This window comes from Oncorhynchus masou, chromosome 14 (assembly GCF_036934945.1).
Source record: "Oncorhynchus masou masou isolate Uvic2021 chromosome 14, UVic_Omas_1.1, whole genome shotgun sequence".
Lineage (NCBI taxonomy): Eukaryota > Metazoa > Chordata > Actinopteri > Salmoniformes > Salmonidae > Oncorhynchus > Oncorhynchus masou.
Genome location: NC_088225.1, coordinates 36,343,673 through 36,632,030, shown reverse-complemented (window position 1 = coordinate 36,632,030; position 288,358 = coordinate 36,343,673). Strand labels below are relative to the sequence as shown.

General features: G+C 45.1%; 4 protein-coding genes across 5 annotated transcripts in view; 3 read left to right on the top strand and 1 right to left on the bottom strand.

Moving 5' to 3' along the window:
• LOC135554813 (RNA binding protein fox-1 homolog 1-like) overlaps nt 1–31,373 on the top strand; it is a 252,533-nt gene extending 221,160 nt beyond the window's left edge. The window contains 4 exon segments of the mRNA XM_064987255.1: nt 6,138–6,202; nt 25,008–25,083; nt 29,649–29,715; nt 29,718–31,373. Coding sequence (XP_064843327.1) covers nt 6,138–6,202; nt 25,008–25,083; nt 29,649–29,715; nt 29,718–29,770 — 261 coding nt within the window. The 3' untranslated portion in view covers nt 29,771–31,373.
• An 85,205-nt stretch (nt 31,374–116,578) lies between these two features.
• On the bottom strand, nt 116,579–156,451 carry LOC135553791 (transmembrane protein 114-like). Its single transcript, XM_064985738.1, has 4 exons — nt 156,074–156,451; nt 147,164–147,241; nt 124,751–124,888; nt 116,579–116,821 (listed from the first exon to the last, which is right to left on the bottom strand). The coding sequence occupies exons 1-4, from the start codon at nt 156,252–156,254 to the stop codon at nt 116,589–116,591; spliced, it is 630 nt and encodes a 209-aa protein (XP_064841810.1). The 5' UTR covers nt 156,255–156,451; the 3' UTR covers nt 116,579–116,588.
• Nucleotides 156,452–172,469: 16,018 nt separating this feature from the next.
• On the top strand, nt 172,470–220,436 carry LOC135554810 (methyltransferase-like protein 22). Of its 2 annotated transcripts, none has more exons than XM_064987252.1 (10): nt 172,470–172,558; nt 173,431–173,574; nt 173,901–174,270; nt 181,196–181,323; nt 181,832–181,872; nt 185,177–185,321; nt 191,722–191,793; nt 195,666–195,768; nt 201,057–201,225; nt 217,760–220,436. In XM_064987252.1, the coding sequence occupies exons 2-10, from the start codon at nt 173,469–173,471 to the stop codon at nt 217,790–217,792; spliced, it is 1,167 nt and encodes a 388-aa protein (XP_064843324.1). In that variant the 5' UTR covers nt 172,470–172,558; nt 173,431–173,468; the 3' UTR covers nt 217,793–220,436. The 2 variants fall into 2 exon arrangements, with proteins under 2 accessions (XP_064843324.1, XP_064843323.1); XM_064987251.1 differs by having other exon boundaries at nt 172,470–172,922.
• A 7,316-nt stretch (nt 220,437–227,752) lies between these two features.
• LOC135553891 (4-aminobutyrate aminotransferase, mitochondrial-like) lies at nt 227,753–287,084 on the top strand. Its single transcript, XM_064985817.1, has 12 exons — nt 227,753–227,914; nt 249,050–249,183; nt 256,785–256,882; nt 259,618–259,647; nt 260,282–260,399; nt 272,261–272,310; nt 272,875–272,955; nt 274,943–275,035; nt 278,940–279,002; nt 279,891–279,954; nt 286,097–286,245; nt 286,902–287,084. The coding sequence occupies exons 2-12, from the start codon at nt 249,114–249,116 to the stop codon at nt 287,082–287,084; spliced, it is 999 nt and encodes a 332-aa protein (XP_064841889.1). The 5' UTR covers nt 227,753–227,914; nt 249,050–249,113.
• The last annotated feature ends 1,274 nt before the right edge of the window (nt 287,085–288,358 follow it).

Genomic DNA, 288,358 nt, shown 5'->3' with positions numbered 1-288,358 from the left:
TTAGAGAGTTGCAGAGCCAGGTATTTAGAGAGTTGCAGAGCCAGGTATTTAGAGAGTTGAAGAGCCAGATATTTAGAGAGTTGCAGAGCAAGATATTTAGAGAGTTGCAGAGTCAGATATTTAGAGAGTTGCAGAGCCAGATATCTAGAGAGTTGCAGAGCCAGATATTTAGAGAGTTGCAGAGCCAGATATTTAGAGAGTTGCAGAGCCAGATATTTAGAGAGTTGCAGAGCCAGATATTTAGAGAGTTGCAGACCCAGATATTTAGAGAGTTGCAGACCCAGATATTTAGAGAGTTGCAGAGCCAGATATTTAGAGAGTTGCAGAGCCAGATATTTAGAGAGTTGCAGAGCCAGATATTTAGAGAGTTGCAGAGCCAGATATTTAGAGAGTTGTAGAGCCAGAAATTTAGAGTTGCAGAGCCAGATATTTAGAGAGTTGCAGAGCCATATATTTAGAGAGTTGCAGAGCCAGATATTTAGAGAGTTGCAGAGCCAGGTATTTAGAGAGTTGCAGAGCCAGGTATTTAGAGAGTTGCAGAGCCAGGTATTTAGAGAGTTGCAGAGCCAGGTATTTAGAGAGTTGCAGAGCCAGATATTTAGAGAGTTGCAGAGCCAGGTATTTAGAGAGTTGCAGAGCCAGGTATTTAGAGAGTTGCAGAGCCAGGTATTTAGAGAGTTGCAGTGCCAGGTATTTAGAGAGTTGCAGAGCCAGGCATTTAGAGAGTTGCAGAGCCAGGCATTTAGAGAGTTGCAGAGTCAGGCATTTAGAGAGTTGCAGAGTCAGGTATTTAGAGAGCTGGGAATTTGAGGTTTCTGCATTATGATGCTTTAATGAATAATCTATCGCTCCCCAGCAACATTACGTGGGGGATATTTAAACTGTGCTATGTAACTGAATGTCTAATTAGAACAATATTCAACATTGCAAAAGTTGGACCAACTCTCTAAAATGTCATATTTGGTTTGGTTTGGTTGAATGTTGACATCTCAATGTAATGTAAACACACCCAGCCAAACCAATGTCTATAGACCTACATCAGCTCAATGTAATGTAAACACACCCAGCCATACCAATGTCTATAGGCCTACATCAGCTCAATGTAATGTAAACACACCCAGCCATACCAATATCTATAGGCCTACTGCAGCTCAATGTAATGTTAGCACACCCAGCCATACCAATGTCTATAGGCCTACATCAGCTCAATGTAATGTAAACACACCCAGCCATACCAATGTCTATAGGCCTACATCAGCTCAATGTAATGTAAACACACCCAGCCATACCAATATCTATAGGCCTACTGCAGCTCAATGTAATGTTAGCACACCCAGCCATACCAATGTCTATAGGCCTACATCAGCTCAATGTAATGTAAACACACCCAGCCATACCAATGTCTATAGGCCTACATCAGCTCAATGTAATGTAAACACACCCAGCCATACCAATATCTATAGGCCTACTGCAGCTCAATGTAATGTTAGCACACCCAGCCATACCAATGTCTATAGGCCTACATCAGCTCAATGTAATGTAAACACACCCAGCCATACCAATGTCTATAGGCCTACATCAGCTCAATGTAATGTAAACACACCCAGCCATACCAATGTCTATAGGCCTACATCAGCTCAATGTAATGTAAACACACCCAGCCATACCAATGTCTATAGGCCTACTGCAGCTCAATGTAATGTAAACACACCCAGCCATACCAATGTCTATAGGCCTACATCAACTGTTTTTGTTTTTTACATGTAAACACAACCAACCACAGGCGGTTGGTGACATCTTAATTGGGGAGGAGGGGCTTGTGGTATCGACTGGAGCGGAATCAGTGGAATGAACATCAAATGCATCAGACAGACGGTTTCCGTGGTTTCCAGGTGTTTGATGACATTCCGTTTGTTCCGTTCCTGACATTATTATGAGCCGTCCTCCCCTCAGCAGCCTCCTCTGCAACCAACCCATACAAATCCAGAAATACAGTATTACATCAGTATACTGGTAATAATATAATACAGTATTACATCAGTAGAATGGTAGTAATATATTACAGTAATACATCAGTAGAATGGTGATAATATAGTACAGTATTACATCAGTATAATGGTGATAATATAGTACAGTATTACATCAGTATGATGGTAGTAATATAATACAGTATTACATCAGTATACTGGTAATAATATAATACAGTATTACATCAGTAGAATGGTAGTAATATATTACAGTATTACATCAGTAGAATGGTAGTAATATAGTACAGTATTACATCAGTAGAATGGTAGTAATATATTACAGTATTACATCAGCATAATGGTGATAATATAATACAGTATTACATCAGTATAATGGTGATAATATAATACAGTATTACATCAGCATATATGTAATAATATAATACAGTATTACATCAGTATAATGGTAGTAATATAGTACACTATTACATAAGTATAATGGTGATAATATAATACAGTATTACATCAGTATAATGGTAATAATATATTACAGTACTACATCAGTATAATGGTGATAATATATTACAGTATTACATTAGTATAATGGTGATAATATATTACAGTAATACATCAGTAGAATGGTGATAATATATTACAGTATTACATCAGTATAATGGTGATAATATATTACAGTATTACATCAGTATAATGGTGATAATATATTACAGTATTACATTAGTATAATGGTGATAATATATTACAGTAATACATCAGTAGAATGGTGATAATATATTACAGTATTACATCAGTATAATGGTGATAATATATTACAGTATTACATCAGTATAATGGTGATAATATATTACAGTATTACATCAGTATAATGGTGATAATATATTACAGTAATACATCAGTAGAATGGTAGTAATATATTACAATATTACATCAGTAGAATGGTAGTAATATATTACATGAATACATCAGTATAATGGTAATAATATATTACAATATTACATCAGTAGAATGGTAATAATATATTACAGTATTACATCAGTATAATGGTAGTAATATATTACAATATTACATCAGTAGAATGGTAGTAATATAGTACAGTATTACATCAGTAGAATGGTAGTAATATATTACAGTATTACATCAGTAGAAATGTAGTAATATATTACAGTATTACATCAGTATAATGGTGATAATATATTACAGTATTACATCAGTATAATGGTGATAATATATTACAGTAATACATCAGTAGAATGGTAGTAATATATTACAGTATTACATCAGTATAATGGTGATAATATATTACAGTAATACATCACTATAATGGTAATAATATATTACAGTATTACATCAGTATAATGGTGATAATATATTACAGTATTACATCAGTATAATGGTGATAATATATTACAGTATTACATCAGTATAATGGTAATAATATATTACAGTATTACATCAGTAGAATGGTGATAATATATTACAGTATTACATCAGTATAATGGTAATAATATATTACAGTATTACATCAGTAGAATGGTTATAATATAATACAGTATTACATCAGTATAATGGTTATAATATAATACAGTATTACATCAGTATAATGGTAATAATATATTACAGTATTACATCAGTAGAATGGTAGTAATATATTACAGTATTACATCAGTATAATGGTAATAATATAATACAGTATTACATCAGTATAATGGTAATAATATATTTCAGTAATACATCATTATAATGGTAGTAATATAGTACAGTATTACATCAGTATAATGGTAATAATATAATACAGTATTACATCAGTATAATGGTAATAATATATTACAGTAATACATCAGTATAATGGTAATAATATAGTACAGTATTACATCAGTATAATGGTAATAATATAATACAGTATTACATCAGTATAATGGTAATAATATATTACAGTAATACATCAGTATAATGGTAATAATATAGTACAGTATTACATCAGTATAATGGTAATAATATAATACAGTATTACATCAGTATAATGGTAATAATATAATACAGTATTACATCAGTAGAATGGTGATAATATAATACAGTAATACATCAGTAGAATGGTGATAATATAGTACAGTATCAGTGATATGACTGAAGATGTATCATCTCCACATTGTTGGAAGAAATGAGGTGCATTGTGGGTAGATGAGCAGAGACTAGTAGGAACACTATATTTTACAGGAACCAGAAACAGGGGACACTATATTTTACATGAACCAGAAACACGAAACACTTTATTTAACAGGAACTAGAAACACGAAACACTATATTTAACAGGAACTAGAAACAGGAGACAATATATTTAACAGGAACTAGAAACAGGAGACACTATATTTAACAGGAACTAGAAACAGGAAACACTATATTAAACAGGAACTAGAAACAGGAGACACTATATTTAACAGGAACTAGAAACAGGAGACACTATATTTAACAGGAACTAGAAACAGGAGACACTATATTTAACAGGAACTAGAAACAGGAGACACTATATTTAACAGGAACTAGAAACAGGAGACACTATATTTAACAGGAACTAGAAACAGGAGACACTATATTTAACAGGAACTAGAAACAGGAAACACTATATTTAACAGGAACTAGAAACAGGAGACACTATATTTAACAGGAACTAGAAGCAGGAAACACTATATTTAACAGGAACTAGAAACAGGAGACACTATATTTAACAGGAACTAGAAACAGGAGACACTATATTTAACAGGAACTAGAAACAGGAGACACTATATTTAACAGGAACTAGAAACAGGAGACACTATATTTAACAGGAACTAGAAACAGGAGACACTATATTTAACAGGAACTAGAAACAGGAAACACTATATTTAACAGGAACTAGAAACAGGAAACACTATATTTAACAGGAACTAGAAACAGGAGACACTATATTTAACAGGAACTAGAAACAGGAGACACTATATTTAACAGGAACTAGAAACAGGAAACACTATATTTAACAGGAACTAGAAACAGGAAACACTATATTTAACAGGAACTAGAAACAGGAGACACTATATTTAACAGGAACTAGAAACAGGAGACACTATATTTAACAGGAACTAGAAACAGGAGACACTATATTTAACAGGAACCAGAAACAGGAAACACTATATTTAACAGGAACTAGAAACAGGAAACACTATATTTAACAGGAACTAGAAACAGGAGACACTATATTTAACAGGAACCAGAAACAGGAAACACTATATTTAACAGGAACTAGAAACAGGAGACACTATATTTAACAGGAACTAGAAACAGGAAACACTATATTTAACAGGAACTAGAAACACTATATTTAACAGGAACTAGAAACAGGAAACACTATATTTAACAGGAACTAGAAACAGGAAACACTATATTTTTTATAGGGAACATAATCACGTCATCTCCTGGGGGCTTGCTGCTCTGCTCTGTGTGTTGAAATGCATGCTGGTCGTGTTTCTGGCCATGGCGTGGTTGGCGTGACTTTGTGGTTGGTTGAACATGGAGTCTTGCTGTGCTCACAGACTGATCGTCGCTGCATCACCGCACACCCTCCTGTCGCATGGATGGATGTGTGTGTGTGTGTGTGTGTGTGTGTGTGTGTGTGTGTGTGTGTGTGTGTGTGTGTGTGTGTGTGTGTGTGTGTGTGTGTGTGTGTGTGTGTGTGTGTGTGTGTGTCGTTTTTTGCCTGATTGAACAGCTGATGGCAGCATTACATAAATTAAAATCTGTGTTCTTTATTGAAAATATGGGAATCTGTTGCAAGGCAGTTCTGTCAAATTAGTCTTTGAAAACAAATATTACATTACATGAAGAAATGTATCTACTTCCATTTATTATGAAATCAATACATTATTGATCGTGTGGCGTAATTCATTGAGCACACAGAAATATTTACCATCCAAAGCATTTCATATGTATGGAGTCCTACGTCAGCCTTGCTATCGATCAGACTGTGTGATGGTGTATTCTGTCAAGATATGTATAGATCCATGAACCCGGCAGAATATCAATGTTACTGACAGGAATCAATCACATTGATTAACCGTGTGTGTGTGTGTGTGTGTGTGTGTGTGTGTGTGTGTGTGTGTGTGTGTGTGTGTGTTTTTCCAGGGGGGCTATGCTGCCTACAGGTATACTCAGCCTGCTGCCGCCACAGCTGCTGCATACGGTGACAGGTGAGACGGACCTCTTCTTTTTTTTATCTCTCGCTCTCTCTCTCTCTCTCACTCGCTCGCTCAAGCTCTCTCTCTCTCTCTCACTCGCTCAACCTCTCTCTCTCTCTCTCACTCAACCTCTCTCTCTCACTCAACCTCTCTCTCTCACTCAACCTCTCTCTCTCTCTCTCTCTCTCTCTCTCTCTCTCTCAACCTCTCTCTCTCTCTCTCTCTCTCTACCTCTCTCTCTGTCCCTCTCTGTCATGCTCTCGCTCTCTCGCTCTCTCTGTCTCTCCTTCCCTCTCACTACTTCTCTCTCTTGCTCTACCTCTATCTCTCTCTGTCCCTCTTTCTCTCTCTCTCTCTCTCTCTCTGTCCCTCTTTCTCTCTCTCTCTGTCCCTCTTTCTCTCTCTGTCCCTCTTTCTCTCTCTGTCCCTATTTCTCTCTCTCACTCTCTCTCTCGCTCAACCCCCCTCTCTCTCCCTCTCTCTCTCTCTCTCTGCCTCTCTCTCTCTCTCTTTCTCTCTCTCTCTACCTCTCAATGTAAGTAATAATGTCCGCATGAAGCGTAAAAACTACAGTATTTAATGTGTGCATACCCTGCCCATTTCTCGCCCCCCATATCGCAATTAGTGCCACCCATAAGTGAGAAACCTGCGTGCCAAGTATAGACCATATATGGTGTTCTCTACAGGTCATAGAAAAGAGCAGAAGCGCTCGACCATCCGTTCAGACCCCAGTGTTACCTACCTACCTACCTACCTAGCTACATACCTACCTACCTACCTACCTACCTATATACCTACCTACCTACCTAGCTATCTACCTACCTACCTACCTAGATACCTAGCTACCTACCTACCTAGCTCCCTACCTACATACGTACAGTGCCTTGCGAAAGTATTCGGCCCCCTTGAACTTTGCGACCTTTTGCCACATTTCAAACATAAAGATATAAAACTGTATTTTTTTGTGAAGAATCAACAACAAGTGGGACACAATCATGAAGTGGAACGACATTTATTGGATATTTCAAACTTTTTTAACAAATCAAAAACTGAAAAATTGGGCGTGCAAAATTATTCACCCCCTTTAAAATACAGTTTTATATCTTTATGTTTGAAGCCTGAAATGTGGCAAAACGTCGCAAAGTTCAAGGGGGCCGAATACTTTTGCAAGGCACTGTACGTATGTAGGTAGGGAGCTAGGTAGGTAGGTAGCTAGGTATCTAGGTAGGTAGGTAGGTAGATAGCTAGATTAGTACTACCGTGAATAATACAGTATACTACAGTAAATACTACAGTGAATAATACAGTATTCTACAGTAAGTATGTCACGCCTTGGTCTTAGTATTTTGTGTTTTCGTTAATTAGTTGGTCAGGCCAGGGTGTGACATGGGTTTATGTTGTTGTATTGGGGTTTTGTAGTATTTGGGATTGCGGCTGAGTAGGGGTATTGCATAGTCTTAGCTGCCTGAGGCGGTTCTCAATCAGAGTCAGGTGATTCTCGTTGTCTCTGATTGGGAACCGTATTTAGGTAGCCTGGGTTTCGCTTTGTATTTCGTGGGTGATTGTTCCTGTCTCTGTGTAGTGTTCACCAGTCAGGCTGTAATAGGTTTCACGTTCCGTTTTGTTGTTTTGTATTTATTCGTTATTTCATGTATAGTTCCGTTATTTGTTTCATTAATAAACATGAGTAACCAACACGCTGCATTTCGGTCCGACTTTCTTGCAGTATTTTTTCATGTGGGTTTCTCTCTCGCTCTCTGCCGCTCTCTGTCTCTCTCCCTTTCTCTCTCTCCCTCTCTGTCTCTCTCGCTCTATACCTCTCACTCTCTCGCTCTCTCTCTCTTCCCCTCGCGTTCTACCTCTCTCTCTCCCTCTCTCCCTCTCTGTCTCTCTCGCTCTATACCTCTCACTCTCTCGCTCTCTCGCATTCTACCTCTCCCCGACCCTCTCTCTCGCGCGTTCTACCTCTCTCTCACCCTCTCTCATTCTCAGTCTCTCTCTCTCGTAGTTTATTGGTATAATTCCTTGGTCCAATCAGGAAGGTTGGGACCACAGGTACCCCAGAATCCTCTACAATAATTGCCTGATTAAATCAAATGAGCTTGAAGACAGAGTTTGGCGGTGGAACCAAAGTGAGGGAGTGGGGCAGGAGGGGTGTGTCACGTCCTGACCTTTATTTCCCTTGTTTTGTCTTTATTTAGTATGGTCAGGGCGTGAGTTGGGGTGGGCAGTCTGTTTGATTTGGGATTTCTATGTTTCGGCCTAGTATGGTTCTCAATCAGAGACAACTAATGACACCTGCCTCTGATTGAGAACCATACTAGGCCGAAACATGGAAGTCCCAAATCATAGAAAATCAAACATAGACTGCCCACCCCAATCATACTTAGGTAGCCTGGGTTTCACTGTGTGTTTGTGGGTGACACCACAGTGCTATCTACTGTTCCATGTTAAATATCTACATCTAACACCACAGTACTATCTACTGTTCCATGTTAAATATCTACATCTAACACCACAGTGCTATCTACTGTTCCATGTTAAATATCTACTATACATCTAACACCACAGTGCTATCTACTGTTCCATGTTAAATATCTACATCTAACACCACAGTGCTATCTACTGTTCCATGTTAAATATCTCCATCTAACACCACAGTGCTATCTACTGTTCCATGTTAAATATCTACATCTAACACCACAGTGCTATCTACTGTTCCATGTTAAATATCTACATCTAACACCACAGTACTGTCTACTGTTCCATGTTAAATATCTACATCTAACACCACAGTGCTATCTACTGTTCCATGTTAAATATCTACATCTAACACCACAGTACTGTCTACTGTTCCATGTTAAATATCTACATCTAACACCACAGTGCTATCTACTGTTCCATGTTAAATATCTACATCTAACACCACAGTGCTATCTACTGTTCCATGTTAAATATCTACATCTAACACCACAGTGCTATCTACTGTTCCATGTTCAATATCTACATCTAACACCACAGTACTATCTACTGTTCCATGTTAAATATCTACATCTAACACCACAGTGCTATCTACTGTTCCATGTTCAATATCTACATCTAACACCACAGTGCTATCTACTGTTCCATGTTAAATATCTACTATACATCTAACACCACAGTGCTATCTACTGTTCCATGTTAAATATCTACTATACATCTAACACCACAGTGCTATCTACTGTTCCATGTTAAATATCTACATCTAACACCACAGTGCTATCTACTGTTCCATGTTAAATATCTACTATACATCTAACACCACAGTGCTATCTACTGTTCCATGTTAAATATCTACTATACATCTAACACCACAGTGCTATCTACTGTTCCATGTTAAATATCTACTATACATCTAACACCACAGTGCTATCTACTGTTCCATGTTAAATATCTACTATACATCTAACACCACAGTGCTATCTACTGTTCCATGTTAAATATCTACATCTAACACCACAGTGCTATCTACTGTTCCATGTTAAATATCTACTATACATCTAACACCACAGTGCTATCTACTGTTCCATGTTAAATATCTCCATCTAACACCACAGTGCTATCTACTGTTCCATGTTAAATATCTCCATCTAACACCACAGTGCTATCTACTGTTCCATGTTAAATATCTACTATACATCTAACACCACAGTGCTATCTACTGTTCCATGTTAAATATCTACATCTAACACCACAGTACTATCTACTGTTCCATGTTAAATATCTACTATACATCTAACACCACAGTGCTATCTAATGAGAATGACAGAGTGTCACGCCCTGGTCGAAGTATTTTGTGTTTTTCTTCATTGATTTGGTCAGGCCAGGGTGTGGCATGGGTTTCTGTATGTGGTGTGTTTTTGTATTGGGATTGTAGCTTAGTGGGGTGTTCTAGATAAGTCTATGGCTGTCTGAAGTGGTTCTTAATCAGAGGCAGGTGTTTATCGTTGTCTCTGATTGGGAACCATATTTAGGCAGCCATATTCTTTGAGTGTTTCGTGGGTGATTGTCCTTATGGCCTTAGTGTCCGTTGTGTATTAGTTTGCACGAGTATTAGGCTGTTTCGGTTTTCGTTACGTTTTTTATTAGTGTTTGTATTTGGATTCGTGTTGCTTCAGTTTATTAAACATGGATCGCAATCTACACGCCGCATTTTGGTCCGACTCTCCGACTCTCCAAACCGTAACACAGCGCTAAGTGACAAAACAAGCAAATATAGTGTAGAGAATGGTTTTACAGTCTAAATATATTTTCCGTAACCAAAGAATGCATAGAAATAGCGCACATAGAACATATCTACCAATGAGAATGACAGAGCTGTAACTCACATTTCTATGTCCATTTTGTTGGGTGGCCCAGCTCTGAGGTATTGAAACCTGGTTACATTCTGAGAGGTTGTTTTGAGGCCTTTACAGCCCAGGGAGTTGGGGGGTTTCATTTGAAAAGCTACAGGTCTTGTCTTTTTGGAACACAAATCTTACAGCTGCCAATGTCATTAGAGAGTGAGAGTAACGCTCCTCCTCTGCTTCATATTGACATGTTTCTGGGGAGGACTGTTAGAGAGAGAGTAACAGTCCTCTCTGCTTCATATTAACATGTTTCTGGGGAGGACTGTGAGAGAGAGAGAGTAACAGTCCTCTCTGCTTCATATTGACATGTTTCTGGGGAGGACTGTTAGAGAGAGAGTAACAGTCCTCTCTGCTTCATATTGACATGTTTCTGGGGAGGACTGTTAGAGAGAGAGAGAGTAACAGTCCTCTCTGCTTCATATTGACATGTTTCTGGGGAGGACTGTGAGAGAGAGAGAGTAGCAGTCCTCTCTGCTTCATATTGACATGTTTCTGGGGAGGACTGTGAGAGAGAGAGAGTAACAGTCCTCTCTGCTTCATATTGACATGTTTCTGGGGAGGACTGTTAGAGAGAGAGTAACAGTCCTCTCTGCTTCATATTGACATGTTTCTGGGGAGGACTGTGTGAGAGAGAGTAACAGTCCTCTCTGCTTCATATTAACATGTTTCTGGGTAGGACTGTTAGAGAGAGAGAGTAACAGTCCTCTCTGCTTCATATTGACATGTTTCTGGGGAGGACTGTGAGAGAGAGAGTAACAGTCCTCTCTGCTTCATATTGACATGTTTCTGGGGAGGACTGTGAGAGAGAGAGAGTAGCAGTCCTCTCTGCTTCATATTGACATGTTTCTGGGGAGGACTGTTAGAGAGAGAGAGAGTAGCAGTCCTCTCTGCTTCATATTGACATGTTTCTGGGGAGGACTGTTAGAGAGAGAGAGTAACAGTCCTCTCTGCTTCATATTGACATGTTTCTGGGGAGGACTATGAGAGAGAGAGAGAGAGTAACAGTCCTCTCTGCTTCATATTGACATGTTTCTGGGGAGGACTGTGAGAGAGAGAGAGTAACAGTCCTCTCTGCTTCATATTGACATGTTTCTGGGGAGGACTGTGAGAGAGAGAGAGTAACAGTCCTCTCTGCTTCATATTGACATGTTTCTGGGGAGGACTGTGAGAGAGAGTAACAGTCCTCTCTGCTTCATATTAACATGTTTCTGGGGAGGACTGTTAGAGAGAGAGAGAGAGAGAGAGAGTAACAGTCCTCTCTGCTTCATATTGACATGTTTCTGGGGAGGACTGTGAGAGAGAGAGAGTAACAGTCCTCTCTGCTTCATATTGACATGTTTCTGGGGAGGACTGTTAGAGAGAGAGAGTAACAGTCCTCTCTGCTTCATATTGACATGTTTCTGGGGAGGACTGTTAGAGAGAGAGTAACAGTCCTCTCTGCTTCATATTGACATGTTTCTGGGGAGGACTGTGAGAGAGAGAGAGTAACAGTCCTCTCTGCTTCATATTGACATGTTTCTGGGGAGGACTGTTAGAGAGAGAGAGTAACAGTCCTCTCTGCTTCATATTGACATGTTTCTGGGGAGGACTGTTAGAGAGAGAGTAACAGTCCTCTCTGCTTCATATTGACATGTTTCTGGGGAGGACTGTGTGAGAGAGAGAGAGTAACAGTCCTCTCTGCTTCATATTGACATGTTTCTGGGGAGGACTGAGAGAGAGAGAGAGAGTAACAGTCCTCTCTGCTTCATATTGACATGTTTCTGGGGAGGACTGTGAGAGAGAGAGAGAGTAACAGTCCTCTCTGCTTCATATTGACATGTTTCTGGGGAGGACTGTGTGAGAGAGAGAGTAACAGTCCTCTCTGCTTCATATTGACATGTTTCTGGGGAGGACTGTGAGAGAGAGAGAGAGTAACAGTCCTCTCTGCTTCATATTGACATGTTTCTGGGGAGGACTGTGAGAGAGAGAGAGTAACAGTCCTCTCTGCTTCATATTGACATGTTTCTGGGGAGGACTGAGAGAGAGCTGGAGTAACAGTCCTCTCTGCTTCATATTGACATGTTTCTGGGGAGGACTGTGAGAGAGAGAGAGAGTAACAGTCCTCTCTGCTTCATATTGACATGTTTCTGGGGAGGACTGTGAGAGAGAGAGAGTAACAGTCCTCTCTGCTTCATATTGACATGTTTCTGGGGAGGACTGAGAGAGAGCTGGAGTAACAGTCCTCTCTGCTTCATATTGACATGTTTCTGGGGAGGACTGTTAGAGAGAGAGAGAGTAACAGTCCTCTCTGCTTCATATTGACATGTTTCTGGGGAGGACTGTTAGAGAGAGAGAGAGAGAGTAACAGTCCTCTCTGCTTCATATTGACATGTTTCTGGGGAGGACTGTTAGAGAGAGAGAGTAACAGTCCTCTCAGCTTCATATTGACATGTTTCTGGGGAGGACTGTGAGAGAGAGAGAGAGTAGCAGGCCTCTCTGCTTCATATTGACATGTTTCTGGGGAGGACTGTGAGAGAGAGAGAGAGTAACAGTCCTCTCTGCTTCATATTGACATGTTTCTGGGGAGGACTGTGAGAGAGAGAGAGTAACAGTCCTCTCTGCTTCATATTGACATGTTTCTGGGGAGGACTGAGAGAGAGCTGGAGTAACAGTCCTCTCTGCTTCATATTGACATGTTTCTGGGGAGGACTGTTAGAGAGAGAGAGAGAGTAACAGTCCTCTCTGCTTCATATTGACATGTTTCTGGGGAGGACTGTTAGAGAGAGAGAGAGAGAGTAACAGTCCTCTCTGCTTCATATTGACATGTTTCTGGGGAGGACTGTTAGAGAGAGAGAGAGAGTAACAGTCCTCTCAGCTTCATATTGACATGTTTCTGGGGAGGACTGTGAGAGAGAGAGAGAGTAGCAGGCCTCTCTGCTTCATATTGACATGTTTCTGGGGAGGACTGTGAGAGAGAGAGAGTAACAGTCCTCTCTGCTTCATATTGACATGTTTCTGGGGAGGACTGTTAGAGAGAGAGAGTAACGCTCCTCCTCTGCTTCATATTGACATGTTTCTGGGGAGGACTGTGAGAGAGAGAGAGTAGCAGTCCTCTCTGCTTCATATTGACATGTTTCTGGGGAGGACTGTTAGAGAGAGAGAGTAACAGTCCTCTCTGCTTCATATTGACATGTTTCTGGGGAGGACTGTTAGAGAGAGAGAGAGTAACATTCCTCTCTGCTTCATATTGACATTTGCTATACTTCAGATTCTATACTTTTCTTATTAAATCCTTTTTCCCATCCTCTCCTCCACATCATCCCTCTTTCTCCCTATACCTCTTCACTTTATCCTCTACCCCTCCAGCTCTGAATCATCCTCTTTTTCCCTATACCTCTTCACTTTATCCTCTACCCCTCCAGCTCTGAATCATCCTCTTTCTCCCTATACCTCTTCATTTTATAGTCTACCCCTCCAGCTCTAAATCATCCTCTTTCTCCCTATACCTCTTCATTTTATAGTCTACCCCTCCAGCTCTAAATCATCCTCTTTCTCCCTATACCTCTTCATTTTATAGTCTACCCCTCCAGCTCTAAATCATCCTCTTTCTCCCTATACCTCTTCATTTTATAGTCTACCCCTCCAGCTCTAAATCATCCTCTTTCTCCCTATACCTCTTCATTTTATAGTCTACCCCTCCAGCTCTAAATCATCCTCTTTCTCCCTATACCTCTTCACTTTATCCTCTACCCCTCTATCTCTAAATCATCCTCTTTCTCCCTATACCTCTTCACTTTATCCTCTACCCCTCTATCTCTGAATCATCCTCTTTCTCCCTATACCTCTTCACTTTATCCTCTACCCCTCTATCTCTGAATCATCCTCTTTCTCCCTATACCTCTTCACTTTATCCTCTACCCCTCTATCTCTAAATCATCCTCTTTCTCCCTATACCTCTTCACTTTATCCTCTACCCCTCTATCTCTGAATCATCCTCTTTCTCCCTATACCTCTTCACTTTATAGTCTTCCCCTCTATCTCTGAATCATCCTCTTTCTCCCTATACCTCTTCACTTTATAGTCTTCCCCTCTCCTCCCTCCCCAGATCTCCCCTCAGAGAGCACAGTGCTATTGTGAATCTTGTCTTCTCTTGCAGAAATAATTTGGTCCTCCTTGCAGCAGATGAAATGTCTTGTAACACCTCTACAGGTAATCATAAATACAGAGAGATATAGAATACAACTCAGTATCAAATCACATCACCCCACCCCTCTCTATCTCTCCCTCTATCTCTCTCTCTCTCGCCCAATCTCTCTCTCTCTCTCGCTCTATCGCTCTCTATCTCTCTCCCATTTTATCTCTCTCTCTCCCTCTCTCACCCATTCTCGCTCTCTAGCTCTCTCTCCCATTCTCTCTCTCTCTCTTTCTCTTTCTCTCCCGCTCTATCGCTCTCTATCGCTCTCTCCCTCTCTCTCTCCCATTCTCTCTCTCTCTCTCTCTTTCTCTCTCGCTCTATATCTCTCTCTCTCTCTCCCATTCTATCTCTCTCTCCCTCACTCTCTCCCATTCTATCTATCTCTCTATCTCTTTCTTTCTTGCTCTATCACTCTCTACCTCTCTCTCTCTCCCATTCTATCTCTCTCTCCCACGCTCTCTCTCTCTCTCTCTCTCTTTCTCTCTCACTCTATCGCTCTCTATCTCTCTCTCTCTCTCTCCCATTCTACCTCTCTCCCTCTCTCTCTCCCATTCTCTCTCTCTCTCCACCTCTCTCTCTCTCTCTCTCTCTCTCTCTCTCTCTCTCTCTCTCTCTTCTATCCCTCTCTCTCTCTCTCTCTCTCTCTCTCTCTTCTATCCCTCTCTCTCTCTCTCTCTCTCTCTCTCTCTCTCTCTCTCTCTCTCTCTCTCTCTCTCTCTCTTCTATCCCTTTCTCTCTCTTTCTCTCTCCCTCTCTCTCACTTTCTCCCTCTGTCTATCTCTCTCTGTCTCTTATCCTCACCGTAGCAGTTATTACAACTGGTGTCATGATGTCGCATAGCAGGCCCTTCGTAGAGCTTCGTAGAGTTGTAATGAACAGGATTTACTATTTCATTAGCAGTTATTACAACTGGTGTCATGATGTCTCATAGCAGGCCCTTCGTAGAGCTTCGTATAGTTGTCATGAACAGGATTTACTATGTCATAAGCAGGTATAACAACTGGTGTCATGATGTACTATGTCATAAGCAGTTATAACAACTGGTGTCATGATTTACTATGTCATAAGCAGTTATAACAACTGGTGTCATGATTTACTATGTCATAAGCAGTTATAACAACTGGTGTCATGATTTACTATGTCATAAGCAGTAATAACAAATGGTGTCATGATTTACTATGTCATAAGCAGTTAAAACAACTGGTGTCATCTATGACTGATGATCTATTAGGAACCAGTATTAGTGCTAAACTACCATTGGCTGTTAGTAGAGACTGTAGGTCAGTATAGTAGAGACTGCAGGTCAGTGTAGTAGAGACTGTACTGTAGGTCAGTATAGTAAAGACTGCAGGTCAGTATAGTAAAGACGGCAGGTCAGTATAGTAAAGACAGTACTGTAGGTCAGTATAGTAGAGCCTGTTCTGTAGGTCAGTATAGTAGAGACTCTACTGTAGGTCAGTATAGTAGAGACTGTAGGTCAGTATAGTAGAGACTGCAGGTCAGTATAGTAGATACTGTAGGTCAGTATAGTAGATACTGTACTGCAGGTCAGTATGGTAGAGACTGTAGGTCAGTATAGTAGAGATTGCAGGTCAGTATAGTAGAGACTGTAGGTCAGTATAGTAGAGACTGCAGGTCAGTGTAGTAGAGACTGTACTGTAGGTCAGTATAGTAAAGACTGCAGGTCAGTATAGTAAAGACGGCAGGTCAGTATAGTAAAGACAGTACTGTAGGTCAGTATAGTAGAGCCTGTTCTGTAGGTCAGTATAGTAGAGACTCTACTGTAGGTCAGTATAGTAGAGACTGTAGGTCAGTATAGTAGAGATTGCAGGTCAGTATAGTAGAGACTGTAGGTCAGTATAGTAGAGACTGCAGGTCAGTGTAGTAGAGACTGTACTGTAGGTCAGTATAGTAAAGACTGCAGGTCAGTATAGTAAAGACGGCAGGTCAGTATAGTAAAGACAGTACTGTAGGTCAGTATAGTAAAGACTGCAGGTCAGTATAGTAAAGACGGCAGGTCAGTATAGTAGAGACTGTACTGTAGGTCAGTATAGTAGAGCCTGTTCTGTAGGTCAGTATAGTAGAGACTCTACTGTAGGTCAGTATAGTAGAGACTGCAGGTCAGTATAGTAGATACTGTAGGTCAGTATAGTAGATACTGTACTGCAGGTCAGTATGGTAGAGACTGCAGGTCAGTATAGTAAAGACTGCAGGTCAGTATAGTAAAGACGGCACTGTAGGTCAGTATAGTAGAGACTGTACTGTAGGTCAGTATAGTAGAGACTGTACTGTAGGTCAGTATAGTAGAGCCTGTTCTGTAGGTCAGTATAGTAGAGACTGTAGGTCAGTATAGTAGAGATTGCAGGTCAGTATAGTAGATACTGTAGGTCAGTATAGTAGATACTGTACTGCAGGTCAGTATGGTAGAGACTGCAGGTCAGTATAGTAAAGACTGCAGGTCAGTATAGTAAAGACGGCACTGTAGGTCAGTATAGTAGAGACTGTACTGTAGGTCAGTATAGTAGAGACTGTATGTCAGTATAGTAGAGATTGTAGGTCAGTATAGTAGATACTGTACTGCAGGTCAGTGTGGTAGAGACTGTACTGTAGGTCAGTATAGTAGAGACTGTACTGTAGGTCAGTATAGTAGAGACTGTACTGTAGGTCAGTATAGTAGAGACTGTACTGTAGGTCAGTATGGTAGAGACTGTAGGTCAGTATAGTAGATACTGTACTGTAGGTCAGTATAGTAAAGACTGTTCTGTAGGTCAGTATAGTAGAGACTGTACTGTAGGTCAGTATAGTAGAGACTGTACTGTAGGTCAGTATAGTAGAGACTGTAGGTCAAGTCAGTGTGGTAGAGACTGTAGGTCAAGTCAGTATAGTAGAGACTGTAGGTCAAGTCAGTGTAGTAGAGACTGCAGGTCAGTATAGTAGATACTGTACTGTCGGTCAGTATAGTAGAGACTGTAGGTCAGTATAGTAGAGACTCTAGGTCAGTATAGAGGAGACTGTGGGTCAAGTCAGTGTGGTAGAGACTGTACTGTAGGTCAGTATAGTAGAGACTGTGGGTCAAGTCAGTATAGTAGAGACTGTACTGTAGGCCAGTATAGTAGAGATTGTAGGTCAGTATAGTAGAGACTGTACTGTAGGTCAGTATAGTAGAGACTGTACTGTAGGTCCGTATAGTAGAGACTGTAGGTCAGTATAGTAGAGACTGTACTGTAGGTCAGTATGGTAGAGACTGTACTGTAGGTCAGTATAGTAGAGACTGTACTGTAGGTCAGTATAGTAGAGACTGTAGATCAGTATAGTAGAGACTGTAGGTCAGTATAGTAGAGACTGTAGGTCGGTATAGTAGAAACTGCAGATCGGTATAGTAGAGACTGCAGGTCAGTATAGTAGAGACTGTACTGTAGGTCAGTATAGTAGAGACTGCAGGTCAGTATAGTAGAGACTGCAGGTCAGTATAGTAGATACTGTAGGTCAGCTTAGTAGAGACTGTACTGTAGGTCAGTATAGTAGAGACTGTACTGTAGGTCAGTATAGTAGAGACAGTAGGTCAGTATGGTAGAGACTGTAGATTGATATAGCAGAGACTCCACTGTAGGTCAGTATGGTAGAGACCCTACTGTAGGTCAGTATGGTAGAGACTGTACTGTAGGTCAGCATGGTAGAGACTGTACTGAAGGTCAGCATGGTAGAGACTGTACTGTAGGTCAGTATGGTAGAGACTGTACTGTAGGTCAGTATGGTAGAGACTGTACTGTAGGTCAGCATGGTAGAGACTGTACTGGAGGTCAGCATGGTAGAGACTGTACTGTAGGTCAGCATGGTAGAGACCTTACTGTAGGTCAGTATGGTAGAGACTATAGGTCAGTATGATAGAGACTGTAGGTCAGTATAGTAGAGACTGTACTGTAGGTCAGTATTGTAGAGACTGTAGGTCAGTATAGTAGAGACTGTAGGTCAGTATAGTAGAGACTGTACTGAAGGTCAGTATGGTAGAGACCGTAGGTCAGTATGGTAGAGACTGTACTGTTAGTCAGTGTAGTAGAGACCTGTACTGTAGGTCAGTATGGTAGAGACTGTACTGTAGGTCAGTATGGTAGAGACTGTACTGTAGGTCAGTTTGGTAGAGACTGTAGGTCAGAATGGTAGATACTGTAGGTCAGTATGGTAGAGACTGTAGGTCAGTATGGTAGAGACTGTACTGTAGGTCAGTATGGTAGAGACTGTACTGTAGGCCAGTATAGTCGAGACTGTACTGTAGGTCTGTATAGTAGAGACTGTACTGTAGGTCAGTATAGTAGAGACTGTACAGTAGGTCAGTATAGTAGAGACTGTAGGTCAGTATAGTCGAGACTGTAGGTCAGTATGGTAGAGACTGTCGGTCAGTATAGTAGAGACTGTAGGTCAGTATGGTAGAGACTGTACTGTAGGTCAGTATAGTAGAGACTACTGTAGGTCAGTATAGTCGAGACTGTAAGTCAGTATGGTAGAGACTGTACTGTAGGTCAGTATAGTAGAGACTACTGTAGGTCAGTATAGTCGAGACTGTAGGTCAGTATGGTAGAGACTGTACTGTAGGTCAGTGTAATAGAGACTACTGTAGGTCAGTATGGTAGAGACTGTACTGTAGGTCAGTATAGTAGAGACTGTTCTGTAGGTCAGTATAGTAGAGACTCTACTGTAGGTCAGTATAGTAGAGACTGTACTGTAGGTCAGTATAGTAGAGACTGTACTGTAGGTCAGTATAGTAGAGACTCTACTGTAGGTCAGTGTAATAGAGACTACTGTAGGTCAGTATGGTAGAGACTGTACTGTAGGTCAGTATAGTAGAGACTGTAGGTCAGTATGGTAGAGACTGTAGTTTAGTAATGTAGAGACTGTAGGTCAGTATAGTAGAGACTGTACTGTAGGTCAGTATAGTAGAGACTGTACTGTAGGTCAGTATAGTAGAGACTGTTCTGTAGGTCAGTATAGTAGAGACTCTACTGTAGGTCAGTATAGTAGAGACTGTACTGTAGGTCAGTGTAACAGAGACTACTGTAGGTCAGTATGGTAGAGACTGTACTGTAGGTCAGTATAGTAGAGACTGTAGGTCAGTATGGTAGAGACTGTAGTTTAGTAATGTAGAGACTGTACTGTTGGTCAGTATATTAGAGACTGTACTGTAGGTCAGTATAGTCGAGACTGTAAGTCAGTATGGTAGAGACTGTACTGTAGGTCAGTATAGTAGAGACTGTAGGTCAGTATGGTAGAGACTGTAGGTCAGTATAATAGAGACTGTAGGTCAGTATAGTAGAGACTGTAACTTAGGTCAGTATAGTAGAGACTGCACTGTAGGACAGTATAGTAGAGACTGTATTGTAGGTCAGTATAGTAGAGACTGTTCTGTAGGTCAGTATAGTAGAGACTCTACTGTAGGTCAGTATAGTAGAGACTGTACTGTAGGTCAGTGTAATAGAGACTACTGTAGGTCAGTATGGTAGAGACTGTAGGTCAGTATGGTAGAGACTCTACTGTAGGTCAGTATAGTAGAGACTGTACTGTCGGTCAGTATAGTAGAGACTGTAGGTCAGTATAGTAGAGACTGTAGGTCAGTATAGTAGAGACTGTAGGTCAGTATAGTAGAGACTGTAGGTCAGTATAGTAGAGACTGTACTGTCGGTCAGTACATTAGAGACTGTACTGTAGGTCAGTGTAGTAGAGACTGTACTGTAGGTCAGTATAGTAGAGACTGTTCTGTAGGTCAGTATAGTAGAGACTGTTCTGTAGGTCAGTATAGTGGAGACTGTACTGTAGGTCAGTATAGTAGAGACTGTTCTGTAGGTCAGTATAGTAGAGACTGTACTGTCGGTCAGTACATTAGAGACTGTACTGTAGGTCAGTATAGTAGAGACTGTACTGAAGGTCAGTATAGTAGAGACTGTAGGTCAGTATAGTAGAGACTGTACTGTAGGTCAGTATAGTGGAGACTGTACTGTAGGTCAGTATAGTAGAGACTGTTCTGTAGGTCAGTATAGTAGAGACTGTACTGTAGGCCAGTATAGTAGAGACTGTACTGTAGGTCAGTATAGTAGAGACTGTACTGTAGGTCAGTATAGTAGAGACTGTACTGTAGGTCAGTATAGTAGAGACTGTAGGTCAGTATAGTAGAGACTGTACTGTAGGTCAGTATAGTGGAGACTGTACTGTAGGTCAGTACAGTAGAGACTGTAGGTCAGTATAGTAGAGACTGTACTGTAGGTCAGTGTAGTAGAGACTGTACTGTAGGTCAGTATAGTAGAGACTGTACTGTAGGCCAGTATAGTAGAGACTGTACTGTAGGTCAGTGTAGTAGAGACTGTAGGTCAGTATGGTAGATACTGTACTGTAGGTCAGTATAGTAGAGACTGTACTGTAGGTCAGTATAGTAGAGACTGTACTGTAGGTCAGTATAGTAGAGACTGTACTGTAGGTCAGTATAGTAGAGACTGTACTGTAGGTCAGTATAGTCGAGACTGTAAGTCAGTATGGTAGAGACTGTACTGTAGGTCAGTATAGTAGAGACTGTAGGTCAGTATGGTAGAGACTGTACTGTAGGTCAGTATAGTAGAGACTGTACTGTAGGTCAGTATAGTAGAGACTGTAGGTCAGTATAGTAGAGACTGTACTGTAGGTCAGTATAGTCAAGACTGTAAGTCAGCATGGTAGAGACTGTACTGTAGGTCAGTATAGTAGAGACTGTACTGTAGGTCAGTATAGTAGAGACTGTACTGTAGGTCAGTATAGTAGAGACTGTAGGTCAGTATAGTAGAGACTGTACTGTAGGTCAGTATAGTCGAGACTGTAAGTCAGTATGGTAGAGACTGTACTGTAGGTCAGTATAGTCGAGACTGTAAGTCAGTATGGTAGAGACTGTACTGTAGGTCAGTATAGTAGAGACTGTACTGTAGGTCAGTATAGTAGAGACTGTAGGTCAGTATAGTAGAGACTGTACTGTAGGCCAGTATAGTAGAGACTGTACTGTATGTCAGTATAGTAGAGACTGTACTGTAGGTCAGTATAGTGGAGACTGTACTGTAGGTCAGTATAGTGGAGACTGTACTGAAGGTCAGTATAGTAGAGACTGTACTGTAGGTCAGTATAGTGGAGACTGTACTGAAGGTCAGTATAGTAGAGACTGTACTGTAGGTCAGTATAGTAGAGACTGTACTGTAGGTCAGTATAGTAGAGACTGTTCTGTAGGTCAGTATAGTAGAGACTGTACTGTAGGTCAGTATAGTAGAGACTGTACTGTAGGTCAGTATAGTAGAGACTGTAGGTCAGTATAGTAGAGACTGTAGGTCAGTATGGTAGAGACTGTAGGTCAGTATAGTAGAGACTGTACTGTAGGTCAGTATAGTAGAGACTGTACTGTAGGTCAGTATAGTAGAGACTGTACTGTAGGTCAGTATAGTAGAGACTGTACTGTAGGTCAGTATAGTAGAGACTGTACTATAGGTCAGTATAGTAGAGACTGTACTGAAGGTCAGTGTAGTAGAGACTGTACTATAGGTCAGTATAGTAGAGACTGTAGGTCAGTATGGTAGAGACTGTAGGTCAGTATAGTAGAGACTCTACTGTAGGTCAGTATAGTAGAGACTGTACTGTAGGTCAGTATAGTAGAGACTGTACTGTAGGTCAGTATAGTAGAGACTGTACTGTAGGTCAGTATAGTAGAGACTGTACTATAGGTCAGTATAGTAGAGACTGTACTGAAGGTCAGTGTAGTAGAGACTGTACTATAGGTCAGTATAGTAGAGACTGTAGGTCAGTATGGTAGAGACTGTAGGTCAGTATAGTAGAGACTCTACTGAAGGTCAGTATAGTAGAGACTGTACTGTAGGTCAGTATAGTAGAGACTGTACTGTAGGTCAGTATAGTAGAGACTGTACTGTAGGTCAGTATAGTAGAGACTCTACTGAAGGTCAGTATAGTAGAGACTGTACTGTAGGTCAGTATAGTAGAGACTGTACTGTAGGTCAGTATAGTAGAGACTGTACTGTAGGTCAGTATAGTAGAGACTGTACTGTAGGTCAGTATAGTAGAGACTGTAGGTCAGTATAGTAGAGACTGTACTGTAGGTCAGTATAGTAGAGACTGTACTGTAGGTCAGTATAGTAGAGACTGTACTGTAGGTCAGTATAGTAGAGACTGTAGGTCAGTATAGTAGAGACTGTACTGTAGGTCAGTATAGTGGAGACTGTACTGTAGGTCAGTATAGTGGAGACTGTACTGTAGGTCAGTATAGTAGAGACTGTAGGTCAGTATAGTAGAGACTGTAGGTCAGTATAGTAGAGACTGTACTGTAGGTCAGTATAGTAGAGACTGTAGGTCAGTATAGTAGAGACTGTAGGTCAGTATAGTAGAGACTGTACTGTAGATCAGTATAGTAGAGACTGTACTGTAGGTCAGTATAGTGGAGACTGTACTGTAGGTCAGTATAGTAGAGACTGTAGGTCAGTATAGTAGAGACTGTACTGTAGGTCAGTATAGTAGAGACTGTACTGTAGGTCAGTGTCGTAGAGTCTTTCGGTCAGTATAATAGAGCAGGTTGGTGAGACTGTGAAGAACAACATCCAAATGTATTGGGGATTAACACACATACACACGCACACACACATACACAATGTCCAAAACGAATGGGAATTAACTGAGCCTAATCGCACAGCGCTGGGCCCGTATGCAAATCATCTTATTTATATTTGCAAGCCAGGCTGCTGATTGGCTGTTATCAGTGTGCGCGGGCAGTCAGGCTCAGAGGGGGAGATTAGAGCTCTGCTATCGCCAACGCTTCTGCTCACTGCCCCTCGGAACTCTGGGATATGGAACCGCTCTCTGGGGTTTTTAGTTTTACGATGTCTGACTGTCTCTCTCTCTGTGTCTGTCTCTCTCTCTGTGTCTTTGTGTCTCTCTGTCTCTCTGTCTGTCTGTCTGTCTGTCTGTCTGTCTGTCTGTCTCTCTTTCTTTCATTCTTTCTCTCTAACTGTTCTACCTCTCTATCTCTGTCCCACTCACTCTTGTTATTTTTGTCAGTCTGCACGTTCTCTTTCTTTGTCTGTCTGTCTGTCTGTCTGTCTGTCTGTCTGTCTGTCTGTCTGTCTCTCTCAATATGAAAATGTAACCAATCCTTTTCTTGTTAGGGTAAAACCTGCTCTTATTCACTATGACATGTACAGCCAACGTCATTCTATGTTTTAATGCCTTATCAAACATATTGAGATGTAGTAGTGAAGGAGGTTATTACCTTTTTTGATTTCTTGGAGAATATTTGCAGTCACAGATTCAAAGTTGTTTCATACATTCACAGATGCTGAGTCCTCTGTTTCTGCACTGAGATGGCTGTCACATGTAACAGTGTTTCATACATTCACAGATGCTGAGTCTTCTGTTTCTGCACTGAGATGGCTGTTACATGTAACAGTGTTTCATACATTCACAGATGCTGAGTCCTCTGTTTCTGCACTGAGATGGCTTTTACATGTAACAGTGTTTCATACATTCACAGATGCTGAGTCCTCTGTTTCTGCACTGAGATGGCTGTTACATGTAACAGTGTTTCATACATTCACAGATGCTGAGTCCTCTGTTTCTGCACTGAGATGGCTGTTACATGTAACAGTGTTTCATACATTCACAGATGCTGAGTCTTCTGTTTCTGCACTGAGATGGCTGTTACATGTAACTGTGTTTCATACATTCACAGATGCTGAGTCCTCTGTTTCTGCACTGAGATGGCTGTTACGTGTAACAGTGTTTCATACATTCACAGATGCTGAGTCTTCTGTTTCTGCACTGAGATGGCTGTTACATGTAACAGTGTTTCATACATTCACAGATGCTGAGTCCTCTGTTTCTGCACTGAGATGGCTGTTACATGTAACAGTGTTTCATACATTCACAGATGCTGAGTCTTCTGTTTCTGCACTGAGATGGCTGTTACATGTAACTGTGTTTCATACATTCACAGATGCTGAGTCCTCTGTTTCTGCACTGAGATGGCTGTTACGTGTAACAGTGTTTCATACATTCACAGATGCTGAGTCTTCTGTTTCTGCACTGAGATGGCTGTTACATTTATCTTTGACTCTATTCAAATGAATCCTAAGAGTTACAGAACACGTACAAGACATGGATGTACTGTGTGTGTGTTTATGTGTGTGTGTGTGTGTGTCTGGTTTTGATGATGGGCACTGATGGTGTTTGTTGTTGTCTCGTGTTTCCATAGTTACGGACCAGTATATGCTGCGGAACCCTACAACCACCCACTTGCTCCAGCAGCCACATACAGCATTGGTGCCATGGTAAAATACACACTCACACCCCCCTCTCTCTCTCTCTCTCTCTCTCTCTCTCTCTGTCTCTGTCTCTCTGTCCCTCTCTGTCTCTCTCTCTCATCCTATCTGTCTCTCTCTGTCTCTCTCTGTCTCTCTCTGTCTCTGTCTCTCTCTGTCTCTCTCTGTCTCTCGCTCTCTCTCGCTGTCTCTCTCTGTCTCTCTCTCTCTCTGTCTCTCTCTCTCTGTCTCCTCTTCATCATCTCTCTCTGTCTCCTCTTCCTCCTCTCTCGCTGACTCCTCTTCCTCCTCTCTCTCTGTCTCCTCCTCTTCCTCCTCTCTCAATTCAATTCAAGGGGCTTTATTGGCATGGGAAAACATGTGTTAACAGACAGACACATCTACTCCGCTAACACAAGATTCCGTCATTCACAACAAAAAGAGCACGCTGTTGATGTTGTTGTTACTGATGCTGTTATGTGATGTCTCCATGTATTAACCCATTGTTTCTCACCCCTCTGAGTAGCCCCTGGCATGATGGCCTGGCATGATGGCCTGGCATGATGGCCTGGCATGTCTGCTGGCATGACTGGGTGCACGCTGCATGTGGGGGGGGCCATGTCATCCCACTGGGTTTGTAACGGTAACCTAACAAACGGTAAATGGCAGATAGTTGGTCAGGATGTAGTGTGTGGAGGGTATTCTACACACTTCACAAGTAGACTTAGACAAGTGCTTTACATATACAGTACATATCTTTACATATACAGTACATATACAGTACATATCTTTACATATACAGTACATATCTTTACATATACAGTACTTATACAGTACATATCTTTACATATACAGTACATATCTTTACATATACAGTACATATCTTTACATATACAGTACATATACAGTACATATCTTTACATATACAGTACATATCTTTACATATACAGTACATATACAGTACGTATCTTTACATATACAGTACATATACAGTACATATCTTTACATATACAGTACATATCTTTACATATACAGTACATATACAGTACATATCTTTACATATACCGTACATATCTGTACATATACAGTACATATACCGTACATATCTTTACATATACAGTACATATACAGTACATATCTTTACATATACAGTACATATCTTTACATATACAGTACATATCTTTACATATACAGTACATATACAGTACATATCTTTACATATACAGTACATATCTTTACATATACAGTACATATCTTTACATATACAGTACATATACAGTACATATCTTTACATATACAGTACATATACCTTACATATCTTTACATATACAGTACATATACAGTACATATCTTTACATACACAGTACATATATTCACATATATTTGCATATACAGTACATATCTTTATATATACAGTACATATCTTTACATATACAGTACATATACAGTACATATCTTTACATATACAGTACATATACAGTACATATCTTTATATATACAGTACATATATTTACATATACAGTACATATACAGTACATATCTTTATATATACAGTACATATCTTTACATATACAGTATATACACTACATATCTTTACATATACAGTACATATCTAGTACATACACAGTACATATAGAGTGCATATCTTTACATATACAGTACTTATACAGTACATCTCTTTACATATACAGTACTTATACAGTACATCTCTTTACATATACAGTACATATACACTACATATCTTTACATATACAGTACATATGCAGTACATATACAGAACATATCTTTACATATACAGTAAATATAGAGTACATATAGTACATATATTTATATATACAGTACATATCTTTACATATACAGTACATATACACTACATATCTTTACATATACAGTACATATACAGTACATATCTTTAAATATACCGTACATATCTTTACATGTACAGTACATATACAGTACATATCTTTACATATATAGTACATATCTTTACATATACAGTACATATACAGTACATATAGAGTGCATATCTTTACATATACAGTACATATACAGTACATATACAGTACATATATTTACATATACAGTACATATACAGTGCATATACAGTACATATGGAGTACATATATTTCATATCTTTACATATACAGTACATATATTTACATATACAGTACATATACCGTACACATCTTTACATATACAGTACATATACAGTACATATCTTTACATATACAGTACATATACAGTACATATACAGTACATATCTTTACATATACAGTACATATACAGTACATATCTTTACATATACAGTACATATACAGTACATATCTTTACATATACAGTACATATACAGTACATATACAGTACATACATATCTTTACATATATAGTGCATATACAGTCCATATCTTTACATAGACAGTACATATCTTTACATATACCGTACACATCTTTACATATACAGTACATATACAGTACATATCTTTACATATACAGTACTTATACAGTACATATCTTTACAAATACAGTACATATACCGTACATATCTGTACATATACAGTACATATCTTTACATATACAGTGCATATACAGTCCATATCTTTACATAGACAGTACATATCTTTACATATACAGTACATAACTTTACATATACAGTACTTATACAGTACATATACAGTACATATCTTTACATATACAGTACTTACACAGTACATATCTTTACATATACAGTGCTTACACAGTACATATCTTTACATATACAGTACTTACACAGTACATATCTTTACATATACAGTGCATATACAGTCCATATCTTTACATAGACAGTACATATACATCTTTATGGCTGATGTTTGCATAGAATTAGAAGAAAAAATATATGAGAAGAATATCTCTATGGTTACGTGTGTGTTTCAGATGCTTTACATACAGTATATCTCTATGGTTACGTGTGTGTTTCCGATGCTTTACATACAGTATATCTCTATGGTTACGTGTGTGTTTCAGATGCTTTACATACAGTATATCTCTATGGTTACGTGTGTGTTTCAGATGCTTTACATACAGTATATCTCTATGGTTACGTATGTGTTTCAGAATGCTTTACATACAGTTTATCTCTATGGTTACCCGTGTGTTTGAGATGCTTTACATACAGCATATCTCTATGATTACGCGTTTGTTTCAGATGCTTTACATACAGTATATCTCTATGGTTACGTTTGTGTTTCAGAATGATTTACATACAGTTCATCTCTATGGTTACGCATATGTTTCAGAATGATTTATAGATGTCTCTATGGTTCCGCATATGTTTGAGAGTGCACATTACTATATATTAGTCCCTCCAGGATTGTGTTTGGATTTTCTGTGATATTTGCAGGTAAAAATGCTTGATTCTGTTTCAGCAATTCTGACATTTAACATGGCAATATGCAATGATTTTGTTCAGTTTGTTGTGAAAATACGCTGATGAGGGAAAAGGTTTTTGACGCGTGGCTTGATTTAATTAACCATTTTACGCGGTAAAAGTGTGGTGATTGGTTGAAATTGCAAGTGCTCATTTTGTACTGCGTTGATGGGTCCGTTTTTATGCATCAACATTGCGATGATTTGACTGTTTCTTGCTGAAATAGTGAGGCCATCCATCAGGTTTTCAAGCCCTCACGTTATATGTTGGAAATGGTTGACTTTGCTAAAAAAAAATGCGATTGTAAAATTGCTGATATATACTTTGTCTATGTTGTGTTTCAGAATTTCTACATTATCTCTATGATTACGTGTGCGTTTCAGAATGCTTACACTATCTCTATGGTTACGTGTGCGTTTCAGAATGCTTACATTATCTCTATGGTTACGTGTGCATTTCAGAATGCTTACATTATCTCTATGGTTACGTGTGTGTTTCAGAATGCTTACGTTATCTCTACAGTTACGTGTGTGTTTCAGAATGCTTACGTTATCTCTACGGTTACGTGTGTGTTTCAGAATGCTTACGTTATCTCTACGGTTACGTGTGCGTTTCAGAACGCTTACATTATCTCTATGGTTACGTGTGTGTTTCAGAATGCTTACGTTATCTCTACGGTTACGTGTGCGTTTCAGAATGCTTACATTGTCTCTATGGTTACGTGTGTGTTTCAGAATGCTTACATTATCTCTATGGAGTTGTTTGTTTTAGACTTTATATGGTTATGGTGGTGTGTGTGTTTCAGAATGCGTACATTATCTCTATGGTTACGTGTGTGTTTCAGAATGCTTACATGATCTCTATGGTTACGTGTGTGTTTCAGAATGCTTACATTATCTCTATGGTTACGTGTGTGTTTCAGAATGCTTACATTATCTCTATGGTTACGTGTGCGTTTCAGAATGCTTACATTATCTCTATGGTTACGTGTGTGTTTCAGAATGCTTACATGATCTCTATGGTTACGTGTGCGTTTCAGAATGCTTCATTATCTCTATGGTTACGTGTGTGTTTCAGAATGCTTACATGATCTCTATGGTTACGTGTGTGTTTCAGAATGCTTACATTATCTCTATGGTTACGTGTACGTTTCAGAATGCTTACTATCTCTATGGTTACGTGTGTTTCAGAATCCGTTTGCCCCGTTGGCTGATGCCAAGACGAGGAGTCATGCTGACGACGTGGGGCTGGTGTTGTCCTCCTGCAGGCTAGTATATACAGGGGAGGTTACAGCCGCTTTGCCCCATACTAACCCACCAACCAACCTCCCTAAAACCATACAACAACCAATTACTACCCTACCAACCAACCAACCTCCCCACAACCAAACAACAATCAATCCTTTCTGACAGGGACACAACCGAGCAGCCAACCAACCGACCGACCAACAAACACACCACACAACCAACAAACCAGTATGTGAGTGAGACAGAGAGAGAGAGACAGAGAGAGACAGAGAGAGAGACAGAGAGAGAGACAGAGAGAGAGACAGAGAGAGAACTTTGAGGCCTGGGTATTGCAATATAAACTGTTGAGCATGATTTTAGCAGCTCCTAAGGGAGAGGCAAGTCAGTCAACTAAAAAGACGGATATTTATACCTCAGATATTGTGTGCTGTTCATTTTGATACAGTGGGTTTTTAATTTGTAAAGGTTAGTAGATTGTCCGTGTTGGTAGAGCTATAGAAGAGCTACTAGATTTTAAAACCTTACCATTGTAAAACAACACATTTCAACTGTTAGGGATTGGTGAAAAGACAAACCAATCCTGTAGAATACATCGTAGAATGTGATCCCGTTTTGTAAGAGTGTTTACATGATTGTAGGGTTCGGATCCCTTTGACATTCTCTCTGTTAGTGTCTACGTTGTTTCCTAGCTACTGGGGTTAGGATTAGGAATGGGGTTAAAGTTAAGGACTGGGCAAGTGTTAGGGTTAGGATCAGGTTAGGATTAGGGTTAAGGTTGGGGTTAGGTTAGGTTAGGATTAGGGTTAAGGTTGGGGTTAGGTTAGGATTAGGGTTAAGGATGGGATTAGGTTAGGATTAGGGTTAAGGTTGGGATTAGGTTAGGATTAGGGTTAAGGTTGGGATTAGGTTAGGATTAGGGTTAAGGTTGGGATTAGGTTGGGGTTAGGTTAGGTTAGGATTGGGATTAAGGTTGGGATTCGGTTAGGTTAGGATTGGGGTTAAAGTTATGGACTGGGCAAGTGTTAGGGTTAGGATTAGGTTAGGATTATGGTTAAGGTTGGGGTTAGGTTAGGTTAGGATTGGGGTTAAGGTTAAGGACTGGGCAAGTGTTAGGGTTAGGATTAGGTTAGGATTAGGGTTAAGGTTGGGGTTAGGTTAGGATTGGGGTTAAAGATATGGACTGGGCAAGTGTTAGGGTTAGGATTAGGGTTAAGGTTGGGGTTAGGTTAGGATTGGGGTTAAAGTTAAGAACTGGGCAAGTGTTAGGGTTAGGATTAGGGTTAAGGTTGGGATTAGGTTAGGTTAGGATTAGGGTTAAGGTTGAGGTTAGGGCTGAAGCTCAGGGTTAGGATTAAGGTTATGGTTGGGGAGGTGGGGGTAAAATGGGGTACTAGAAAGGCACGAAAGGTTGCAAGATCGAGTCCCCTGCTGACAAGGTCAAAATCTTGCGTTCTACCCCTGAACAAGGCAGTTAACCCACTGTTCCTAGGCCGTCATTGTAAATAAGAATTTGTTCTTAACTGACTTGCCTAGTTAAATAAAGTTAAAATAGAAATTAGACCAGGTGATTGGAGAGATGGAGGGGAGGTGGGGCTAAAATGGGGTACTATAAACCCACAACACAGTGCTGTGTCATTACTAGACCAGGTGATGGGAAAGAGAGAGATGGAGGGGAGGTGGGGGTAAAATGGGGTACTATAAACCCACAACACAGTGCTGTGTCATTGCTAGACCAGGTGATGGGAAAGAGGGAGATGGAGGGGAGGTGGGGGTAAAATGGGGTACTATAAACCCACAACACAGTGCTGTGTCATTGCTAGACCAGGTGATGGGAAAGAGGGAGATGGAGGGGAGGTGGGGGTAAAATGGGGTACTATAAACCCACAACACAGTGCTGTGTCATTACTAGACCAGGTGATGGGAAAGAGGGAGATGGAGATGGAGGGGAGGTGGGGGTAAAATGGGGTACTATAAACCCACAACATAGTGCTGTGTCATTACTAGACCAGGTGATGGGATAGAGAGAGATGGAGGGGAGGTGGGGGTAAAATGGGGTACTATAAACCCTCAACACTGTGCTGTGTCATTACTAGACCAGGTGATGGGAAAGAGGGAGATGGAGGGGAGGGGAGTTGGGGGTAATATGGGGTACTATAAACCCTCAACACAGTGCTGTGTCATTACTAGACCAGGTGATGGGAAAGAGGGAGATGGAGGGGAGTAGTTGTGTGTGAATGGTGCGTAGTCGGCAGCGTGCTAAACAGCGAGGACGTTGATGTGTGGATATCAGATCATGATGGTTGTGATTGTCATCGTTTATCACTCAAAGCCAAAGGTTCAGATATTCCCGGGGTTTTCCATCTGTGTGTGCCGTCAGATTTTTACAGAGAATAACTTATGGTTAGAGGACAGAGTCTGCTTCCCAAACGGACCCCTATTCCCTATATAGGGCCCTATATGCTTCTGGTCAAAGTTGTGCACTATATAGGGAATAGGGTGCCATAGGGTCCTGTTCAACGTAGTGCACTATATAGGGAATAGGGTGCCATAGGGTCCTGTTCAACGTAGTGCACTATATAGGGTAATTAGGCTCGGGTCTAATGTAGTGCACTATATAGGGGATAGGGTACCATAGGGCCCATGTCAAAGTAGGGCACTATATGGGGTAATTAGGCTCGGGTCTAATGTAGTGCACTATATAGGGGATAGGGTGCCATAGGGCCCATGTCAAAGTAGGGCACTATGTATAGACATAGGTTGTCCCATAGTAATAATAATGATACTGGTACAGATGTTGTTTTTATAGAAATTACAGTATATCCATTGATATAGTTGCTGACTTTTATATTATGGGAGAGAATAAAAAAATTACAAAATGTCTATATTTATCTTCTCTATTTTACCTTTTGGGTTTCGTTTTTTTTTTTTCTCCAGAAATTATACGACTATGATTATTTGTACCCGATGAAAACTGAACAAAATATATATATATATACCAACAATGTATTAATGGAGACGTTTGAGCTGTGCAACGAAGGTGTTCTCTTAAAACACAAAATACACAACTGTAATGTTTTAGTTGTAGGCTACAACACCAACGGTTTGGGAAAAAGCTTTTCTCGTGTTCTTTATGAAGTCGTCATATCCAGATGGATCACACGACAAGTAATGCAATCATAATGTACATACTATCATGGCATTTTTTGGGGGGTCAGCTGTACTATTTTGCCGACAGACACACACACAGCCTGTACACGGTCTTCACTACTACGAGGCTGCAAAACATGTCAGTGTCCTATACGCTGCTGGTGTTTTGTTCGTTGGGCTTTTTTTTTTTATGTTTACATTGACTTGTCTTTCATTTGGGTTTTGATATCGTTTGTAATGTGACCTCCTTTGTAATGTTATTTTCTAGAACTCAGCCTTTACACTTTGAAAAAAAAAAACTGTTTGATTAATTAGAAATATATATGACTTAAATGAAAAAAAAGATGACGTTTATGTAAATATGAAAAATGAAGCTGTTGTTGATTTAAAGTGCTCCAGGGGGGGCGAGAGAGGAAACGCCCAGCTCACCTCACGTAGCTAAATACTTCCTCACACCCCTCTTTTCTACCTGATATCCCCCTCCCTCCTTTCCTCCCTCTTTTCTTCCGGATATCCCCCCTCCCTCCTTTCCTCCCTCCTTTCCTCCCTCCTTTCCTCCCTCTTTTCTTCCGGATATCCCCCCTCCCTCCTTTCCTCCCTCCTTTCCTCCCTCCTTTCCTCCCTCCATTCACCCCTCTTTTCTTCCTGATATTCCCCCTCTCTCCTTTCCTCCCTCTTTTCTTCCGGATATCCCCCCTCCCTCCTTTCCTCCCTCTTTTCCTCCCTCTTTTCTTCCGGATATCCCCCTACCTCCTTTCCTCCCTCCTTTCCTCTCTCCTTTCCTCTCCCTTTCCTCCCTCCTTTCCTCCCTCTTTTCTTCCTGATATCCCCCTACCTCCTTTCCTCCCTCCTTTCCTCCCTCCTTTCCTCCCTCCATTCACCCCTCTTTTCTTCCTGATATTCCCCTCTCTCCTTTCCTCCCTCTTTCTTCCTGATATTCCCCTTCCCTCCTTTCCTCCCTCCTTTCCTCCCTCCATTCACCCCTCTTTTCTTCCTGATATTCCCCCTCTCTCCTTTCCTCCCTCTTTTCTTCCTGATATTCCCCTTCCCTCCTTTCCTCACTCCTTCCACCCCTCTTCTCTACCTGATATTCCCCCTCTCTCCTTTCCTCTCTCCTTTCCTCCCTATTTTCTTCCTGATATACCCCCTCTCTCCTTTCCTCCCTCCTTTCCTCCCTCCTTTCCTCCCTCTTTTCTTCCTGATATCCCCCCTCCCTCCTTTCCTCTCTCCTTTCCTCTCTCCTTTCCTCTCTCCTTTCCTCCCTCCTTTCCTCCCTCTTTTCTTCCTGATATCCCCCTCTCTCCTTTCCTCCCTCCTTTCCTCCCTCCTTTCCTCCCTCTTTTCTTCCTGATATTCCCCCTCTCTCCTTTCCTCCCTATTTTCTTCCTGATATTCCCCTTCCCTCCTTTCCTCACTCCTTCCACCCCTCTTCTCTACCTGATATTCCCCCTCTCTCCTTTCCTCTCTCCTTTCCTCCCTATTTTCTTCCTGATATACCCCCCTCCCTCCTTTCCTCCCTCTTTTCTTCCTGATATCCCCCCTCCCTCCTTTCCTCTCTCCTTTCCTCTCTCCTTTCCTCTCTCCTTTCCTCCCTCTTTTCTTCCTGATATCCCCCTCTCTCCTTTCCTCCCTCCTTTCCTCCCTCCTTTCCTCCCTCTTTTCTTCATGATATCCCCCTCTCTCCTTTCCTCCCTCCTTTCCTCCCTCCTTTCCTCCCTCTTTTCTTCCTGATATCCCCCTCTCTCCTTTCCTCCCTCCTTTCCTCCCTCCTTTCCTCCCTCTTTTCTTCATGATATCCCCCTCTCTCCTTTCCTCCCTCCTTTCCTCCCTCCTTTCCTCCCTCTTTTCTTCCTGATAACCTTGTTTACAAATTAACCTGATCCGAGGTGTTTGTTACATATCTCAGTTTTGTATTTATAAGAAGACAAAAAAATATTCTGAAATGCAACCCATGAAAAAGGCAGTGGCATCTGCAGGTTGTGGGATTTAGCCCCATCCTGCAGATTCTGGGGGTTAAGTCCCATCCAGTCTGCAAGGTTGTGGGATTTAGCCCCATCCTGCAGATTCTGGGGGTTAAGTCCCATCCAGTCTGCAAGGTTGTGGGATTTAGCCCCATCCTGCAGATTCTGGGGTTAAGTCCCATCCAGTCTGCAAGGTTGTGGGATTTAGCCCCATCCTGCAGATTCTGGGGGTTAAGTCCCATCCAGTCTGCAAGGTTGTGGGATTTATCCCCATCCTGCAGATTCTGGGGGTTAAGTCCCATCCTGTAGTCAGGTTGTGGGATTTAGCCCCATCCGGCAGATTCTGGGGGTTAAGTCCCATTCTGTAGGCAGGTTGTGGGATTCAGACCCATCCTGCAGATTCTGGGGGTTAAGTCCCATTCTGTAGGCAGGTTGTGGGATTTAGCCCCATCCTGCAGATTCTGGGGGTTAAGTCCCATTCTGTAGGCAGGTTGTGGGATTTAGCCCCATCCTGCAGATTCTGGGGGTTAAGTCCCATCCTGTAGGCAGGTTGTGGGGTTTAGCACCATCCTGCAGATTCTGGGGGTTAAGACCCTGCCCTGTGTTTGCTGAACCATCAGAGGGCATGGCAACACGTATCCTGGCTACACCACCGTGTGTCTCTGTCCCTACCCTCTACATCCTCTGCTTCCATAGGTGTTGTGATGAGATTCCCCCTCCCCTGTCCTTGTATGTGCATGCACTATGGTTCTTCCACTTAACAATAACAATCAATAAAGTTTGTCAAAATAAGCAGACTGTCTGGGCTCTACTATATTATCACTCTCTTTTGATTGATTTCTTTACACTTTATGAAGGAAATTACCAGAGTTTCTCCTGTTCTGATCAGATGGAATTGAATCCCCACCTGGTCCAGAGATTCTCTGTTTCACAGGACCAAACAGGACCAACAAGGACCAAAGAAGACCAACAAGGACCAACCAGGACCAAACAAGACCAACCAGGACCAAACAAGACCAACCAGGACCAACCAGGACCAAACAAGACCAACCAGGACCAACCAGGACCAACCAGGACCAAACAAAAGAGAATGGTGACTTGTGATTTAAGGTATAGTTCAGACCCAGGTATATTTAAAACCAGGTATATATCAGATCAGGTATAGTTCAGACCCGGGTGTATTTAAAACCAGGTTGTAAGGACCGACGCTGGGAGACGAGAAGCAAGTACAGGGAGTGAACATTTCATGGATAATAGACAAGACACTGGAGAAAACGTAACAACATCAATGCTGACATGGGGATGAAACAGAGGAACAGACAGATTTAGGTAAGGCAATCAAAACGTGAAGGAGTACAGGTGAGTCCAATGGGGCGCTGATGCTCGTAACGAAGGTGACAGGTGTGCATAATGGTGGGCAGCCTGGCGCCCTCGAGTGCCAGGGAGGGTGAGCGGGAGCAGGCGTGACACAGGTATATATCAGATCAGGTATATTTAAAACCAGGTATATATCAGATCAGGTATATTTAAAACCAGGTATATATCAGATCAGGTATAGTTCAGACCCAGGTATATATCAGATCAGGTATATTTAAAACCAGGTATATATCAGATCAGGTATAGTTCAGACCCAGGTATATTTAAAACCAGGTGTATATCAGATCAGGTATATTTAAAACCAGGTATATATCAGATCAGGTATAGTTCAGACCCAGGTATATATCAGATCAGGTATATTTAAAACCAGGTATATATCAGATCAGGTATATTTAAAACCAGGTATATATCAGATCAGGTATATTTAAAACCAGGTATATATCAGATCAGGTATATTTAAAACCAGGTATAGTTCAGACCCAGGTATATTTAAAACCAGGTATATAGCAGATCAGGTATATTTAAAACCAGGTATATATCAGATCAGGTGTATTTAAAACCAGGTATATATCAGATCAGGTATATTTAAAACCAGGTATATAGCAGATCAGGTGTATTTAAAACCAGGTATAGTTCAGACCCAGGTATATTTAAAACCAGGTATATATCAGATCAGGTGTATTAAAAACCAGGTATATATCAGATCAGGTATAGTTCAGACCCGGGTGTATTTAAAACCAGGTATATAGCAGATCAGGTGTATTTAAAACCAGGTATAGTTCAGACCCAGGTTTATTTAAAACCAGGTATATATCAGATCAGGTATATTTAAAACCAGGTATATATCAGATTAGGTATAGTTCAGACCCGGGTGTAATTAAAACCATGTTGTAAGGACCGACGCTGGGAGACGAGAAGCAAGTACAGGGAGTGAACATTTCATGGATAATAGACAAGACACTGGAGAAAACGTAACAACATCAATGCTGACATGGGGATGAAACAGAGGAACAGACAGATTTAGGTAAGGCAATCAAAACGTGAAGGAGTACAGGTGAGTCCAATGGGGCGCTGATGCTCGTAACGAAGGTGACAGGTGTGCATAATGGTGGGCAGCCTGGCGCCCTCGAGTGCCAGGGTGGGTGAGCGGGAGCAGGCGTGACACAGGTATATATCAGATCAGGTATATTTAAAACCAGGTATATTTCTGACCCAGGTATATTTAAAACCAGGTATATATCAGATCAGGTATATTTAAAACCAGGTATATTTCTGACCCAGGTATATTTAAAACCAGGTATATATCAGATCAGGTATATTTAAAACCAGGTATATTTCTGACCCAGGTATATTTAAAACCAGGTATATATCAGATCAGGTATATTTAAAACCAGGTATATATCAGATCAGGTATATTTAAAACCAGGTATATATCAGATCAGGTATATTTAAAACCAGGTATATATCAGATCAGGTATAGTTCAGACCCAGCCAGGAACATTATATTAGAAAGCCAGTTGTAATATGGATGTCAGCCCTAGTTTCTAATTGAAGAATGAAAATAATTACTCTCCCATTCCCCAATTTGATTAGTATAATGAGAAAAGCGTCGCCAGAGGTTAGGGAGAAAGATAAGCAATATAAATGTTTAAATGTGATGGAGTCACATTACTGAGGTAATTACTGCCGCTCTGCCACAGTAACCAACAATCAATAATTCACAGATTCCAGGTCACGTCTCCCTCGTGTCATTTACAATTGGTTATTCATTGTGTTATTTAAAAAGGGGGGGGGGCTGTTTCAGTTCTCATTTTTCAGCCTGGTCCTCCAGGAGAAGAGAAGGAGCAAGAAAGGGAGACGGAAGGAGACAGAGAGAGAGAGAGAGAGAGGAGGAAACAGAGGGGGAGAGATGGAGCATGAGAGGGAGAGAGAGAGAGGAGGAAACAGAGGGGGAGAGATGGAGCATGAGAGGGAGAGAGAGAGAGGAGGAAACAGAGGGAGAGAGATAGAAAGATGGAGCGAGGGAGGGAGAGAGAGAGAGAGAGAGAGAGAGAGGAAACGGAGGGAGAGAGATAGAAAGATGGAGCGAGGGAGGATGACAGAGAGATGGAGCGAGGGAGGATGACAGAAAGATGGAGCGAGGGACGATGACAGAGAGATGGAGCGAGGGAGGATGACAGAAAGATGGAGCGAGGGACGATGACAGAGAGATGGAGCGAGGGAGGATGACAGAAAGATGGAGCGAGGGAGGGAGACAGAGAGATGGAGCGAGGGAGGGAGACCGAGAGATGGAGCGAGGGACGATGACAGAGAGATGGAGCGAGGGACGATGACAGAGAGATGGAGCGAGGGAGGATGACAGAAAGATGGAGCGAGGGAGGGAGACAGAGAGATGGAGCGAGGGAGGGAGACAGAGAGATGGAGCGAGGGACGATGACAGAGAGATGGAGCGAGGGAGGATGACAGAAAGATGGAGCGAGGGAGGGAGACAGAGAGATGGAGCGAGGGAGGGAGACAGAGAGATGGAGCGAGGGAGGATGACAGAAAGATGGAGCGAGGGAGGATGACAGAAAGATGGAGCGAGGGAGGATGACAGAAAGATGGAGCGAGGGAGGATGACAGAAAGATGGAGCGAGGGAGGATGACAGAAAGATGGAGCGAGGGACGATGACAGAGAGATGGAGCGAGGGAGGATGACAGAAAGATGGAGCGAGGGAGGGAGACAGAGAGATGGAGAGAGGGAGGGAGACAGAGAGATGGAGCGAGGGACGATGACAGAGAGATGGAGCGAGGGACGATGACAGAGAGATGGAGCGAGGGAGGGAGACAGAGAGATGGAGCGAGGGACGATGACAGAGAGATGGAGCGAGGGAGGGAGACAGAGAGATGGAGCGAGGGACGATGACAGAGAGATGGAGCGAGGGACGATGGCAGAAAGATGGAGCGAGGGACGATGATAGAGAGATGGAGAAGGAGCAAGGCTGAAAGATGGAGCGAGGGAGGGAGACAGAGAGATGGAGCGAGGGAGGATGACAGAAAGATGGAGCGAGGGAGGGAGACAGAGAGATGGAGCGAGGGAGGATGACAGAAAGATGGAGCGAGGGAGGGAGACAGAGAGATGGAGCGAGGGACGATGACAGAGAGATGGAGCGAGGGAGGATGACAGAGAGATGGAGCGAGGGAGGATGACAGAGAGATGGAGCGAGGGAGGGAGACAGAGAGATGGAGCGAGGGACGATGACAGAGAGATGGAGCGAGGGACGATGACAGAGAGATGGAGCGAGGGACGATGACAGAAAGATGGAGCGAGGGACGATGACAGAGAGATGGAGAAGGAGCAAGGCTGAAAGATGGAGCGAGGGAGGATGACAGAGAGATGGAGCGAGGGAGGATGACAGAAAGATGGAGCGAGGGACGATGATAGAGAGATGGAGAAGGAGCAAGGCTGAAAGATGGAGCGAGGGAGGGAGACAGAGAGATGGAGCGAGGGAGGATGACAGAAAGATGGAGCGAGGGAGGGAGACAGAGAGATGGAGCGAGGGAGGATGACAGAAAGATGGAGCGAGGGACGATGACAGAGAGATGGAGAAGGAGCAAGGCTGAAAGATGGAGCGAGGGAGGATGACAGAACGATGGAGCGAGGGAGGGAGACAGAGAGATGGAGCGAGGGAGGATGACAGAAAGATGGAGCGAGGGAGGATGACAGAACGATGGAGCGAGGGAGGGAGACAGAGAGATGGAGCGAGGGAGGATGACAGAAAGATGGAGCGAGGGAGGGAGACAGAGAGATGGAGCGAGGGACGATGACAGAGAGATGGAGAAGGAGCAAGGCTGAAAGATGGAGCGAGGGAGGGAGACAGAGAGATGGAGCGAGGGAGGATGACAGAACGATGGAGCGAGGGAGGGAGACAGAGAGATGGAGCGAGGGAGGATGACAGAAAGATGGAGCGAGGGACGATGACAGAGAGATGGAGAAGGAGCAAGGCTGAAAGATTGAGCGAGGGAGGGAGACAGAGAGATGGAGCGAGGGAGGATGACAGAAAGATGGAGCGAGGGAGGATGACAGAAAGATGGAGCGAGGGAGGGAGACAGAGAGATGGAGCGAGGGACGATGACAGAGAGATGGAGAAGGAGCAAGGCTGAAAGATGGAGCGAGGGAGGGAGACAGAGAGATGGAGCGAGGGAGGATGACAGAGAGATGGAGCGAGGGAGGGAGACAGAGAGATGGAGCGAGGGAGGATGACAGAAAGATGGAGCGAGGGAGGAAGACAGAAAGATGGAGCGAGGGAGGGAGACAGAGAGATGGAGCGAGGGACGATGACAGAGAGATGGAGCGAGGGACGATGACAGAGAGATGGAGCGAGGGACGATGACAGAAAGATGGAGCGAGGGACGATGACAGAGAGATGGAGAAGGAGCAAGGCTGAAAGATGGAGCGAGGGAGGATGACAGAGAGATGGAGCGAGGGAGGATGACAGAAAGATGGAGCGAGGGACGATGATAGAGAGATGGAGAAGGAGCAAGGCTGAAAGATGGAGCGAGGGAGGGAGACAGAGAGATGGAGCGAGGGAGGATGACAGAACGATGGAGCGAGGGAGGGAGACAGAGAGATGGAGCGAGGGAGGATGACAGAAAGATGGAGCGAGGGACGATGACAGAGAGATGGAGAAGGAGCAAGGCTGAAAGATTGAGCGAGGGAGGGAGACAGAGAGATGGAGCGAGGGAGGATGACAGAAAGATGGAGCGAGGGAGGATGACAGAAAGATGGAGCGAGGGAGGGAGACAGAGAGATGGAGCGAGGGACGATGACAGAGAGATGGAGAAGGAGCAAGGCTGAAAGATGGAGCGAGGGAGGGAGACAGAGAGATGGAGCGAGGGAGGGAGACAGAGAGATGGAGCGAGGGAGGGGGACAGAGAGATGGAGCGAGGGAGGGAGACAGAGAGATGGAGCGAGGGAGGATGACAGAAAGATGGAGCGAGGGAGGGAGACAGAAAGATGGAGCGAGGGAGGGAGACAGAGAGATGGAGCGAGGGAGGATGACAGAGAGATGGAGCGAGGGAGGGAGACAGAGAGATGGAGCGAGGGAGGATGACAGAAAGATGGAGCGAGGGAGGGGGACAGAGAGATGGAGCGAGGGAGGGGGACAGAGAGATGGAGCGAGGGAGGGAGACAGAGAGATGGAGCGAGGGAGGATGACAGAAAGATGGAGCGAGGGAGGGAGACAGAGAGATGGAGCGAGGGAGGATGACAGAAAGATGGAGCGAGGGAGGGAGACAGAGAGATGGAGCGAGGGAGGGAGACAGAGAGATGGAGCGAGGGAGGATGACAGAAAGATGGAGCGAGGGAGGGAGACAGAGAGATGGAGCGAGGGAGGGAGGGAGACGGAGAGATGGAGCGAGGGAGGGAGACAGAGAGATGGAGCGAGGGAGGATGACAGAGAGATGGAGCGAGGGAGGATGACAGAGAGATGGAGCGAGGGACGATGACAGAGAGATGGAGAAGGAGCAAGGCTGAAAGATGGAGCGAGGGAGGGGGACAGAGAGATGGAGCGAGGGAGGATGACAGAAAGATGGAGCGAGGGAGGGAGACAGAGAGATGGAGCGAGGGAGGATGACAGAGAGATGGAGCGAGGGAGGGGGACAGAGAGATGGATCGAGGGAGGATGACAGAAAGATGGAGCGAGGGACGATGACAGAGAGATGGAGCGAGGGAGGGAGGGAGACAGAGAGATGGAGCGAGGGAGGATGACAGAGAGATGGAGCGAGGGAGGGAGACAGAGAGATGGAGCGAGGGACGATGACAGAGAGATGGAGAAGGAGCAAGGCTGAAAGTTGGAGCGAGGGAGGATGACAGAAAGATGGAGCGAGGGAGGGAGACAGAGAGATGGAGCGAGGGAGGGAGGGAGACGGAGAGATGGAGCGAGGGAGGATGACAGAGAGATGGAGCGAGGGAGGATGACAGAAAGATGGAGCGAGGGACGATGACAGAGAGATGGAGCGAGGGACGATGACAGAGAGATGGAGCGAGGGAGGGAGACAGAGAGATGGAGCGAGGGACGATGACAGAGAGATGGAGCGAGGGAGGGAGACAGAGAGAGGGAGCGAGGGAGGGAGACAGAGAGATGGAGCGAGGGAGGGAGACAGAGAGATGGAGCGAGGGACGATGACAGAGAGATGGAGCGAGGGAGGGAGACAGAGAGATGGAGCGAGGGAGGGAGGGAGGGAGAGAGATGGAGCGAGGGAGGGAGACAGAGAGAGGGAGCGAGAGAGGATGACAGAGAGATGGAGCGAGGGAGGGAGACAGAGAGAGGGAGCGAGGGAGGGAGACAGAGAGATGGAGCGAGGGAGGGAGACAGAGAGATGGAGCGAGGGAGGGAGGGAGACAGAGAGAGGGAGCGAGGGACGATGACAACAACACTTTTGCAGCTTTTATGAGGCTTAGGGTAGGAGTTCGTCTAGATCCTATGCATGTCCCAATGAGGAGCGTAACCATAATATTTAAATAATCATGTGATAAAAGGTGTATTAAAATACGTGTCAAAAATATTGAAGGAAAATTGAAATTTACAAACTTAACATGATCAATCAGTCTAATGTATTTATAAAGCCCCTTCGCACATCAGCTGATGTCACAAAGTGCTGTACAGAAACCCAGCCTAAAACCCCCCAACAGCAAGCAATGTAGATGTAGAAGCACGGTGGTTAGGAAAGACTCCCGAGAAAGGCCAAAACCTAGGAAGAAACCTGGAGAGGAACCAGGCCATGAGGGGCGGCCAGTCCTCTTCTGGCTGTGCCGGGTGGAGACTATAACAGAACATGACCAAGATGTTGAAACGTTCATAGATGACCAACTGCTTCGGATAATAATCATCACAGTGGTTATAGAGGGTGCAACAGATCAGCACCTCAGGAGGAAATGTCATTTGGTTTTTCAGGATGAACATAAATCACATTTAACCGCACAGGTGTCTAAAAATAACTATCTGAGAGCCTTGTCCCCAATAGGCCACGCCTCCGGAAAATAACTATCTGAGAGCCTTGGCCCCAATAGGCCACGCCTCCGGAAAATAACTATCTGAGAGCCTTGGCCCCAATAGGCCACGCCTCCGGAAAATAACTATCTGAAAGCCTTGGCCCCAATAGGCCACGCCTCCGGAAAATAACTATCTGAGAGCCTTGGCCCCAATAGGCCACGCCTCCGGAAAATAACGATCTGAGAGCCTTGGCCCCAATAGGCCACGCCTCCGGAAAATAACTATCTGAAAGCCTTGGCCCCAATAGGCCACACCTCCGGAAAATAACTATCTGAGAGCCTTGGCCCCAATAGGCCACGCCTCCGGAAAATAACTATCTGAGAGCCTTGGCCCCAATAGGCCACGCCTCCGGAAAATAACGATCTGAGAGCCTTGGCCCCAATAGGCCACGCCTCCGGAAAATAACTATCTGAAAGCCTTGGCCCCAATAGGCCACACCTCCGGAAAATAACTATCTGAGAGCCTTGGCCCCAATTGGCCACGCCTCCGGAAAATAACTATCTGAGAGCCTTGGCCCCAATAGGCCACGCCTCCGGAAAATAACTATCTGAAAGCCTTGGCCCCAATTGGCCACGCCTCCGGAAAATAACTATCTGAAAGCCTTGGCCCCAATTGGCCACGCCTCCGGAACATAACTATCTGAAAGCCTTGGCCCCAATAGGCCACGCCTCCGGAAAATAACTATCTGAGAGCCTTGGCCCCAATAGGCCACGCCTCCGGAAAATAACTATCTGAGAGCCTTGGCCCCAATAGGCCACGCCTCCGGAAAATAATTATCTGAAAGCCTTGGCCCCAATAGGCCACGCCTCCGGAAAATAACTATCTGAGAGCCTTGGCCCCAATAGGCCACGCCTCTGGAAAATAACTATCTGAGTGCCTTGGCCCCAATAGGCCACGCCTCCGGAAAATAACTATCTGAGAGCCTTGGCCCCAATAGGCCACGCCTCCGGAAAATAACTATCTGAGAGCCTTGGCCCCAATAGGCCACGCCTCCGGAAAATAACTATCTGAAAGCCTTGGCCCCAATTGGCCACGCCTCCAGAAAATAACTATCTGAAAGCCTTGGCCCCAATTGGCCACGCCTCCGGAACATAACTATCTGAAAGCCTTGGCCCCAATAGGCCACGCCTCCGGAAAATAACTATCTGAGAGCCTTGGCCCCAATAGGCCACGCCTCCGGAAAATAACTATCTGAGAGCCTTGGCCCCAATAGGCCACGCCTCCGGAAAATAACTATCTGAGAGCCTTGGCCCCAATAGGCCACGCCTCCGGAAAATAACTATCTGAGAGCCTTGGCCCCAATAGGCCCACGCCTCCGGAACATAACTATCTGAGAGCCTTGGCCCCAATAGGCCACGCCTCCGGAAAATAACTATCTGAGAGCCTTGGCCCCAATAGGCCACGCCTCCGGAAAATAACTATCTGAGAGCCTTGGCCCCAATAGGCCACGCCTCCGGAAAATAACTATCTGAGAGCCTTGGCCCCAATAGGCCACGCCTCCGGAAAATAACTATCTGAGAGCCTTGGCCCCAATAGGCCACGCCTCCGGAAAATAACTATCTGAAAGCCTTGGCCCCAATAGGCCACGCCTCCGGAAAATAACTATCTGAGAGCCTTGGCCCCAATTGGCCACGCCTCCGGAACATAACTATCTGAGAGTCTTGGCCCCAATAGGCCACGCCTCCGGAAAATAACTATCTGAAAGTCTTGGCCCCAATAGGCCACGCCTCCGGAAAATAACTATCTGAAAGTCTTGGCCCCAATAGGCCACGCCTCCGGAAAATAACTATCTGAGAGCCTTGGCCCCAATAGGCCACGCCTCCGGAAAATAACTATCTGAGAGCCTTGGCCCCAATAGGCCACGCCCCCGGAAAATAACTATCTGAAAGCCTTGGCCCCAATAGGCCACGCCTCCGGAAAATAACTATCTGAGAGCCTTGGCCCCAATTGGCCACGCCTCCGGAACATAACTATCTGAGAGTCTTGGCCCCAATAGGCCACGCCTCCGGAAAATAACTATCTGAAAGTCTTGGCCCCAATAGGCCACGCCTCCGGAAAATAACTATCTGAGAGCCTTGGCCCCAATAGGCCACGCCTCCGGAAAATAACTATCTGAGAGCCTTGGCCCCAATAGGCCACGCCTCCGGAAAATAACTATCTGAGAGCCTTGGCCCCAATAGGCCACGCCTCCGGAAAATAACTATCTGAAAGCCTTGGCCCCAATAGGCCACGCCTCCGGAAAATAACTATCTGAGAGCCTTGGCCCCAATAGGCCACGCCTCCGGAAAATAACTATCTGAAAGCCTTGGCCCCAATAGGCCACGCCTCCGGAAAATAACTATCTAAAAGCCTTGGCCCCAATAGGCCACGCCTCCGGAAAATAACTATCTGAAAGCCTTGGCCCCGATAGGCCACGCCTCCGGAAAATAACTACCTGAAAGCCTTGGCCCCGATAGGCCAGCAACTGGGTCTTTTCCAATGTACTCCAATGGTCATATTCAGGAGGAGTGGCCTATTGGGGGTGTGGCATTCACATAGTTATTTTTGGACACACTCACAGTAATAACAATATTATTTAAATATTATGAAAACGTGGGAACTATCCCAACATTGGGATTTGCATAGTCTCTTAAGGATCTCAGACTGTTGTGTAAAGCCTCTTAAGGAACTCAGTAAGCCTCTTAAGGAACTCAGACTGTTGTGTAAGCCTCTTAAGGAACTCAGTAAGCCTCTTAAGGAACCCAGACTGTTGTGTAAGCCTCTTAAGGAACTCAGTAAGCCTCTTAAGGAACCCAGACTGTTGTGTAAGCCTCTTACGGAACTCAGTAAGCCTCTTAAGGAACTCAGACTGTTGTGTAAAGCCTCTTACGGAACTCAGACTGTTGTGTAAGCCTCTTAGGGAACTCAGTAAGCCTCTTAAGGAACTCAGACTGTTGTGTAAAGCCTCTTACGGAACTCAGACTGTTGTGTAAGCCTCTTAGGGAACTCAGTAAGCCTCTTAAGGAACTCAGACTGTTGTGTAAGCCTCTTAAGGAACTCAGTAAGTCGCTTAAGGAACTCAGTAAGTCTCTTAAGGAACTCAGACTGTTGTGTAAGCCTCTTAGGGAACTCAGACTGTTGTGTAAGCCTCTTAAGGAACTCAGACTGTTGTGTAAGCCTCTTAAGGAACTCAGTAAGCCTCTTAAGGAACTCAGTAAGCCTCTTAAGGAACCCAGACTGTTGTGTAAGCCTCTTAAGGAACTCAGTAAGCCTCTTAAGGAACCCAGACTGTTGTGTAAGCCTCTTAAGGAACTCAGTAAGCCTCTTAAGGAACCCAGACTGTTGTGTAAGCCTCTTAAGGAACTCAGTAAGCCTCTTAAGGAACCCAGACTGTTGTGTAAGCCTCTTAAGGAACTCAGTAAGCCTCTTAAGGAACCCATACTGTTGTGTAAGCCTCTTAAGGAACTCAGTAAGCCTCTTAAGGAACCCAGACTGTTGTGTAAGCCTCTTAAGGAACTCAGTAAGCCTCTTAAGGAACCCAGACTGTTGTGTAAGCCTCTTAAGTAACTCAGTAAGCCTCTTAAGGAACTCAGTAAGCCTCTTAAGGAACTCAGACTGTTGTGTAAGCCTCTTAAGGAACTCAGACTGTTGTGTAAAGCCTCTTAAGGAACCCAGACTGTTGTGTAAGCCTCTTAAGTAACTCAGTAAGCCTCTTAAGGAACTCAGTAAGCCTCTTAAGGAACTCAGACTGTTGTGTAAGCCTCTTAAGGAACTCAGACTGTTGTGTAAGCCTCTTAAGGAACTCAGTAAGCCTCTTAAGGAACTCAGTAAGCCTCTTAAGGAACTCAGACTGTTGTGTAAACCTCTTAAGGAACTCAGACTGTTGTGTAAAGCCTCTTAAGGAACTCAGACTGTTGTGTAAGCCTCTTAAGGAACTCAGTAAGCCTCTTAAGGAACTCAGTAAGCCTCTTAAGGAACTCAGACTGTTGTGTAAGCCTCTTAAGGAACTCAGTAAGTCTCTTAAGGAACTCAGACTGTTGTGTAAGCCTCTTAGGGAACTCAGACTGTTGTGTAAGCCTCTTAAGGAACTCAGACTCTTGTGTAAGCCTCTTAAGGAACTCAGTAAGCCTCTTAAGGAACTCAGTAAGCCTCTTAAGGAACCCAGACTGTTGTGTAAGCCTCTTAAGGAACTCAGTAAGCCTCTTAAGGAACCCAGACTGTTGTGTAAGCCTCTTAAGGAACTCAGTAAGCCTCTTAAGGAACCCAGACTGTTGTGTAAGCCTCTTAAGGAACTCAGTAAGCCTCTTAAGGAACCCAGACTGTTGTGTAAGCCTCTTAAGGAACTCAGTAAGCCTCTTAAGGAACCCAGACTGTTGTGTAAGCCTCTTAAGGAACTCAGTAAGCCTCTTAAGGAACCCAGACTGTTGTGTAAGCCTCTTAAGGAACTCAGTAAGCCTCTTAAGGAACCCAGACTGTTGTGTAAGCCTCTTAAGTAACTCAGTAAGCCTCTTAAGGAACTCAGTAAGCCTCTTAAGGAACTCAGACTGTTGTGTAAGCCTCTTAAGGAACTCAGACTGTTGTGTAAAGCCTCTTAAGGAACTCAGACTGTTGTGTAAGCCTCTTAAGGAACTCAGTAAGCCTCTTAAGGAACTCAGTAAGCCTCTTAAGGAACCCAGACTGTTGTGTAAGCCTCTTAAGGAACTCAGTAAGCCTCTTAAGGAACCCAGACTGTTGTGTAAGCCTCTTAAGGAACTCAGTAAGCCTCTTAAGGAACCCAGACTGTTGTGTAAAGCCTCTTACGGAACTCAGACTGTTGTGTAAGCCTCTTACGGAACTCAAACTGTTGTGTAAGCCTCGTAAGGAACCCAGACTGTTGTGTAAGCCTCTTAAGGAACTCAGACTGTTGTGTAAAGCCTCTTAAGGAACCCAGACTGTTGTGTAAGCCTCTTAAGGAACTCAGACACATCTCCAGTCTTCAGGGTCAAAATACCCCAGTGTGTGTTCTAGCCATTATTTACCCAGCACTGGGTTGTTTTTAACCCAGCATTTTTTTTTTTTTTGCAGTGTTGGATTGAATCCCGGCCGTACATAGTATAGTTACTGTATGTGATGAACAGAAATACAGCTTCTATCACATGTATATCAGATGACGAGTGATGAGTAAGTAAAGACGAGTAGAGAAGTACTTCTAGAGGAAGTTCATGGAGGAACCAGGAAAACTAACAGTGCTGTTGAGGTTAGTATGAGTTTGTACCTAACAACCATTTGGAGACTGAAAGATGTTGATCAATTGAATTGCATTAGGAAGGTACTATATGAATTGTGCCTTGTCCTCATTGGGGTTTTTTGACACCATTTGAAGAACCAGGATATTCTCTCATTGGGTTGAAGAACCAGGCCTCAGTGTCGTTACTACTGTTCAGGATATTCTCTCATGGGGTTGAAGAACCAGGCCTCAGTGTCGTTACTACTGTTCCTGTTCAGGATATTCTCTCATTGGGTTGAAGAACCAGGCCTCAGTGTCTTTACTACTGTTCAGGCTATTCTCTCATGGGGTTGAAGAACCAGGCCTCAGTGTCTTTACTACTGTTCAGGATATTCTCTCATGGGGTTGAAGAACCAGGCCTCAGTGTCTTTACTACTGTTCAGGCTATTCTCTCATTGGGTTGAAGAACCAGGCCTCAGTGTCGTTACTACTGTTCAGGCTATTCTCTCATTGGGTTGAAGAACCAGGCCTCAGTGTCGTTACTACTGTTCAGGCTATTCTCTCATTGGGTTGAAGAACCAGGCCTCAGTGTCGTTACTACTGTTCAGGATATTCTCTCATTGGGTTGAATAACCAGGCCTCAGTGTCGTTACTACTGTTCAGGCTATTCTCTCATTGGGTTGAAGAACCAGGCCTCAGTGTCGTTACTACTGTTCAGGCTATTCTCTCATTGGGTTGAAGAACCAGGCCTCAGTGTCGTTACTACTGTTCAGGATATTCTCTCATTGGGTTGAAGAACCAGGCCTCAGTGTCGTTACTACTGTTGCTGTTCAGGATATTCTCTCATTGGGTTGAAGAACCAGGCCTCAGTGTCGTTACTACTGTTCCTGTTCAGGATATTCTCTCATTGGGTTGAAGAACCAGGCCTCAGTGTCGTTACTACTGTTCCTGTTCAGGATATTCTCTCATTGGGTTGAAGAACCAGGCCTCAGTGTCGTTACTACTGTTCCTGTTCAGGATATTCTCTCATTGGGTTGAAGAACCAGGCCTCAGTGTCGTTACTACTGTTCCTGTTCAGGATATTCTCTCATTGGGTTGAAGAACCAGGCCTCAGTGTCATTACTACTGTTCAGGATATTCTCTCATGGGGTTGAAGAACCAGGCCTCAGTGTCGTTACTACTGTTGCTGTTCAGGATATTCTCTCATTGGGTTGAAGAACCAGGCCTCAGTGTCGTTACTACTGTTCAGGATATTCTCTCATGGGGTTGAAGAACCAGGCCTCAGTGTCGTTACTACTGTTCAGGATATTCTCTCATTGGGTTGAAGAACCAGGCCTCAGTGTCGTTACTACTGTTCAGGATATTCTCTCATTGGGTTGAAGAACCAGGCCTCAGTGTCGTTACTACTGTTCAGGATATTCTCTCATGGGGTTGAAGAACCAGGCCTCAGTGTCGTTACTACTGTTCAGGATATTCTCTCATGGGGTTGAAGAACCAGGCCTCAGTGTCGTTACTACTGTTCAGGATATTCTCTCATGGGGTTGAAGAACCAGGCCTCAGTGTCGTTACTACTGTTCAGGATATTCTCTCATTGGGTTGAAGAACCAGGCCTCAGTGTCGTTACTACTGTTGCTGTTCAGGATATTCTCTCATTGGGTTGAAGAACCAGGCCTCAGTGTCGTTACTACTGTTCAGGATATTCTCTCATGGGGTTGAAGAACCAGGCCTCAGTGTCGTTACTACTGTTCAGGATATTCTCTCATTGGGTTGAAGAACCAGGCCTCAGTGTCGTTACTACTGTTCAGGATATTCTCTCATTGGGTTGAAGAACCAGGCCTCAGTGTCGTTACTACTGTTCAGGATATTCTCTCATTGGGTTGAAGAACCAGGCCTCAGTGTCGTTACTACTGTTCAGGATATTCTCTCATGGGGTTGAAGAACCAGGCCTCAGTGTCATTACTACTGTTGCTGTTCAGGATATTCTCTCATTGGGTTGAAGAACCAGGCCTCAGTGTCTTTACTACTGTTCCTGTTCAGGCTATTCTCTCATTGGGTTGAAGAACCATGCCTCTGATTCAATGTGTTTGCTGGAGTGTGTGTACATGCCCATGTGTGAGCGGGCATGAGAATGTAACTGTGCTTTTTATAACAATTGCATAAGTGTGCGTGCAGTGTGTGTGTGGGTGTGTGTCAGAGAGAGAGAGAGAGAGAGAGAGAAAGAGGGAGCGAGAGAAAGAATAGCTGTGTGGAGGGAGGGAGGGAGGGAGGGAGGGAGGGAGGGAGGGAGGGAGGGAGGGAGGGAGGGAGGGAGGGAAAGAATAGCTGTGTAGCCGGAGGGAGGGAGGGAGGGAGGGAGGGAGGGAGGGAGGGAGGGAGGGAGGGAGGGAGGGAGGGAGGGAGGGAGGGAGGGAGGGAGGGAGGGAGGGAGGGAGGGAGGGAGGGAGGGAGGGAGGGAAAGAATAGCTGTGTAGCCGGAGGGAGGGAGGGAGGGAGGGAGGGAGGGAGGGAGGGAGGGAGGGAGGGAGGGAGGGAGGGAGGGAGGGGGAGGGAAAGAATAGCTGTGTAGCCGGAGGGAGGGAGGGAGGGAGGGAGGGAGGGAGGGAGGGAGGGAGGGAGGGAGGGAGGGAGGGAGGGAGGGAGGGAGGGAGGGAGGGAGGGAGGGAGGGAGGGAGGGGGAGGGAGGGAAAGAATAGCTGTGTAGCCGGAGGGAGGGAGGGAGGGAGGGAGGGAGGGAGGGAGGGAAAGAATAGCTGTGTAGCCGGAGGGAGGGAGGGAGGGAGGGAGGGAGGGAGGGAGGGAGGGAGGGAGGGAGGGAGGGAGGGAGGGAGGGAGGGAGGGAGGGAGGGGGAGGGAAAGAATAGCTGTGTAGCCGGAGGGAGGGAGGGAGGGAGGGAGGGAGGGAGGGAGGGAAAGAATAGCTGTGTAGCCGGAGGGAGGGAGGGAGGGAGGGAGGGAGGGAGGGAGGGAGGGAGGGAGGGAGGGAGGGAGGGAGGGAGAGGAAAGAATAGCTGTGTAGCCGGAGGGAGGGAGGGAGGGAGGGAGGGAGGGAGGGAGGGAGGGAGGGAGGGAGGGAGGGAGGGAGGGAGGAAAGAATAGCTGTGTAGCCAGAGGGAGGGAGGGAGGGAGGGAGGGAGGGGATTAAATCCGGTACATTTAATAATGATATCTGATTGAGTCAAACTGCAGCGTTTACCTTGAATGCGATCTCCTCAAACGCTGTAACATTGCCTTTCACATCCCAATGTGCGATGGGATTGAATCCTGGTCTTAGTCAACATCGGAAGAACCAAAGCAGGTGAAGAACTTTATCAGAAACAGATTCATTCAATAACCACTTTACAATAAACACAGACACGGTGTTTCAAACAGTGTTGAGTGTATTTAGTCTGTAATAATGTTTCAAACAGTGAACGTTGTGTATTTCCCATCTCCTCTCGCTCTCTCTCTCTCTCTCTCTCTCTCTCTCTCTCTCTCTCTCTCTCTCTCTCTCTCTCTCTCTCTCTCTCTCTCTCTCTCTCTCTCTCTCTCTCTCTCTCTGGGTTTGAATGAACACAGATTCCCTTTATTGTGATGCCTCACCTTTAAATCCCCTCTCTAACAGCTTGTATGGGTGATGCCTCACCTTTAAATCCCCTCTCTAACAGCTTGTATGGGTGATGCCTCACCTTTAAATCCCCTCTCTAACAGCTTGTATGGGTGATGCCTCACCTTTAAATCCCCTCTCAAACAGCTTGTATGGGTGAAGCCTCACCTTTAAATCCCCTCTCTAACAGCTTGTATGGGTGAAGCCTCACCTTTAAATCCCCTCTCTAACAGCTTGTATGGGTGATGCCTCACCTTTAAATCCCCTCTCTAGCAACTTGTATGGGTGATGCCTCACCTTTAAATCCCCTCTCTAACAGCTTGTATGGGTGATGCCTCACCTTTAAATCCCCTCTCTAACAGCTTGTATGGGTGATGCCTCACCTTTAAATCCCCTCTCTAGCAACTTGTATGGGTGATGCCTCACCTTTAAATCCCCTCTCTAACAGCTTGTATGGGTGATGCCTCACCTTTAAATCCCCTCTCTAACAGCTTGTATGGGTGATGCCTCACCTTTAAATCCCCTCTCTAACAGCTTGTATGGGTGATGCCTCACCTTTAAATCCCCTCTCTAACAGCTTGTATGGGAGATGCCTCACCTTTAAATCCCCTCTCTAACAGCTTGTATGGGTGATGCCTCACCTTTAATTCCCCTATCTAACAGCTTGTATGGGTGATGCCTCACCTTTAAATCCCCTCTCTAGCATCTTGTATGGGTGATGCCTCACCTTTAATTCCCCTATCTAACAGCTTGTATGGGTGATGCCTCACCTTTAAATCCCCTCTCTAACAGCTTGTATGGGTGATGCCTCACCTTTAATTCCCCTCTCTAACAGCTTGTATGGGTGATGCCTCACCTTTAAATCCCCTCTCAAACAGCTTGTATGGGTGATGCCTCACCTTTAAATCCCCTCTCTAACAGCTTGTATGGGTGATGCCTCACCTTTAAATCCCCTCTCTAACAGGGTTGTATGGGTGATGCCTCACCTTTAAATCCCCTCTCTAACAGCTTGTATGGGTGATGCCTCACCTTTAAATCCCCTCTCTAGCAGCTTGTATGGGTGATGCCTCACCTTTAAATCCCCTCTCTAACAGCTTGTATAGGTGATGCCTCACCTTTAAATCCCCTCTCTAACAGCTTGTATGGGTGATACCTCACCTTTAAATCCCCTATCTAACAGCTTGTATGGGTGATGCCTCACCTTTAAATCCCCTCTCTAACAGCTTGTATGGGTGATGCCTCACCTTTAAATCCCCTCTCTAACAGCTTGTATGGGTGAAGCCTCACCTTTAAATCCCCTCTCTAACAGCTTGTATGGGTGATGCCTCACCTTTAAATCCCCTCTCTAACTGCTTGTATGGTTGATGCCTCACCTTTAAATCCCCTCTCTAACAGCTTGTACGGGTGATGCCTCACCTTTAAATCCCCTCTCTAACAGCTTGTATGGGTGATGCCTCACCTTTAAATCCCCTCTCTAACAGCTTGTATGGGTGATGCCTCACCTTTAAATCCCCTATCTAACTGCTTGTATGGGTGATGCCTCACCTTTAAATCCCCTCTCTAACAGCTTTTCATGGTGATGCCTCACCTTTAAATCCCCTCTCTAACAGCTTGTATGGGTGATGCCTCACCTTTAAATCCCCTCTCTAACAGCTTGTATGGGTGATACCTCACCTTTAAATCCCCTCTCTAACAGCTTGTATGGGTGATACCTCACCTTTAAATCCCCTCTCTAACAGCTTGTATGGGTGATACCTCACCTTTAAATCCCCTCTCTAACAGCTTGTATGGGTGACACCTCACCTTTAAATCCCCTCTCTAACAGCTTGTATGGGTGATGCCTCACCTTTAAATCCCCTATCTAACAGCATGTATGGGTGATGCCTCACCTTTAAATCCCCTATCTAACTGCTTGTATGGGTGACACCTCACCTTTAAATCCCCTCTCTAACAGCTTGTATGGGTGATGCCTCACCTTTAAATCCCCTATCTAACAGCTTGTATGGGTAATGCCTCACCTTTAAATCCCTTCTCTAGCATCTTGTATGGGTGATGCCTCACCTTTAATTCCCCTATCTAACAGCTTGTATGGGTGATGCCTCACCTTTAAATCCCCTCTCTAACAGCTTTTCATGGTGATGCCTCACCTTTAAATCCCCTCTCTAACAGCTTGTATGGGTGACACCTCACCTTTAAATCCCCTCTCTAACAGCTTGTATGGGTGATGCCTCACCTTTAAATCCCCTATCTAACAGCTTGTATGGATGATGCCTCACCTTTAAATCCCCTCTCTAACAGCTTGTATGGGTGATACCTCACCTTTAAATCCCCTATCTAACAGCTTGTATGGGTGATGCCTCACCTTTAAATCCCCTCTCTAACAGCTTGTATGGGTGAAGCCTCAAGCAGACGGCTAACAGCACATGAAATGGGGTGGTTTTAGACATAAACACACACACACACACTCCTGGGAATAGCATGAGAGAGGTGATGTTATTTTCAGCGGTTAACTAAGCATGTGTGACTGTAGGCAGCTTCTCTAAACATACAGGACCAGTCAAAAGATTGGACAAACCTACTCAGTCAAGGGTTTTTCTTTATTTTTATTTTTTTTACTATTTTCTACATTGTAGAATAATAGTGAAGACATCAAAACTAAGAAATAACACATATGGAATCATGTGGTAACCCCCAAAAAATGTTAAACAAATCAAAACATATTTAATATTTGTGATTCTTCAACGTAGCCACAATTTGCCTTGATGACAGCGAAGCATCAACGGGAGTCACAGGAATGTATTTCACAGGGATGTATTTCACAGGGATGTATTTCACAGGGATGTATTTCACAGGGAAGTATTTCACAGGGATGTATTTCACAGGGATGTATTTCAAAGGGATGTATTTCACAGGAATGTATTTCACAGGAATGTATTTCACAGGGATGTATTTCACAGGGATGTATTTCACAGGGATGTATTTCACAGGGATGTATTTCACAGGGATGTATTTCACGGGGATGTATTTCACGGGGATGTATTTCACGGGGATGTATTTCACGGGGATGTATTTCACGGGGATGTATTTCACGGGGATGTATTTCACGGGGATGTATTTCACGGGGATGTATTTCACGGGGATGTATTTCACAGGGATGTATTTCACAGGGATGTATTTCACAGGGATGTATTTCACAGGAATGTATTTCACGGGGATGTATTTCACGGGGATGTATTTCACGGGGATGTATTTCACGGGGATGTATTTCACGGGGATGTATTTCACGGGGATGTATTTCACGGGGATGTATTTCACAGGGATGTATTTCACAGGAATGTATTTCACGGGGATGTATTTCACGGGGATGTATTTCACGGGGATGTATTTCACGGGGATGTATTTCACGGGGATGTATTTCACGGGGATGTATTTCACGGGGATGTATTTTACAGGGATGTATTTCACAGGGAATGTATTTCACAGGAATGTATTTCACAGGGATGTATTTCACAGGGATGTATTTCACGGGGATGTATTTCACGGGGATGTATTTCACAGGGATGTATTTCACGGGGATGTATTTCACGGGGATGTATTTCACGGGGATGTATTTCACGGGGATGTATTTCACAGGGATGTATTTCACAGGGATGTATTTCACAGGGATGTATTTCACAGGGATGTATTTCACAGGAATGTATTTCACAGGGATGTATTTCACAGGGATGTATTTCACAGGGATGTATTTCACAGGGATGTATTTCACAGGAATGTATTTCAGTTAACAGGTGGAATTACTTTCCTTCTTAATGCATTTTTATTTTATTTTATTTATTTCACCTTTATTTAACCAGGTAGGGAAGTAGAGAACAAGTTCTCATTTACAACTGCGACAACAACACAGAGTTACACATGGAGTAAACAATAAACAAGTCACAGTAGAAAAAAAAAGAATCTATATACATTGTGTGCAAAAGGCATGAGGAGGTAGACAATAAATAGGCCATAGGAGTGAATAAGAATAAGTTTGAGCCAATCAGTTGTGTTGTGACAAGGTAGGGGTGGTATACAGAAGATTTGGTCTATACAGAAGATTTGATCTATACAGAAGATTTGGTCTGTACAGAAGATTTGGTCTATACAGAAGATTTGGTCTGTACAGAAGATTTGGTCTATACAGAAGATTTGGTCTATACAGAAGATTTGATCTGTACAGAAGATTTGGTCTGTACAGAAGATTTGGTCTGTACAGAAGATTTGGTCTATACAGAAGATTTGGTCTATACAGAAGATTTGGTCTATACAGAAGATTTGGTCTATACAGAAGATTTGGTCTATACAGAAGACTTGGTCTTTCACCCTATTTGATAAATTACCAAGACAAGAACAGCTCCAATAAGAAAAGACAAAATGACAGTCCATCATTACTTTAAGAAATTAAGGTCAGTCAAACCCGGGAACATTTCAAGAACTTTGTAAGTTTCTTCAAGTGCAGTTGCAAAAACCATCAAGCGCTATGATTAAACTGGCTCTCAGGAGGACCACCACAGGAAAGGAAGACCCAAATAAGTTCATTCGATTTAACGGCACCTCAGATTGCAGCCCAAATAAATGTTTACGGAGTTTAAGTAACAGACACATCTCAACATCAACTGCTCAGAGGAGACTGCGTGAATCAGCCCTTCATGGTCGAATTGCTGCAAAGAAACCACTACTAAAGGACACCAATAAGAAGAAGAGACTTGTTTGGGCCAAGAAACACAAGCAATGGACATTAGACTGGTGGAAAAATGTCCTTTTGTCTTGTGTCCAAATTTGATATTTTTGGTTCCAACCGTCATGTCTTTGTGAGATGCAGAGTAGGTGAACGGATGATCTCTGCATGTGTGGTTCCCACCGTGAAGCATGGAGGAGGAGGTGTGATGGTGTGTGGGTGCTTTGCTGTTGAAACTGTCTGTGATTTATTTAGAATTCAAGGTACACTTAATTAACCAGCATGGTTCCACAGCATTCTGCAGCTATACGCCATCCCATCCGGTTTGCGCTTAGTGGGACAATTAAATCAATTATTTGGTGATGTGAATATATTTCGTATAGTTTAATCTGAAAAATATAACTTTTCAAAAATGTTTAAAAATACACAGTACCAGTCAAAGGTTTGGACACACCTACTCATTCCAGGGTTTTTATTTATTTTGCGATAGATCCCAAATGAATACAACCACTCACATCAACAAACAAAAAACATTTTTAGAAGCAATGAGGCTGATGCAGGGACCAGAACGTTTCCCAGGTAGCACAGTGGATCTGGGCCGATTCCGGCTAAGAGCCAGGACACCTGGCTGAGAGTCAGACTCGGCCGATGTCATGTGTCCCGAGTATTACTTATGGTTAGAATGCGGGGATTGAGCTCGTGTTGATTCCAGTGTGAGTTATCTGGCCCAAATGTATTAATTGAGCTCGGGCTGATTCCGGTGTGAGTTATTTGGCCCAAATGTACTACTTGAGGCTTGGGCTGATTCCGGTGTGAGTTATCTGGCCCAAATGTATTACTTGAGGCTCGGGCTGATTCCGGTGTGAGTTATCTGGCCCAAATGTATTACTTGAGGCTCGGGCTGATTCCGGTGTGAGTTATCTGGCCCAAATGTATTACTTGAGGCTTGGCTTACTCTCTGGCAGATGACTACACGGGGGCTGCTTTATATAACATTTCATTATTTACCTTTTTTTCCATATTTCCTTATTGTTTCTGTGATCAAAAAAATACAATTAACATTTAAATTAAATTCTTTAAGAGTCCTGTTGAAGTAGTATTTTAGTATTTTGATACTTTGTGCAAGGCAATTGATAAGCATTAAAACCTTGGTGGATGGAGCCTCCCGAGTGGCGCAGCGGTCTAAGACACTGCATCGCAATGCAAACTGCGTTGCTACAAATGCTAGTACGATACCTGGGATGTCCTTGTCCCATCTCTGTTTAATTGACTCATCAAACAAAGACACGTTTATTTATACAGTTATTTCTGAATGTTAATCAAAGTTAAAAGCTGGCTAAATTGTTGACTCTAGCCCCACCTAGTGGTGGAATGGATCAATGTTATTCTCTATACTCGAGCCCGACCTAGTGGTGGATTGGATCAATGTTATTCTCTATACTCTAGCCCCACCATTCTCTAAACTCTAGCCCCACCTAGTGGTGGAACGGATCAATGTTATTCCCGATACTCTAGCCCCACCTAGTGGTGGAATGGATCAATGTTATTCTCTATACTCTAGCCCCACCTAGTGGTGGAATGGATCAATGTTATTCCCGATACTCTAGCCCCACCTAGTGGTGGAATGGATCAATGTTATTCTCTATACTCTAGCCCCACCTAGTGGTGGAATGGATCAATGTTATTCTCTATACTCTAGCCCCACCTAGTGGTGGAATGGATCAATGTTATTCTCTATACTCTAGCCCCACCTAGTGGTGGAATGGATCAATGTTATTCTCTATACTCTAGCCCAACCTAGTGGTGGAATGGATCAATGACACACAGAGGGACTGCAGAAAGAGTTTGAACAGGACCACACTCATTAGGGCACACTGTAACAAAACGTTTTGTAATGGGAAACCAATAATGAATAAGATTACATGGAGAGGAGGACCTGATCCTAGATCACCACTCCTACTCTGAGATTCTTTATTACTACGGCGGGTTCTAGAGGGGCGGCAGGGTGGCCTAGTGGTTAGAGGGGCGGCAGGTAGCCTAGTGGTTAGAGGGGTGGCAGGTAGCCTAATGGTTAGAGGGGCGGCAGGTGGCCTAATGGTTAGAGGGGCGGCAGGTAGCCTAGTGGTTAGAGGGGCGGCAGGTAGCCTAGTGGTTAGAGGGGCGGCAGGTAGCCTAGTGGTTAGAGGGGCGGCAGGTTGCCTAGTGGTTAGAGGGACGGCAGGTAGCCTAGTGGTTAGAGGGGCGGCAGGTAGCCTAATGGTTAGAGGGGCGGCAGGTAGCCCAATGGTTAGAGGGGCGGCAGGTAGCCTCGTGGTTAGAGGGGCGGCAGGTAGCCTAGTGGTTAGAGGGGCGGCAGGTAGCCTAGTGGTTAGAGGGGCGGCAGGTAGCCTAGTGGTTAGAGGGGCGGCAGGTAGCCTAGTGGTTAGAGGGGCGGCAGGTGGCCTAATGGTTAGAGGGGCGGCAGGTAGCCTAGTGGTTAGAGGGGCGGCAGGTAGCCTAGTGGTTAGAGGGGCGGCAGGTAGCCTAGTGGTTAGAGGGCGGCAGGTAGCATAGTGGTTAGAGGGGCGGCAGGTAGCCTAGTGGTTAGAGGGGCGGCAGGTAGCCTAGTGGTTAGAGGGGCGGCAGGTAGCCTAGTGGTTAGAGCGGCGGCAGGAAGCCTAGTGGTTAGAGGGGCGGCAGGTAGCCTAGTGGTTAGAGGGACGGCAGGTAGCCTAGTGGTTAGAGGGGCGGCAGGTGGCCTAATGGTTAGAGGGGCGGCAGGTAGCCTAGTGGTTAGAGGGGCGGCAGGTAGCCTAGTGGTTAGAGGGGCGGCAGGTAGCCTAGTGGTTAGAGGGGCGGCAGGTAGCATAGTGGTTAGAGGGGCGGCAGGTAGCCTAATGGTTAGAGGGGCGGCAGGTAGCCTAGTGTTTAGAGGGGCGGCAGGTAGCCTAGTGGTTAGAGGGGCGGCAGGTAGCCTAGTGATTAGAGGGGCGGCAGGTAGCCTAGTGGTTAGAGGGGCGGCATGTAGCCTAGTGATTAGAGGGGCGGCAGGTAGCCTAGTGGTTAGAGGGGCGGCAGGTAGCCTAGTGGTTAGAGCGGCGGCAGGAAGCCTAGTGGTTAGAGGGGCGGCAGGTAGCCTAGTGGTTAGAGGGACGGCAGGTAGCCTATTGGTTAGAGGGGCGGCAGGTAGCTTAGTGGTTAGCAAGATAAACATCTGTCGTTCTGCCCCTGAACAGTAAATAACAATTTGTTCTTAATTACCTGACTCTCCTAGATACATTTAAAAAAAAAATGTTTTCCACACATATTTCCGTGTAACCTACTTGGACACTGGGTCCCTCCATTTCCCACTGTCCCATGCTGAGTAGCCTGAAGCCATTGGGCTCTTCTCTCAGGCTCTATTTTCCTCCGCGGCAGCATTGTGGACCGTTGGGCAGGATTGTTGCCTGGTTACTCGTACATTGACAACACAGCAGCTTATCAGCATGTTTTGTTATTTCTGTATAACAGAAAATGGGTCAATAGGAAGGAATGGTTGTTTCCACTAATGTGTAGTCGTGTTGGAGGGGAATTCCTTATGATTAGGTGAATATGGACTCAGGACCCACAGTTGTCCATGTGAAACAGTGAGTCTGGCTCAAATAAAAACTATTTCCACAACTTCTTCGCTTTGACTGTTCACCCAAAATAATCGTTTTCAAAAAATCTATTAAAATTACACAGTAATAAAATGTAATAAAATTACACAGTAACAAAAATGTAATAAAATTACACAGTAATAAAATGTAATAAAATTACACAGTAATATAATGTCATAAAATTACACAGTAATAAAATATATTAAAATTACACAGTAATAAAATGTAATGAAATTACACCGTAATAAAATATATTCAAATTACACAGTAATAAAATATATTAAAATTGCACAGTAATAAAATTACACAGTATTAAAATGTATTAAAATTACACAGTATTAAAATGCAATAAAATTACACAGTAATTGTCACACCCTGACCATAGTTTATTTGTATGTGTCATGTCTTGTTATGTCTGTTCCTGTCCTTTCTCTTCATTCTCTCTCTCTGCTGGTCTTTTTAGGTTACCTTCTCTGTCTCTCATTCCTCAGCTGTTCTACATCTGCCCTAACTAGCTCTTTCACTCTTCCCCACCTGTTCTCTCTTCCCCCTCTGATTAGGTCTCTATTTCTCTCTCTGTTCCTGCTACTTTCAGTGTCTGATTCTTGTTTGTGTTTTTTGATGCCAGAAGCAAGCTGTCGTCTCGTTTGCTTCCACCTTGTCCTGTCCTGTCGGAGTCTGCCTGGCAGGAGCATCCTGCACTATACTAACGTTCTTTTTGTTCCGCTGACAACGTTGGAAGAGGATTTATGCCATTCCTGTATTTTCATTAAAGAACTCTGTTTTCTGTTAAAACCGCTTTTGGGTCTTCACTCAAGTTCATAACAGAAGAATCAGACCCAGAATGGACCCAGCGGCTCCGGACCCTTTTCACTCCGCCGTCGAGATCCAGGGAGCGATGCTAGGCAGACACGAGGAGGAATTGTCTGCTGCTCAACATGCCGTTGAGACCCTGGCCGTCCAAGTCTCCGACCTCACAAGACGGGTTCACCAACTCCACCTCGATCCACCGCCCACTTCCAGGGTTTCCGAGTCTCCGGAGCCCAGGATCAACAACCCGCCGTGTTACTCTGGGGAGCCCACTGAGTGCCGCTCATTCCTCACTCAGTGTGATGTGGTGTTCTCTCTCCAGCCCAACACTTACTCCAGGAGCGCAGCCCGCATCGCCTACGTCATTTCTCTCCTTACCGGACGGGCGCGTGAGTGGGGCACGGCAGTCTGGGAGGCGAGGGCTGAGTGTATTAACCAGTATCAGGACTTTAAGGAGGAGATGATACGGGTTTTTGACCGTTCTGTTTTTGGCGAGGAGGCTTCCAGGGCCCTGTCTTCCCTATGTCAGGGGAATAGATCCATAACGGATTATTCTATTGAGTTTCGCACTCTCGCTGCCTCTAGTGACTGGAACGAGCCGGCTTTGCTCGCTCGTTTTCTGGAGGGTCTCCACGTCGAGGTTAAGGATGAGATCCTCTCCCGGGAGGTTCCTTCCAGTCTGGACTCCTTAATAGCTCTCGCTATTCGCATAGAGCGACGGTTTGATCTTCGTCGCCGAGCTCGTGGAAAGGAGCTCACGTTCTCCGTTGCTCCCCTCTCCACATCACTGCCACCTGCCGCATCACTGCCACCCTCCTCCGCCGGCTCGGATGCTGAGCCTATGCAGCTGGGGGTATTCGCATCTCGGCCAAGGAGAGGGAACGGAGAATCACCAATCGCCTCTGTCTCTACTGCGGCTCCGCTGGTCATTTTGTCACCTCATGTCCAGTAAAAGCCAGAGCTCATCAGTAAGAGGAGGGCTACTGGTGAGCGCAACTACTCAGGCCTCTCCTTCTGGATCACGCACTACCTTTCCGGTCCATCTCCGCTGGCCCGGTTCATCTGCTTCCTGCAGTGCCTTGATAGACTCTGGGGCGGAGGGCTGTTTTATGGACGAGACCTGGGCTCGGGAACATGACATTCCTCTCAGACAGTTAGGGAGCCCAGGGCCTTGTTCGCTTTAGATGGTAGTTCTCTCCCCAAGATTCAGCGTGAGACGCTGCCTTTAACCCTCACTGTCTCTGGTAATCATAGCGAAACCATTTCTTTTTTAATTTTTCGTTCACCTTTTACACCTGTTGTTTTGGGTCATCCCTGGCTAGTGCGCCATAACCCTTCTATTAATTGGTCTAGTAATACTATCCTATCCTGGAATGTTTCTTGTCATGTAACCTGTTTAATGTCTGCTATCCCTCCTGTTTCCTCTGTCTCTTCTTCACAGGAGGAGCCTGGCGATTTGACAGGGGTGCCGGAGGAGTATCACGATCTGCGCACGGTGTTCAGTCGTTCCAAGGCCACTTCTCTCCCTCCACACCGGTCGTATGACTGTAGTATTGATCTCCTTCCGGGAACTACTCCCCCGGGGTAGATTATACTCTCTGTCGGCTCCCGAACGTAAGGCTCTCGAGGATTATTTGTCGGTTTCGCTCGACGCCGGTACCATAGTCTCCTCCTCCTCCCCCGCCGGAGCGGGGTTTTTTTTTGTTCAGAAGAAGGACGGGTCCCTGCGCCCATGCGTGGATTATTGAGGGCTGAATGACATAACAGTTAAGAATCGTTATCCGCTTCCTCTTATGTCTTCAGCCTTCGAGATCCTGCAGGGAGCCAGGTTTTTCACCAAATTGGACCTTCGTAACGCCTACCATCTCGTGCGCATCAGGGAGGGGGACGAGTGGAAGACGGCGTTTAACACTCCGTTAGGGCACTTTGAATACCGGGTTCTTCCTTTCGGCCTCGTTAACGCTCCAGCTGTCTTTCAGGCACTAGTTAACGACGTCCTGAGAGACATGCTGAACATTTTTGTTTTCGTTTACATGGACGATATCCTGATTTTTTCACCGTCTCTCTCGATTCATGTTCAGCACGTGCGACGCGTCCTCCAGCGCCTTTTGGAGAACTGTCTTTATGTGAAGGCTGAGAAGTGCACTTTTCATGCCGCCTCTGTCCCTTTTCTCGGTTCCGTTATTTCCGCTGAGGGCATTAAGATGGATCCCGCTAAGGTCCAGGCTGTCATTGATTGGCCCGTTCCTAAGTCACGCGTCGAGCTGCAGCGCTTTCTGGGCTTCGCTAATTTCTACCGTCGTTTCATCCGTAATTTCGGTCAGGTGGCAGCTCCTCTCACAGCCCTTACTTCTGTTAAGACGTGCTTTAAGTGGTCCGTTTCCGCCCAGGGAGCTTTTGATCTTCTTAAGAATCGTTTTACATCCGCACCTATTCTTGTTACACCTGACATCTCTAGACAGTTTGTTGTTGAGGTTGACGCGTCAGAGGTGGGCGTGGGAGCCATTCTTTCTCAGCGCTCTCTCTGACGGCAAGGTCCATCCTTGCGCGTTTTTCTCTCATCGCTTATCGCCGTCAGAACGTAACTATGATGTTGGTAATCGCGAACTGCTCGCCATCCGCTTAGCCCTAGGCGAATGGCGACAGTGGTTGGAGGGGGCGACCGTTCCTTTGTCGTTTGGACTGACCATAGGAACCTTGAGTACATCCGTTCAGCCAAACGACTTAATGCGCGTCAGGCTCGTTGGGCTCTGTTTTTCGCTCGTTTCGAGTTTGTTATTTCTTATCGTCCGGGCTCAAAAAACACCAAACCTGATGCTTTATCTCGTCTCTTCAGTTCTTCTGAGGTCTCCACCGACCCCGATGGGATTCTCCCTGAGGGGCGTGTTGTCGGGTTGACTGTCTGGGGAATTGAGAGGCAGGTAAAGCAAGCACTCGCTCACACTCCGTCGCCGCGAGCTTGTCCTAGGAACCTTCTGTTCGTTCCCGTTCCTACTCGTCCGGCCGTTCTTCAGTGGGCCCACTCTGCCAAGTTAGCCGGCCACCCCGGCGTTCGGGGTACGCTCGCTTCCATTCGCCAGCGTTTCTGGTGGCCCACTCGGGAACGTGACGCGCGTCGATTTGTCGCCGCTTGTTCGGTCTGCGCGCAGACTAAATCTGGGAACTCTCCTCCTGCCGGCCGTCTCAGACCGCTTCCCATTCCCTCTCGACCGTGGTCTCACATCGCTTTAGATTTTATCACCGGACTGCCTTCATCAGCGGGGAAGACAGTTATTCTTACGGTTGTCGATAGATTCTCTAAGGCGGCTCATTTCATTCCTCTCGATAAGCTCCCTTCTGCTAAGGAGACGGCTCAGATCATTATCGAGAATGTTTTCCGAATTCATGGCCTTCCGTCTGACGTCGTTTCCGACAGAGGTCCGCAGTTCACGTCTCAATTTTGGAGGGAGTTTTGCCGTTTGATTGGGGCTTCCGTCAGTCTCTCGTCCGGCTTTCATCCCCAGTCTAACGGTCAAGCCGAACGGGCCAATCAGACTGTTGGTCGCATTTTACGCAGTCTTTCTTTTCGTAACCCTGCGTCTTGGTCAGAACAGCTCCCTGGGCAGAGTACGCCCACAACTCGCTTCCCTCGTCTGCTACCGGTCTATCCCCTTTTCAGTGTAGCCTCGGGTACCAGCCTCCGCTGTTCTCATCTCAGCTCGCCGAGTCCTGCGTCCCCTCCGCTCAGGCTTTTGTCCAGCGTTGCGAGCGCACCTGGAAGGGGGTCAGGTCGGCACTTTGCCGTAATAGGGCGCAGACTGTGAGGGCCGCTAATAAGCGTAGGACCAAGAGTCCTAGATATTGTTGCGGTCAGAGAGTATGGCTCTCCACTCAGAACCTTCCCCTTAAGACAGCTTCTCGCAAGTTGGCCCCGCGGTTCATTGGTCCGTTCCGTATTTCCCAGGTCATTAATCCTGTCGCAGTGCGACTTCTTCTCCCGCGCTATCTTCGTCGCGTTCACCCGGTCTTCCATGTCTCCTGTGTTAAGCCCGTTCTTCGCGCCCCCGTCGTCCCTCCCCCCCCATCCTTGTCGAGGCGCACCCATCTACAGGGTTCGTAAGATTTTGGACATGCGCCCTCGGGGCCGTGGTCATCAGTACCTAGTGGATTGGGAGGGGTACGGTCCTGAGGAGAGGAGTTGGGTTCCCTCTCGGGACGTGCTGGACCGTTCGCTGATCGATGATTTCCTCCGTTGCCGCCAGGTTTCCTCCTCGAGTGCGCCAGGAGGCGCTCGGTGAGTGGGGGGGGGGTACTGTCATGTCTTGTTATGTCTGTTCCTGTCCTTTCTCTTCATTCTCTCTCTCTGCTGGTCTTTTTAGGTTACCTTCTCTGTCTCTCATTCCTCAGCTGTTCTACATCTGCCCTAACTAGCTCTTTCACTCTTCCCCACCTGTTCTCTCTTCCCCCTCTGATTAGGTCTCTATTTCTCTCTCTGTTCCTGCTACTTTCAGTGTCTGATTCTTGTTTGTGTTTTTTGATGCCAGAAGCAAGCTGTCGTCTCGTTTGCTTCCACCTTGTCCTGTCCTGTCGGAGTCTGCCTGGCAGGAGCATCCTGCACTATACTAACGTTCTTTTTGTTCCGCTGACAACGTTGGAAGAGGATTTATGCCATTCCTGTATTTTCATTAAAGAACTCTGTTTTCTGTTAAAACCGCTTTTGGGTCTTCACTCAAGTTCATAACAGTATGTTTCTATGTTTTGGTTGGTCAGGGTGTGATCTTAGTGGGCATCCTATGTTGGATGTCTTGTTTGTCTATTTCTATGTCTGGCCTGATATGGTTCTCAATCAGAGGCAGGTGTAAAATCACACAGTATTAAAATGTATTAAAATTACACAGTAATAAAATGCAATAAAATTACACAGTAATACAATATATTAAAATTACACAGTAATAAAATGTATTAAAATTACACAGTATTAAAATGCAATTAAATTACACAGTAATAAAATATATTAAAATTACACAGTATTAAAATGTAATACAATTACACAGTATTAAAATGTATTAAAATTACACAGTAATACAATTACACAGTATTAAAATGTATTAAAATTACACAGTAATAAAATGTAATAAAATTACACAGTATCAAAATGTATTAAAATTACACAGTAATAAAATGTATTAAAATTACACAGTATTAAAATGTATTAAAATTACACAGTATTAAAATGTATTAAAATTACACAGTATTAAAATGTAATAAAATGTATTGCTCCTTGGACCTTTTCTTGCCTATTGAATTGAAGTGTGATGTCACAGTTATGACGTCACAGGGACTATTTCAGAGCCATGATTAGAGAGTTCCGGCCGACTTTCACAGCGTTGACTATTGTCCTAATTCATTCTGTTACATTAGCATTGTGGTCATGCGATATTAATGGGGGGGGGGGGGGGGGGTAATTGCAATGCTATATAATTGGTTAAGGGCTTGTAAGTAAGCATTTTACTGTAAGGTCTACACCTGTTTTATTCAGCGCATGTGACAAATACAATTTGATTTGAGAGAAATTGATTTGATTTGTTGATTTTTTACAAAACATGTAAATGACAATATAATAACCTTTTAAAAATGCTTTTCTTACATGACGGCTCTGACATGTGTGTTGCAGTACGTGATCTCCTAAATGTAATGCTCTGAATCCCTGTGGATAAGTTGGTTAAAGATGCTGCTGTGTTTCAACCAGAGTGTCTGACTCAGTTGTTCTAAGACCCTATATCTCAGTTCTAGAAGAGTCACTACAGTCCCTGGTTCCAGTCCAGACTGAATCACAGCCGTCTAAGACCCCATATCTCAGTTCTAGAAGAGTCTCTACTGTCCCTGGTTCCAGTCCAGACTGAATCACAGCCGTCTAAGGCCCTGCATCTCAGTGGTAGTGGAGTCACTACAGTCAATGGTTCTCAGTGCTAGAGGAGTCACTACAGTCCCTGGTTCCAGTCCAGGCTGTATCACAGCCGTCTAAGGCAATGCATCTCAGTACTAGAGGAGTCACTACAGTCCCTGGTTCTATTCCAGGCTGTATCACAGCGGTCTAAGACCCTGGTTCCAGTCCAGACTGTATCACAGTGGTCTAAGACCCTGCATCTCAGTGCTAGAGGAGTCACCACAGTCCCTGGTTCCAGTCCAGACTGTATCACAGCCGTCTAAGGCCCTGCATCTCAGTGGTAGAGGAGTCACTACAGTCCCTGGTTCTCAGTACTAGAGGAGTCACTACAGTCCCTGGTTCCAGTCCAGACTGTATCACAGCCGTCTAAGGCCCTGCATCTCAGTGGTAGAGGAGTCACTACAGTCCCTGGTTCTCAGTACTAGAGGAGTCACTACAGTCCCTGCATCTCAGTACTAGAGACGTCACTACAGACCCTGGTTCCATTCCAGGCTGTGTCACAACCCGGACGTGATTGGGAGGTGCACAATTGACCCAGCGTTGTTCAGGTTCGGGTTTGACCGGGATACACCGACTGGTCTCTCCTGACAGTTAGAGGTGAGGCAGGTCTCTCCTGACGGGTAGAGGTGAGGCAGGTCTCTCCTGACAGGTAGAGGTGAGGCAGGTCTCTCCTGATGGGTAGAGGTGAGGCAGGTCTCTCCTGACGGGTAGAGGTGAGGCAGGTCTCTCCTGACGGGTAGAGGTGAGGCAGGTCTCTCCTGACAGGTAGAGGTGAGGCAGGTCTCTCCTGACAGGTAGAGGTGAGGCAGGTCTCTCCTGATGGGTAGAGGTGAGGCAGGACTATCCTGACGGGTAGAGGTGAGGCAGGTCTCTCCTGACAGGTAGAGGTGAGGCAGGTCTCTCCTGATGGGTAGAGGTGAGGCAGGACTATCCTGACGGGTAGAGGTGAGGCAGGTCTCTCCTGACGGGTAGAGGTGAGGCAGGTCTCTCCTGACAGGTAGAGGTGAGGCAGGTCTCTCCTGATGGGTAGAGGTGAGGGAGGTCTCTCCTGACAGGTAGAGGTGAGGCAGGTCTCTCCTGATGGGTAGAGGTGAGGCAGGTCTCTCCTGACAGGTAGAGGTGAGGCAGGTCTCTCCTGACAGGTAGAGGTGAGGCAGGTCTCTCCTGATGGGTAGAGGTGAGGCAGGTCTCTCCTGACAGGTAGAGGTGAGGCAGGTCTCTCCTGATGGGTAGAGGTGAGGCAGGTCTCTCCTGACAGGTAGAGGTGAGGCAGGTCTCTCCTGACGGGTAGAGGTGAGGCAGGTCTCTCCTGGTGGGTAGAGGTGAGGCAGGTCTCTCCTGACAGGTAGAGGTGAGGCAGGTCTCTCCTGACAGGTAGAGGTGAGCCTGGTCTCTCCTGGTGGGTAGAGGTGAGGCAGGTCTCTCCTGACAGGTAGAGGTGAGGCAGGTCTCTCCTGACAGGTAGAGGTGAGGCAGGTCTCTCCTGACGGGTAGAGGTGAGGCAGGTCTCTCCTGACGGGTAGAGGTGAGGCAGGTCTCTCCTGACAGGTAGAGGTGAGGCAGGTCTCTCCTGACGGGTAGAGGTGAGGCAGGTCTCTCCTGATGGGTAGAGGTGAGGCAGGTCTCTCCTGACAGGTAGAGGTGAGGCAGGTCTCTCCTGACGGGTAGAGGTGAGGCAGGTCTCTCCTGACGGGTAGAGGTGAGGCAGGTCTCTCCTGACGGGTAGAGGTGAGGCAGGTCTCTCCTGATGGTTAGAGGTGAGGCAGGTCTCTCCTGACAGGTAGAGGTGAGGCAGGTCTCTCCTGACAGGTAGAGGTGAGGCAGGTCTCTCCTGACAGGTAGAGGTGAGGCAGGTCTCTCCTGACAGGTAGAGGTGAGGCAGGTCTCTCCTGACAGGTAGAGGTGAGGCAGGTCTCTCCTGATGGTTAGAGGTGAGGCAGGTCTCTCCTGACAGGTAGAGGTGAGGCAGGTCTCTCCTGACAGGTAGAGGTGAGGCAGGTCTCTCCAGATGGGTAGAGGTGAGGCAGGTCTCTCCTGAAAGGTAGAGGTGAGGCAGGTCTCTCCTGACAGGTAGAGGTGAGTCAGGTCTCTCCTGACAGGTAGAGGTGAGGCAGGTCTCTCCTGACGGGTAGAGGTAAGACAGGTCTCTCCTGACGGGTAGAGGTGAGGCAGGTCTCTCCAGATGGGTAGAGGTGAGGCAGGTCTCTCCTGAAAGGTAGAGGTGAGGCAGGTCTCTCCTGACAGGTAGAGGTGAGGCAGGTCTCTCCTGACAGGTAGAGGTGAGGCAGGACTATCCTGAAAGGTAGAGGTGAGTCAGGTCTCTCCTGACAGGTAGAGGTGAGGCAGGTCTCTCCTGACAGGTAGAGGTGAGGCAGGTCTCTCCTGACGGGTAGAGGTGAGGCAGGTCTCTCCTGACAGGTAGAGGTGAGGCAGGTCTCTCCTGACGGGTAGAGGTGAGGCAGGTCTCTCCTGGTGGGTAGAGGTGAGGCAGGTCTCTCCTGACAGGTAGAGGTGAGGCAGGTCTCTCCTGACAGGTAGAGGTGAGCCTGGTCTCTCCTGGTGGGTAGAGGTGAGGCAGGTCTCTCCTGACAGGTAGAGGTGAGGCAGGTCTCTCCTGACAGGTAGAGGTGAGGCAGGTCTCTCCTGACGGGTAGAGGTGAGGCAGGTCTCTCCTGACAGGTAGAGGTGAGGCAGGTCTCTCCTGACGGGTAGAGGTGAGGCAGGTCTCTCCTGATGGGTAGAGGTGAGGCAGGTCTCTCCTGACGGGTAGAGGTGAGGCAGGTCTCTCCTGACGGGTAGAGGTGAGGCAGGTCTCTCCTGACGGGTAGAGGTGAGGCAGGTCTCTCCTGATGGTTAGAGGTGAGGCAGGTCTCTCCTGACAGGTAGAGGTGAGGCAGGTCTCTCCTGACAGGTAGAGGTGAGGCAGGTCTCTCCTGACAGGTAGAGGTGAGGCAGGTCTCTCCTGACAGGTAGAGGTGAGGCAGGTCTCTCCTGATGGTTAGAGGTGAGGCAGGTCTCTCCTGACAGGTAGAGGTGAGGCAGGTCTCTCCTGACAGTTAGAGGTGAGGCAGGTCTCTCCTGACAGGTAGAGGTGAGGCAGGTCTCTCCAGATGGGTAGAGGTGAGGCAGGTCTCTCCTGAAAGGTAGAGGTGAGGCAGGTCTCTCCTGACAGGTAGAGGTGAGGCAGGTCTCTCCTGACAGGTAGAGGTGAGGCAGGTCTCTCCTGACGGGTACAGATGAGGCAGGTCTCTCCTGACAGGTAGAGGTGAGGCAGGTCTCTCCTGATGGGTAGAGGTGAGGCAGGTCTCTCCTGATGGGTAGAGGTGAGGCAGGTCTCTCCTGACGGGTAGAGGTGAGGCAGGTCTCTCCTGACGGGTACAGATGAGGCAGGTATCTCCTGACGGGTAGAGGTGAGGCAGGTCTCTCCTGACGGGTAGAGGTGAGGCAGGTCTCTCCTGACAGGTAGAGGTGAGGCAGGTCTCTCCTGACAGGTAGAGGTGAGGCAGGTCTCTCCTGATGATAAAGCTTTCAGTCTGTCATCTACTGCACCTACAGGGCTCCTTTAATTCCAAATCATTTGACCATCTTAAATCAATTCCACATGTTAACTAAATAGAAACCCAGCCCCAGGACCTTAGACTATAGGGGGTTCAATCAAGTGTCCTTTCATTTGTCAAAACAACGTTTTTATTTATTTTGTGGTGTTGTCTTTTATGTCAGGGCCAGACTCTCTATTTGGTATGTAGTTCATGTCTTCTACACTAGAGGGCAATGTGTTCCCTCTTTGTGCTGCTACCTGTCCAGAAATTGGGTGTCAATAGTATCAATTTCCTCCCAACGTGAACACTTACCTTCACTGATTTAAAATGACATGAATGCTATAAGAAATATGGTGTCATCTCTCTGTATAGCCCAACTCCCTTGACTAATCCAATGGTGTTATCTCTCTGTAGCCCAACTCCCTCTACCAATCCAATGGTGTCATCTCTCTGTAGCCCAACTCCCTCTACTGATCCAATGGTGCCATCTCTCTGTATAGCCCAACTCCCTCTACCGATCCAATGGTGTCATCTCTCTGTATAGCCCAACTCCCTCTACTGATCCAATGGTGTCAACTCTCTGTAACCCAACTCCCTCTACCGATCCAATGATGTCATCTCTCTGTATAGCCCAACTCCCTCTACTGATCCAATGGTGTCATCTCTCTGTAGCCAAACTCCCTCTACTGATCCAATGGTGTCATCTCTCTGTAACCCAACTCCCTCTACTGATCCAATGGTGTCATCTCTCTGTATAGCCTAACTCCCTCTACTGATCCAATGGTGTCATCTCTCTGTATAGCCCAACTCCCTCTACTGATCCAATGGTGTCATCTCTCTGTATAGCCCAACTCCCTCTACTAATCCAATGGTGTCATCTCTCTGTATAGCCCAACTCCCTCTACCGATCCAATGGTGTCATCTCTCTGTATAGCCCAATTCCCTCTACTGATCCAATGGTGTCATCTCTCTGTAGCCCAACTCCCTCTACTGATCCAATGGTGTCATCTCTCTGTAGCCCAACTCCCTCTACCGATCCAATGGTGTCATCTCTCTGTAGCCCAACTCCCTCTACTGATCCAATGGTGTCATCTCTCTGTAGCCCAACTCCCTCTACTGATCCAATGGTGTCATCTCTCTGTAGCCCAACTCCCTCTACTGATCCAATGGTGTCATCTCTCTGTATAGCCCAACTCCCTCTACCGATCCAATGGTGTCATCTCTCTGTATAGCCCAATTCCCTCTACTGATCCAATGGTGTCATCTCTCTGTAGCCCAACTCCCTCTACTGATCCAATGGTGTCATCTCTCTGTAGCCCAACTCCCTCTACCGATCCAATGGTGTCATCTCTCTGTAGCCCAACTCCCTCTACTGATCCAATGCTGTCATCTCTCTGTATAGCCCAACTCCCTCTACTGATCCAATGGTGTCATCTCTCTGTAGCCCAACTCCCTCTACCGATCCAATGGTGTCATCTCTCTCGCCATACTCCGTCTACTGATCCAATGGTGTCATCTCTCTGTATAGCCCAACTCCCTCTACTGATCCAATGATGTCATCTGTGTAGACCAACTCCCTCTACTGATCCAATGGTGACAACTATCTGTGTGGGTGGGTGGAGGTCAGAGGAAGACAGAGATGTTTTATGTGTGTGTGGGTGGGTGGATGTCAGAGGACGACAGAGAGCTGTTTAGCTGTACATGTAGTGTTCTGTAACAGCTCATTAGCTTAGTCAATGATGTAGAAGCAAGGACAGCTTGCTAGCCCTGCTGGTTAGGACTGGGTCTGTTTGATAGATGGCTAGCCCTGCTGGTTAGGACTGGGTCTGTTTGATAGATGGCTAGCCCTGCTGGTTAGGACTGGGTCTGTTTGGTAGGTGGCTAGCCCTGCTGGTTAGGACTGGGTCTGTTTGATAGATGGCTAGCCTTGCTGGTTAGGACTGGGTCTGTTTGATAGATGGCTAGCCCTGCTGGTTAGGACTGGGTCTGTTTGATAGATGGCTAGCCCTGCTGGTTAGGACTGGGTCTGTTTGATAGATGGCTAGCCCTGCTGGTTAGGACTGGGTGTGTTTGATAGATGGCTAGCCCTGCTGGTTAGGACTGGGTGTGTTTGATAGATGGCTAGCCCTGCTGGTTTGGACTGGGTGTGTTTGATAGATGGCTAGCCCTGCTGGTTAGGACTGGGTCTGTTTGATTTTTTTTCACCTTTATTTAACCAGGTAGGCTAGTTGAGAACAAGTTCTCATTTGCAACTGCAACCTGGCCAAGATAAAGCATAGCAGTGTGAACAGACAACACAGAGTTACACATGGAGTAAACAATAAACAAGTCAATAACACAGTAGAAAAAAAGAGAGTCTATATACATTGTGTGCAAAAAGCATGAGGAGGTAGACAAATAATTACTGGTTAGGACTGGGTGTGTTTGATAGCTGGCTAGCCCTGCTGTTTAGGACTGGTTATGATTGATAGATGGCTAGCCCTGCTGGTGAGGGCTGGGTATGTTTGATAGATGGCTAGCCCTGCTGGTTAGGACTGGGTTTGTTTGATAGATGGCTAGCCCTGCTGGTTAGGACTAGGTGTGTTTGATAGATGGCTCGCCCTGCTGGTTAGGACTGGGTGTGTTTGATAGATGGCTAGCCCTGCTGGTTAGGACTAGGTGTGTTTGATAGATGGCTCGCCCTGCTGTTCAGGACTGGTTATGTTTGATAGATGGCTAGCCCTGTTGTTCAGGACTGGTTATGTTTGATAGATGGCTAGCCCTGCTGGTTATGTTTGATAGATGGCTAGCGTTGCTGGTTAGGACTGGGTGTGTTTGATAGCTGGCTAGCCCTGCTGTTTAGGACTTGGTCTGTTTGATAGATGGCTAGCCCTACTGGTTAGGACTGGGTCTGTTTGATAGATGGCTAGCCCTGCTGGTTAGGACTGGGTGTGTTTGATAGATGGCTAGCCCTGCTGGTTAGGACTGGGTCTGTTTGATAGATGGCTAGCCCTGCTGGTTAGGACTAGGTGTGTTTGATAGATGGCTAGCCCTGCTGGTTAGGACTGGGTCTGGTTGATAGATGGCTAGCCCTGCTGGTTAGGACTGGGTCTGCTTGATAGATGGCTAGCCCTGCTGGTTAGGACTGGGTCTGTTTGATAGATGGCTAGCCCTGCTGGTTAGGACTGGGTCTGGTTGATAGGTGGCTAGCCCTGCTGGTTAGGACTGGGTCTGGTTGATAGATGGCTAGCCCTGCTGGTTAGGACTGGGTCTGGTTGATAGGTGGCTAGCCCTGCTGGTTAGGACTGGGTCTGGTTGATAGATGGCTAGCCCTGCTGGTTAGGACTGGGTCTGTTTGATAGATGGCTAGCCCTGCTGGTTAGGACTGGTTTTGTTTGATAGATGGCTAGCCCTGCTGGTTAGGACTGGGTCTGTTTGGTAGGTGGCTAGCCCTGCTGGTTAGGACTGGGTGTGTTTGATAGCTGGCTAGCCCTGCTGGTTAGGACTGGGTCTGGTTGATAGGTGGCTAGCCCTGCTGGTTAGGACTGGGTCTGGTTGATAGATGGCTAGCCCTGCTGGTTAGGACTGGGTCTGTTTGATAGATGGCTAGCCCTGCTGGTTAGGACTGGGTTTGTTTGATAGATGGCTAGCCCTGCTGGTTAGGACTGGGTCTGTTTGGTAGGTGGCTAGCCCTGCTGGTTAGGACTGGGTGTGTTTGATAGCTGGCTAGCCCTGCTGGTTAGGACTGGGTCTGTTTGATAGATGGCTAGCCCTGCTGGTTATGTTTGATAGATGACTAGCCCTGCTGGTTAGGACTGGGTGTGTTTGATTTTTGCATTTTTTATTTTTTTATTTCACCTTTATTTAACCAGGTAGACTAGTTGAGAACACCTTTATTTAACCAGGTAGGCTAGTTGAGAACAAGTTCTCATTTGCAACTGCGACCTGGCCAAGATAAAGCATAGCAGTGTGAACAGACAACACAGAGTTACACATGGAGTAAACAATAAACAAGTCAATAACACAGTAGAAAATAAAAGAGAGTCTATATACATTGTGTGCAAAAGGCATGAGGAGGTAGACGAATAATTACTGGTTAGGACTGGGTGTGTTTGATAGCTGGCTAGCCGTGCTGTTTAGGACTGGTTATGTTTGATAGATGGCTAGCCCTGCTGGTTAGGACTGGGTATGTTTGATAGATGGCTAGCCCTGCTGGTTAGGACTGGGTATGTTTGATAGATGGCTAGCCCTGCTGGTTAGGACTGGGTGTGTTTGATAGATGGCTAGCCCTGCTGGTTAGGACTGGGTCTGCTTGATAGATGGCTAGCCCTGCTGGTTAGGACTGGGTCTGTTTGATAGATGGCTAGCCCTGCTGGTTAGGACTGGGTCTGGTTGATAGGTGGCTAGCCCTGCTGGTTAGGACTGGGTCTGGTTGATAGATGGCTAGCCCTGCTGGTTAGGACTGGGTCTGTTTGATAGATGGCTAGCCCTGCTGGTTAGGACTGGGTTTGTTTGATAGATGGCTAGCCCTGCTGGTTAGGACTGGGTCTGTTTGATAGATGGCTAGCCCTGCTGGTTAGGACTGGGTGTGTTTGATAGATGACTAGCCCTGCTGGTTAGGACTGGGTCTGTTTGGTAGATGGCTAGCCCTACTGGTTAGGACTGGGTATATTTGATAGATGACTAGCCCTGCTGGTTATGTTTGATAGATGGCTGGCCCTGCTGGTTAGGACTGGGTATGTTGGATAGATGGCTTGCCCTGCTGGTTAGGACTGGGTATATTTGATAGATGACTAGCCCTGCTGGTTATGTTTGATAGATGGCTAGCCCTGCTGGTTAGGACTGGGTGTGTTTGATAGATGGCTTGCCCTGCTGGTTAGGACTGGGTATATTTGATAGATGACTAGCCCTGCTGGTTATGTTTGATAGATGGCTAGCCCTGCTGGTTAGGACTGGGTATGTTTGATAGATGGCTAGCCCTGCTGGTTATGACTGGGTATGTTTGGTAGATGGCTAGCCCTGCTGGTTAGGACTGGGTCTGTTTGATAGATGACTAGCCCTGCTGGTTATGTTTGATAGATGACTAGCCCTGCTGGTTATGACTGGGTATGTTGGATAGATGGCTTGCCCTGCTGGTTAGGACTGGGTATATTTGATAGATGACTAGCCCTGCTGGTTAGGACTGGGTATGTTGGATAGATGGCTTGCCCTGCTGGTTAGGACTGGGTATATTTGATAGATGACTAGCCCTGCTGGTTATGTTTGATAGATGGCTAGCCCTGCTGGTTAGGACTGGTTGTGTTTGATAGATGGCTAGCCCTGCTGGTTAGGACTGGGTATGTTTAATAGATGGCTGGCCCTGCTGGTTAGGACTGGGTCTGTTTGATAGATGACTAGCCCTGCTGGTTATGTTTGATAGATGACTAGCCCTGCTGGTTAGGACTGGGTATGTTTGATAGATGGCTAGCCCTGCTGGTTATGACTGGGTATGTTTGGTAGATGGCTAGCCCTGCTGGTTAGGACTGGGTCTGTTTGATAGATGACTAGCCCTGCTGGTTATGTTTGATAGATGACTAGCCCTGCTGGTTAGGACTGGGTATGTTTGATAGATGGCTAGCCCTGCTGGTTATGACTGGGTATGTTTGGTAGGTGGATAGCCCTGCTGGTTAGGACTGGGTCTGTTTGATAGATGGCTAGCCCTGCTGGTTAGGACTGGGTCTGTTTGATAGATGGCTAGCCTTGCTGGTTAGGACTGGGTGTGTTTGATAGATGGCTAGCCCTGCTGGTTAGGACTGGGTCTGTTTGGTAGGTGGCTAGCCCTGCTGGTTAGGACTGGGTCTGTTTGATAGATGGCTAGCCCTGCTGGTTAGGACTGGGTCTGTTTGATAGATGGCTAGCCCTGCTGGTTAGGACTGGGTCTGTTTGGTAGGTGGCTAGCCCTGCTGGTTAGGACTGGGTCTGTTTGATAGATGGCTAGCCCTGCTGGTTAGGACTGGGTCTGTTTGATAGATGGCTAGCCCTGCTGGTTAGGACTGGGTCTGTTTGATAGGTGGCTAGCCCTGCTGGTTAGGACTGGGTCTGTTTGATAGATGGCTAGCCCTGCTGGTTAGGACTGGGTGTGTTTGATAGATGACTAGCCCTGCTGGTTAGGACTGGGTCTGTTTGGTAGATGGCTAGCCCTACTGGTTAGGACTGGGTGTGTTTGATAGATGACTAGCCCTGCTGGTTAGGACTGGGTCTGTTTGGTAGATGGCTATCCCTGCTGGTTAGGACTGGGTAGCTGCTTGTCCTTAACTCTGAAGTCCCACTTGGTTGATGTCGGGGGTTTGTTGAGGCCAGGTCATCTGATGCAGCACCTCATCACTCTCCTTCTTGGTAAAATAGCCCTTACACAGCCTGGAGGTGTGTTGGGTCATTGTCCTGTTGAGAAACAAATGATAGTCCCACTAAGCCAAAACCAGATGGGATGGCGTATCGCTGCAGAATGCTGTGGGAGCCATGCTGGTTAAGTGTTCCTTAAATTCGAAATACATCACAGACAGTGTGATGGGGTCACCTTGGGGTCATGATAGGGGCTGCACCAAATGTTTGATGTATTATAATAATTGATTATGCTTATGTTGTATTAATAGAAGGGGAAGGGCTATACGACCCTCCCACACTACATTTATAGGGTCCTGGACTACAGATTAGCAATACATATCATCATTATAAGGTTTAATATTGTTCCACGGTTCTTTACCAGTCTTTGCCTCTTATAAGAAACGGTCTGAGAGATGTGTGAGCCATTGCGGTCAAAACAGGGTGTCTGTGAGAAAGCGCCTCAAGGCTAAAAGAGACACATAGACACAGACCCCTGCAGGGGAATAAATAGATAAGAGACAAGTCAGACATACCACTGTTAGCCACACGGGAATGGAAAATTATTGCTGATCCCTTAGAAAAGACTGGAACTATTGTTTTCTCCTGCAAGTGTGTATAATTATATTTGCATGGGCTTGGTCTCATGAGTAGAAGGTGTTGACTTAGGCAGTTACACCACTGCAAGTATATTAAAGCAACTCTGACCTGTTTTGTTTTGCATAACTTACACTGAAACATACGTGCTGTGCATCCGTTGTCAACATGGTCAACACCGACATTGTGTCCACCCCGGTTGGAGGAGATTCTACACCGTGGTGCCAGAGATCCAAATTAAACAAGGTAAAAAGTTTAATCTAAGTCTGTAATTAAATGGCATTCGCTGGTGTGGTTTCCCTCTAATAAGTAAGTGGCACCTCACTCACTCTAAATATATATATACAAATTTGAATATGACATAGTCGAATTCTAGAATGGTTATTGGTGAAATACGTGATGTCAATATATCATAAATTAAATTGAAGGTTTGAGGATTTTGATGTGTTTTTGGAGAAGTAATGCAGCGACCATTACTTAATAATAGTTTGTTTTGGAGAGGTGACTCAGTGACCATTACTTAATAATAGTTTGTTTTGGAGAGGTGACTCAGTGACAATTACGTAAATACTAGTTAAGGTAATTCTGATTTATGGGGAGATTACCTAAGGCCTCCCTGACCTATGGGGAGGGTGGAAATTACCTATACCACGCTGACCTATGGGGAGGGTGGCTTGTTGAATAATTTCAGAGAGGTAATTCTGTGAAAATTACCTATACCACGCTGACCTATGGGGAGGGTGGCTTGTTGAATAATTTCAGAGAGGTAATTCTGTGAAAATTACCTATACCACGCACGCTGACCTATGGGGAGGGTGGCTTGTTGAATAATTTCAGAGAGGTAATTCTGTGAAAATTACCTATACCACGCTGACCTATGGGGAGGGTGGCTTGTTGAAAAATTTCAGAGAGGTAATTCTGTGAAAATTACCTATACCACGCTGACCTATGGGGAGGGTGGCTTGTTGAATAATTTCAGAGAGGTAATTCTGTGAAAATTACCTATACCACGCTGACCTATGGGGAGGGTGGCTTGTTGAATAATTTCAGAGAGGTAATTCTGTGAAAATTACCTATACCACGCTGACCTATGGGGAGGGTGGCTTGTTGAATAATTTCAGAGAGGTAATTCTGTGAAAATTACCTATACCACGCTGACCTATGGGGAGGGTGGCTTGTTGAATAATTTCAGAGAGGTAATTCTGTGAAAATTACCTATACCACGCTGACCTATGGGGAGGGTGGCTTGTTGAATAATTTCAGAGAGGTAATTCTGTGAAAATTACCTATACCACGCTGACCTATGGGGAGGGTGGCTTGTTGAATAATTTCAGAGAGGTAATTCTGTGAAAATTACCTATACCACGCTGACCTATGGGGAGGGTAGTTTGTTGAATAATTTCAGAGAGGTAATTCTGTGAAAATTACCTATACCACGCTGACCTATGGGGAGGGTGGCTTGTTGAATAATTTCAGAGAGGTAATTCTGTGAAAATTACCTATACCACGCTGACCTATGGGGAGGGTGGCTTGTTGAATACTTTCAGAGAGGTAATTCTGTGAAAATTACCTATACCACGCTGACCTATGGGGAGGGTGGCTTGTTGAATAATTTCAGAGAGGTAATTCTGTGAAAATTACCTATACCACGCTGACCTATGGGGAGGGTGGCTTGTTGAATAATTTCAGAGAGGTAATTCTGTGAAAATTACCTATACCACGCTGACCTATGGGGAGGGTGGCTTGTTGAATAATTTCAGAGAGGTAATTCTGTGAAAATTACCTATACCACGCTGACCTATGGGGAGGGTGGCTTGTTGAATAATTTCAGAGAGGTAATTCTGTGAAAATTACCTATACCACGCTGACCTATGGGGAGGGTGGCTTGTTGAATAATTTCAGAGAGGTAATTCTGTGAAAATTACCTATACCACGCTGACCTATGGGGAGGGTGGCTTGTTGAATAATTTCAGAGAGGTAATTCTGTGAAAATTACCTATACCACACTGACCTATGGGGAGGGTGGCTTGTTGAATAATTTCAGAGAGGTAATTCTGTGAAAATTACCTATACCACGCTGACCTATGGGGAGGGTGGCTTGTTGAATAATTTCAGAGAGGTAATTCTGTGAAAATTACCTATACCACGCTGACCTATGGGGAGGGTGGCTTGTTGAATAATTTCAGAGAGGTAATTCTGTGAAAATTACCTATACCACGCTGACCTATGGGGAGGGTAGTTTGTTGAATAATTTCAGAGAGGTAATTCTGTGAAAATTACCTATACCACGCTGACCTATGGGGAGGGTGGCTTGTTGAATAATTTCAGAGAGGTAATTCTGTGAAAATTACCTATACCACGCTGACCTATGGGGAGGGTGGTTTGTTGAATAATTTGGGTTTTTGGAGAGGTAATTCTGTGAAAATTACAAAGTAATGAGTTGAGTTGTTTATGAGTGTTGTGTTGTTTTATCTGTCTGGGGATTATGGCTGTTTTATTGGGTAAAGACCCAATGGTGGAATAAAAAGTTAGGAGAAGGACAGAAGTTATTTGAACAAAAGGTTGAACATATTTGTTAGTGACACCTTCCTACCATAGGACAGTACAGGAAATGTACAACCCCTTAGTATACCAGTAAACTATTACCAGGAAGTTCTGTTCTGTTGAGACGACTTTGTGACGCTTTCACCAGGGGCACTGCTGGATATAACATTACCGTTACTCTACACCCTTATGATATAACATTACTGTTACTCTACACCCTTATGATATAACATTACTGTTACTCTACACCCTTATGATATAACATTACTGTTACTCTACACCCTTATGATATAACATTACTGTTACTCTACACCCTTATTATATAACATTACTGTTACTCTACACCCTTATGATATAACATTACTGTTACTCTACACCCTTATGATATAACATTACTGTTACTCTACACCCTTATGATATAACATTACTGTTACTCTACACCCTTATGATAACATTACCGTTACTCTACACCCTTATGATATAACATTACAGTTACTCTACACCCTTATGATGTAACATTACTGTTACTCTACACCCTTATGATATAACATTACCGTTACTCTACACCCTTATGATGTAACATTACTGTTACTCTACACCCTTATGATATAACATTACTGTTACTCTACACCCTTATGATATAACATTACCGTTACTCTACACCCTTATGATATAACATTACGGTTATTCTACACCCTTATGATATAACATTACTGTTACTCTACACCCTTATGATATAACATTACTGTTACTCTACACCCTTATGATATAACATTACAGTTACTCTACACCCTTATGATATAACATTACTGTTACTCTACACCCTTATGATATAACATTACTGGTACTCTACACCCTTATGATATAACATTACTGTTACTCTACACCCTTATGATATAACATTACTGGTACTCTACACCCTTATTATATAACATTACTGTTACTCTATTCTTATTATATAACATTACTGTTACTCTACACCCTTATTATATAACATTACTGTTACTCTATTCTTATTATATAACATTACTGTTACTCTACACCCTTATGATATAACATTACCGTTACTCTACACCCTTATGATATAACATTACAGTTACTCTACACCCTTATGATGTAACATTACTGTTACTCTACACCCTTATGATATAACATTACTGTTACTCTACACCCTTATGATATAACATTACTGTTACTCTACACCCTTATGATATAACATTACTGTTACTCTACACCCTTATGATGTATCATTACTGTTACTCTACACCCTTATGATATAACATTACTGTTACTCTACACCCTTATGATATAACATTACTGTTACTCTACACCCTTATGATGTAACATTACTGTTACTCTACACCCTTATGATATAACATTACTGTTACTCTACACCCTTATGATATAACATTACTGGTACTCTACACCCTTATGATATAACATTACTGTTACTCTACACCCTTATGATATAACATTACCGGTACTCTACACCCTTATGATATAACATTACTGTTACTCTGCACCCTTATGATATAACATTACAGTTATTCTGCACCCTTATGATATAACATTACTGTTACTCTACACCCTTATTATATAACATTACAGTTACTCTACACCCTTATTATATAACATTACAGTTACTCTACACCCTTATTATATAACATTACTGTTACTCTACACCCTTATGATATAACATTACTGTTACTCTACATCATTATGATATAACATTACTGTTACTCTACACCCTTATTATATAACATTACTGTTACTCTACACCCTTATGATATAACATTACTGTTACTCTACACCCTTATAATGTAACATTACTGTTACTCTACATCATTATGATATAACATTACTGTTACTCTACACCCTTATTATATAACATTACTGTTACTCTACATCATTATGATATAACATTACTGTTACTCTACACCCTTATAATGTAACATTACTGTTACTCTACATCATTATGGTATAACATTACTGTTACTCTACACCCTTATTATATAACATTACTGTTACTCTACACCCTTATGGTATAACATTACTGTTACTCTACACCCTTATGATATAACATTACTGTTACTCTACACCCTTATGATATAACATTACTGTTACTCTACACCCTTATGATATAACATTACTGTTACTCTACACCCTTATGATATAACATTACTGTTACTCTACACCCTTATGATATAACATTACCGTTACTCTACACCCTTATGATATAACATTACCGTTACTCTACACCCTTATGATATAACATTACTGTTACTCTACACCCTTATGATATAACATTACTGTTACTCTACACCCTTATGATATAACATTAGGAGTTGAAGTCTATCATGTGGTTGTGTTGGGAAAGTTATGATTAAATGACTGAACAAATCATTTTAAATGGAACTGTAACTAAGTAAACTTATACTCTGTTTTATTATATCTGATTAACAACATGAGTTCATAAGAAGGGATTGATGACACGGACAAGGAGTAATTAAAGTTAAAACCTCTTGAAGCTATGGGGGCGGTATTTCATTATTGGATAAAAAAAAGTGCCCGTTTTAAGCGCAATATTTTGTCACAAAAAGATGCTCGACTATTCATATAATTGACAGCTTTGGAAAGAAAACACTCTGACGTTTCCAAAACTGCAAAGATATTATCTGTGAGTTCCCCAGAACTGATGCTACAGGCGAAACCAAGATGAAACTTCAAACAGGAAATGAGCAGGATTTTTGAGGTTCTGTTTTTCATCGTCTCCTTATATGGCTGTGAATGCGCCAGGAATGAGCCTGCCCTATCTATCGTTTCTCCAAGGTGTCTGCAGCATTGTGACGTATTTGTAGGCATATCATTGGAAGATTGGCCATAAGAGACTACATTTACCAGGTGTCCGCCCGGTGTCCTTTGTTGAAATTGCTGCATAATCTCCAAGCTGCACGCATTCATCCATGTGATTGAGACAGAGAGGAGACTTCCACGAACGATATATCATGAAGAGATATGTGAAAAACACCTTGAGGATTGATTCTAAACAACGTTTACCATGTTTCAGTCGATATTATGGAGTTAATGTGGAACAAAGTTCGGCGTTTTCATGAATGAATTTTCATTTTTTTGGTAGCCAAACATGACGCAGAAAACGGACCGATTTCTCCTGCACAAATAATCTTTCAGGAAAAACTGAACATTTGCTATCTAACTGAGAGTCTCCTCATTGAAAACATCAGAAGTTCTTCAAAGGTAAATGATTTTATTTGAATGCTTTTCTGGTTTTTGTGAAAATGTTGCCTGCTGAATGCTAACGCTAAATGCTATGCTAACTATCAATGCTGTTACACAAATGCTTGTTTTGCTATGGTTGAGAAGCATATTTTTGAAAATCTGAGATGACAGTGTTGTTAACAAAAGGCTAAGCTTGAGAGCTAGCATATTTATTTCATTTCATTTACGATTTTCATGAATAGTTAACGTTGCGTTATGGTAATGGGATGAGGCTGTAGTCACGATCCCGGATCCGGGATGGCTCGACGCAAGAAGTTAATGAACACCATTCCAACTAGGCAGAAACGAATGGGTTCGGGACTGAGTAAGTAGATAAGGTAGTTAAGGAGGAGATAGAGAATAATTTATATAGGCATTTTCACACAATATTACACCCACTTTAGGATAACCTGAAATAAATTGTACAACACATTACACGCAGACTATCTACATAAAAAGCCGGAGCACCAAGGCACAGTCCAACCAGAAATGAGGAGATAGTTGCAGGAAGCCTGTCACGCCTGTTGAATATATGCAAAAGATGTTTAAATCTGTGAAATTTACATAAACTTTTTAAGAAATGGCATGTCTGGACGGAGACGGCAGGAGAAAACAGATATCCACTGGATGGTTCATTCAACAAGACGAGGTTGAATTTAGTCAAGGAGATAATTCAGACAAGACAAATGGACAAAAAGAATTGAAAGTACCCTGAAATCAGGTGATGATGCTGGAAGGACAGATCGTCATGAACAAGGCTACCGTGACACTAAAGCTGGAGAGAACAATAGAAGGACAGATCGTCATGAACAAGGCTACCGTGAAGCTGGAGAGAACAATAGAAGGACAGATCGTCATGAACAAGGCTACCGTGACACTAAAGCTGGAGAGAACAATAGAAGGACAGATCGTCATGAACAAGGCTACCGTGACACTAAAGCTGGAGAGAACAATAGAAGGACAGATCGTCATGAACAAGGCTACCGTGACACTAAAGCTGGAGAGAACAATAGAAGGACAGATCGTCATGAACAAGGCTACCGTGACACTAGAGCTGGAGAGAACAATAGAAGGACAGATCGTCATGAACAAGGCTACCGTGACACTAAAGCTGGAGAGAACAATAGAAGGACAGATCGTCATGAACAAGGCTACCGTGACACTAGAGCTGGAGAGAACAATAGAAGGACAGATCGTCATGAACAAGGCTACCGTGAAGCTGGAGAGAACAATAGAAGGACAGATCGTCATGAACAAGGCTACCGTGAAGCTGGAGAGAACAATAGAAGGACAGATCGTCATGAACAAGGCTACCGTGACACTAAAGCTGGAGAGAACAATAGAAGGACAGATCGTCATGAACAAGGCTACCGTGACACTAGAGCTGGAGAGAACAATAGAAGGACAGATCGTCATGAACAAGGCTACCGTGACACTAGAGCTGGAGAGAACAATAGAAGGACAGATCGTCATGAACAAGGCTACCGTGACACTAGAGCTGGAGAGAACAATAGAAGGACAGATCGTCATGAACAAGGCTACCGTGACACTAAAGCTGGAGAGAACAATAGAAGGACAGATCGTCATGAACAAGGCTACCGTGACACTAGAGCTGGAGAGAACAATAGAAGGACAGATCGTCATGAACAAGGCTACCGTGACACTAGAGCTGGAGAGAACAATAGAAGGACAGATCGTCATGAACAAGGCTACCGTGAAGCTGGAGAGAACAATAGAAGGACAGATCGTCATGAACAAGGCTACCGTGACACTAAAGCTGGAGAGAACAATAGAATGACAGATCGTCATGAACAAGGCTACCGTGACACTAAAGCTGGAGAGAACAATAGAAGGACAGATCGTCATGAACAAGGCTACCGTGACACTAAAGCTGGAGAGAACAATAGAAGGACAGATCGTCATGAACAAGGCTACCGTGACACTAAAGCTGGAGAGAACAATAGAAGGACAGATCGTCATGAACAAGGCTACCGTGAAGCTGGAGAGAACAATAGAAGGACAGATCGTCATGAACAAGGCTACCGTGACACTAAAGCTGGAGAGAACAATAGAAGGACAGATCGTCATGAACAAGGCTACCGTGACACTAAAGCTGGAGAGAACAATAGAAGGACAGATCGTCATGAACAAGGCTACCGTGAAGCTGGAGAGAACAATAGAATGACAGATCGTCATGAACAAGGCTACCGTGACACTAAAGCTGGAGAGAACAATAGAAGGACAGATCGTCATGAACAAGGCTACCGTGACACTAGAGCTGGAGAGAACAATAGAAGGACAGATCGTCATGAACAAGGCTACCGTGACACTAAAGCTGGAGAGAACAATAGAAGGACAGATCGTCATGAACAAGGCTACCGTGACACTAGAGCTGGAGAGAACAATAGAAGGACAGATCGTCATGAACAAGGCTACCGTGACACTAGAGCTGGAGAGAACAATAGAAGGACAGATCGTCATGAACAAGGCTACCGTGAAGCTGGAGAGAACAATAGAAGGACAGATCGTCATGAACAAGGCTACCGTGAAGCTGGAGAGAACAATAGAATGACAGATCGTCATGAACAAGGCTACCGTGACACTAAAGCTGGAGAGAACAATAGAAGGACAGATCGTCATGAACAAGGCTACCGTGACACTAAAGCTGGAGAGAACAATAGAAGGACAGATCGTCATGAACAAGGCTACCGTGACACTAAAGCTGGAGAGAACAATAAAGGACAGATCGTCATGAACAAGGCTACCGTGAAGCTGGAGAGAACAATAGAAGGACAGATCGTCATGAACAAGGCTACCGTGACACTAAAGCTGGAGAGAACAATAGAAGGACAGATCGTCATGAACAAGGCTACCGTGACACTAAAGCTGGAGAGAACAATAGAAGGACAGATCGTCATGAACAAGGCTACCGTGACACTAGAGCTGGAGAGAACAATAGAATGCGGGAGGAGAGAAATGAGTCAGGACAGAGAGGTGGTGGGGCGGACAGAAGATGAACAGGAGAACTGCTCCACCACCACTGGCAGAAGAACATGGAGAAGCCACAACACGTAACCTCAAGGGGACTCTGATGGAGGAGGTGGAAGCCACAACACGTAACCTCAAGGGGACTCTGATGGAGGAGGTGGAAGCCACAACACGTAACCTCAAGGGGACTCTGACGGAGGAGGTGGAAGCCACAACACGTAACCTCAAGGGGACTCTGATGAAGGAGGTGGAAGCCACAACACGTAACCTCAAGGGGACTCTGATGAAGGAGGTGGAAGCCACAACACGTAACCTCAAGGGGACTCTGATGAAGGAGGTGGAAGCCACAACACGTAACCTCAAGGGGACTCTGATGGAGGAGGTGGTAGCCACAACACGTAACCTCAAGGGGACTCTGATGAAGGAGGTGGAAGCCACAACACGTAACCTCAAGGGGACTCTGATGGAGGAGGTGGAAGCCACAACACGTAACCTCAAGGGGACTCTGATGGAGGAGGTGGAAGCCACAACACGTAACCTCAAGGGGACTCTGATGGAGGAGGTGGAAGCCACAACACGTAACCTCAAGGGGACTCTGATGGAGGAGGTGGTAGCCACAACACGTAACCTCAAGGGGACTCTGATGAAGGAGGTGGAAGCCACAACACGTAACCTCAAGGGGACTCTGATGAAGGAGGTGGAAGCCACAACACGTAACCTCAAGGGGACTCTGATGAAGGAGGTGGAAGCCACAACACGTAACCTCAAGGGGACTCTGATGGAGGAGGTGGAAGACACAACGAGCCGCATGAGAACTAGAATTGGATGTTTAAGTTGTTTCTACAGGCTCACCACAACCACAGTCTGCCACTCCCCCCACAGTCACATCAGTCACACCTGTGAACCTGGTGCCTGTAGGGTATGTGCTTTTCACCACTCAACATTATGGTGACCACAACCATGGACTGGAAGAGGAGGTGGGCCCGCCAGAGCCCTTTATGAATGGAACAACACTCAATGCTGGACCTGTGGGCAGTTGGGGCATGTGAGTTTGCAGTGTGGGGGAAATGGAAGAGGAAGAGGTTACAACAGGGACAGAGGAAGAGGAAGAGGTTACAACAGGGACAGAGGAAGAGGTTACAACAGGGGCAGAGGAAGAGGTTACAACAGGGACAGAGGAAGAGGTTACAACAGGGGCAGAGGAAGAGATTTACAACAGGAACAGAGGAAGAGGTTACAACAGGGACAGAGGAAGAGGTTACAACAGGGACAGAGGAAGAGGTTACAACAGGGACAGAGGAAGATGTTACAACAGGGACAGAGGAAGAGGAAGAGGTTACAACAGGGACAGAGGAAGAGGTTACAACAGGGGCAGAGGAAGAGGAAGAGGATACAACAGGGGCAGAGGAAGAGGAAGAGGTTACAACAGGGACAGAGGAAGAGGAAGAGGTTACAACAGGGGCAGAGGAAGAGGTTACAACAGGGACAGAGGAAGAGGTTACAACAGGGACAGAGGAAGAGGTTACAACAGGGACAGAGGAAGAGGTTACAACAGGGACAGAGGAAGAGGTTACAACAGGGGCAGAGGAAGAGGAAGAGGTTACAACAGGGACAGAGGAAGAGGTTACAACAGGGACAGAGGAAGAGGTTACAACAGGGACAGAGGAAGAGGATACAACAGGGACAGAGGAAGAGGAAGAGGTTACAACAGGGACAGGGGAAGAGGTTACAACAGGGGCAGAGGAAGAGGTTACAACAGGGACAGAGGAAGAGGTTACAACAGGGGAAGAGGAAGAGGTTACCACAGGGACAGAGGAAGAGGTTACAACAGGGGCAGAGGAAGAGGAAGAGGTTACAACAGGGACAGGGGAAGAGGAAGAGGTTACAACAGGGGCAGAGGAAGAGGTTACAACAGGGACAGAGGAAGAGGTTACAACAGGGACAGAGGAAGAGGTTACAACAGGGACAGAGGAAGAGGTTACAACAGGGACAGAGGAAGAGGTTACAACAGGGGCAGAGGAAGAGGAAGAGGTTACAACAGGGACAGAGGAAGAGGTTACAACAGGGACAGAGGAAGAGGTTACAACAGGGACAGAGGAAGAGGATACAACAGGGACAGAGGAAGAGGTTACAACAGGGACAGAGGAAGAGGTTACAACAGGGACAGAGGAAGAGGTTACAACAGGGACAAAGGAAGAGGAAGAGGTTACAACAGGGACAGAGGAAGAGGTTACAACAGGGACAGAGGAAGAGGTTACAACAGGGACAGAGGAAGAGGAAGAGGTTACAACAGGGACAGAGGAAGAGGATACAACAGGGACAGAGGAAGAGGAAGAGGTTACAACAGGGACAGAGGAAGAGGTTACAACAGGGACAGAGGAGGAGGTTACAACAGGGACAGAGGAAGAGGAAGAGGTTACAACAGGGACAGAGGAAGAGGATACAACAGGGACAGAGGAAGAGGAAGAGGTTACAACAGGGACAGAGGAAGAGGTTACAACAGGGACAGAGGAAGAGGTTACAACAGGGACAGAGGAAGAGGTTACAACAGGGACAGAGGAAGAGGATACAACAGGGACAGAGGAAGAGGTTACAACAGGAACAGAGGAAGAGGTTACAACAGGGACAGAGGAAGAGGTTACAACAGGGACAAAGGAAGAGGAAGAGGTTACAACAGGGACAGAGGAAGAGGTTACAACAGGGACAGAGGAAGAGGTTACAACAGGGACAGAGGAAGAGGTTACAACAGGGACAGAGGAAGAGGAAGAGGTTACAACAGGGACAGAGGAAGAGGATACAACAGGGACAGAGGAAGAGGAAGAGGTTACAACAGGGACAGAGGAAGAGGTTACAACAGGGACAGAGGAAGAGGTTACAACAGGGACAGAGGAAGAGGAAGAGGTTACAACAGGGACAGAGGAAGAGGATACAACAGGGACAGAGGAAGAGGAAGAGGTTACAACAGGGACAGAGGAAGAGGATACAACAGGGATAGAGGAAGAGGTTACAACAGGGACAGAGGAAGAGGTTACAACAGGGACAGAGGAAGAGGAAGAGGTTACAACAGGGACAGAGGAAGAGGATGCAACAGGGACAGAGGAAGAGGAAGAGGTTACAACAGGGACAGAGGAAGAGGGTACAACAGGGACCGAGGAAGAGGAAGAGGTTACAATGGGGACAGAGGAAGAGGTTACAACAGGGGCAGAGGAAGAGGGTACAACAGGGACCGAGGAAACGTTGGTCCAGCAGAGGAAGCTCCAGTGTCTCCAGTACGAATTCAATGATGGAAGAGAAGAGCTGATGGTTACTCTGAATGTTAATGGACATGAACCATTTCTAATAGACACTGGAGTTCCTGTTTCGTCAAACCTGGACAAGTTGTTGGGGCTTCCATCCGTTACGATAACAGGGGCATCAGGACAGCCCAGGAATGTGAACCGGACAAAGACTTGTTTAATGAACCTCTGGTTGACTCTGACATGGTGCAGTTCGTTGCTGGTTTATATAGATCAAAGTACAGGTAAATGATTTGCTGTAGTAGACGTGGAAGGTGATATTGAGGTTATACGGCCCCCTACCGGAACATTTATCAGCGCAGCAGGCAGAATTATTAGCTCTGAAAACAGCTTGTGAATTGGGGGAAGGGAAGGCCCTTACTGTCTACGCTGACTCATCATACGCTATTGGGGTTTGTTTGTCACGGTGTGGGGTTTGGAGAGCAACAGGGTTTACTTGCACCACAGGAACACCTATTAAGAATAGGACATATGTTGAACAGTTGATTGAAGCAATGCAAAAACCTAACAAATTGGCTATTATTAAGGTTGAGGCACACAAGAGTAGGAGTGATTATGCTAGAATTGGTAACAGCATTGCTGATGAGGCGGCCAAATTGGATGCTTCCCGTTGTCACACACATGCATTCTATTTTTATTCTTGAGAAACAGCAGCAGGCTGATGTTCTCAGTCACCAGGTGTGGAGGGAGAGAGGGTGTGCTCTCTGCCCTATGTCTGGCTTATGGCTACATCTTTTGTCTGACATGCCCTGTTTACCATCAACCATAGTCTCTACTGCTTGCCGATTGGCTCATGGAGTGAGTGGAGAACGTTTCGGCCCAACGGTTGTGCCCAAATTTGACTCAGAACATAAAGCAGTTAAATTACTGTTGAGCAACATGTTTGTTATTTAACATAGACAACGGAACTCCACTGAGAATTCCACTGGAAACTCCACTGGGAACTCCCCTGGGAACTCCACTGGAAACTCCACTGAGAACTCCACTGAGAACTCCACTGGGAACTCCACTGAGAACTCCACTGAGAACTCCACTGGGAACTCCACTGAGAACTCCACTGGAAACTCCACTGGGAACTCCACTGAGAACTCCACTGAGAACTCCACTGAGAACTCCACTGAGAACTCCACTGAGAACTCCACTGGGAACTCCCCTGGGAACTCTACTGGGAACTCCACTGTGAACTCCACTGGGAACTCCACTGAGAACTCCACTGGGAACTCCACTGTGAACTCCACTGAGAACTCCCCTGGGAACTCCACTGAGAACTCCCCTGGGAACTCCACTGGGAACTCCACTGGGAACTCCACTGCAACCAGGGAAGTTCTCCACTCCAAGAGGAACTTTTGTCCACCTTGCTATGGATTTCATAGACATGGTAGAGTGAAAAGAAAGAAAGAGATGCTGCCTGGTGATAATTGACGTCTCACAGAGACACGGCAGGTGGGACCCAAAAATCTGCAATTTGAACTCCAGACCAAAGGACACATTTCCACCGGTCTCATGTCCATTGCTCGTGTTTCTTGGCCCAAACAAGTATCTTCTTCTTATTGGTGTCCTTTAGTAGTGGCTTCTTTGCAGCAATTTGACCATGAAGGCATGATTCACGCAGTCTCTTCTGAACAGTTGATGTTGAGATGTGTCTGTTACTTGAACTCTGTGAAGCATTTATTTGGGGGCTGCAATTTCTGAGGCTGGTAACTCTAATGAACTTATCCTCTGGGTCTTCCGTTCCTGTGGCGGTCCTCATGAGAGCCAGTTTCGTCATGGCGATGATTTTTGCGACGGCACTTTAAGAAACGTTCAAAGTTCTTGACATTTTCCGTATTGACTGACCTTCACGTCTTAAAGTAATGATGGACTGTCATTTATCTTTGCTTATTTGGGCTGTTCTTGACATAATGTGGACTTGGTCTTTTACCAAATAGGGTTATCTTCTGTATACGTTGTGTTACAACGCAGCTGATTGGCTCAAACGCATTAAGAAGGAAATACATTCCACAAATAACATTTAAGAAGGCACATCGGTTAATCGAAATGCATTCCGGGTGACTACCTCATGAAGCTGGTTGAGAAAATGCCAAGAGTCTACAAAGCTGTCATCCAGGCAAAGGGTGACTATTTGGGGCGGCAGGGTAGCCTAGTGGTTAGAGCTTTGGGCTAGTAACCAAAAGGTTGCTAGATCGAATCCCTGGGCTGACAAGGAAACAATCTGTCATTCTGCCCCCGAACAAGGTAGTTATCCCACTGTTCCTTGGCCGTCAATGTAAATAAGAATTTGTTCTTAACTGACTTGTCTGGATAAATAAATAAAACATTTTTTTCGAAGAATCTCAAATATAAAATATATTTTGATTTGTTTAACTATTTTTTGTTTACGACATGTGTTATTTCATAGTTGATGTCTTCACTATTATTTTACAATGTATAAAATAGTTTAAAAAAATAAAGAAAAACCCTTGAATGAGTAGGTGTGTCCAATCTTTTGACAGGTAGTATAAGTCTTTGGAAGGGCATGATAAACCTGAGCCTCCTAGGTTTTGTATTGAGGTCAGTGTACCCAGAGGAGGACAGGAGCTGGCTGTAAATATTTTCTTAATGTCTTCTTGAACTGCACTGTTGGGCTTGTAAGTAAGCATTTCACGGTAAGGTCTACACTTGTTGTATTCGGCGAATGTGACAAAGTTTGATTTGCAAATGAATCATTTGTTCACGAAAAATATCGTTCTCACATATTCGTGTTATTTAACGCTGTAATTTAAAGGAATGAGTTGTTTTGGGTGGATTTTTATACTTTAAGTGTAAAAAAATACATTTTTGAGGAAAATAGACACAATTGCAAACTTCGTGGTGTTGGTCTGATGATGAAATCTGTCATCGGCCTCCCCTTGCCTGAGGAACACCCCCCCCCCATGTCAGAGGACACCTGGACCACCTACTGAGATGTAGAAATCTGTCATCGGCCTCCCCTTGCCTGAGGAACACCCCCCCCCCATGTCAGAGGACACCTGGACCACCTACTGAGATGTAGAAATCTGTCATCGCCCTCCCCTTGCCTGAGGAACACCCCCCCCCCATGTCAGAGGACACCTGGACCACCTACTGAGATGTAGAAATCTGTCATCGGCCTCCCCTTGCCTGAGGAACACCCCCCCCCCATGTCAGAGGACACCTGGACCACCTACTGAGATGTAGAAATCTGTCATCGGCCTCCCCTTGCCTGAGGAACACCCCCCCATGTCAGAGGACACCTGGACCACCTACTGAGATGTAGAAATCTGTCATCGGCCTCCCCTTGCCTGAGGAACACCCCCCCCCATGTCAGAGGACACCTGGACCACCTACTGAGATGTAGAAATCTGTCATCGCCCTCCCCTTGCCTGAGGAACACCCCCCCCCATGTCAGAGGACACCTGGACCACCTACTGAGATGTAGAAATCTGTCATCGGCCTCCCCTTGCCTGAGGAACACCCCCCCATGTCAGAGGACACCTGGACCACCTACTGAGATGTAGAAATCTGTCATCGGCCTCCCCTTGCCTGAGGAACACCCCCCACCCCAACCACCACCACCCCCTCCCCCATGTCAGAGGACACCTGGACCACCTACTGAGATGTAGAAATCTGTCATCGCCCTCCCCTTTCCTGAGGAACACCCCCCCCCCCCCATGTCAGAGGACACCTGGACCACCTACTGAGATGTAGAAATCTGTCATCGGCCTCCCCTTGCCTGAGGAACACCCCCCCCCCCCCCCATGTCAGAGGACACCTGGACCACCTACTGAGATGTAGAAATCTGTCATCGGCCTCCCCTTGCCTGAGGAACACCCCCCCCCCCCCCCCCACCCCCACCCCCCCCATGTCAGAGGACACCTGGACCACCTACTGAGATGTAGAAATCTGTCATCGCCCTCCCTTGCCTGAGGAACACCCCCCCCACCCCCCACCCCCCACCCCATGTCAGAGGACACCTGGACCACCTACTGAGATGTAGAAATCTGTCATCGCCCTCCCCTTGCCTGAGGAACACCCCCCCCATGTCAGAGGACACCTGGACCACCTACTGAGATGTAGAAATCTGTCATCGGCCTCCCTTGCCTGAGGAACACCCCCCCCCCCCCCCCATGTCAGAGGACACCTGGACCACCTACTGAGATGTAGAAATCTGTCATCGCCCTCCCCTTGCCTGAGGAACACCCCCCCCATGTCAGAGGACACCTGGACCACCTACTGAGATGTAGAAATCTGTCATCGGCCTCCCCTTGCCTGAGGAACACCCCCCCCATGTCAGAGGACACCTGGACCACCTACTGAGATGTAGAAATCTGTCATCGGCCTCCCCTTGCCTGAGGAACACCCCCCCCCCCCCATGTCAGAGGACACCTGGACCACCTACTGAGATGTAGAAATCTGTCATCGCCCTCCCCTTGCCTGAGGAACACCCCCCCCCCCATGTCAGAGGACACCTGGACCACCTACTGAGATGTAGAAATCTGTCATCGGCCTCCCCTTGCCTGAGGAACACCCCCCCCCATGTCAGAGGACACCTGGACCACCTACTGAGATGTAGAAATCTGTCATCGGCCTCCCCTTGCCTGAGGAACACCCCCCACCCCAACCACCACCACCCCCTCCCCCATGTCAGAGGACACCTGGACCACCTACTGAGATGTAGAAATCTGTCATCGCCCTCCCCTTTCCTGAGGAACACCCCCCCCCCCCCATGTCAGAGGACACCTGGACCACCTACTGAGATGTAGAAATCTGTCATCGGCCTCCCCTTGCCTGAGGAACACCCCCCCCCCCATGTCAGAGGACACCTGGACCACCTACTGAGATGTAGAAATCTGTCATCGGCCTCCCCTTGCCTGAGGAACACCCCCCCCCCCCCCCCCCCCCCCCCCCCCATGTCAGAGGACACCTGGACCACCTACTGAGATGTAGAAATCTGTCATCGCCCTCCCCTTGCCTGAGGAACACCCCCCCACCCCCCACCCCCACCCCCCACCCCATGTCAGAGGACACCTGGACCACCTACTGAGATGTAGAAATCTGTCATCGCCCTCCCCTTGCCTGAGGAACACCCCCCCCCCCCATGTCAGAGGACACCTGGACCACCTACTGAGATGTAGAAATCTGTCATCGGCCTCCCCTTGCCTGAGGAACACCCCCCCCCATGTCAGAGGACACCTGGACCACCTACTGAGATGTAGAAATCTGTCATCGCCCTCCCCTTGCCTGAGGAACACCCCCCCCCCCCATGTCAGAGGACACCTGGACCACCTACTGAGATGTAGAAATCTGTCATCGGCCTCCCCTTGCCTGAGGAACACCCCCCCATGTCAGAGGACACCTGGACCACCTACTGAGATGTAGAAATCTGTCATCGGCCTCCCTTTGCCTGAGGAACACCCCCCCCCATGTCAGAGGACACCTGGACCACCTACTGAGATGTAGAAATCTGTCATCGCCCTCCCCTTGCCTGAGGAACACCCCCCCATGTCAGAGGACACCTGGACCACCTACTGAGATGTAGAAATCTGTCATCGCCCTCCCCTTGCCTGAGGAACACCCCCCCCCCCATGTCAGAGGACACCTGGACCACCTACTGAGATGTAGAAATCTGTCATCGCCCTCCCCTTGCCTGAGGAACACCCCCCCCCCCCCCCCCCATGTCAGAGGACACCTGGACCACCTACTGAGATGTAGAAATCTGTCATCGGCCTCCCCTTGCCTGAGGAACACCCCCCCCATGTCAGAGGACACCTGGACCACCTACTGAGATGTAGAAATCTGTCATCGGCCTCCCCTTGCCTGAGGAACACCCCCCCCCCCCCCATGTCAGAGGACACCTGGACCACCTACTGAGATGTAGAAATCTGTCATCGCCCTCCCCTTTCCTGAGGAACACCCCCCCCCCCCCCATGTCAGAGGACACCTGGACCACCTACTGAGATGTAGAAATCTGTCATCGCCCTCCCCTTGCCTGAGGAACACCCCCCCCCCCCCCATGTCAGAGGACACCTGGACCACCTACTGAGATGTAGAAATCTGTCATCGGCCTCCCCTTGCCTGAGGAACACCCCCCCCAACCACCACCACCCCCCCCATGTCAGAGGACACCTGGACCACCTACTGAGATGTAGAAATCCGTCATCGGCCTCCCCTTGCCTGAGGAACACCCCCACCCCCCACCCCCCCCCATGTCAGAGGACACCTGGACCACCTACTGAGATGTACATCCTGTTAAGGAAGTCATGTGATAAATGAGCTGAATAAGAGACTGCAGTAGGACTATAAGTACTCTTAGATGTATGTGGTTCTGGTACCAGTTCGGACCAACTGTTTAGCTTATACATCGACCTGTGAATACTGCAGATCCAAATGTCTTCATTGAGCATCGACCTGTGAATACTGTAGATCCAAATGTCTTCATTGAGCATCGACCTGTGAATACTGTAGATCCAAATGGCTTCATTGAGCATCGACCCGTGAATACTGCAGATCCAAATGGCTTCATTGAGCATCGACCTGTGAATACTGCAGATCCAAATGTCTTCATTGAGCATCGACCTGTGAATACCGTAGATCCAAATGTCTTCATTGAGCATCGACCCGTGAATACTGCAGATCCAAATGTCTTCATTGAGCATCAACCCGTGAATACTGTAGATCCAAATGTCTTCATTGAGCATCGACCTGTGAATACCGTAGATCCAAATGTCTTCATTGAGCATCGACCTGTGAATACTGCAGATCCAAATGTCTTCATTGAGCATCGACCTGTGAATACTGCAGATCCAAATGTCTTCATTGAGCATCGACCTGTGAATACTGTAGATCCAAATGTCTTCATTGAGCATCGACCTGTGAATACTGCAGATCCAAATGTCTTCATTGAGCATCGACCTGTGAATACTGCAGATCCAAATGTCTTCATTGAGCATCGACCCGTGAATACTGCAGATCCAAATGGCTTCATTGAGCATCGACCTGTGAATACTGTAGATCCAAATGTCTTCATTGAGCATCGACCTGTGAATACCGCAGATCCAAATGTCTTCATTGAGCATCGACCTGTGAATACCGTAGATCCAAATGTCTTCATTGAGCATCGACCTGTGAATACTGCAGATCCAAATGGCTTCATTGAGCATCGACCTGTGAATACCGTAGATCCAAATGTCTTCATTGAGCATCGACCCGTGAATACTGTAGATCCAAATGTCTTCATTGAGCATCGACCTGTGAAAACTGCAGATCCAAATGTCTTCATTGAGCATCGACCCGTGAATACTGCAGATCCAAATGTCTTCATTGAGCAACAGCCCTGGTTCCCATGGACACAGTAATATATATTTCCTGAGGCTGTGTGAAGTAGGATGTGTGACGTCTGAGACCACTTGAAGCTGGGATATCACTCTCTGGTTGAACCTTACATCACAGCCATTAACAGAAGCACATGCTTGTAATCGCTACATCTTAGAGCAGCGGGACAGAGTGGTTTCATCTCCGGAGCACACGGAGCAATCGATTTATACTCATTAATCCTAACGAGTTCAGGAAGCCGAGCTCGAGCTCTGTGAGACATTCACGGTGATGGGGAGGGGGCAGACGTTTTGATCGAGAAAAGACCTCTAGAAAATATGAAAATGTTTTCTAACACTAAACATACAATTGTGTATTTGACAGTTATAAGGAAGGTGAACTCTTATATAGTTAGTAATTTAATCATTTTATTATGCTATTGTAGCATGGTTCATTCTGCGTTGTGTACTTTTAATTAGGACGCTGCTACAACTGAAGGTCTGCTAGTTGAATTATTTTTATTTGCCGTGCACACGAAGAGACAACACACATCATTTATTTTACCTTTATTTAACCAGGCAAGTCAATTAAGAACAAATTCTTATTTTCAATGACGGCCTGGGAACAGTGGGTTAACTGCCTGTTCATTGGCAGAACGACAGATTTGTACCTTGTCAGCTCAGGGATTTGAACTTGCAACCTTCCGGTTACTAGTCCAACGCTCTAACCACACCCTTGGCACAGCTCTCAGGCACCTTGCTATGCCGAAGGTCAGGCAAAAGAGAACAATAAGGGGAAATACAGATAACCCTCGATGGACCAAACCAAAATATACAAAAACCTTTACAATCACATGTACAATTATTGATATGAAAAAGTGTTTGTACACCAAAGAAAAAACATTAGCTATGCAGCTGTAATTAAATAAATAAAAATACACTGAATTATTATTATTACTATTTGTAGTGGCTTCCTTTCGTCTTTACCATAGCCACTGCCCAAGCCTGAAGCGGGGTTGTTTGGTACGCATACAGTCCACACTCAAGGTTTCCAAACGGCCAAACATTCGATGACATCCAGGGATATGATGCAACAAAAATGTTTATTCTTCTTATATCTAACAAATAAATAAATGATTCTCCAATCAACTTAAAGCAGAGAATACTTGATATGGAAAATACATATTATGACCTGTCTGTATGGTCAAAAAACTATACCGCTCCCACGTCTAGCAAGGACTCCCCCTCCCGAAGGCCCAACTTCCTGCCTTTATCCTAACACACTTACCACAATACAATGAATAGGCAAGAGGGGGGAGACAAAAACTGAGTTACACAAACAGCAAATGAATATATCTCAAATCAGGTAAATATAAATCATAATGGTACGTACCTAATATTTAATCATTTACATTAATATTTAATATATTTACACAAATATACATGGAGCTCCATATGTTCAGTCTTTTACACAAATATGTCCAAATCGGCTCTAACACTATTATTAAATGATTAACGTCGCCTCTTGACCCGGCCTATTTGGATTGGTCCTCGTGTGCAACTTGGTGCATCATCTAGGGGAACAACATCACACTGCTACACTGGGTTTAGAAAGCATATATCAATCCAAGTCTTATTCATTCAGTTCTGTTGAATAGAAAATGCCTCATATAAAATATGTCGTGTTTTTATGTGTCACAGTTGTACTGTGTACTTGAGCTTATGTTTTTATGTGTCACATTTGTACTGTGTACTTGACCTCATATTTTTATGTGTATCACAGTTGTACTGTGTACTTGAGCTTATGTTTTTATGTGTCACATTTGTACTGTGTACTTGACCTCATATTTTTATGTGTATCACAGTTGTACTGTGTACTTGAGCTTATGTTTTTATGTGTCACATTTGTACTGTGTACTTGAGCTTGTGTCCTCAAAAAGTGACGAAACCTCAGCAATTTGTATTTATTTTTATTCTAGAAAGGTGATATTTTAACCTTTCAAACAGTATGCAGCATTACTAGTTATTGTTTATGGCCCTCTCATGATAAATAATTACTTTTGGTGGATTACGTAGATTTATGTTTTCGAATTTACGTTGCATTGTGCCTAAGGACAGCCCTTAGCCGCGGTATATTGGCCATATACCACACCCCCTCGGGCCTTATTGTTTATGAAGTATGAACTGTGTGGCAGCCGCGTGGAGTAGAACTCTCAACTCTGAGGTGTCGCAAGCTGGGGCTGTTGTTTCCCACGCGGACGGGTGTAATAACATTCAGCTTTTCTAGCACATACATTACCTACTTGCTGTGAGAGCAGTCTCTAACCTCTCCCTTCAACAGTCTCTAACCACTCTCCCTTCAACTGTCTCTAACCTCTCCCTTCAACAGTCTCTAACCTCTCCCTTCAACAGTCTCTAACCTCTCCCTTCAACAGTCTCTAAGTCTCTCCCTTCAACAGTCTCTAACCACTCTCCCTTCAACAGTCTCTAACCTCTCCCTTCAACAGTCTCTAAGTCTCTCCCTTCAGCAGTCTCTAACCTCTCCCTTCAACAGTCTCTAACCTCTCCCTTCAACAGTCTCTAACCTCTCCCTTCAACAGTCTCTAACCTCTCCCTTCAACAGTCTCTAACCTCTCCCTTCAACAGTCTCTAACCACTCTCCCTTCAACTGTCTCTAACCTCTCCCTTCAACAGTCTCTAACCTCTCCCTTCAACAGTCTCTAACCACTCTCCCTTCAACAGTCTCTAAGTCTCTCCCTTCAACAGTCTCTAACCTCTCCCTTCAACAGTCTCTAACCTCTCCCTTCAACAGTCTCTAAGTCTCTCCCTTCAACAGTCTCTAACCTCTCCCTTCAACAGTCTCTAACCTCTCCCTTCAGCAGTCTCTAACCACTCTCCCTTGAACAGTCTCTAACCTCTCCCTTCAACAGTCTCTAACAACTCTCCCTTCAACAGTCTCTAACCACTCTCCCTTGAACAGTCTCTAACCTCTCCCTTCAACAGTCTCTAACCACTCTCCCTTGAACAGTCTCTAACCACTCTCCCTTGAACAGTCTCTAACCTCTCCCTTCAACAGTCTCTAACCACTCTCCCTTCAGCAGTCTCTAACCTCTCACTTGAACAGTCTCTAACCACTCTCCCTTCAACAGTCTCTAACCCCCCTTGAACAGTCTCTAACCACTCTCCCTTCAACAGTCTCTAACCTCTCCCTTGAACAGTCTCTAACCACTCCTTTCAACAGTCTCTAACCTCTCCCTTCAACAGTCTCTAACCTCTCCCTTCAACAGTCTCTAACCTCTCCCTTCAGCAGTCTCTAACCTCTCTCCCTTGAGCAGTCTCTAACCTCTCCCTTCAACAGTCTCTAACCTCTCCCTTCAACAGTCTCTAAGTCTCTCCCATCAACAGTCTCTAAGTCTCTCCCTTCAACAGTCTCTAACCTCTCCCTTCAACAGTCTCTAAGTCTCTCCCTTCAACAGTCTCTAACCTCTCCCTTCAGCAGTCTCTAACCTCTCCCTTCAACAGTCTCTAACCTCTCCCTTCAACAGTCTCTAAGTCTCTCCCTTCAACAGTCTCTAACCACTCTCACTTCAACAGTCTCTAAGTCTCTCCCTTCAACAGTCTCTAACCACTCTCCCTCCAGGAGTCTCTAACCTCTCCCTTCAGCAGTCTCTAACCTCTCCCTTCAACAGTCTCTAACCTCTCCCTTCAACAGTCTCTAACCTCTCCCTTCAGCAGTCTCTAACCACTCTCCCTTCAACAGTCTCTAACCTCTCCCTTCAACAGTCTCTAACCTCTCCCTTCAACAGTCTCTAACCACTCTCCCTTGAACAGTCTCTAACCTCTCCCTTCAACAGTCTCTAACAACTCTCCCTTCAACAGTCTCTAACCACTCTCCCTTGAACAGTCTCTAACCTCTCCCTTCAACAGTCTCTAACCACTCTCCCTTGAACAGTCTCTAACCACTCTCCCTTGAACAGTCTCTAACCTCTCCCTTCAACAGTCTCTAACCACTCTCCCTTCAGCAGTCTCTAACCTCTCACTTGAACAGTCTCTAACCACTCTCCCTTCAACAGTCTCTAACCCCCCCTTGAACAGTCTCTAACCACTCTCCCTTCAACAGTCTCTAACCTCTCCCTTCAACAGTCTCTAACCTCTCCCTTCAGCAGTCTCTAACCTCTCTCCCTTCAACAGTCTCTAACCTCTCCCTTCAACAGTCTCTAACCTCTCCCTTCAACAGTCTCTAACCACTCTCCCTTCAACAGTCTCTAACCACTCTCCCTTCAACAGTCTCTAATTTCTCCCTTGAACAGTCTCTAACCTCTCCCTTCAACAGTCTCTAACCTCTCCCTTCAACAGTCTCTAACCACTCTCCCTTAAACAGTCTCCAACCTCTCCCTTCAACAGTCTCTAACCACTCTCCCTTGAACAGTCTCTAACCACTCTCCCTTGAACAATCTCTAACCACTCTCCCTTCAGCAGTCTCTAACCTCTCCCTTCAGCAGTCTCTAACCACTCTCCCTTCAACAGTCTCTAACCTCTCCCTTCAACAGTCTCTAACCACTCTCCCTTCAACAGTCTCTAACCTCTCCCTTCAGCAGACTCTAACCACTCTCCCTTGAACAGTCTCTAACCACTCTCCCTTCAACAGTCTCTAACCTCTCCCTTCAACAGTCTCTAACCACTCTCCCTTCAACAGTCTCTAACCTCTCCCTTCAACAGTCTCTAACCTCTCCCTTCAGCAGACTCTAACCACTCTCCCTTGAACAGTCTCTAACCACTCTCCCTTGAACAGTCTCTAACCACTCTCCCTTCAGCAGTCTCTAACCTCTCCCTTCAGCAGTCTCTAACCACTCTCCCTTCAACAGTCTCTAACCTCTCCCTTCAACAGTCTCTAACCACTCTCCCTTCAACAATCTCTAACCTCTCCCTTCAGCAGACTCTAACCACTCTCCCTTGAACAGTCTCTAACCACTCTCCCTTCAACAGTCTCTAACCACTCTCCCTTCAACAGTCTCTAACCAGTCTCCCTTCAACAGTCTCTAACCACTCTCCCTTCAACAGTCTCTAACCACTCTCCCTTCAACAGTCTCTAACCTCTCCCTTCAACAAAAGCAAACAACTGCAGTACACATGTTATTACAGATGATCAATAACGAACATGTGGACGTTCTTTCAGTTCTTTTATAGGGGAGACGTGGGGACGACTAGGTACTGAATATCTGTCCAGATGAATACCAAATATGGATCTTCTCTTTGAGAGATAGTATCACTCCTCTGTCAGAGTGGTACGTCTCAAGACGCTCATGATGGATGCCTCCAAGATGTTATTTTTGAAAACAGACATTGGCTATCTCCCAAATGGCCCCTTTAGTCAAAGTGCAATACCTATTGGCTCTGGTCAAAGATGTGCGCTATGTAGGGAATAGGGTGCCATAGGGCTATGGTCAAAAGTAGTGCACTATATAGGGAATAGGGTACCATAGGGCTCTGGTCTAGAGTAGTGCACTATATAAGGAATAGGGTGTCATTGAGCTCTAGTCTAAAGTAGTGCACTATGTAGGGAATAGGGTGCCATAGGGCTCTGGTCTAAAGTAGTGCACTATATAGGGAATTGTGTGCCATAGAGCTCTGGTCTAAAATAGTGCACCATATATAGGGAAAAGGGTACCATAGGGCTCTGATCTAAAGTAGTGCTCTATGTAGGGAATAGGGTGCCACTTGGGACACCAACATTTCCACTCCTCTGTGAGAGCTTTCTCAGAACATTCATGATGGATGTAAATGTTATTTTTGAAAACAGATATTGTCTGTTTCCTGAATGGCACCTGTGTCCCTATTTTTAGCACCTTGATCCCTATATAGTGCACTACTTTTGAACTAGGGTGCTGTTTGGGATGCATCCCATTACCACCCCACTGTGAGACCCTCCTCAGTCTATCCAGTAAAACAAATAGCTTGACTCAGAAGTCTATAAATCCAAAGTATTGTTTTTTTTGGGGGGTGGAGGCTTTTATAAGGGTTATGTACTGTGAATTAACCTCCACTCCCTGAAATCATCTTGATGTTGTAACGTTGTTACGGCAACACATGGAACATGGACTATTTCAGCGAGCGCTGCTGTTCCAGCATTCTCAGAACACTCGTGTCACAATGAATGTTACATCTGGATGTTCTCTTTTAAAAGACATTCTCACCTCTGTGAGAGCGATCTCATCCTGCAGATGTGTGTAACAAGTGTAAACGGAGGTAGAGAAGTGATGAGTAAGCTTGTCAGAGACCTGGGCCCCTAACCACAAAAGCATTTTAGTATAATGCTGATCTAGGATCTGTCGATGCAATCTTATTATTCGTGATGATCTATAAGTCAAAACTGATGCTAGATGTGCCTGGGTTCATATAGTGTCTCAGAGTAGGAGTGCTGATCTAGAATTTTGCCTTGTAAAATCAGTGAATATTATTTCTTATGATATTAAAGTGTAAACTCTGAGACACTTTTCTGAATAGAGTTGGTACAGCTCGGTAAGCAAGCTAAGCTACTCTACCAGCAGCATCCTAGTTACCATAGCTACCACTATAGAGTCGGCCTACGTCAATACAGTCTTTCTTCAACATAATATGTTAGTACTTTACCAACTAGTCTTTAATATACAGTTGTTTTCTTTCTATAACTCATCAGTAGCTTGTGGCTGTGTGGGTGTCTCTATAGCAGCTTGTCAATAACCCTTGTGGTTGTGTGGGTGTCTCTATAGAAGCTTGTCAATAACCCTCGTGGTTGTGTGGGTGTCTCTATAGCAGCTTGTTAATCAAATCAAATTTATTTATATAGCCCTTCGTACATCAGCTGATATCTCAAAGTGCTGTACAGAAACCCAGCCTAAAACCCCAAACAGCAAGCAATGCAGGTGTAGAAGCACGGTGGTTAGGAAAAACTCCCTAGAAAGGCCAAAACCTAGGAAGAAACCTAGAGAGGAACCAGGCTATGTGGGGTGGCCAGTCCTCTTCTGGCTGTGCCGGGTAGAGATTATAACAGAACATGGCCAAGATGTTCAAATGTTCATAAATGACCAGCATGGTCGAATAATAATAAGGCAGAACAATTGAAACTGGAGCAGCAGCACGGCCAGGTGGACTGGGGACAGCAAGGAGTCATCATGTCAGGTAGTCCTGGGGCATGGTCCTAGGGCGCAGGTCCTCCGATAGAGAGAATGAGAGAATTAGAGAACGCACACTTAGATTCACACTGGACACCGAATTGGACAGGAGAAGTACTCCAGATATAACAAACTGACCCCAGCCCCCCGACACATAAACTGGAGGCTGAGACAGGAGGGGTCAGGAGACACTGTGGCCCCACCCGAGGACACCCCCGGAAAGGGCCAAACAGGAAGGATATAACCCCACCCACTTTGCCAAAGCACAGCCCCCACACCACTAGAGGGATATCTTCAACCACCAACTTACCATCCTGAGACAAAGCTGAGTATAGCCCGCAAAGATCTCCGCCATGGCACAACCCAAGGGGGGTGCCAACCCAGACAGGATGACCACATCAGTGAATCAACCCACTCAGGTGACGCACCCCTTCCAGGGACGGCATGAGAGAGCCCCAGTAAGCCAGTGACTCAGCCCCTGTAATAGGTTTAGAGGCAGAGAATCCCAGTGGAAAGAGGGGAACCGGCCAGGCAGAGACAGCAAGGGTGGTTCGTTGCTCCAGAGCCTTTCCGTTCACATTCCCACTCCTGGGCCAGACTACACTCAATCATATGACCCACTGAAGAGATGAGTCTTCAGTAAAGACTTAAAGGTTGAGACCGAGTTTGCGTCTCTGACATGGGTAGGCAGACCGTTCCATAAAAATGGAGCTCTATAGGAGAAAGCCCTGCCTCCAGCTGTTTGCTTAGAAATTCTAGGGACAATTAGGAGGCCTGCGTCTTGTGACCGTAGCGTATGTGTAGGTATGTACGGCAGGACCAAATCAGAGAGATAGGTAGGAGCAAGCCCATGTAATGCTTTGTAGGTTAGCAGTAAAACCTCGAAATCAGCCCTTGCTTTGACAGGAAGCCAGTGTAGAGAGGCTAGCACTGGAGTAATATGATCACATTTTTTGGTTCTAGTCAGGATTCTAGCAGCCGTATTTAGCACTAACTGAAGTTTATTTAGTGCTTTATCCGGGTAGCCGGAAAGTAGAGCATTGCAGTAATCTAACCTAGAAGTGACAATCACCCTCGTGGTTGTGTGGGTGTCTCTATAGCAGCTTGTTAATGACCCTCGTGGTTGTGTGGGTGTCTCTATAGCAGCTTGTCAATAACCCTCGTGGTTGTGTGGGTGTCTCTATAGCAGCTTGTCAATAACCCTCGTGGTTGTATGGGTGTCTCTATAGCGGCTTGTCAATAACCCTCGTGGTTGTATGGGTGTCTCTATAGCAGCTTGTTAATCACCCTCGTGGTTGTGTGGGTGTCTCTATAGCAGCTTGTCAATAACCCTCGTGGTTGTGTGGGTGTCTCTATAGCAGCTTGTTAATGACCCTCGTGGTTGTGTGGGTGTCTCTATAGCAGCTTGTCAATAACCCTCGTGGTTGTGTGGGTGTCTCTATAGCAGCTTGTCAATAACCCTCGTGGTTGTGTGGGTGTCTCTATAGCAGCTTGTTAATGACCCTCGTGGTTGTCTCTTGTTGGATCCTGTATTTGACATTATAGCCATTAGATATATATGATTAAATATTATCTGATGTTGGTTGTGTGAGGTGTCTGCATTTGTGCACTGGAGCATCATTATGAGATTAAACAACTGCTTGCTACTTGCCTGTTTGTGTGTGACAAGAACTGAGTGACACGGTGTGACCTGCATGTTGCAAAGCAGTAGATAACAGCCCAGCAGATGCTTTGTCCTTGTGTTTGTATGTGACAATATTGAGCACATGGTGTGACTTGCTGTATCTTACAAAGTTGTGATAGGGAGGGGTGGTCGTCACGAGGTTTAACTGAGATGGACAAATACTGAACAACACAATAGCAGGAACTGAGCAACTGTTCTAACTAGGCTGCGATACCAGAACAGTAAGGATCTATACATCGACGGTGGGAGGACTCCAAGAGGCGGGGACCCGCCTGAGTGCCTGCGATAGGCTGAGCAAGTTTAAACCACGCCCAGCCTCTACTGTGATAGGCCAACAGATGGGTTGGAACTATGTCTATCACAGTATAAAGAATACTGTTTACATACATCTTGTCAGTTCTCTGTTCTGCCCTGCGTGGTATTACAGTGAGCCCGTATATACGAAAGTTGCATTTGCCATTTATTACTTAGCTAATAAAAAATACGTAGTATAAAATCGGTGACTCATTGTTATATTTATCCTGATACCAGATTTGAATTTACAAAACTCTAACACTCTATAGCAGCCTGTCAATAACCCTCGTGGTTGTGTGGGTGTCTCTATAGCAGCCTGTCAATAACCCTCGTGGTTGTGTGGGTGTCTCTATTGCAGCCTGTCAATAACCCTCGTGGTTCTGTGGGTGTCTCTATAGCAGCTTGCCAATAACCCTCGTGGTTGTGTGGGTGTCTCTATAGCAGCTTGTTAATCACCCTCGTGGTTGTGTGGGTGTCTCTATAGCAGCTTGTTAATCACCCTCGTGGTTGTGTGGGTGTCTCTATAGCAGCTTGTTAATGACCCTTGTGGTTGTGTGGGTGTCTCTATAGCAGCTTGCCAAGAACCCTTGTGGTTGTCGACGGAGAGAGAGCAATAGAGTGTGATTGCGGGGGTTGAGTGTGTCACGGGGGTGGGGGGGAGGAGAGAGAGAGAGAGTGAGAGAGAGAGAGAGAGAGAGAGAGAGAGAGAGAGAGAGAGATGGAGAAAAGGAGATGAAGAAAGAGAGAGAGAGATGGAGAAAAAGAGATGAAGAAAGAGAGATGAAGAGAGAAAGAGAGAGAGATGGTGAGATGTAACAAAGCTAGAGAGCACAATGCACAGTTCAGATCTGAACAAGGACACTGACAATTCTCTTCAGGAGGACTGCAGGAGACAAGGGGAGTCTCAAGTTGGATTTATTGGATTTAATTAAATCTACCTCGAATATTACAGCTCATTTGTGTCGGCTATTCGCCAGACAAGACCTGCTGAGAAGTGGCTGAATTTATGCTCAAGCCAACTACTTTTTCTTCTCATGGCGTGCAGTTATATGCACACAATAAGGCGATTAACATAATAGTTTGTTTAAAAACTTTACATCCTTTGCAAAAAATAACATTTTTCCCTAATGATTATATTTACAGGGACACGTCTGAAAGCAAAGCTACCTGATTGCACTCGGATAAATGCAGAAAACTGGCAATCAAAATGAACGTTCTACCACAGCGAACCTGTTATTTTTGATCAGCACATTTGACTTCGGACGTATGAAGATTAGGTGTGAAAACTATTTATAAGATACATACATTCAGCTCTACTTCACTGGCACTAGAAGAGGGAGGATCGTGATCAGATACAGAACCTGTGTAATATATAACAGGACAGGTCAACCAGACCCTGTGTAATATATAACAGGACAGGTTAACCAGACCCTGTGTAATATATAACAGGACAGGTCAACCAGACCCTGTGTAATATATAACAGGACAGGTCAACCAGACCCTGTGTAATATATAACAGGACAGGTCAACCTGTGTAATATATAACAGGACAGGTCAACCAGACCCTGTTTAATATATAGCAGGACAGGTCAACCAGACCCTGTGTAATATATAACAGGACAGGTCAACCAGACCCTGTGTAATATATAACAGGACAGGTCAACCAGACCCTGTGTAATATATAACAGGACAGGTCAACCAGACCCTGTGTAATATATAACAGGACAGGTCAACCAGACCCTATGTAATATATAACAGGACAGGTCAACCAGACCCTGTGTAATATATAACAGGACAGGTCAACCAGACCCTGTGTAATATATAACAGGACAGGTCAACCAGACCCTGTGTAATATATAACAGGACAGGTCAACCAGACCCTGTGTAATATATAACAGGACAGGTCAACCAGACCCTGTGTAATATATAACAGGACAGGTCAACCAGACCCTGTGTAATATATAACAGGACAGGTCAACCAGACCCTGTGTAATATATAACAGGACAGGTCAACCAGACCCTGTGTAATATATAACAGGACAGGTCAACCAGACCCTGTGTAATATATAACAGGACAGGTCAACCAGACCCTGTGTAATATATAACAGGACAGGTCAACCAGACCCTGTGTAATATATAACAGGACAGATCAACCAGACCCTGTGTAATATATAACAGGACAGGTCAACCAGACCCTGTGTAATATATAACAGGACAGGTCAACCAGACCCTGTGTAATATATAACAGGACAGGTTAACCAGACCCTGTGTAATATATAACAGGACAGGTCAACCAGACCCTGTGTAATATATAACAGGACAGGGGGTACCGGTACAGAGTCAGTGTGGAGGCTATATACAGGGGGTACCGGTACAGAGTCAGTGTGGAGGCTATATACAGGGGGTACCGGTACAGAGTCAGTGTGGAGGCTATATACAGGGGGTACCAGTACAGCGTCAGTGTGGAGGCTATATACAGGGGGTACCGGTACAGAGTCAGTGTGGAGGCTATATACAGGGGGTACCAGTACAGAGTCAATGTGGAGACTATATACAGGGGGTACCAGTACAGCGTCAGTGTGGAGGCTATATACAGGGGGTACCGGTACAGAGTCAGTGTGGAGGCTATATACAGGGGGTACCAGTACAGAGTCAATGTGGAGACTATATACAGGGGGTACCGGTACAGCGTCAGTGTGGAGGCTATATACAGGGGGTACCGGTACAGAGTCAGTGTGGAGGCTATATACAGGGGGTACCAGTACAGAGTCAATGTGGAGGCTATATACAGGGGGTACCAGTACCGAGTCAATGTGCGGGGTTCCAGGTTAGTCGAGGTAATTTGTACATGTAGGTAGGGGTGAAGTTACTATGCATAGATAATAAACAGCGAGTAGCTGTAATGTTTAGGCTGTTTCAAATGTACTGATGTAAATGGATAAAAAACTACTTAGATGTTGTGCCTGTTTGCGCACCAATTTCGGCGCAGGACACCGGGCGGCCACCTGGTAAATGTGGTCTCTTATGGTCAATCTTCCAATGATATGCCTACAAATACGTCACAATGCTGCAGACACCTTGGGGAAACGACAGAAAGGGCAGGCTCATTCCTCTCGCATTCACAGCCATATAAGGAGACAATGGAAAACGGAGCCTCAAAAATCCTGCTCATTTCCTGGATGACGGCTCATCTTGGTTTTGCCTGAAGCTCACGTTCTAGGGCACGCACAGAGAATATCTTGGTCGTTCTGGACACGTCAGAGTGTTTTCTTTCCAAAGCTACCAATTATATGCATAGTCGAGCATCTTTTTGTGACAAAATATTGCGCTTAAAACGGGCATGTCTTTTTATCCAAAAATGATATAGCGCCCCCAGAGTTTCAAGAGGTATTAAGGTGAATACACTAAGTCTCTCTGGCTGAGGGCTCTACCTTAGTCAGGGTTGACATCTTGGACTCTGTTATAGTGTTATATAGTTGGGATAAAACCATGTTCTTGGTGAAGGGAGACTCTCTTGTTGTTAAACCTGTTATATAAACTGGGATTAAACCATGTTCTTGGTAGAGGGAGACTCTCTTGTTGTTAAAGCTGTTATAGTGGGATATAGCTGGGATTAAACCATGTTCTGGGTGGAGGGAGACTCTATTGTTGTTAAACATGTTGTAGTGGGATATAGCTGGGATTAAACCATGTTCTGGGTGGGGGGAGACTCTCTTGTTGTTAAACCGTTTATATAGCTGGGATTAAACCATGTTCTTGGTGAAGGGAGACTCTCTTGTTGTTAAAGCTGTTATAGTGGGATATAGCTGGGATTAAACCATGTTCTGGGTGGAGGGAGACTCTATTGTTGTTAAACATGTTGTAGTGGGATATAGCTGGGATTAAACCATGTTCTGGGTGGAGGGAGACTCTCTTGTTGTTAAACCTGTTGTAGTGTGGCCTTGGGGTGAAGGGAGGCTCTCTTGTTGAAAACCTATTAATGTCTCCTTTTACTTCCTCGTGTTCTCCTGGTCTACTTCCACTATCCACCTCTCCACCTTTGAGACGATTGGACCATTTTTAGCTAACCGTGCGTGTTCCTGCTGAGCTGATCAAAGTGCCTGTCTTTGAAAGCCAATCATCTGTGAGGAAAACGACTAACTCCATTCCGTGTTCTGCTCCTCGAACAACGTCTGACCTCTGACCTGTGATCAGTGGCGCGCCACACTTTCTCTGAACCCCAGCAAGGTTGGAGTCTCCCTCTAAAATCCAATGTGTCTGCCAGACAGCCACTTACAAAGTAGTCCTATAGGCTATCGATCGCTGTCCCATGGTGTTGCGACGTGTCTATGTGGCTGCATGCATATTGAATAATGATAGGCTATCTGTGGTGCCAGGGTTTGTACTGCATAGCTTTGCTTTAGCTAAAGGATAACTGTTTATTGGTACAACTATTTGCTCGTCTAACGTTTCACTAAGCTATACACGGGTCGCAATGCTGCCATTTGTAGACTGCTGGCTGGTGGCACTAATGTAATTTCTTGTTCAATAATTCAAACATTGCCGATTGTAACGTGAATATGCATGACTGAGCCATCTTCACACTCTCTCCCAGCTTGGATAGAAAGTTGTTGTGCGTAAAACCGGTCTATTAATGCCAAATAACACAGTCAGTCCACCCTCAAAACACTACCTTGTTGTATTATTATTATTTATTTAACGTTTTTAATTTAACCTTTATTTAACTTGGCAAGTCAGTTATTAAGAACAAATTGTTATTACAATGAGGGCCTACACCAGTCACGCCCTGACCTTCGTTATCTTTGTTTTCTTTATTGTTTTGGTTAGGTCAGGGTGTGACAAGGGGTGGTTTGTGTAGTTTTTGTATTGTCTAGGGGCTTTTGTATTGTCTAGGTGTTTATATGTCTATTGTTGCCAAGATTGGTTCCCAATCAGAGGCAGCTGTTTATCGTTGTCTCTGATTGGGGAACATATTTGGTCAGGGTCTGGGGTGGACTGCTCTGCTGTGGTGTTGAGACTTTTGTCGGGAGCTGAGGTGGGCTGTTCTGCAGGCTTCTCTGTGGGGGTGGCCACCTCTCTAGTGGGCTGTTCTGCAGGCTTCTCTGTGGGGTTGGCCACCTCTCTAGTGGGCTGTTCTGCAGGCTTCTTTGTGGGGTTGGCCACCTCTCTAGTGGGCTGTTCTGCAGGCTTCTCTGTGGGGTTGGCCACCTCTCTAGTGGGCTGTTCTGCAGGCTTCTCTGTGGGGTTGGCCACCTCTCTAGTGGGCTGTTCTGCAGGCTTCTTTGTGGGGTTGGCCACCTCTCTAGTGGGCTGTTCTGCAGGCTTCTCTGTGGGGTTGGCCACCTCTCTAGTGGGCTGTTCTCTGTCACACACCATCCCCCTTAACCTCTCCTCCAGCAGTCTGATCCTCTCCTTTAGTGCTCTGTTCTGCTCCTGCTCTTTCTCCTGTTGAAGTTGTCTCACCACTGTCCAGTGTGCAGATATGTCTCTCTCCACCTCCAGCTCTCCGGGTCCTGCTGTTCCAGCTCCACCTGCCTTACCTCCAGCTGGGTGAATTTGTCCTTCATTTCAATGAGGGAGTAGTACTCTGTGCTGGGAGTTTGACTTTCCGCTTGGGGTTGCTCGTCTATGGGGTTATATAATGAAGAGGTCTGGTCTGACCCGCACGGGGTGGGGATATCTTTCTCAATGGAGAGCTTCTGCTGCAGAGCTAATTCTTTGATTAGGTGAAAGTCCATCTGAAACTGTTTGGGGTTGCCCTGTTCCATTACTGTTCCAGACTTACAGAGATTTGCATTAGCTGAGTCCGCGTTGTCTAGTATCCTGAGTTTCCACCCCTTGTTAACACCCCCCCTCCTCTTAACAGAGGGTTAGTGGGTTAATATAGCACTGTGCCAGGGGATGGTCTGGTTAATATAACACTGTGCCAGGGGATGGTCTGGTTAATATAACACTGTGCCAGGGGATGGTCTGGTTAATATAGCACTGTGCCATGCCAGGGGATGGTCTGTGTGGAAGATGAGGTTGCTGATGTTCCCATTTTTATAATAGTCAGCAAAAAGTGTCTCTTGATTTTCCATAAGGAGCTTCATTTTGTGATATTTTCTTGCCTTATCATTCTTTACATACACAGGGTACTGTGGGAGGCAGCTTCTAAGCCCTCTCCATTTGGTTGGAGTAGACTGTGCGACTCTCCTGCCATTGTTAGGCTTAAGGGCTTTGACACCTCTCACTTGACAAGTCATCTCTAATTGAAGTTGTATCAGGCTTCATTCAGCATTCAGTCCTTATAAAGTCATGTATTTTTCTTCTTTGCTTTTGGAAATAAAACAGGGCTTCAGACTAAACATTATTCAGTCAGTTCCAGGTTGGATGTGTCACGCCCTGGTCAAAGTGTATGATGTTTATCTTCATTTATTTGGTCAGGCCAGGGTGTGACATGGGTTTATTGTGGTGTGTTTCGTCTTGGGGTTTTGTGGGATGTCTAGCGTTAGTCTATGGCTGTCTGAAGTGGTTCCCAATCAGAGGCAGGTGTTTATCGTTGTCTCTGATTGGGAACCATATTTAGGCAGCCATATTCTTTGAGTGTTTGGTGGGTGATTGTTCCTGTCTCTGTGTTTAGTTTCACCAGATAGGCTGTATAGTTTTTTCACGTTTCCGTCTGTTGTTTTTTTTGTACATTTCAGTATTTTCATGTCTAGTTCTTTTTCAACAATAAATATGAGTAACCACCACGCTGCATTTTGGTCCGCTCCTCCTTCAACAGAAGAACGTCGTTACAGCGTGGTGTTTTCAGATTTCTGTTGTTTTCCCAGAGCATTTACTGTATATAAATTGGAACGATCATCTTGGGCAGTTGTAACCCTTCAGGTGATTCTGTAATTCCGTCCAAAATCAGGTTGCAGATTTTAGAGTTTTGATTTGGAGTGAAGGTTATGTTGTAGAGGGTAGCATCCTGACAAACAATCCAGTCTTAAATTACTATCAATCTATCTCTTTTTGAGAACATGCTGAAACATGCAGGAGCTCACATGACCTCTCTCTCTCTCTCTCTCTCTCTCTCTCTCTCTCTCTCTCTCTCTCTCTCTCTCTCTCTCTCTCTCTCTCTCTCTCTCTCTCTCTCTCTCTCAACATTAGGTTTTTATTTAACTCAACTTTATTTGAAGAATAGTCTTTTTTACACATCTGACATTTTCAAACACAACCGTCAAACCTGAATAACAGCACGTTCATTAGTTAAAAAGGAATAAAGTAATTTCAACAACCCGTTCATTAGTTACAACAGAATTCTAACATTCCTGTGTGACATACTGAGTCCAGTTAGTCTGATTTCTAACAGTGACCCATAGTACAGTATTGTAGCAAACCACCTGCTATCCACCACTCCAATAAGGGTTACCTCTTTTAGGGAGGGAGGTAACAGACCTAGGTTTACAGACTCTAACATATATACATACATATATCCAGTATCTAATAACTGACAACATATAGTAGAAAATACATCATACTGGCTATGTATCTGATTTTATATGTGTATCTGTACATTGAAAGTTACAAATATGGAAAATATTTCTGACATGCAAAACATTTTGGGACGATATCAACAATGGACCAATGAAACACCGAAAGACTCAACAGCAAGGAAGAGGTCGGGGGGGAAAGGAGTGTATAAATTAGAAGAGGACATTCTTCATTGTCTGGATGTTCTGTCTGAATGTGTGTATTGTAACAGTGTTCTGTGTGAATGTGTGTATTGTATCAGTGTTCAGTCTGAATGTGTGTATTGTATCCGTGTTCTGTCTAAATGTGTGTATTGTAACAGTGTTCTGTCTGAATGTGTGTATTGCATCAGTGTTCTGTCTGAATGTGTGTATTGTATCAGTGTTCTGTCTGAATGTGTGTATTGTATCAGTGTTCTGTCTGAATGTGTGTATTGTATCAGTGTTCTGTCTGAATGTGTGTATTGTATCCGTGTTCAGTCTGAATGTGTGTATTGTATCAGTGTTCAGTCTGAATGTGTGTATTGTATCCGTGTTCTGTCTGAATGTGTGTATTGTATCCGTGTTCTGTCTGAATGTGTGTATTGTATCCGTGTTCTGTCTGAATGTGTGTATTGTATCCGTGTTCAGTCTGAATGTGTGTATTGTATCAGTGTTCTGTCTGAATGTGTGTATTGTATCAGTGTTCTGTCTGAATGTGTGTATTGTATTAGTGTTCAGTCTGAATTTAAAGTACCTTTCTAAAAACCAAGAAAACTTTACAGCAAAAACAGACCCAGGAAAATATAGGATATAGGATATATAAAATATAGGATCAAAAAAGACAATGAAAATAATACAATTTAATTACCTTAAAAAAGGAATATTTCACGCAAAACCTTTTTGTTTTTTTTGCATTTTGCATCATATGATGCTGTGTTTTGTTGGGCTTTGCTGGGCTACGCTGAGGAGAAAGCCAGACTGAGGAAAAAGCCAGACTGAGGAAAAAGCCAGACTGAGAAGAAAGCCAGACTGAGGAGAAAGCCAGACTGAGGAGAAAGCCAGACAAGGGAGATAGCCAGACTGAGGAGAAAGCCAGACTGAGGAGAAAGCCAGGCTGAGGAGAAAGCCAGACTGAGGAGAAAGCCAGACTGAGGAGAAAGCCAGGCTGAGGAGAAAGCCAGACTGAGGAGAAAGCCAGACTGAGGAGAAAGCCAGGCTGAGGAGAAAGCCAGACTGAGGAGAAAGCCAGACTGAGGAAAAAGCCAGACTGAGAAGAAAGCCAGACTGAGGAGAAAGCCAGACTGAGGAGAAAGCCAGACTGAGGAGAAAGCCAGACAAGGGAGATAGCCAGACTGAGGAGAAAGCCAGACTGAGGAGAAAGCCAGGCTGAGGAGAAAGCCAGACTGAGGAGAAAGCCAGACTGAGGAGAGCCAGACTGAGGAGAAAGCCAGACTGAGGAGAAAGCCAGACTGAGGAGAAAGCCAGACTGAGGAGAAAGCCAGACTGAGGAGAGCCAGACTGAGGAGAAAGCCAGACTGAGGAGAAAGCCAGACAAGGGAGAAAGCCAGACTGAGGAGAAAGCCAGACAAGGGAGATAGCCAGACTGAGGAGAAAGCCAGACTGAGGAGAAAGCCAGACTGAGGAGAAAGCCAGACTGAGGAGAAAGCCAGACTGAGGAGAGCCAGACTGAGGAGAAAGCCAGACTGAGGAGAAAGCCAGACAAGGGAGAAAGCCAGACTGAGGAGAAAGCCAGACAAGGGAGATAGCCAGACTGAGGAGAAAGCCAGACTGAGGAGAAAGCCAGACTGAGGAGAAAGCCAGACTGAGGAGAAAGCCAGACAAGGGAGAAAGCCAGACTGAGGAGAAAGCCAGACTGAGGAGGTGAGGTGTAGGCGAGGTGTAGTTTCTTGAAGGTGAGGTGTAGTTTGACTGGGAGCCAGTTAAGGCGGTGCAGGGAAGGGTGTTTCCTTCCTGGCCATATCAAGACACCTCTCCTCCATACAAGTACACTTAAAGGGGAAATCTGTAGTTCAAACAGCAAAGTGTTCACACCACCACTAAAAGTGTCATGAAGATGGATGAAGCAATCACAGATTGTCCTCTTTAACTGTGTGATCTTTTCCCCGTTACATGAACACTCCTCCCCTCCAGGTACACCTTGTGTCTTAACCAATCAAATGGATATGTCAAGACAAGAGAGAGGACCAAGTTGAATTGCATCAAGGATGCAGGTCAACGTTTATTGTCATGAGTCTTGTCCTGGAGGCAGAACGGAGTGATTTTTCCAATAGATAGGCCTGCTGCAAAGTCAAAATTGTAAAAATTCAAGAAAACATGTATAATTTTTTTGTCCCTCCATCCTCCTTTTTCTCTCGCTCCCTCTCTTTCCTCCTCCCTCCCTCTCTCTCCTCCTCCCTCTTTCCTCCTCCCTCTCTTTCCTCCTCCCTCTCTTTCCTCCTCCCTCCCTCTCTCTCCTCCTCCCTCTTTCCTCCTCCCTCTCTTTCCTCCTCCCTCCCTCTCCTCCTCCCTCTTTCCTCCTCCCTCTCTCTCCTCCTCCCTCTCTCTCCTCCTCCCTCTCTCTCCCCCTCCCTCCATGTCTCATAATTTCAGTTCCTGTCTCTGTGTAGAGATGGTTCTGCAGGCCAGCAGGAAGACTCCTCCCTCTCTGTCCTCCTCCTGCTTCTCTCTCTTCCTCCCTCTTTCCTCCTCCCTCTCTTTCCTCCTCCCTCTTTCCTCCTCCCTCTCTTTCCTCCTCCCTCCCTCTCTCTCCTCCTCCCTCTTTCCTCCTCCCTCTCTCTCCTCCTCCCTCTCTCTCCTCCTCCCTCTTTCCTCCTCCCTCTCTCTCCTCCTCCCTCTCTCTCCTCCTCCCTCTTTCCTCCTCCCTCTCTCTCCTCCTCCCTCTCTCTCCTCCTCCCTCTTTCCCCCTCCCTCTCTCTCCTCCTCCCTCTCTCTCCTCCTCCCTCTCTCTCCTCCTCCCTCTCTCTCCTCCTCCCTCCCTCTCCCCCTCCCTCCCTCTCCCCCTCCCTCCATGTCTCATAATTTCAGTTCCTGTCTCTGTGTAGTGATGGTTCTGCAGGCCAGCAGGAAGCCAGCGGAGGTGAATAGCTGTGTTCCACTAGAGATCCAGGACAGGACCAGAGACCAGCCAAACAGGATCTGGACCCCCTCCATATTGACCCCCATCTGCTCAGCCAGACACAGAGCCTCCTGGAAGACTGCAGCAGAGTAGGCCATGTACACACTCACCCCTGTTAGTGAGGACAGAGCTGGAGGGAGGGAGGGAGGGAGGGAGGGAGGGAGGGAGGGAGGGAGGGAGGGAGGGAGGGGGAGAGAGAGAGAGAGAGAGAGAGAGAGAGAGAGAGAGAGAGAGAGAGAGAGAGAGAGAGAGAGAGAGAGAGAGAGAGAGAGAAATAGGGGAAAGGAGTGTGTTTACTGATAAAATACCAAATGACAGGGACAAACTAACCACTAGGGAGAGACATACTGACCACTAGGGAGACACATACTGACCACTAGGGAGACACAGGGACATACTGACCACTAGGGAGACACATACTGACCACTAGGGAGACACAGAGACATACTGACCACTAGGGAGACACATACTGACCACTAGGGAGACACAGGGACATACTGACCACTAGGGAGACACAGAGACATACTGACCACTAGGGAGACACAGAGACATACTGTCCACTAGGGAGACACAGGGACATACTGACCACTAGGGAGACACAGGGACATACTGACCACTAGGGAGACACAGGGACAAACTGACCACTAGGGAGACACATACTAACCACTAGGGAGACACAGGGACATACTGACCACTAGGGAGACACAGGGACATACTGACCACTAGGGAGACACAGAGACATACTGACCACTAGGGAGACACAGGGACATACTGACCACTAGGGAGACACATACTGACCACTAGGGAGACACATACTGACCACTAGGGAGACACAGGGACATACTGACCACTAGGGAGACACAGGGACATACTGACCACTATGGAGACACATACTGACCACTAGGGAGACACAGGGACATACTGACCACTAGGGAGACACATACTGACCACTAGGGAGACACAGGGACATACTGACCACTAGGGAGACACATACTGACCACTAGGGAGACACATACTGACCACTAGGGAGGGACAGGGACATACTGACCACTAGGGAGACACAGGGACATACTGACCACTAGGGAGACACATACTGACCACTAGGGAGACACAGGGACATACTGACCACTAGGGAGACACATACTGACCACTAGGGAGACACAGGGACATACTGACCACTAGGGAGACACAGGGACATACTGACCACTATGGAGACACATACTGACCACTAGGGAGACACAGGGACATACTGACCACTAGGGAGACACAGGGACATACTGACCACTATGGAGACACATACTGACCACTAGGGAGACACAGGGACATACTGACCACTAGAGAGACACATACTGACCACTAGGGAGACACAGGGACATACTGACCACTAGGGAGACACATACTGACCACTAGGGAGACACATACTGACCACTAGGGAGACACAGGGACATACTGACCACTAGGGAGACACATACTGACCACTAGGGAGACACATACTGACCACTAGGGAGACTCAGGGACATACTGACCACTAGGGAGACTCATACTGACCACTAGGGAGACACAGGGACATACTGACCACTAGGGAGACACATACTGACCACTATGGAGACACATACTGACCACTAGGGAGACTCAGGGACATACTGACCACTAGGGAGACTCATACTGACCACTAGGGAGACACAGGGACATACTGACCACTAGGGAGACACATACTGACCACTAGGGAGACACATACTGACCACTAGGGAGACACATACTGACCACTATGGAGACACAGGGACATACTGACCACTAGGGAGACACATACTGACCACTATGGAGACACAGGGACATACTGACCACTAGGGAGACACATACTGACCACTATGGAGACACAGGGACATACTGACCACTAGGGAGACACATACTGACCACTAGGGAGACACATACTGACCACTAGGGAGACACAGGGACATACTGACCACTAGGGAGACACATACTGACCACTAGGGAGACACAGGGACATACTGACCACTAGGGAGACACATACTGACCACTAGGGAGACACAGGGACATCCTGACCACTAGGGAGACACATACTGACCACTAGGGAGACACAGGGACATACTGACCACTAGGGAGACACAGGGACATACTGACCACTAGGGAGACACAGAGACATACTGACCACTAGGGAGACACATACTGTCCACTAGGGAGACACAGGGACATACTGACCACTAGGGAGACACAGAGACATACTGACCACTAGGGAGACACATACTAACCACTAGGGAGACACATACTGACCACTAGGGAGACACATACTGACCACTAGGGAGACACAGGGACATACTGACCACTATGGAGACACATACTGACCACTAGGGAGACACATACTGACCACTAGGGAGACACAGGGACAAACTGACCACTAGGGAGACACAGGGACATACTGACCACTAGGGAGACACATACTGACCACTAGGGAGACACAGGGACATACTGACCACTAGGGAGACACATACTGACCACTAGGGAGACACAGAGACATACTGACCACTAGGGAGACACATACTGACCACTAGGGAGACACAGGGACATACTGACCACTAGGGAGACACAGGGACATACTGACCACTAGGGAGACACAGAGACATACTGACCACTAGGGAGACACATACTGACCACTAGGGAGACACATACTGACCACTAGGGAGACACATACTGACCACTAGGGAGACACAGGGACATACTGACCACTAGGGAGACACAGGGACATACTGACCACTAGGGAGACACAGGGACATACTGACCACTAGGGAGACACAGGGACATACTGACCACTAGGGAGACACATACTGACCACTAGGGAGACACATACTGACCACTAGGGAGACACAGACACATACTGACCACTAGGGAGACACATACTGACCACTAGGGAGACACATACTGACCACTAGGGAGACACAGGGACATACTGACCACTAGGGAGACACAGAGACATACTGACCACTAGGGAGACACATACTGACCACTAGGGAGACACATACTGACCACTAGGGAGACACAGGGACATACTGACCACTAGGGAGACACAGGGACATACTTACCACTAGGGAGACACAGGGACATACTGACCACTAGGGAGACACAGGGACATACTGACCACTAGGGAGACACAGAGACATACTGACCACTAGGGAGACACATACTGACCACTAGGGAGACACATACTGACCACTAGGGAGACACAGGGACATACTGACCACTAGGGAGACACAGGGACATACTGACCACTAGGGAGACACATACTGACCACTAGGGAGACACAGAGACATACTGACCACTAGGGAGACACAGGGACATACTGACCACTAGGGAGACACAGGGACATACTGACCACTAGGGAGACACATACTGACCACTAGGGAGACACAGGGACATACTGACCACTAGGGAGACACATACTGACCACTAGGGAGACACAGGGACATACTGACCACTATGGAGACACATACTGACCACTAGGGAGACACATACTGACCACTAGGGAGACACAGGGACATACTGACCACTAGGGAGACACATACTGACCACTAGGGAGACACATACTGACCACTAGGGAGACACATACTGACCACCTCGTGGTTAGAGCGTTGGGTGTCAGGTAGCCTAGTGGTTAGAGTGTTGGGTGTCAGGTAGCCTAGTGGTTAGAGTGTTGGGTGTTAGGTAGCCTAGTGGTTAGAGTGTTGGGTGGCAGGTAGCCTCGTGGTTAGAGCGTTGGGCCACTAACTGAAGGTTGTTAGATCAAATCTCCGAGCTGACGAGGTAACAATCTGCCGTTAAATAACGATACAATAAATACCTGTAGTCTAAGTCTTGTGAAATCCATAGATTAGGACCAAACCAATGCATTTTAATTGACTGATGTACTCATATGAACTGTCACTCCGTTGATGAAATGATTACATTTATATTTCTGTTCAGTGTACTTTCAATATAAATGAGTGGAAAGTGGTCGGTATAGTATGTAAACTGTCGTGGTTTGGTGGTGGGGCGTGTATAGGGTGTAGGGTATAAGGTGTAGGGTATAAGGTGTAGGGTGTAGGGTATAAGGTGTAGGGTATAGGGTGTAGGGTATAGGGTGTAGGGTATAGGGTGTAGGGTGTAGGGTGTAGGGTATAAGGTGTAGGGTATAAGGTGTAAGGTGTAGGGTATAAGGTGTAGGGTATAAGGTGTAAGGTGTAGGGTGTAAGGTGTAGGGTATAAGGTGTAGGGTATAAGGTGTAAGGTGTAGGGTATAAGGTGTAGGGTATAAGGTGTAGGGTATAGGGTGTAGGGTATAGGGTGTAGGGTATAGGGTGTAGGGTATAAGGTGTAGGGTATAGGGTGTAGGGTATAAGGTGTAGGGTATAAGGTGTAGGGTATAAGGTGTAGGGTATAGGGTGTAGGGTATAAGGTGTAGGGTATAGGGTGTAGGGTATAAGGTGTAGGGTATAAGGTGGGGTATAGGGTGTAGGGTATAAGGTGTAGGGTATAAGGTGTCCTGTCTCAGCCTCCAGTATTTATGCTGCAGTAGTTTATGTGTCGGGGGGCTGGGGTCAGTTTGTTATATCTGGAGTACTTCTCCTGTCCAATTCGGTGTCCTGTGTGAATCTAAGTGTGCGTTCTCTAATTCTCTCCTTCTCTCTCTCGGAGGACCTGAGCCCTAGGACCATGCCCCAGGACTACCTGACATGATGACTCCTTGCTGTCCCCAGTCCACCTGGCCGTGCTGCTGCTCCAGTTTCAACTGACCTGAGCCCTAGGACCATGCCCCAGGACTACTTGACATGATGACTCCTTGCTGTCCCCAGTCCACCTGGCCGTGCTGCTGCTCCAGTTTCAACTGTTCTGCCTTATTATTATTCGACCATGCTGGTCATTTATGAACATTTGAACATCTTGGCCATGTTCTGTTATAATCTCTACCCGGCACAGCCAGAAGAGGACTGGCCACCCCACATAGCCTGGTTCCTCTCTAGGTTTCTTCCTAGGTTTTGGCTTTTCTAGGGAGTTTTTCCTAGCCACCGTGCTTCTACACCTGCATTGCTTGCTGTTTGGGGTTTTAGGCTGGGTTTCTGTACAGCACTTTGAGATATCAGCTGATGTACGAAGGGCTCTATAAATAAATTTGATTTGATTTGATTTGATTTGTGTAGGGTATAGGGTGTAGGGTATAAGGTGTAGGGTATAGGGTGTAGGGTATAAGGTGTAGGGTATAAGGTGTAGGGTATAAGGTGTAGGGTATAAGGTGTAGGGTATAGGGTGTAGGGTATAAGGTGTAGGGTATAAGGTGTAGGGTATAAGGTGTAGGGTGTAGGGTATAAGGTGTAGTGTATAAGGTGTAGGGTATAAGGTGTAGGGTATAAGGTGTAGGGTATAGGGTGTAGGGTATAAGGTGTAGGGTATAAGGTGTAGGGTATAAGGTGTAGGGTGTAGGGTATAAGGTGTAGTGTATAAGGTGTAGTGTATAAGGTGTAGGGTATAAGGTATAGGGTGTAGGGTATAGGGTGTAGGGTATAAGGTGTAGGGTATAAGGTGTAGGGTATAGGGTGTAGGGTATAAGGTGTAGGGTATAGGGTGTAGGGTATAAGGTGTAGGGTATAAGGTGTAGGGTATAAGGTGTAGGGTATAAGGTGTAGGGTATAGGGTGTAGGGTATAGGGTGTAGGGTATAAGGTGTAGGGTATAAGTTGTAGGGTATAGGGTGTAGGGTATAAGGTGTAGGGTATAAGGTGTAGGGTGTAGGGTATAGGGTGTAGGGTATAAGGTGTAGGGTATAAGGTGTAGGGTATAGGGTGTAGGGTATAGGGTGTAGGGTATAAGGTATAGGGTATATGGTATAGGGTGTAGGGTATAAGGTGTAGGGTATAAGGTGTAGGGCATAAGGTGTAGGGTATAAGGTGTAGGGTATAAGGTGTAAGGTGTAGGGTATAAGGTGTAGGGTATACGGTGTAGGGTATAAGGTGTAGGGTATAGGGTGTAGGGTATAAGGTGTAGGGTATAAGGTATAGGGTGTAGGGTATAAGGTGTAGGGTATAGGGTGTAGGGTATATAGGGTAGAAGGTGTAGGGTATAGGGTGTAGGGTATAAGGTGTAGGGTATAAGGTGTAAGGTGTAGGGTATAAGGTGTAGGGTATACGGTGTAGGGTATAAGGTGTAGGGTATAGGGTGTAGGGTATAAGGTGTAGGGTATAAGGTATAGGGTGTAGGGTATAAGGTGTAGGGTATAAGGTGTAGGGTATAAGGTGTAGGGTATAAGGTGTAGGGTATAAGGTATAGGGTATAAGGTGTAGGGTATAAGGTATAGGGTATAAGGTATAGGGTATATAGGGTAGAAGGTGTAGGGTATAAGGTGTAGGGTATAAGGTGTAGGGTATAAGGTGTAGGGTATAAGGTGTAGGGTATAAGGTGTAGGGTATAGGGTGTAGGGTATAAGGTGTAGGGTATAAGGTGTAGGGTATAAGGTGTAGGGTATAAGGTGTAGGGTATAAGGTGTAGGGTATAAGGTATAGGGTATAAGGTGTAGGGTATAGGGTGTAGGGTATAAGGTATAGGGTATAAGGTATAGGGTATAAGGTATAGGGTATAAGGTATAGGGTGTAGGGTATAAGGTGTAGGGTATAAGGTGTAGGGTATAGGGTGTAGGGTATAAGGTGTAGGGTATAAGGTATAAGGTGTAGGGTATAAGGTGTAGGGTATAGGGTGTAGGGTATAAGGTATAGGGTATAAGGTATAAGGTGTAGGGTATAAGGTGTAGGGTATAGGGTGTAGGGTATAAGGTGTAGGGTATAAGGTGTAGGGTGTAGGGTGTAGGGTATAAGGCATAGGGTATAAGGCGTAGGGTATAAGGTATTGGGTGTAGGGTATAAGGTGTAGGGTATAAGGTGTAGGGTATAGGGTGTAGGGTATAAGGTGTAGGGTATAGGGTGTAAGGTGTAGGGTATAGGGTATAGGGTATAGGGTTTAAGGTGTCGGGTATAATGTGTAGGGTATAATGTGTAGGGTATAATGTGTAGGGTATAAGGTGTATAAGGCATAGGGTATAGGGTGTAGGGTATAGGGTGTAGGGTGTAGGGTATAGGGTGTAGGGTATAGGGTGTAGGGTATAGGGTGTTGGGTGTAGGGTGTAGGGTATAAGGTGTAGGGTATAATGTGTAGGGTATAAGGTATAAAGGTATAAGGTGTAGGGTATAGGGTGTAGGGTGCTTACCTCCCAGTAGTAACAGTACACCAGTCATCAGCATTAGTAGGTAAGCTCTGGAGGTAAGGGTGTAGGGTGTATGGTGTAGGGTATAGGGTGTAAGGTGTAGGGTATAGGGTATAGGGTATAGGCTATAAAGTATAGGGTATAACGTATAAGGTGTAGGGTGTAGAGTGTCGGGAATAGGGTATAGGGTGTAAATTTTAGGTTGCAGAGTTTAAGGTATAGGGTGTAGAGTTTAAGGTATAAGGTATAGGGTGTAGAGTTTAAGGTATAGGGTATAGGGTGTAGAGTTTAAGGTATAGGGTGTAGAGTTTAAGGTATAGGGTGTAGAGTTTAAGGTATAGGGTGTAGAGTTTAAGGTATAAGGTATAGGGTGTAGAGTTTAAGGTATAGGGTATAGGGTGTAGAGTTTAAGGTATAGGGTATAGGGTGTAGAGTTTAAGGTATAGGGTATAGGGTGTAGAGTTTAAGGTATAAGGTATAGGGTATAGGGTATAGGGTATAAGGCATATGGTATAAGGCATTGGGTATAGGGTGTAGAGTATAAGGTATAGGGTATAACGCATAGGGTAAAGGGTATAAGCTATACGGTGTAGAGTGTAGAGTATAAGGTGTAGGGTATAGGGTGCTTACCTCCCAGTAGTAACAGTACACCAGTCATCAGCAGTAGTAGGTAAGCTCTGGAGGTAAGGGTATAGGGTGTAGGGTGTAGGGAGTAGGGTGCTTACCTCCCAGTAGTAACAGTACACCAGTCATCAGCAGTAGTAGGTAAGCTCTGGAGGTAAGGGTATAGGGTGTAGGGTGTAGGGTATAGGGTGCTTACCTCCCAGTAGTAACAGTACACCAGTCATCAGCAGTAGTAGGTAAGCTCTGGCCAGCAGGCCGATGAACCCCATCAGTCCCCCGACAACCATGATGATCATGCTGAGAGGAAGCAACACCATGAATGTCCCGTGCATATCTGAGAGAGGGGGAGGGGAGGGAGAGAGCGAAAACATAAATATGCTATAACGCACTCTCTTGAGAGAGCGTGAGAGAGAGAGAGGGAGAGAGAGAGAGAGAGGGAGAGAGACAGAGAGAGAGAGAGAGAGAGAGAGAGAGAGGGAGAGAGACAGAGAGAGAGAGGGAGAGAGGGAGAGAGAGAGAGAGAGAGGGAGAGAGAGAGCGTGAGGGAGAGAGAGGGAGAGAGAGAGAGAGAGAGAGGGAGAGAGACAGAGAGACAGAGAGAGAGAGAGAGAGAGAGAGAGAGAGAGAGAGGGAGAGAGACAGAGAGAGAGAGGGAGAGAGGGAGAGAGAGAGAGAGAGAGGGAGAGAGAGAGAGAGAGAGGGAGAGAGAGAGCATGAGGGAGAGAGAGAGCGTGAGCGAGGGAGAGAGAGAGAGAGAGAGAGCGTGAGCGAGGGAGAGAGAGGGAGAGAGGGAGAGAGAGAGAGGGAGAGAGGGAGAGAGAGAGACAGAGACAGAGACAGAGAGAGAGAGAAGGAAGCGATTCCTGGACCTTCCATAACGAAGCCATCACCTACAGAGAGATGAACCTGGAGAAGAGTCCCCTAAGCAAGCTGGTCCTGGGGCTCTGTTCACAAACCCAAACAGACCCCACAGAGCCCCAGGACAGCAGCACAATTAGACCCAATCAAATCATGAGAAAACAAAAAGATAATTACTTGACACATTGGCAAGAATTTAAAAAACACTACTGGGTGAAATTCCACAGTGTGACATCACAGCAGCAAAATTTGTGACCTGTTGCCACGAGAAAAGGGCAACCAGTGAAGAACAAACACCATTGTAAATACAACCCAAATTTATGTTTATTTATTTTCCCTTTTGTACTTTAACCATTTGTACATCGTTACAACACTGTTATATATACATAATATGACATTTGTAATGTCTTTATTTTTTGGAACTTCTGTTAGTGTTTACTGTACATTTGTATTGTTTATTTCACTTTTGTATATTATCTACCTCACTTGCTTTGGCAATGTTAACATACGTTTCCCATGCCAATAAATCCCGTCATTCAATTCGAGAGAGCTGATCCTGGGGCTCTGTTCACAAACACGAACACACCCCACAGAGCCCCAGGACAGCAGCACAATTAGACCCAACCAAATCATGAGAAAACAAAAAAGATCATTACTTGACACATTGGAAAGAATTTACCAAAAAAAACAGAGCAAACTAGAATGCTATTTGGCCCTAAACAGAGAGTACACAGCGGCAGAATACCTGACCACTGTGACTGACCCAAACTTAAGGAAAGCTTTGACTATGTACAGACTCAGTGAGCATAGCCTTGCTATTGAGAAAGGTCACCGTAGGCAGACCTGGCTCTCAAGAGAAGACAGGCTATGTGCTCACTGCCCACAAAATGAGGTGGAAACTGACGGGAGACTTGATGACACACAGGCTGAATAGACACCTGCATAGATTGAAAGAATCTCCTTCCCTCCTTCCTGTCTGTCTGTCTGTCTGTCTGTCTGTCTGTCTGTCTGTCTGTCTGTCTGTCTGTATCTGTCTGTCTGTCTGTATCTGTCTGTCTGTCTGTATCTGTCTGTCTGTCTGTCCCCATGGGATTTACACAAACACACACACACACCAAGGTACCACAGGGATGCTTATCTGTCCCAGAACCGTGGGGTCTAATCTCATCTAGAAACCTGGGCTTGTGTTGCTGTGGAGGTGGTTATGTGTTTTTGATTAGATACTAATTAATTCTACAGTACCTGTTCGTGTTTCTGAGGTCAAATCATTGTTTGTGTAACTACATGTGTGGGAGTATGTGTGTGTGTACTGTATCTCTATCATTACTTACAATTAATTGGACCCAACTAACCCTGTTTGTTACTCGCCATGGGCTCTCTCTCTCTCTCTCTCTCTCTCTCTCTCTCTCTCTCTCTCTCTCTCTCTCTCTCTCTCTCTCTCTCTCTCTCTCTCTCTCTCTCTCTCTCTCTCTGTATCATTATGCCTTGTATATCAGCGAGCAATAATCATAAAGTCATTTAATCCACTTTACGTCGATTGTAAACCCTACAGTCCACCCTCCCCTTTCAGCCCACAGTCCACCCTCCCCTTTCAGCCTACAGTCCACCCTCCCCTTTCAGCCTACAGTCCACCCTCCCCTTTCAGCCCACAGTCCACCCTCCCCTTTCAGCCCACAGTCCACCCTCCCCTTTCAGCCCACAGTCCACCCTCCCCTTTCACCCCACAGTCCACCCTCCCCTTTAACCCCACAGTCCACCCTCCCCTTTCAGCCCACAGTCCACCCTCCCCTTTCACCCCACAGTCCACCCTCCCCTTTCAGCCTACAGTCCACCCTCCCCTTTCAGCCCACAGTCCACCCTCCCCTTTAACCCCACAGTCCACCCTCCCCTTTCAGCCCACAGTCCACCCTCCCCTTTCAGCCCACAGTCCACCCTCCCCTTTAACCCCACAGTCCACCCTCCCCTTTCAGCCCACAGTCCACCCTCCCCTTTAACCCCACAGTCCACCCTCCCCTTTCAGCCCACAGTCCACCCTCCCCTTTCAGCCTACAGTCCACCCTCCCCTTTCAGCCCACAGTCCACCCTCCCCTTTCAGCCCACAGTCCACCCTCCCCTTTCAGCCTACAGTCCACCCTCCCCTTTCAGCCCACAGTCCACCCTCCCCTTTCAGCCTACAGTCCACCCTCCCCCTTTCACCCCACAGTCCATCCTCCCCTTTCAGCCCACAGTCCATCCTCCCCTTTCAGCCCACAGTCCATCCTCCCCTTTCAGCCTACAGTCCACCCTCCCCTTTCAGCCAACCCTTTTTAATGGTTCTTTATAGAACCCTTTTTAATGGATCTTTATGGAACCTTTATATGGAATGGTTCTGTAATGATCTTACCTCAATCTCAAAGGTTCTACAAAGAACCTTTTTGAAGAATACTACCGGGTTAGCAACATCGGGTTGTTAATATTCCAAACGTGTTGTTATTGAGAGGGTGAACCAGGTGTGCTGGAACAGCTGAGGGGCCCTGAAGTAGTGATGTCACGGCTGAGGGGCCCTGAAGTAGTGATGTTACGGCTGAGGGACCCTGAAGTAGTGATGTCACAGCTGAGGGACCCTGAAGTAGTGATGTTACAGCTGAGGGACCCTGTAGTAGTGATGTCACGGCTGAGGGACCCTGAAGTAGTGATGTCACGGCTGAGGGACCCTGAAGTAGTGACGTTACGGCTGAGGGGCCCTGAAGTAGTGATGTCACGGCTGAGGGGCCCTGAAGTAGTGATGTCACGGCTGAGGGACCCTGAAGTAGTGATGTCACGGCTGAGGGACCCTGAAGTAGTGACGTTACGGCTGAGGGACCCTGAAGTAGTGACGTTACGGCTGAGGGACCCTGAAGTAGTGATGTTACGGCTGAGGGACCCTGAAGTAGTGATGTCACGGCTGAGGGGCCCTGAAGTAGTGATGTCACGGCTGAGGGACCCTGAAGTAGTGATGTCACGGCTGAGGGACCCTGAAGTAGTGACGTTACGGCTGAGGGACCCTGAAGTAGTGACGTTACGGCTGAGGGACCCTGAAGTAGTGATGTTACAGCTGAGGGACCCTGAAGTAGTGATGTTACAGCTGAGGGGCCCTGAAGTAGTGATGTTACGGCTGAGGGACCCTGAAGTAGTGATGTCAAGGCTGAGGGACCCTGAAGTAGTGATGTTACAGCTGAGGGGCCCTGAAGTAGTGATGTTACAGCTGAGGGGCCCTGAAGTAGTGATGTTACAGCTGAGGGGCCCTGAAGTAGTGATGTCACGAATGAGGGACCCTGAAGTAGTGATGTCACGGCTGAGGGAACCTGAAGTAGTGATGTCACGGCTGAGGGGCCCTGAAGTAGTGATGTCACGGCTGAGGGACCCTGAAGTAGTGATGTCACGGCTGAGGGAACCTGAAGTAGTGATGTCACAGCTGAGGGACCCTGAAGTAGTGATGTCACGAATGAGGGACCCTGAAGTAGTGATGTCACGGCTGAGGGGCCCTGAAGTAGTGATGTCACGGCTGAGGGGCCCTGAAGTAGTGATGTCACGGCTGAGGGACCCTGAAGTAGTGATGTTATGGCTGAGGGGCCCTGAAGTAGTGATGTTACAGCTGGGGGGCCCTGAAGTAGTGACGTCACGGCTGAGGGACCCTGAAGTAGTGATGTCAAGGCTGAGGGGCCCTGAAGTAGTGATGTCACGGCTGAGGGACCCTGACGTAGTGATGTCACGGCTGAAGGACCCTGAAGTAGTGATGTTAAGGCTGAGGGACCCTGAAGTAGTGATGTTATGGCTGAGGGACCCTGAAGTAGTGATGTCACGGCTGAGGGACCCTGAAGTAGTGATGTTAAGGCTGAGGGACCCTGAAGTAGTGATGTTATGGCTGAGGGACCCTGAAGTAGTGATGTCACGGCTGAGGTGATGTCACGGCTGAGGGACCCTGTAGTAGTGATGTCACGGCTGAGGGACCCTGAAGTAGTGATGTCACGGCTGAGGGACCCTGAAGTAGTGATGTTAAGGCTGAGGGACCCTGAAGTAGTGATGTCACGGCTGAGGGAACCTGAAGTAGTGATGTCACGGCTGAGGGACCCTGAAGTAGTGATGTCACGGCTGAGGGACCCTGAAGTAGTGATGTTACAGCTGAGGGGCCCTGAAGTAGTGATGTCACAGCTGAGGGGCCCTGACGTAGTGATGTCACGGCTGAGGGACCCTGAAGTAGTGATGTCACGGCTGAGGGACCCTGAAGTAGTGATGTCACGGCTGAGGGACCCTGTAGTAGTGATGTTACAGCTGAGGGACCCTGAAGTAGTGATGTCACGGCTGAGGGAACCTGAAGTAGTGATGTCACGGCTGAGGGACCCTGAAGTAGTGATGTCACGGCTGAGGGACCCTGAAGTAGTGATGTCACGGCTGAGGGACCCTGAAGTAGTGATGTCACGGCTGAGGGACCCTGAAGTAGTGATGTTACAGCTGAGGGACCCTGAAGTAGTGATGTCACGGCTGAGGGAACCTGAAGTAGTGATGTCACGGCTGAGGGACACTGAAGTAGTGATGTTACGGCTAAGGGACCCTGAAGTAGTGATGTCACGGCTGAGGGGCCCTGAAGTAGTGATGTCACGGCTGAGGGACCCTGAAGTAGTGATGTTAAGGCTGAGGGACCCTGAAGTAGTGATGCAAAAAAAAAATGCGAGATCCAACTGATTTCCTACAGGTTCCGGTGCTTTCTTTGATGAAGCTGCTTTCAAACATCGACCTTTTACTGGTTATCGTACTTATACACCTCGTTCGGGTTTTGCACATGTAATTACACCTGACTGGTAGCTAAGCAGGTAGAGTAGGTAACTGTGGAACATTCAAGAACGTTCGGGTGTGCGGTTGAATCCCATCGAAGGCACACTATTTAGAAAATAGTTTTAAAATAGTTATGTGAAACTACACTGCACTGTTCAAATAATGTGTTGTATTTAGTATAAGCTTCAGTCTAAATCATCCTAAATAACGTGTTGTATTTAGTATAAGCTTCAGTCTAAATCATCCTAAATAATGTGTTGTATTTAGTATAAGCTTCAGTCTAAATCATCCTAAATAATGTGTTGTATTTAGTATAAGCTTCAGTCTTAATCATCCTAAATAATGTGTTGTATTTAGCTTCAGTCTAAATCATCCAAAATAATGTGTTGTATTTAGTATAAGCTTCAGTCTAAATCAGCCTAAATAATGTGTTGTATTTAGTATAAGCTTCAGTCTAACAGTTTTGAACCATCGCTAGGACCCATTTCTCAATACTTTGGTGACTTTTTCATAACTCTTTGCACAACAGCAGTCTATGTGGACCAAAACTGTGGATCATTTTTCATTGTTTTGGCACAAAATGCATTCAATGACTACATCTTCCAAATGTCATGAACTATTTTTCACTCAGACACAACCACCACCACAACTCTATGTACCTACAGGCCAATTTGCACATGTTTACATACTCTTTTTCAAAAGCGTTCAAAAACCTAACATAATAAGACAGCAATTTGCTCCATTTCTACTTTAATGCCGTAGTGAAATATATTCCACATCTAAAAAATGAAATACTATCAAAACAATTAGACCAACCACATCTGACTCCCATTGTAGCTGAACACCTACTCAGGTGTTCGTCTTTCAATTTCATTACCATCTATTCAAAAGGGGACATCTTCGGAATAATGCTGTACTGTAATGTAACCATGGTCCCAGCCAGAGATAGAGAAGTGGTTGACAGAGGAAGAAGAGTGGCTGACACAGGAAGAAGAGTGGCTGACAGAGGAAGAAGAGTACGTATGCGTGGTGGAAGAAGACTGAGAGGAAGATCAAGAGCTGTAGTCTCAGATGAGATTAGAGCTACTATAACTGATCATGTAATAAATCATGGTCTATCAATGAGAGAGGCTGGTCTGAGAGCGCAGACAAATCTGCAACACTCAACACTGGCATCTATTGTGAGACATTTCCGGCAAAACACCAGGTAAGATGTGCATTCTGCAAGAGGCATCTGACTGAACTGCACATTACAGAAGTCAATTGAACAAAGCCTGCAAACCCACTGGTGTGTGATTGTTTTTGTATTTCTGCTGAGGACCCAACAGTTACCTCCCAACGGGAAGGAGAGGTAGGATTTTCACTGCTGTGCAGGAAACTGCAATCGTTGATAAGGTCATCAGAAAAAATTGCAAAAAACTCACAGAGATTCAGGACAGAGTGTTGGCAGAAAACATTACATTTGGAAATATTCACAACGTAACAATAACAACTATCTATAGAGTCCTGAAACAACATCAAGTCAGGATGAAGCAGTTGTACAACGTCCTCTTTGAGAGGAACTCTGAACGACTCAAGCAACTCAGGAACCAATACGTCCAGGTAAGATGACTGTAAAATACAGAACTGGTTTTGAACAAAACCAAACAGGGCAGAGACACACAATGGCATGTTTTATTAGGGTATAATGTAAACCACCGTAATAAAGACTAACTCTTATGTTGCCTTGTGGATTTATTTTAGAGAGTCATGGAGATTGAAGCCAGGCAAACACCCCACATATTCATCTTTGTGGATGAGGCTGGTTTCAACTTGGCCAGAACATGGCGGTGAGGAAGGAATGTGATTGGGGAAAAGAGCCACAGTGGATGTCCCGGGCCAGAGGGTTGCCAACATCACAATGTGTGCTGCAATATCCTCTGATGGATTTCTGTTACACAAACCGCTAATTGGGCCGTACAACACCGAGCGTCTCATTACATTCCTGGATGACCTCTCTGGAAGGGTTGGGTCAGGTGAGGAAAGGGATGTAGTGAGGCGAAATCGGCCAACGTTTGTAATTGTAAATGGAACAACGTGGCATTTCACCAGTCCCGTGCAGTCACAGAGCGGTATGCAGTCACAGAGCGGTATGCAGTCACAGGGCGGTATGCAGTCACAGAGCGGTATGCAGTCACAGAGCGGTATGCAGTCACAGGGCGGTATGCAGTCACAGAGCGGTATGCAGTCACAGAGCGGTATGCAGTCACAGAGCGGTATGCAGTCACAGAGCGGTATGCAGCCACAGAGCGGTATGCAGTCACAGAGCGGTATGCAGTCACAGAGCGGTATGCAGTCACAGAGCGGTATGCAGTCACAGAGCGGTATGCAGCCACAGAGCGGTATGCAGTCACAGAGCGGTATGCAGTCACAGAGCGGTATGCAGCCACAGAGCGGTATGCAGTCACAGAGCGGTATGCAGTCACAGAGCGGTATGCAGTCACAGAGCGGTATGCAGTCACAGAGCGGTATGCAGCCACAGAGCGGTATGCAGTCACAGAGCGGTATGCAGTCACAGAGCGGTATGCAGTCACAGGGCAGTATGCAGTCACAGAGCGGTATGCAGTCACAGAGCGGTATGCAGTCACAGAGCGGTATGCAGTCACAGAGCGGTATGCAGTCACAGAGCGGTATGCAGTCACAGAGCGGTATGCAGCCCATCCCAGGATGGTGTCACTTTTCCTCACGGAGCTGGAAGGTGTATGACCACCATCCACATGATCAAATGTCCCACCTGAGCGCAATGCATGCTGGATGCCCGGACATATCTGCAGAAGATTGCCAAGGATGGACCAGGCATGCCAAAAGGATTCTTTCCTAGGTGTATTGTCCAAGATGACATAAGATGTGACGTGGATGAGAACCTGTGGCCAAATGCAGAAGACAGGGTTGACTAGCATTGCTACTGTATCTGTATCGGTACATACAAATGATTGTATTTTAGAATCACTCAATGCCATAAAATAGACAAAACATATCAGTGCATTTAGCATCATGTCTGATTCGTTCCTGTAAGATAAACCGCAGTGAATTATAAACAGTAGAGAGGTGTCATTCTTGTTTTGTAAAGGAATTTGACAAAAGAAAACACTGTGTAACGCTACCTGTTGTTAGTGTTGTTTAGGTCGTTGTTTTATTGAGTGACAACGTGTGCTTGTTGGGTGACAACGTGTGCTTGTTGGGTGACAACGTGTGCTTGTTGGGTGACAACGTGTGCTTGTTGGGTGACAACGTGTGCTTGTTGGGTGACAACGTGTGCTCGTGTGGCGGAAGACATGTGTGAAGTGTTTTGGTAGTTTTAGTGCATTGTGGATGTGAAATGAACTGCTGTACCAAGCTGAATGTCGGTTAGGAGAACAGTGTGAGGAGTTTTGAAAAAGTGACCTAAGTATTGGGAAATGGGTCCGAGCGATTGTAAAAAAATAAAAAAAATAAAACTGTAATCATCCTAAATAATGCCATAGATTCTGTTTTATAACCATAGTAAAGTTGAAGGCAACAAGGGAAGACTGATGTACAAGGTGACTCTGCCAATCCAACAGACTGTCGGCTAAAGACAACAATTTACCGCTGCACCACAGAGGTTTGATGAATTACAACAACAACAAAAACAACTCTTGATTATCACACGCTGCTATTTGTTGCTGACTCGCAGACGTCACTAATGTGCATCGGGACGGATAATGAACCTCTGAGAGGCAAACCTATTTGAATGGAAATACTTCAGGAAGCTGGATGTCTTTCCACGACCAACCTGAAGAGATCATTGGGAACCATTGATTGAGACATCAGTTCTCAATAGACACAAGGCCAAACAATACGTGAGTCTTTCACAAGAGACACCGTCACTGGAATGACATGTAATGACATCACACCACAGATCAGACCGACTGGAATGACATCACACCACAGATCAGACCGACTGGAATGACATGTAATGACATCACACCACAGATCAGACCTACTGGAATGACATCACACCACAGATCAGACCGACTGGAATGACATCACACCACAGATCAGACCTACTGGAATGACATCACACCACAGATCAGACCGACTGGAAACACATGTAATGACATCACACCACAGATCAGACCGACTGGAATGACATCACACCACAGATCAGACCGACTGGAATGACATGTAATGACATCACACCACAGACCAGACCGACTGGAATGACATCACACCACAGATCAGACCGACTGGAATGACATCACACCACAGATCAGACCGACTGGAATGACATATAATGACATCACACCACAGATCAGACCGACTGGAATGACATCACACCACAGATCAGACCGACTGGAATGACATGTAATGACATCACACCACAGACCAGACCGACTGGAATGACATCACACCACAGATCAGACCGACTGGAATGACATGTAATGACATCACACCACAGATCAGACCTACTGGAAACACATGTAATGACATCACACCACAGATCAGACCTACTGGAAACACATGTAATGACATCACACCACAGATCAGACCGACTGGAATGACATCACACCACAGATCAGACCGACTGGAATGACATCACAAATGCAAATTAATTACTTAAAAATCATACAATGTGATTTTCTGGATTTTTGTTTTAGATTCTGTCTCTCATAGTTGAAGTGGACCTATGATAAAAATTACAGACCTCTACATGCTTTGTAAGTAGGAAAACCTGCAAAAGTGGCAGTGTATCAAATACTTGTCCTCCCCACTGTATATATATATATATATTATTTTTTATTTTTTTATTTTTTTATTTCATCTTTATTTAACCAGGTAGGCAAGTTGAGAACAAGTTCTCATTTACAATTGCGACCTGGCCAAGATAAAGCAAAGCAGTTCGACACATACAACGACACAGAGTTACACATGGAGTAAAACAAACATACAGTCAATAATACAGTATAAACAGGTCTATATACGATGTGAGCAAATGAGGTGAGATAAGGGAGGTAAAGGCAAAAAAAGGCCATGGTGGCAAAGTAAATACAATATAGCAAGTAAAACACTGGAATGGTAGATTTGCAATGGAAGAATGTGCAAAGTAGAGATAGAAATAATGGGGGGTGCAAAGGAGCACAATAAATGAATTAAATAAATAAAGTAGGGAAAGAGGTAGTTGTTTGGGCTAAAATATACAGTGCCTTGCGAAAGTATTCGGCCCCCTTGAACTTTGCGACCTTTTGCCACATTTCAGGCTTCAAACATAAAGATATAAAACTGTATTTTTTTGTGAAGAATCAACAACAAGTGGGACACAATCATGAAGTGGAACGACATTTATTGGATATTTCAAACCTTTTTAACAAATCAAAAACGGAAAAATTGGGAGTGCAAAATTATTCAGCCCCCTTAAGTTAATACTTTGTAGCGCCACCTTTTGCTGCGATTACAGCTGTAAGTCGCTTGGGGTATGTCTCTATCAGTTTTGCACATCGAGAGACTGACATTTTTTCCCATTCCTCCTTGCAAAACAGCTCGAGGTCAGTGAGGTTGGATGGAGAGCATTTGTGAACAGCAGTTTTCAGTTCTTTCCACAGATTCTCGATTGGATTCAGGTCTGGACTTTGACTTGGCCATTCTAACACCTGGATATGTTTATTTTTGAACCATTCCATTCTAGATTTTGCTATATGTTTTGGATCATTGTCTTGTTGGAAGACAAATCTCCGTCCCAGTCTCAGGTCTTTTGCAGACTCCATCAGGTTTTCTTCCAGAATGGTCCTGTATTTGGCTCCATCCATCTTCCCATCAATTTTAACCATCTTCCCTGTCCCTGCTGAAGAAAAGCAGGCCCAAACCATGATGCTGCCACCACCATGTTTGACAGTGGGTATGGTGTGTTCAGGGTGATGAACTGTGTTGCTTTTACGCCAAACATAACATTTTGCATTGTTGCCAAAAAGTTCAATTTTGGTTTCATCTGACCAGAGCACCTTCTTCCACATGTTTGGTGTGTCTCCCAGGTGGCTTGTGGCAAACTTTAAATGACACTTTTTATGGATATCTTTAAGAAATGGCTTTCTTCTTGCCACTCTTCCATAAAGGCCAGATTTGTACAATATACAACTGATTGTTGTCCTATGGACAGAGTCTCCCACCTCAGCTGTAGATCTCTGCAGTTCATCCAGAGTGATCATGGGCCTCTTGGCTGCATCTCTGATCAGTCTTCTCCTTGTATGAGCTGAAAGTTTAGAGGGACGGCCAGGTCTTGGTAGATTTGCAGTGGTCTGATACTCCTTCCATTTCAATATTATCGCTTGCACAGTGCTCCTTGGGATGTTTAAAGCTTGGGAAATCTTTTTGTATCCAAATCCGGCTTTAAACTTCTTCACAACAGTATCTCGGACCTGCCTGGTGTGTTCCTTGTTCTTCATGATGCTCTCTGCGCTTTTAACGGACCTCTGAGACTATCACAGTGCAGGTGCATTTATACGTAGACTTGATTACACACAGATGGATTGTATTTATCATCATTAGTCATTTAGGTCAACATTGGATCATTCAGAGATCCTCACTGAACTTCTGGAGAGAGTTTGCTGCACTGAAAGTAAAGGGGCTGAATAATTTTGCACGCCCAATTATTCAGTTTTTGATTTGTTAAAAAAGTTTGAAATATCCAATAAATATCGTTCCACTTCATGATTGTGTCCCACTTGTTGTTGATTCTTCACAAAAAAATACAGTTTTATATCTTTATGTTTGAAGCCTGAAATGTGGCAAAAGGTCGCAAAGTTCAAGGGGGCCGAATACTTTCGCAAGGCACTGTAGGTGGGCTATGTACAGGTGCAGTAATCTGTGAGCTGCTCTGACAGTTGGTGCTTAAAGCTAGTGAGGGAGATAAGTGTTTCCAGTTTCAGTGCTTTTTGTAGTTCGTTCCAGTCATTGGCAGCAGAGAACTGGAAGGAGAGGCGGCCAAAGAAAGAATTGGTTTTGGGGGTGACTAGAGAGATATACCTGCTGGAGCGTGTGCTACAGGTGGGAGATGCTATGGTGACCAGCGAGCTGAGATAAGGGGGGACTTTACCTAGCAGGGTCTTGTAGATGACATGGAGCCAGTGGGTTTGGCGACGAGTATGAAGCGAGGGCCAGCCAACGAGAGCGTACAGGTCGCAACGGTGGGTAGTATATGGGGCTTTGGTGACAAAACGGATTGCACTGTGATAGACTGCATCCAATTTGTTGAGTAGGGTATTGGAGGCTATTTTGTAAATGACATCGCCAAAGTCGAGGATTGGTAGGATGGTCAGTTTCACAAGGGTATGTTGGGCAGTGAAGAGTGAAGGATGCTTTGTTGCGAAATAGGAAGCCAATTCTAGATTTAACTTTGGATTGGAGATATTTGATATGGGTCTGGAAGGAGAGTTTACAGTCTAACCAGACACCTAAGTATTTGTAGTTGTCCACGTATTCTAAATCAGAGCCGTCCAGAGTAGTGATGTTGGACAGACGGGCAGGTGCGGGTAGCGATCGGTTGAAGAGCATGCATTTAGTTTTACTTGTATTTAAGAGCAATTGGAGGCAACGGAAGGAGAGTTGTATGGCATTGAAGCTCGTCTGGAGGGTTGTTAACACAGTGTCCAAAGAAGGGCCAGAAGTATACAGAATGGTGTCGTCTGCGTAGAGGTGGATCAGAGACTCACCAGCAGCAAGAGCGACATCATTGATGTATACAGAGAAGAGAGTCATGAAGTGTACCCCAACTGAAATTGTCCAAGAATAACTAGCAAGCTATCTTGATAAACAGTGCTGACAACTCCATTTGGGATTTGGGCTAGCAAGTTAAATTATATGTAATGAGATGATGTACAACAGGATTAGATGTTGCGTGCAATTTCAATGTTGAGGTTGCAGAAAATTTGCTTGAGATAATCACACTGCTCACTGAGTCCATGTTGTTGACACAGGTGTTTTCTATCTCACAGAACTCCATGCCCACTCAGCATACTACATTTACATTTAAGTCATTTAGCAGACGCTCTTATCCAGAGCGACTTACAAATTGGTGAATTCACCTTCTGACATCCAGTGGAACAGCCACGTTACAATAGTGCATCTAAATCATTTAAGGGGGGGTGAGAAGGATTACTTTATCCTATCCTAGGTATTCCTAGGTATACTAGCTTCCCTGCCCACTCAGCATACTAGCTCCCCACCCACTCAGCATACTAGCTCCCCGCCCACTCAGCATACTGGCTCCCCTCCCACTCAGCATACTAGCCCACTCAGCATACTAGCTCCCCGCCCACTCAGCATACTAGCTCCCCTCCCACTCAGCATACTAGCTCCCCGCCCACTCAGCATACTAGCTCCCCTCCCACTCAGCATACTAGCTCCCCGTCCACTCAGCATACTAGCTCCCCTCCCACTCAGCATACTAGCTCCCCGCCCACTCAGCATACTAGCTCCCCTCCCACTCAGCATACTAGCTCCCCGCCCACTCAGCATACTAGCTCCCCGTCCACTCAGCATACTAGCTCCCCGCCCACTCAGCATACTAGCTCCCCTCCCACTCAGCATACTAGCTCCCCTCCCACTCAGCATACTAGCTCCCCGTCCACTCAGCATACTAGCTCCCCGTCCACTCAGTATACTTGCTCCCCGCTCACTCAGCATACTAGCTCCCCACCCACTCAGCATACTAGCTCCCCGCCCACTCAGCATACTAGCTCCCCGCCCACTCAGCATACTAGCTCCCGGCCCACTCAGCATACTAGCTCCCCGCCCACTCAGCATACTAGCTCCCCGCCCACTCAGCATACTAGCTCCCCGCCCACTCAGCATACTAGCTCCCCGCCCACTCAGCATACGAGCTCCCCGCCCACTCAGCATACTAGCTCCCCGTCCACTCAGCATACTAGCTCCCCGTCCACTCAGCATACGAGCTCCCCGCCCACTCAGCATACTAGCTCCCCGCCCACTCAGCATACTAGCTCCCCGCCCACTCAGCATACTAGCTCCCCGCCCACTCAGCATACTAGCTCCCCGCCCACTCAGCATACTAGCTCCCCGCCCACTCAGCGTACTAGCTCCCTACACACTCAGCATACTAGCTCCCCACCCACTCAGCATACTAGCCCACTCAGCATACTAGCTCCCCGCCCACTCAGCATACTAGCTCCCCACCCACTCAGCATACTAGCCCACTCAGCATACTAGCTCCCTGCCCACTCAGCATACTAGCTCCCCGCCCACTCAGCATACTAGCTCCCTGCCCACTCAGCATACTAGCTCCCTACACACTCAGCATACTAGCTCCCCACCCACTCAGCATACTAGCCCACTCAGCATACTAGCTCCCCGCCCACTCAGCATACTAGCTCCCCGCCCACTCAGCATACTAGCTCCCTGCCCACTCAGCATACTAGCCCACTCAGCATACTAGCTCCCCGCCCACTCAGCATACTAGCTCCCCACCCACTCAGCATACTAGCTCCCTGCCCACTCAGCATACTAGCTCCCCGCCCACTCAGCATACTAGCTCCCCGCCCACTCAGCATACTAGCTCCCCGCCCACTTAGCATACTATCTCCCCGCCCACTCAGCATACTAGCTCCCTGCCCACTCAGCATACTAGCTCCCCGCCCACTCAGCATACTAGCTCCCCGCCCACTCAGCATACTAGCTCCCCGCCCACTCAGCATACTAGCTCCCCGCCCACTCAGCATACTAGCTCCCCGCCCACTTAGCATACTATCTCCCCGCCCACTCATCATACTAGCTCCCCTCCCACTCAGCATACTAGCTCCCTGCCCACTCAGCATACTAGCTCCCCGACCACTCAGCATACAAGCTCCCCTCCCACTCAGCATACTAGCTCCCCGCCCACTCAGCATACTAGCTCCCCGCCCACTCAGCATACTAGCTCCCTGCCCACTCAGCATACGAGCTCCCCGCCCACTCAGCATACTAGCTCCCCGCCCACTCAGCATACTAGCTCCCCGCCCACTCAGCATACTAGCTCCCCACCCACTCAGCATACTAGCTCCCCGCCCACTCAGCATACTAGCTCCCCGCCCACTCAGCGTACTAGCTCCCTACACACTCAGCATACTAGCTCCCCACCCACTCAGCATACTAGCCCACTCAGCATACTAGCTCCCCGCCCACTCAGCATACTAGCTCCCCACCCACTCAGCATACTAGCCCACTCAGCATACTAGCTCCCTGCCCACTCAGCATACTAGCTCCCCGCCCACTCAGCATACTAGCTCCCTGCCCACTCAGCATACTAGCTCCCTACACACTCAGCATACTAGCTCCCCACCCACTCAGCATACTAGCCCACTCAGCATACTAGCTCCCCGCCCACTCAGCATACTAGCTCCCCGCCCACTCAGCATACTAGCTCCCTGCCCACTCAGCATACTAGCCCACTCAGCATACTAGCTCCCCGCCCACTCAGCATACTAGCTCCCCACCCACTCAGCATACTAGCTCCCTGCCCACTCAGCATACTAGCTCCCCGCCCACTCAGCATACTAGCTCCCCGCCCACTCAGCATACTAGCTCCCCGCCCACTTAGCATACTATCTCCCCGCCCACTCAGCATACTAGCTCCCTGCCCACTCAGCATACTAGCTCCCCGCCCACTCAGCATACTAGCTCCCCGCCCACTCAGCATACTAGCTCCCCGCCCACTCAGCATACTAGCTCCCCGCCCACTCAGCATACTAGCTCCCCGCCCACTTAGCATACTATCTCCCCGCCCACTCATCATACTAGCTCCCCGCCCACTCAGCATACTAGCTCCCCGCCCACTCAGCATACTAGCTCCCCGCCCACTCAGCATACTAGCTCCCCGCCCACTCAGCATACTAGCTCCCCGCCCACTCAGCATACTAGCTCCCCGCCCACTCAGCATACTATCTCCCCGCCCACTCAGCATACTAGCTCCCTGCCCACTCAGCATACTAGCTCCCCGCCCACTCAGTCAGTTCCTGGTCTTTTTCTCTTTCTATTCTGAGCATTTATCAGGGAGGGGGGGGTTATTAAGGGTAATACGTCTGTCACTCAAAAGGCTATTTTACATGGGAATAAGAATGACTGTGAAGGGCAATTTTTAATGCTGAGTGCCAAGCAGAAGGGCATCAGGTTCCTTACAAAACTAGTGGTTAAGTGTTTTGGCCACAGGGCCTGAGTGACCAGTACCTGTTCAATGATGCACCTGTGGTCCTGGTAAACATAAGCTGGTAATCAGCCCTGGACTGGCACCAATCAGCATCCTTTGTCTCTCAGTGGGAGAACTCTGATCCCAAACAGCTGCTGCATATCGCACAGATAATATCCTCCTCTACCTACGCAATAGACACGCACACACATAAATGAATGCACCCACACACACACACACATACACATGTACACAAACACACATAAAAATAAATTGAAGATATGTGCTCAGCAGGAAATCATAGTCTAGTTATACAACCATTCCCTCCTTTCTCCATCCAGTAACAATGCTCCAATGGTAAATAAAGCTGTGTTTGCTGAGAGACTTACTGTGTAACCTACATTAACCCCATGGGTGACAGCATCTGACCACACAATCAATGGGGAGGAAGAGAGCTGAGGGAGAGGTTGAGCACTGGAGGGATTTTGTGTGTGTGTGTGTGTGTGTGTGTGTGTGTGTGTGTGTGTGTGTGTGTGTGTGTGTGTGTGTGTGTGTGTGTGTGTGTGTGTGTGTGTGTGTGTGTGTGCGTGCGTGCGTGCGTGCGTGCGTGCGTGCGTGCGTGTGTGAGAGGGAGTTCAATGTTGGATAAATTAACCAGCATGGTCTGATAACCAGGTTATTGCAGGACTATAATCAAATGGGAAAGGGGAAGGAGGAGGGAGACTGATTCTAACGACATCCAGAATGCTTTCCCCCTCCATTCTGTCCAGATAGACTACATCCAGAATGCTTTCCCCTCCATTCTGTCCAGATAGACGACATCCAGAATGCTTTCCCCTCCATTCTGTCCAGATAGACGACATCCAAAATGCTTTCCCCTCCATTCTGTCCAGATAGACGACATCCAGAATGCTTTCCCCTCCATTCTGTCCGGATAGATGACATCCAGAATGCTTTCCCCTCCATTCTGTCCAGATAGACGACATCCAGAATGCTTTCCCCTCCATTCTGTCCAGATAGACTACATCCAGAATGCTTTCCCCTCCATTCTGTCCAGATAGACGACATCCAGAATGCTTTCCCCTCCATTCTGTCCAGATAGACGATATCCAGAATGCTTTCCCCTCCATTCTGTCCAGATAGACGACATCCAGAATGCTTTCCCTTCCATTCTGTCCAGATAGACTACATCCAGAATGCTTTCCCCTCCATTCTGTCCAGATAGACGACATCCAGAATGCTTTCCCCTCCATTCTGTCCAGATAGACTACATCCAGAATGCTTTCCCCTCCATTCTGTCCAGATAGACAACATCCAGAATGCTTTCCCCTCCATTCTGTCCAGATAGACGACATCCAGAATGCTTTCCCTCCATTCTGTCCAGATAGACTACATCCAGAATGCTTTCCCTCCATTCTGTCCATATAGACGACATCCAGAATGCTTTCCCCTCCATTCTGTCCAGATAGACTACATCCAGAATGCTTTCCCCTCCATTCTGTCCAGATAGACTACATCCAGAATGCTTTCCCCTCCATTCTGTCCAGATAGACGATATCCAGAATGCTTTCCCCTCCATTCTGTCCAGATAGACGACATCCAGAATGCTTTCCCCTCCATTCTGTCCAGATAGACTACATCCAGAATGCTTTCCCCTCCATTCTGTCCAGATAGACGACATCCAGAATGCTTTCCCCTCCATTCTGTCCAGATAGACGACATCCAGAATGCTTTCCCTTCCATTCTGTCCAGATAGACGACATCCAGAATGCTTTCCCTCCATTCTGTCCAGTGGACAGATTAGTGGCTGCTGCAATCTGGTAAATAGTTTCACCATAGTCAGGAACCAGCAGGAAGGTTGACTGTAAAATCTACTTCCTGCTATTAGGGAGAGGCAATATAAAAAACATTTTTTATTCAGGCCCACTTTAAATTTGAGCTTTTTAACTAGATAATCCTTGTCAAATCAAATACCCACATATGTATAGGCGGAAACCTGATCGATGGGAGAACCATCCAATGAATAAATATGTAGTCCATCTTTAGCCTTTCCCACATTATTAAGTACACATTTTCAAACCAACCCGGGCTTTCTGTAAGGTAACAAGGTCAGATTGCAACTCTAACATAGCCTGGGCAACAGTTAGGTCATTGGCATACTGTTAAGGCTTTCTTCCGTCGAAGGAGAGGAGGACCAAAATGCAGTGTGGTTATTTGTAAACATATTTAATAAAGAATATGACGATACAATACAAAACAATAAACATAACGTGAAAAACCTAAACAGCCTTATCTGGTGCAAACATACACAGAGACAAGAACAATCACCCACGAAACACTCAAAGAATATGGCTGCCTAAATATGGTTCCCAATCAGAGACAACGATAAACACCTGCCTCTGATTGAGAACCACTCCAGGCAACCATAGACTTTTCTAGACAACCCCACTAACCACAATCCCATAACCTACAACAAAACCCCTAGACAAAACACACCACAATAAATAACCCATGTCACACCCTGGCCTGACCAAAATAATAAAGAAAACACAAAATACTAAGACCAGGGCGTGACACATACATCACAGTGTCATCTGCATACAGATGAATATAAAAATGTTTTAACAGATATACCAATGTTATTGATTATAAATATTAAACAGAGCGGGTCCCAATACAGACCCCTGCTGTACACCTAAAAATCACACATCGTGGCCTATTAGACAGATCATTCTCAAACCACTTGCAAGAAGGCTGATCCAGGCCTTAGCCAGCTTTTTGAATGAGAATGTAATGGTAAACCGTGTCAAAAGGCCTCAGAAAAGATCTACAAATAAGTTAGCACAATGTTTTGTTACCATCTAAGCAAAACTTTGGAAAGTTGAGATAACTATCGTCCAATTTAAGTTATATAATATACTAATAAGTTAGAGATAACTTTCGTGTAACGACGTTCTTCGTTTGTCGCAAGAAAGTCGGACCGAAATGCAGCGTGTGTGTGTGTGTGTGTGTGTGTGTGTGTGTGTGTGTGTGTGTGTGTGTGTGTGTGTGTGTGTGTGTGTGTGTGTGTGTGTGTGTGTGTGTGTTGGTTACTCATGTTCTTTAATAATGAAACAAATAACGGAACTATACATGAAATAACTAATAAATATAAAACAACAAAACGGAACGTGAAACCTATTACAGCCTATCTGGTGAACACTACACAGAGACAGGAACAATCACCCACGAAATACAAAGTGAAAATACTAATAACTTGAGATAACTTTGGTCCACTCAAAAAGGACCTCCTCCTTTGTGTAGAGGAGGACATGTGCCGCTCTCCAGATCTTAGGGAAAACACCAGAAACAAGTGTCATGTTAAAATATAGGTTAATGATTCTTCAATAAGCAGAGAGATTAATAAAGAAGGGATTGAGAGAATCAGCCACTGTAAAAAAAAAATGACATAGATTTTTTTAGCAAGTCACTTACTTACATCATAAATATAAAATGGTTGAAATAGAGAAGATCTCTATGAGAAGAGCTATCGATCTGCAGCTCAGGCAGCGTGTGCTCTGTGAAGACAGCTGTCCCTCCTCTCCGTCCTCTAGGAAGAGCAGGCTAAGGAGCTGTGTGACTCCCTGTTGTACGGCGGCACCGTCGACCAGGTGTTACGGCGTTCTTCATTTGTCGAAAGAGAGTCGGACCGAAATGCAGCGTGTTGGTTACTCATGTTTTTAATAGACAAATGACGATACATGAAATAACAAAAAACAACAAACGGAACGTGAAAAACCTATACAGCCTGTCTGGTGAACACTAACACAGAGACAGGAACAATCACCCACGAAATACAAAGCGAAACCCAGGCTATCTAAATACGGTTCCCAATCAGAGACAACGAGAATCACCTGACTCTGATTGAGAACCGCCTCAGGCAGCCAAACCTATGCAACACACACCCCTAATCAGCCACAATCCCAATAACTAAAAAACCCCACTAAGAAATACAACAAACAATAAACCCATGTCACACCCTGGCCTGACCAACTAATTAACTAAAACACAAAATACTAAGACCAAGGCGTGACACCAGGAGAAGCTAATGGCGCCGAGCCGATGGAATGACGATGGAATAAGCAGGAAATACGGGAATCAGGATTTCTGGGAAAACAAGGGGAATTTTCTTCTTCATCTTCATCTTCTTCAGACTGTGTTTCTTGCCTGGAAAACTCCGGTCTATAAAGGACCTTGGTTTGGACCCGGCTGTTGGAGGTGTTATAGACAGGGCGCCTTGGATCAATAACTCAATAGAAACACATGATGTGAGCTCAGGAAAGAGGAGTTGTATTATTAAGGAGTGTCACTGGGGGTTCAGTCACTATCTGCTGCTTTCCTCCTGTAATGAAGGTGTGCATCCCGAATGGCACACTTTTTACTATATAGTGCACAACTTCCGACCAGAGCCCTATGGTCCCTGGTTAAAATAGTGCTCTATATGGGGAATAGGGTGCCATTTTGGAACGTAGACATGAAGGCGCCAGCAGCCTCAGCTGTAAATATCAGCTAAGTCCACAAACTGCCTAGAGAGGTAAACACTGAGCCGCTGCTCATTTTCTCTTGTACACGATGAGTAATGGGTTTGTCCACCTCCACTGTCTGCATCACAAAGGGTGGCCAACTCCCTTTTAAAGAATCCTCGTCATCTTATTGGATGAGGAGTGTGTCTACGGGCCTCTCTGGAGAGACCTTTGCAGTTTCTGATGTTAGCTGACTCTACAGAGGTGTTTTGTTAAGACGGTATATTAGACTCTACAGAGTGGTGTTTTGTTAAGACGGTATATTAGACTCTACAGAGGTGTTTTGTTAAGACGGTATATTAGACTCTACAGAGTGGTGTTTTGTTAAGACATTATATTAGACTCTACAGAGGTGTTTTGTTAAGACGGTATATTAGACTCTACAGAGTGGTGTTTTGTTAAGACAGTATATTAGACTCTACAGAGTGGTGTTTTGTTAATCCGTTATGTTGAACTCTACAGAGTGGTGTTTTGTTAAGACAGTATATTAGACTCTACAGAGTGGTGTTTTGTTAAGACAGTAGAGTGTAATATACTGTCTTAACAAAACACCACTCTGTAGAGTCTAATATACTGTCTTAACAAAACACCACTCTGTAGAGTTCAACATAACGGATTAACAAAACACCACTCTGTAGAGTCTAATATACTGTCTTAACAAAACACCACTCTGTAGAGTCTAATATAATGTCTTAACAAAACACCACTCTGTAGATTCTAATATACTGTCTTAACAAAACACCACTCTGTAGAGTGTAATATACTGTCTTAACAAAACACCACTCTGTAGAGTCTAATACACTGTCTTAACAAACACCACTCTGTAGATTCTAATATACTGTCTTAACAAAACACCACTCTGTAGAGTTTAATATACTGTCTTAAAAAAACAACACTCTGTAGATTCTAATATACTGTCTTAACAAAACACCACTCTGTAGAGTCTAATATACTGTCTTAACAAAACACCACTCTGTAGAGTCTAATATGCTGTCTTAACAAAACACCACTCTGTAGAGTATAATATACTGTCTTAAATACTCAACAATATATCTTACATTTAAATACTCACCAATATATCTTACATTTAAACACGGCTAAATACTCACCAATATATTTAACATTAAGACACAGCAAAATACTGCCCAAAAGGTGGTAATCATATGACAATGGTAATGATGAAGATGATGATAACGATAAATGCTTTAGTTACTGTAACTGTTCTTACTTAAAAGTTGTCTGTAAGAGTCTGTGAGGTTTTGTCCGCCTTCAAACGGGTTGACGAATGGCTGACAGAGCTTCTGGGCTGGGAGAGAAGACAGAACACATGGATCAGCCAATCACATCTTCCCTCCCTCATCTCCTCCCCCTCATCCCCCCCTCATCCCCCCCCTCATCTCCTACCCCCTCATCCCCCCTCATCTCCACCCTCATCTCCTCCCCCCCTCATCTCCTCCCACTCATTCCCCCCTCATCTCCCCCTCATCTCCTCCCACTCATTCCCCCTCATCCCCCCCCTCATCTCCTACCCCCTCATCCCCCCTCATCTCCACCCTCAAATCCTCCCTCCCTCATCTCCTCCCCCCCTCAACCCCCCCCTCATCTCCCCCTCACATCCTCCCTCCCTCATCTCCTCCCCCTCATCCCCCCTCATCTTCCCTCTCATCTCCTCCCTCATCTCCTCCCCCTCCTCTCCTCCCCCTCATTCCCCCCCTCATCTCCTCTCCCTCATCTCCTCCCCCTCATCTCCTCTCCCTCATCTCCTCCCCCTCATCTCCTCTCCCTCATCTCTTCTCCTCTCATCTCCTCTCCCTCATCTCCTCTCCCTCATCTCCTCCCCCTCATCTCCTCTCATCTCTTCCCCTCATCTCCTCTCCCTCATCTCCTCCCCCTCATCTCCTCCCCCTCATCTCCTCTCCCTCATCTCCTCTCCCTCATCTCCTCCCCCTCATCTCCTCCCCCTCATCTCATCTCTCCTCTCCCTCATCTCCTCTCCCTCATCTCCTCCCCCTCAACTCCTCCCCCTCATCTCCTCCCCCTCATCTCCTCCCCCTCATCTCCTCCCCCTCATCTCCTCCCCCTCATCTCCTCTCCCTCATCTCCTCTCCCTCATCTCCTCCCCCTCATCTCCTCTCCCTTATCTCCTCTCCCTCATCTCCTCCCCCTCATCTCCTCTCCCTCATCTCCTCCCCTCATCTCCTCCCCCTCATCTCCTCCCCCTCATCTCCTCCCCCTCATCTCCTCTCATCTCCTCTCATCTCCTCTCCCTCATCTCCTCCCCCTCATCTCCTCTCCCTCATCTCCTCTCCCTCATCTCCTCTCCCTCATCTCCTCTCATCTCCTCTCCCTCATCTCCTCTCATCTCCTCTCATCTCCTCTCCCTCATCTCCTCCCCCTCATCTCCTCTCCCTCATCTCCTCTCATCTCTTCCCCTCATCTCCTCCCCCTCATCTCCTCCCCCTCATCTCCTCTCCCTCATGTCATCTCCTCTCATCTCCTCTCCCTCATCTCCTCTCCCTCATCTCCTCTCCCTCATCTCCTCCCCCTCATCTCCTCCCCCTCATCTCCTCTCCCTCATCTCCTCTCCCTCATCTCCTCTCCCTCATCTCCTCTCATCTCCTCTCATCTCCTCTCCCTCATCTCCTCTCCCTCATCTCCTCTCATCTCCTCTCCCTCATCTCCTCTCATCTCCTCTCATCTCCTCTCCCTCATCTCCTCCCCTCATCTCCTCTCCCTCATCTCCTCTCATCTCTTCCCCTCATCTCCTCCCCCTCATCTCCTCTCCCTCATGTCATCTCCTCTCATCTCCTCTCCCTCATCTCCTCTCCCTCATCTCCTCCCCCTCATCTCCTCTCATCTCCTCTCCCTCATCTCCTCCCCCTCATCTCCTCTCCCTCATCTCCTCCCCCTCATCTCCTCCCCCTCATCTCCTCCCCCTCATCTCCTCCCCCTCATCTCCTCTCTTCCCCCTCATCTCCTCCCCCTCATCTCCTCCCCCTCATCTCCTCTCCCTCATCTCCTCCCCTCATCTCCTCTCCCTCATCTCCTCTCCCTCATCTCCTCTCCCTCATCTCCTCTCATCTCCTCTCATCTCCTCTCCCTCATCTCCTCCCCCTCATCTCCTCTCCCTCATCTCCTCTCATCTCTTCCCCTCATCTCCTCTCCCTCATCTCCTCCCCCTCATCTCCTCCCCCTCATCTCCTCTCCCTCATCTCTTCTCCCTCATCTCCTCTCCCTCATCTCCTCCCCCTCATCTCCTCCCCCTCATCTCCTCCCCCTCATCTCCTCCCCCTCATCTCCTCTCCCTCATCTCCTCTCCCTCATCTCCTCTCATCTCTTCCCCTCATCTCCTCTCCCTCATCTCCTCCCCCTCATCTCCTCCCGCTCATCTCCTCCCCCTCATCTCCTGCCCCTCATCTCCTCCCCTCATCTCCTCTCCCTCATCTCCTCTCCCTCATCTCCTCTCCCTCATCTCCTCCCCTCATCTCCTCCCCTCATCTCCTCCCCCTCATCTCTTCTCCTCTCATCTCCTCTCCCTCATCTCCTCCCCCTCATCTCCTCTCATCTCTTCCCCTCATCTCCTCTCCCTCATCTCCTCCCCCTCCTCTCCTCCCGCTCATCTCCTCCCCTCATCTCCTCCCCCTCATCTCCTCCGCCTCATCTCCTCCCCCTCATCTCCTCTCCCTCATCTCCTCTCCCTCATCTCCTCCCCCTCATCTCCTCCCCCTCATCTCCTCCCCCTCATCTCATCTCTCCTCTCCCTCATCTCCTCTCCCTCATCTCCTCCCCCTCAACTCCTCCCCCTCAACTCCTCTCCCTCCTCTCCTCCCCCTCATCTCCTCCCCTCATCTCCTCCCCCTCTCTCCTCCCCCTCATCTCCTCTCCCTCATCTCCTCTCCCTCATCTCCTCCCCTCAACTCCTCCCCCTCAACTCCTCTCCCTCCTCTCCTCCCCCTCATCTCCTCCCCCTCATCTCCTCCCCCTCATCTCCTCCCCCTCATCTCCTCTCCCTCATCTCCTCCCCCTCATCTCCTCTCATCTCCTCTCCCTCATCTCCCCCCCCTCATCTCCTCTCCCTCATCTCTTCCCCCTCATCTCCTCCCCCTCATCTCCTCTCCCTCATCTCCTCCCCCTCATCTCCTCTCCCTCATCTCCTCTCCCTCATCTCCTCTCATCTCCTCTCATCTCCTCTCCCTCATCTCCTCCCCTCATCTCCTCTCCCTCATCTCCTCTCATCTCTTCCCCATCTCCTCTCCCTCATCTCCTCCCCTCATCTCCTCCCCCTCATCTCCTCCCCCTCATCTCCTCTCCTCTCATCTCCTCCCCCTCATCTCCTCTCCCTCATCTCCTCTCCCTCATCTCCTCCCCCTCATCTCCTCCCCTCATCTCCTCCCCTCATCTCCTCCCCCTCATCTCCTCTCCCTCATCTCCTCTCCCTCATCTCCTCTCCCTCATCTCCTCCCCTCATCTCCTCCCCTCATCTCCTCCCCCTCATCTCCTCCCCTCATCTCTTCTCCTCTCATCTCCTCTCCCTCATCTCCTCTCCCTCATCTCCTCTCATCTCTTCCCCTCATCTCCTCTCCCTCATCTCCTCCCCCTCATCTCCTCCCGCTCATCTCCTCCCCCTCATCTCCTCCCCCTCATCTCCTCCCCCTCATCTCCTCTCCCTCATCTCCTCTCCCTCATCTCCTCTCCCTCATCTCCTCCCCCTCATCTCCTCCCCCTCATCTCCTCCCCCTCATCTCCTCCCCCTCATATCTTCTCCTCTCATCTCCTCTCCCTCATCTCCTCTCCCTCATCTCCTCTCATCTCTTCCCCTCATCTCCTCTCCCTCATCTCCTCCCCCTCTTCTCCTCCCGCTCATCTCCTCCCCCCTCATCTCCTCCCCCTCATCTCCTCCGCCTCATCTCCTCCCCCTCATCTCCTCTCCCTCGTCTCCTCTCCCTCATCTCCTCCCCTCATCTCCTCCCCCCTCATCTCCTCCCCCTCATCTCATCTCTCCTCTCCCTCATCTCCTCTCCCTCATCTCCTCCCCCTCATCTCCTCTCCCTCATCTCCTCTCCCTCATCTCCTCCCCTCATCTCCTCCCCTCATCTCCTCCCCTCATCTCCTAACCCTCATCTCCTCCCCCTCATTTCCTCCCCCTCATCTCCTCTCCCTCATCTCCTCTCCCTCATCTCCTCCCCCTCATCTCCTCCCCCTCATCTCCTCTCCCTCATCTCCTCTCCCTCATCTCCTCCCCTCATCTCCTCTCCCTCATCTCCTCTCCCTCATCCCCTCTCCCTCATCTCCTCTCATCTCCTCTCCCTCATCTCCTCTCATCTCCTCTCCCTCATCTCCTCCCCCTCATCTCCTCGCCCTCATCTCCTCTCATCTCTTCCCTCATCTCTTCCCCTCATCTCCTCTCCCTCATGTCATCTCCTCTCATCTCCTCTCCCTCATCTCCTCTCCCTCATCTCCTCCCCCTCATCTCCTCTCATCTCTTCCCCTCATCTCCTCTCCCTCATCTCCTCCCCCTCATCTCCTCCCCCGCATCTCCTCCCCTCATCTCCTCCCCCTCATCTCCTCTCCTCTCATCTCCTCCCCTCATCTCCTCCCCCTCATCTCCTCCCCTCATCTCCTCCCCCTCATCTCCTCTCCCTCATCTCCTCCCCTCATCTCCTCTCCCTCATCTCCTCCCCTCATCTCCTCCCCTCATCTCCTCTCCCTCATCTCCTCCCCTCATCTCCTCCCCCTCATCTCCTCCCCCTCATCGCCTCCCCTCATCTCGTCCCCCTCATCTCATCTCCTCTCATCTCCTCTCCCTCATCTCTTCCCCTCATCTCCTCTCCCTCATCTCCTCCCCCTCATCTCCTCCCCTCATCTCCTCCCCCTCATCTCCTCTCCCTCATCTCCTCTCCCTCATCTCTCCCCCTCATCTCTTCCCCTCATCTCCTCTCCCTCATCTCCTCCCCCTCATCTCCTCCCCCTCATCTCCTCCCCTCATCTCCCTCATCTCCTCCCCCTCATCTCCTCCCCATCATCTCCTCTCCCTCATCTCCTCCCCCTCATCTCCTCTCCCTCATCTCCTCCCCCTCATCTCCTCTCCCTCATCTCTTCCCCCTCATCTCCTCCCCCTCATCTCCTCTCCCTCATCTCCTCTCCCTCATTCACTCATCTCCTCTTCCTCATCTCCTCTCCCTCATCTCCTCCCCCTCATCTCCTCCCCCTCATCTCCTCTCCCTCATCTCCTCCCTCTCATCTCCTCCCTCTCATCTCCCTCATCTCCTCCCCCTCATCTCCTCCCCCTCATCTCCTCTCCCTCATCTGATAATAGAATGTCTGATAATAGAATGTCTGATAATAGAATGTTTGATAATAGAATGTCTGATACTAGAATGTCTAATATAATATCTGATAATAGAATATCTGATAATAGAATGTCTGATAATAGAATGTCTGATAATAGAATGTCTGATAATAGAATGTCTGATAAAAGAATGTCTGATAATAGAATGTCTGATAATAGAATGTCTGATAATAGAATGTCTGATAATAGAATGTCTGATAATAGAATGTCTGATAATAGAATGTCTGATAATAGAATGTCTAATATAATATCTGATAATAGAATGTCTGATAATAGAATATCTGATAATAGAATGTCTGAGAATAGAATATCTGATAATAGAATGTCTGATAATAGAATGTCTGAGACTAGAATGTCTGATAATAGAATATCTGATAATAGAATGTCTGATAATAGAATGTCTGATAATAGAATGTCTGATAATAGAATGTCTGAAAATAGAATGTCTAATATAATATCTGATAATAGAATGTCTGATAATAGAATATCTGATAATAGAATGTCTGATAATAGAATGTCTGATAATAGAATGTCTGAGAATAGAATGTCTGATAATAGAATGTCTGATAATAGAATGTCTGATAATAGAATGTCTGATAATAGAATATCAGATAATAGAATGTCTGATAATAGAATGTCTGATAATAGAATGTCTGATAATAGAATGTCTGATAATAGAATGTCTGAAAATAGAATGTCTAATATAATATCTGATAATAGAATGTCTGATAATAGAATATCTGATAATAGAATGTCTGATAATAGAATGTCTGATAATAGAATGTCTGATAATAGAATGTCTGATAATAGAATGTCTGAGAATAGAATGTCTGATAATAGAATGTCTGATAATAGAATGTCTGATAATAGAATATCTGATAATAGAATGTCTGATAATAGAATGTCTGATAATAGAATGTCTGATAATAGAATATCTGATAATAGAATGTCTGATAATAGAATATCTGATAATAGAATGTCTGATAATAGAATGTCTGATAATAGAATATCTGATAATAGAATGTCTGATAATAGAATGTCTGATAATAGAATGTCTGATAATAGAATGGCTGATATAATGTCTGATAATAGAATGTCTGATAATAGAATGTCTGATAATAGAATGTCTGATAATAGAATATCTGATAATAGAATGTCTGATAATAGAATGTCTGATAATAGAATATCTGATAATAGAATGTCTGATAATAGAATGTCTAATAATAGAATGTCTGATAATAGAATGTCTGATAATAGAATATCTGATAATAGAATGTCTGATAATAGAATGTCTAATAATAGAATGTCTGATAATAGAATGTCTGATAATAGAATATCTGATAATAGAATGTCTGATAATAGAATGTCTGATAATAGAATGTCTGATAATAGAATGTCTGATAATAGAATGTCTGATAATAGAATATCTGATAATAGAATGTCTGCCATCTAGCTGACACTTTAGCTGAAACTTATCCAAAGCATCTTAAAGCCATGTAGTACCATGCTGTACCAGCTGAGCTACAGAGGTCTACACTATACATGTTATAACCTGGTAGTACCAGCTGAGCTACAGAGGACTACACTATACATGTTATAACCTGGTAGTACCATGCTGTACCAGCTGAGCTACAGGGAACTACACTATACATGTTATAACCTGGTAGTACCATGCTGTACCAGCTGAGCTACAGAGGACTACACTATACATGTTATAACCTGGTAGTACCATGCTGTACCAGCTGAGCTACAGAGGACTACACTATACATGTTATAACCTGGTAGTACCATGCTGTACCAGCTGAGCTACAGGGAACTACACTATACATGTTATAACCTGGTAGTACCATGCTGTACCAGCTGAGCTACAGAGGACTACACTATACATGTTATAACCTGGTAGTACCATGCTGTACCAGCTGAGCTACAGGGGACTACACTATACATGTTATAACCTGGTAGTACCATGCTGTACCAGCTGAGCTACAGAGGACTACACTATACATGTTATAACCTGGTAGTACCATGCTGTACCAGCTGAGCTACAGAGGACTACACTATACATGTTATAACCTGGTAGTACCATGCTTTACCAGCTGAGCTACAGAGGACTACACTATACATGTTATAACCTGGTAGTACCATGCTGTACCAGCTGAGCTACAGGGGACTACACTATACATGTTATAACCTGGTAGTACCAGCTGAGCTACAGGGGACTACACTATACATGTTATAACCTGGTAGTACCAGCTGAGCTACAGGGGACTACACTATACATGTTATAACCTGGTAGTACCATGCTGTACCAGCTGAGCTACAGAGGACTACACTATACATGTTATAACCTGGTAGTACCATGCTGTACCAGCTGAGCTACAGGGAACTACACTATACATGTTATAACCTGGTAGTACCATGCTGTACCAGCTGAGCTACAGAGGACTACACTATACATGTTATAACCTGGTAGTACCATGCTGTACCAGCTGAGCTACAGAGGACTACACTATACATGTTATAACCTTGTAGTACCATGCTGTACCAGCTGAGCTACAGAGGACTACACTATACATGTTATAACCTGGTAATACCAGCTGAGCTACAGAGGACTACACTATACATGCTATAACCTGGTAGTACCAGCTGAGCTACAGGGGACTACACTATACATGTTATAACCTGGTAGTACCATGCTGTACCAGCTGAGCTACAGAGGACTACACTATACATGTTATAACCTGGTAGTACCATGCTGTACCAGCTGAGCTACAGAGGACTACACTATACATGTTATAACCTGGTAGTACCAGCTGAGCTACAGAGGACTACACTATACACGCTATAACCTGATAGTACCATGCTGTACCAGCTGAGCTACAGGGAACTACACTATACATGTTATAACCTGGTAGTACCAGCTGAGCTGCAGGGGACTACACTATACATGTTATAACCTGGTAGTACCATGCTGTACCAGCTGAGCTACAGGGGACTACACTATACATGTTATAACCTGGTAGTACCATGCTGTACCAGCTGAGCTACAGGGGACTACACTATACATGCTATAACCTGATATTACCAGCTGAGCTACAGGGGACTACACTATACATGTTATAACCTGGTAGTACCAGCTGAGCTACAGGGGACTACACTATACATGATATAACCTGGTAGTACCATGCTGTACCAGCTGAGCTACAGGGGACTACACTATACATGCTATAACCTGATAGTACCATGCTGTACCAGCTGAGCTACAGGGGACTACACTGTACATGTTATAACCTGGTAGTACCAGCTGAGCTACAGGGAACTACACTATACATGTTATAACCTGGTAGTACCAGCTGAGCTACAGGGAACTACACTATACATGCTATAACCTGGTAGTACCAGCTGAGCTACAGGGGACTACACTATACATGTTATAACCTGGTAGTACCATGCTGTACCAGCTGAGCTACAGAGGACTACACTATACATGTTATAACCTGGTAGTACCAGCTGAGCTACAGGGGACTACACTATACATGCTATAACCTGGTAGTACCAGCTGAGCTACAGGGGACTACACTATACATGCTATAACCTGGTTGTACCAGCTGAGCTACAGGGGACTACACTATACATGCTATAACCTGGTAGTACCAGCTGAGCTACAGGGGACTACACTATACATGCTATAACCTGGTTGTACCAGCTGAGCTACAGATGGTCACACTAAACCACAAAGGACCAGTATCTGACTCACTGCTCAAAGAAAAGTAACACGCAGTGACTTACAGTTGCAGGTCCTCCATAGTCCTGAGTGTGAGTTGAGAGAGAGGTTGGAGATGTTTTCCCTCTGAGCGACATCTATGAGGTACCAGTAGTCTGTCCCTATAGCCACCCCCAGCAACACAAAACTGGACACTCCACACACAGCTACAAACAGTGCCAGAGCTCCCAGAGTCATCCTCACCATACCGAGAAGAGGAGAGGAGAGAGGAGAGAGGGAAACAGAGAGAGTGATAGACGTGGTGAGGCAAATCAGAGCGAGAAAGAAAGAGATGTACAGAGCATGAGGGAGTGAGAAAGAGAAATGAAGAGAAACACAGAGGGAGAGAGTAGGAGAACAAGAAGAGAGAGAGAGGGGGGAAGAGAGAGGAAGAGAGAGGGAAAGGGAGAGAAACACAGAGAGAGGGATAGAGGAAGAGGACAAGAAGAGAGTTAGAGAGAGAGGAAGGAGGAGAGAGGGAAAGGGAGAGAAGCACAGAGGGAGAGAGGAAGATTACAAGAAGAGAGAGAGAGAGAGAGGGGGGGGAAAGGGAGGGAATCAGAGAGGGTAAAAGTCAGAAGATAGAGCGAGGGAGATGAAGATTATCATTGAAAAAGTCAATAATAATAATAATTTGAGAGAGAGAGAGGAACAGAGAGAGAGAGAGGAACAGAGAGAGAGAGGAACAGAGAGAGAGAGGAACAGAGGGAGAGAGGAACAGAGAGAGAGAGAGAGGGGAACAGAGAGAGGAACAGAGAGAGAGAGAGAGAGAGAGAGAGAGAGAGAGAGAGAGGAACAGAGAGAGAGAGAGGAACAGAGAGAGAGGAACAGAGAGAGAGGAACAGAGAGAGAGAGAGGAACAGAGAGAGAGAGAGGAACAGAGAGAGCGAGAGGAACAGAGAGAGAGAGAGAGAGAGAGAGAGAGAGAGAGAGAGGAACAGAGAGAGAGAGAGGAACAGAGAGAGAGAGAGGAACAGAGAGAGAGGAACAGAGAGAGAGAGAGGAACAGAGAGAGAGATTAGGTGGGAGTGAGAGATCAGAGCTGTTGTGTCTCTATGTCAGAGTGTGTATCTGCCATCTGTGGAGTGGAGGTGTATCTCTGTGTCCTGGTCTGGTACTGAAGTAGTCTACCTACCACCGGGTTTCCCAAACTCAGTCTCGGGGCCCGTCTGTGCACGTTTAGGTTTTTCCTCTAGCGCTACACAGCTGATTTAAATAATTAAAGGTTGATGATGAGTTGGTTATTGTAATCAGCTGTGTATTGCTAGGGGAAAGATATAAACGTGCACCCTTGGGGTGTGTGTGTGGGTGGGGTGGGGTGGGTACAGGACCAAGAGGTGCCCAGGACCCAGAGGGTGGGTGAGGAACAAGTTTGGAAAACCCTGTCCTACAAGACGGTCGATCAGTAGAGTGTAGTACCGTCCTGGGCCAGATGAGGGTAGCGTGGGACAGACATTGTGCATTTTGAATGTTCGTTATGATCTCTGTGTATGTATCAGTAGCATCAGTAGTAACACTAGTATCACTAGTATCACTAGTAGTATCACTAGTAGTATCACTAGTAGTATCACTAGTATCACTAGTAGTATCACTAGTACTATCACTAGTATCACTAGTACTATCACTAGTATCACTAGTATCACTAGTAGTATCACTAGTATCACTAGTATCACTAGTAGTATCACTAGTATCACTAGTACTATCACTAGTATCACTAGTAGCAATATTAGTATCAGTAGTATCACTAGTATCACTAGTATCACTAGTAGCAATATTAGTATCAGTAGTATCAATAGTAGTATCACTAGTATCACTAGTAGTATCACTAGTATCAATAGTAGTATCACTAGTATCAGTAGTAGTATCACTAGTATCACTAGTAGTATGACTAGTATCAATAGCAGTATCACTAGAATCAATAGTAGTATCACTGGTATCAATAGTAGTATCAGTAGTGTAAGTAGTAACACTAGTATCAATAGTAGTATCAGTAGTATCACTAGTATCAATAGTAGTATCACTAGTATCAATAGTAGTATCACCAGTATCAATAGTAGTATCACTCGTAGTATCACTAGTATCACTAGTAGTATGACTAGTATCACTAGCAGTATCAGTAGCGTAAGTAGTAACACTAGTATCAATAGTAGTATCAGTAGTATCATTAGAAGTATCACTAGTAGTATCACTAGTATCACTAGTAGTATCAGTAGCAGCAGTAGTAGTAACACTAGTATCAGTAGTATCACTAGTATCAATAGTAGTATCAGTAGTATCACTAGTAGTATCACTAGTATCACAAGTAGTATCACTAGTATCAATAGTAGTATCAGTTGTATCACTAGTATCAATAGTAGTATCAGTAGTATCACTAGTAGTATCACTAGTATCACAAGTAGTATCACTAGTATCAATAGTAGTATCAGTAGTATCAGTAGTAGTATCATTAGAAGTATCACTAGTAGTATCACTAGTAGTATCACTAGTATCAGTAGTAGTATCACTAGCATCAATAGTAGTATGACTAGTATCAATAGCAGTATCACTAGTATCAATAGTAGTATCACTGGTATCAATAGCAGTATCAGTAGCGTAAGTAGTAACACTAGTATCAGTAGTATTACTAGTATCAATAGTAGTATCAGTACTACCAGTATTATCACTAGTATCATTAGAAGTATCACTAGTAGTATCACTAGCAGTATCACTAGTATCAATAGTTGTATCAGTAGTATCAATAGTAGTATCAGTAGTATCACTAGTATTATCGATAGTAGTATCACTAGTAGTATCACTAGTATTATCGATAGTAGTATCACTAGTAGTATCACTAGTATTATCGATAGTAGTATCACTAGTAGTATCACTAGTATCACTAGTAGTATCACTAGTATCAATAGTAGTATCACTAGTATCAATAGTAGTATCAGTAGCGTCAGTAGTAACACTGGTATCAGTAGTATCACTAGTATCAATAGTAGTATCAGTACTACCAGTATTATCACTAGTATCAGTAGTATCACCTGCCTGATGACTCCTTGCTGTACCCAGTCCACCTGGCCGTGCTGCTGCTCCAGTTTCAACTGTTCTGCCTGCTGCTATGGAACCCTGACCCGTTCACCGGACGTGCTACCTGTCCCAGACCTGCTGTTTTCAACTCTCTAGAGACAGCAGGAGTGGTAGAGATGCTCTCAATGATCGGCTATGAAAAGCCAACTGACATTTACTCCTGAGGTGCTGACCTTTTGCACCCTCGACAACCACTGTGATTATTATTATTTGACCCAGTTGGTCATCTATGAACATTTGAACATCTTGGCCATGTTCTGTTATAATCTCCACCCGGCACAGCCAGAAGAGGACTGGCTACCCCTCATAGCCTGGTTCCTTTCTAGGTTTCTTCCTAGGTTTTGGCCTTTCTAGGGAGTTTTTCCTAGCCACCGTGCTTCTACACCTGCATTGCTTGCTGTTTGGGGTTTTAGGCTGGTTTCTGTACAGCACTTTGTGACATCAGCTGATGTAAAAAGGGCTTCATAAATACATTCCATTGATTGATAGTATCAGTACTATCAGTAAAATCAGTAGTAGTGACAGAAGTATCAGTAGTATCTGTATCAGTAGTACTATCAGTAAAATCAGGAGTAGTATCAGTATTGGTATCAGTAGTAGTATCAGTAGTATCAGTATTGGTATCAGTAGTATCAGTAGTACTATCAGTAAAATCAGGAGTAGTATCAGTATTGGTATCAGTAGTAGTATCTGTAGTATCAGTAGTACTATCAGTAATATCAGGAGTAGTATCAGTATTGGTATCAGTAGTAGTATCAGTAGTATACGTAGTATCAATAGCATCAGTAGTATTATACATAGTGTCAGTAGTAGCATGAGTAGAATTAGTAGCATCAATAGTAACAGTAGCATAAGTAGTAGTATCAGTAGTATCAGCAGCATTAGTAGTTGTATCAGTATCATTAGTAGTTGTATCAGTATCATCAGTAGTAGTATCAGTAGTATCAGTTGCACCAGTAGGATTAGTAGCATCGGTAGTTGTAATAGTAGTAGCAACAGTATTATCAGTTGCATCAGTAGTAGTATCAGTAATAATACCAGTAGTAGTATCAGTAGCATCAGTAGTAGTATCAGTAATAATACCAGTAATAGTATCAGTAGTATCAGTAGTTTCATTAGTATCAGTAGTAGTATCAGTAGCATCAGTAGTAGTATCAGTAGCAACAGTAGTATCAGTAATAATACCAGTAGTAGTATCAGTAGTATCAGCAGCATCAGTAGTATCAGTAGTATCAGTAGTATCAGTAGCATCAGTAGTATCAGTAGTATCAGTAGTATCAGTAGTATCAGTAGCAACAGTAGTATCAGTAATAATACCAGTAGTAGTATCAGTAGTATCAGTAGTATCAGTAGCATCAGTAGTAGTATCAGTAGTAGTATCAGTAGTATCAGTAGTATCAGTAGTATCAGTAGTATCAGTAGCAACAGTAGTATCAGTAGTATCAGTAGTTTCATTAGTATCAGTAGTATCAGTAGTTTCATTAGTATCAGTAGTAGTATCAGTAGCATCAGTAGCATCAGTAGTATCAGTAGTATCAGTAGTATCAGTAGTATCAGTAGTATCAGTAGTAGTATCAGTAGTATCAGTAGTATCAGTAGTATCAGTAGTATCAGTAGCATCAGTAGTATCAGTAGTATCAGTAGTATCAGTAGTATCAGTTGTAGTATCAGTAGTATCAGTAGTATCAGTAGTATCAGTAGTATCAGTAGTATCAGTTGTAGTATCAGTAGCATCAGTAGTATCAGTAGTATCAGTAGTATCAGTAGTATCAGTAGTATCAGTAGCATCAGTAGTATCAGTAGTATCAGTAGTATCAGTAGTATCAGTAGTATCAGTAGTATCAGTAGCATCAGTAGTATCAGTAGCATCAGTAGTATCAGTAGTATCAGTAGTATCAGTAGTATCAGTAGTATCAGTAGTTTCATTAGTATCAGTAGTATCAGTAGTATCAGTAGTAGTATCAGTAGCATCAGTAGTATCAGTAGTATCAGTAGTATCAGTAGCATCAGTAGTATCAGTAGTATCAGTAGTATCAGTAGTATCAGTAGCATCAGTAGTATCAGTAGTATCAGTAGTATCAGTAGTATCAGTAGCATCAGTAGTATCAGTAGCATCAGTAGTATCAGTAGCATCAGTAGTATCAGTAGTATCAGTAGTATCAGTAGTATCAGTAGTATCAGTAGCATCAGTAGTATCAGTAGTATCAGTAGTATCAGTAGCATCAGTAGTATCAGTAGTATCAGTAGTATCAGTAGTATCAGTAGCATCAGTAGTATCAGTAGTATCAGTAGTATCAGTAGTATCAGTAGCATCAGTAGTATCAGTAGCATCAGTAGTATCAGTAGCATCAGTAGTATCAGTAGTATCAGTAGTATCAGTAGTATCAGTAGTATCAGTAGTATCAGTAATAATACCAGTAGTAGTATCAGTAGTATCAGTAGTATCAGTAGCATCAGTAGTATCAGTAGTATCAGTAGCATCAGTAGTATCAGTAGTATCAGTAGTTTCATTAGTATCAGTAGCATCAGTAGTATCAGTAGCATCAGTAGCATCAGTAGTATCAGTAGTATCAGTAGTATCAGTAGTATCAGTAGCATCAGTAGTATCAGTAGTATCAGTAGTATCAGTAGTATCAGTAGTATCAGTAGCATCAGTAGCATCAGTAGTATCAGTAGTTTCATTAGTATCAGTAGTATCAGTAGTATCAGTAGTATCAGTAGTATCAGTAGTATCAGTAGTATCAGTAGCATCAGCAGTATCATCAGCAGTATCAGTAGTCAGTAGTATCAGCAGTAGTATCAGTAGTATCAGTAGCATCAGTAGTATCAGTAGTATCAGTAGTTTCATTAGTATCAGTAGTATCAGTAGTATCAGTAGTATCAGTAGTATCAGTAGTATCAGTAGCATCAGTAGCATCAGTAGTTTCATTAGTATCAGTAGTATCAGTAGTATCATTAGTATCAGTAGTATCAGTAGTATCAGTAGCATCAGTAGCATCAGTAGCATTAGTATCAGTAGTATCAGTAGTATCATTAGTATCAGTAGCATCAGTAGCATCAGTAGCATCAGTAGCATCAGTAGTATCAGTAGTTTCATTAGTATCAGTAGTATCAGTAGTATCAGTAGTATCAGTAGTATCAGTAGCATCAGTAGTATCAGTAGTATCAGTAGTATCAGTAGTATCAGTAGTATCAGTAGTATCAGCAGCATCAGTAGTATCAGTAGTATCAGTAGTATCAGTAGTATCAGTAGCATCAGTAGTATCAGTAGTATCAGTAGTATCAGTAGTATCAGTAGTATCAGTAGCATCAGTAGCATCAGTAGTATCAGTAGTATCAGTAGCATCAGTAGTATCAGTAGCATCAGTAGCATCAGTAGTATCAGTAGTATCAGTAGCATCAGTAGCATCAGTAGTATCAGTAGTATCAGTAGTATCAGTAGTATCAGTAGTATCAGTAGCATCAGTAGTATCAGTAGTATCAGTAGTATCAGTAGTATCAGTAGTATCAGTAGTATCAGTAGTATCAGTAGTATCAGTAGTAGTATCAGTAGTATCAGTAGCATCAGTAGTATCAGTAGCATCAGTAGTATCAGTAGTATCAGTAGTATCAGTAGTTTCATTAGTATCAGTAGTATCAGTAGCATCAGTAGCATCAGTAGCATCAGTAGTATCAGTAGTATCAGTAGCATCAGTAGCATCAGTAGCATCAGTAGTATCAGTAGTATCAGTAGTATCAGTAGTTTCATTAGTATCAGTAGTATCAGTAGTATCAGTAGCATCAGTAGCATCAGTAGCATCAGTAGTATCAGTAGTATCAGTAGTATCAGTAGCATCAGTAGTATCAGTAGCATCAGTAGCATCAGTAGCATCAGTAGTATCAGTAGCATCAGTAGTATCAGTAGTATCAGTAGTATCAGTAGCATCAGTAGCATCAGTAGCATCAGTAGTATCAGTAGTATCAGTAGTATCAGTAGTATCAGTAGCAACAGTAGTATCAGTAATAATACCAGTAGTAGTATCAGTAGTATCAGTAGTATCAGTAGCAACAGTAGTATCAGTAATAATACCAGAAGTAGTATCAGTAGTATCAGTAGTATCAGTAGCAACAGTAGTATCAGTAGCATCAGTAGCATCAGTAGCATCAGTAGCATCAGTAGTATCAGTAGTATCAGTAGCAACAGTAGTATCAGTAGCATCAGTAGCATCAGTAGCATCAGTAGTATCAGTAGTATCAGTAGTATCAGTAGCAACAGTAGTATCAGTAATAATACCAGTAGTAGTATCAGTAGTATCAGTAGTATCAGTAGCAACAGTAGTATCAGTAATAATACCAGAAGTAGTATCAGTAGTATCAGTAGTATCAGTAGCAACAGTAGTATCAGTAATAATACCAGTAGTAGTATCAGTAGTATCAGTAGTATCAGTAATAATATCAGTAGTAGTATCAGTAGCAACAGTAGTATCAGTAATAATACCAGTAGTAGTTTCATTAGTGTCAGTAGTATCAGTAGTATCAGTAGTTTCATTAGTATCAATAGTAGTATCAGTATCAGTAGTTTCATTAGTAAAAGTAGTATCAGTAGTTTCATTAGTATCAGTAGTATCAGTAGTTTCATTAGTATCAATAGTTTCATTAGTATCAATAGTTTCATTAGTATCAGTAGTTTCATAAGTATCAATAGTTTCATTAGTATCAATAGTTTCATTAGCATCAGTAGTTTCATTAGCATCAGTAGTTTCATTAGCATCAGTAGTTTCATTAGCATCAGTAGTTTCATTAGCATCAGTAGTTTCATTAGCATCAATAGTAGTATCAGTAGCATCAATAGTAGTATCAGTAGTATCAGTAGTATCAGTAGTTTCATTAGTATCAATAGTAGTATCAGTAGCATCAGTAGTTTCATTAGTATCAATAGTAGTATCAGTAGCATCAATAGTAGTATCAGTAGTATCAGAAGTAGTATCAGTAGTATCAGTAGTATCAATAGTAGTATCAGTAGTATCAGTAGCATCAATAGTAGTATCAGTAGCATCAATAGTAGTATCAGTAGTATCAGTAGTATCAGTAGTAGTATCAGTAGCATCAATAGTAGTATCAGTAGTATCAGTAGTATCAGTAGTAGCATCAGTAGTATCAGTAGTATCAGAAGCATCAATAGTAGTATCAGTAGCATCAGTAGTATCAATAGTATCAGTAGTATCAGTAGTATCAATAGTAGTATCAGCAGTATCAGTAGTATCACTAGCATCAGTAGTAGTATCAGTAGTATCAGTAGTATCAGTAGTATCAGTAGCATCAGTAGTAGTATCAGTAGTATCAGTAGTATCAGTAGCATCAGTAGTAGTATCAGTAGTATCAGTAGTAGTATCAGTAGTATCAGTAGTATCAGTAGTATCAGTAGTATCAATAGTAGTATCAGTAGTATCAGTAGTATCAGTAGCATCAATAGTAGTATCAGTAGTATCAGTAATAATACCAGTAGTAGTATCAGTAGCATCAGTAGTTTCAGTAGTTTAGCATCAGTAGTTTCATTAGCAGCAATAGTAGTATCCGTAGTATCAATAGCAACCGTAGTAGCATCAGTAGTTTCATTAGCATGAGTAGTTTCATTAGCATCAATAGTAGTATCAGTAGCATCAATAGTAGTATCAGTAGCATCAGTAGTATCAGTAGTATCAGTAGTTTCATTAGCATCAGTAGTTTCATTAGTATCAATAGTAGCATCAGTAGTTTCATTAGTATCAATAGTAGTATCAGTAGCATCAGTAGTTTCATTAGTATCAATAGTAGCATCAGTAGTTTCATTAGCATCAGTAGTTTCATTAGTATCAATAGTAGCATCAGTAGTTTCATTAGCATCAGTAGTTTCATTAGTATCAATAGTAGTTTCATTAGTATCAGTAGTAGTATCAGTAGCATCAGTAGTTTCATTAGTATCAATAGTAGTATCAGTAGTTTCATTAGTATCAATAGTAGCATCAGTAGTTTCATTAGTATCAATAGTAGTTTCATTAGTATCAATAGTAGTATCAGTAGTATCAGTAGTTTCATTAGTATCAATAGTAGTATCAGTAGCATCAGTAGTTTCATTAGTATCAATAGTAGTATCAGTAGCATCAATAGTAGTTTCATTAGTATCAATAGTAGTATCAGTAGAAATCGTAGTTGCATCAGTAGTAGTATCAGTAGTATCAGTAGTATCAGTAGCATCAATAGTAGTATCAGTAGTTTCAGTAGTTTCATTAGTATCAATAGTAGTATCAGTAGAAATCGTAGTTGCATCAGTAGTAGTATCAGTAGCATCAGTAGTAGTATCAGTAGCATCAGTAGTAGTATCAGTAGTATCAGTAGTAGTATCAGTAGCATCAGTAGTAGTATCAGTAGCATCAATAGTAGTATCAGTAGTATCAGAAGTACTATCAGTAGTATCAGTAGCAGTCGTGAAGGGGGCACGACAAAACCTATCCCCCCTCAGCATCCTGACGGGTTTCATCACTGCCTGGTATGGCAACCGCTCGGCCTCCAACCGCTCGGCCTCCAACCGCTCGGCCTCCAACCGCTCGGCCTCCAACCGCTCGGCCTCCAACCGCTCAGCCTCCAACCGCTCGGCCTCCAAACGCTCGGCCTCCAACCACTCGGCCTCCAACCGCAAGGCAGTACAGAGGGTAGTACGTACGGCCCAGCTTCTTGCCGTCCAGGACCTCTATACCAGGCAGTGTCAGAGGAAGAACCTAAAAATAGTCCAAGACTCCAGCCAGCCTAGTCATAGACTGTTCTCTCTGCTACCGCACGGCAAGCGGTACCGGAGCACCAAGTCTCGGTCCAAGAGGCTTCTAAACAGCTTCTAGCCCCAAGCCATAAGACTCCTGAACATCTAATCAAATGTCTACCCAGGCTATCCCCCCCCCCCCAATATGCTGCTACAACTCCCTGTTAATATCTATGCATAACTACTTTAACAACCCTAACTGCGTGTACATAATTACCTCAATTACCTCGACACCTGTGCCCCCACACATTGACTCTGTACCGGTACCCCCTGTATATTGCCCCCACACATTGACTCTGTACCGGTACCCCCTGTATATAGCCCCCACACATTGACTCTGAACCGGTACCCCCTGTATATAGCCCCCACACATTGACTCTGAACCGGTACCCCCTGTATATAGCCCCCACACATTGACTCTGAACCGGTACCCCCTGTATATAGCCTCCACATTGACTCTGAACCGGTACCCCCTGTATATAGCCTCCACATTGACTCTGTACCGGTACCCCCTGTAAATAGCCTCCACATTGACTCTGTACTGGTACCCCCTGTATATAGCCTCCACACATTGACTCTGAACCGGTACCCCTGTATATAGCCTCCACATTGACTCTGTACCAGTACCCCTGTATATAACCTCCACACTGACTCAGTACTGGTACCACCATGTATATAGCCTCCACATTGACTCTGTACTGGTACCCCTGTATATAGCCTCCACACTGACTCTGTACCGGTACCCCCTGTATATAGCCTCCACATTGACTCTGTACCGGTACCCCCTGTATATAGCCTCCACATTGACTCTGTACCGGTACCCCTGTATATAGCCTCCACATTGACTCTGTACCAGTACCCCCTGTATATAACCTCCACATTGACTCTGTACTGGTACCCTCTGTATATAACCTCCACATTGACTCTGTACTGGTACCCTCTGTATATAACCTCCACATTGACTCTGTACTGGTACCCCCTGTATATAACCTCCACATTGACTCTGTACCGGTACCCCTGTATATAGCCTCCACATTGACTCTGTACCGGTACCCCTGTATATAACCTCCACATTGACTCTGTACTGGTACCCCTGTATATAGCCTCCACATTGACTCTGTACTGGTACCCCTGTATATAACCTCCACATTGACTCTGTACCAGTACCACCATGTATATACTGGTATACACTGGTGCTCCTATAAAAAACATTTACCAATATAATACACCGGATACCTAACTTCTACTTGTGCTGTTGGAAGCAAAGTTACTGCGTTTGTATCGACTGTAATTACAGGTGTTACATTTGAGCGGATCGCATCATGAGCAAAGTCGATACATTATATCATTTCATCTCACCTGTGAGAGTAAATTGGAAATTCAGCAACTCTTGGAGACAGTGGAAGTCTATAAAATGCCTTTCTGTATTGGTAAAAACCAAAGTGTTTCTGCTTTATAGAGCTCCACAGTGGAGGTGTCATAATACCAATAAAACCTAGCAGTCAAACAGGGAAATGGTTCCAAATTGTTTTTCCACCATTCATTTTTACCAAAGGGGATTTCAGATACGGTTAAAATAAGGGCTGTGTTTCCTGTAGGCCACCCTGGTGTGACGTTTTGATAACCGTGTAAATCTCTCTCGGACAAGGTGACTTTCATCAATATATCCGTCTCTATTTACTCTCAGATTCGAAAATGATAATTAGCATCAACGCAGACATCAAGCAAGACTACAGGTCCCTGCAAGCTCCTGCATGTCATCTCTAGCTGACACCTTTGCTAACAGGTATTGTGCCAATTTCAAACGTGCACAACACAGTTCACAGACCGCGTCAATAATAATGGCACAGATACAAAGATGAGTCCTCTATCTATCTCTATGCAGCTGCCCATGCTGTCACAGACGCGATAATGGCACAGACACAAAGATGAGTCCTCTATCTATATCTATGCAGCTGCCCATGCTGTCACAGACGCGATAATGGCACAGACACAAAGATGAGTCCTCTATCTATATCTATGCAGCTGCCCATGCTGTCAGACGCTATAATGGCACAGACACAAAGATGAGTCCTCTATCTATATCTATGCAGCTGCCTATGCTGTCACACGCTATAATGGCACAGACACAAAGATGAGTCCTCTATCTATCTCTATGCAGCTGCCCATGCTGTCACAGATGCTATAATGGCACAGACACAAAGATGAGTCCTCAATCTATCTCTATGCAGCTGCCCATGCTGTCACAGATGCTATAATGGCACAGACACAAAGATGAGTCCTCTATCTATATCTATACAGCTGCCCATGCTGTCACAGACGCGATAATGGCACAGACACAAAGATGAGTCCTCTATCTATCTCTATGCAGCTGCCCATGCTGTGACAGACGCTATAATGGCACAGACACAAAGATGAGTCCTCTATCTATCTCTATGCAGCTGCCCATGCTGTCAGACGCTATAATGGCACAGATACAAAGATGAGTCCTCTATCTATCTCTATGCAGCTGCCCATGCTGTCAGACGCTATAATGGCACAGATACAAAGATGAGTCCTCTATCTATCTCTATGCAGCTGCCCATGCTGTCAGACGCTATAATGGCACAGATACAAAGATGAGTCCTCTATCTATCTCTATGCAGCTGCCCATGCTGTCACAGATGCTATAATGGCACAGACACAAAGATGAGTCCTCTATCTATATCTATACAGCTGCCCATGCTGTCACAGACGCTATAATGGCACAGACACAAAGATGAGTCCTCTATCTATCTCTATGGGTTTTATCAAAATATGTATTTTTTTTAATTTTTTTTGCCATTTATTTGACCTGCTAGTGCTGGCTGCAATGAGTCCTACAGCAGGATTAATACGCGCTCCTCTGGCTCAGAGGCTCCAAAGACGTGCTCTGACCATCAACTGTCTGCCATACGTGTGCAGGAATATACACTGAACAAAACTACAAATGCAACATGTAAAGTGTTGGTCCCATGTTTCACGAGCTGAATTAAAAGATCCTAGAAATCCCACAAAAAGCTTATTCCTCTCAAATGTTCTGCACACATTTGTTTACATCCCTGTCAGTGAGCATCTCTCATTTGCCAAGATAATCCATCCACCTGACAGGTGTGGCATTCCAAGAAGCTGATTAAACAGCATGATCATTACACAGGTGCGCCTTGTGCTGGGGACAGTAAAAGGCCACTCAAATGTGTGCAGTTTTGTCACACAATACAATGCCACAGATGTCTCAAGTCTTGAGGGAGCGTGACATTGGCAGGCCAACTGCAGAAATGTCCACCAGAGCTGCTGCCAGAGAATGTAATGTTAATTTCTCTCCACCTCCAATGTCATTTTGGAGAATTTGGCAGTACGTCCATCCGGCCTCAGAACCGCAGACCCCGTGTAACCACGGCAACCCAGGAACTCCACACTGGGCTTCTTCACCAAATTGATTCTGTGCTTCTCTGAGACATGTGTGGACAGTACCATCTCTCAAATTGATTATGTGTTTCTCTGAGACATGTATGGACAGTACCATCTCTCAAATTGATTATGTGTTTCTCTGAGACATGTATGGACAGTACCATCTCTGAAATTGATTCTGTGCTTTTCTGAGACATGGCTGGACAGTACCATCTCTGAAATTGATTATATGTTTCTCTGAGACAAGACATACCCAGCGCTGGAGGAGGCATGCTACAGACCAGCCAATCAGAATGACTTTTACCCAGTGCTGGAGGAGGCATGCCACAGACCAGCCAATCAGAATGACTTTTACCCAGCGCTGGAGAAACCTTTCTCTAAATGTTTAGATCTTCAATGTACAGTGGGGCAAAACAGTATTTAGTCAGCCACCAATTGTGCAAGTTCTCCCACTTAAAAAGATGAGAGAGGCCTGTAATTTTCATCATAGGTACACTTCAACTATGACAGACAAAATGAGAAAAAAAATACAGAAAATCACATTGTAGGATTTTTAATTTATTTATTTGCTAATTATGGTGGAAAATAAGTATTTGGTCAATAACAAAAGTTTCTCAATACTTTGTTATATACGCTTTGTTGGCAATGACAGAGGTCAAACGTTTTCTGTAAGTCTTCACAAGGTTTTCACACACTGTTGCTGGTATTTTGGCCCATTCCTCCATGCAGATCTCCTCTAGAGCAGTGATGTTTTGGGGCTGTTGCTGGGCAACACGGACTTTCAACTCCCTCCAAAGATTTCCTATGGGGTTGAGATCTGGAGACTGGCTAGCCCACTCCAGGACCTTGAAATGCTTCTTACGAAGCCACTCCTTCTTTGCCCGGGCGGTGTGTTTGGGATCATTGTCATGCTGAAAGACCCAGCCACGTTTCATCTTCAATGCCCTTGCTGATGGAAGGAGGTTTTCACTCAAAATCTCACGATACATGGCCCCATTCATTCTTTCCTTTACACGGATCAGTCGTCCTGGTCCCTTTGCAGAAAAACAGCCCCAAAGCATGATGTTTCCACCCCCATGCTTCCCAGTAGGTATGTTGTTCTTTGGATGCATCTCAGCATTCTTTGTCCTCCAAACACGACGAGTTGATTTTTTACCAAAAAGTTCTATTTTTGTTTCATCTGACCATATGACATTCTCCCAATCTTCTTCTGGATCATCCAAATGCTCTCTAGCAAACTTCAGACGGGCCTGGACATGTACTGGCTTAAGCAGGGGGACAAGTCTGGTACTGCAGAATTTGAGTCCCTGGTGGCGTAGTGTGTTACTGATGGTAGGCTTTGTTACTTTGGTCCCAGCTCTCTGCAGGTCATTCACTAGGTCCCACCGTGTAGTTCTGGGATTTTTGCTCACCGTTCTTGTGATCATTATGACCCCACGCGGTGATATCTTGCGTGGAGCCCCAGATCGAGGGAGATTATCAGTGGTCTTGTATGTCTTCCATTTCCTAATAATTGCTCCCACAGTTGATTTCATTAAACCAAGCTGCTTACCTATTGCAGATTCAGTCTTCCCAGCCTGGTGCAGGTCTACAATTTTGTTTCTGGTGTCCTTTGACAGCTCTTTGGTCTTGGCCAGAGTGGAGTTTGGAGTGTGACTGTTTGAGTTTGTGGACAGGTGTCTTTTATACTGATAACAAGTTCAAACAGGTGCCGTTAATACAGGTAACGAGTGGAGGACAGAGGAGTCTCTTAAAGAAGAAGTTACAGGTCTGTGAGAGCCAGAAATCTTGCTTGTTTGTAGGTGACCAAATACTTATTTTCCACCATAACTTGCAAATAAATTCATTTAATTATCCTACAATGTGATTTTCTGGATTTTTTTTTCTGATTTTGTCTGTCATAGTTGAAGTGTACCTATGATGCAAATTATAGGCCTCTCTCATATTTTTAAGTGGGAGAACATGCACAATTGGTGGCTGACTAAATACTTTTTTGCTCCACTGTAAATGTTTTGACTGGTGATTTTAACACAACCACTCAAGTCAAAGACAAAACCGTTATTAAAGTTTTCCTTTACCTTTTAAAGGGGGTTTGATTTGCTTCAACTGATAAAATAGCCCACTGGAGTACGTAACGCCACTCAAACCATCATAGATGTGATCTTGGTGTCTGATACATCTAGGATTTACCTTCCCAAAGGTGTTAGTGACCATTCAATAATTTACTAAACAAAGAGAAGTTTAAAACAAAAAAAGCTGTGTAACTCAACACGATAACTGTTAAAATTTCAACCCTTTGCCAGCGATTACAGCCTTGAGTCTTCTTGGGTATGACGCTACAAGCTTGGCACACCTATATTTGGGGAGTTTCTCCCATTCTTCTCTGCAGATCCTCTCAAGCTCTGTCAGGTCGGATGGGGAGCGTCGCTACACAGCTATTTTAAAGGTCTCTACAGAGATGTTCGATCGGGTTCATATCTGGGCTCTCACGAGGCCACTCAAAAACATTCCCAGTCCCTGCCCCTGAAAAACATCCCCGCAGCATGATGCTGCCACCACCATGCTTCACAGTAGGGATCCTGACTAGTCTCCAAGTCCCTGCCCCTGAAAAACATCCCCGCAGCATGATGCTGCCTCCACCATGCTTCACAGTAGGGATCCTTACTAGTCTCCCAGTCCCTGCCCCTGAAAAACATCCTCGCAGCATGATGCTGCCACCCCCATGCTTCACAGTAGAGATCCTGACTAGTCTCCCAGTCCCTGCCCCTGAAAAACATCCCCGCAGCATGATGCTGCCACCACCATGCTTCACAGTAGGGATCCTGACTAGTCTCCCAGTCCCTGCCCCTGCCACCACCATGCTTGTACGGGAATAATGTTTAACGTTTCAAAGTGTTGAACACATTATGTTAATTAAATCAGAGTATTAGAAATGTAATTATTTGAGTGAGGAAAAGTGTCTACAACACACGCATGTAGATATTTAATCACAATCTAAGTGAAATTCTAACTATGTTTAAATTTGAATTCTAATCCAAATGCCATTTAAATTCTTTCGGGGCAGTGTTGTGGTTTACATATTGAGTTATTTCTAGATGCGTAGCATGCGGAACATTTTGAATGGCTTTTGTTTCCTTTGTTGGTGGGTGAAATAATAATGTGGCACCGCCTGTATTCTGTACACCTAGTGTTATTTCTGTACGACTTGGAAGCTGATATTTGAGACAATCTGCGCGTCGTTGTAAGCTCAGAGTGAATTAAATGCGTGTTTATGTTATTAGACTGTATTGAATGTCAAGTGTTGGAAGTGTTTCATTTAAATGTGCCCGTTAAATGTCCCTCGTTAGCTAGCGTCGTTGTTAGTTAGTCTGCCCCTGGACCTTGCGAAGTCATTCATTATCAGAGTAGCTAGCATCAAGCTAGCTCATGGTAGCTGTTTCTAGCAGGTTCCCTCCCACCCATTCAGTTACGTTTGTCAGAAGTTCCCACCGTAGAGAAGGCTAGTTTATTTGGCCAAATGAATACATGTTTACCAGACACACGTCTTTGCAGCATTTTCATTGACAGCTTCTGGCTATAAAAGTTAGCTAACTACCACTGGAAAGGTGAGTGACCGCTAACAGTTATAAGTAACGTTGGCTGCTAACTGCAGGGCATAACAACATACATTTTAGCCACGCCGACTAAGAAGATTGTGTTTACGAACCATTTATTGTGTCTCTTGTTGACATAATGAATACAGGGTCGTCAACACACTCTCCTTAGTCGGTAGCTATGGCGACGTCAATTGGTGCTTTTCCAGCTATGAGGCGGCTTGCTGCTACAACACTTCACTGTGATTCTGGAGAGGCCACTTTGCTGAGCCGCAGATTGCCTCTGGCTTAGTGTTGGGGAGTCCATTTAGCTGTTGGCCTTGTCTTTTAGTTCTGTGTTCCCGGGACAGGCTGTGTTTCACCTGTCTAACAGATAACAGAGACAGGCTTTATTTCACCTGAAATACAGCCCATTTGGTAGTTTAAGCTCTTAAAAGTGTGTGTGTGTGTGACCTGTGCTTGCGACACCTGTGTGTGTCTGACTCCTGTGTGTGTGTGTGTGTGTGTGTGTGTTCCCCAGGTGTGCTGCAGGCAGGTAGATGACATGCAGGGTGAGCCATGGATCAGATCACCTTCCATTATGACACGGTGCTGTCTGACGTTCACCTGTTGCTGCCCAACTCTCGCCACCTCATGGCACGCCTCAACCGTGTAGGACAACCAGGTACTGGAGGGGTGTGTGTGTGTGTGTGTGTGTGTGTGTGTGTGTGTGTAAAATGACACAAAATTAAATTATGAAAATGTTTTCATTTAGTTTCAATGTAGGTCTTTCCTGAATGTCAATGGAACTGTCCCAACCCTCTATTGCTGTGTTTACACAGGCAGCCCAATTCTGGTATTTTTCCCCCCCAATAATTGGTCTTTTTACCAATCACATCAGATCTTTTCACGTCCGATCTGTTTCAGAGCTGATCTGATTGGTCAAAATAGCAATGAGTGAAAACAAGATCAGAATTGGGGTGCCTGTCTAAACGCAGCCTGTGTGTCTAGTTTTCATCTCCCGATTCAGAATCCTGTGGGACGGAACGAAGCAGCGCACCTGTGACCTCGATTCCCCCTGCGGAGGGGAAGAGTTAGACCGCGACACCCAGGAGGAGAGTGGAAGGGGAGATGCTAGGGGGAGTGAGACTGGAGCTGACGGAGGAGTGGACAGGGATGAGGATGGAGGGGCTGACGGAGGAGTGGACAGGGATGAGGACGGAGGAGTGGACAGGGATGAGGACGGAGGAGTGGACAGGGATGAGGACAGAGGGGCTGACGGAGGAGTGGACAGGGATGAGGACGGAGGAGTGGACAGGGATGAGGACGGAGGGGTAGAACCACCTCTGGATGAAGATGGAGATTTAGAGGTACCACGCAGGTCAGTTACATCGCACCTTCACATCAGTCACCACAGTTATTACAGTCAAACCTTCCCTTTGTGTTTTATTGCCTTCATTTGATTGTTGTCCTGGAGATGTGTTACGGCCAGTGGGTCAATAGAATAGTAGAATACACCAAGGTCCAATATAGAAATGTGGTTGTGCATCGGCAGGGTTTCTCTTCTTATGACAGTCACTCAATTATCTCTCTCAGCATTATTTAGAAATGTGGTTGTGCATCGGCAGTGTTTCTCTTCTTATGACAGTCACTCAATTATCTCTCTCAGCATTATTTAGAAATGTGGTTGTGCATCAGCAGGGTTTCTCTTCTTATGACAGTCACTCAATTATCTCTCTCAGCATTATTTAGAAATGTGGTTGTGCATCGGCAGTGTTTCTCTTCTTATGACAGTCACTCAATTATCTCTCTCAGCATTATTTAGAAATGTGGTTGTGCATCGGCAGTGTTTCTCTTATGACAGTCACTCAATTATCTCTCTCAGCATTATTTAGAAATATGGTTGTGCATCAGCAGTGTTTCTCTTCTTATGGCAGCTACTGACAGTCACTCAATTATCTCTCTCAGCATTATTTAGAAATGTGGTTGTGCATCGGCAGTGTTTCTCTTATGACAGTCACTCAATTATCTCTCTCAGCATTATTTAGAAATATGGTTGTGCATCAGCAGTGTTTCTCTTCTTATGACAGCTACTGACAGTCACTCAATTATCTCTCTCAGCATTATTTAGAAATATGGTTGTGCATCGGCAGTGTTTCTCTTCTTATGACAGCTACTGACAGTCACTCAATTATCTCTCTCAGCATTATTTTGTACTTGTTTTTTTATATTGGTAAGTTAGTCTAGCGGCCCGCATTGATTTTGTTCGTCAATCTCACTCAGGTATCATATTAAAAACAGCAAACATTTCTCTCTACCCTGAAGCAGAATGTGTAGAATTGCAGCAAAGTAGTAATAAAATAAACATAGCTACATCTTCTCTCCGACACTTTTTTTATGGCCCATTTCCCCATCAAAGTTTCCCATCCCTGTTCCAGACTAACTATTGTACATGTTATACCTGTCAGTCTGAGATAGAGACATGACTAACTAACTATTGTACATGTTATACCTGTCCAGACAGTCTGAGATAGAGACATGACTAACTAACTATTGTACATGTTATACCTGTCAGTCTGAGATAGAGACATGACTAACTAACTATTGTACATGTTATACCTGTCAGTCTGAGATAGAGACATGACTAACTAACTATTGTACATGTTATACCTGTCTAGACAGTCTGAGATAGAGACATGACTAACTAACTATTGTACATGTTATACCTGACAGTCTGAGATAGAGACATGACTAACTAACTATTGTACATGTTATACCTGTCCAGACAGTCTGAGATAGAGACATGACTAACTAACTATTGTACATGTTATACCTGTCAGTCTGAGATAGAGACATGACTAACTAACTATTGTACATGTTATACCTGTCAGTCTGAGATAGAGACATGACTAACTAACTATTGTACATGTTATACCTGTCTAGACAGTCTGAGATAGAGACATGACTAACTAACTATTGTACATGTTATACCTGTCTAGACAGTCTGAGATAGAGACATGACTAACTAACTATTGTACATGTTATACCTGTCAGTCTGAGATAGAGACATGACTAACTAACTATTGTACATGTTATACCTGTCCAGACAGTCTGAGATAGAGACATGACTAACTAACTATTGTACATGTTATACCTGTCAGTCTGAGATAGAGACATGACTAACTAACTATTGTACATGTTATACCTGTCTAGACAGTCTGAGATAGAGACATGACTAACTATTGTACATGTTATACCTGTCAGTCTGAGATAGAGACATGACTAACTAACTATTGTACATGTTATACCTGTCCAGACAGTCTGAGATAGAGACATGACTAACTAACTATTGTACATGTTATACCTGTCTAGACAGTCTGAGATAGAGACATGACTAACTAACTATTGTACATGTTATACCTGTCCAGACAGTCTGAGATAGAGACATGACTAACTAACTATTGTACATGTTATACCTGTCCAGACAGTCTGAGATAGAGACATGACTAACTAACTATTGTACATGTTATACCTGTCCAGACAGTCTGAGATAGAGACATGACTAACTAACTATTGTACATGTTATACCTGTCTAGACAGTCTGAGATAGAAACATGACTAACTAACTATTGTACATGTTATACCTGTCAGTCTGAGATAGAGACATGACTAACTAACTATTGTACATGTTATACCTGTCTAGACAGTCTGAGATAGAGACATGACTAACTAACTATTGTACATGTTATACCTGTCCAGACAGTCTGAGATAGAGACATGACTAACTAACTATTGTACATGTTATACCTGTCCAGACAGTCTGAGATAGAGACATGACTAACTAACTATTGTACATGTTATACCTGTCTAGACAGTCTGAGATAGAGACATGACTAACTAACTATTGTACATGTTATACCTGTCAGTCTGAGATAGAGACATGACTAACTAACTATTGTACATGTTATACCTGTCCAGACAGTCTGAGATAGAGACATGACTAACTAACTATTGTACATGTTATACCTGTCCAGACAGAGTCTGAGATAGAGACATGACTAACTAACTATTGTACATGTTATACCTGTCTAGACAGTCTGAGATAGAGACATGACTAACTAACTATTGTACATGTTATACCTGTCAGTCTGAGATAGAGACATGACTAACTATTGTACATGTTATACCTGTCCAGACAGTCTGAGATAGAGACATGACTAACTAACTATTGTACATGTTATACCTGTCCAGACAGTCTGAGATAGAGACATGACTAACTAACTATTGTACATGTTATACCTGTCAGTCTGAGATAGAGACATGACTAACTAACTATTGTACATGTTATACCTGTCAGTCTGAGATAGAGACATGACTAACTAACTATTGTACATGTTATACCTGACAGTCTGAGATAGAGACATGACTAACTAACTATTGTACATGTTATACCTGTCAGTCTGAGATAGAGACACGACTAACTAACTATTGTACATGTTATACCTGTCCAGACAGTCTGAGATAGAGACATGACTAACTAACTATTGTACATGTTATACCTGTCAGTCTGAGATAGAGACATGACTAACTAACTATTGTACATGTTATACCTGTCAGTCTGAGATAGAGACATGACTAACTAACTATTGTACATGTTATACCTGTCCAGACAGTCTGAGATAGAGACATGACTAACTAACTATTGTACATGTTATACCTGTCCAGACAGTCTGAGATAGAGACATGACTAACTAACTATTGTACATGTTATACCTGTCTAGACAGTCTGAGATAGAAACATGACTAACTAACTATTGTACATGTTATACCTGTCAGTCTGAGATAGAGACATGACTAACTAACTATTGTACATGTTATACCTGTCTAGACAGTCTGAGATAGAGACATGACTAACTAACTATTGTACATGTTATACCTGTCCAGACAGTCTGAGATAGAGACATGACTAACTAACTATTGTACATGTTATACCTGTCCAGACAGTCTGAGATAGAGACATGACTAACTAACTATTGTACATGTTATACCTGTCTAGACAGTCTGAGATAGAGACATGACTAACTAACTATTGTACATGTTATACCTGTCAGTCTGAGATAGAGACATGACTAACTAACTATTGTACATGTTATACCTGTCCAGACAGTCTGAGATAGAGACATGACTAACTAACTATTGTACATGTTATACCTGTCAGTCTGAGATAGAGACATGACTAACTAACTATTGTACATGTTATACCTGTCCAGACAGTCTGAGATAGAGACATGACTGACTAACTATTGTACATGTTATACCTGTCTAGTCAGTCTGAGATAGAGACATGACTAACTAACTATTGTACATGTTATACCTGTCAGTCTGAGATAGAGACATGACTAACTATTGTACATGTTATACCTGTCTAGACAGTCTGAGATAGAGACATGACTAACTAACTATTGTACATGTTATACCTGTCAGTCTGAGATAGAGACATGACTAACTAACTATTGTACATGTTATACCTGTCTAGACAGTCTGAGATAGAGACATGACTAACTAACTATTGTACATGTTATACCTGACAGTCTGAGATAGATACATGACTAACTAACTATTGTACATGTTATACCTGTCAGTCTGAGATAGAGACATGACTAACTAACTATTGTACATGTTATACCTGTCAGTCTGAGATAGAGACATGACTAACTAACTATTGTACATGTTATACCTGTCTAGACAGACTGAGATAGAGACATGACTAACTAACTATTGTACATGTTATACCTGTCAGTCTGAGATAGAGACATGACTAACTAACTATTGTACATGTTATACCTGTCTAGTCAGTCTGAGATAGAGACATGACTAACTAACTATTGTACATGTTATACCTGTCAGTCTGAGATAGAGACATGACTAACTATTGTACATGTTATACCTGTCTAGACAGTCTGAGATAGAGACATGACTAACTAACTATTGTACATGTTATACCTGTCTAGACAGACTGAGATAGAGACATGACTAACTAACTATTGTGCATGTTATACCTGTCAGTCTGAGATAGAGACATGACTAACTAACTATTGTACATGTTATACCTGACAGTCTGAGATAGATACATGACTAACTAACTATTGTACATGTTATACCTGTCAGTCTGAGATAGAGACATGACTAACTAACTATTGTACATGTTATACCTGTCAGTCTGAGATAGAGACATGACTAACTAACTATTGTACATGTTATACCTGTCTAGACAGTCTGAGATAGAGACATGACTAACTAACTATTGTACATGTTATACCTGTCCAGACAGTCTGAGATAGAGACATGACTAACTAACTATTGTACATGTTATACCTGTCAGTCTGAGATAGAGACATGACTAACTAACTATTGTACATGTTATACCTGTCTAGACAGTCTGAGATAGAGACATGACTAACTAACTATTGTACATATTATACCTGTCTAGACAGTCTGAGATAGAGACATGACTAACTAACTATTGTACATGTTATACCTGTCAGTCTGAGATAGAGACATGACTAACTAACTATTGTACATGTTATACCTGTCTAGACAGTCTGAGATAGAGACATGACTAACTAACTATTGTACATGTTATACCTGTCAGTCTGAGATAGAGACATGACTAACTAACTATTGTACATGTTATACCTGTCCAGACAGTCTGAGATAGAGACATGACTAACTAACTATTGTACATGTTATACCTGTCCAGACAGTCTGAGATAGAGACATGACTAACTAACTATTGTACATGTTATACCTGTCTAGACAGTCTGAGATAGAGACATGACTAACTAACTATTGTACATGTTATACCTGTCAGTCTGAGATAGAGACATGACTAACTAACTATTGTACATGTTATACCTGTCCAGACAGTCTGAGATAGAGACATGACTAACTAACTATTGTACATGTTATACCTGTCTAGACAGTCTGAGATAGAGACATGACTAACTAACTATTGTACATGTTATACCTGTCCAGACAGTCTGAGATAGAGACATGACTAACTAACTATTGTACATGTTATACCTGTCTAGACAGTCTGAGATAGAGACATGACTAACTAACTATTGTACATGTTATACCTGTCCAGACAGTCTGAGATAGAGACATGACTAACTAACTATTGTACATGTTATACCTGACAGTCTGAGATAGATACATGACTAACTAACTATTGTACATGTTATACCTGTCAGTCTGAGATAGAGACATGACTAACTAACTATTGTACATGTTATACCTGTCCAGACAGTCTGAGATAGAGACATGACTAACTAACTATTGTACATGTTATACCTGTCCAGACAGTCTGAGATAGAGACATGACTAACTAACTATTGTACATGTTATACCTGTCTAGACAGTCTGAGATAGAGACATGACTAACTAACTATTGTACATGTTATACCTGTCCAGACAGTCTGAGATAGAGACATGACTAACTAACTATTGTACATGTTATACCTGTCAGTCTGAGATAGAGACATGACTAACTAACTATTGTACATGTTATACCTGTCCAGACAGTCTGAGATAGAGACATGACTAACTAACTATTGTACATGTTATACCTGTCCAGACAGTCTGAGATAGAGACATGACTAACTAACTATTGTACATGTTATACCTGTCAGTCTGAGATAGAGACATGACTAACTAACTATTGTACATGTTATACCTGTCAGTCTGACATAGAGACATGACTAACTAACTATTGTACATGTTATACCTGTCAGTCTGAGATAGAGACATGACTAACTAACTATTGTACATGTTATACCTGTCAGTCTGACATAGAGACATGACTAACTAACTATTGTACATGTTATACCTGTCAGTCTGAGATAGAGACATGACTAACTAACTATTGTACATGTTATACCTGTCCAGACAGTCTGAGATAGAGACATGACTAACTATTGTACGTGTTATACCTGTCAGTCTGAGATAGAGACATGACTAACTAACTATTGTACATGTTATACCTGTCCAGACAGTCTGAGATAGAGACATGACTAACTAACTATTGTACATGTTATACCTGTCAGTCTGAGATAGAGACATGACTAACTAACTATTGTACATGTTATACCTGTCCAGACAGTCTGAGATAGAGACATGACTAACTAACTATTGTACATGTTATACCTGTCAGTCTGAGATAGAGACATGACTAAATGTTGTACATGTTATACCTGTCCAGACAGTCTGAGATATAGACATGACTAAATGTTGTACATGTTATCCAGGCCCAGACAAAGACTCCCTGAGAGGGACAGAGACATGGTCTACCCCATCATCCTCAGCCAGGCAAGAAGAGATGAAGAGGAGGATGATGAGGAGGAGGAGGAGTGTCCTAGAGACGTCATCAGGATAGGTGAGCAGAGAACAGGACTGGTTTCTACCTCTGTCTGACCCTGGCCACTTATTCTGTTTTTAGTCCAATGTCATTCCTGGAGAGCGGAGTGAACACAGGTCTGAGAGGCAGAAGTGTGTGTTATAACTGTTTATGTATGTTATAACTGTGTGTTATAACTGTGTGTTTTAACTGTGTGTTATAACTGTTTATGTATGTTATAACTGTGTTTATTTGTGTTATAACTGTGTTTATGTGTGTTATAACTGTGTGTTATAACTGTTTATGTATGTTATAACTGTGTGTTATAACTGTGTGTTTTAACTGTGTGTTATAACTGTTTATGTGTGTTATAACTGTGTTTATTTGTGTTATAACTGTGTTTATGTGTGTTATAACTGTGTGTGTGTTATAACTGTGTGTGTGTTATAACTGTGTGTGTTATAACTGTGTGTTATAACTGTTTATGTGTTATAACTGTGTTATAACTGTGTGTTATAACTGTTTAAATCCAACATGTCTTTAACAGAACACACTATGGCCACGCCTTTAGAAGATGTTGGCAAACAGGTGAGTGTCGCTCTCTCTCTTTGCCTCTCTCTCTCTCTCTCTCTCTCTCTCTCTATTTGCCTTTCTCTCTCTCTCTCTCTCTCTATTTGCCTTTCTCTCTCTCTTTCTCTTTGCCTTTCTCTATCTCTCTCTCTCTTTGCCTTTCTCTCTCTCTCTTTGCCTTTCTCTCTCTCTCTCTCTCTCTCCCTCTTTGCCTTTCTCTCTCTCCCCTTGACTTATTCCACATTGTGTTGGGTGACCGCTTGAATTCAAAATTGATTCAATTGATTTATTTTCTCACCCATCAAGACACAATACTCCATAATGACAAAGAGAAAACATGTTTTTTGACACTTTTTCAAATTTATTGAAAAAGAGGTAGAGAAATAACTAATTTACATAAGTTTTCACACCTAGATGTTCCACATTTCCTAATTTTTTTTTTTTTTTTTTTTAAACTTCAAACTCTGTCAAATTGGTTGTTGATCATTGCTAGACGACCATTTTTAGGTCTTGCCGTAGATTTACAAGTAGATTTAGGTCAAAACTGTAACTCGGCCATTCAGGAACGTAACCAACTTCAGTGTATATTTGGCCTTGGTGTTTTAGGTTATTGTCCTGCTGAAAGGTGAATTCATCTCCCAGTGTATATTTGGCCTTGGTGTTGTAGGTTATTGTCCTGCTGAAAGGTGAATTCATCTCCAGTGTATATTTGGCCTTGGTGTTTTAGGTTATTGTCCTGCTGAAAGGTGAATTCATCTCCAGTGTATATTTGGCCTGGTGTTTTAGGTTATTGTCCTGCTGAAAGGTGAATTCATCTCCCAGTGTATATTTGGCCTTGGTGTTTTAGGTTATTGTCCTGCTGAAAGGTGAATTCATCTCCAGTGTAGATTTGGCCTTGGTGTTTTAGGTTATTGTCCTGCTGAAAGGTGAATTCATCTCCAGTGTATATTTGGCCTTGTGTTTTGGGTAACTGCTTGGTGTTGTAGGTTATTGTCCTACTGAAAGGTGAATTCATCTCCAGTGTATATTTGGCCTTGGTGTTTTAGGTTATTGTCCTGCTGAAAGGTGAATTCATCTCCAGTGTATATTTGGCCTTGGTGTTGTAGGTTATTGTCCAGCTGAAAGGTGAATTCATCTCCAGTGTAGATTTGGCCTTGGTGTTTTAGGTTATTGTCCTGCTGAAAGGTGAATTCATCTCCCAGTGTATATTTGGCCTTGGTGTTGTAGGTTATTGTCCTGCTGAAAGGTGAATTCATCTCCCAGTGTATATTTGGCCTTGGTGTTTTAGGTTATTGTCCTGCTGAAAGGTGAATTCATCTCCAGTGTATATTTGGCCTTGGTGTTTTAGGTTATTGTCCTGCTGAAAGGTGAATTCATCTCCAGTGTATATTTGGCCTTGGTGTTTTAGGTTATTGTCCTGCTGAAAGGTGAATTCATCTCCAGTGTATATTTGGCCTTGGTGTTTTAGGTTATTGTCCTGCTGAAAGGTGAATTCATCTCCAGTGTATATTTGGCCTTGGTGTTTTAGGTAACTGTCCTGCTGAAAGGTGAATTCATCTCCAGTGTATATTTGGCCTTGGTGTTTTAGGTTATTGTCCTGCTGAAAGGTGAATTCATCTCCAGTGTATATTTGGCCTTGGTGTTTTAGGTTATTGTCCTGCTGAAAGGTGAATTCATCTCCAGTGTATATTTGGCCTTGGTGTTTTAGGTTGTTGTCCTGCTGAAAGGTGAATTCATCTCCAGTGTATATTTGGCCTTGGTGTTTTAGGTTATTGTCCTGCTGAAAGGTGAATTCATCTCCAGTGTATATTTGGCCTTGGTGTTTTAGGTTATTGTCCTGCTGAAAGGTGAATTCATCTCCCAGTGTCTGGTGGAAAGCAGACTGAACCAGGTTTTCCTCTAGGGTTTTGCCTGTGCTTAGCTCCATTCAGTTTCTTTTTTTATCCTGAAAAACTCCCCGGCCCTTAATTATTACAAGCATACCCATAACATGATGCTTCCACCACCATGCTTGAAAATATGGAGAGTGGTCAGTAATGCATTGAATTTGCCCCAAACATAACACTTTGTATTCAGGACATAACGCTTTGTATTCAGGACATAACGCTTTGTATTCAGGACATAACGCTTTGTATTCAGGACATAAAGTTCATTGCTTTGCCACATTTTTAGCAGTATTACTTAGGGTTACAAACAGGATGTATATCCTGGAATGTTTTATTCTGTACAGGCTTCCTTCTTCTCACTCTGTCAGTTAGGTTAGTATTGTAGAGTAACTATGTAGTTGATCCATCCTCAGTGTTCTCCTGTCACAGCCATTAAACTCTGTCAGTTAGGTTAGTATTGTAGAGTAACTACAATGTTGTTGATCCCATCCTCAGTTTTCTCCTATCACAGCCATTAAACTCTGTCATTTAGGTTAGTATTGTGGAGTAACTACAATGTTGTTGCTCCATCCTCAGTGTTCTCCTATCACAGCCATTAAACTCAGTCAGTTAGGTTAGTATTGTGGAGTAACTACAATGTTGTTGCTCCATCCTCAGTGTTCTCCTATCACAGCCATTAAACTCTGTCAGTTAGGTTAGTATTGTAGAGTATTGTAGAGTAACTACAATGTTGTTGATCCATCCTCAGTTTCCTCCTGTCACAGCCATTAAACTCTGTAACTGTTTTAAAGTCACCTTTGTTCCCATGGTGAAATCCCTGAGCGGTTTCCTTCCTCTCTGGCAACTGAGTTCGGAAGGACGCCTGTATCTTTGAAGTGATTGGGTGTATTGATACACCATCCAAAGTGTAATTAATAACTTCACCATGCTCAAAGGGATATTCAATGTCTACCAATAGGAGCTCTTCTTAACGAGGCATTGGAGAACCTCCCTGGTCTTTAATAGTTGATTCTGTGCTTGTAATTCATATTGTATATGTGGGGTACATATACAATGTGGGGTACAGAGATGAGGTGGTCAAAAATCATGTTAACCACTATTATTACACACAGTGAGTCCATGCAACTCATTATGTGACTTGTTAAGCACATTTTTACTCCTGAACTTATTTAGGCGTTTCCATAACAACGGGGTTGAATACTTATTGACTCAAGACATTTCAGCTTTTCATATTATAATTTTTTTTTGTAAAAAATAAATAAAAAAAATCAAAACTTAATTCCACTTTGACATTATGGGGTATTTGTGTGTCAGGCCAGTGACCAACAAAATCTCAATGTAATCCATTTTAAATTCAGGTTGTAACACAACACAATGTGGGGAAAGTCAAGGTGTGTGAATCGCTTCTGAAGGTGCTGTATGGCTCTTTTACTAAGGTCTGGCGTGGCGCCTTCCTATTGGCTGATTTAATCCTGTCTCAGCCAACTACATTCAGAGGAGCCACCGTCTTGGAGTTGGGGGCAGGGACTGGGCTGACCAGCGTAGTCATGGCAACGGTGGCCAAAACAGTGTACTGCACAGGTGAGGTACCGTCAGGTAAACCAGGGGTCTTCGCCCCCCTGGGGGCCTCATGTATACATTTTGCTGTGTAAACGCCACATTAAATATCTACGTGCGCCATTTCTGAGAAGAATAGGTAACTCCGCCAGGACAATGAGGCCCGATGTTATTGTATTTCTATCTGCTATGTTATTGTATTTCTATCTGCTATGTTATTGTATTTCTATCTGCTATATAGGTAACTCCGCCTGGACAATGAGGCCCTATGTTATTGTATTTCTATCTGCTATGTTATTGTATTTCTATCTGCTATGTTATTGTATTTCTATCTGCTATATAGGTAACTCCACCTGGACAATGAGGCCCTATGTTATTGTATTTCTATCTGCTATGTTATTGTATTTCTATCTGCTATGTTATTGTATTTCTATCTGCTATGTTATTGTATTTCTATCTGCTATATAGGCAACTCCGCCTGGACAATGAGGCCCTATGTTAGTGTATTTCTATCTGCTATGTTATTGTATTTCTATCTGCTATGTTATTGTATTTCTATCTGCTATGTTATTGTATCTCTATCTGCTATGTTATTGTATTTCTATCTGCTATGTTATTGTATTTCTATCTGCTATGTTATTGTATTTCTATCTGCTATGTTATTGTATTTCTATCTGCTATGTTATTGTATTTCTATCTGCTATGTTATTGTATTTCTATCTGCTATGTTATTGTATTTCTATCTGCTATGTTATTGTATTTCTATCTGCTGTATAGGTAACTCCGCCTGGACAATGAGACCCCATGTTATTGTATTTCTATCTGCTATGTTATTGTATTTCTATCTGCTATGTTATTGTATTTCTATCTGCTATATAGGTAACTCCACCTGGACAATGAGGCCCTATGTTATTGTATTTCTATCTGCTATGTTATTGTATTTCTATCTGCTATGTTATTGTATTTCTATCTGCTATGTTATTGTATTTCTATCTGCTATATAGGCAACTCCGCCTGGACAATGAGGCCCTATGTTAGTGTATTTCTATCTGCTATGTTATTGTATTTCTATCTGCTATGTTATTGTATTTCTATCTGCTATGTTATTGTATCTCTATCTGCTATGTTATTGTATTTCTATCTGCTATGTTATTGTATTTCTATCTGCTATGTTATTGTATTTCTATCTGCTATGTTATTGTATTTCTATCTGCTATGTTATTGTATTTCTATCTGCTATGTTATTGTATTTCTATCTGCTATGTTATTGTATTTCTATCTGCTGTATAGGTAACTCCGCCTGGACAATGAGACCCCATGTTATTGTATTTCTATCTGCTATGTTATTGTATTTCTATCTGCTATGTTATTGTATTTCTATCTGCTATATAGGTAACTCCACCTGGACAATGAGGCCCTATGTTATTGTATTTCTATCTGCTATGTTATTGTATTTCTATCTGCTATGTTATTGTATTTCTATCTGCTATGTTATTGTATTTCTATCTGCTATATAGGCAACTCCGCCTGGACAATGAGGCCCTATGTTAGTGTATTTCTATCTGCTATGTTATTGTATTTCTATCTGCTATGTTATTGTATTTCTATCTGCTATGTTATTGTATTTCTATCTGCTATGTTATTGTATTTCTATCTGCTATGTTATTGTATTTCTATCTGCTATGTTATTGTATTTCTATCTGCTATGTTATTGTATTTCTATCTGCTATGTTATTGTATTTCTATCTGCTATGTTATTGTATTTCTATCTGCTATGTTATTGTATCTCTATCTGCTATGTTATTGTATTTCTATCTGCTATTTTATTGTATTTCTATCTGCTATGTTATTGTATTTCTATCTGCTATGTTATTGTATTTCTATCTGCTATGTTATTGTATTTCTATCTGCTATGTTATTGTATTTCTATCTGCTATGTTATTGTATTTCTATCTGCTATAGCCTGGGCTCTGAGATTCATTAGGCTGTGATGTTGTGCTCCTGTCGCAAAGCAATACTGACGCATATACTATACTTTTACATAAGCTACCGGTCTATTTACTATGTTTGGAAGAATGCTTCTTTTTTTTTATCAGTAATTTATGCTGTATTTGAAACCAAGGACTGTGACCGTTTCTGAAAGAGAAAACAATGTTAAATTGTTGTGGACCTGTCAGCAGAACATCTACAGAGCCTTCGGAAAGTGTTCCGACCCCTTGACCTTTTCCACATTCTGTTCCGTTACAGCCGTATTCTAAAACGGATTAAATTGTTGTTGTTGTTCCCCCTCATCAATCTACACACAATACCCCGTAATGACATCACATTACCCCGTAATGACATCACAATACCCCATAATGACATCACAATACCCCGTAATGACATCACAATACCCCGTAATGACATCACAATACCCCGTAATGACAAAGTGAAAACGGGTTTTTAGAATTGTTTTAAAATAAACACAAATAAGACTACCTTCTGTACACCCCCCCCCTCCTTGTCACAACATAACTGATTGGCTCAAACAAATTAAGAAGGAAAGAGACTCCACAAATTAACTTCTAACAAGGCACACCTGTTCAATAAAATGCATTCAATGGGACAACCTCGTGAAGCTGGTTGAGAGAAGGCCAAGAGTGTTCAGAGCTGTCATCAAGGCAAAGAGTGGCTACTTTGAAGGATATCAAATATATTTTGATTAGTTTAACACTTTTTTTTTTTGTTGCTTACTACATGATTCCATATGTGTTATTTCATAGTTTTGATGTCTCCACTATTATTTTATAATGTAGAAAATGTTAAAAAGAAAGAAAAACCCTTGAATGCGTAGGTGTGTCCAAACTGTTGCCTGGTACTGTACTAGTCTACTCTGTTGAATTAAATAAGAGATGTACATAGACCTGTAGATAATGGTGACCCTCGTGGTGACCCTCCGATGGCCCTGTATATTACCACACTATGAGGTTGGAATGATACTGTGTCATTGGGGAAATCATAATCATGTCCTTTTAGTATAAGAGCTGTTTGAAAAGACCGCCTGACATTTCAGCCTGTTTTGGTGTCATCACCTCTCCCCCAATAACATCTAGTTTCCCCCTCCCCAACTCAGACCCCTCTGACAGTCCTAGTGTTCAACACCTCTCTCCCAATAACATCTAGTTTTCCCCTCCCAACTCAGACCCCTCTGACAGTCCTAGTGTTCAACACCTCTCTCCCAATAACATCTAGTTTTCCCTCCCCAACTCAGACCCCTCTGACAGTCCTAGTGTTCAACACCTCTCTCCCAATAACATCTAGTTTTCCCCTCCCAACTCAGACCCCTCTGACAGTCCTAGTGTTCAACACCTCTCTCCCAATAACATCTAGTTTTCCCTCCCCAACTCAGACCCCTCTGACAGTCCTAGTGTTCAACACCTCTCTCCCAATAACATCTAGTTTCCCCTCCCAACTCAGACCCCTCTGACAGTCCTAGTGTTCAACACCTCTCTCCCAATAACATCTAGTTTTCCCTCCCCAACTCAGACCCCTCTGACAGTCCTAGTGTTCAACACCTCTCTCCCAATAACATCTAGTTTTCCCTCCCCAACTCAGACCCCTCTGACAGTCCTAGTGTTCAACACCTCTCTCCCAATAACATCTAGTTTTCCCTCCCCAACTCAGACCCCTCTGACAGTCCTAGTGTTCAACACCTCTCTCCCAATAACATCTAGTTTTCCCTCCCCAACTCAGACCCCTCTGACAGTCCTAGTGTTCAACACCTCTCTCCCAATAACATCTAGTTTTCCCCTCCCCAACTCAGACCCCTCTGACAGTCCTAGTGTTCAACACCTCTCTCCCAATAACATCTAGTTTTCCCCTCCCCAACTCAGACCCCTCTGACAGTCCTAGTGTTCAACACCTCTCTCCCAATAACATCTAGTTTTCCCCTCCCAACTCAGACCCCTCTGACAGTCCTAGTGTTCAACACCTCTCTCCCAATAACATCTAGTTTTCCCCTCCCAACTCAGACCCCTCTGACAGTCCTAGTGTTCAACACCTCTCTCCCAATAACATCTAGTTTCCCCTCCCCAACTCAGACCCCTCTGACAGTCCTAGTGTTCAACACCTCTCTCCCAATAACATCTAGTTTTCCCTCCCCAACTCAGACCCCTCTGACAGTCCTAGTGTTCAACACCTCTCTCCCAATAACATCTAGTTTCCCTCCCCAACTCAGACCCCTCTGACAGTCCTAGTGTTCATCACCTCTCTCCCAATAATAGTTAGTTTTCCCCTCCCAACTCAGACCCCTCTGACAGTCCTAGTGTTCAACACCTCTCTCCCAATAACATCTAGTTTCCCCTCCCCAACTCAGACCCCTCTGACAGTCCTAGTGTTCAACACCTCTCTCCCAATAACATCTAGTTTTCCCCTCCCCAACTCAGACCCCTCTGACAGTCCTAGTGTTCAACACCTCTCTCCCAATAACAGTTAGTTTCCCCTCCCCAACTCAGACCCCTCTGACAGTCCTAGTGTTCAACACCTCTCTCCCAATAACATCTAGTTTCCCCTCCCCAACTCAGACCCCTCTGACAGTCCTAGTGTTCAACACCTCTCTCCCAATAACATCTAGTTTCCCCTCCCCAACTCAGACCCCTCTGACAGTCCTAGTGTTCAACACCTCTCTCCCAATAACATCTAGTTTTCCCCTCCCCAACTCAGACCCCTCTGACAGTCCTAGTGTTCAACACCTCTCTCCCAATAACATCTAGTTTTCCCTCCCCAACTCAGACCCCTCTGACAGTCCTAGTGTTCAACACCTCTCTCCCAATAACATCTAGTTTTCCCCTCCCCAACTCAGACCCCTCTGACAGTCCTAGTGTTCAACACCTCTCTCCCAATAACATCTAGTTTTCCCCTCCCAACTCAGACCCCTCTGACAGTCCTAGCAAAATTATTGCTTGAGAAATTGCAGTTTTCTAAGAAGCAATTTTTGTCGCTTTTTTTTTTGTCATTGAAACCAATCACAGTAAGGTACTTAAATGATAATTATTGCACTTGTATTAAAGTGCTCTTCTGGAGAGGGAAAGAACATTTCAAAGGGCAAGATAATTCCAAGCTACTCTGCCTGTCTTTCTGCCTGCCTACCTGCCTGCCTGTCTGCCTGCCTGTCTGTCTGCTTGTCTGCGTAGACCGGGAAACATCATATTAAATAGACTGTTCTTCTGAATGTATTCAGAGAATGAAAATTCCATTTACTTCTAAGGTCAGAGAATGAAAATTCAATTTACTTCTCAAGTCTGGGTGAGTAATAGTGCTACTGCCTATCATCTCTGATACAGAAACCATTCTACATGGTCACCATGCTTCACTGATCCAAGGTCAGAATCATCTCTGATACAGAAACCATTCTAAATGGTCACCGTGCTTCACTAATCCAAGGTCAGAATCATCTCTGATACAGAAACCATTCTACATGGTCATCATGCTTCACTGATCCAAGGTCAGAATCATCTCTGATACAGAAACCATTCTAAATGGTCACCGTGCTTCACTGATCCAAGGTCAGAATCATCTCTGATACAGAAACCATTCTACATGGTCACCATGCTTCACTGATCCAAGGTCAGAATCATCTCTGATACAGAAACCATTCTCCATGGTAGCCACCATGCTTCCCTGATCCAAGGTCAGAATCATCTCTGATACTGAATCCATTCTCCATGGTAGCCACCATGCTTCACTGATCCAAGGTCAGAATCATCTCTGATAGAGAAATCATTCTCCATGGTAGCCACCATGCATCACTGATCCAAGGTCAGAATCATCTCTGATACAGAATCCATTCTACATGGTCACCGTGCTTCACTGATCCAAGGTCAGAATCATCTCTGATACAGAAACCATTCTACATGGTCACCATGCTTCACTGATCCAAGGTCAGAATTATCTCTGATACTGAATCCATTCTCCATGGTAGCCACCATGCTTCACTGATCCAAGGTCAGAATCATCTCTGATACAGAATCCATTCTACATGGTCACCGTGCTTCACTGATCCAAGGTCAGAATCATCTCTAATACAGAAACCATTCTACATGGTCATCATGCTTCACTGATCCAAGGTCAGAATCATCTCTGATACAGAAACCATTCTACATGGTCACCATGCTTCACTGATCCAAGGTCAGAATCATCTCTGATACAGAAACCATTCTCCATGGTAGCCACCATGCTTCACTGATCCAAGGTCAGAATCATTGTAAGAATTGATGAGTTGGTAGCAAGGTGTTCCTAATGAAGGTCTCTTATTGGTCTTGTTTGTTCTATTACCAATGTTGTGTTTTAGAATGTTGGACGCCCGACGTCTCTGTAATGTTTCTAATTTCAAAGTTACGTAAACGGTGTGTCAAAATCCCAATATCTGTGTAACGTTGTGTTGCAGACGTTGGGGAGGACCTACTGAGCATGTGCCAGAAGAACGTGACGCTGAACAGACACCTGATGGAACCTGCAGGTGAGCCAACATTGAACAGTTAGACAATGTGTAGCGAGAGAACGTTACTTAAACAACGTTTTTTTGCACACACCGGGTTGCCGGCAAACATGTGACCAGCTGGCATTTTCAATCAGGTCGGCCAGCACCTCACCACTTTTGATTTAGTTTAATAAAAAATATTTATGAAAAGCGTTAAGATAAAGTACAAAGTCATGTTTTTTTTAGACTGATTTACCTCATGATTTGTCAACATGGGGGTGCTGCAGGCACATGGGGGTGCTGCATGCACATGGGAGTGCTACAGGCACATAGAAGTGGGGAGTGCTACAGGAACATGGGAGTGCTACAGGCACATGGGAGCGTTGCAGGAACATGGGAGTGCTGCAGGCACATGGGAATGCTGCAGGCACATGGGAGTGTTGCAGGCACATGGGAGTGTTGCAGGCACATGGGAGTGTTGCAGGCACATGGGAGTGCTGCAGGCGCATGGGAGTGCTACAGGCGCATGGGAGTGGGGAGTGCTGCAGGCATATGGGAGTGCTGCAGGAACATGGGAGTGCTGCAGGAACATGGGAGTGCTACAGGAACATGGGAGTGCTGCAGGCACATGGGAGTGCTGCAGGCACATGGGAGTGCAGCAGGCACATGGGAGTGCTGCAGGAACATGGGAGTGCTGCAGGCACATGGGAGTGCTGCAGGCACATGGGAGTGCTGCAGGCACATGGGAGTGCAGCAGGAACATGAGTGCTGCAGGCACATGGGAGTGCTGCAGGCGCATGGGAGTGGGGAGTGCTACAGGCACATGGGAGTGCTGCAGGCACATGGGTGTGCTGCAGGCACATGGGAGTGTTGCAGGCACATGGGAGTGCTGCAGGCACATGGGAGTGCTACAGGTGCATGGGAGTGGGGAGTGTTGCAGGCACATGGGATTGCTGCAGGCATATGGGAGTGCTGCAGGAACATGGGAGTGCTGCAGGCACATGGGAGTGCTGCAGGCACATGGGAGTGCTGCAGGCACATGGGAGTGTTGCAGGCACATGGGAGTGTTGCAGGCACATGGGAGTGTTGCAGGCACATGGGAGTGCTGCAGGCACATGGGAGTGCTACAGGAACATGAGAGTGCTACAGGAACATGAGAGTGCTACATTCACATGGGATTGGGGAGTACTACAGGCCCATGGGAGTGGGGAGTGCTACAGGAACACGGGAGTGCTGCAGGAACACGGGAGTGCTGCAGGCACACGGGAGTGCTGCAGGCACACGGGAGTGCTGCAGGCACACGGGAGTGCTGCAGGCACACGGGAGTGCTGCAGGCACACGGGAGTGCTGCAGGCACACGGGAGTGCTGCAGGCACACGGGAGTGCTGCAGGCACACGGGAGTGCTGCAGGCACACGGGAGTGCTGCAGGCACACGGGAGTGCTGCAGGCACACGGGAGTGCTGCAGGCACACGGGAGTGCTGCAGGCACACGGGAGTGCTGCAGGCACACGGGAGTGCTGCAGGCACACGGGAGTGCTGCAGGCACACGGGAGTGCTGCAGGCACACGGGAGTGCTGCAGGCACACGGGAGTGCTGCAGGGACACGGGAGTGCTGCAGGGACACGGGAGTGCTGCAGGGACACGAGAGTGCTGCAGGGACACGAGAGTGCTGCAGGGACACGAGAGTGCTGCAGGGACACGAGAGTGCTGCAGGGACACGAGAGTGCTGCAGGGACACGAGAGTGCTGCAGGGACACGAGAGTGCTGCAGGGACACGAGAGTGCTGCAGGGACACGAGAGTGCTGCAGTTCCATGGGAGTGCTGCAGTTCCATGGGAGTGCTGCAGGCACATGGGGGTGTTGCAGGCACATGGGGGTGTTGCAGGCACATGGGAGTGCTGCAGTAACATGGGAGTGCTGCAGGCACATGGGATTGGGGAGTGCTACAGGCCCATGGGAGTGGAGAGTGCTGCAGGCACATGGGAGTGCTACAGGCACATGGGAGTGCTGCAGGCACATGGGAGTGTTGCAGGCACATGGGAGTGCTGCAGTAACATGGGAGTGCTGCAGGAATTTGGGAGTTCTGCAGGCACATGGGAGTGCTGCAGGCGCATGGGAGTGGGGAGTGCTACAGGCACATGGGAGTGCTGCAGGTACATGGGAGTGCTGCAGGAACATGGGAGTGCTGCAGGAACATGGGAGTGCAACAGGCATATGGGAGTGCTGCAGGAACATGGGAGTGCTGCAGGAACATGGGAGTGCTGAAGGCACATGGGAGTGCTACAGGAACATGGGAGTGCTGCAGGCACATGGGAGTGGGGAGTGCTACAGGCACATGGGAGTGGGGAGTGCTGCAGGAACATGGGAGTGCTGCAGGAACACGGGAGTGCTACAGGCACATGGGAGTGCTGCAGGAACATGGGAGTGCTGCAGGAACATGGGAGTGCTGCAGGCACATGGGAGTGCTGCAGGAACATGGGAGTGCTGCAGGCACATAGGAGTGCTGCAGGCACATGGGAGTGCTGCAGGCACATGGGAGTGCTGCAGGCACATGGGAGTGGGGAGTGCTACAGCAACATGGGAGTTTTACAGGCACATGGGAGTGCTGCAGGCACATGGCAGTGCTGCAGGCACATGGGAGTGCTACAGGAACATGGCAGTGCTGCAGGCACATGGGAGTGCTGCAGGCACATGGGAGTGGGGAGTGCTACAGGAACATGGGAGTTTTACAGGCACATGGGAGTGCTGCAGGCACATGGCAGTGCTGCAGGCACATGGGAGTGCTACAGGAACATGGCAGTGCTGCAGGCACATGGGAGTTTTACAGGCACATGGGAGTGCTGCAGGAACATGGGAGTTTTACAGGCTGTGAGTTTCTTGACCAACCAGATTCCCAGAAATCACAGGCCACGCAGGCCAGGCACTCTGTATTAGAGAATAGGCCTATTTATTTAGCCAGACGCAATGTAGAAAACGGAACGATTTCTCCTACACACAGACGCTTTCAGGAAAAACTGCGCATTTGGTATGTAACTGAGAGTCTCCTCATTGAAAACATCAGAAGCTCTTCAAAGGTAAATGATTTTATTTATTTGGTTATCTGGTTTTTGTGAAAATGTTGCGTGCTAAATGCTACTCAAAATGCTATGCTAGCTTTGCATACTCTTACACAAATTAGTGAATTTCTATGGTTCAAAAGCATATTTTGAAAATCTGAGATGACAGTGTTGTTAAGAAAAGGCTAAGCTTGAGAGCAGACCCATTATTTTCATTTTATTTGCGATTTTCAGAAATCGTTAACGTTGCGTTATGCTAATGAGCCTGAGGCTTTAGTCACGATCCCGGATCCGGGATGGGGAGTTCCAAGAGGTTAACTGGGATCAGGTGTTTAACCGGTAGGACCAGGTGTTTAACTGGTGGGATCAGGTGTTTAACTGGTGGGATCAGGTGTTTAACTGGTGGGATCAGGTGTTTAACCGGTAGGATCAGGTGTTTAACCGGTAGGATCAGGTGTTTAATCTGTAGGATCAGGTGTTTAACCTGTAGGATCAGGTGTTTAACCGGTAGGATCAGGTGTTTAACCTGTAGGATCAGGTGTTTAACCTGTAGGATCAGGTGTTTAACCGGTAGGATCAGGTGTTTAATGTTAATGATCTCCCTGCTAATTCACTCAGAGCAGACTACAGGTACAGAACACAGACAGTATGGTGCTGAATGATCTCTGTGGAACGTTAATGATCTCTGTGGAACGTTAATGATCTCTGTGGAACGTTAATGATCTCTGTGGAACGTTAATGATCTCTGTGGAAAGTTAATGATCTCTGTGGAACGTTAATGATCTCTGTGGAACGTTAACGATCTCTGTGGAACGTTAATGGTAATAAACTGTATTTATTTGTCATCTGTCCCAGTGTGCTACGATGACGACCTGACAGACGCGCTGTTCCGAACTCTGTACAGAATCTGTAACAACCTCCGTCTCCCCTGTACGACATACCTGTCTATAGAGAAGAGGTAACATACCTGTACTACATACCTGTCTATAGAGAAGAGGTAACATACCTGTACTACATACCTGTCTATAGAGAAGAGGTAACATACCTGTACTACATACCTGTCTATAGAGAAGAGGTAACATACCTGTCTATAGAGAAGAGGTAACATACCTGTACTACATACCTGTCTATAGAGAAAAGGTAACATACCTGTACTACATACCTGTCTATAGAGAAGAGGTAACATACCTGTACTACATACCTGTCTATAGAGAAGAGGTAACATACCTGTCTATAGAGAAGAGGTAACATACCTGTCTATAGAGAAGAGGTAACATACCTGCCTATAGAGAAAAGGTAACATACCTGTACTACATACCTGTCTATAGAGAAGAGGTAACATACCTGTACTACATACCTGTCTATAGAGAAGAGGTAACATACCTGTCTATAGAGAAGAGGTAACATACCTGTACTACATACCTGTCTATAGAGAAGAGGTAACATACCTGTCTATAGAGAAGAGGTAACATACCTGTCTATAGAGAAAAGGTAACATACCTGTACTACATACCTGTCTATAGAGAAGAGGTAACATACCTGTACTACATACCTGTCTATAGAGAACAGGTAACATACCTGTCTATAGAGAAGAGGTAACATACCTGTACTACATACCTGTCTATTGAGAAGAGGTAACATACCTGTACTACATACCTGTCTATAGAGAAGAGGTAACATACCTGTACTACATACCTGTCTATAGAGAAGAGGTAACATACCTGTACTACATACCTGTCTATAGAGAAGAGGTAACATACCTGTCTATAGAGAAGAGGTAACATACCTGTACTACATACCTGTCTATTGAGAAGAGGTAACATACCTGTACTACATACCTGTCTATAGAGAAGAGGTAACATACCTGTACTACATACCTGTCTATAGAGAAGAGGTAACATACCTGTCTATAGAGAAGAGGTAACATACCTGTCTATAGAGAAGAGGTAACATACCTGTACTACATACCTGTCTATAGAGAAAAGGTAACATACCTGTACTACATACCTGTCTATAGAGAAGAGGTAACATACCTGTACTACATACCTGTCTATAGAGAAGAGGTAACATACCTGTCTATAGAGAAGAGGTAACATACCTGTCTATAGAGAAAAGGTAACATACCTGTACTACATACCTGTCTATAGAGAAGAGGTAACATACCTGTACTACATACCTGTCTATAGAGAAGAGGTAACATACCTGTCTATAGAGAAGAGGTAACATACCTGTACTACATACCTGTCTATAGAGAAGAGGTAACATACCTGTCTATAGAGAAGAGGTAACATACCTGTCTATAGAGAAAAGGTAACATACCTGTACTACATACCTGTCTATAGAGCAGAGGTAACATACCTGTACTACATACCTGTCTATAGAGAACAGGTAACATACCTGTCTATAGAGAAGAGGTAACATACCTGTCTATAGAGAAGAGGTAACATACCTGTACTACATACCTGTCTATAGAGAAGAGGTAACATACCTGTCTATAGAGAAGAGGTAACATACCTGTCTATAGAGAAGAGGTAACATACCTGTACTACATACCTGTCTATAGAGAAGAGGTAACATACCTGTCTATAGAGAAGAGGTAACATACCTGTCTATAGAGAAGAGGTAACATACCTGTACTACATACCTGTCTATAGAGAAGAGGTAACATACCTGTCTATAGAGAAGAGGTAACATACCTGTCTATAGAGAAAAGGTAACATACCTGTACTACATACCTGTCTATAGAGAAGAGGTAACATACCTGTACTACATACCTGTCTATAGAGAACAGGTAACATACCTGTCTATAGAGAAGAGGTAACATACCTGTACTACATACCTGTCTATAGAGAAGAGGTAACATACCTGTACTACATACCTGTCTATAGAGAAGAGGTAACATACCTGTACTACATACCTGTCTATAGAGAAGAGGTAACATACCTGTACTACATACCTGTCTATAGAGAAGAGGTAACATACCTGTACTACATACCTGTCTATAGAGAAGAGGTAACATACCTGTACTACATACCTGTCTATAGAGAAGAGGTAACATACCTGTACTACATACCTGTCTATTGAGAAGAGGTAACATACCTGTACTACATACCTGTCTATAGAGAAGAGGTAACATACCTGTACTACATACCTGTCTATAGAGAAGAGGTAACATACCTGTACTACATACCTGTCTATAGAGAAGAGGTAACATACCTGTACTACATACCTGTCTATAGAGAAGAGGTAACATACCTGTACTACATACCTGTCTATAGAGAAGAGGTAACATACCTGTACTACATACCTGTCTATAGAGAAGAGGTAACATACCTGTCTATAGAGAAGAGGTAACATACCTGTCTATAGAGAAGAGGAAACATACCTGTACTACATACCTGTCTATAGAGAAGAGGAAACATACCTGTACTACATACCTGTCTATAGAGAAGAGGTAACATACCTGTACTACATACCTGTCTATAGAGAAGAGGTAACATACCTGTACTACATACCTGTCTATAGAGAAGAGGTAACATACCTGTACTACATACCTGTCTGTAGAGAAGAGATAACATACCTGTACTACATACCTGTCTGTAGAGAAGAGGTAACATACCTGTACTACATACCTGTCTATAGAGAAGAGGTAACATACATGTACTACATACCTGTCTATAGAGAAGAGGTAACATACCTGTACTACATACCTGTCTATAGAGAAGAGGTAACATACCTGTCTATAGAGAAGAGGTAACATACCTGTACTACATACCTGTCTATAGAGAAGAGATAACATACCTGTACTACATACCTGTCTATAGAGAAGAGGTAACATACCTGTACTACATACCTGTCTATAGAGAAGAGGTAACATACCTGTACTACATACCTGTCTATAGAGAAGAGGTAACATACCTGTCTATAGAGAAGAGGTAACATACCTGTCTATAGAGAAGAGGTAACATACCTGTACTACATACCTGTCTATAGAGAAAAGGTAACATACCTGTACTACATACCTGTCTATAGAGAAGAGGTAACATACCTGTACTACATACCTGTCTATAGAGAAGAGGTAACATACCTGTCTATAGAGAAGAGGTAACATACCTGTCTATAGAGAAAAGGTAACATACCTGTACTACATACCTGTCTATAGAGAAGAGGTAACATACCTGTACTACATACCTGTCTATAGAGAAGAGGTAACATACCTGTCTATAGAGAAGAGGTAACATACCTGTACTACATACCTGTCTATAGAGAAGAGGTAACATACCTGTCTATAGAGAAGAGGTAACATACCTGTCTATAGAGAAAAGGTAACATACCTGTACTACATACCTGTCTATAGAGCAGAGGTAACATACCTGTACTACATACCTGTCTATAGAGAACAGGTAACATACCTGTCTATAGAGAAGAGGTAACATACCTGTACTACATACCTGTCTATTGAGAAGAGGTAACATACCTGTACTACATACCTGTCTATAGAGAAGAGGTAACATACCTGTACTACATACCTGTCTATAGAGAAGAGGTAACATACCTGTACTACATACCTGTCTATAGAGAAGAGGTAACATACCTGTACTACATACCTGTCTATAGAGAAGAGGTAACATACCTGTACTACATACCTGTCTATAGAGAAGAGGTAACATACCTGTACTACATACCTGTCTATAGAGAAGAGGTAACATACCTGTACTACATACCTGTCTATAGAGAAGAGGTAACATACCTGTACTACATACCTGTCTATAGAGAAGAGGTAACATACCTGTACTACATACCTGTCTATAGAGAAGTACTACATACCTGTCTATAGAGAAGAGGTAACATACCTGTACTACATACCTGTCTGTAGAGAAGAGGTAACATGCCTGTCTATAGAGAAGAGGTAACATACCTGTACTACATACCTGTCTATAGAGAAGAGGTAACATACCTGTCTATAGAGAAGAGGTAACATACCTGTACTACATACCTGTCTATAGAGAAGAGGTAACATACCTGTACTACATACCTGTCTATAGAGAAGAGGTAACATACCTGTACTACATACCTGTCTATAGAGAAGAGGTAACATACCTGTACTACATACCTGTCTGTAGAGAAGAGATAACATACCTGTACTACATACCTGTCTGTAGAGAAGAGGTAACATACCTGTACTACATACCTGTCTATAGAGAAGAGGTAACATACCTGTCTATAGAGAAGAGGTAACATACCTGTCTATAGAGAAGAGGTAACATACCTGTACTACATACCTGTCTATAGAGAAGAGGTAACATACCTGTACTACATACCTGTCTATAGAGAAGAGGTAACATACCTGTACTACATACCTGTCTATAGAGAAGAGGTAACCTACCTGTACTACATACCTGTCTATAGAGAAGAGGTAACATACCTGTACTACATACCTGTCTATAGAGAAGAGGTAACATACCTGTACTACATACCTGTCTGTAGAGAAGAGGTAACATACCTGTACTACATACCTGTCTATAGAGAAGAGGTAACATACCTGTCTATAGAGAAGAGGTAACATACCTGTCTATAGAGAAGAGGTAACATACCTGTACTACATACCTGTCTATAGAGAAGAGGTAACATACCTGTACTACATACCTGTCTATAGAGAAGAGGTAACATACCTGTACTACATACCTGTCTATAGAGAAGAGGTAACCTACCTGTACTACATACCTGTCTATAGAGAAGAGGTAACATACCTGTACTACATACCTGTCTATAGAGAAGAGGTAACATACCTGTACTACATACCTGTCTGTAGAGAAGAGGTAACATACCTGCACTACATACCTGTCTATAGAGAAGAGGTAACATACCTGTACTACATACCTGTCTATAGAGAAGAGGTAACATACCTGTACTACATACCTACCTGAACTCTGGAGCTCTGTCAGAGTAACCATCAGGTTCTTGTGTATATAGATTTATGCTAAATGTAAAAAATAAATCCAGCTCATGTGCCACATCTTGTAATTACAGTGTGTGTGTGTGTGTGTGTGTGTGTGTGTGTGTGTGTGTGTGTGTGTGTGTGTGTGTGTGTGTGTGTGTGTGTGTGTGTGTGTCCGTGTGTCCGTGTGTCCGTGTGTCCGTGTGTCCGTGTGTCCGTGTGTGCGTGTCTGTGTCTGTGTCTGTGTCTGTGTCTGTGTGTCCGTGTGTCCGTGTGTGTGTGTCCGTCTGTCTGTCTGTCCGTCCCAGGCTGAACTTCACTCTGAGACACATGGACATATCCTGCGAGGCCTACGACCATTTCCGCCACTGTCTGTGTGAGATGCAGGAGCTGAGGGACGGACGGACATGCTTCACTGTGGAGCAGGTCACCCCCTCCTTCCCACAGTGCCTGCTGTATGAGCGCATAGAGCAACTGGTGAGAGACACTTTCACATACACACTTTACTGAACCTAGAAAACCCCTGTTCAACAGTATGTTTCTAGTACTATATCCTAAACCCCTACCCAACAGAATGTTTCTAGTACTATATCCTAAACCCCTATCCAACAGAATGTTTCTAGTACTATATCCTAAACCCAACAGAATGTTTCTAGTACTATATCCTAAACCCAACAGAATGTTTCTAGTACTATATCCTAAACCCAACAGAATGTTTCTAGTACTATATCCTAAACCCAACAGAATGTTTCTAGTACTATATCCTAAACCCCTATCCAACAGAATGTTTCTAGTACTATATCCTAAACCCAACAGAATGTTTCTAGTACTATATCCTAAACCCAACAGAATGTTTCTAGTACTATATCCTAAACCCAACAGAATGTTTCTAGTACTATATCCTAAACCCAACAGAATGTTTCTAGTACTATATCCTAAACCCAACAGAATGTTTCTAGTACTATATCCTAAACCCAACAGAATGTTTCTGGTACTATATCCTAAACCCAACAGAATGTTTCTAGTACTATATCCTAAACCCAACAGTATGTTTCTAGTACTATATCCTAAACCCAACAGAATGTTTCTAGTACTATATCCTAAACCCAACAGGATGTTTCTAGTACTATATCCTAAACCCAACAGTATGTTTCTAGTACTATATCCTAAACCCAACAGTATGTTTCTAGTACTGTATCCTAAACCCCTATTCAACAGAATGTTTCTAGTACTATATCCTAAACCCAACAGTATGTTTCTAGTACTGTATCCTAAACCCAACAGAATGTTTCTAGTACTATATCCTAAACCCAACAGAATGTTTCTAGTACTATATCCTAAACCCAACAGAATGTTTCTAGTACTATATCCTAAACCCAACAGTATGTTTCTAGTACTATATCCTAAACCCAACAGTATGTTTCTAGTACTATATCCTAAACCCAACAGAATGTTTCTAGTACTATATCCTAAACCCAACAGTATGTTTCTAGTACTATATCCTAAACACAACAGAATGTTTCTAGTACTATATCCTAAACCCAACAGAATGTTTCTAGTACTATATCCTAAACCCCTATCCATCAGAATGTTTCTAGTACTATATCCTAAACAACTATCCAACAGAATGTTTCTAGTACTATATCCTAAACCCCTGTTCAACAGTATGTTTCTAGTACTGTATCCTAAACCCCTGTTCAACAGTATGTTTCTAGTACTATATCCTAAACCCAACAGAATGTTTCTAGTACTATATCCTAAACCCAACAGAATGTTTCTAGTACTATATCCTAAACCCAACAGAATGTTTCTAGTACTATATCCTAAACCCAACAGAATGTTTCTAGTACTATATCCTAAACCCCTATCCAACAGAATGTTTCTAGTACTATATCCTAAACCCAACAGAATGTTTCTAGTACTGTATCCTAAACCCAACAGAATGTTTCTAGTACTATATCCTAAACCCCTATCCAACAGAATGTTTCTAGTACTATATCCTAAACCCAACAGAATGTTTCTAGTACTATATCCTAAACCCAACAGAATGTTTCTAGTACTATATCCTAAACCCCTATCCAACAGTATGTTTCTAGTACTGTATCCTAAACCCAACAGAATGTTTCTAGTACTATATCCTAAACCAAACAGAATGTTTCTAGTACTATATCCTAAACCCCTATCCAACAGAATGTTTCTAGTACTATATCCTAAACCCAACAGAATGTTTCTAGTACTATATCCTAAACCCCTATCCAACAGAATGTTTCTAGTACTATATCCTAAACCCAACAGAATGTTTCTAGTACTATATCCTAAACCCCTATCCAACAGAATGTTTCTAGTACTATATCCTAAACCCAACAGAATGTTTCTAGTACTATATCCTAAACCCCTGTTCAACAGTATGTTTCTAGTACTATATCCTAAACCCAACAGAATGTTTCTAGTACTATATCCTAAACCCAACAGAATGTTTCTAGTACTATATCCTAAACCCCTATCCAACAGAATGTTTCTAGTACTATATCCTAAACCCAACAGAATGTTTCTAGTACTATATCCTAAACCCCTATCCAACAGAATGTTTCTAGTACTATATCCTAAACCCAACAGAATGTTTCTAGTACTATATCCTAAACCCCTATCCAACAGAATGTTTATAGTACTATATCCTAAACCCAACAGAATGTTTCTAGTACTATATCCTAAACCCAACAGTATGTTTCTAGTACTATATCCTAAACCCAACAGAATGTTTCTAGTACTATATCCTAAACACAACAGAATGTTTCTAGTACTATATCCTAAACCCAACAGAATGTTTCTAGTACTATATCCTAAACCCCTATCCATCAGAATGTTTCTAGTACTATATCCTAAACAACTATCCAACAGAATGTTTCTAGTACTATATCCTAAACCCCTGTTCAACAGTATGTTTCTAGTACTATATCCTAAACCCAACAGAATGTTTCTAGTACTATATCCTAAACCCAACAGAATGTTTCTAGTACTATATCCTAAACCCAACAGAATGTTTCTAGTACTATATCCTAAACCCCTATCCAACAGAATGTTTCTAGTACTATATCCTAAACCCAACAGAATGTTTCTAGTACTGTATCCTAAACCCCTATCCAACAGTATGTTTCTAGTACTGTATCCTAAACCCAACAGAATGTTTCTAGTACTATATCCTAAACCAAACAGAATGTTTCTAGTACTATATCCTAAACCCCTATCCAACAGAATGTTTCTAGTACTATATCCTAAACCCAACAGAATGTTTCTAGTACTATATCCTAAACCCCTATCCAACAGAATGTTTCTAGTACTATATCCTAAACCCAACAGAATGTTTCTAGTACTATATCCTAAACCCCTATCCAACAGAATGTTTCTAGTACTATATCCTAAACCCAACAGAATGTTTCTAGTACTATATCCTAAACCCCTGTTCAACAGTATGTTTCTAGTACTATATCCTAAACCCAACAGAATGTTTCTAGTACTATATCCTAAACCCAACAGAACGTTTCTAGTACTATATCCTAAACCCCTATCCAACAGAATGTTTCTAGTACTATATCCTAAACCCAACAGAATGTTTCTAGTACTATATCCTAAACCCCTATCCAACAGAATGTTTATAGTACTATATCCTAAACCCAACAGAATGTTTCTAGTACTATATCCTAAACCCCTATCCAACAGAATGTTTATAGTACTATATCCTAAACCCAACAGAATGTTTCTAGTACTATATCCTAAACCCCTATCCAACAGAATGTTTCTAGTACTATATCCTAAACCCAACAGAATGTTTCTAGTACTATATCCTAAACCCCTATCCAACAGAATGTTTATAGTACTATATCCTAAACCCAACAGAATGTTTCTAGTACTATATCCTAAATCCAACAGTATGTTTCTAGTACTATATCCTAAACCCCTATCCAACAGAATGTTTCTAGTACTATATCCTAAACCCAACAGAATGTTTATAGTACTATATCCTAAACCCAACAGAATGTTTCTAGTACTATGTCCTAAATCCAACAGTATGTTTCTAGTACTATATCCTAAACCCCTATCCAACAGAATGTTTCTAGTACTATATCCTAAACCCAACAGAATGTTTATAGTACTATATCCTAAACCCAACAGAATGTTTCTAGTACTATATCCTAAACCCAACAGAATGTTTCTAGTACTATATCCTAAACCCCTGTCCAACAGAATGTTTCTAGTACTATATCCTAAACCCCTATCCAACAGAATGTTTCTAGTACTATATCCTAAACCCAACAGAATGTTTCTAGTACTATATCCTAAACCCAACAGAATGTTTCTAGTACTATATCCTAAACCCAACAGAATGTTTCTAGTACTATATCCTAAAGCCAACAGAATGTTTCTAGTACTATATCCTAAACCCAACAGAATGTTTCTAGTACTATATCCTAAACCCAACAGAATGTTTCTAGTACTATATCCTAAACCCAACAGGATGTTTCTAGTACTATATCCTAAACCCAACAGAATGTTTCTAGTACTATATACTAAACCCCTATCCAACATAATGTTTCTAGTACTATATCCTAAACCCAACATAATGTTTCTAGTACTATATCCTAAACACAACAGAATGTTTCTAGTACTATATCCTAAACCCAACAGAATGTTTCTAGTACTATATCCTAAACCCAACAGAATGTTTCTAGTACTATATCCTAAACCCAACAGAATGTTTCTAGTACTATATCCTAAACACAACAGAATGTTTCTAGTACTATATCCTAAACCCAACAGAATGTTTCTAGTACTATATCCTAAACCCAACAGAATGTTTCTAGTACTATATCCTAAACCCAACAGAATGTTTCTAGTACTATATCCTAAACCCAACAGAATGTTTCTAGTACTATATCCTAAAGCCAACAGAATGTTTCTTGTACTATATCCTAAACCCAACAGAATGTTTCTAGTACTATATCCTAAACCCAACAGAATGTTTCTAGTACTATATCTTAAACACAACAGAATGTTTCTAGTACTATATCCTAAACCCAACAGAATGTTTCTAGTACTATATCCTAAACCCCTATCCAACAGAATGTTTCTAGTACTATATCCTAAACCCAACAGAATGTTTCTAGTACTATATCCTAAACCCAACAGAATGTTTCTAGTACTATATCCTAAACCCAACAGAATGTTTCTAGTACTATATCCTAAACCCAACAGAATGTTTCTAGTACTATATCCTAAACCCAACAGAATGTTTCTAGTACTATATCCTAAACCCCTATCCAACAGAATGTTTCTAGTACTATATCCTAAACCCAACAGAATGTTTCTAGTACTGTATCCTAAACCCCTATCCAACAGTATGTTTCTAGTACTGTATCCTAAACCCAACAGAATGTTTCTAGTACTATATCCTAAACCAAACAGAATGTTTCTAGTACTATATCCTAAACCCCTATCCAACAGAATGTTTCTAGTACTATATCCTAAACCCAACAGAATGTTTCTAGTACTATATCCTAAACCCCTATCGAACAGAATGTTTCTAGTACTATATCCTAAACCCAACAGAATGTTTCTAGTACTATATCCTAAACCCCTATCCAACAGAATGTTTCTAGTACTATATCCTAAACCCAACAGAATGTTTCTAGTACTATATCCTAAACCCCTGTTCAACAGTATGTTTCTAGTACTATATCCTAAACCCAACAGAATGTTTCTAGTACTATATCCTAAACCCAACAGAATGTTTCTAGTACTATATCCTAAACCCCTATCCAACAGAATGTTTCTAGTACTATATCCTAAACCCAACAGAATGTTTCTAGTACTATATCCTAAACCCCTATCCAACAGAATGTTTATAGTACTATATCCTAAACCCAACAGAATGTTTCTAGTACTATATCCTAAACCCCTATCCAACAGAATGTTTCTAGTACTATATCCTAAACCCAACAGAATGTTTCTAGTACTATATCCTAAACCCCTATCCAACAGAATGTTTCTAGTACTATATCCTAAACCCAACAGAATGTTTCTAGTACTATATCCTAAACCCCTATCCAACAGAATGTTTATAGTACTATATCCTAAACCCAACAGAATGTTTCTAGTACTATATCCTAAATCCAACAGTATGTTTCTAGTACTATATCCTAAACCCCTATCCAACAGAATGTTTCTAGTACTATATCCTAAACCCAACAGAATGTTTATAGTACTATATCCTAAACCCAACAGAATGTTTCTAGTACTATGTCCTAAATCCAACAGTATGTTTCTAGTACTATATCCTAAACCCCTATCCAACAGAATGTTTCTAGTACTATATCCTAAACCCAACAGAATGTTTCTAGTACTATATCCTAAACCCAACAGAATGTTTCTAGTACTATATCCTAAACCCCTATCCAACAGAATGTTTCTAGTACTATATCCTAAACCCAACAGAATGTTTCTAGTACTATATCCTAAACCCCTATCCAACAGAATGTTTATAGTACTATATCCTAAACCCAACAGAATGTTTCTAGTACTATATCCTAAACCCCTATCCAACAGAATGTTTATAGTACTATATCCTAAACCCAACAGAATGTTTCTAGTACTATATCCTAAACCCCTATCCAACAGAATGTTTCTAGTACTATATCCTAAACCCAACAGAATGTTTCTAGTACTATATCCTAAACCCCTATCCAACAGAATGTTTATAGTACTATATCCTAAACCCAACAGAATGTTTATAGTACTATATCCTAAATCCAACAGTATGTTTCTAGTACTATATCCTAAACCCCTATCCAACAGAATGTTTCTAGTACTATATCCTAAACCCAACAGAATGTTTATAGTACTATATCCTAAACCCAACAGAATGTTTCTAGTACTATGTCCTAAATCCAACAGTATGTTTCTAGTACTATATCCTAAACCCCTATCCAACAGAATGTTTCTAGTACTATATCCTAAACCCAACAGAATGTTTATAGTACTATATCCTAAACCCAACAGAATGTTTCTAGTACTATATCCTAAACCCAACAGAATGTTTCTAGTACTATATCCTAAACCCCTGTCCAACAGAATGTTTCTAGTACTATATCCTAAACCCCTATCCAACAGAATGTTTCTAGTACTATATCCTAAACCCAACAGAATGTTTCTAGTACTATATCCTAAACCCAACAGAATGTTTCTAGTACTATATCCTAAACCCAACAGAATGTTTCTAGTACTATATCCTAAAGCCAACAGAATGTTTCTAGTACTATATCCTAAACCCAACAGAATGTTTCTAGTACTATATCCTAAACCCAACAGAATGTTTCTAGTACTATATCCTAAACCCAACAGGATGTTTCTAGTACTATATCCTAAACCCAACAGAATGTTTCTAGTACTATATACTAAACCCCTATCCAACAGAATGTTTCTAGTACTATATCCTAAACCCAACATAATGTTTCTAGTACTATATCCTAAACACAACAGAATGTTTCTAGTACTATATCCTAAACCCAACAGAATGTTTCTAGTACTATATCCTAAACCCAACAGAATGTTTCTAGTACTATATCCTAAACCCAACAGAATGTTTCTAGTACTATATCCTAAACACAACAGAATGTTTCTAGTACTATATCCTAAACCCAACAGAATGTTTCTAGTACTATATCCTAAACCCAACAGAATGTTTCTAGTACTATATCCTAAACCCAACAGAATGTTTCTAGTACTATATCCTAAACCCAACAGAATGTTTCTAGTACTATATCCTAAAGCCAACAGAATGTTTCTTGTACTATATCCTAAACCCAACAGAATGTTTCTAGTACTATATCCTAAACCCAACAGAATGTTTCTAGTACTATATCTTAAACACAACAGAATGTTTCTAGTACTATATCCTAAACCCAACAGAATGTTTCTAGTACTATATCCTAAACCCCTATCCAACAGAATGTTTCTAGTACTATATCCTAAACCCAACAGAATGTTTCTAGTACTATATCCTAAACCCAACAGAATGTTTCTAGTACTATATCCTAAACCCAACAGAATGTTTCTAGTACTATATCCTAAACCCAACAGAATGTTTCTAGTACTATATCCTAAACCCAACAGAATGTTTCTAGTACTATATCCTAAACCCCTATCCAACAGAATGTTTCTAGTACTATATCCTAAACCCAACAGAATGTTTCTAGTACTGTATCCTAAACCCCTATCCAACAGTATGTTTCTAGTACTGTATCCTAAACCCAACAGAATGTTTCTAGTACTATATCCTAAACCAAACAGAATGTTTCTAGTACTATATCCTAAACCCCTATCCAACAGAATGTTTCTAGTACTATATCCTAAACCCAACAGAATGTTTCTAGTACTATATCCTAAACCCCTATCCAACAGAATGTTTCTAGTACTATATCCTAAACCCAACAGAATGTTTCTAGTACTATATCCTAAACCCCTATCCAACAGAATGTTTCTAGTACTATATCCTAAACCCAACAGAATGTTTCTAGTACTATATCCTAAACCCCTATCAAACAGAATGTTTATAGTACTATATCCTAAACCCAACAGAATGTTTCTAGTACTATATCCTAAATCCAACAGTATGTTTCTAGTACTATATCCTAAACCCCTATCCAACAGAATGTTTCTAGTACTATATCCTAAACCCAACAGAATGTTTATAGTACTATATCCTAAACCCAACAGAATGTTTCTAGTACTATGTCCTAAATCCAACAGTATGTTTCTAGTACTATATCCTAAACCCCTATCCAACAGAATGTTTCTAGTACTATATCCTAAACCCAACAGAATGTTTATAGTACTATATCCTAAACCCAACAGAATGTTTCTAGTACTATATCCTAAACCCAACAGAATGTTTCTAGTACTATATCCTAAACCCCTGTCCAACAGAATGTTTCTAGTACTATATCCTAAACCCCTATCCAACAGAATGTTTCTAGTACTATATCCTAAACCCAATAGAATGTTTCTAGTACTATATCCTAAACCCCTATCCAACAGAATGTTTCTAGTACTATATCCTAAACCCAACAGAATGTTTCTAGTACTATATCCTAAACCCAACAGAATGTTTCTAGTACTATATCCTAAACCCAACAGAATGTTTCTAGTACTATATCCTAAACCCAACAGAATGTTTCTAGTACTATATCCTAAACCCAACAGAATGTTTCTAGTACTATATCCTAAACCCCTATCCAACAGAATGTTTCTAGTACTATATCCTAAACCCAACAGAATGTTTCTAGTACTGTATCCTAAACCCCTATCCAACAGTATGTTTCTAGTACTGTATCCTAAACCCAACAGAATGTTTCTAGTACTATATCCTAAACCCCTATCCAACAGAATGTTTCTAGTACTATATCCTAAACCCAACAGAATGTTTCTAGTACTATATCCTAAACCCCTATCCAACAGAATGTTTATAGTACTATATCCTAAACCCAACAGAATGTTTCTAGTACTATATCCTAAACCCCTATCCAACAGAATGTTTCTAGTACTATATCCTAAACCCCTATCCAACAGAATGTTTCTAGTACTATATCCTAAACCCAACAGAATGTTTCTAGTACTATATCCTAAACCCAACAGAATGTTTCTAGTACTATATCCTAAACCCAACAGAATGTTTCTAGTACTATATCCTAAACCCCTATCCAACAGAATGTTTATAGTACTATATCCTAAACCCAACAGAATGTTTCTAGTACTATATCCTAAATCCAACAGTATGTTTCTAGTACTATATCCTAAACCCCTATCCAACAGAATGTTTCTAGTACTATATCCTAAACCCAACAGAATGTTTATAGTACTATATCCTAAACCCAACAGAATGTTTCTAGTACTATGTCCTAAATCCAACAGTATGTTTCTAGTACTATATCCTAAACCCCTATCCAACAGAATGTTTCTAGTACTATATCCTAAACCCAACAGAATGTTTATAGTACTATATCCTAAACCCAACAGAATGTTTCTAGTACTATATCCTAAACCCAACAGAATGTTTCTAGTACTATATCCTAAACCCCTGTCCAACAGAATGTTTCTAGTACTATACCCTAAACCCCTATCCAACAGAATGTTTCTAGTACTATATCCTAAACCCAACAGAATGTTTCTAGTACTATATCCTAAACCCAACAGAATGTTTCTAGTACTATATCCTAAACCCAACAGAATGTTTCTAGTACTATATCCTAAAGCCAACAGAATGTTTCTAGTACTATATCCTAAACCCAACAGAATGTTTCTAGTACTATATCCTAAACCCAACAGAATGTTTCTAGTACTATATCCTAAACCCAACAGGATGTTTCTAGTACTATATCCTAAACCCAACAGAATGTTTCTAGTACTATATACTAAACCCCTATCCAACAGAATGTTTCTAGTACTATATCCTAAACCCAACATAATGTTTCTAGTACTATATCCTAAACACAACAGAATGTTTCTAGTACTATATCCTAAACCCAACAGAATGTTTCTAGTACTATATCCTAAACCCAACAGAATGTTTCTAGTACTATATCCTAAACCCCTATCCAACAGAATGTTTCTAGTACTATATCCTAAACCCAACAGTATGTTTCTAGTACTATATCCTAAACCCAACAGAATGTTTCTAGTACTATATCCTAAACCCAACAGAATGTTTCTAGTACTATATCCTAAACACAACAGAATGTTTCTAGTACTATATCCTAAACCCAACAGAATGTTTCTAGTACTATATCCTAAACCCAACAGAATGTTTCTAGTACTATATCCTAAACCCAACAGAATGTTTCTAGTACTATATCCTAAACCCAACAGAATGTTTCTAGTACTATATCCTAAAGCCAACAGAATGTTTCTTGTACTATATCCTAAACCCAACAGAATGTTTCTAGTACTATATCCTAAACCCAACAGGATGTTTCTAGTACTATATCCTAAACCCAACAGAATGTTTCTAGTACTATATACTAAACCCCTATCCAACAGAATGTTTCTAGTACTATATCCTAAACACAACAGAATGTTTCTAGTACTATATCCTAAACCCAACAGAATGTTTCTAGTACTATATCTTAAACACAACAGAATGTTTCTAGTACTATATCCTAAACCCAACAGAATGTTTCTAGTACTATATCCTAAACCCCTATCCAACAGAATGTTTCTAGTACTATATCCTAAACCCAACAGAATGTTTCTAGTACTATATCCTAAACCCAACAGAATGTTTCTAGTACTATATCCTAAACCCAACAGAATGTTTCTAGTACTATATCCTAAACCCAACAGAATGTTTCTAGTACTATATCCTAAACCCAACAGAATGTTTCTAGTACTATATCCTAAACCCCTACCCAACAGAATGTTTCTAGTACTATATCCTAAACCCAACAGTATGTTTCTAGTACTGTATCCTAAACCCAACAGAATGTTTCTAGTACTATATCCTAAACCCAACAGAATGTTTCTAGTACTATATCCTAAACCCAACATAATGTTTCTAGTACTATATCCTAAACCCAACAGTATGTTTCTAGTACTATATCCTAAACCCAACAGAATGTTTCTAGTACTATATCCTAAACCCCTACCCAACAGAATGTTTCTAGTACTATATCCTAAACCCAACAGAATGTTTCTAGTACTATATCCTAAACCCCTACCCAACAGAATGTTTCTAGTACTATATCCTAAACCCAACAGAATGTTTCTAGTACTATATCCTAAACCCAACAGAATGTTTCTAGTACTATATCCTAAACCCCTACCCAACAGAATGTTTCTAGTACTATATCCTAAACCCCTATCCAACAGAATGTTTCTAGTACTATATCCTAAACCCAACAGAATGTTTCTAGTACTATATCCTAAACCCCTACCCAACAGAATGTTTCTAGTACTATATCCTAAACCCAACAGAATGTTTCTAGTACTATATCCTAAACCCAACAGAATGTTTCTAGTACTATATCCTAAACCCCTACCCAACAGAATGTTTCTAGTACTATATCCTAAACCCAACAGTATGTTTCTAGTACTATATCCTAAACCCAACAGAATGTTTCTAGTACTATATCCTAAACCCAACAGAATGTTTCCAGTACTATATCCTAAATCCAACAGTATGTTTCTAGTACTATATCCTAAACTCAACAGAATGTTTCTAGTACTATATCCTAAACCCAACAGAATGTTTCTAGTACTATATCCTAAACCCAACAGAATGTTTCTAGTACTATATCCTAAACCCAACAGAATGTTTCTAGTACTATATCCTAAACCCAACAGAATGTTTCTAGTACTATATCCTAAACCCAACAGAATGTTTCTAGTACTATATCCTAAAGCCAACAGAATGTTTCTTGTACTATATCCTAAACCCAACAGAATGTTTCTAGTACTATATCCTAAACCCAACAGGATGTTTCTAGTACTATATCCTAAACCCAACAGAATGTTTCTAGTACTATATACTAAACCCCTATCCAACAGAATGTTTCTAGTACTATATCCTAAACCCAACAGAATGTTTCTAGTACTATATCTTAAACACAACAGAATGTTTCTAGTACTATATCCTAAACCCAACAGAATGTTTCTAGTACTATATCCTAAACCCCTATCCAACAGAATGTTTCTAGTACTATATCCTAAACCCAACAGAATGTTTCTAGTACTATATCCTAAACCCAACAGAATGTTTCTAGTACTATATCCTAAACCCAACAGAATGTTTCTAGTACTATATCCTAAACCCAACAGAATGTTTCTAGTACTATATCCTAAACCCAACAGAATGTTTCTAGTACTATATCCTAAACCCCTACCCAACAGAATGTTTCTAGTACTATATCCTAAACCCAACAGTATGTTTCTAGTACTGTATCCTAAACCCAACAGAATGTTTCCAGTACTATATCCTAAACCCAACAGAATGTTTCTAGTACTATATCCTAAACCCAACATAATGTTTCTAGTACTATATCCTAAACCCAACAGTATGTTTCTAGTACTATATCCTAAACCCAACAGAATGTTTCTAGTACTATATCCTAAACCCCTACCCAACAGAATGTTTCTAGTACTATATCCTAAACCCAACAGAATGTTTCTAGTACTATATCCTAAACCCCTACCCAACAGAATGTTTCTAGTACTATATCCTAAACCCAACAGAATGTTTCTAGTACTATATCCTAAACCCAACAGAATGTTTCTAGTACTATATCCTAAACCCCTACCCAACAGAATGTTTCTAGTACTATATCCTAAACCCAACAGAATGTTTCTAGTACTATATCCTAAACCCAACAGAATGTTTCTAGTACTATATCCTAAACCCCTACCCAACAGAATGTTTCTAGTACTATATCCTAAACCCAACAGTATGTTTCTAGTACTATATCCTAAACCCAACAGAATGTTTCTAGTACTATATCCTAAACCCAACAGAATGTTTCCAGTACTATATCCTAAATCCAACAGTATGTTTCTAGTACTATATCCTAAACTCAACAGAATGTTTCTAGTACTATATCCTAAACCCAACAGAATGTTTCTAGTACTATATCCTAAACCCAACATAATGTTTCTAGTACTATATCCTAAACCCAACAGTATGTTTCTAGTACTATATCCTAAACCCAACAGAATGTTTCTAGTACTATATCCTAAACCCCTACCCAACAGAATGTTTCTAGTACTATATCCTAAACCCAACAGAATGTTTCTAGTACTATATCCTAAACCCCTACCCAACAGAATGTTTCTAGTACTATATCCTAAACCCAACAGAATGTTTCTAGTACTATATCCTAAACCCAACAGAATGTTTCTAGTACTATATCCTAAACCCCTACCCAACAGAATGTTTCTAGTACTATATCCTAAACCCAACAGAATGTTTCTAGTACTATATCCTAAACCCAACAGAATGTTTCTAGTACTATATCCTAAACCCCTACCCAACAGAATGTTTCTAGTACTATATCCTAAACCCAACAGTATGTTTCTAGTACTATATCCTAAACCCAACAGAATGTTTCTAGTACTATATCCTAAACCCAACAGAATGTTTCCAGTACTATATCCTAAATCCAACAGTATGTTTCTAGTACTATATCCTAAACTCAACAGAATGTTTCTAGTACTATATCCTAAACCCAACAGAATGTTTCTAGTACTATATCCTAAACCCAACAGAATGTTTCTAGTACTATATCCTAAACCCAACAGTATGTTTCTAGTACTATATCCTAAATCCAACAGTATGTTTCTAGTACTATATCCTAAACTCAACAGAATGTTTCTAGTACTATATCCTAAACCCAACAGAATGTTTCTAGTACTATATCCTAAACCCAACAGTATGTTTCTAGTACTATATCCTAAACCCAACAGAATGTTTCTAGTACTATATCCTAAACCCCTGTCCAACAGAATGTTTCTAGTACTATATCCTAAACCCCTATCCAACAGAATGTTTCTAGTACTATATCCTAAACCCAACAGAATGTTTCTAGTACTATATCCTAAACCCAACAGAATGTTTCTAGTACTATATCCTAAACCCAACAGAATGTTTCTAGTACTATATCCTAAACACAACAGAATGTTTCTAGTACTATATCCTAAACCCAACAGAATGTTTCTAGTACTATATCCTAAACACAACAGAATGTTTCTAGTACTATATCCTAAAGCCAACAGAATGTTTCTAGTACTATATCCTAAACCCAACAGAATGTTTCTAGTACTATATCCTAAACCCAACAGAATGTTTCTAGTACTATATCCTAAACCCAACAGAATGTTTCTAGTACTATATCCTAAACCCAACAGGATGTTTCTAGTACTATATCCTAAACCCAACAGAATGTTTCTAGTACTATATCCTAAACCCAACAGAATGTTTCTAGTACTATATCCTAAACCCAACAGAATGTTTCTAGTACTATATCCTAAACCCAACAGAATGTTTCTAGTACTATATCCTAAAGCCAACAGAATGTTTCTAGTACTATATCCTAAACCCCTATCCAACAGAATGTTTCTAGTACTATATCCTAAACCCAACAGAATGTTTCTAGTACTATATCCTAAACCCAACAGAATGTTTCTAGTACTATATCCTAAACCCAACAGAATGTTTCTAGTACTATATCCTAAACCCAACAGAATGTTTCTAGTACTATATCCTAAACCCAACAGAATGTTTCTAGTACTATATCCTAAACCCCTATCCAACAGAATGTTTCTAGTACTATATCCTAAACCCAACAGAATGTTTCTAGTACTATATCCTAAACCCAACAGTATGTTTCTAGTACTATATCCTAAACCCAACAGAATGTTTCTAGTACTATATCCTAAACCCAACAGAATGTTTCTAGTACTATATCCTTATATTTCCACTATACTGTGAGACTGGGGGCTCTCAGCTATCACAATGGCAAATCTACTCAGCTATCACAATGGTAAATCTACTCAGCTATTACAATGGCAAATCTACTCAGCTATCACAATGGTAAATCTACTCAGCTAGCACAATGGCAAATCTACTCAGCTAGCACAATGGCAAATCTACTCAGCTAGCACAATGGCAAATCTACTCAGCTAGCACAATGGCAAATCTACTCAGCTATCACAATGGCAAATCTACTCAGCTATCACAATGGCAAATCTACTCAGCTAGCACAATGGCAAATCTACTCAACTATCACAATGGTAAATCTACTCAGCTATTACAATGGCAAATCTACTCAGCTAGCACAATGGCAAATCTACTCAGCTATCACAATGGTAAATCTACTCAGCTATTACAATGGCAAATCTACTCAGCTATCACAATGGTAAATCTACTCAGCTAGCACAATGGCAAATCTACTCAGCTATCACAATGGTAAATCTACTCAGCTAGCACAATGGCAAATCTACTCAGCTAGCACAATGGCAAATCTACTCAGCTATCACAATGGCAAATCTACTCAGCTATCACAATGGCAAATCTACTCAGCTAGCACAATGGCAAATCTACTCAGCTAGCACAAAGGTAAATCTACTCAGCTATCACAATGGCAAATCTACTCAGCTATTACAATGGTACATCTACAAAGCTAACACAAAGAAAAATCTACTAAGCTAACACATTGGTATATCTACAAAGCTTAACACAATGGTACATCTTAGCGCTGGGGGAAGCACTATAGGTCCAGGGTGGAAATATTTTGGCTATTTTCAACAGCCGGAATTATGAGCGCAATAGCGGGCGGTGGCGCGAAAGGGCTGGGTTTTAATGACCCCCTCACTGGCCAATCAGAACGTGTTGTAGGTGTGTTGAGGCATGACCCCCCTCACTGGCCAATCAGAACGTGTTGTAGGTGTGTTGAGGCATGACCCCCTCACTGGCCAATCAGAACGTGTTGTTGGTGTGTTGAGGCATGACCCCCTCACTGGCCAATCAGAACGTGTTGTAGGTGTGTTGAGGCATGACCCCCTAACTGGCCAATCAGAACTTGTTGTTGGTGTGTTGAGGCATGACCCCCTCACTGGCCAATCAGAACGTGTTGTAGGTGTGTTGAGGCATGACCCCCTCACTGGCCAATCAGAACGTGTTGTAGGTGTATTGAGGCATGACCCCCTCACTGGCCAATCAGAACGTGTTGTAGGTGTGTTGAGGCATGACCCCCTCACTGGCCAATCAGAACGTGCTGTAGGTGTGTTGAGGCATGACCCCCTCACTGGCCAATCAGAACGTGTTGTAGGTGTGTTGAGGCATGACCCCCTCACTGGCCAATCAGAACGTGTTGTAGGTGTGTTGAGGCATGACCCCCTCACTGGCCAATCAGAACGTGTTGTAGGTGTGTTGAGGCATGACCCCAATTCCAATGTTCGACTTTCTCTTTTTCAGGAGTTGTGGAAAGTGACAACGGTGCCTGTCTAACCCTCTGAGGAGCTGACCTGCTCCTAGACCTGCTCCTAGACCTGCTCCTTAGACCTGCTCCTGGACCTGCTCCTAGACCTGCTCCTAGACCTGCTCCTAGACCTGCTCCTTAGACCTGCTCCTAGACCTGCTCCTAGACCTGCTCCTAGACCTGCTCCTGGACCTGCTCCTAGACCTGCTCCTTTGACCTGCTCCTAGACCTGCTCCTAGACCTGCTCCTGGACCTGCTCCTGGACCTGCTCCTAGACCTGCTCCTAGACCTGCTCCTAGACCTGCTCCTAGACCTGCTCCTAGACCTGCTCCTCGACCTGCTCCTAGACCTGCTCCCTAGACCTTCTCCGTGGAGTATTCTGATCTTAGACCTGCCCCATGGAGTTTTCTGATCTTAGACCTAGTGTTTTCGGAGCCTCTTGTGGTCAGTGTTGAGAAGGTATTGATAAAACATATAGATGGTTGAGTGAACTAATAGCAGTCATTTTAATCAGGGCAGCTGGACAGCAGTGAACAAAGACACTAGGGATGATCTCTGGAAATGAACTCACTTGTTAAATGAGATGTTTTTAAGCTCAGACCAGGGGTTGTGATATATATATTCACTATATTCTCATTTACTTGCTGTTGGATTGAAGTGAACTGGTAAAATGGGACAGCCCCATAACCTCTGAATGTTGTAAGTGTAAATGATGAGTGATCAGGTCAACACTGACCTGGGATGCATCCCAAATGGTATCATATCCTCAATAAAGTGCACTACTTTAGACCAGAGCCCTATGGACCCTGGTCTAGAGCCCTATGGACCCTGGTCTAGAGCCCTATGGACCCTGGTCTAGAGCCCTGTGGACCCTGGTCTAGAGCCCTGTGGACCCTGGTCTAGAGCCCTGTGGACCCTGGTCTAGAGCCCTGTGGACCCTGGTCTAGAGCCCTGTGGACCCTGGTCTAGAGCCCTGTGGACCCTGGTCTAGAGCCCTATGGACCCTGGTCTAAAGCCCTGTGGACCCTGGTCTAGAGCCCTGTGGACCCTGGTCTAGAGCCCTGTGGACCCTGGTCTAGAGTCCTATGGACCCTGGTCTAGAGCCCTATGGACCCTGGTCTAGAGCCCTATGGACCCTGGTCTAGAACCCTATGGACCCTGGTCTAGAGCCCTGTGGACCCTGGTCTAGAGCCCTATGGACCCTGGTCTAGAGCCCTATGGACCCTGGTCTAGAGCCCTGTGGACCCTGGTCTAGAGCCCTATGGACCCTGGTCTAGAGCCCTATGGACCCTGGTCTAGAGCCCTGTGGACCCTGGTCTAGAGCCCTATGGACCCTGGTCTAGAGCCCTGTGGACCCTGGTCTAGAGCCCTGTGGACCCTGGTCTAGAGCCCTGTGGACCCTGGTCTAGAGCCCTATGGACCCTGGTCTAGAGCCCTATGGACCCTGGTCTAGAGCCCTATGGACCCTGGTCTAGAGCCCTATGGACCCTGGTCTAGAGCCCTGTGGACCCTGGTCTAGAGCCCTGTGGACCCTGGTCTAGAGCCCTGTGGACCCTGGTCTAGAGCCCTGTGGACCCTGGTCTAGAGCCCTATGGACCCTGGTCCAGAGCCCTGTGGACCCTGGTCTAGAGCCCTGTGGACCCTGGTCTAGAGCCCTGTGGACCCTGGTCTAGAGCCCTGTGGACCCTGGTCTAGAGCCCTATGGACCCTGGTCTAGAGCCCTGTGGACCCTGGTCTAGAGCCCTGTGGACCCTGGTCTAGAGCCCTGTGGACCCTGGTCTAGAGCCCTGTGGACCCTGGTCTAGAGCCCTGTGGACCCTGGTCTAGAGCCCTGTGGACCCTGGTCTAGAGCCCTGTGGACCCTGGTCTAGAGCCCTGTGGACCCTGGTCTAGAGCCCTATGGACCCTGGTCTAGAGCCCTGTGGACCCTGGTCTAGAGCCCTGTGGACCCTGGTCTAGAGCCCTGTGGACCCTGGTCTAGAGCCCTGTGGACCCTGGTCTAGAGCCCTATGGACCCTGAAACAGTGCACTATATAGGGACCAGAGTCCTATGGGACACTACCTTAATGTCTGTTTATAACTTATAAGACATTATTAAATAGCTTGTTAACAATTGAGTAAATAAACCGTTTATCAATCAGTATTTTCTAAGTTCATGTATTTAATAAAATAAACTACCTAATAATGTTTATAAGAGCTTTATAAGCAGACATATAGTGTTAGTAGTGTGTGTATATTGATACGAGACCACAGCACTGTTTATTTCACAATTATTCAAAATGACTAAATAAAATACAAGTTATTGATTTATTTCAACAAAAAATGTCCACTTTGTCATGTCAACAGCTGAGGCATGGAGCCACTCTCAAATTCATAGACAGAGCTACGACTGACCGTCTATGAGAGCAGAATGATGGTTTTAACTGTGTTTTCAGGCTATACAGTGTTTGTTTACAATGACATTCTTTACACACAGTGGAGGATAACAAGCTTATCTGATCCGGTAAGACAGTTAAGCTCCTCAGTCATAAGTGTTATCCGTCAATATATACAGTTCGCTCCAAAAGTATTGGGACAGTGACATGTTTTGTTGTTGTTCCGGCTCTGTACCCCCAACACTTTTGGATTTGAAATGGTACAATGACTTATGAGATTAAAGTTCAGACTGTCAGCTTTAATTTGAGTGTATTTTCATCCATATCAGGTGAACCATTTAGAAATGACAGCGCTTGTTGTAAATAGTCCCCCCCCCCCCCCCCCCCCCCCCCCATTTGAAGGGACAAAGTATTGGGACAGATCCACTGGTGTATTAAACTATTAAAGAGGATATTTGGGCCCATATTCACAGCACCCATTGACTACATCAAGCTTGTAAATCCTATAAATACAAATAGAATGTTTCTAAACATGGATGTTACCATGGTTACAGATCATCCTGAATGAATCATGAATATTGATGAGTTGAGGAAGTCGGAGACATACATATCAACCCCCCCCCCCCCCAAAAGGAATGATAACTTCCTGTTACCATGTGTGTGTTCTGTACATAGGACTAATCAAACTAGAAACTGAAACAAGTTGCAGGGTTTTAGTTGAGCCACTAGACAGGAGGGTGTTTCAATAATATAACCCTGGTGAGACAAATGCATTGGACTCGTTTTTCAGCATCCTGTTGTGAAATGGAAGTGTTTGATTCTAGAAATGAACCAATGCAATAGCCCAGAGTGACCTGCAGGGGGAGCTCTGTGTGTTCTGTACAGAAATTAACTAATGCCATACCCCAGAGTGACCTGCAGGGGGAGCTATGTGTGTTCTGTACAGAAATTAACTAATGCCATACACCAGAGTTACCTGCAGGGGGAGCTATGTGTGTTCTGTACAGAAATTAACTAATGCCATACACCAGAGTTACCTGCAGGGGGAGCTATGTGTGTTCTGTACAGAAATTAACTAATGCCATACACCAGAGTGACCTGCAGGGGGAGCTATGTGTGTTCTGTAAAGAAATTAACTAATGCCATACACCAGAGTGACCAGCAGGGGGAGCTATGTGTGTTCTGTAAAGAAATTAACTAATGCCATACCCCAGAGTGACCTGCAGGGGGAGCTATGTGTGTTCTGTACAGAAATTAACTAATGCCATACACCAGAGTTACCTGCAGGGGGAGCTATGTGTGTTCTGTACAGAAATTAACTAATGCCATACACCAGAGTGACCTGCAGGGGGAGCTATGTGTGTTCTGTACAGAAATTAACTAATGCCATACACCAGAGTTACCTGCAGGGGGAGCTATGTGTGTTCTGTACAGAAATTAACTAATGCCATACCCCAGAGTGACCAGCAGGGGGAGCTATGTGTGTTCTGTAAAGAAATTAACTAATGCCATACCCCAGAGTGACCAGCAGAGGGAGCTCTGTGTTCCTCTCTTAAGTTATCGTCGGATGTGGGCAGGCTGTCTATTCCTCTGGTGTATTTGTATTTATTATGGATCCCCATTAGTTCCTGCCAAGGCAGCAGATACTCTTCCTGGGGTTTATTATGGATCCCCATTAGTTCCTGCCAAAGCAGAAGCTACTCTTCCTGGGGTTTATTATGGATCCCTATTAGTTCCTGCCAAGGCAGCAGCTACTCTTCCTGGGGTTTATTATGGATCCCCATTAGTTCCTGCCAAGGCAGCAGCTACTCTTCCTGGGGTTTATTATGGATCCCCATTAGTTCCTGCCAAGGCAGCAGCTACTCTTCCTGGGGTTTATTATGGATCCCCATTAGTTCCTGCCAAGGCAGCAGCTACTCTTCCTGGGCTTTATTATGGATCCCCATTAGTTCCTGCCAAGGCAGCAGCTACTCTTCCTGGGGTTTATTATGGATCCCCATTAGTTCCTGCCAAGGCAGCAGCTACTCTTCCTGGGGTTTATTATGGATCCCCATTATTTCCTGCCAAGGCAGCAGCTACTTTTCCTGGGGTTTATTATGGATCCCCATTAGTTCCTGTCAAGGCAGCAGCTACTCTTCCTGGGGTTTATTATGGATCCCCATTAGTTCCTGCCAAGGCAGCAGCTACTCTTCCTGGGGTTTATTATGGATCCCCATTAGTTCCTGTCAAGGCAGCAGCTACTCTTCCTGGGGTTTATTATGGATCCCCATTATTTCCTGCCAAGGCAGCAGCTACTCTTCCTGGGGTTTATTATGGATCCCCATTAGTTCCTGTCAAGGCAGCAGCTACTCTTCCTGGGGTTTATTATGGATCCCCATTAGTTCCTGCCAAGGCAGCAGCTACTCTTCCTGGGGTTTATTATGGATCCCCATTAGTTTCTGCCAAGGCAGCAGCTACTCTTCCTGGGGTTTATTATGGATCCCCATTAGTTCCTGCCAAGGCAGCAGCTACTCTTCCTGGGGTTTATTATGGATCCCCATTAGTTCCTGCCAAGGCAGCAGCTACTCTTCCTGGGGTTTATTATGGATCCCCATTAGTTCCTGCCAAGGCAGCAGCTACTCTTCCTGGGGTTTATTATGGATCCCCATTAGTTCCTGCCAAGGCAGCAGCTACTCTCCCTGGGGTTTATTATGGATCCCCATTAGTTCCTGCCAAGGCAGCAGCTACTCTTCCTGGGGTTTATTATGGATCCCCATTAGTTCTTGCCAAGGCAGCAGCTACTCTCCCTGGGGTTTATTATGGATCCCCATTAGTTCTTGCCAAGGCAGCAGCTACTCTTCCTGGGGTTTATTATGGATCCCCATTAGTTCTTGCCAAGGCAGCAGCTAGTCTTCCTGGGCTTTATTATGGATCCCCATTAGTTCCTGCCAAGGCATCAACTACTCTTCCTGGGGTTTATTATGGATCCCCATTAGTTCTTGCCAAGGCAGCAGCTAGTCTTCCTGGGCTTTATTATGGATCCCCATTAGTTCCTGCCAAGGCATCAACTACTCTTCCTGGGGTTTATTATGGATCCCCATTAGTTCTTGCCAAGGCAGCAGCTAGTCTTCCTGGGCTTTATTATGGATCCCCATTAGTTCCTGCCAAGGCATCAACTACTCTTCCTGGGGTTTATTATGGATCCCCATTAGTTCTTGCCAAGGCAGCAGCTAGTCTTCCTGGGCTTTATTATGGATCCCCATTAGTTCCTGCCAAGGCATCAACTACTCTTCCTGGGGTTTATTATGGATCCCCATTAGTTCTTGCCAAGGCAGCAGCTAGTCTTCCTGGGCTTTATTATGGATCCCCATTAGTTCCTGCCAAGGCATCAACTACTCTTCCTGGGGTTTATTATGGATCCCCATTAGTTCTTGCCAAGGCAGCAGCTAGTCTTCCTGGGCTTTATTATGGATCCCCATTAGTTCCTGCCAAGGCATCAACTACTCTTCCTGGGGTTTATTATGGATCCCCATTAGTTCTTGCCAAGGCAGCAGCTACTCTCCCTGGGGTTTATTATGGATCCCCATTAGTTCCTGCCAAGGCAGCAGCTACTCTTCCTGGGGTTTATTATGGATCCCCATTAGTTCCTGCCAAGGCAGCAGCTACTCTTCCTGGGGTTTATTATGGATCCCCATTAGTTCCTGCCAAGGCAGCAGCTACTCTTCCTGGGGTTTATTATGGATCCCCATTATTTCCTGCCAAGGCAGCAGCTACTCTTCCTGGGGTTTATTATGGATCCCCATTAGTTCCTGCCAAGGCAGCAGCTACTCTTCCTGGGGTTTATTATGGATCCCCATTAGTTCCTGCCAAGGCAGCAGCTACTCTTCCTGGGGTTTATTATGGATCCCCATTAGTTCCTGTCAAGGCAGCAGCTACTCTTCCTGTGCTATATTATGGATCCCCATTAGTTCCTGCCAAGGCAGCAGCTACTCTTCCTGGGGTTTATTATGGATCCCCATTAGTTCCTGCCAAGGCAGCAGCTACTCTCCCTGGGCTTTATTATGGATCCCCATTAGTTCCTGCCAAGGCAGCAGCTACTCTTCCTGTGCTTTATTATGGATCCCCATTAGTTCCTGCCAAGGCAGCAGCTACTCTTCCTGGGGTTTATTATGGATCCCCATTAGTTCCTGCCAAGGCAGCAGCTACTCTTCCTGGGGTTTATAATGGATCCCCATTATTTCCTGCCAAGGCAGCAGCTACTCTCCCTGGGCTTTATTATGGATCCCCATTAGTTCCTGCCAAGGCAGCAGCTACTCTTCCTGGGCTTTATTATGGATCCCCATTATTTCCTGCCAAGGCAGCAGCTACTCTTCCTGGGGTTTATTATGGATCCCCATTAGTTCCTGTCAAGGCAGCAGCTACTCTTCCTGTGCTATATTATGGATCCCCATTAGTTCCTGCCAAGGCAGCAGCTACTCTTCCTGGGGTTTATTATGGATCCCCATTAGTTCCTGCCAAGGCAGCAGCTACTCTCCCTGGGCTTTATTATGGATCCCCATTAGTTCCTGCCAAGGCAGCAGCTACTCTTCCTGTGCTTTATTATGGATCCCCATTAGTTCCTGCCAAGGCAGCAGCTACTCTTCCTGGGGTTTATTATGGATCCCCATTAGTTCCTGCCAAGGCAGCAGCTACTCTTCCTGGGGTTTATAATGGATCCCCATTATTTCCTGCCAAGGCAGCAGCTACTCTCCCTGGGCTTTATTATGGATCCCCATTAGTTCCTGCCAAGGCAGCAGCTACTCTTCCTGGGCTTTATTATGGATCCCCATTAGTTCCTGCCAAGGCAGCAGCTACTCTTCCTGGGGTTTATTATGGATCCCCATTATTTCCTGCCAAGGCAGCAGCTACTCTCCCTGGGGTTTATTATGGATCCCCATTAGTTCCTGCCAGGGCAGCAGCTACTCTCCCTGGGGTTTATGATGGATCTCCATTATTTCCTGCCAAGGCAGCAGCTACTCTCCCTGGGGTTTATTATGGATCCCCATTATTTCCTGCCAAGGCAGCAGCTACTCTCCCTGGGGTTTATTATGGATCCCCATTAGTTCCTGCCAAGGCAGCAGCTACTCTTCCTGGGGTTTATTATGGATCCCCATTAGTTCCTGCCAAGGCAGCAGCTACTCTTCCTGTGGTTTATTATGGATCCCCATTAGTTCCTGTCAAGGCAGCAGCTACTCTCCCTGGGGTTTATTATGGATCCCCATTATTTCCTGCCAAGGCAGCAGCTACTCTCCCTGGGGTTTATTATGGATCCCCATTAGTTCCTGCCAAGGCAGCAGCTACTCTTCCTGGGGTTTATTATGGATCCCCATTAGTTCCTGCCAAGGCAGCAGCTACTCTTCCTGTGGTTTATTATGGATCCCCATTAGTTCCTGTCAAGGCAGCAGCTACTCTCCCTGGGGTTTATTATGGATCCCCATTATTTCCTGCCAAGGCAGCAGCTACTCTTCCTGTGGTTTATTATGGATCCCCATTAGTTCCTGTCAAGGCAGCAGCTACTCTCCCTGGGGTTTATTATGGATCCCCATTAGTTCCTGCCAAGGCAGCAGCTACTCTTCCTGGGGTTTATTATGGATCCCCATTAGTTCCTGCCAAGGCAGCAGCTACTCTTCCTGGGGTTTATTATGGATCCCCATTAGTTCCTGCCAAGGCAGCAGCTACTCTTCCTGGGGTTTATTATGGATCCCCATTAGTTCCTGCCAAGGCAGCAGCTACTCTTCCTGGGGTTTATTATGGATCCCCATTAGTTCCTGTCAAGGCAGCAGCTACTCTTCCTGGGGTTTATTATGGATCCCCATTAGTTCCTGCCAAGGCAGCAGCTACTCTTCCTGGGGTTTAGCCTTTTGGTTAAAGCCTGTTGTAAGTAAGCATTTCACTGTAAGGTCTACCACACCACGTGACGAATGAACTTTGATTTGAGCTGCTTTTTAAATCTGTTTTTAATGCTGCATCAGTTACTTGATGTGGAATAGAGTTCCATGTCGTCATGGCTCTATATAGTTCTGTGGAATAGAGTTCCATGTCGTCATGGCTATATGTAGTTCTGTGGAGTAGAGTTCCATGGAGTCATGGTTCTATGTAGTACTGTGGAATAGAGTCATGGCTCTATGTAGTTCTGTGGAATAGAGTTTTCATGTAGTCATGGCTCTATGTAGTTCTGTGGAGTAGAGTTCCATGGAGTCATGGTTCTATGCAGTACTGTGGAATAGAGTTCCATGTAGTCATGACTCTATGTAGTACTGTGGAATAGAGTTCCATGTAGTCATGGCTCTATGTAGTACTGTGGAATAGAGTTCCATGTAGTCATGGCTCTATGTAGTACTGTGGAATAGAGTTCCATGTAGTCATGGCTCTATGTAGTACTGTGGAATAGAGTTCTATGTAGTCAGAATTTTAGTTGTACTTATTTAACCTTTATTTAACTGGGCAAGTCAGTGAACAAATTCTTATCTTATTTACAATGACAGCCTACCAAAAGGCCTTCTGGGGGCACGGGAGCTGGGATTAAAAATACATTAAATTAAATATATGACAAAACACACATCAGAACAAGAGAGACAACACTGCATAGAGACCTAATACGACAACATAGCATGGCAGCAACACATGACAACAACATAGTAGCAGCACAAAGCAGGGTACAAACATTATTGGGCACAGACACCAGCACAAAGGGCAAGAATGTAGAGACAACAACACATCACACAAAGCAGCCACAACTGTCAGTAAGAGTGTCCATGATTGAGTCTTTGAATATAGAGATTGAGATAAAACTGTTCAGTTTGAGTGTTTGTTGCAGCTCGTTCCAGACGTTAGCTGCAGCGAACTGAAAAGACGAGCGACCAGGGATGTGTGTGCTTTGGGGACCTTTAATAACAGAATGTGACTGTCAGAACGGGTGGGGGATGAGGGCTGCAGTAGATATCGGGAGAGTGAAGCCTTGGGTGTCATCTGAAAAGCTGTCAATAGGCAACTGTAGCCGGTCACTTCTTCGGCAAATGTTGATACGCGTCATGAACGATTGACTCGGAGCAAAGGTTGGGGCGGCAGGGCAGCCTAGTGGTTAGAGCGTTGGACTAGAAAGGTTGCAAATTCATATCCCCGAGCTGACCAGGTACAAATCTGTCGTTCTGCCCCTGAACAGGCAGTTAACCCACTGTTCCTAGGCCGTCATTGAAAATAAGAATTTGTTCTTAACTGACTTGCCTAGTTAAATAAAGTAAAAATCAAAAGGTATGTCGGTCACATAGGTCTACATTGTATCCACGCCTATCAGTCATTTAAACTAGGTTGTTATGCTCTCTGAGACTCTGACATAATCCGTGTATGCGTCCAATATAACGTTTCCTAGTTGTATCATTGAGTGGATCGTGTTTAGCCAGTCCGCTACATTGACACTGTTCTGTGAAACTGATACTTTGTGAACGTAGATGTCGTGATTCGCTTCGATGAATCGTCTGGAGTTCCGCTGAACTGTGAAGCCACGTCGCTCATTGGCCAGTATTAGTTCCTTTTGACTACTTCGGCTTCTGCTATTGGCTGAGCCGCAGTCAGCCTGCCCGTGGACCCGCCTCCTCCCAGCAAAACGGACAGATTCTGATTGATAATTTAAAGGCAGTCTTTCTGTTCATCCTTCCAGTACGCGTCTCCGCCGTTTTTACACAAAGTGTTTCAGCAAGCCAGTCTTACCGCACGACCCAAGCGGACACCAAGCGCCCAGCGGTACCGGGTGAAGCCTCGGTGAGTTCCCCTATGCGCTGTCATCTGTCTGTGTCTCTCTCTCTTTCTCTCTTACACACACACACACACACACACACACACACACACACACACACACACACACACTAGGACGCACAGACAGGTGACATATCGAGCCCACCGCGCCAGTTGTTATATGGCTCATAAAGCCGCTTTTCAATCGTCTTTGCAAGACACATCTGCACTTAGTTAGCAATGACTCTGGACACTTTCTGTCTTGACGTGCGCGCGTTCGCCTATATTCTCGTTAGCAATACAATAGAGTAGAGTAGGTAGTGGGTATTCTAGCTAGGGAACAGGTCAACGGCGCCGCCAGATAGACCACTAGTCTATATAACGTCACGACACTGTAGCGCTGCGGTTCTTTGCAGCCTAGAGATTAGATGGTCATTTCGCATTGTGTCGCTTTTATTCTGCCTTCTAGTCGTCTGCGGCAGACAGACAGACTCAATTCTTCTTGCCCGTTCTCTGCGGAAGGGATCCAGACTGATCCAGTCGGAACCGGTTCATGATGCACTAGGCCACAGTTGTTGTGCAACAGCGCAATGTTCTTCTGATAGCGCCCAGTGGCAGGCAGTTTATTCTGGTTCGAAAAGCAACGAGGATTGATTTGCATAAAACACAAGCCTGTAACACGTTGACTTTACGGACACCTATCATCTCTTAGTGCAGAGCTCGCAGGCATCGTCCCGTATAATGAATAACAACAACAACTACTTGTGTGGCATCTCTGTGTAACGCGTCATGGTGTAGTTACAATGCATCGTCAGGATGTCAATAGGACAAGTAGTGCTTTAGGACAGGGAACAGGTGTCATTAGGGATGTTTTTGAACCTGTCAGGTTACTGTAGGTCACAGCCTAGACCATGTGGGTGGGGATGTTGTTGTGGGAATCACTGGCTCCCCGGAGGCTTCAGTACAAAACCACTTCAACTTCTGACAGCATGGATGTGTTCCCAAATGGCACCTTGCCTATTCCCTATTTTAGTGCACTACTTTAGCCTCATAGGCCCTGGTCAAAAGTAGTGCACTAAAATAGGGAATAGGGTGCCATTTGAAATGCACACCATATCTCTTTACAAATGAACCAGCGCTCTCCAAGTCCTTACAGAGACCGATGGGGACAGACGGTGTGGGAAGGCTAGAATAGAGTAGACTGAACTTCCCAGGGTTGGGCTGGAGGAACTGAGTTGAACCTGCAGTGCTGTTGATCTAGCACCTTTTACAGAGAGTCATGTAACGTCTATGGTACACAATGATCACAACACTGTAGACACCACCCTGAGAGCCCTGTCTTTATGGGGGGGGGGTACCGTAAACACTCTGAGAGCTCTGTCTTTATGGGGGGGTACCGTAAACACTCTGAGAGCTCTGTCTTTATGGGGGGGTACCGTAAACACTCTGAGAGCTCTGTCTTTATGGGGGGGGGTACCGTAAACACTCTGAGAGCTCTGTCTTTATGGGGGGGGGTACCGTAAACACCCTGAGAGCCCTGTCTTTATGGGGGGGTACCGTAAACACTCTGAGAGCTCTGTCTTTATGGGGGGGGGGGGGGGTACCGTAAACACTCTGAGAGCTCTGTCTTTATGGGGGGGGGGTACCGTAAACACTCTGAGAGCTCTGTCTTTATGGGGGTACGTAAACACTCTGAGAGCTCTGTCTTTATGGGGGGGGGTACCGTAAACACTCTGAGAGCTCTGTCTTTATGGGGGGGGGGGTACCGTAAACACTCTGAGAGCTCTGTCTTTATGGGGGGGGGGTACCGTAAACACTCTGAGAGCTCTGTCTTTATGGGGGGGGGTACCGTAAACACTCTGAGAGCTCTGTCTTTATGGGGGGGGGGGGGGGCACCGTAAACACACTGAGAGCTCTGTCTTTATGGGGGGGGGCACCGTAAACACTCTGAGAGCTCTGTCTTTATGGGGGGGGGTACCGTAAACACTCTGAGAGCTCTGTCTTTATGGGGGGGGGTACCGTAAACACTCTGAGAGCTCTGTCTTTATGGGGGGGGGTGGGTACCGTAAACACTCTGAGAGCTCTGTCTTTATGGGGGGGGGGGTACCGTAAACACTCTGAGAGCTCTGTCTTTATGGGGGGGTGGGTACCGTAAACACTCTGAGAGCTCTGTCTTTATGGGGGGGTACCGTAAACACTCTGAGAGCTCTGTCTTTATGGGGGGGGGGGGGGGCCGTAAACACTCTGATAGCTCTGTCTTTATGGGGGGGGGGGTACCGTAAACACTCTGAGAGCTCTGTCTTTATGGGGGGGGGGGTACCGTAAACACTCTGAGAGCTCTGTCTTTATGGGGGGGGGTACCGTAAACACTCTGAGAGCTCTGTCTTTATGGGGGGGTACCGTAAACACTCTGAGAGCCCTGTCTTTATGGGGGGGGGGTACCGTAAACACTCTGAGAGCCCTGTCTTTATGGGGGGGGGGTACCGTAAACACTCTGAGAGCTCTGTCTTTATGGGGGGGGGGGGTACCGTAAACACTCTGAGAGCTCTGTCTTTATGGGGGGGTACCGTAAACACTCTGAGAGCCCTGTCTTTATGGGGGGGTACCGTAAACACTCTGAGAGCCCTGTCTTTATGGGGGGGGGGGTACCGTAAACACTCTGAGAGCCCTGTCTTTATGGGGGGGGGTACCGTAAACACTCTGAGAGCTCTGTCTTTATGGGGGGGGTACCGTAAACACTCTGAGAGCTCTGTCTTTATGGGGGGGGGTACCGTAAACACTCTGAGAGCTCTGTCTTTATGGGGGGGGGGGGTACCGTAAACACTCTGAGAGCTCTGTCTTTATGGGGGGGGGTACCGTAAACACTCTGAGAGCTCTGTCTTTATGGGGGGGGGGGGTACCGTAAACACTCTGAGAGCTCTGTCTTTATGGGGGGGTACCGTAAACACTCTGAGAGCTCTGTCTTTATGGGGGGGGGGGTACCGTAAACACTCTGAGAGCTCTGTCTTTATGGGGGGGTACCGTAAACACTCTGAGAGCTCTGTCTTTATGGGGGGGTACCGTAAACACTCTAAGAGCTCTGTCTTTATGGGGGGGGGTACCGTAAACACTCTGAGAGCTCTGTCTTTATGGGGGGGTACCGTAAACACTCTGAGAGCTCTGTCTTTATGGGGGGGGGGTACCGTAAACACTCTGAGAGCTCTGTCTTTATGGGGGGGTACCGTAAACACTCTGAGAGCTCTGTCTTTATGGGGGGGGGGGGTACCGTAAACACTCTGAGAGCTCTGTCTCTATGGGGGGGGGGTACCGTAAACACTCTGAGAGCTCTGTCTTTATGGGGGGGGAGGGTACCGTAAACACTCTGAGAGCTCTGTCTTTATGGGGGGGGTACGTAAACAGGCTTCAGTTTCAATGAAATATCTTACTCTCTCTCTGTGTTGTCAAACACACACACACACACACACACACACACACACACACACACACACACTGTGTTGTCAAACCTCTCTGTTCAGTATTACTATCTGCAGTGTTCCATAATGATAACCCACACCCCACTGTAGCAGTGATTACACAACGCTAGAGTTACACACACACACACACACACACACTCTGTGTTGTCAAACCTCTCTGTTCAGTGTTACTATCTGCAGTGTTCCATAATGATAACCCCCACCCCACTGTAGCAGTGATTACACAACGCTAGAGTTACACACACACACACACACACACACACACACACACACACACACACACACACACACACACACACACACTGTGTTGTCAAACCTCTCTGTTCAGTATTACTATCTGCAGTGTTCCATAATGATAACCCCCACCCCACTGTAGCAGTGATTACACAACGCTAGAGTTACACACACACACACACACACACACACACACACTCTGTGTTGTCAAACCTCTCTGTTCAGTGTTACTATCTGCAGTGTTCCATAATGATAACCCCCACCCCACTGTAGCAGTGATTACACAACGCTAGAGTTACACACACACACACACACACACACACACACACACACACACACACACACACACACACACACACACTGTGTTGTCAAACCTCTCTGTTCAGTGTTACTATCTGCAGTGTTCCATAATGATAACCCACACCCCACTGTAGCAGTGATTACACAACGCTAGAGTTACACACACACACACACACACACACTGTGTTGTCAAACCTCTCTGTTCAGTATTACTATCTGCAGTGTTCCATAATGATAACCCCCACCCACTGTAGCAGTGATTACACAACGCTAGAGTTACACACACACACACACACACACACACACACACACACACACACACACACACACACACACACACACACACACACACACACACACACACACACTGTGTTGTCAAACCTCTCTGTTCAGTATTACTATCTGCAGTGTTCCATAATGATAACCCCCACCCACTGTAGCAGTGATTACACAACGCTAGAGTTACACACACACACACACACACACACACACACACACACACTGTGTTGTCAAACCTCTCTGTTCAGTATTACTATCTGCAGTGTTCCATAATGATAACCCCCACCCCACTGTAGCAGTGATTACACAACGCTAGAGACACACACACACACACACACACTCACACACACACACACACACACTGTGTTGTCAAACCTCTCTGTTCAGTGTTACTATCTGCAGTGTTCCATAATGATAACCCCCACCCCACTGTAGCAGTGATTACACAACGCTAGAGTCACACACACACACACACACACACACACACTGTGTTGTCAAACCTCTCTGTTCAGTGTTACTATCTGCAGTGTTCCATAATGATAACCCCCACCCCACTGTAGCAGTGATTACACAACACTAGAGACACACACACACACACACACAGACACACACACACACACACACACACACACACACACACACACTGTTACTGTGTCAGTGATCTCTCCCAGGACCGTTCCTATAGTTACAGTGATCTCTCCCAGGACCGTTCCTATAGTTACAGTGACCTCTCCAAGGACCGTTCCTATAGTTACAGTGACCTCTCCCAGGACCGTTCCTATAGTTACAGTGACCTCTCCCAGGACCGTTCCTATAGTTACAGTGACCTCTCCCAGGACCGTTCCTATAGTTACAGTGACCTCTCCCAGGACCGTTCCTATAGTTACAGTGATCTCTCCCAGGACCGTTCCTATAGATACAGTGATCTCTCCCAGGACCGTTCCTATAGTTACAGTGACCTCTCCCAGGACCGTTCCTATAGTTACAGTGACCTCTCCCAGGACCGTTCCTATAGTTACAGTGATCTCTCCCAGGACCGTTCCTATAGTTACAGTGGTCTCTCCCAGGACCGTTCCTATAGTTACAGTGACCTCTCCCAGGACCGTTCCTATAGATACAGTGATCTCTCCCAGGACCGTTCCTATAGTTACAGTGATCTCTCCCAGGACCGTTCCTATAGTTACAGTGACCTCTCCCAGGACCGTTCCTATAGTTACAGTGACCTCTCCCAGGACCGTTCCTATAGTTACAGTGACCTCTCCCAGGACCGTTCCTATAGTTACAGTGACCTCTCCCAGGACCGTTCCTATAGTTACAGTGATCTCTCCCAGGACCGTTCCTATAGTTACAGTGACCTCTCCCAGGACCGTTCCTATAGTTACAGTGGTCTCTCCCAGGACCGTTCCTATAGTTACAGTGACCTCTCCCAGGACCGTTCCTATAGTTACAGTGATCTCTCCCAGGACCGTTCCTATAGTTACAGTGACCTCTCCCAGGACCGTTCCTATAGATACAGTGATCTCTCCCAGGACCGTTCCTATAGTTACAGTGACCTCTCCCAGGACCGTTCCTATAGTTACAGTGGTCTCTCCCAGGACCGTTCCTATAGTTACAGTGGTCTCTCCCAGGACCGTTCCTATAGTTACAGTGGTCTCTCCCAGGACCGTTCCTATAGTTACAGTGGTCTCTCCCAGGACCGTTCCTATAGTTACAGTGGTCTCTCCCAGGACCGTTCCTATAGTTACAGTGGTCTCTCCCAGGACCGTTCCTATAGTTACAGTGGTCTCTCCCAGGACCGTTCCTATAGTTACAGTGATCTCTCCCAGGACCGTTCCTATAGTTACAGTGACCTCTCCCAGGACCGTTCCTATAGTTACAGTGGTCTCTCCCAGGACCGTTCCTATAGTTACAGTGGTCTCTCCCAGGACCGTTCCTATAGTTACAGTGGTCTCTCCCAGGACCGTTCCTATAGTTACAGTGGTCTCTCCCAGGACCGTTCCTATAGTTACAGTGGTCTCTCCCAGGACCGTTCCTATAGTTACAGTGGTCTCTCCCAGGACCGTTCCTATAGTTACAGTGACCTCTCCCAGGACCGTTCCTATAGTTACAGTGATCTCTCCCAGGACCGTTCCTATAGTTACAGTGATCTCTCCCAGGACCGTTCCTATAGTTACAGTGGTCTCTCCCAGGACCGTTCCTATAGTTACAGTGGTCTCTCCCAGGACCGTTCCTATAGTTACAGTGACCTCTCCCAGGACCGTTCCTATAGTTACAGTGACCTCTCCCAGGACCGTTCCTATAGTTACAGTGACCTCTCCCAGGACCGTTCCTATAGTTACAGTGACCTCTCCCAGGACCGTTCCTATAGTTACAGTGACCTCTCCCAGGACCGTTCCTATAGTTACAGGTTGTTGTTGTTGTCCAATCCATCACATTTAATTTTATAAAGCCCTTTCTTACATCCGGAGTTATCACAAAGTGCTTAACAGGTGGCTGTTGTGTTAATCACCGCCACAGGGGATCGGGTGGACTGGTGTGGTCCTGCGACGTGTCGTTTAGCGAGTTGAGCGAACTGGAGAGAACTAACCTTTAACAGCAGCTTTTCTCATCACCACTGGTGTGTTTTGAAGGACGAGCCTCAACCCAGAAACATCCGTGTGTGTGTGTGTGTGTGTGTGTGTGTGTGTGTGTGTGTGTGTGTGTGTGTGTGTGTGTGTGTGTGTGTGTGTGTGTGTGTGTGTGTGTGTGGGTGTGTGGGTGTGTGGTCTGTCTGTCTGTCTGCCTGTCTGCCTGTCTGTCTGTCTGTGTGTGTGTGTGTGTGTGTGTGTGTGTGTGTGGTGTGTGTGGCCTCATTTGCATCCTTTTGCATTCCAACTCTTGCACAAGCCCAGTCTGAGTTACAGCAGTCGACTTGATTGTGTTTTGGATCATTGTCTTGCTGCATAAACCAGCTGTGCTTCGGCTCAAAGACAGCTGGCCTGACATCCTCCTGTAGAACTCTCTGATATATATATATATATATACATGGTTCCTTCTGTTGAGGCAAGTCGTCCAGGTCCTGAGGCAGCAAAGCATCTCCATATTCTCCTCAGCAGGCAGTTCAAGAAGTCCTGCAGTTCTTTCTTTAAATGTAATGAGATAAACACCTCTGAGTCATATGTGGAGCAGAATGTTTACAGTCGGTCTCCTCTGGCCGTCCATGTATTTCTATGGTGGTCTGACTCTAAATGTAATGAGATAAACACCTCTGAGTCATATGTGGAGCAGAATGTTTACAGTCGGTCTCCTCTGGCCGTCCATGTATTTCTATGGTGGTCTGACTCTAAATGTAATGAGATAAACACCTCTGAGTCATATGTGGAGCAGAATGTTTACAGTCAGTCTCCTCTGGCCGTCCATGTATTTCTATGGTGGTCTGACTCTAAATGTAATGAGATAAACACCTCTGAGTCATATGTGGAGCAGAATGTTTACAGTCAGTCTCCTCTGGCCGTCCATGTATTTCTATGGTGGTCTGACTCTATGGCCAGTGGTCTGACTCTATGGTCAGGTTATGGTCAGTGGTCTGACTCTATGGTCAGTGGTCTGACTCTATGGCCAGTGGTCTGACTCTATGGTCAGTGGTCTGACTCTATGGCCAGTGGTCTGACTCTATGGCCAGTGGTCTGACTCTATGGTCAGTGGTCTGACTCTATGGTCAGTGGTCTGACTCTATGGCCAGTGGTCTGACTCTATGGCCAGTGGTCTGACTCTATGGTCAGTGGTCTGACTCTATGGTTATGGTCAGTGGTCTGACTCTATGGCCAGTGGTCTGACTCTATGGCCAGTGGTCTGACTCTATGGTCAGTGGTCTGACTCTATTGCCAGGTTATGGCCAGTGGTCTGACTCTATGGCCAGTGGTCTGACTCTATGGTCAGTGGTCTGACTCTATGGCCAGGTTATGGCCAGTGGTCTGACTCTATGGTCAGTGGTCTGACTCTATGGCCAGTGGTCTGACTCTATGGTCAGGTTATGGCCAGTGGTCTGACTCTATGGTCAGGTTATGGCCAGTGGTCTGACTCTATGGTCAGGTTATGGCCAGTGGTCTGACTCTATGGCCAGGTTATGGTCAGTGGTCTGACTCATACCTACAATATTTCTTCTAAATTCCAGGTGTAAAATTCCAGTGGGGCTTTTATGATGTATATTTTAAGTTGTACATTTGAGTTATGACAGAGTAAAATAATTTAAGCCAAATTGTAATAGTTCGGTTACCTTTATACAGGGTCTTTCTAATTACAAAACGTTCTCTGTGTGCTTTATCTGTTAGACTTCATGGCTTCATGGCAAACCGCCCAGATGAACTTCTAGTCAGACCAAGGTCAGAAGAGTTGGTGGTGTGTTTCAGAGTTGTTTCTCCCTGGGTGAAATCGTCTCTCTCGTCTCTCTCGTTGCCAGGGTGACTGATTATAGGCCACGGTTCTGTGATGAGGTTATTAACTCTGTTTGCGTTTTAGCTGAACACAATCACTGTAGGACAGGCTGACTGTACAGGACTGAACACTGTAGGACAGGCTGACTGTACAGGACTGAACACTGTAGGACAGGCCGACTGTACAGGACTGAACACTGTAGGACAGGCTGACTGTAGGACAGGCTGACTGTACAGGACTGAACACTGTAGGACAGGTTGACTGTACAGGACTGAACACTGTAGGACAGGCTGACTGTACAGGACTGAACACTGTAGGACAGGCTGACTGTACAGGACTGAACACTGTAGGACAGGCTGACTGTACAGGACTGAACACTGTAGGACAGGCTGACTGTACAGGACTGAACACTGTAGGACAGGCTGACTGTACAGGACTGAACACTGTAGGACAGGCCGACTGTAGGACAGGCTGACTGTAGGACAGGCCGACTGTACAGGACTGAACACTGTAGGACAGGCTGACTGTAGGACAGGCTGACTGTACAGGACTGAACACTGTAGGACAGGCTGACTGTAGGACAGGCTGACTGTACAGGACTGAACACTGTAGGACAGGCTGACTGTAGGACAGGCTGACTGTACAGGACTGAACACTGTAGGACAGGCTGACTGTAGGACAGGCTGACTGTACAGGACTGAACACTGTAGGACAGGTTGACTGTACAGGACTGAACACTGTAGGACAGGCCGACTGTAGGACAGGCTGACTGTAGGACAGGCCGACTGTACAGGACTGAACACTGTAGGACAGGCTGACTGTAGGACAGGCTGACTGTACAGGACTGAACACTGTAGGACAGGCTGACTGTAGGACAGGCTGACTGTACAGGACTGAACACTGTAGGACAGGCTGACTGTAGGACAGGCCGACTGTACAGGACTGAACACTGTAGGACAGGCTGACTGTAGGACAGGCTGACTGTACAGGACTGAACACTGTAGGACAGGTTGACTGTACAGGACTGAACACTGTAGGACTGGCTGACTGTACAGGACTGAACACTGTAGGACAGGCTGACTGTACAGGACTGAACACTGTAGGACAGGCTGACTGTACAGGACTGAACACTGGAGGACAGGCTGACTGTACAGGACTGAACACTGTAGGACAGGCTGACTGTACAGGACTGAACACTGTAGGACAGGCTGACTGTAGGACAGGCTGACTGTACAGGACTGAACACTGTAGGACAGGCTGACTGTACAGGACTGAACACTGTAGGACAGGCTGACTGTACAGGACTGAACACTGTAGGACAGGCTGACTGTAGGACAGGCTGACTGTACAGGACTGAACACTGTAGGACAGGTTGACTGTACAGGACTGAACACTGGAGGACAGGCTGACTGTAGGACAGGCTGACTGTAGGACAGGCTGACTGTAGGACAGGCTGACTGTACAGGACTGAACACTGTAGGACAGGCCGACTGTACAGGACTGAACACTGTAGGACAGGCTGACTGTAGGACAGGCTGACTGTACAGGACTGAACACTGTAGGACAGGTTGACTGTACAGGACTGAACACTGTAGGACAGGCTGACTGTACAGGACTGAACACTGTAGGACAGGCCGACTGTAGGACAGGCCGACTGTAGGACAGGCCGACTGTAGGACAGGCCGACTGTAGGACAGGCCGACTGTAGGACAGGCCGACTGTAGGACAGGCCGACTGTAGGACAGGCTGACTGTACAGGACTGAACACTGTAGGACAGGCCGACTGTACAGGACTGAACACTGTAGGACAGGCTGACTGTAGGACAGGCTGACTGTAGGACAGGCCGACTGTAGGACAGGCCGACTGTAGGACAGGCCGACTGTAGGACAGGCCGACTGGAGGACAGGCTGACTGTACAGGACTGAACACTGGAGGACAGGCTGACTGTACAGGACTGAACACTGTAGGACATGCTGACTGTACAGGACTGAACACTGTAGGACATGCTGACTGTAGGACAGGCTGACTGTAGGACAGGCTGACTGTACAGGACTGAACACTGTAGGACAGGCCGACTGTAGGACAGGCTGACTGTACAGGACTGAACACTGTAGGACAGGCTGACTGTAGGACAGGCTGACTGTAGGACAGGCTGACTGTACAGGACTGAACACTGGAGGACAGGCTGACTGTACAGGACTGAACACTGTAGACTTCAGTACCAGAGACGCTCCCTGTCTGTCCTGTGGACTTCAGTACCAGAGAGTATATATATATATATAGACGCTCCCTGTCTGTCCTGTGGACTTCAGTACCAGAGAGTATATATATATATATAGACGCTCCCTGTCTGTCCTGTGGACTTCAGTACCAGAGAGTATATATATATATAGAGACGCTCCCTGTCTGTCCTGTGGACTTCAGTACCAGAGAGTATATATATATATAGAGACGCTCCCTGTCTGTCCTGTGGACTTCAGTACCAGAGAGTATATATATATATATAGACGCTCCCTGTCTGTCCTGTGGACTTCAGTACCAGAGAGTATATATATATATATAGACGCTCCCTGTCTGTCCTGTGGACTTCAGTACCAGAGAGTATATATATATATATAGACGCTCCCTGTCTGTCCTGTGGACTTCAGTACCAGAGAGTATATATATATATATAGACGCTCCCTGTCTGTCCTGTGGACTTCAGTACCAGAGAGTATATATATATATAGAGACGCTCCCTGTCTGTCCTGTGGACTTCAGTACCAGAGAGTATATATATATATAGAGACGCTCCCTGTCTGTCCTGTGGACTTCAGTACCAGAGAGTATATATATATATAGAGACGCTCCCTGTCTGTCCTGTGGACTTCAGTACCAGAGAGTATATATATATATAGAGACGCTCCCTGTCTGTCCTGTGGACTTCAGTACCAGAGAGTATATATATATATATAGACGCTCCCTGTCTGTCCTGTGGACTTCAGTACCAGAGAGTATATATATATATATAGACGCTCCCTGTCTGTCCTGTGGACTTCAGTACCAGAGAGTATATATATATATATAGACGCTCCCTGTCTGTCCTGTGGACTTCAGTACCAGAGAGTATATATATATATAGAGACGCTCCCTGTCTGTCCTGTGGACTTCAGTACCAGAGAGTGTATATATATATATAGAGACGCTCCCTGTCTGTCCTGTGGACTTCAGTATTTACAAGGCAAACGACATGACGTAACAGGACCTACAGTAGAGGACTCTTGTATCTGGCCTGTCAGAAACAGGTTAACTCTCTCAGGCTTTTCATACACCCTCTCCCTCTGCCCTGTTCTGCCTCGGCAGATCTGAATACACGTCGGCTGTATAGATGCTGCAGTATCTCCACAGGGGGCCGTGCCAGAGATGATGTCATGGAACTATATTCAACTGTCACTTTTAGCGTTAGCGCTGTGCAGTCTAAAGGTCAGAGGTTAAATGATCATAACAACCAGGTAGTCAGTCAGTGTAATTCTGATTAAACATTGAGAGGGGGGGGGGGGGGGTCCCAGTCACAGATGAAGCATTTAGCATTAGCGCTGTGCAGCCTAAAGGTCAGAGGTTAAATGATCATAACAACCAGGTAGTCAGTCAGTGTAATTCTGATTAAACATTGAGAGGGAGGGGGGGGGGGGTTCCCAGTCACAGATGAAGCATTTAGCATTAGCGCTGTGCAGTCTAAAGGTCAGAGGTTAAATGATCATAACAACCAGGTAGTCAGTCAGTGTAATTCTGATTAAACATTGAGGGAGGGGGGGGGGGTTCCCAGTCACAGATGAAGCATTTAGCATTAGCGCTGTGCAGTCTAAAGGTCAGAGGTTAAATGATCATAACAACCAGGTAGTCAGTCAGTGTAATTCTGATTAAACATTGAGGGGGGGGGGGATGTTCCCAGTCACAGATGAAGCATTTTCAATGGAGAATGTAAATTGGAGTCGGTTTAATCTGTGTCCTGAAAACAGCTCCCTCAGTATTCCGCTTGTCTGTACACGGTGATGGGTAGTAGGGTTTCCATCTGTAGTTAGTTCCCAGAGGGATTTCTCTCTGTCCTGGTTTCACGTAGAACACTGGGCCAGACACACAGTGGATGTCACTGTCTGGTAGGGTCGTGTTGTAGGGAGACTGGCTAGACTGTTACGACTGGTAAGGCATGTTGTCTCGTTGTTGTCAGATGTGAGCCAGTCCTATGAGTCATGACTCTTCCGGCAGCGCTCCGTACATTTGTACCTGTATCCGTCTGTTGTTGCATCATCACTGGGCGCCTGCGGTCTCTCTACACTCGCCCAGTCATTCCTAGAAGGTGTTTCTATACACCTGATAGGTGCAGAGAAATGTGTTGTTTTGCAGGGTCAACCGTAGTAGTACGGTACTCCTGGAGGAAAATTGGGGTGAAGTGCCTTGCTCAAGGGCACGTCGGCAGATTTTTCACCTTGTCTGGCTGCTGCGGTATTGGAACCAGTGATCTTTCAGTTACTGGCCAAACGCTCTAACAACTAGGATATCTGCCATGTTAGAGAGGTAGGGGGTGGTGGGAGAGAGGTAGGGGGGTAGGGGGGAGAGAGGTAGGGGGGGTAGGGTGAGAGAGGTAAGGGGAGAGAGGTAGGGGGGAGAGAGGTAGGGGGGTAGTGGGAGAGAGGTAGGGGAGAGAGGTAGGGGGTAGGGGGAGAGAGGTAGGGGGGTAGGGGGAGAGAGGTAGGGGGGTAGGGGGAGAGAGGTAGGGGGTAGGGGGAGAGAGGTAGGGGGTAGGGGGAGAGAGGTAGGGGGGTAGGGGGAGAGAGGTAGGGGGAGAGAGGTAGGGGGGAGAGAGGTAGGGGGGAGAGAGGTAGGGGGGTAGGGGGAGAGAGGTAGGGGGGAGAGAGGTAGGGGGTAGGGGGAGAGAGGTAGGGGGTAGGGGGAGAGAGGTAGGGGGTAGGGGGAGAGAGGTAGGGGTAGGGGTAGGGGGAGAGAGGTAGGGGGTAGGGGGAGAGAGGTAGGGGGTGGGGGAGAGAGGTAGGGGGGGGGGAGAGAGGTAGGGGGGTAGGGGGAGAGAGGTAGGGGGAGAGAGGTAGGGGGTAGGGGGGTAGGGGGAGAGGGGTAGGGGGAGAGGGGTAGGGGGGAGAGAGGTAGGGGGAGAGAGGTAGGGGGTAGGGGGAGAGAGGTAGGGGGTAGGGGGAGAGAGGTAGGGGGAGAGAGGTAGGGGGAGAGAGGTAGGGGGGTAGGGGGAGAGAGGTAGGGGGTAGGGGGAGAGAGTTAGGGGGGTAGGGGGAGAGAGTTAGGGGGTAGAGGGAGAGAGGTAGGGGGAGAGAGGTAGGGGGTGGAGGGAGAGAGGTAGGGGGTGGGGGAGAGAGTTAGGGGGTGGGTGGAGAGAGGTAGGGGGGTGGGTGGAGAGAGGTAGGGGGGTGGAGGGAGAGAGGTAGGGGGGTGGGGGGAGAGAGTTAGGGGGGTGGGTGGAGAGAGGTATTTTTTTATTTCACCTTTATTTAACCAGGTAGGCTAGTTGAGAACAAGTTTGAAGTTGGTGAGGGAGATAAAAGTCTCCAACTTCAGCGATTTTTGCAATTCGTTCCAGTCACAGGCAGCAGAGAACTGGAACAAAAGGCGGCCAAATGAGGTGTTGGCTTTAGGGATGATCAGTGTGATACACCTGCTGGAGCGCGTGCTACGTGTGGGTGTTGCCATCGTGACCAGTGAGCTGAGATAAGGCGGAGCTTTACCTAGCATGGAGCTTTACCTAGCATGGAGCTTTACCTAGCATGGAGCTTTACCTAGCATGGAGCTTTACCTAGCATGGAGCTTTACCTAGCATTGACTTGTAGATGACTTGGAGCCAGTGGGTCTGGCAACGAATATATAGCGAGGTAGAGGGAGAGAGGTAGGGGGTAGAGGGAGAGAGGTAGGGGTGGAGAGGGAGAGAGGTAGGGGTGGAGAGGGAGAGAGGTAGGGGTGGAGAGGGAGAGAGGTAGGGGTGGAGAGGGAGAGAGGTAGGGGTGGAGAGGGAGAGAGGTAGGGGGGGAGAGGGAGAGAGGTAGGGGGGGACTACCTGCTGCCCCTAGAAGCAACACCCAGGCTATGTCCTCGTGTTGTAACGACACCCAGGCTACGTCCTCGTGTTATAACACGACTCCCAGGCTATGTCCTCGTGTTATAACGACACCCAGGCTACGTCCTCGTGTTACAACGACACCCAGGTTACGTCCTCGTGTTACAACGACACCCAGGTTACGTCCTCGTGTTATAACGACACCCAGGATACGTCCTCGTGTTACAACGACACCCAGGCTACGTCCTCGTGTTACAACGACACCCAGGTTACGTCCTCGTGTTACAACGACACCCAGGTTACGTCCTCGTGTTATAACGACACCCAGGCTATGTCCTCGTATTATAACGACACCCAGGTTACGTCCTCGTGTTATAACGACACCCAGGCTATGTCCTCGTGTTATAACGACACCCAGGCTATGTCCTCGTGTTATAACGACACACAGGCTACGTCCTCGTGTTATAACGACACCCAGGCTATGTCCTCGTGTTATAACGACACCCAGGTTACGTCCTCGTGTTATAACGACACCCAGGCTATGTCCTCGTGTTATAACGACACCCAGGTTAGGTCCTCGTGTTATAACGACACCCAGGCTACGTCCTCGTGTTATAACGACACCCAGGTTACGTCCTCGTGTTATAACGACACCCAGGTTACGTCCTCGTGTTATAACGACACCCAGGCTATGTCCTCGTGTTATAACGACACCCAGGCTACGTCCTCGTGTTATAACGACACCAAGCTACGTCCTCGTGTTATAATGACACACAGGTTACGTCCTCGTGTTATAACGACACCCAGGTATTGTCCTCGTGTTATAACGACACCCAGGCTACGTCCTCGTGTTATAACGACACCCAGGCTACGTCCTCGTGTCATAACGACACCCAGGCTATGTCCTCGTGTTATAAAGACACCCAGGCTATGTCCTCGTGTTATAACGACACCCAGGTATTGTCCTCGTGTTATAAGGACACCCAGGCTATGTCCTCGTATTATAACGACACCCAGGTTACGTCCTCGTGTTATAACGACACCCAGGCTATGTCCTCGTGTTATAACGACACCCAGGCTATGTCCTCGTGTTATAACGACACCCAGGCTACGTCCTCGTGTTATAACGACACCCAGGTTAGGTCCTCGTGTTATAACGACACCCAGGCTACGTCCTCGTGTTATAACGACACCCAGGTTACGTCCTCGTGTTATAACGACACCCAGGTTACGTCCTCGTGTTATAACGACACCCAGGCTATGTCCTCGTGTTATAACGACACCCAGGCTACGTCCTCGTGTTATAACGACACCAAGCTACGTCCTCGTGTTATAACGACACCCAGGCTACGTCCTCGTGTTATAACGACACCAAGCTACGTCATCGTGTTATAACGACACCCAGGTTACGTCCTCGTGTTATAACGACACCCAGGCTACGTCCTCGTGTTATAACGACACCCAGGCTACGTCCTCGTGTTATAACGACACCCAGGCTATGTCCTCGTGTTATAACGACACCAAGCTACGTCATCGTGTTATAACGACACCCAGGTTACGCCCTCGTGTTATAACGACACCCAGGCTACGTCCTCGTGTTATAACGACACCCAGGCTACGTCCTTGTGTTATAACGACACCCAGGCTACGTCCTCGTGTTATAACGACACCCAGGCTACGTCCTCGTGTTATAACGACACCCAGGCTACGTCCTCGTGTTATAACGACACCAAGCTACGTCATCGTGTTATAACGACACCCAGGTTACGTCCTCGTGTTATAACGACACCCAGGCTACGTCCTCGTGTTATAACGACACCCAGGCTACGTCCTCGTGTTATAACGACACCCAGGCTATGTCCTCGTGTTATAACGACACCAAGCTACGTCATCGTGTTATAACGACACCCAGGTTACGCCCTCGTGTTATAACGACACCCAGGCTACGTCCTCGTGTTATAACGACACCCAGGCTACGTCCTTGTGTTATAACGACACCCAGGCTACGTCCTCGTGTTATAACGACACCCAGGCTACGTCCTCGTGTTATAACGACACCCAGGCTACGTCCTCGTGTTATAACGACACCCAGGTTACGTCCTCGTGTTATAACGACACCCAGGCTACTTCCTCGTGTTATAACGACACCCAGGCTACGTCCTCGTGTTATAACGACACCCAGGTTACGTCCTCGTGTTATAACGACACCCAGGTTACGTCCTCGTGTTATAACGACACCCAGGCTACGTCCTCGTGTTATAACGACACCCAGGTTACGTCCTCGTGTTATAACGACACCCAGGTTACGTCCTCGTGTTATAACGACACCCAGGTTACGTCCTCGTGTTATAACGACACCCAGGCTACGTCATCGTGTTATAACGACACCCAGGTTACGTCCTCGTGTTATAACGACACCCAGGCTATGTCCTCGTGTTATAACGACACCCAGGTTACGTCCTCGTGTTATAACGACACCCAGGCTACGTCATCGTGTTATAACGACACCCAGGTTACTTCCTCGTGTTATAACGACACCCAGGCTACGTCCTCGTGTTATAACAACACCCAGGTTACGTCCTCGTGTTACAACGACAGATAGAGGACACAGGTGTTCAAGCCAGATTCATTCATGAATGTCTTTCTGCTTTTGTGTGTCATTCATTCTCCATTCTCGCTAAACACTGGACTCTCTGACTGAGTGAGAACCGAGCCAAAGTGTGTGTGTGTGTGTGTGTGTGTGTGTGTGTGTGTGTGTGTGTGTGTGTGTGTGTGTGTGTGTGTGTGTGTGTGTGTGTGTGTGTGTGAGAGAGAGAGCCCCCTGCTCAGTGACAGAATGAAGTGGAGACCCCTGATGAATAATGATCAGTTCAGTTTTATAACGGAGAGAGGAAAGACCTGGAGACTGGCTTCTCTGTTAACATGGAGAGAGTAAAGACCTGGAGACTGGCTTCTCTGTTAACATGGAGAGACTAAAGACCTGGAGACTGGCTTCTCTGTTAACATGGAGAGAGTAAAGACCTGGAGACTGGCTTCTCTGTTAACATGGAGAGACTAAAGACCTGGAGACTGGCTTCTCTGTTAACATGGAGAGACTAAAGACCTGGAGACTGGCTTCTCTGTTAACATGGAGAGACTAAAGTCCTGGAGACTGGCTTCTCTGTTAACATGGAGAGACTAAAGACCTGGAGACTGGCTTCTCTGTTAACATGGAGAGACTAAAGACCTGGAGACTGGCTTCTCTGTTAACATGGAGAGAGTAAAGACCTGGAGACTGGCTTCTCTGTTAACATGGAGAGACTAAAACATGACCTGGAGACTGGCTTCTCTGTTAACATGGAGAGACTAAAGACCTGGAGACTGGCTTCTCTGTTAACATGGAGAGACTAAAGACCTGGAGACTGGCTTCTCTGTTAACATGGAGAGACTAAAGACCTGGAGACTGGCTTCTCTGTTAACATGGAGAGACTAAAGACCTGGAGACTGGCTTCTCTGTTAACATGGAGAGACTAAAGACCTGGAGACTGGCTTCTCTGTTAACATGGAGAGACTAAAGACCTGGAGACTGGCTTCTCTGTTAACATGGAGAGACTAAAGACCTGGAAAGACCTGGAGACTGGCTTCTCTGTTAACATGGAGAGACTAAAGACCTGGAGACTGAACATGGAGAGACTAAAGACCTGGAGACTGGCTTCTCTGTTAACATGGAGAGACTAAAGACCTGGAGACTGGCTTCTCTGTTAACATGGAGAGACTAAAGACCTGGAGACTGGCTTCTCTGTTAACATGGAGAGACTAAAGACCTGGAGACTGGCTTCTCTGTTAACATGGAGAGACTAAAGACCTGGAGACTGGCTTCTCTGTTAACATGGAGAGACTAAAGACCTGGAGACTGGCTTCTCTGTTAACATGGAGAGACTAAAGACCTGGAGACTGGCTTCTCTGTTAACATGGAGAGACTAAAGACCTGGAGACTGGCTTCTCTGTTAACATGGAGAGACTAAAGACCTGGAGACTGGCTTCTCTGTTAACATGGAGAGACTAAAGACCTGGAGACTGGCTTCTCTGTTAACATGGAGAGACTAAAGACCTGGAGACTGGCTTCTCTGTTAACATGGAGAGACTAAAGACCTGAGGACTGGCTTCTCTGTTAACATGGAGAGACTAAAGACCTGGAGACTGGCTTCTCTGTTAACATGGAGAGACTAAAGACCTGGAGACTGGCTTCTCTGTTAACATGGAGAGAGGAAAGACCTGGAGACTGGCTTCTCTGTTAACATGGAGAGACTAAAGACCTGGAGACTGGCTTCTCTGTTAACATGGAGAGAGGAAAGACCTGGAGACTGGCTTCTCTGTTAACATGGAGAGACATAAGACCTGGAGACTGGCTTCTCTGTTAACATGGAGAGACTAAAGACCTGGAGACTGGCTTCTCTGTTAACATGGAGAGAGGAAAGACCTGGAGACTGGCTTCTCTGTTAACATGGAGAGAGGAAAGACCTGGAGACTGGCTTCTCTGTTAACATGGAGAGACTAAAGACCTGGAGACTGGCTTCTCTGTTAACATGGAGAGACTAAAGACCTGGAGACTGGCTTCTCTGTTAACATGGAGAGACTAAAGACCTGGAGACTGGCTTCTCTGTTAACACGGAGAGACTAAAGACCTGGAGACTGGCTTCTCTGTTAACACGGAGAGACTAAAGACCTGGAGACTGGCTTCTCTGTTAACATGGAGAGACTAAAGACCTGGAGACTGGCTTCTCTGTTAACATGGAGAGACTAAAGACCTGGAGACTGGCTTCTCTGTTAACATGGAGAGACTAAAGACCTGGAGACTGGCTTCTCTGTTAACATGGAGAGACTAAAGACCTGGAGACTGGCTTCTCTGTTAACATGGAGAGACTAAAGACCTGGAGACTGGCTTCTCTGTTAACATGGAGAGAGGAAAGACCTGGAGACTGGCTTCTCTGTTAACATGGAGAGACTAAAGACCTGGAGACTGGCTTCTCTGTTAACATGGAGAGACTAAAGACCTGGAGACTGGCTTCTCTGTTAGTCTCTCTCTGCCTCTCTCCATCCCTCATTATAGTTGACGTAGATTCATACAGTTTATACAACATGGGGATTTATACAGTTTATACAACCTGGGGATTTATACAGTTTAGAAAACCTGGGGATTTATACAACCTGGGGATGTATAATGTTTATACCACCTGGGGATTTATACAGATTATATAACCTGGGGATTTATACAACCTGGGGATTTATACAGTTTATACAACCTGGGGATTTATACAGTTTAGAAAACCTGGGGATTTGTACAGTTTAGAAAACCTGGGGATTTATACAACCTGGGGATTTGTACAGTTTAGAAAACCTGGGGATTTATACAACCTGGGGATTTATACAACCTGGGGATTTATACAGTTTATACCACCTGGGGATTTATACAGTTTATACCACCTGGGGATGTATACAGTTTATACCACCTGGGGATTTATACAGTTTATACCACCTGGGGATTTATACAGTTTATACCACCTGGGGATTTATACAGTTTATACCACCTGGGGATTTATACAGTTTATACCACCTGGGGATTTATACCACCTGGGGATTTTTACAGTTTATACAACATGGGGATTTATACAGTTTATACCACCTGGGGATTTATACAGTTTATACCACCTGGGGATTTATACCACCTGGGGATTTATACAGTTTATACCACCTGGGGATTTATACAGATTATATAACCTGGGGATTTATACAACCTGGGGATTTATACAGTTTATACCACCTGGGGATTTATACAGTTTATACCACCTGGGGATTTATACCACCTGGGGATTTATACAGTTTATACCACCTTGGGATTTATACAGTTTATACAACCTGGGGATTTATACAGTTTATACCACCTGGGGATTTATACAGTTTATACCACCTGGGGATTTATACAGTTTATACCACCTGGGGATCTATACAGTTTATACCACCTGGGGATTTATACAGTTTATACCACCTGGGGATTTATACAGTTTATACCACCTGGGGATTTATACAGTTTATACCACCTGGGGATTTATACAGTTTATACCACCTGGGGATTTATGCAGTTTATACCACCTGGGGATCTATACAGTTGATCAAAACCTGATAGGATTTGTGAAGCCAGTCAGTTGTCCTCTGATGCCTTTTAGTTATCATAACCCCACCCATAACGCCTCCACACACACCTCTCTCTCTCTCTCTCTCTCTCTCTCTCTCTCTCTCTCTCTCTCTCTCTCTCTCTCTCTCTCTCTCTCTCTCTCTCTCTCTCTCTCTCTCTCTCCCTCTCCCTCTCCCTCTCCCTCTCTCTGTGTGTGTCCTCTGATTGTATATGACATTTTACCCTCCGTCTTCAGGTGGCGTGAAGGCAGGTGTTGAGGACTGTCCTTCTCTCTCTGCCTCCTTCTGTTGTTCTGAGTCATGGCGACCTCTCTGCTCAGCAGGCAGCTGGTCCTCTCCCTCCAGCAGAACCTCAGGCTCACTGCACCAGGTACACACCGCTCACACACTCCGCTCACACACCCCGCTCACACACTCCGCTCACACACTCCACTCACACACTCCCCTCACACACTCCGCTCACACACTCCGCTCACACACACACCGCTCACACACTCCCCTCACACACTCCGCTCACACACTCCCCTCACACACTCCCCTCACACACTCCGCTCACACACTCCGCTCACACACTCCGCTCACACACTCCGCTCACACACTCCGCTCACACACTCCGCTCACACACTCCGCTCACACACTCCGCTCACACACTCCGCTCACACACACCGCTCACACACTCCGCTCACACACTCCGCTCACACACTCCCCTCACACACTCCCCTCACACACACTCCGCTCACACACTCCGCTCACACACTCCGCTCACACACTCCCCTCACACACACCGCTCACACACTCCGCTCACACACACCGCTCACACACTCCGCTCACACACTCCGCTCACACACTCCGCTCACACACTCTGCTCACACACACCGCTCACACACTCCGCTCACACACTCCGCTCACACACTCCCCTCACACACTCCCCTCACACACTCCCCTCACACACTCCGCCACACACTCCGCTCACACACTCCCCTCACACACACCGCTCACACACTCCGCTCACACACACCGCTCACACACTCCGCTCACACACTCCGCTCACACACACCGCTCACACACTCTGCTCACACACACCGCTCACACACTCCGCTCACACACAGCGCTCACACACTCCGCTCACACACTCCGCTCACACACTCCCCTCACACACTCCGCTCACACATACCGCTCACACACTCCGCTCACACACACCGCTCACACACTCCGCTCACACACTCCGCTCACACACTCCCCTCACACACACCGCTCACACACTCCGCTCACACACTCCGCTCACACACTCCGCTCACACACTCCGCTCACACACTCCGCTCACACACACCGCTCACACACTCTGCTCACACACACCGCTCACACACTCCGCTCACACACTCCGCTCACACACTCCGCTCACACACACCGCTCACACACTCCGCTCACACACCGCTCACACACACCGCTCACACACTCCGCTCACACTCCGATCACACACTCCGCTCACACACTCCCCTCACACACTCCCCTCACACACTCCGCTCACACACTCCCCTCACACACACCGCTCACACACTCTACTCACACACACCGCTCACACACTCCCCTCACACACTCCCCACACACACCGCTCACACACTCTGCTCACACACACCGCTCACACACACCGCTCACACACTCCCCTCACACACTCCGCTCACACACTCCGCTCACACACTCCGCTCACACACTCCGCTCACACACACCGCTCACACACTCCCCTCACACACACCGCTCACACACTCTGCTCACACACACCGCTCACACACTCCGCTCACACACTCCCCTCACACACCTCGCTCACACACTCCGCTCACACACTCCCCTCACACACACCGCTCACACACACCGCTCACACACTCCCCTCACACACTCCGCTCACACACTCCGCTCACACACTCCGCTCACACACTCCGCTCACACACACCGCTCACACACTCCCTCACACACACCGCTCACACACTCTGCTCACACACACCGCTCACACACTCCGCTCACACACTCCCCTCACACACTCCGCTCACACACTCCCCTCACACACTCCGCTCACACACTCCGCTCACACACTCCCCTCACACACACCGCTCACACTCTACTCACACACTCCGCTCACACACTCCGCTCACACACTCCCCTCACACACACCGCTCACACACTCCCCTCACACACTCTACTCACACACACCGCTCACACACTCTACTCACACACACCGCTCACACACACCGCTCACACACACCGCTCACACACACCGCTCACACACACCGCTCACACACACCGCTCACACACACCGCTCACACACTCTACTCACACACACCGCTCACACACTCCCCTCACACACACCGCTCACACACACCGCTCACACACACCGCTCACACACACCGCTCACACACACCGCTCACACACTCTGCTCACACACTCCCCTCACACACTCCCCTCACACACACCGCTCACACACACCGCTCACACACTCTGCTCACACACACCGCTCACACACACCGCTCACACACTCCCCTCACACACTCTGCTCACACACTCCGCTCACACACACTCCGCTCACACACACTCCCCTCACACACTCCCCTCACACACTCCCCTCACACACTCCGCTCACACACTCCGCTCACACACTCCGCTCACACACACCGCTCACACACTCCCCTCACACACACCGCTCACACACTCTGCTCACACACACCGCTCACACACTCCGCTCACACACTCCCCTCACACACCTCGCTCACACACTCCGCTCACACACTCCCCTCACACACACCGCTCACACACTCCGCTCACACACACACCGCTCACACACTCCCCTCACACACTCCGCTCACACACTCCGCTCACACACTCCGCTCACACACTCCGCTCACACACTCCGCTCACACACTCCCCTCACACACTCCGCTCACACACTCCGCTCACACACTCCCCTCACACACTCCGCTCACACACACTGCTCACACACTCCCCTCACACACTCCCCTCACACACACCACTCACACACTCTACTCACACACTCTACTCACACACACCGCTCACACACTCCGCTCACACACTCCCCTCACACACACCGCTCACACACACCGCTCACACACACCGCTCACACACACCGCTCACACACACCGCTCACACACACCGCTCACACACACCGCTCACACACTCTGCTCACAGACTCCGCTCACACACACTCCGCTCACACACACTCCGCTCACACACACACCGCTCACACACTCCCCTCACACACTCTACTCACACACACCGCTCACACACTCTACTCACACACACCGCTCACACACACCGCTCACACACACCGCTCACACACACCGCTCACACACACCGCTCACACACTCTGCTCACACACTCCGCTCACACACACTCCGCTCACACACACACCGCTCACACACTCCCCTCACACACTCTACTCACACACACCGCTCACACACTCCGCTCACACACTCCCCTCACACACACCGCTCACACACTCTGCTCACACACTCCCCTCACACACACATAAGAGGTAGTAGGAACAGTAGTGTGTACAGGTTATGGTTATGTCTGTTAGAGGTAATATCTATATGCAATCAGCTCTATTCCAGTTATATCACTGTTTGGTATACACACACACACACACACACACTGGTAGAAACGTCACACTACTGACCTTGCTGCTGTTCCCTGTAGCCAACAGTCTCTTAATGAGTCAGCTTCCTCAATCATAAAACAGAGGTCAGCTACATGGTTAAGACAGACTAATGGTATCACCCTGTAGCCAGACAGACTAATGGTATCACCCTGTAGCCAGACAGACTAATGGTATCACCCTGTAGCCAGACAGACTAATGGTATCACCCTACATACCCTGTGGCCAGACAGACTAATGATATCACCCTACATACCCTGTGGCCAGACAGACTAATGATATCACCCTGTGGCCAGACAGACTAATGATATCACCCTGTGGCCAGACAGACTAATGATATCACCCTACATACCCTGTGGCCAGACAGACTAATGATATCACCCTGTGGCGAGACAGACTAATGATATCACCCTACATACCCTGTGGCCAGACAGACTAATGTCATCACCCTACATACCCTGTGGCCAGACAGACTAATGATATCACCCTACATACCCTGTGGCCAGACAGACTAATGATATCAGCCTACATACCCTGTGGCCAGACAGACTAATGATATCACCCTGTGGCCAGACAGACTAATGATATCACCCTGTGGCCAGACAGACTAATGGTATCACCCTACGTACCCTGTGGCCAGACAGACTAATGATATCACCCTGTGGCCAGACAGACTAATAATATCACCCTGTGGCCAGACAGACTAATGGTATCACCCTACGTACCCTGTGGCCAGACAGACTAATGATATCACCCTGTGGCCAGACAGACTAATAATATCACACTGTGGCCAGACGGACTAATGATATCACCCTGTGGCCAGACGGACTAATGATATCACCCTGTGGCCAGACGGACTAATGATATCACCCTGTGGCCAGACGGACTAATGATATCACCCTGTGGCCAGACGGACTAATGATATCACCCTGTGGCCAGTTGGACTAATGATATCACCCTGTGGCCAGACGGACTAATGATATCACCCTGTGGCCAGACGGACTAATGATATCACCCTGTGGCCAGACGGACTAATGGTATCACCCTGTGGCCAGACGGACTAATGGTATCACCCTGTGGCCAGACGGACTAATGGTATCACCCTGTGGCCAGACGGACTAATGATATCACCCTGTGGCCAGACGGACTAATGATATCACCCTGTGGCCAGACGGACTAATGATATCACCCTGTGGCCAGACAGACTAATGGTATCACCATGTGGCCAGACAGACTAATGGTATCACCCTGTGGCCAGACAGACTAATGATATCACCCTGTGGCCAGACAGACTAATGGTATCACCCTGTGGCCAGACAGACTAATGATATCACCCTGTGGCCAGACAGACTAATGATATCACCCCGTGGCCAGACAGACTAATGATATCACCCTGTGGCCAGACAGACTAATGATATCACCCTACATACCCTGTGGCCAGACAGACTAATGATATCACCCTACATACCCTGTGGCCAGACAGACTAATGATATCACCCTGTGGCCAGACAGACTAGTGATATCACCCTGTGGCCAGTTGGACTAATGATATCACCCTGTGGCCAGACGGACTAATGATATCACCCTGTGGCCAGACAGACTAATGATATCACCCTGTGGCCAGTTGGACTAATGATATCACCCTGTGGCCAGACGGACTAATGATATCACCCTGTGGCCAGACAGACTAATGATATCACCCTGTGGCCAGACAGACTAATGGTATCACCCTGTGGCCAGACGGACTAATGGTATCACCCTGTGGCCAGACGGACTAATGATATCACCCTGTGGCCAGACGGACTAATGATATCACCCTGTGGCCAGACAGACTAATGGTATCACCCTGTGGCCAGACAGACTAATGGTATCACCCTGTGGCCAGACAGACTAATGGTATCACCCTGTGGCCAGACAGACTAATGGTATCACCCTGTGGCCAGACAGACTAATGATATCACCCTGTGGCCAGACAGACTAATGATATCACCCTGTGGCCAGACAGACTAATGATATCACCCTACATACCCTGTGGCCAGACAGACTAATGATTTCACCCTACATACCCTGTGGCCAGACAGACTAATGATATCACCCTGTGGCCAGACAGACTAATGATATCACCCTGTGGCCAGACAGACTAATGATATCACCCTGTGGCCGGACAGACTAATGATATCACCCTGTGGCCAGACAGACTAATGGTATCACCCTGTGGCCAGACAGACTAATGATATCACCCTGTGGCCAGACAGACTAATGATATCACCCCGTGGCCAGACAGACTAATGATATCACCCTGTGGCCAGACAGACTAATGATATCACCCTACATACCCTGTGGCCAGACAGACTAATGATATCACCCTACATACCCTGTGGCCAGACAGACTAATGATATCACCCTGTGGCCAGACAGACTAGTGATATCACCCTGTGGCCAGTTGGACTAATGATATCACCCTGTGGCCAGACGGACTAATGATATCACCCTGTGGCCAGACAGACTAATGGTATCACCATGTGGCCAGACAGACTAATGGTATCACCCTGTGGCCAGACAGACTAATGATATCACCCTGTGGCCAGACAGACTAATGGTATCACCCTGTGGCCAGACAGACTAATGATATCACCCTGTGGCCAGACAGACTAATGATATCACCCCGTGGCCAGACAGACTAATGATATCACCCTGTGGCCAGACAGACTAATGATATCACCCTACATACCCTGTGGCCAGACAGACTAATGATATCACCCTACATACCCTGTGGCCAGACAGACTAATGATATCACCCTGTGGCCAGACAGACTAGTGATATCACCCTGTGGCCAGTTGGACTAATGATATCACCCTGTGGCCAGACGGACTAATGATATCACCCTGTGGCCAGACAGACTAATGATATCACCCTGTGGCCAGTTGGACTAATGATATCACCCTGTGGCCAGACGGACTAATGATATCACCCTGTGGCCAGACAGACTAATGATATCACCCTGTGGCCAGACAGACTAATGGTATCACCCTGTGGCCAGACGGACTAATGGTATCACCCTGTGGCCAGACGGACTAATGATATCACCCTGTGGCCAGACGGACTAATGATATCACCCTGTGGCCAGACAGACTAATGGTATCACCCTGTGGCCAGACAGACTAATGGTATCACCCTGTGGCCAGACAGACTAATGGTATCACCCTGTGGCCAGACAGACTAATGATATCACCCTGTGGCCAGACAGACTAATGATATCACCCTGTGGCCAGACAGACTAATGATATCACCCTACATACCCTGTGGCCAGACAGACTAATGATTTCACCCTACATACCCTGTGGCCAGACAGACTAATGATATCACCCTGTGGCCAGACAGACTAATGATATCACCCTGTGGCCAGACAGACTAATGATATCACCCTGTGGCCAGACAGACTAATGATATCACCCTGTGGCCGGACAGACTAATGATATCACCCTGTGGCCAGACAGACTAATGATATCACCCTGTGGCCAGACAGACTAATGATATCACCCTGTGGCCGGACGGACTAATGATATCACCCTGTGGCCAGACAGACTAATGATATCACCCCGTGGCCAGACAGACTAATGATATCACCCTGTGGCCAGACAGACTAATGATATCACCCTGTGGCCAGACAGACTAATGATATCACCCTGTGGCCAGACAGACTAATGATATCACCCTGTGGCCAGACGGACTAATGATATCACCCCGTGGCCAGACGGACTAATGATATCACCCTGTGGCCAGACGGACTAATGATATCACCCTGTGGCCAGACAGACTAATGATATCACCCCGTGGCCAGACAGACTAATGATATCACCCTGTGGCCAGACAGACTAATGATATCACCCTGTGGCCAGACAGACTAATGATATCACCCTGTGGCCAGACAGACTAATGATATCACCCTGTGGCCAGACAGACTAATGATATCACCCTGTGGCCAGACAGACTAATGATATCACCCTGTGGCCAGACAGACTAATGATATCACCCTGTGTGCCAGACAGACTAATGATATCACCCTGTGGCCAGACAGACTAATGATATCACCCTGTGGCCAGACAGACTAATGATATCACCCTGTGGCCAGACAGACAGGAACTAAGGCTGATACGGCATAATGAATGGAGGGTTTGTCCTTGTCGAAGGTTAAGATGAAGGATCAAGTCAGCAACACAGCATTGCCTTAACTGTGTGTGTGTGTGTGTGTGTGTGTGTGTGTGTGTGTGTGTGTGTGTGTGTGTGTGTGTGTGTGTGTGGACAGGCTGCAGGTATGCGAGTAAGGCAGCAGCTAAGACTCAGATGGAGTTTGAGTACGACGGGCCGTCCATGAAGACCGAGGTCCCAGGACCCCGTTCCAAGGTACTGAACCACACAGAGCCCCTGTACGCCACTAACAGCACCATGGACCAGTAGGAACTATAGCTGTCTGTTAACAGGTACTGAACCACACAGAGTCCCTGTACGCCACTAACAGCACCATGGACCAGTAGGAACTATAGCAGTCTGGCTCCTTCTGTTTGACATGGGTCATGTTCAGTGGTGACCTCTGTGTGACCCTGCGATGGGAACAGTGGACTGTACACACCCATCCTGAACACTCTGTTGCACACAGACTTCGTCCCAAACAGAACCCTAAGGAGGGAATAGGCTGCATTAGACCAGGGCACTATGGAGGGAATAGGCTGCACTATGGAGGGAATAGACTGTATTAGACCAGGGCACTATGGAGGGAATAGACTGTATTAGACCAGGGCACTATGGAGGGAATAGACTGTATTAGACCAGGGCACTATGGAGGGATTAGACTGTATTAGACCAGGGCACTATGGAGGGAATAGACTGTATTAGACCAGGGCACTATGGAGGGAATAGACTGCATTAGACCAGGGCGCTATGGAGGGAATAGACTGCACTAGACCAGGGCACTATGGAGGGAATAGACTGTATTAGACCAGGGCACTATGGAGGGAATAGGCTGCATTAGACCAGGGCACTATGGAGGGAATAGGCTGTATTAGACCAGGGCACTATGGAGGGAATAGGCTGCATTAGACCAGGGCACTATGGAGGGAATAGACTGTATTAGACCAGGGCACTATGGAGGGAATAGACTGTATTAGACCAGGGCACTATGGAGGGAATAGACTGTATTAGACCAGGGCACTATGGAGGGAATAGACTGTATTAGACCAGGGCACTATGGAGGGAATAGACTGCATTAGACCAGGGCACTATGGAGGGAATAGGCTGTATTAGACCAGGGCACTATGGAGGGAATTGTCTGCATTAGACCAGGGCACTATGGAGGGAATAGGCTGCATTAGACCAGGGCACTATGGAGGGAATAGGCTGCATTAGACCAGGGCACTATGGAGGGAATAGACTGTATTAGACCAGGGCACTATGGAGGGAATAGACTGTATTAGACCAGGGCACTATGGAGGGAATAGGCTGCATTAGACCAGGGCACTATGGAGGGAATAGGCTGCATTAGACCAGGGCACTATGGAGGGAATAGACTGTATTAGACCAGGGCACTATGGAGGGAATAGACTGTATTAGACCAGGGCACTATGGAGGAATAGGCTGCATTAGACCAGGGCACTATGGAGGGAATAGACTGCACTATGGAGGGAATAGGCTGCATTAGACCAGGGCACTATGGAGGGAATAGACTGCACTAGACCAGGGCACTATGGAGGGAATAGGCTGCATTAGACCAGGGAATAGACTGCATTAGACCAGGGCACTATGGAGGGAGTAGACTGTATTAGACCAGGGCACTATGGAGGGAATAGACTGCATTAGACCAGGGCACTATGGAGGGAATAGGCTGCATTAGACCAGGGAATAGACTGCATTAGACCAGGGCACTATGGAGGGAGTAGACTGTATTAGACCAGGGAATAGACTGCATTAGACCAGGGCACTATGGAGGAAATAGACTGCATTAGACCAGGGCACTATGGAGGGAATAGACTGTATTAGACCAGGGAATAGGCTGCATTAGACCAGGGCACTATGGAGGGAGTAGACTGTATTAGACCAGGGAATAGACTGCATTAGACCAGGGCACTATGGAGGAAATAGACTGCATTAGACCAGGGCACTATGGAGGGAATAGACTGCACTATGGAGGGAATAGACTGTATTAGACCAGGGCACTATGGAGGGAATAGGCTGCATTAGACCAGGGAATAGACTGCATTAGACCAGGGCACTATGGAGGGAGTAGACTGTATTAGACCAGGGAATAGATTGCATTAGACCAGGGAATAGACTGCATTAGACCAGGGCACTATGGAGGGAATAGGCTGCATTAGACCAGGGCACTATGGAGGGAATAGGCTGCATTAGACCAGGGCACTATGGAGGGAATAGACTGCATTAGACCAGGGCACTATGGAGGGAATAGACTGCACTATGGAGGGAATAGACTGCATTAGACCAGGGCACTATGGAGGGAATAGACTGCATTAGACCATGGCACTATGGAGGGAATAGACTGCATTAGACCAGGGCACTATGGAGGGAATAGACTGTATTAGACCAGGGCACTATGGAGGGAATAGACTGTATTAGACCAGGGCACTATGGAGGGAATAGACTGTATTAGACCAGGGCACTATGGAGGGAATAGACTGTATTAGACCAGGGCACTATGGAGGGAATAGACTGTATTAGACCAGGGCACTATGGAGGAAATAGACTGTATTAGACCAGGGCACTATGGAGGGAATAGACTGTATTAGACCAGGGCACTATGGAGGGAATAGACTGTATTAGACCAGGGCACTATGGAGGGAATAGACTGTATTAGACCAGGGCACTATGGAGGGAATAGACTGTATTAGACCAGGGCACTATGGAGGGAATAGACTGTATTAGACCAGGGCACTATGGAGGGAATAGACTGCCATTTTGAGATACATTAACCTACTGTTGAGGAACCACCCTGACCTGACATCTCTCTCTTCATCTCCTCCTCCTCCTCTCTCCTCTACTCTCCTCCCTCCTCTCCTCCCCTCCCTCCTCCTCTCTCCTCCCTCTTTCCTCCTCTCTCCTCCCCCTCTCTCCTTCTCCTCCCCCACCAGGAGCTGACCAAACAGTTGGGAGAGATGCAGGTATGCCAAGAGAGAGAGAGAGAGAGTGTGTGTGAGGCTGTTTTGATGATGGAATAAAACAATGCATTCTTGCGTCACACCCTTGCATGCGCACACAGCGCAGACAAACACAACGCAGACACACAGTCTCTCTCTGTGTCTAGACTGAGTTAACTGAATGAATACCTTATCTCTCTGTCTCTCTGTCTCTGTCTCTCTGTCTCTTTGTCTCTGTCACTCTGTCACTCTCTCTCTGTCTCCCCCTCTCTCTCTCTCTCTCTCTCTCTCTCTCACTCTCTCACACTCTCTGTCACTCTCTGTCACTCTCTGTCACTCTCTGTCACTCTCTGTGACTCTGTGTCTCTCTCTGTCTCTTTCTCTCTTTCTCTCTCTTTCTCTCTCTCTTTCTCTCTTTCTCTTTTTCTGTCTCGCTCTCTCTTTCTGTCTCTCTCTCTGTCTCTGTCACTCTCTCTCTGACTCTATCTCACTCTCTGTCACTCTCTCTCTGTCTCTCTCTCACTCTCGGTCACTCTCTCTCTTTCTGTCTCTCTCTTTCTGTCTCTCTGTCACGCTCTCCCTTTCTGTCTCTCTCTCACTCTCTGTCACTCTCTCTCTTTCTGTCTCTCTCTCGCTCTCTCTCCCCCTCCCCCCCCAGAATGTGGGAGCAATCAATTTCTTCTGTAACTATGAGGAGAGCAGAGGAAACTACCTGGTGGACGTGGACGGAAACCGCATGCTGGACGTCTACACACAGATCTCCTCTATTCCTATAGGTCAGTACACACATCTGCTCCATCCTTATTGGTCAGTACACACATCTGCTCCATCCTTATTGGTCAGTACACACATCTCCTCCATCCCTATTGGTTAGTACACACATCTCCTCAATCCCTATTGGTCAGTACACACATCTCCTCCTTCCCTGTTGGTCAGTAAAAGCATTTCTCTACACCACAAGCATTTCGCTACACTCGCAATAACATCTGCTAACCGTTTGTATGTTACCAACAAAATGTTATTTGATTTACACAGATCTCCATCCTTATTGGTTAGTACCCAGATCTCCTCTATTCCTATTGGTTAATACCCAGATCTCCTCTATTCCTATTGGTTAGTACCCAGATCTCCTCTCTTCCTATTGGTTAGCCCACATATCTAATCTATTCCTATTGGTTAGCCCACACATCTCCTCTATTCCTATTGGTTAGCACACACATCTCCTCTATTCCTATTGGTTAGCCCACACATCTCCTCTATTCCTATTGGTTAGCACACAAGCCTACTCCATCCTTATCGGTTGGTGTCTAGAAGATCTTGCTAGTCATGTGTTCTATAGTTTGACAGAGTAGCATGCTGGAGGTAAGCAACTTATCTGTAGCATAGCATTTTCCCATTTTGACACCACAGCACTTCTGCCTGGCAGGTGTTGAACTAGACTCTCAAGGTTAGCGGTTCACTGTAACTCAGTGGGCAGAGCAGGGCGCCTGCAACACCAGGATAGTGGGGGTTGATTTTAGGCCTAAAATGTATGCATGCATGACTGTAAGTCTCCTTGGAGAAAAGAGTCTGTATTATTATTATATAGGATATTATTATTATTATATGGGATATTATTATTATTATTATTATATAGGATATTATTATAGGCTATTATTATTATATATATTATTATTATTATATATGATATTATTATTATATAGGATATTATTATTATTATATAGGATAATATTATTATTATATAGGATATTATTATTATTATATAGGATATTATTATTATATAGGATATTATTATTATTATATAGGATATTATTATTATTATATAGGATATTATTATTATATAGGATATTATTATTATTATATAGGATATTATTATTATTATATAGGATATTATTATTATATAGGATATTATTATTATTATATAGGATATTATTATTATATATGATATTATTATTATTATTATAGGCTATTATTATTATTATATAGGATATTATTATATAGGATATTATTATTTTTATTATTATATGATATTATTTTTATTGTTATATGATATTATTATTTGTATTATATATGTTATTATAATTATATATGATATTATTATTAATATATATGATATTATTATTATGTAGGATATTAGTATTATATAGGATATTATTATTATTATTATATAGGATATTATTATTATTATTATAGGATATTATTATTATTATTATTATAGGATATTATTATTATTATTATATAGGATATTATTATTATTATTATATAGGATATTATTATTATTATTATAGGATATTATTATTATTATTATTATAGGATATTATTATTATTATTATATAGGATATTATTATTATTATATAGGATATTATTATTATTATATATGATATTATTATAGGTTGTTATTATATGATATTATTATGTTACGATGTTATATCACTATATTATAGAACGCTGCAAACCAAAAGCTACATACCTGAGAGGACCTTGTGTTTTTTAGCCTGACATTGCAACACAGAAAGCAGCTGGAGGCGAGAGACTTAGTTTACATTACAGTGGTTTAGGGCTAGGCCACATACAGCAGTTGGCACGCCCTGACCTGACATGTCTCTGTTTTCTTTATATTTTGGTTAGGTCAGGGTGTGACTCGGGTGGATACGCTAGTTTTTGGATTGTCTATTGGTTTTGTATTGTCTAGGGGTTTTGTATTGTCTAGGGGTTTTGTATTGTCTAGGGGTTTTGTATTGTCTAGGGGTTTTGTATTGTCTAGGGGTTTTGTATTGTCTAGGGGTTTTGTATTGTCTAGGGGTTTTGTATTGTCTAGGGGTTTTGTATTGTCTAGGGGTTTTGTATGTCTAGAGTTTTGTAGGTCTAGGTATTTGTATGTTTATGGTGGCCTGATATGGTTCCCAATCAGAGGCAGCTGTTTATCGTTGTCTCTGATTGGGGACCATATTTAGGTAGCCATATTCCTTTGGTATTTGTGGGATATTGTTCTATGTTTAGTATTTTGTTAGTTTGTTCAGTGTTTCATTCTTTAAATAAAGAAGAATGTACACATAGCACACTATACCTTGGTCTCATTCGTATGACGAACGTGACAGCAGTTAATGATGACCTTGTCCTCGTGTGTTTAGTTATGATGAGGTCTAGGACAGACAAGGTAGTTATTGATGACCTCGTCCTCGTGTGTTTAGTTATGATGAGGTCTAGGACAGACAAGGTAGTTATTGATGACCTTGTCCTCATGTGTTTAGTTATGATGAGGTCCTCGTGTGTTTAGTTATGATGAGGTCATCATGTGTTTAGTTATGATGAGGTCCTCATGTGTTTAGTTATGATGAGCTATAGGACAGGTAAGTTAGTTATTGATGACCTTGTCTTTACACAACTTCATCTCAGCTATGAGGAGTTAAAGAGAAACAAGATTCTCTGGTTCTCTCGCCTGATGAAACCAAGATTGAACTCTTTGGCCTGAATGCCAAGTGTCACATCTGGAGGAAACATGGCACCATCCCTACAGTGAAGCATGGTGGTGGCAGCATCCCTACAGTGAAGCATGGTGGTGGCAGCATCATGCTGTAGGGACGTGTTTCAGCAGCAGGGATTGGGAGACTCGTCAGGATCGAGACAAAGATGAATGGAGCAAAGTACTGAAAGATCCTTGATGAAAACCTGCTCCAGAGCGCTCAGGACGTCAGACTGGGGTGAAGGTTCACCTTCCAACAGGACAACGACCCTAAATACACAGCCAAGACAACACAGGAGTGGCCTTGGAACAAGTCTCTGAATGTCCTTGAGTGGCCCAGCCTGAGCCCGGACTTGAACCCAATCGAACATCTCTGGAGAGACCTGAAAGTAGCGACACTCCCCATCCAACCTGACAGAGCTTGAGAGGATCTGCAGAGAAGAATGGGAGAAACTCCACAAATACAGGTGTGCCAAGCTTGTAGCGTCATACCCAAGAAGACTCGATGCTGTAATCGCTGCCAAAGGTGCTTCAACAAAGTTTTTTTTATTGGTAATAAATTAGCAAACAAAGTTGGCCTGTTTTTGCTTTGTCATTATGGGGTATTGTACGTAGATAAAGGATCGGGGGAAAAAAACAATTTAACCAGTTTTGTAATTAGGCTGTAACGTAACAAAATGTGGAAAGCTCAAGGGGTCTGAATACTTCCGAAGTTACTGTATAAACTGCAGCTACTCATTAGCCGGGAAGCGTCGTATTTCCTGCAGGGGTCGTGACCTGGCAGAGTAACCAACGCTCTCTGTTCTCTCAATGATAAAACTTCTACATACTGGACGCTGCTCTGCACTTCAATGGACTGATAGTGGCCGTGTTCCAAATGGCTCCCTTTTCCATTTATAGTGCACTACTTTTGACCAGAGCTCTATGTAGGGAATAGGGAACCATTTATAGTGCACTACTTTTGACCAGAGCTCTATGTAGGGAATAGGGAACCATTTATAGTGCACTACTTTTGACCAGAGCTCTATGTAGGGAGTAGGGAACCATTTATAGTGCACTACTTTAGACCAGAGCTCTATATAGGGAACCATTTATAGTGCACTACTTTAGACCAAAGCTCTATGTAGGGAATAGGGAACCATTTATAGTGCACTACTTTAGACCAGAGCTCTATGTAGGGAGTAGGGAACCATTTATAGTGCACTACTTTAGACCAGAGCTCTATATAAGGAGCCATTTATAGTGCACTACTTTAGACCAGAGCTCTATATAGGGAACCATTTATAGTGCACTACTTTAGACCAGAGCTCTATATAGGGAGCCATTTATAGTGCACTACTTTAGACCAGAGCTCTATATAGGGAACCATTTATAGTGCACTACTTTAGACCAAAGCTCTATGTAGGGAATAGGGAACCATTTATAGTGCACTACTTTAGACCAGAGCTCTATGTAGGGAATAGGGAACCATTTATAGTGCACTACTTTTGACCAGAGCTCTATGTAGGGAATAGGGAACCATTTATAGTGCACTACTTTTGACCAGAGCTCTATGTAGGGAATAGGGAACCATTTATAGTGCACTACCTTTGACCAGAGCTCTATGTAGGGAATAGGGAACCATTTATAGTGCACTACTTTAGACCAGAGCTCTATGTAGGGAATAGGGAACCATTTATAGTGCACTACTTTAGACCAGAGCTCTATGTAGGGAATTGGGAACCATTTATAGTGCACTACTTTAGACCAGAGCTCTATGTAGGGAATAGGGAACCATTTATAGTGCACTACTTTAGACCAGAGCTCTATGTAGGGAATTGGGAACCATTTATAGTGCACTACTTTAGACCAGAGCTCTATGTAGGGAATAGGGAACCATTTATAGGCCACTACCTTTGACCAGAGCTCTATGTAGGGAATAGGGAACCATTTATAGTGCACTACCTTAGACCAGAGCTCTATGTAGGGAATAGGGAACCATTTATAGTGCACTACTTTAGACCAGAGCTCTATGTAGGGAATAGGGAACCATTTATAGTGCACTACTTTAGACCAGAGCTCTATGTAGGGAATAGGGAACCATTTATAGTGCACTATTTTAGACCAGAGCTCTATGTAGGGAATAGGGAACCATTTAGGGCGTGTGGCGTGTTTCTAGTACTCTATCTTATCTGAGAGAGAAGCCATCTGTTCAGGGGCTGACTTATTCATGTCCTATCTGGGGTGTGTGTGTGGGTGTGTGTGTGGGTGGGTGTGTGTGTGTGTGTGTGTGTGTGTGTGTGTGTGTGTGTGTGTGTGTGCGTGCGCGTGTGCGTGTGCGTGTGCGTGCGTGCGGCATATTTGACTTTGTCCTGATGGATTTCCATGCAGTCATTAATGATGTAAATGTGTATCTACGGTATGTCTCCTATTAATTTAGAACATTCTACAGTGATGTTATGAAACCTAATGGAACTGTCAGGAAGTGGAGGAAGGACACAATGTAGCTATTCTAGTTGAGAATCTCTCTGACTGGGACTATAATAGAATAGGAGAGGTAGATTCTACCCAGAGAGAAGGTGGATTCAGATTTAAAGGTTCTACCCAGAGAGAAGGTGGATTCAGATTTAAAGGTTGTACCCAGAGAGAAGGTGGACTAAGATTTAAAGGTTCTACCCAGAGACAAGGTGGACTAAGATTTAAAGGTTCTACCCAGAGAGAAGGTGGACTAAGATTGAAAGGTTATACCCAGAGACAAGGTGGACTCAGATTTAAAGGTTCTACCCAGAGAGAAGGTGGACTAAGATTGAAAGGAGATATATAGTTAACATATAACTAACGGCAACATTGGCTCAATACAGATATCTATAGATGCTCTAGGAGTTAGCAGGTTAAGGACCAGATTACATGTTGTAGGAGTTAGCAGGTTAAGGACCAGATTGTAGGAGTTAGCAGGTTAAGGACCAGATTACATGTTGTAGGAGTTAGCAGGTTAAGGACCAGATTACATGCAGTAGGAGTTAGCAGGTTAAGGACCAGATTGTAGGAGTTAGCAGGTTAAGGACCAGATTAAATGCAGTAGGAGTTAGCAGGTTAAGGACCAGATTAAATGCAGTAGGAGTTAGCAGGTTAGGGACCAGATTACATGTTGTAGGAGTTAGCAAGTTAAGGACCAGATTACATGCAGTAGGAGTTAGCAGGTTAAGGACCAGATTACATGCAGTAGGAGTTAGCAGTTCAAGGACCAGATTACATGCAGTAGGAGTTAGCAGTTCAAGGACCAGATTACATGCAGTAGGAGTTAGCAGTTCAAGGACCAGATTACATGCTGTAGGAGTTAGCAGGTTAAGGACCAGATTACATGCAGTAGGAGTTTGCAGGTTAAGGACCAGATTGTAGGAGTTAGCAGGTTAAGGACCAGATTACATGCAGTAGGAGTTAGCAGGTTAAGGACCAGATTACATGCTGTAGGAGTTAGCAGGTTAAGGACCAGATTGTAGGAGTTAGCAGGTTAAGGACCAGATTAAATGCAGTAGGAATTAGCAGTTCAAGGACCAGATTACATGCAGTAGGAGTTAGCAGGTTAAGGACCAGATTACATGCTGTAGGAGTTAGCAGGTTAAGGACCAGATTGTAGGAGTTAGCAAATTAAGGACCAGATTAAATGCAGCAGGAGTTAGCAGGTTAGGGACCAGATTACATGTTGTAGGAGTTAGCAGGTTAAGGACCAGATTACATGCTGTAGCAGGTTAAGGACCAGATAACATGCAGTAGGAGGTTAAGGACCAGATAACATGCAGTAGCAGGTTAAGGACCAGATTACATGCAGTAGCAGTTAGCAGGTTAAGGACCAGATTACATGCAGTAGCAGGTTAAGGACCAGATTGCATGCAGTAGCAGGTTAAGGACCAGATTACATGCAGTAGCAGGTTAAGGACCAGATTACATGCAGTAGCAGGTTAAGGACCAGATTACATGCCAGTGATGTAGTAAACACGTAGTCGGTCAACTCTGATCGCCATTCATGGTAATTCCAGAAAAGCCCTGTATATGTTCAACGTTTACCTTCCACTGGTTATGATGAGTGATAAAGTGTTGTGGTCCAGTCAGACAGGTCAGTGATCTACAGTAGGGTTAGTGTCTCTGTGATGGTGTTTTCTCTCTCTCTCTCGGGACTAATGCTGCCATAGTAACACATAGCCCTGGTTGCTAGGGTTACCAGAAACATGTCCTGATGTAAACTCGCTGTGACAACTCAACGACAGTTTAATAAGAGGGGAGATGGTGCGTTTAGCATAGAGACACACGTAGAGACAGACACCCACGCACACACAGGCACGCATACACACACATACAGACACCGACACGCCCACATACATACACACACACACATACAGACACGCACACACACACAGACACGCACACACACACATACACACACACACATACAGACACACACACACATACAGACACCCACACACACACACACACACACATACAGACACCGACACACACACATACAGACACCCACATACATACACATACAGACACACACATACATACACATACAGACACACACATACAGACACACACACACACATACATACAGACGCCCACACACATACACACACACACACACACATACAGACACACACACACATACAGACACACACACACATACAGACACACATACAGACACCCACATACACACATACAGACACACACACATTACATTTACATTTAAGTCATTTGGCAGATGCTCTTATCCAGAGCGACTTACAAATTGGTGAATTCACCTTATGACATCCACACACACACACACACACACACACACACACACACACACACACACACACACACACACACACACACACACACACACACAGACAGCCACAGAAGTCAGACGTACCACACATAGAGACAGACACACACGCACACACATACAGACACCCACACACACACACACATACAGACACGCACACACACACAGGCACGCATACACACACACACACACACACACACACACAGACAGCCACAGAGGCCAGACGTACCATGATTGTGGTGGGTTTGACAGTATTTATTGTTAATATTATCCAATCAGCTTCTCTCTAACAGACTGCATGGAGACAGGTCAATGACTCACCCTGTCACAGGCCACTCACACACAGGCCCCTGCCCTGGACCAATGCAATTACATAACCATTTTAAATAAATAATCTCCTTCACTGTCTTGAGTTTCCTCTCAAATAATCACAAAACCTGCAATAACCCCACCCCTCTCTGTCTTTCTCTCTCAATTTCTCTCTCTCAATTTCTCTCTGTCTCTCAATTTCTCTCTCTGTCTCTCTCTCAATTTCTCTCTGTCTCTCTCTGCCTCTCTCAATTTCCCTGTCTCTCAATTTCTCTCTCCCTCTCTCTAAATCTCTCTCTGTCTCTCTCTCTCTCTCTCTCTCTCTCTGTGGTGTAACAGTGGTATGGAATACTGAGATAAAGCCATGAGGCAGAGATCACACACACACACACTGTATTGGACCAGACACACACACAGCCCTGTGGCTATACACCCGGTGCACTTTCCGTCAAAGTACACACACAATCACAACCTTCAAAGAGCAACCTGCTTTGCTGCCTCACTCTACACTAAGCCTGAAGTCCTCATGCTAGTATCTGGGTATGAAGCCAGGCTGCAATGTCATGTTGTATAGTTTTGCTGGCTAAAACAGCTGTCATAGAGAACCACATGTTTTTCACACAGATTATACATTCTTTGTGTTAACTGACCTGGGTTCAAATACTATTTTAAATACAATTTATTCGCTTGATTGCGGTGGCCTGGCTTTAACGGACCAATAGAACGGCTCTAAAATACTAAAACCCTGCCCATCTGGCGCTCCAGGAAGGCTAAAGCAAATTCTAAAAGTATTCGGAAAATATCAAATAGTATTTGAACCCAGGTGTGTTGGGGAAAGTGGTAGGTTAGGATGATGAGGCTCTATAACTTCAGGGCCTGTATCCACAAAGTGTCTCAGAGTCAGACTGCTGATCCAGGATCATTAAGAATAAAAATATATCGACCAGGGCTCTCCAACCCTGTTCCAGGAGGGTATCTGTTCCTGTAGAGGTTCCAGGAGGGTATCTGTTCCTGTAGAGGTTCCAGGAGGGTATCTGTTCCTGTAGAGGTTCCAGGAGGGTATCTGTTCCTGTAGAGGTTCCAGGAGGGTATCTGTTCCTGTAGAGGTTCCAGGAGGGTATCTGTTCCTGTAGAGGTTCCAGGAGGGTATCTGTTCCTGTAGAGGTTCCAGGAGGGTATCTGTTCCTGTAGAGGTTCCAGGAGGGTATCTGTTCCTGTAGAGGTTTCAGGAGGGTATCTGTTCCTGTAGAGGTTCCAGGAGGGTATCTGTTCCTGTAGAGGTTCCAGGAGGGTATCTGTTCCTGTAGAGGTTCCAGGAGGGTATCTGTTCCTGTAGAGGTTCCAGGAGGGTATCTGTTCCTGTAGAGGTTCCAGGAGGGTATCTGTTCCTGTAGGTTCCAGGAGGGTATCTGTTCCTGGAGAGGTTCCAGGAGGGTATCTGTTCCAGGAGGGTATCTGTTCCTGTAGAGGTTCCAGGAGGGTATCTGTTCCTGTAGAGGTTCCAGGAGGGTATCTGTTCCTGTAGAGGTTCCAGGAGGGTATCTGTTCCTGTAGAGGTTCCAGGAGGGTATCTGTTCCTGTAGAGGTTCCAGGAGGGTATCTGTTCCTGCAGAGGTTCCAGGAGGGTATCTGTTCCTGCAGAGGTTTCAGGAGGGTATCTGTTCCTGTAGAGGTTCCAGGAGGGTCTCTGTTCCTGTAGAGGTTCCAGGAGGGTATCTGTTCCTGTAGAGGTTCCAGGAGGGTATCTGTTCCTGTAGAGGTTCCAGGAGGGTATCTGTTCCTGCAGAGGTTTCAGGAGGGTATCTGTTCCTGCAGAGGTTTCAGGAGGGTATCTGTTCCTGTAGAGGTTCCAGGAGGGTATCTGTTCCTGTAGAGGTTCCAGGAGGGTATCTGTTCCTGCAGAGGTTCCAGGAGGGTATCTGTTCCTGCAGAGGTTCCAGGAGGGTATCTGTTCCTGTAGAGGTTCCAGGAGGGTATCTGTTCCTGTAGAGGTTCCAGGAGGGTATCTGTTCCTGTAGAGGTTCCAGGAGGGTATCTGTTCCTGTAGAGGTTCCAGGAGGGTATCTGTTCCTGTAGAGGTTCCAGGAGGGTATCTGTTCCTGTAGAGGTTCCAGGAGGGTATCTGTTCCTGTAGAGGTTCCAGGAGGGTATCTGTTCCTGTAGAGGTTCCAGGAGGGTATCTGTTCCTGTAGAGGTTTCAGGAGGGTATCTGTTCCTGTAGAGGTTTCAGGAGGGTATCTGTTCCTGTAGAGGTTCCAGGGGGGTATCTGTTCCTGTAGAGGTTCCAGGAGGGTATCTGTTCCTGTAGAGGTTCCAGGAGGGTATCTGTTCCTGTAGGTTTCAGGAGGGTATCTGTTCCTGTAGGTTTCAGGAGGGTATCTGTTCCTGTAGAGGTTTCTGGAGGGTATCTGTTCCTGTAGGTTCCAGGAGGGTATCTGTTCCTGTAGAGGTTCCAGGAGGGTATCTGTTCCTGTAGAGGTTCCAGGAGGGTATCTGTTCCTGTAGAGGTTTCTGGAGGGTATCTGTTCCTGTAGAGGTTTCAGGAGGGTATCTGTTTCTGTAGAGGTTTCAGGAGGGTATCTGTTTCTGTAGAGGTTCCAGGAGGGTATCTGTTCCTGTAGAGGTTCCAGGAGGGTATCTGTTTCTGTAGAGGTTCCAGGAGGGTATCTGTTTCTGTAGAGGTTCCAGGAGGGTATCTGTTTCTGTAGAGGTTCCAGGAGGGTATCTGTTCCTGTAGAGGTTCCAGGAGGGTATCTGTTCCTGTAGAGGTTCCAGGAGGGTATCTGTTTCTGTAGAGGTTCCAGGAGGGTATCTGTTTCTGTAGAGGTTCCAGGAGGGTATCTGTTCCTGTAGAGGTTCCAGGAGGGTATCTGTTTCTGTAGAGGTTCCAGGAGGGTATCTGTTCCTGTAGAGGTTCCAGGAGGGTATCTGTTTCTGTAGAGGTTCCAGGAGGGTATCTGTTTCTGTAGAGGTTCCAGGAGGGTATCTGTTCCTGTAGGTTTCTGGAGGGTATCTGTTCCTGTAGAGGTTTCAGGAGGGTATCTGTTCCTGTAGAGGTTTCAGGAGGGTATCTGTTCCTGTAGAGGTTCCAGGAGGGTATCTGTTCCTGTAGAGGTTCCAGGAGGGTATCTGTTCCTGTAGAGGTTCCAGGAGGGTATCTGTTCCTGTAGAGGTTCCAGGAGGGTATCTGTTCCTGTAGAGGTTTCAGGAGGGTATCTGTTCCTGCAGAGGTTCCAGGAGGGTATCTGTTCCTGCAGAGGTTCCAGGAGGGTATCTGTTCCTGTAGAGGTTCCAGGATGGTATCTGTTCCTGTAGAGGTTCCAGGATGGTATCTGTTCCTGTAGAGGTTCCAGGAGGGTATCTGTTCCTGTAGAGGTTCCAGGAGGGTATCTGTTCCTGTAGAGGTTCCAGGAGGGTATCTGTTCCTGTAGAGGTTTCAGGAGGGTATCTGTTCCAGGAGGGTATCTGTTCCTGTAGAGGTTCCAGGAGGGTATCTGTTCCTGTAGGTTCCAGGAGGGTATCTGTTCCTGTAGAGGTTCCAGGAGGGTATCTGTTCCTGTAGGTTCCAGGAGGGTATCTGTTCCTGTAGAGGTTCCAGGAGGGTATCTGTTCCTGTAGAGGTTTCAGGAGGGTATCTGTTCCTGTAGGTTCCAGGAGGGTATCTGTTCCTGTAGAGGTTCCAGGAGGGTATCTGTTCCTGTAGAGGTTTCAGGAGGGTATCTCTCCAGGAACAGAGTTGAAGAGCCCTGAGATAGACAGATCCTAGATCAGCACTTCTACTTTGAGACTCTTTGTGGATACGTGCCCTGGTGTCTGAGGGGTTCTCTCTTCTCATACTGGCCCCTAGTGGTGGGAACTGGAACTGCTATGCAGGTCTTTATATAAGGCTGATAGTACAGTCAAACACTGTAGTGTTTCATATGCTACATCAGTGGGAATCAGTCTTCTACACTACAATAGTTGGCTAGGTTGTAGCTTGTGTTAGACTCTGGTGGGTTAAAATGGTTTAGTTATAATGAAGTGGTGACACAAATTGTAATATTTCTCTTTATTTTCTCTTTCAGGATACAACCATCCCTCACTCATTAAAGTGATGTCCAACCCCAACAATATGGTAGGTAGGGAGGTAGGTAGGTAGGGTGATGGAGGGAGGGAGGGAGGTAGGGAGGGATGGAGTAAATGCGTTATGTGGGTAAAATGCTGTAACACAGAATATATTGTTTATAAAAGTCCCATGATGCTCGTGACGGTTCATTACTGCTGATCACTTACTAACCATCATTTATTCACTTTACTTTAATAAAAGATTTCAGTTGTTCTGTATATTACATTAGTTTAATTCGATGACTTTATTGTTTCATTCCAAGTCATCATCTTATCACTATAGAGCTGTTGCCTCTGCTGTCTGACAAAATCACCCTCTTAGTCGTCCTTCACAGTAAATAAGGCTTTATGACTGCTGAATGCCAACTATCAATCACTCAGACCATGTACTTTCAGGTAGAGATACCTTACTGCTCTCTATGAGCTCACAGAGAAAAACCCCTCACGAAATGGAATCTCTCAGCACTAACTGTTATTGAAAGCCAATCAGAAGACATGGGAGTTGAACATCTCTCCTCGGGTTTATCTGACAGTCCTGCTGAGTTCCACCATGTTTGCCTCTTTCTCCTCTCAGAGTGCGTTTGTGAACAGGCCAGCTCTGGGGATCATGCCACCCGAGAACTTTCCGGAAAAGCTGGCAGAAAGCCTTCTCTCAGTGAGTGACACACACACACACACACACACACAACACAACACAACACACAACAACACACAACACACCACACAACACACACAACACAACACACAACAACAACACACAACACACCACACAACACAACACACAACACACACAACACAACACACAACACAACTGGATCCTTTACTGAAAGACCAGACACTAACTAGTGATGGATACAAGCTGGACCCCATTTAAATAGACCAGACACTAACTAGTGATGGATACTAGCTGGACCCCATTTAAATAGACCAGACACTAACTAGTGATGGATTCCAGCTGGACCCCACTACTGTAGACTGACTTCCTCCATTTAAATAGACCAGACACAAACTAGTGATGGATACTAGCTGGACCCCATTTAAATAGACCAGACACTAAATAGTGATGGATTCTAGCTGGACCCCATTTAAATAGACCAGACACTAACTAGTGATGGATACTAGCTGGACCCCATTTAAATAGACCAGACACTGACTAGTGATGTGATTCCAGCTGGACCACATTTAAATAGACCAGACACTAACTAGTGATGGATACTAGCTGGACCCCATTTAAATAGACCAGAAACTAACTAGTGATGGATACTAGCTGGACCCCATTTAAATAGACCAGACACTAACTAGTGATGGATACTAGCTGGACCCCATTTAAATAGGCCAGACACTAACTAGTGGTGGATACTAGCTGGACCCCATTTAAATAGACCAGAAACTAACTGGTGATGTGATTCCAGCTGGACCCCACTACTGTAGACTGACTTCCTCCATTTAAATAGACCAGATACTAACTAGTGATGGATACTAGCTGGACCCCATTTAAATAGACCAGACACTAACTAGTGATGGATACTAGCTGGACCCCATTTAAATAGACCAGACACTGACTAGTGATGTGATTCCAGCTGGACCCCATTTAAATAGACCAGACACTAACTAGTGATGGATACTAGCTGGATCCCATTTAAATAGACCAGACACTAACTAGTGATGGATACTAGCTGGACCCCATTTAAATAGACCAGACACTAACTAGTGATGGATACTAGCTGGACCCCATTTAAATAGACCAGACACTAACTAGTGATGGATACTAGCTGGATCCCATTTAAATAGACCAGACACTAACTAGTGATGGATACTAGCTGGACCCCATTTAAATAGACCAGACACTAACTAGTGATGTGATTCCAGCTGGACCCCATTTAAATAGACCAGACACTAACTAGTGATATGATTCCAGCTGGATCCCATTTAAATAGACCAGACACTAACTAGTGATGGATACTAGCTGGATCCCATTTAAATAGACCAGACACTAACTAGTGATGGATACTAGCTGGATCCCATTTAAATAGACCAGACACTAACTAGTGATGGATACTAGCTGGACCCCATTTAAATAGACCAGACACTAACTAGTGATGTGATTCCAGCTGGACCCCACTACTGTAGACTGACTTCCTCCATTTAAATAGACCAGACACTAACTAGTGAAGGATTCCAGCTGGACCCCTTTTAAATAGACCAGAAACTAACTAGTGATGGATACTAGCTGGATCCCATTTAAATAGACCAGGAACTAACTAGTGATGGATACTAGCTGGACCCCATTTAAATAGACCAGACACTAACTAGTGATGGATACTAGCTGGACCCCATTTAAATAGACCAGACACTAACTAGTGATGTGATTCCAGCTGGACCCCATTTAAATAGACCAGACACTAACTAGTGATGGATACTAGCTGGACCCCATTTAAATAGACCAGACACTAACTAGTGATGTGATTCCAGCTGGACCCCATTTAAATAGACCAGACACTAACCAGTGATGGATACTAGCTGGACCCCACTACTGTAGACAGACTTCCTCCATTTTGTGAATGGTGCAATCCTTCTGATTGGATACCATCCACAATGCTCCTTCTCTCTCCTCCCCACTTCCCCTCTCCTCCTCTGTCCAGGTTGCTCCTAGTGGTATGAGCCGTGTTCAGACCATGGCCTGTGGATCCTGCTCCAATGAGAATGCATATAAGGCCATGTTCATCTGGTACAGAGTGAGTACACACACTGGGTCTACAAAACATTAAGAACACCTGCTCTTTCAGTCAAATATATTTCTAAAGCTCTTTTTTTTATATACATGCCATAGACTGACCAGGTGTTAAACATGACATAGACTGACCAGGTGTTAAACATGACATAGACTGACCAGGTGTTATACATGACATAGACTGACCAGGTGTTAAACATGACATAGACTGACCAGGTGTTATACATGACATAGACTGACCAGGTGTTATACATGACATAGACTGACCAGGTGTTATACATGACATAGACTGACCAGGTGTTACACATGACATAGACTGACCAGGTGTTAAACATGACATAGACTGACCAGGTGTTAAACATGACATAGACTGACCAGGTGTTAATCATGACATAGACTGACCAGGTGTTATACATGACATAGACTGACCAGGTGTTACACATGACATAGACTGACCAGGTGTTAAACATGACATAGACTGACCAGGTGTTACACATGACATAGACTGACCAGGTGTTATACATGACATAGACTGACCAGGTGTTATACATGACATAGACTGACCAGGTGTTAAACATGACATAGACTGACCAGGTGTTAAACATGACATAGACTGACCAGGTGTTAAACATGACATAGACTGACCAGGTGTTAAACATGACATAGACTGACCAGGTGTTATACATGACATAGACTGACCAGGTGTTATACATGACATAGACTGACCAGGTGTTAAACATGACATAGACTGACCAGGTGTTAAACATGACATAGACTGACCAGGTGTTATACATGACATAGACTGACCAGGTGTTAAACATGACATAGACTGACCAGGTGTTATACATGACATAGACTGACCAGGTGTTAAACATGACATAGACTGACCAGGTGTTATACATGACATAGACTGACCAGGTGTTAATCATGACATAGACTGACCAGGTGTTAAACATGACATAGACTGACCAGGTGTTAAACATGACATAGACTGACCAGGTGTTATACATGACATAGACTGACCAGGTGTTAAACATGACATAGACTGACCAGGTGTTATACATGACATAGACTGACCAGGTGTTAAACATGACATAGACTGACCAGGTGTTATACATGACATAGACTGACCAGGTGTTATACATGACATAGACTGACCAGGTGTTATACATGACATAGACTGACCAGGTGTTAATCATGACATAGACTGACCAGGTGTTAAACATGACATAGACTGACCAGGTGTTAAACATGACATAGACTGACCAGGTGTTATACATGACATAGACTGACCAGGTGTTAAACATGACATAGACTGACCAGGTGTTATACATGACATAGACTGACCAGGTGTTAAACATGACATAGACTGACCAGGTGTTATACATGACATAGACTGACCAGGTGTTATACATGACATAGACTGACCAGGTGTTATACATGACATAGACTGACCAGGTGTTATACATGACATAGACTGACCAGGTGAATCCAGGTTATTGATGTCACTTGTTAAATCCTCTTCAATCAGTGTCGATGAAGGGGAGGAGACCTGGTTAAAGAAGCATTTTTAAGCCTTGAGACAACTGAGACATGGGTTGTCTATGTGTGCTATTCAGAGGGTGAATGGGCAAGACAACATATTGAAGTGCCTTTGAACGGGGGTAGGGTAGTAGATGCCAGGCGCACCGGATTGTGTCAAGAACTGCAACACTGGTTGGGCTTTTCACACTCAACAGTTTCCCCGTGTGTATCAAGAATGGTCCACCACCCAAAGGACATCCAGCCAACTGTACACAACTGTGGGAAGCATTGGAGTCAACATGGGCCAGCATCCCTGTGGAACGCTTTCAACACCTTGTAGAGTCAACATGGGCCAGCATCCCTGTGGAACGCTTTCAACACCTTGTAGAGTCAACATGGGCCAGCATCCCTGTGGAATGCTTTCAACACCTTGTAGCGTCAACATGGGCCAGCATCCCTGTGGAACGCTTTCAACACCTTGTAGAGTCCACATGGGCCCGTATCCATCCCTGTGGAACGCTTTCAACACCTTGTAGAGCCAACATGGGCCAGCATCCCTGTGGAACGCTTTCAAAAGCTTGTAGAGTCAACATGGGGCCAGCATCCCTGTGGAACGCTTTCAAAACCTTGTAGAGTCAACATGGGCCAGCATCCCCGTGGAACGCTTTCAACACCTTGTAGTCAACATGGGCCAGCATCCCTGTGGAACGCTTTCAACACCTTGTAGAGTCAACATGGGCCAGCATCCCTGTGGAACGCTTTCAACACCTTGTAGAGTCAACATGGGCCAGCATCCCTGTGGAACGCTTTCAACACCTTGTAGAGTCAACATGGGCCAGCATCCCTGTGGAACGCTTTCAACACCTTGTAGAGTCAACATGGGCCAGTATCCATCCCTGTGGAACGCTTTCAACACCTTGTAGAGTCAACATGGGCCAGCATCCCTGTGGAACGCTTTCAACACCTTGTAGAGTCAACATGGGCCAGTATCCATCCCTGTGGAACGCTTTCAACACCTTGTAGAGTCAACATGGGCCAGCATGCCTGTGGAACGCTTTCAACACCTTGTAGAGTCAACATGGGCCAGTATCCATCCCTGTGGAACGCTTTCAACACCTTGTAGAGTCAACATGGGCCAGCATCCCTGTGGAACGCTTTCAACACCTTGTAGAGTCAACATGGGCCAGCATCCCTGTGGAACGCTTTCAACACCTTGTAGAGTCAACATGGGCCAGTATCCATCCCTGTGGAACGCTTTCAACACCTTGTAGAGTCAACATGGGCCAGCATCCCTGTGGAACGCTTTCAACACCTTGTAGAGTCAACATGGGCCAGCATCCCTGTGGAACGCTTTCAACACCTTGTAGGGTCCACATGGGCCAGTATCCATCCCTGTGGAACGCTTTCAACACCTTGTAGAGTCCACACGGACCAGCATCCCTGTGGAACGCTTTCAACACCTTGTAGAGTCAACATGGGCCAGCATCCCTGTGGAACGCTTTCAACACCTTGTAGAGTCCACATGGGCCAGCATCCCTGTGGAACACTTTCAACACCTTGTAGAGTCAACATGGGCCAGCATCCCTGTGGAACGCTTTCAACACCTTGTAGAGTCAACATGGGCCAGCATCCCTGTGGAACGCTTTCAACACCTTGTAGAGTCCACATGGGCCAGCATCCCTGTGGAACGCTTTCAACACCTTGTAGAGTCCACATGGGCCAGCATCCCTGTGGAACGCTTTCAACACCTTGTAGAGTCCACATGGGCCAGCATCCCTGTGGAATGCTTTCAACACCTTGTAGAGTCCACATGGGCCAGTATCCCGAACGAATTGAGGCTGTTCTGAGGGTAAAAGGAGGTGCAACTCAGTATTAGGAAGGTGTTCTTAATGTTTTGTACACTCAGTGTCTATATTTATATACACTATCTACTCAATATAAGCAGAATATATATACAATATAGATGAAACTCTACCATGTTCAGCTGAGACAATCCATGTTATGTAGTCAATATATTTACAAAATGTACTGTATACAACTGGACACAATTGAAACATAGTATATTGTCTGTCTGCCTGTCTGTCTGCCTGTCTGTCTGCCTGTCTGTCTGCCTGTCTGTCTGCCTGTCTGCCTGTCTGCCTCTCTGTCTGTCTGTCTCTCTGTCTGTCTGTCTCTCTGTCTGTCTGTCTCTCTGTCTGTCTGCCTGCCTGCCTGTCTGTCTGCCTGTCTGCCTGTCTGTCTGTCTGTCTGCCTCTTTGTCTGTCTGTCTGTCTGCCTCTCTGTCTGCCTGTCTGCCTGTCTGTCTGCCTGTCTGTCCTGTCTGTCCTGTCTGTCTGTCTGCCTGCCTGTCTGCCTGTCTGTCTGTCTGTCCTGTCCTGTCTCAGAATAAGGAGAGAGGCCACAACAACCCCTCTGATGAAGACGTGAGCTCCTGTATGATCAACCAGGTGGGTGAAGTCTGTTTTCTTCCTGGTATGTACGGGATACACATGGTGCACGTCGTCCAATCAAATGCTGACTGGCAGGTTCCTTCTGGACAATGCAACAACAATAAGAACTTTTAAAAGATACAGGAACATAAAGTAACTGTCTCAGTAGAATAAACATCAGTATATCAGTATAATACAGGACAGAACAATTTATAGTAATTTTATATAATTTATATATTTACACATGTATTGGTGAAGGAGGGGATGAGGGGCAGTGTATAGACTGAGCAGTATAATCTGGTGTGTGTGTCTGTGTCTGTGTGTCTGTGTGTGTTAAGATGTGGAGAATCAGAGCAGGCTATGACCGGTGTTCATCATCACGTTCCTCTTGACTATTCTTTAGTAGCCACACTAAAACACTCTCTCACACTCTAATTCTCTCTCTCCCTTGTGCTTCCTCTCTCTCTCTCCCTCATTCTCTCTCCTCTCTCCCACCTCTCCTCTGTCCTCTCTCCCTCATTCTCTCTCCTCTCTCCCACCTCTCCTCTGTCCTCTCTCCCTCATTCTCTCTCCTCTCTCCCACCTCTCCTCTCTCCCCCCTCTTCTCTCTCCCTCCTCTCTCCCTCATTCTCTCTCCACTCCTCCTCTCCCCCCTCTCCTCTCTCCCCCCTCTCCTCTCTCCCTCATTCTCTCTCCACCCCTCTCCTCTCCCCCTCTCCTCTCTCCCCCTCTCCTCTCTCCCTCATTCTCTCTCCACCTCTCCTCTCCCCCTCTCCTCTCTCTCCCCCTCTCCTCTCTCCCTCATTCTCTCTCTCCCCCTCTCCTCTCCCCCTCTCCTCTCTCCCTCATTCTCTCTCCCCCTCTCCTCTCTCCCCTCTCCTCTCTCCCTCGTTCTCTCTCTCTCAGAGTCCTGGCTGTCCAGACGTCAGCATCCTGTCATTTATGGGTGGATTTCATGGCAGAACAATGGGTCAGTAAGGTTAAATATCTTACACATCATGGCAGAACAATGGGTCAGTAAGGTTAAATATCTTACACATCATGGCAGAACAATGGGTCAGTAAGGTTAAATATCTTACACATCATGGCAGAACAATGGGTCAGTAAGGTTAAATATCTTACACATCATGGCAGAACAATGGGTCAGTAAGGTTAAATATCTTACACATCTTACTGTTAAATGAAAGTAACCTAACAGATCTGCCTCACCAGGAGGCTTTGCAGTGTATTGGTTGGAAGAAATCGCTCATCCACCGTGAGACACACAAAGACCCCAAAAGACATGGCTTCTAGTCACCTTACACTCCCAGAAGCTCCTCGTAGGAGCTGTTTTACAGACCTAGACACTGAAATCCAAAATGACAGAGTTTGGTGCACATTCTGTCATGTTGGTGGGTGACTTCAATGAAGACTGGCTGGGTAGCCAAACAACTGTCAAGTTGGTGGGAAACTTCAATGAAGACTGGCTGGGTAGCCAAACAACTGTCATGTTGGTGGGAGACTTCAATGAAGACTGGCTGGGTAGCCGTCATGTTGGTGGGTGACTTCAATGAAGACTGGCTGGGTAGCCAAACAACTGTCATGTTGGGGGTGACTTCAATGAAGACTGGCTGGGTATCCAAACAACTGTCATGTTGGTGGGTGACTTCAATGAAGACTGGCTGGGTAGCCAAACAACTGTCATGTTGGTGGGAAACTTCAATGAAGACTGGCTGGGTAGCCAAACAACTGTCATGTTGGTGGGAGACTTCAATGAAGACTGGCTGGGTAGCCAAACAACTGTCATGTTGGTGGGAAACTTCAATGAAGACTGGCTGGGTAGCCAAACAACTGTCATGTTGGGGGTGACTTCAATGAAGACTGGCTGGGTAGCCAAACAACTGTCATGTTGGTGGGTGACTTCAATGAAGACTGGCTGGGTAGCCAAACAACTGTCATGTTGGTGGGAGACTTCAATGAAGACTGGCTGGGTAGCCAAACAACTGTCATGTTGGTGGGAAACTTCAATGAAGACTGGCTGGGTAGCCAAACAACTGTCATGTTGGGGTGACTTCAATGAAGACTGGCTGGGTAGCCAAACAACTGTCATGTTGGTGGGTGACTTCAATGAAGACTGGCTGGGTAGCCAAACAACTGTCATGTTGGTGGGAGACTTCAATGAAGACTGGCTGGGTAGCCAAACAACTGTCATGTTGGTGGGAGACTTCAATGAAGACTGGCTGGGTAGCCAAACAACTGTCATGTTGGGGGTGACTTCAATGAAGACTAGCTGGGTAGCCAAACAACTGTCATGTTGGTGGGAAACTTCAATGAAGACTGGCTGGGTAGCCAAACAACTGTCATGTTGGGGGTGACTTCAATGAAGACTGGCTGGTTAGCCAAACAACTGTCATGTTGGTGGGAAACTTCAATGAAGACTGGCTGGGTAGCCAAACAACTGTCATGTTGGGGGTGACTTCAATGAAGACTGGCTGGGTAGCCAAACAACTGTCATGTTGGTGGGTGACTTCAATGAAGACTGGCTGGGTAGCCAAACAACTGTCATGTTGGTGGGCGACTTCAATGAAGACTGGCTGGGTAGCCAAACAACTGTCATGTTGGTGGGAGACTTCAATGAAGACTGGCTGGGTAACCAAACAACTGTCATGTTGGTGGGCGACTTCAATGAAGACTGGCTGGGTAGCCAAACAACTGTCATGTTGGTGGGAGACTTCAATGAAGACTGGCTGGGTAGCTGAACAACTGTCATGTTGGTGGGAGACTTCAATGAAGACTGGCTGGGTAACCAAACAACTGTCATGTTGGTGGGCGACTTCAATGAAGACTGGCTGGTTAGCCAAACAACTGTCATGTTGGTGGGAAACTTCAATGAAGACTGGCTGGGTAGCCAAACAACTGTCATGTTGGTGGGTGACTTCAATGAAGACTGGCTGGGTAGCCAAACAACTGTCATGTTGGTGGGTGACTTCAATGAAGACTGGCTGGGTAGCCAAACAACTGTCATGTTGGTGGGTGACTTCAATGAAGACTGGCTGGGTAGCCAAACAACTGTCATGTTGGTGGGTGACTTCAATGAAGACTGGCTGGGTAGCCAAACAACTGTCATGTTGGTGGGAAACTTCAATGAAGACTGGCTGGGTAGCCAAACAACTGTCATGTTGGTGGGAGACTTCAATGAAGACTGGCTGGGTAGCCAAACAACTGTCATGTTGGTGGGTGACTTCAATGAAGACTGGCTGGGTAGCCAAACAACTGTCATGTTGGTGGGATACTTCAATGAAGACTGGCTGGGTAGCCAAACAACTGTCATGTTGGTGGGAGACTTCAATGAAGACTGGCTGGGTAGCCAAACAACTGTCATGTTGGTGGGTGACTTCAATGAAGACTGGCTGGGTAGCCAAACAACTGTCATGTTGGTGGGAGACTTCAATGAAGACTGGCTGGGTAGCCAAACAACTGTCATGTTGGTGGGTGACTTCAATGAAGACTGGCTGGGTAGCCAAACAACTGTCATGTTGGTGGGTGACTTCAATGAAGACTGGCTGGGTAGCCAAACAACTGTCATGTTGGTGGGTGACTTCAATGAAGACTGGCTGGGTAGCCAAACAACTGTCATGTTGGTGGGTGACTTCAATGAAGACTGGCTGGTTAGCCAAACAACTGTCATGTTGGTGGGTGACTTCAATGAAGACTGGCTGGGCAGCCAAACAACTGTCATGTTGGTGGGTGACTTCAATGAAGACTGGCTGGGTAGCCAAACAACTGTCATGTTGGTGGGCGACTTCAATGAAGACTGGCTGGGCAGCCAAACAACTGTCATGTTGGTGGGTGACTTCAATGAAGACTGGCTGGGTAGCCAAACAACTGTCATGTTGGTGGGAAACTTCAATTTTTTTATTTTACCTTTATTTAACTCGGCAAGTCAGTTAAGAACAAATTCTTATTTTCAATGACGGCCTAGGAACAGTGGGTTAACTGCCTGTTCAGGGGCAGAACGACAGATTTGTGAAGACTGGCTGGGTAGCCAAACAACTGTCATGTTGGTGGGCGACTTCTACTGTCCTGTCTGTTCCCCTTCTGTATGTTCCCCCACTTTCCTGTCTGTTCCCCTACTGTCCTGTCTGTTCCCCCACTGTCCTGTCTGTTACCCTACTGTCCTGTCTGTTCCCCTACTGTCCTGTCTGTTCCCCTACTGTCCTGTCTGTTCCCCCACTGTCCTGTCTGTTCCCCCACTGTCCTGTCTGTTCCCCCACTGTCCTGTCTGTTCCCCTACTGTCCTGTCTGTTCCCCTACTGTCCTGTCTGTTACCCTACTGTCCTGTCTGTTACCCTACTGTCCTGTCTGTTACTCTACTGTCCTGTCTGTTACTCTACTGTCCTGTCTGTTCCCTTACTGTCCTGTCTGTTACTCTACTGTCCTGTCTGTTACTCTACTGTCCTGTCTGTTCCCTTACTGTCCTGTCTGTTACCCTACTGTCCTGTCTGTTACTCTACTGTCCTGTCTGTTCCCTTACTGTCCTGTCTGTTCCTCTACTGTCCTGTCTGTTCCTCTACTGTCCTGTCTGTTCCCCTACTGTCCTGTCCGTTCCCCCACTGTCCTGGCTGTTACTCTACTGTCCTGTCTGTTACCCTACTGTCCTGGCTGTTACTCTACTGTCCTGTCTGTTCCCCTACTGTCCTGTCTGTTCCCCCACTGTCCTGGCTGTTACTCTACTGTCCTGTCTGTTACTCTACTGTCCTGTCTGTTCCTCTACTGTCCTGTCTGTTACCCTACTGTCCTGTCTGTTACTCTACTGTCCTGTCTGTTACTCTACTGTCCTGTCTGTTCCTCTACTGTCCTGTCTGTTACCCTACTGTCCTGTCTGTTCCCCCACTGTCCTGGCTGTTACTCTACTGTCCTGTCTGTTACTCTACTGTCCTGTCTGTTCCTCTACTGTCCTGTCTGTTACCCTACTGTCCTGTCTGTTCCCCTACTGTCCTGTCTGTTACTCTACTGTCCTGTCTGTTCCTCTACTGTCCTGTCTGTTACCCTACTGTCCTGTCCATTCCCCTACTGTCCTGTCTGTTCACCTACTGTCCTGTCTATTCAATAAAAATACAATAGAATATTGTACTTCCCTATCCGGAACCACCATCCTGAGGACTGCCCTATTCTGATCCACCATCCTGAGGACTGACCTATTCTGGTCCACCATCCTGAGGACTGACCTATTCTGGTCCACCATCCTGAGGACTGACCTATCCTGGTCCACCATCCTGAGGACTGACCTATTCTGGTCCACCATCCTGAGGACTGACCTATTCTGGTCCACCATCCTGAGGACTGCCCTATTCTGGTCCACCATCCTGAGGACTGACCTATCCTGGTCCACCATCCTGAGGACTGACCTATTCTGGTCCACCATCCTGAGGACTGACCTATTCTGGTCCACCATCCTGAGGACTGACCTATTCTGGTCCACCATCCTGAGGACTGCCCTATTCTGGTCCACCATCCTGAGGACTGACCTATCCTGGTCCACCATCCTGAGGACTGACCTATTCTGGTCCACCATCCTGAGGACTGACCTATTCTGGTCCACCATCCTGAGGACTGACCTATCCTGGTCCACCATCCTGAGGACTGACCTATTCTGGTCCACCATCCTGAGGACTGACCTATTCTGGTCCACCATCCTGAGGACTGACCTATTCTGGTCCACCATCCTGAGGACTGCCCTATTCTGGTCCACCATCCTGAGGACTGACCTATCCTGGTCCACCATCCTGAGGACTGACCTATTCTGGTCCACCATCCTGAGGACTGACCTATTCTGGTCCACCATCCTGAGGACTGACCTATCCTGGTCCACCATCCTGAGGACTGACCTATTCTGGTCCACCATCCTGAGGACTGACCTATTCTGGTCCACCATCCTGAGGACTGCCCTATCCTGGTCCACCATCCTGAGGACTGCCCTATCCTGGTCCACCATCCTGAGGACTGCCCTATTCTGGTCCACCATCCTGAGGACTGACCTATTCTGGTCCACCATCCTGAGGACTGACCTATTCTGGTCCACCATCCCGAGGACTGCCCTATCCTGGTCCACCATCCTGAGGACTGCCCTATCCTGGTCCACCATCCTGAGGACTGCCCTATTCTGATCCACCATCCTGAGGACTGACCTATTCTGATCCACCATCCCGAGGACTGCTCTATCCTGGTCCACCATCCCGAGGACTTCCTGGTCCACCATTCTGAGGACTTCCCTATATCCTGATCCACCATTCTGAGGACTGCTCTATCCTGATCCACCATCCCGAGGACTTCCTGGTCCACCATTCTGAGGACTGCCCTATCCTGGTCCACCATCCTGAGGACTGACCTATTCTGGTCCACCATCCTGAGGACTGCCCTATATTCTGGTCCACCATCCTGAGGACTGCCCTATTCTGGTCCACCATCCTGAGGACTGACCTATTCTGGTCCACCATCCTGAGGACTGACCTATTCTGGTCCACCATTCTGAGGACTTCCCTATTCTGGTCCACCATCCTGAGGACTGCCCTATTCTGGTCCACCATCCTGAGGACTGCCCTATTCTGGTCCACCATTCTGAGGACTTCCCTATCCTGGTCCACCATCCTGAGGACTGCCCTATCCTGGTCCACCATCCTGAGGACTGCCCTATCCTGGTCCACCATCCTGAGGACTGCCCTATCCTGGTCCACCATCCTGAGGACTGCCCTATTCTGATCCACCATCCTGAGGACTGCCCTATCCTGGTCCACCATCCTGAGGACTGCCCTATTCTGGTCCACCATCCTGAGGACTGCCCTATTCTGGTCCACCATCCTGAGGACTGCCCTATTCTGGTCCACCATCCTGAGGACTGCCCTATTCTGGTCCACCATCCTGAGGACTGCCCTATATCCTGATGTTTTTTTTGTGTTTTTTTATTGAACCTTTATTTAACTAGACAAGTCAGTTAAGATCCACCATCCTGCGCTCTCATTTAGTTCTGCGGTAGCGTAACAGAATGTAAGCTCGCCAGATCAGGATGCTCGAACGAGGGTCGGACTGCCCCACTCCTTTAAAACAACAACTCACGGTGTCTGATCTGTTTTCAGGTTGCTTGGCAACAACGCACTCCAAGGCCATCCACAAGCTGGATGTGCCGTCATTTGATTGGCCGATCGCTCCCTTCCCTAAACTGAAGTACCCTCTGGAGGAGTTCACACGGGAGAACGCACAGGAAGAGGCCCGCTGCCTGGAGGAGGTGTGTGTGTGTGTGTGTGTGTGTGTGTGTGTGTGTGTGTGTGTGTGTGTGTGTGTGTTAGGATTTATTATTTTCCTGAGAATCTACCAATTTTCCCGTTATTCCCATACAAACTGGAAGTGCTATTTTAAAAGCATGTAATACCAGCCCAAAAACAAATCTGACATGATTATACTACTGTAAATGGATAAATAGACACGTGATTATACTACTGTAAATGGAGAAATAGACACGTGATTATACTACTGTAAATGGAGAAATAGACACGTGATTATACTACTGTAAATGGAGAAATAGACACGTGATTATACTACTGTAAATGGAGAAATAGACACGTGATTATACTACTGTAAATGGAGAAATAGACACGTGATTATACTACTGTAAATGGAGAAATAGACACGTGATTATACTACTGTAAATGGAGAAATAGACACGTGATTATACTACTGTAAATGGAGAAATAGACACGTGATTATACTACTGTAAATGGAGAAATAGACACGTGATTATACTACTGTAAATGGAGAAATAGACACGTGATTATACTACTGTAAATGGAGAAATAGACACGTGTGTGTGTGTGCCTGTGTGCCTGTGCCTGTGCCTGTGTGTGTGTGTGTGTGTGTGTGTGTGTGTGTGTGTGTGTGTACCAGGTAGAGGACCTGATAGTTCAGTGGCGTCAGAAGGGCCGCCCGGTGGCTGGGATAGTGATAGAACCCATCCAGGCTGAGGGAGGAGACAACCACGCAACACCGGACTTCTTCAAGAAGCTACGGAACATCGCACGCAAGGTTGGCTGGAGAGAGAGGGAGGGGGGGGTCATACACAATATTTAGTCTGGAGAGGGAGGGAGGGAGGGGGGAGTCATACACAATATTTAGTCTGGAGGGAGGGAGAGAGAGAGGGAGGGAGAGAGGGGGGAGGGAGTCATACACAATATTTAGTCTGGAGAGGGAGGGAGGGAGGGGGGGGGAGTCATACACAATATTTAGTCTGGAGAGGGAGGGAGGGAGGGAGGGAGGGAGGGAGGGAGTCATACACAAAGTGGGAGAGGGAGGGAGGGAGGGAGGGAGGGAGTCATACACAAAGTAGTCTGGAGGGAGGGAGGGAGGGAGGGAGGGAGGGAGGGAGGGAGGGAGGGAGGGAGGGAGGGAGGGAGGGAGGGAGGGAGGGAGGGAGGGAGGGAGGGAGGGGAGTCATACACAATATTTAGTCTGGAGGGAGGGAGGGAGGGAGGGAGGGAGGGAGGGAGGGAGGGAGGGAGGGAGGGAGGGAGGGAGGGAGGGAGGGAGGGAGGGAGGGAGGGAGGGAGGGAGGGAGGGAGGGAGGGAGGGAGGGAGGGAGGGAGGGGAGTCATACACAATATTTAGTCTGGAGGGAGGGAGGGAGGGGATTAGAGACATACACAAGGTAGGGCTGGGCAATATGGCCAAAATCTCATATCCCGATAACGATACACATTTTCTGTCAATTCAATGAATAAACAGTCGTTTCTCGACCGTGTAAATTAGGGCCATGTCTTTGCAGGTGTAAGTTGTAACGGCAGCTGTTCTCTCCTTCCATCTTCATGGCTCTGTGCTGCGGACAAAACCCCCCTACAACGTCTGAGTCGGGGGTTTGTTTTGAGCACTCGACTTTTCTGGGGTCCGTAGACCCTCTCCGGCCTGTTCAACATGACTCCTGTGGTAATAGAGGTTAGGGGTGTTTCAGCATGTTGTTGGGACCGGCCTGTTCAACATGACTCCTGTATAGGTGGTAATAGAGGTTAGGGGTGTTTCAGCATGTTGTTGGGACCGGCCTGTTCAACATGACTCCTGTATAGGTGGTAATAGAGGTTAGTGGTGTTTCAGCATGTTGTCGGGACCGGCCTGTTCAACATGACTCCTGTGTTGGTAGTAATAGAGGTTAGGGGTGTTTCAGCATGTTGTCGGGACCGGCCTGTTCAACATGACTCCTGTGGTAATAGAGGTTAGGGGTGTTTCAGCATGTTGTTGGGACCGGCCTGTTCAACATGACTCCTATGTAGGTGGTAATAGAGGTTAGGGGTGTTTCAGCATGTTGTCGGGACCGGCCTGTTCAACATGACTCCTGTGGTAATAGAGGTTAGGGG

Bases quoted from the DNA above. Each gene is read 5' to 3' on its own strand.
- LOC135553791 (XM_064985738.1), bottom strand. From the start codon at position 156,254: ATGGTGAGGATGACTCTGGGAGCTCTGGCACTGTTTGTAGCTGTGTGT. The intron at 147,242-156,073 runs GTAAGTCACTGC...CTTCTCTCCCAG, and splicing joins ACTATGGAGGACCTGCAACT to CCCAGAAGCTCTGTCAGCCA. The intron at 124,889-147,163 runs GTAAGAACAGTT...CCCCTCTCTCAG, and splicing joins CTCTTACAGACAACTTTTAA to ATATGCACGGGACATTCATG.
- LOC135554810 (XM_064987252.1), top strand. From the start codon at position 173,469: ATGGATCAGATCACCTTCCATTATGACACGGTGCTGTCTGACGTTCAC. The intron at 173,575-173,900 runs GTACTGGAGGGG...CTGTGTGTCTAG, and splicing joins CAACCGTGTAGGACAACCAG to TTTTCATCTCCCGATTCAGA. The intron at 185,322-191,721 runs GTGAGGTACCGT...GTTGTGTTGCAG, and splicing joins CAAAACAGTGTACTGCACAG to ACGTTGGGGAGGACCTACTG.
- LOC135553891 (XM_064985817.1), top strand. From the start codon at position 249,114: ATGGCGACCTCTCTGCTCAGCAGGCAGCTGGTCCTCTCCCTCCAGCAG. The intron at 256,883-259,617 runs GTACTGAACCAC...CTCCCCCACCAG, and splicing joins TCCCAGGACCCCGTTCCAAG to GAGCTGACCAAACAGTTGGG. The intron at 286,246-286,901 runs GTGTGTGTGTGT...TGTGTGTACCAG, and splicing joins AGGCCCGCTGCCTGGAGGAG to GTAGAGGACCTGATAGTTCA.